We start from the raw sequence: 222,027 nt of genomic DNA on the forward strand, positions 1-222,027 counted from the left end.
TTACCCAGCACCTCCACCAGGCCAGGCACACGGTGGGTGGGTCAGGTGGAAAAGCGCTGGGGAATCAAGAAGCCGCTCCCAAGCTCCCAAAGTTGAGTAACACCTGGAGAAAAGCCAGCCCACCCAGCTCTGTGGTCAGCCAGAGGACCCCTAGAAGGCCATCCCAGCACATCAGGTCCCCGCGCCCCAGAGGGCGGAGCATGCCCAGTAACCAAGACGCGTGGCTACTGGGAAGAAGAGCCGCTGAGTCCCAGCCCCCAGGATGCCCGGGCCCCGAGGGGGCGGGGCCTCGGATGAGCGCCGCTTCCTCCCGCCCTGCCGTTCCCCTACCAGTGCCCCGTCCCCCCCCTCGTCCCCCCTCCCGCCTCGCCACGCGCCCGTCACCCTCCAGTCGGACGCCCGTTGCCCTGGCAACCGTCGCGCCGCGTCTTCCTGGGCAAGCTCCCTTTGGCCCGCAGATCCTATCGCCCGCTCCCCGCTGCCCCGCGATTTTCGGGTGGGCTCAGAGGCGGAGGGACACCAAAAAATGGCGGAGCGGAGCCAGACGGCGCTTGAGGCAGGTCTGTGGGGGCGTTCGGCCAGGGGAAGCGCCGAGGCTGCGCCTCAGTCCCGGGCCTGAGGGGACAGGGGGCTTGTGTGTGGCCCTGCTGCGGAGGAGGCGCCGCCGTGTGTTTGCGCAATGGGGCTATGACCTCGGGGTCAGGGGTCAAGGGAGGTGCCTACCCCTGGAGCAGCCGGCGGGGACCTCGGGGTCCCGGTGGCGCAGGGGTGTATGGAGGAGTGTGCACACCCCTGAGTGAACACGGACCTAGAAAGGGCTGGGACCCCAGGGAGGACACGGGACTGATGGGGGCTCATCATAGGGGTAGGCTGTGTCCTGGAGAGGATATACACAATCCCGTGGGAAAATGTGGGGGCTCCCTAAAGGGCACGGTCTGGGGAGAGTGGCTCCGATTCTGAGGAAGGCAGGTGTATTTAAGAAGAGTGTTACTTAATATCCAGCAGTGCCATGGAAGGGGATATACACCGGGTATTTGTGTTTTGAGGAAGTCTAGTGCCTTAGGGTCGCCCCTGGTCACAGAGAAAAGTATACTCACGTGGGAACATAAAAGGACAAGAGCCCCAGTCCTTCAGAACCCTGCCCAAGGAGGCTGGAGCCGGAGTGTGAGTGTGTATGGGGTCAGTGAGCTTGAAGGTCATGCAGAATCCAAGGGGAGCCTATCCACAGATCTCTGGGTGGAAGATAGTCTTTAAGAGGCAAGAAAACCCACAGGAGGAGAGATCCAGGATCGTATTCCTGAGGCGACCCCCTTGTAGACATGCCTGTGCTTGGAGAGAGAGTGACCCAAGTCTTACAGGATCATAGAAGACAGCAAGGATTTTTACAGTCCTGTGTGTGTGAGAAGGACTTTGTCCCTCAGATGGGTGGGGAACGGAAGAACTGGAGCCTCAATACAAGCGATACCTGGGTGTGTGTAGAAAAGCAGTGGTTTGGGGGATGTGAGTGGTGGTGGGTGATAGAAGTGGTATACAAGATCTTGTATCTGTGTCCTGATTAGGTATTTTGGTTACAAGAGTGACCCACTCGAATTATCCAGTCCTTGGGGGTTGGGGAGAAAGGTGGTGGTTTTGGTAAGACCATTCAGTGATTGGAACTAGATTCTAGAAACTATGAAACTATCAAGAATGGTTCAAGCGACCATTATCTCCCAAGACCTGCATGGTTTCTCTTTCTTTTGTGCCATCTTTGTTTCTTCCAAAAAGTAGTTCCTCTACTCAATTCATAGTTCAAGTTCTCTCATAACTTGAACATGCTTATTCCTTCATTCGTTTACTCAACAAATAGTTATTGAGTGCTAACTCTGTGCCAGGAAACAAGTTAGGCACTGGAAACTCCCTGCTTGTAATTTTGTTATCTTGTTCTTCCTCTAACCCTCCCATAGAATTACTGCCTTCAAATATATTATTTAATGTACTTATTATTTTTATTATTCATTGCCTGTCTTCTTCCACCAGAATGTAAGATCCATGAAGTCAAGCGTCTTTGTTGTTTTTATCAATCCCACATGTCCAAAACTGTACCTGGTATAGAGTAGGTTATTAATAAGTATTGTTAAATGAATAACTAAATGATCTGATATTGTCTAGAGGTTTAAGAAGCTTTCTCTGAAGAAATGGCATTTTAGCCAAGCTATAATCATGATTGAGTAAAGAGAATGGCAAAGAGTGGGCCAGGAGAGGAAAACCATGTGCAAAGACCCTAAGGTTGGAGGAAACATGATGTGCTGTATTTAAGGAACTAAGAGGACATAGGGCAGTAGGAGGAGAAAAGAGGTAAGCTGAAGCAGATCTTGCAGGGTCTTACAAGCTATGATATAAATTTTGATAAAAAAAATCCTAGGAATAATAGGAAGCCATAGACAGCTTTCAAGTGGGAGCATGACATGATTAGAAAAAAAATAAATAAAACTCTGGCTTTAGTGTGGAGAGCACAGAAGATACAAGAGTGGACATAGGGAGAATTGTTAGAAGGTAGCAGTGGAGATGGAGAGAAGGAATTAAGAAATGTTGAAGAGAGAAAATTAATAGGACTTCATGAAAAATGGAGATGATGAAGAAGGAAGTATCAGGCATACTTCTAATTTTCTAATTTGTGTCGCTGGATAGTTGGTGGTGCCATTATGGAGATAGGGAGCCCTGGAAGGAACCTGGTATAGGTTTGAGAGGGAAGATCATGAGATTGGTTCTGGACATATGGAGTATGAGTTATCTTTGAGATATCCAAATAAGTGGAGAGTTTGGCAAGGCAGTTGAATGAACATGAAAAGTCTGAGCTGGCATAGAAATAATTACTGAACTCACAGTGTGGGTGAAATTCCCATGAGGGAGAGTAAAGAGTGTGGTGAGAAGAGGCCTAGGATGAAATGTTCAGTAGCTGCATTATTTTAGTGCCTTCCATAGATACTGAGAATGTATAACCAGAGAGATAGAGGGCAATCAAACAAATGTTTCAAGATAAATGGCCTACTCAACAGATTGAATGCTGCCAAGTGGTATTGAAAGGATGACTGGAACAATAGATTTAGCATTATTGGTAACCTCAATTGATCAAGGCACCAACCATTTATCTTCTGAATTACTATTAACTGGCTCAATCTTTGTGTCTTAATTCAGATTCCCAAGAGAGAGAATCTGATTGACACACATCATCTTTTCCCATCAGGTCATGTCATAGATGATAAGCCAGTGTAGGATTGACTGATTTTGGATTAGGTGTCCAGCTATTGCTGGCTGAAGTAATCTGATACAAAATATGTCTTTCAGGTGATTTTTAAAATCTAATTAGCAATAGCTAACATTTATGGAGTGTTTATTATGTGCCAGACATTGTACTAAGTGCATATGTCTTAATATACTTCAGCATTATAACTACTTTCTAAGGTAGTATCTCTATTTAATAAATATGTGAAGAAGTTTTGGCACAGAGAAGTTAAGCAACTTGCCTAAGATCTGCAAATAATTAGTAAGATGGTAGTTTTTTGGCTATTTTAGCATTATCTAGATTTATTATTTGGCTTTCTATTTGTATTAAAATATACAACATACTGAAGAAATAATAGCCACGATGAAAATTCCTGCTGTACAGGAAATATTCTAAGCTAAGCATATATTAGCAAAGGAGAAGTAGAAAGAAATATGGCTCAGATCCTTATTTAAATTCTGTTTCTGTGACTTACTAGATGTTGACCTTGGATTCAAATATTCTGGTCAGTTTCTTCCTCTGTAAAATGGAGATGATATTTGTAGGATAGTTGTAATAATAGAGATAATATATCTGAAGAGCCTAATAAATATTTTCCCTCGTTCCACTGAAGCTTGAATATAAAATAATTCAAATGTATTATATATACTTTACATATAAAAGCAAGCTTTAAACATAAAGCAATATTAGACATTCTTCTTTTTGATTTTTCTTCATTGATATAATTGATTTGCTATCAGAAGAAAGGTAGACATCAAGTTCTGGAGAATGTAGAATTGTCTGAATTGTGTTCATGGGACATGTCTTATATAAAGTGTATTTTAAAGATTTATTGAAGGAGTACACGGACACAAACTTTTTTGGTCATGCATATAGATAGCTCTATAGAAAGGTCAGATTGAGAAAAGAAAGTTTCTTCTTTTAAATATTGTACTTTAAAACAAGGACATGAATGTCAGAATTTTTCTCCCTGTCCAACAACTTGACTCTTAAAAAAAGAAACCTTATAGTTAATGAAATAATCAGGTAATATAGTGATTTAAATTAAAGTTAGTTATTTCAGTAAGCCAATATTTTGCCATTTGTTTCTTTCAGGCTCTTTATATATATCTTGTATTATCTCACAAAATTCTTGCAAGGGGATGTAATTATTGAAGCTTTACATCTGAGAAAATTAGGGTTCAGAAAGATTAAGTGGTGTAACTAAGATTTCACAACCAATAATAACCCACCTGGCTCTAACTTCCATACTAATAGGACTACTCTACTCTGCCTCCTGGCTTTATTTTCTGGGTATAAAATCTCATTAATGATAGGAGGGGATGGCACACTGTAGAACTTAAAATAACACCAATATTCTTACGTAGAGGAAGACAAATGTATTAATATGGTAAGTGCTCATTTGTTTCTAATTACTCTAATCATGGGGTTAATGAAGTTTCTCATTTTAGACATCTCTAGATACTCATGGAGTAAATTAGTAATAGGTAGTAGAGACAAAAATAGCAGTTAACATATGCTTGCTGCATAGTAGGCATTTGATAACTATTTGTGGCCAAATGAATGAAACATTTTTTATCTATATATTTTTATGATTTAAATATTTGAATTCAGGATATTGGAAGCTGAGGATGTTGACGCAAATGAAGGGGAATATGGAGAAAATTTTGATATTTTACAAAACAAAATATCCTAAATTGAATACAATACAAACAGAATTGGTGAATTGGTGATGGAATAAGCTCATTTAAAACTTCATTTGGAAGTGTCTGTCTCGTTAGGAAACATGACACAGTAAATGTGACATGGGTTTTGGAATTAAACAGATAAGATTTAAAATTCCAACTTTATCACTTACTGTGCTTCTCTGAGCCTCAGTTTTATTCATCTTTAAAATGGTGATGATACTAAATCTCTACTCAGTAGGGTTCTGAGGGTCTACATAATTTACATGATAGAGTAGAAATTCTAACTCACTGGATTAATTAATACCTTCTATTCCCTGAGACATGCAGCTTCATATATGTTTAAAGAGCCTCTCTGATCATGTAGCTAACCCAGGTACTGAGGGAAAGCAACTTTATAAATGTGCATGGGTGGGACTTGTGTCCTAATGTCATAAATACATTAAGAACTTACAATACTTTTAATTAAAACTGGAAGTATTATCCAAAGCAGTATTATTCCAACTTTCTATTTTACTAATGTCATTACCAGTGTACCACCACAAGAACAGCAATGATTATGAGAGATGCTAGTAAAATGTTTGCAGCCTGATAAAAATGATTGAAAATGTTTTGAACTTTCCTATAAAAGACTGAAAGGCCTTATCTCTGTTTAGGTATATCAGTGTTGTGGGGTCTTGATATGAAGCTCAGCGTCACTCTTATTATAGAACTGGATGAAGAATCAAGTGGTTTAATAAAGGGGTTGGATAATATTTGTTCTTTTCTCTGAGGCCACTGGGTCTTTTAATTTAATGTTAAAGTAGTCTAAGATTCAACTTTGTAAAAACAGATTTCCCCTATATTTTGAGGAGGGAATTATGATCTAAGTTACTCTTTTTATTAATTTCTAGAAGCTTATTTAATAAGGTCCTAAGAAAGAGATATTTTCCTTTGTTTTACATCAACATTTTCAGAGTTAGGACTAATTTTAAATTGTGTCACACTGATTATATCTTTTCTGTCACTGGGAGATTTGTGTTTTGTGACTAGATCAGTAATTTTTTTAATTAGCTAAATTTTTTCAATTAAGGATCTCAGTAGAAATCGAGGTTTTGCATATATTTTTTAAAAATCTGAAGTGTTATGTCCTCAGACAATGAGTGTTTTAATTAATTAGTGAACCAGACTATCTTCTCAAGCAAGGAGAGAATGAGTGAGAAATTTTTCTTTACTATTTGTACATCTGTACTTTCAAACAAATGGGACTACACCACATTAAAACACTTTTACACAGCAAAATAAAACAAAACAAAACAACAACAACAAAACACACACCCATCAACAAAATGAAAAGGCAACCCACTGCATGAGAGAACATATTTGCTAATAATACATCTGATAAGGGGTTAATTTTCAAAATATAATTTTCAAAATATATAAGGAAGAACTAATAAAACAACACTGAGAAGCCAGCCCAATTAAAAAATGGGCAAAGGATCTAAATAGACACTTCTCCAAAGAGGACATTCTGATGGCCAATAGATATGAAAAGATGCTCAGTGTCACTACTCATCAGAGAGATGCAGGTTAAAACCAGGAGGGTATATCACCTCATGCTCACCACAAGTGCTGGAAAGGATGTGCACTGTTGGTGGGAATTCAGACGGGTGCAGCCACTGTGGAAAATAGCATGGAATTTCCTCAAATTAAAAATCGAACTGCCTTTGGCCCAGTGATCCCCCTTCTGGGTATACATCCTAAGAATCTGGAAACACCAATCAGAAAGAAGATATGTACCCCTATGTTCTATTTACAATAGCTAAGATCTGGAAACAGTCCAAGTGCCCATCAGTAGATGAGTGGATCAAAGAGTTGTGGTACATTTACACAATGGAATACTATGTGACTGTATAAAAGAAGGAAATCTTTTCTTTGCAACAACATGGATGGATCAGGAGATTATTATGCTAAGCAAAATAAACCAGGCAGAGAAAGACAAATATCACACAATCACACTTGTAAGTGTAATCTGAAGAACAAAATAAAATGAGGAACAAAATAGGACCAGAGGCATGGATCTATGGAACAGACTGAGAGATCTCAGAGGGGAGGAGGATGGGAAGGGTGGAAGGATGGGAAGAGATCAACCAATCCTATCTAATAAATAGGGAATATGCTAATTGACCCTCACACCGTCGAAAAGATGGTGGCACCCACAGCCAATAAGGAGGGAATATGCTAATTGACTGTCCCGCCCTGAAGGATGGCGGTGCCCACACCACAGGATGGCGGTGCCCGAGGCTAGGCAACTAGAGCCGGCTGAGGCTTGGGCTGCTGGCAGTGGCAGTAGCAAAGGTGTGATGGGGGCGTTGCCTTCCCCTGATTGCTGGGTTTCCTCCCGCCCCTGAGGGCTCCTGGATTGTGAGAGGGGGCAGGCCGGGCTGAGGGACTCCCCTTCCAGTGCATGAATTTTCATGCATCGGGCCTCCAGTGAATATATATTCATGTATGCATAGCCCATAGACACAGACAATAATGTGGTGAAGGCCTAGAGCATCAGGTGCAGGGTGGAGGGAGGCAGGGGTAGGGAATGTGAGACATCTGTAATACTGTCAACAATTTAAAATGAGCAATTAAAAAAACATTGCCAACCATCCTTGAAAACACTACCCCTGCACTTAAAATTGTGAGAATGAATTTTCTTATTAGAGAAAGCATCCTTATACTGTCAGTATCTGCTTTGAACAATACAGTGGGGCCTTGACTTACGAGTGTCCCGACTAAGGAGTTTTTTGAGATACCAGCTGTCTCTCGGCCGATTTTTTGCATTGAGTTGATAGAGTAATTTGAGTTAATGAGCTCCTTAACGAGCTCGGTCTCGGAACGAATTAAACTTGTAAGTCAAGGCCCCACTGTACATACTTTGAGACTTTAGAAGTTTAAATAAAATAAGCTTTCAAAAAGAGGGTTAAGTATTGTCAGAATATTAATATTGCTTCTGCTCTAGCAAGGTAAATGTTCTTATATTGATGATTTTAATTTTTTCAAGCTCTTTATCTTTTTATGTATCCATCCATTCTCTATTTAAAAGAAACTAGAAATTAGTAAAGTCTGTAAACTTTTAATCTCTAGTTTTCTGGATTTATTTTTCTGCTCTAGACTTTGTCCTTTCATTGCTTTGGTTAAGTAGAAAAGATTGGCCGACAGAATAAATCCTAGGTCTTTGGTTCCTTCTGCCTTCCATTTTTTTAAAAAAACATTTTCTCTCTTTTTATTACATGGGTATTATCTGTTTGGTAGGCCAATAGAAATCTCTGGTTCTTAAGTATTTCAGGTCTAAAGTGGATGTGCTGCTTACTACTGCCAGCTATCTTGAGTATTATAAATATTTAATGTCAAAGAGAAGAAATAGTCTAGGAAATATAATTTAAAATATACTTATGTATCTGGAATTTCCTAAAAATCAAGTTTGACTTTTAAATACCTCAGAGTTTTAAAAATGATAAATAAGGGCTTAAAATCCATTTTTATTCATATTGGTTTTCTAAATCTAAGAAAACTGCTTCTGATGAAAATAAAGCAATCATGGATGGGAATCACCAAATTTCTTAATTCTGATGCTATCTTTATAAAGCAAGTTTTATAAAGTTTTAATTAGTCATAAAAATGTAAATAATTATGTGGCATTTAAATAAAGAAAATAAATATTTCAAACTGTTTAAGCTTTATTTGAACCATACTTATCAAATTCTTACATATATTCAAATTATTTTGTGTACAGCTTTTCTAATTTTGCACATTTTCATTACAAGTTTATAAGTACAGTATATTTAGAAGTAAGAGATTTAACATGATTTCTAATTCCCCCCCACCTCCTCACTCTCTAAGTCAGCGGTTCTCAACCTGTGGGTCATGACCCCTTTGGTGGTTGAACGACCCTTTCACAGGGGTCACCTAAGACCATCCTGCATATCAGATATTTACATTACAATTCATAACAGTAGCAACATTACAGTTATGAAGTAGCAACGAAAATAACTTTATGGTTGGGTCACAACATGAGGAACTGTATTTAAAGGGCCAGAAGGTTGAGAACCATTGCTCTAAGTATATCATGCAATTACTCTTTTAGGAAAGAAAGAAATAGAAAATTATATTATTGAAGGCATAATCACCAGGAAAGAATTAAAAAGTGCCTGAGTTTTTAAGATGCTCTCTTGTACTTATATTATTCAACTACTGTAAGGTCTGTGGCTTCTGTGAGGAGATAACTGTGAAGTGATAATATTTTGGGGCTTTCTGGAACATTTCAGAATAATAGAACTGATTAGTATTTTATATTTGAACTTCTTATTTTTTATTTTATTTTATTTTATTTTTAATCTTCACCTGAGGATATTTTTCCATTGACTTTTAGAGAGAGTGGGAGAGAGAGGGCAAGACAGAGAGAAATATCAATGTGAGAGAAACACATCAATTGATTGCCTCCTGCATGAGTCCCTACCAGGGCCCAGGCTGGGGAGGAGCCTGAAACTGAGGTACATGCCCTTGACTGGAATCGAACCCAGGATCCTTTGGTCAGCAGGCAGACGCTCTATTCACCGAGCAAAACTGGCTAAGAATGAGCTTCTTTTTTTCTCTTTTTAAAAATTTTTATTTTTTTAAATTTTTTTTATTGTTATTTTTTAAATATATTTTATTGATTTTTCACAGAGAGGAAAGGAGAGAGATAGTCAGAAACATCGATGAAAGAGAACCATCGATCAGTCGCCTCCTGCACATCCCCCACTGGGGATGTGCCCGCAACCCAGGTACATACCCTTGACCGGAATCGAACCCGGGACCTTTCAGTCCGCAGGCCAACGCTCTAGCCACTGAGCCAAACCGGCTTTGGCGAAAATTTTTATTTTTTAATTACAGTTTACATTCAATATTATTTTATATTAGTTTCAGGTATACAGCATATTGGTTAGACAATCATTCTATATAATAAAGAGGTAATATGAAAATTGACCCTCACTCCATCATGCCGTCACAAGATGGCTGCGCCCACAGCAGAGGCAGGGTTCACGTAATGAGCTATAACAAGCAATCAGCAGGGACCTGAAGCTGCGTGGCACCGGGCCAGGGTGGGGGACCTGAGGCTGTGCCCCTGCCTAGCGGGGCTTGACCGAGGGCCTGAGGCCACATCCCCCCGCCCCGGTGCCAGGCTGGGGGACCTGAAGCCATGCTCCTGGCCCAGTGGGGCTTGACGGGGGACCTGAGGGTGTGCTCCCCACCCAGTGGGGCTTGATGGGGACCCTGAGGCTGCACCCCCCTCACCCGGCAGGGCTTGACAGGGTCCTGAGGCTGTGCCCCCCGCCTGGTGGGGCTTGACATGGGTGTGGCCGGCTGGGTCTGAATCTCGCCCACTGGGGGTGGGGCCGGCCAGGTCTGGGTCTTGCGCAATTTTGAGGTGCATGTGGGTAGGCGGGGACTTGACTCTGGGTCCCGCGGCATGTCCCAGACTCTGATAGGAGGAAGATTTTCATATACATTTTACTAATTTTCTTTTGTCTCTGACACTTCTATTATAGAGATAGGGCAAATAGCAATATTAAAATATTTCCTCTAATTAATTCCCTTTTAATGTGCACAAATTTCGTGCACTGGGACACTAGTATACTTTATAAAGTGTTCCCCCATTATTTCCAGTATCTACCTGGCACCATATATAATTATTACTCTATTATTAACTATATTCCCTATGCTGAACTTTACTTCTCCATGACTATTTTGCAACTACTTTATAAAAAAAATCTTTATTGTTGAGATTATTGCAGATATCCCTCTTTTCTCCCCCCCCCCATTTCCCCCTCCACACAGTTCTTGCCCCACCCCAGGCCTTTGCCACCCTATTGTCTAGGTCAGTGGTTGGCAAACTGTGGCTCGCGAGCCACATGCAGCTCTTTGGCCCCTTGAATGTGGGGGCAGAGTTGGGGGCGACCTGGCCAGCAGAGGGGCAGTTAGGAGTGATCAGGCCGGCACGCAGAGGCTGTGAGGGTGATCAGGCCAGCAGGGGGGGGGGGCAGTTATTCCGAGCCACAGTTTGCTGACCACTGGTCTAAGTCCATAGGTAATGCATATATGCTTATAAGATCTTTGTATAATCTCTTCCCGCTCTTCCACTCCCCCCTTCCCTCTGATAATCATCAGTCTGTTCCATTTCCATGCCTCTAATTCTATTTTATTCACCAGTTTATTCTGTTCATTAGATTTCTTGTTTATTTTGATTTTTAGACTCAGTTGTTTATAGGTATGTATTTGTTGCCATTTTGTCATTTATATTTTTGATCTTTTTTCTTCTTCCTCTTCTTAAAGAATACCCTTTAACATTTCATATAATACTGGTTTGGTGGTGATGAACTCCTTTAGCTTTTTCTTGTCTGTGAAGCTCTTTATCTGACCTTCAATTCTAAATGATAGCTTTGCTGGATAGAGTACAATAGGTCTTCAGATTACATTGGAGATCCGTTCCTACAGTGCGACATAACGCAATTTTTACCATAAGTTGGAAACCCCCTACATAAGCACCTATGTCACTCACATGGAGCACATACACAGCAGTAATGAAATGAAACAGTAAACAAAAATTTAAAAGAAAGATAACAATTCCTGACCTTTATTTGTGGTATATAAATAATAAAAAACATAAAGCACATATGTACGTAATTTGAAATGATGAATTTTTTTTTTATAAATAAGTGGGATATGGCGACGTAACCATGAAATGACATATGTCGAGTCTGATGTAACCCGAGGACTGCCTGTACTCTTGATTGTTATTCATCACTTTGAATATCTCTTGCCACTCCCTTCTGGTCTGCATAGTTTCTGTTGAGAAATCAGCTGATAGTCGTATGGGCATTCCCTTGTAGTTAACTAACTGCTTTTCTCTTCCTGCTTAAGATTCTCTCTTTGTCTTTAGCCCTTGGCATTTTAATTATGATGTGTCTTGGTGTGGTCCTCTTTGGGTTCCTCTTGTTTGGGACTCTTTGTGCTTCCTGGACTTGTAAGTCTATTTCTGTCACCAGGTAGGGAAAGTTTTCTGTCATTATTTCTTCAAGTAGGTTTTCAATGTCTTGCTCACTCTCTTGTTCTGGTACCCACAGAATTCAAATGTTGGTACACTTGAAGTTGTTCCAGAAGCTCCTTGCACTATCTTCATATTTTTGGATTCTTTTTTCTTTTTGCTCTTCTGGTTGGGTGTTTTTTGCTTCCTCATATTTCAAATTGTTGATTTGATTCTCAGAATCCTCTGCTGTTGAATCCCTGTATGCTATTCTTTATTTCAGTCAGTATATGCTTAATTTCTGACTGGTCATTTTTCATTTTTTTGGAGGTTTCTAGAAGATTCTTGTGTAACCTTATAAACATGGTTTTGAACTCTATATCCAGTAGTTTGCTTTCTTCCATTTCTTTCATTTGTGACATGTTTCTTTGTCTCTGTATTTTGGCTGCTTCCCTCTGTTTCTATGTATTGGGTAGAGCTGCTATGTCTCCTTAAGTTGATAGAGTGGTCTTGTGTAGGGCCCAGTGGCTCAGCCTCCCCAGTCACCTGAGCTGGGAGCTCTAGGTGCACCCCTTTGTGGGCTGTGAGCACAGTCTTGTTGCAATTGAGACTTGATTGCTGTCGGTGTCACTGAGAGGAAGTGACCTACAGGCCAATTGGGTGTGAAGACCAGTTATGATTACAGTGGGAGAGCTGCTGTGCAGAAGATACCCCTATGGAGCAGGACTTGCTTCAGTGGGGCTTTGGTGCTCACTGAGTCTGCCTCTTGAGTGTTCGCTTATGGATGTGTAGAGTTATAATTTGGTATGATCTGACAATGACAGTGACCACTGGGTACACTGGCTCTTGGGTCTCCAGGGAAGTGCAGAGTCAGCTACTGCCTGGGGCCACCCAACTGGAGCTACAGAGAGATTTTCAGATTCCTTTTCTTTGTGTTGGGTTTGGGAGTGCCCAGGTGAGGCCAAGCTATGAAGCAAGGCAGGCTGGTGCTGGTGCTGGGTCTTGGGCCTTTTATTGATATGTTTGGGGCTCCCTGACCCAGCTGCAGTTAGTTTGAGAAATTTTAGCCTGAGCAAGGACAGGCCATCCATGTACACAGCTTGGGTGGGGCTGTAAATTGGATGAGCCATAGTCTTAGGGAATCACCAGGACAGAGCAAACAGAAATGGCTGGCAGTCAGCCCTGTGACTAGAGAAGTCCTGGCATAGGCACAATTATCTCTGTGAGCACCTCCATCTGGGAGAAAGCTGCCCTTGAATTCCTGCTCTGATGCCTGACAATCCAGTTCCTCATCATGTGTGTCTGTGCCCCTTAAGAGCCTCACCCTGGTGCTGGAGCTCAGAGGAAGTGGGACCTTGTAAGTTCAGTTTGTTGTGCAGGTCTTTTAAGAGGAACAGCTGGGTCTCCAGCAGCCTCTGTGTTACTGAGCCCCAATCCGCACTGGTTTTTACAGCCCGTAATCCTTACTGCCCATAGGCACTTCTTTTCCCAGCTTTGGGACCCTGGGCTAGGGGGTCTGGTGTGGGGCTGGGACCCCTTTCTGGGTGGCCTCTGCAGAGAGGTTCTCCCTCCTAATTAAAAAAGCAGCACACATGGCTACTGGACCAGCCCATTCTGTGCCTCCGCACCTCCTATCAGTATCAGTGTGCTTTCTTCTTTACTTCTCTAGTTGTAGGACTTTCATTCAGCCAGCTTTCCAGCCGTTCTGGATTGTGGTTATTCTGAATCTATGCCCCCATCTTCCTTCTCCCTGAATTTTTCTTTAAAAAAAATTTTTTTTATCCTCTCCTAAGGATTCCATTGATATTTAGAGAGAGTGGAAGAGAGTGGGAAAGATAGAGAGAAATACCTATGTGAGAGAGATACAGCCATTGACTGCCTCCTGTGCGAGCCCTGCTCAGGGCCCAGGCCAAGGAGAAGCCTGCAACCGAGGTACGTGCCTTTGACTGGAATTCGAACCTGGGACCCTTTGGTGCACAGCCTGAGGTTCTATCTACTGAGCCAAGCTAGCTAAGGCATCCATGAACTTATTTTTAAAGAACAAAGTTATGGACATTCAGCTTTTTGATTTTTCTTTTTAAATCAGCAAAGCAACATCTCTTGATTTAAAACAAAGGGGAATTCTTCAGATAAATGCCCAGAAATGGAATTGCTAGGTCATAGGGTAGTTCTATTTTATTTTTTTGAGGAACCTTCATACTGTTTTCCATAGTAGCCGCACCAATTTATAATCCTATCAGTAGTGCATGAGGGTTCCCTTTTCTCCACATCTGTCCACCACTTGTTTGTTGACTTATTGACGGTATCCATTCTTATAGGTGTGAGGTGAATATCGCATTGTGATTTTAAATTACATCTCCCTGATGATTAGTGATGTTGAGCATCTTTTCATATATATGTTGGCCTTCTATTTGTCTTCTTTGGAGAACTGTCTGTTCATGTCCTCTGCCCATTTTTAAAGCTGATTGTTTGAATTTTTTGGCATTAAGTTATGTGAGCTCTTTATTTATTTTGGATAATTTACCCCTTATCAGATTTATCATTGGTGAGTATTTTCTCTCAGTCAGTAAGTTGTCTTTTCATTTTGTTGATGGTTTCCTTCACTGGGCAAAAATTGTTTAGTTTAATGTAGTCCATTTGTTTATTTTTTCTTTTGTTTCCCTTGCCTGAGGAGACAAAAAATATTGCTACGAGTGATGTCAAAAAGAGTTCTGGATATTTATCCAAAGAAATCTAGAACACTAATTTGAAAACATTTATGCACCCCTATGTTCATAGCAGCCTTATTTACAATAGCCAGGATATGAAAACAACCTAAGTTGCTTTTATAAAGAAGATGTGGTGCATATGTATAATGGAATATGACTCAGTCATGCAGAAGAATGAAATCTTGCCATTTGTGACATGGATGGCCCTAGAGCAGCTGTGGGCAAACTACGGCCCGCGGGCCAGATCCGGCCCATTTGAAATGAATAAAACTAAAAAAAAAAAAAGACCGTACCCTTTTATGTAATGATGTTTACTTTGAATTTATATTAGTTCACACAAACACTCCATCCATGCTTTTGTTCCGGCCCTCCGGTCCAGTTTAAGAACCCATTGTGGCCCTTGAGTCAAAAAGTTTGCTCACCCCTGCCCTAGAGAGTATTATGCTAAGTGAAATAAGGAAGCGATAAATATTATTTGATTTCACTTACATGTGGAATCTAAAAAATAAATATTAAAACAGAAACAAACTCATAGATACAGAGAACAAATTGATGGTTACCAGATGGGAGGGGTTGGGAAATTGGGTGAAAAAGATGAAAGGGGGTAGGAAGCACAAATTGCCAGTTATAAAAATTGTCATGGGGATATAAAGTACAGCATAGGGAATATAGTCAATAATATTGTAATAACTATGTGTGGTGCCAGGTGGATACTAGACTTACCAGGGCAATAAGTTTGTAAGGTATATAAATGTCTCATTGCTATGTTGTACACCTGAAACTAATAACAATGTCAGCAGTAACTGAAAAATACATTTAAAAAGATGATATAAATACCAGTATAGGCCTAGGTTAAGCTGTGCAAACTACTTATCTATGTGACATACCTGTCTGGGGCTTGTCCCCTCATTGTTCCTGACTGTCCTGATCATACTTTAATAGTGATATGCCATCAGAGCCTTTTCTTCCTGGGCAGGCCATCAAGATGCAGATCAGCCTTCTTTACATTTAAAATGAGCATATGTTGCCTCCTCTTTTTTTAAAGCTCTACCATGTGCTGCTTTTTGAGAAATTAATCCATTAGTTTATGTAGATATACCATCATCTATTATTTCTTTCAGCCTACTTGGGAACTGAGGCATTGCATTTACACTAGACTTAGTTGAGGATTTGAGTGGTAGCAGTCAGGTTGTGTGATCTTTGGTATACATAATACATGGAAAGGACTCTGAGTCTCATTTTTTTCTTAGAATATATGGTACATGTACTAGTTTATTTCTATTGTCAATTGTGTAGCACTATATGAATGTAAGGTATGAAGGCATTTTTTGTGATGTTATTTGGATATTTAACAGCTTACTCTATTGTGATGCCCTGTCTTTCTGGACAAAGAAACATTTTTAAGTATATAGCACAAAATATAACTGGTACTAATACTAATTCTCTTGCAGTTACTACTCCTACTTTTAAAGTACTTTTAAGAACGGAGATTGAGTTTAGAAAAAACTAGGATTGAAGTGATTTTTATAGCTGTAGAACCAAAGTTTTTTCTTAGATGTTCTTTGAGTTGTTCTGGTAATGTGTGATGATCTTAGATGTATTTGATTTAGAACTACTTATTTTAGTAGTGAAACCAGTCAGAGGAAGCAAAGCCATTATGAGTGGAAATCCGATCAGACCAGGAGAGCAAAGACTTGGATCATTTTTTCTTTTGCATCATACAGGCAAGCTTTTCTATGTAAAAAATTAAGTGATGTAATGTATAGCATATTGAGCATAGTTAACAGTATTGTGTCATATATTTGAAAGTTACAAGAGAATAGATCTTAAAAGTTCTCATCATAAGGAAAAATATTTTGTAACTTTGTGTGGTGATGGATGTTAACTAAACTTATGGTAGTCATTTCACAGTATATACACATATATCAAATCATTTTGTTGAACATCTAAACTAATACAATGTTAAAGGCCAGTTATATCTCAATTAAAATAAAACCCAAAACAAAATAGTAACATCAACGTATTTTCATTTTGCCAGAAAAGCTCTATATCATTGAAGGATAAAGGTTTATGCTAGTGAGGACCTGTCTCTATTGTAGCTCTGCAAAGTTCTGGGAAACAGGAAAAATGCCCAAGGAGAAAATTGACTAAATGGCCTTTCAGTTCTATTATTTCCTCTTTCCCTTCAGAGTGATACAATGAAACTTGCCTCTTGGTACTCTCAGATAGTATGCTTAGAAAAGACTAGATAAATGGGTAGATAAAAACTTGATCCAATTGCATTCTTAAGAGTAATTAGAGAACAAGTTCAAGCTATTTTTATTTTCTCTGGGTTTTATAGTTCTAAACTGTTTAAAATAAGCTTAATATTGTTTAAAGGTAGACATATTTTTTGCATTTTCTCTAAATATATAAAATTGGTGACTTACTGTTTTAAATAAGCTAAATATGCATATAGCAAAGGACTATATTTCTTTCCTGTGAGTCTTCATATATACTTTTATTACCTTAAATAAATGCCCAAAAATTACTTCCATGAAATAAAGGATTAAAAGGCTAACTATACCTCAAATTTATTATTAAAAAGGTTAATTATTTTGATTATACTTATACATGTATTTTCAGTTATTTGTGTGGTTAAGAGCATGAAATTGAGGTAGATTGTGTGAGTTCAAATTCTGACTATTTACCTATGATTATTTAACAACTGATTGAGTTAATATTAGCAAAGTACTTAGTATAGTGCTAAACATATAATATAAGTATTTGTTAAAAACATTTAAAAAGTTTTATTGTGAGGAATTAGATGACTTTCAAGTTCATAGTGTCTGTACAGTATTTGAACAGGGTATGAGCTCAATGAACATTTTTGGATTTGTGGTTACCTTACACATTATATGTATATGGTGTTGTGCCCAGATTTCAAGATCCCCAAGAAAACCACACCAGGGAGCCGGCCAGTCTGATGCAAAAGCAGAGGGTCCTTTATTGAGCTAGCTCGGCTCCGCCTCCTGGCCAATGCAGCGACCGGAAGCAGAGTGTCCCCACCGTGGGAAAAACAGGGTTTTAATAGGGGGTGGAGTAAGGGGAGGGGAGCTGACTGTGGGCCCTGCCGATTGGTCAGGCGCCAGTCGGGTCTTCTTACACAGGATGTGGTCATCTCTATGGCGCGCACGTCCCTTGATTGTCATTGGTTAGTTTAAAGAAATCCCAGGCGTGGCCAGCAGGGGCCTGGGCTTCCGGGAAGAAGGTACTCTCCTGAGCACATGGCGGCTGCCCCAACATGGAGGGTACGGGGCAAGATGGAGGGCATAGCCCTCACCCTTTCATATGGCATATTTTAGATGAATGATACCAAACACAAAAATGCTTACCATTATTTTATTTGTTGTTACATTGCTATTTTAGATAGCTTCTCACATTTTCTAGAAGCATTGAAAAATATATTTGATTTGTTTTCTGAATACTGATAACAGATTGCTTGAATCTCTTCTCTAAAGATATGTTAGCATGGCCACCTAATTATTAAAAACTGTTGAATTGGTTTGTCTTTAGGAAGAACTGTTTTAGATAGTTCAGCTCTTGTTATCATAATGCTAATATAAAAGTGTTAACAATACCAAAGCTCTTTGGCTTATTTCTTAGAAAATGACATAAGTAATTTCAAAACTCTTATGATTGAGACTGTTTTTCTGCCTCTTCTTGATACTTGTGGATAAAATTAGTGTTACTCTAATGACTTGGCATAGAGTACTAACAAAGCACTGCAAAGTGATATACTTGACAGTCATAGTTAGTATGTGCTGATATGTTTTATAAATCTGTTTTTCCCCCTAGGGTACATAGATCATTTTCTTTAGCAGCAGGGAAGTGGTTTCCTAAAGGAATAAATGACTAACCCATCAAATCTTTTGTAGACTTTGGGGGATAGATAATAGATAGGCATTCCAGGTATCACACAAACATTTTCTTACCAAGAGATATGAGAAGAAAAAGGAAGGTTATAATTTGGAATAACAGATAACTGGCAGTATGAGATATATTAGTATTTAGAGTATATAGAAGAATATAGGTATTTTTTGTTTTGTTTACTATGGGCATTGGTATCTCAGAAGTAAGTTCATTAAGTTTAGTAAAAAATTTCTGGGACTTTAGGCTTCAATAAGAAGAAAGATGAGCAAAATATTTGGTTTTAAAGGAATGTAATATATATTATAAAAATCCAGTGGCCCTAATGCAGTGGTTCTCAACTTTCTGGCCCTTTAAATACAGTTCCTCATGTTGTGACCCAACCATGAAATTATTTTCATTGCTACTTCATACCTGTAATGTTGCTACTGTTATGAATCGTAATGTAAATATCTGATATGCAGGATGGTCTTAGGCGACCCCTGTGAAAGGGTTGTTGGACCACCAAAGGGGTCGCGACCCACAGGTTGAGAACCGCTTCCCTAATGCCATAACTACCAAAGACCTATCATCAGGAGGCTGCCTGTGTGGCGAGGCATGTGTGGGTGGGCGGGGACTTGACTCTGGGTCTCGTGGCAGGGTGGGACGAGGGGAGTCCCGCAGCTCGGTGGGGTCTGGGGTCCCGGGTCTCGCGCAATTTCCCGTGGGTCTCGGTCTCACCAATTTCGCGTGCTGGGTCACTAGTATTAAATAAAAATGTGACAAACTGATGCAAAACATTTTCAAAATGAGCCTGCCACACAAGATCTGGACCTATCTAAACTCTCATACACTGCTGGTAGTAGTATAAACTGTACAACCACTTGGAAAAGCACTTTGGCAGCATCTATTTAAGTTGGGCAAATGCAGGTACACCCTGTGACACAGTTAGGTATATGCCTTTCCCTCAAATGTTTATGTATGTGCACCAAAAGACATATTCAAGAATGTTGATAGCAATATTATTTGTAATAGCTGAAAATGATAAATGTTCATCAACAGTAGAATTCTTGGGTAAATTATGTATTATTACAATTGAATAATCTATAGCCATGAGAATAAATGGACCACAGCAGTATGTGAAAAAAATTGATACAAAATAATATATGTCATATGATTTTATTAGTATAAAGTCCAGGAATAGTAGAAGTTACTTTATAGTGTTAGAAGTCAGAACAGGACTTATTTTTGGGGAGGAGTAGGAGATAGTGATTGGGAAGGAGCAGTATGATGACTGGGGTTCTGAAAATGTTCTGTTTTCTGATGTGGGTAGTTGTTATGCAAGTGTGTTCATTGTGATAATACATTGGCCTTCATACTTATGATTTGTGTACTTTTCTGTATGTATGTTATATCTAGATAAAAAGAATTTAAAAAATTAATCTGTCCCAGGATCATACTGATCTGTAATAGTAGCTGGAATCTATATTAATAAAAGTGTAATGTGCTAATTAGATCAGACGTCCTTCCAGATGACCTTCTAGATGAAGCTGGGGCTGCGAGGGAAGCCCAAGTTCTGGGTGCCAGAGGGAATCTGGTGCCAGCAGCTGGGGGAAGGAAGGCCTACTCTTGCATGAATTTCATGTATCGGGACTCTAGTATCCTTAATAAAGGAATAGTACGATATAATTTAAAAGGCATTACAATAGGAGGAATTAGACTCCCTCCCTCCCCTTTTTTCCTAAGAACCTTGCTACTTTCTAGTTTGGGAAAAGTTTTTTCTTCTCTTTAAACCTCAGGTACTTACCTGTAAATAGAGAAATAGTATTTCTGAGGATCAACAACAGCATGGTTGATTTTAAAGTGTTATAAAATATGGTATAATTGGTACTGTTCTTATTAAATGATTCAAAGTAGTATTGAAAATCAAGGGTCATTACATTCAAAGAGCTAAACAGCTATAAGTATACTTTAAGCAAGCAAGTGTTTATGAAAAGCTGAGCAGCAAACCCATAAGTTGTTAAAGGGTATGCTGAAAGACCTCTATCTACTACTGGCTCCTTCCTCATGGTATGTAAGCATTCTTATAAGTGCCTGTCATCTGTAGAACCACAAATTCTTTCCTCAAACAAGTATCCCCTTTAGCTGTTGCTTCATAGCGAAGCCTTTTGAAACAGTTTATACAGTAGTCCCCCTTTATCCACAGGGGATATGTTCTAAAATCCCCAGTGGATGCCTGAAACTGCAGATAGTACCGAATCTTGTATATACTGTTTTTCCTAGATGTACATACCTATGATAAAGTTTAATTTATAAATGAAGCACAGTGAGAGATTAACAACAATAATGAATAATAAAATAGAACAATTATATCAATATACTGATAAAACATATGTTAATGCGGTCTCTGTTTCTTTAAATAGCTGATAACTAATCTGGTAACTGAGAGGGCTACTGAGTGACTAATGGGCGGATAGTATATACAGCATGGATAGACTGGACCAAGGGATGATTCACATCCTGGTTGGATGGAGTGGTACCATGTGAGATTTCATCATGCTACTCAGGATAGTGCACAATTTAAAACTTACTTAGTGTTTATTTCTGGAATTTTCCATTTAGTATTTTCAGACTGCAGTTGACTGTGGGTAACTGAAACCATAGAAATCAAAACCATGTACAAGGGGGGAACTACTGTATTTGTGATTTTTTTTTCATCACTTCACATCCTCAACTCACCATCCAAGTTCCACCCCTATTGCTGTAAGGAAAATGTACTCTTTAAGGTCAGTAATTACATCCTAATTGCTAAACTCCAAGTTTCTTAGGCCCTTTCTATTGCTTATTCTATCTTTTAATAATTTCCTTTTAGCTTCTATAACATGTCTTTTCTAAGCACAGAGGACTCTAGGCGGGCAAGAAATGCTGGTTTAGAGATAGAATGAGTGATTTTAGGTAACATTTATTTAGATGTTTCATTTATGAAATATCCTGTTATAGCTGTGATGGTCTCATTATACATACATGCATGAATATATGTATATACAGGGTGCCCCCAAAACATGTATACACACTTTAATAGCTGATAACTCACTCAATTTTCACGCCTTTTTGGGTTTAACTGATTTGAAATAATGGGCGAAGCCAGACTAATCTTTGAACAAAGAAAATTTATCCTAAAGTGCCACTAGACTTTTTTATGGGGCTACATAAAAGTTTATAGTACAAAACCGGAAACAGTTGATGAATTGAGCACAAATATTAAATGAAATGATTCTTGATGCTTGTGATTCCATTGCTTCACATTATCAGCAGTGCCTGGACTGGAACGGTGATCAGTTTGAAAACAGGCATTGACAAAACAAATTATTCATTTCTGTAGATTCTTTTAAAATTTGAAAATGAACTGTGTGTTAATAAACACTGACTTTACAATCATTCAAAGTGTGTATACATTTTTTTGGGACACCTATATGTATAATGAGCATACCTTTAATTCACTGTGTTGTTTTTATTTCTCTGTATTCTTCTTTCTCCCTTTTATTTATTTATTTTTTGTGTGTTAGAGATTTCCCAATAATGTCTGGAGGTGATCTCTGTCTGTACTCCCATACTTAAAAGTGAGACAATGAAAAGCTGATTGAAACTTTTGTGTTTGTAAAACTTACTTGACTGAAGGGAGGATGATTAGGCTGAGCCATTCTCTGGGGACCTTATACTGTTAGTATTCATAGATTCTCTTTGATAAGTAGTTTTTCCCAGAAAAGAACACTTTAATTTTCCGCCTAATAGAGAAGAGCTGGGCTGCAAGAATTCTTGTTGGTGGGTGAGGGAAGGGGGCCAGGAAACTTACGATTTAGTGGATAGACTTTCACTTAATCTTCCCAATTTCAATAAGGTTTCCCCACTTTTAGCATCACCTGGTGTCTAATTCCAAAGTCCAATTATAGTAAGCATTAATACTTCTCACAAATATTTCTAGTTCTCCTCCTATCTTTGAAGTTAAATGTGTTCATGTGATATGCTTTGGCTAATGAAAAGCAAGTAGAGTTGATGTGAATCACTTTGGAGCAGAAGCATTTAATTGTTGGTATGGGATTCACTCCTACCATGGCAGTTATGTGATGTGTGCCTGGTGAAATGACCAGCATGTGGAGGATAGCTTCCCTAAAGAGTTGCTCATCTGAATAAGAATAAAATATTGTACCAAACTACTGAGGTTTGGGAGTTGTGTAGTATGCCCTGGCAAATGTATTAAAGTTTTAAAAAGCTTAAATGATCTTTTGCCAAAATGGGAGAAGGGCAGTTTTCTGACTGTGTGGGGGTGAGGGTGGTGCTCTGAAGAGTAAGTTTATGAACCAGTCCCCCTGCTTTTAGCTTCACCTGCACTTCCATTTTCAGAGGGATTCTGCATTTTTATAGTGAGAATCAGCCTGTTCTGGGCTTTGCTCTACTCCCACCATAGATGTGAGCTTCCATTGTTCTTTTAAGTTCTTTGCTCTTTTTAGTTGCCATTTGTCTGTTAACTTTTCAGCTTCCAAAATTTTATTGCCATCACCTCCTCTCCCACACCCTCCCCCGACTTTGGGTTTATCATTTTTAATTTTTTCATTCATGTCATTTTAGTGAAGTTTTCAGAAGGGAGCTGTGATAAATACCAGTGTTCAACATACCAGATTTAACAAGAGGATAGATTATATTAACTTGGTCAGATTATTTCATACCCGTGGTCTTTAGTTTATCTATGATCTTTAGTTTGTTTATTTGTGATTAATAAATTATTTAGATGATCACCAGATTCTCTTTAGCTTTAAAAGTTGCAGTGTTCTTGTTTTAATTCTTTGGTAGAGTATGGGCAATAAACAAAACAACTATTTAATATTTTGAGTACCCCCCAAATTTTATGCATTAAATATAACTTCCCTCATTAATGATAAACACATGAGTTGTTTATGATAGTTTACAAATCCCCTGAAGTACAGAATGTGATATATAATTTATTCATTTATTCAGCAGTATTTGCTACTTATATGTATCCTTTTACACTAAATAAATGCTTAGTATGGTGTGATGTTGACTGATTTAGGAATTTTCTCCCTAATCCTTTGATTGTTAGTATATGACTTTCAAGTTTCAGTAGAACATGGCATTAGAGTCTTGTTGTTGATATATTCCTAGTAATTTATTTACAATGAGATTTATGTTCTCATCAAGTTGTAAAAAAGGATTTTTTGAGAGTCATAATATTGCTCATTCAAAATTTGACATGTACTTACATTTATTTTTATAAATTTATTTTTTAAAATATATTTTATTGATTTTTTACAGAGAGGAAGGAAGAGAGAGAGTCAGAAACATTGATCAGCCGCCTCCTGCACATCCCCCACTGGGGATGTGCCCGCAACCCAGGTACATGCCCTTGACCGGAATCAAACCTGGGACCCTTCAGTCCACAGGCCGACGCTCCATACACTGAGCCAAACCGGTTTCGGCTACTTACGTTTAACGTAAAAGTTTCATCAAGGACTCTATTTAGTAGTATAATTTTTATGATTTTAGAAGTATTTGAATTTCATTTACTATTCATTTGCTTTAGAATAATTCTTGTGATTCAAGGAATGGGAGTACTGGCGATATGCATACAGCAAAACTAAGTTCCATAAATGATCTGTGGTTATACTGCAACATTTAAAAGTATTTTCTTTGTCAATTTCTATAAATATCAAAATAATTGAAAAAATATTATCAAAGTAGGTGTTTAAAGTATTAGTAAATTTTAATTTTCCTAAGTTTTATGTAGTTTTGGGGAACTACTTAATCTTGAATATATCTTATCATTCACTATTTTTAGATTCTTTTCTCTTTAAAAACTACGATATTAAAGAACATCTAAGTAGCTTATATAATATTTAATTAAAGTAATTACAATTACAAGTACAACTGACATAAGTAGTCTTGGTAACAGATAAAACTGAATTCTTAGAAACGTTACAACTTGATCTGAAAGGAGAAACATAGGGCACACTTGAGAACAGCCTGTTAGCCTTGAGCAATTAATGTATCATGGGATCAGACAGTGTTTTACAGAGGATATGGAGAGTATCAGTATATATGGTAGGCTAGTGAAGAGAAGAACAGTTTATAAAGTTTCTATTTATACTTGCAAAATAATTGAAAGCAGGATCTTGGATATTTTCAAGTCTGTCTTCACAGCAGCATTATTCAAAATAGCCAAGAAGTGAAATCAACCCAAATGTCTTTCAGTGGATGAATGGATAAACAAAATGTGGTGAATATATACAATAGGATATTATTCAGTCTTACAAAGGAAGGGAGTCATGTCAATGCTACAGCATGGATGAACCTTGAGTAATTATTTTAAGTGAAACAAGCCAGTTTTAGAAAGACTGATCATCTAGGATGCATCACATACATTATGTTAAAAATTCAGATAATATAGAAAATATGAAAGAAAACCACCTGTAAATAAATTTTCTTTAATATAACTACTATTAATATTTTGGTATATATACTTTATCCATGCATCTGATGTGTATGTATGTTCGTGTATAAACAATGTATATTTTATTTATGACTCCTAAAATGAGGTATGTATAATCTTTTATAACTAGTTTTAAGAAAACACAGCTGTTTATTATGAAAATCTTTTCATATTTTCACATTATTATGTTTTATGATTGAATACAGTATAGATACACCATAATTTATTTAATTTTCCCCTATTGATGGACATTTAGGTTTTTAGTTTTGTCCATTATAGACAACACTGATATAAAATTCTTTTTATACATCTTTGACAAGAAAATAGTGGAATAGTGCCTTTGAGGTTCTGGAAGAAAATATTTTCAACTTGCCATTCTCTTTTCAGACAAACTTTCAGTTAATGAAAGGGTAGATTAAGGTCATGTTCAGAGATATAGTAAGTCAGAATTTGTATCTCTGAGGCTTCCTATGTCAGCAAGTTACTTGGGGACATATACCAGCAAAATTAAGGACAATGTGAAGAAAGAGAAAAGTGGATCCAATCCCAGAGGATTGTGAAGGAAAATCAGAAGTTGATGACTAAGCAGCAGGCCTAGAAAATTAATGAGTTCAGGTGAGAATAGTAAGATAGAAGATTCTTGAAAAAATACCTCTGATGAAAAAAGGGGTTTTTATGTTATAGACTAGTGGCCCGGTGCATGTATTCATGCACATTGAAAGGAAATTAATTAGAAGAAATATTTTTATTTTTTTATTTTTTAGAAGAAATATTTTAATATCGATTGCTATTCGCCATTTCTCTATAATAGAAGTGTCAACCAAATTCATGATTGACAATGACAGATTGAAACACATGTGTGCGATTGGCATCAGCAAGAGCTTTATATGTATCACGCGTGTGCGAGTCAACTTAGCCATATATATAAATAATACATTTGCTTAAATAGACCTGCTTTCTGATTTAGCTAAACTTTTTCCAGCCCAGTGCAGCACCCCAACTTCTCTTTCAAGTAATTGTTAGCAACACAGCAGTAAATATCAACATGAAGCAGATTATTATTGTAGATCATGCAGGGAGAACAAAGGGTAAAATATTTAACTGCAACAGTGTTTGACTATATTCTGTTCAGTGAGAAAACCTGAAGTCATTTTCAAGATCCACCATTTCTGACTTCTTTTCAGTTGGGTCAAGCTTCTAAACTTTCTAAATCTTTGTTTTCTGGCTAATGAAAAGAAAGTAGGATTTTATTGAATCTCCTATCTACCTACTCCAGGACTTCTGTGAGGATCAAATGAGATGAGGCACGGGAAAACGCTTCACAGACATTTGGTTAAATTGTAAAATGTTTGCACCTGGCTATAAAGCAAGTCGTGTTCCTGGGCTGAAGAAACTCCAAGGAGGCTAGTTGCTAGGGAGAGGAAGTTGGGCGTTGCTATTGATGTCATTACCCAGCGCCCACAGCCACTGTTTCCGGGTTGTGTTGGGCTGTGGGCTGCATTTTGCGCCAAGGGGCCTCAGCAGCGTTGGCTGCGATTTGGTGGGATGTTGCTCTGGGGTGGTGGTGGGGCCTGTTTCCCACTTGGGAAATCTGAGTGTTGCTTTGTTGGTGCCAGATCCGTGGTGCCATTTCTTTGTAAATGGTCAATGTGCGTCATAGCAGCTCCTGTGTTGATCATCTGCCCCCTGGTGGTCAATGTGCATCATAGTGACCGGTTGGACGGTCGTAGGGACACTTAGTATATTAGCTTTATGTATATACTAAAGGCCTGGTGCATGAAATTTGTGCATGTGGGGGCGTCCCCTCAGCCCAGCCTGCACCCTCTCCAATCAGGACCCCTTGGGGGAATATATGATTGCCAGTTTAGGCCCGATCCCGGGGATTGGGCCTAAACCTCAGTCGGACATCCCTCTCACAATCCTGCACTGCTGGCTCCTAATCGCTCATCTGCCTGCCTAGTCGCCCTTAACTGCCCCCCCCCCTGCTGGCCTGATCACCCTCACAGCCTCTGTGTGCCGGCCTGATCACTCCTAACTGCCCCTCTGCTGTCCAGGTCACCCCCAACTCTGCCCCCCTCTGTCAGCCTGTTTGCCCCTAACTCCCCCTCCCCCCCGCCAGCCTGGTAACCCCCAAATGCTCCCCCCGTCAGCCTAGTTGCCCCTCACTGCCCCCCCCTGCCAGCCTAATCACCCCCAACTGTTCCCCCTGCCAGCCTGGTCGCCCCTAACTGCCCCCCGGCCAGCCTGGTCACCCCCAACTGGCCCCCGCCCCCCACTGGTCTGGTCACCCCAACTGCCCCTCCCCTGCCAGCCTGGTCACCTCCCACAGCCTGTTGTTCAGTCGTTTGGTCGTCCCTCACTAATCCCCCTGCTGGCCTGGTTGTAGGCAGCCATCTTGTGAGGTGTGAGTGTTAATTTGCATATTACCTCTTTATTATATAGGATAGATGGCCATTAATGGGGGCAATAATGCAATCGGCATGCCACAATACAAAAGATTTTGAGAAAAGTGTTATCCATATGCATATGCTCATATAGAAAGAGTATATATGGTTATGGAAGTCCTGTCTGAGGAAACAATGAGTGAATAACAATTCTCCAATTCAAATTTAAAAAGCGAATTAAATAGAATTCTATTTAATTACTATTTAATAATTAATAATTATTAAATAGTATTAGTTGGCTCTACTTTGGGGAATTCTTCCAGAATGAAGTATCTGACAAAGGAGCTGGTGAGTTAAGCAGGAGATTGAGATAAACCTAAGAAGGTCAGCTCCACAGTTAGATTACAGCCAGTTCTATTAAACAGCCACAATTGGCACCCCTTACTCTGCCTTTCAATGCACCCATCAGGAAGACTTTACAGACCTGTTAAAAAAATCCACAAAAGTCCAAAAGGTTACCATGGCTTTGTTGTTGTTGTACTTCCAAAAGCAATAGTAGTAATATAATTGTCGTAGTGGTAATAGTAGTAATATTAGAAACTGTCAGACAGTGAACACTAGATATGTACAGAAACCATGCTAGGCTTTGTACACAAAATATTATTAATTACTAGGGCCCCAGTGCAGAGATTCGTGCACATTGAAAGGAAATTAATTAGAAAGTGCCTGGTGGGGCAGGGTTGGGCGAGACGGACCGGACATGCCCTGGAGCCAACCTCCCATGGTCCCTACCTGGCTGGCTGCACCTGGGGCGGTGCTGCGGCTCGAAGGGTATCTGCGGAATGAGCAGGGTCTCTCCAGCAGGTGGGGTCCCTCAACATGGCCTGCGGGGATCAGGCCGAAACTGGCTCTCCAACATCCCCCGAGGGGTCCTGGACTGCGAGAGGGTGGTTCTCGGGTGATGCACCTTGGAATCAGGCTCCCTTCTCTCTGGTTTCGGGTGTGTCATCTGAGAACCACTGCTGCCAAGTCACTGCAGTTTGGCAGCTCCTGCATTGAGCGTCTGCCTCCGGTGGTCAGTGAGTGTCATAGCTAAGGGCCAGTTGGCTGGTCGGATGATCGCTTAGCCTTTTATATATATGTAGATTGCAACACTCCTGTAAGGCAAGTATTTTCTTTATTTTACAGGTTTAGAGAGGTTAAGTCTTGCTCAGCATATAGCTTATAAATGTTAGAGTTAGGATTTGAGGCTTGGTCCATCTGATTTCAAAGCCCATGATATTCCACTATGCTTTTATATGAAAATGATAAGACAGGAGTGTCCAGCCCTTGGGAGTCTTGACCTTGGCTCTGAATGCCAGGAGAAAATGCTAGGTAGGCAGAACACTTCTTCTTCATTATGTCAAGTCACCTGCAGTGGAATTTCAGTGGTTACTTGCTGGCCATTTTCTTTCTTTTTTAAAAAAATTATCTCCTGAGGATATGTTTAGAGAGGAAGAGAGAGAGAGGAAGGGGGGAGGGGAGAGAGTAAGAGGGAGAAACATCAATGTGAGAGAAACATAGATGTGCGAGAGAAACATCAATTGGTTGCCTCCTGTATGTGCCCTGATCAGGGACCAAACCTGCAAGCTAGGTATATGCCCTTACTGAGAATCAAACCTGCAATCTTTAGATGTATGGGATGACGCTCCAACCAAGTGAACTACCTGGCCAGGGTGCTGACCATTTCCTTAATATTGATCTGATTAGAACAAACCTTTAGGGAATCTTTTATACTTGCCCTGAGTTTACTCCATTTATGCAAAATGATAAATTCACTGTATGCAAATTAGCACTCTTCCAAGTAACAGTAAAATGGTACAGAGATTGTATGAGTTTTTGTTATAAAATAGAATTTTATTATACCCAACACTATTGTATTTAGTAGTAAGGGCAGAGTTAGAATTAAATTTGTAACTGCCATGGGTTTTGCACATGTAAAAGGTATTCTTAATATTTATCTTATTTTCTGTAATCATTATAAAATCAAATATGTAAATATGCTTTAGAATAGTAATTGCATTTCAAATTTGAATTTGTTTTATGCAGTTATTTAATCTGAGTTTCATTAAAAGAGAATAGTTTCTATAGCAACTACTACAGCATTTGATATCTTTGTAATCTCTGAGATATGGAACACTTTCATTAAAACGCAGAATAACGTGGAGACTTCTGTACAGATTTAAATGTTTCAGAAAAACATTTTATGTGTATTTATTTTTCCTAGTCTTTGTCAAGTTTATTTTCTACTACATCATTTTTCCCTTTAAAAATTTCCACCATATGTATTTGGAAATAAAATGTCAAAAGAATTCAATGAGGAGGTGGATATCGGAGAGAATAGTAGGAGTTAGTGTGAACTCCTTTCTGAATGAACTCCATCAGCACACATGTTACTTCCTTTTAGCAGGAAACCTGTTGGTTTTTCTCTGTAGATATTCTATTAGGTCTGAAAAATCATTTCTAGAAAAAAAGATGATATAACAGTATGAGAACAAAAATTAAAATAGAATATTAGGTCATCAGTACCAGACTCCTGTTCAAAGTTATTTTTAGTACTTTCTTTAAAAAATAAGTCAGTGCTAAGTAATGTGCACTATTTTTGCCACTTATCAACTGAAGAAAGACTATTTTCATACTTGAAAATAAATATTGGTTTCTGAAATCTATTCTTTAAAGTTCTCTCATTCATTGCAGTGTTATTTATAACTAGGGGCCCAGTGCATGAATTCATGCATCTTAAAAGGAACTGTGGGCCATGAGGCTGTGGTGGCACAGGGGTGGGTCTCGGCCCATCCTCTGTGCCCCTGCCTGGCCCCTCCCATCACAGCCCCGGGTCCCCTCTCTGCCGGCAGCCCCGCTCCCACTGCCAACGTTCCCACATGCTGATGGTGCCAGCCCCGCTCACACCTGCTGATGGCGCAGAGAGATTGTGGCCGGCGCCAGCAGCGGGTGCGAGCGAGGCCGGCACCAGCAGTAGGTGCGAGAGGCAGCTGCTGGCCCTGATTGCCCCACAGGAGCAGGGAAAGGTGGAGAAGCCCTCAGGGGCGATCGTGGCTGGCAGCCACTGCTTGCACCCGTTGATGGTGCTGAGCATTCGGGGATTGCTCTGGGTGCCGGCAGCAGGTGCGAGTGGGGCTGGCACTGGCAGCAGGTGTGAGCGCCAGGTGGGACAGCAGCGTGCAGGAGCAAAGAATTTTCAGTAACCACCAGAGGCTCGCTCCGATGACAGCGACTGGCATCCTGCCTTGGTCTGGCGTCCCCCGCTCACCTGCTCCACCATCCTGCCGCAGCTGATGCCCACCATGTTCCGTGCTCTGCTGCCTGGTGCCGACGCCTGCCATGTTCTGCACATGCCCCCTGGTGGTCAGCACATGTCATAGCGACTGGTTGTTCGGTTGTTTGGTTGTTCTGCCATTTGGTCTATTATCATATTAGGGTTTTATATATATAGATAGCCAAGATCTGGAAACAGCCAAAGTGCCCATCTGTAGATGGTTTGCTGGAATTAATAATTATTCAAAGTCTGTATGCATTTTTTTGGGACACCTGTATATAATCATTAGATGAGATGGAGTGGATAAAAAGGTTGTGGTACATTTACACAATGGAAATACTACTTGGCCATAAAAAAGAAGAAAATCTTACTTTTGCAACAGCAGGAATGGACCTAGAAATTAGTATGCTAAGTGAAATAAGCCTGTCAGAGAAAGAAAAATACCATATGATCTCACTTATATGTGGAATATGATCAATAAAATAATTTAACAAAATAGAAACAGAGCATAGATACATAGAACAGACTGACAGCTCTCAGAGGGAAGGGTGGTTGGGGGAATGAGTGAAAAAAGATGAGAGGATTAAGCAAAAAATATGTGTGTCACATAGTCATGGACAACAGTATGGGGAAAGCTAGGGGAAAGTAGTTGTGGTGGGAGGTAGAATTGGGCAAAGGGGGGATAATTGTGTCAAGAGCCTTGACTTTGGTTGCTGAGAGCACGGTGCAGTATGCAGGTGATGTTTTATTGAGTTAAATACTTGTAACCTGTATATTTTTTTTTTAAAAATGTATATTGTTATTGATTAGAGAGGAAGGGAGAGGGAGAGAGATAGACACATCAGTGATGAGAGAGAATCATTGACTGGCTGTCTTCTGCACGATAAAGCCCGCAACCCGGGCATGTGCCCTGACTGGGAATCAAACCGTGACCCCCTGGTTAATAGGTTGACGCTCAAACACTGAGTCACCATGGCTGGGCAACCAGTATGGTTTTATTAACTAATAACATCCCAAAAAATTCAAAAAGTAAGTAAATAATTAAAATCAAATCAAAACAAGCTTATATTCATACTCATATTAAGAGAGAAAGTGGGGATTAGGCAATAGGTCTGTTTTAAAGCCAATTCTCTTAAATACATAAAGACTCAACAAATAAGTGCTTTGTTTTTAATATATCCAGTTCTGCATTTGCACTCCATATTTTTTTTAGAGCATTCTCAGTTTTTTTAGGCAAATTAATAATTTTCTCAATTGTAGTATAATGTGTTTTCTAACTTGTTTAGAAATGGCTGAAATTATGGATGCTTCTCTTATTTGGAACAGACTTCATTTTGATTCTTTTAATCACAATAACTCGAGACAAATAAGAAGGGGTTTACATCCTTGTTTATTTTCAATAAAATTTGGTGCCTCCATGTATTTTGGTATTATCTGTTCTGTTCAGCTTTCTTCTGCTGCTTATTGCCCTTCAAAGACTAAGCCATCCTGCAATTAAGGAATTGTTTGGCTCGCTGCATGTTGGGTGTCAACGCAGAAGGGTTTTGTTTGCACCTCAAGCCAGACCATGGGGATAATCATATGATTGTTTCAGGGAAAGGAATTTTCATCTTCATCTCAGGGCATAGGTTACAGTCTGGTGATGAAATCTACTTATAATCTCCCTGTGGTTTAATCCACATATTAAGGTTCCAAAGAACCTTATCCAGATAAATTCCATTAGATATAAAACAAAAGACAAGTTTGTTCCTGAAAAGATTAGAGAAACATTTGAGAAACAGTCAGGATCCCTAAACAAAGGAACTTCAACTTGAAATGTTCCTATAGTTTTTACTTTCTTAATAAAATCATTCAGCTATTTTACTGAAGAATAATTATTATAATATTAGTATACTAAGTTCCTGTGAGAAGGAAATATTGTTGGATGGCCAGTACAAGGTAGGCTTTTTGGTATTCACAAAAAGATCACATTACAGGGTCTAATAAATGTTAGAGAGTAATTTAATTATTTACTTAACTAGAGGGCCAATGCACGAAATTTGTGCAAGGGGTTACCAGCTGTGGGCAAACTACGGCCCGTGGGCCGGATCCGGCCCGTTTGAAATGAATAAAACTAAAAAAAAAAAAAAAAAGACCGTACCCTTTTATGTAATGAAGTTTACTTTGAATTTATATTAGTTCACACAAACACTCCATCCATGCTTTTGTTCCAGCCCTCCGGTCCAGTTTAAGAACCCATTGTGGCCCTCGAGTCAAAAAGTTTGCCCACCCCTGGGTTAGGCCCTCGCAGCCAAGGTGGCTTGCCTTGGCTCTTGCAGCCCCGGCTTCATCCAGAAGGTTGTCTGGAAGTTTGTTCAACTGTCTGCTGTAATTAGCATATTATGCTTTTATTATTATAGACTAGAGGCCCAGTGCACAAAAATTTGTGCATTCGGGGGGGGGGGGGGAGGCGGGTCCCTCAGCTTGGCCTGTGCCCTCTTGCAGTCTGGGACCCCACAGGGGATGACCACCTGCTGGCTTAGGCCCGCTCCCCGGGGGATTGGGCATAAGATGGCAATCAGACATCCCTCTGGCAGCCAGGCAGCCCTCAGGGGATGTCCACTTGCCAGCGGGGAGCAGGCCTTAACTGAAGTTGGACATCCTTAGCGCTGCTGAGAAGGCAGGAGAGGCTCCCACCACCACCGCTGTACTGGCAGCCATCAGCCTGGCTTGTGGCTGAGCAGAGCTCCTCCCATATGAGAGTGCCCTGACCACCAGGGGGCAGTTCCTGCATTGAGCGTCTGCCTCCTGGTGGTCAGTGTGTGTCATAGTGACCAGTCATTCCCAGTCCTTCTGCTGTTAGGGTCAGTTTGCATATTACCTTTTTACCCTTTTTACTGTATAGGATAGAGGCCTGGTGCACGAGTGGGGGCCGGCTGGTTTGCCCTGAAGGGTGTCCCGGATCAGGATGGGGGTCCCGCTTGGGTGCCTGGCCAGCCTGGATGAGGGGCTGATGGCTGTTTGCAGCTGGTCACACCCCCTTCAGGGTGGGGGGTCCCCACTGGGGTGCCTGGCCAGTCTGGGTGAGGGGCTGAGGGCCGTTTTCAGGCTGGCAGGTGACTGAAGCTCCCAACCTCTCTTTTTTTTTTTTTTTTTTTATTCTGGGATTTATTTACCTTCTATGGCTGTCATTGGAGCTGAGAGCTGGCTCCAATTCTGAGGCTGTGGCTGGCTGAAAGCAGGTATCTGGGCTTGTGTAGCTTCTATAATTGAAACTCTGTTGCCATCACTGGCAGCTCTAAGCTCTGAGCCCGCTGGCAGCTGAAAGCAGGTTTCTGGGTTTGTTTAGCTTCTATAATTGCAACATTGTTGCATCTGGAGCTCAGAGCTGGGCTGCGGCAGGCGGGGAACCTTGGCTTCCTTCGTCACTGGAGCAAGCAAGCCTCTTGTTCGCTTCAGCTGCCTGGCTGCCAGCCGCCATCTTGGTTGGCAGTTAATTTGCATATCCTGCTGATTAGCCAATGGGAAGGGTAGCGAAGTTACAATTAATTACCATGTTTCTCTATTATTAGATAGGATAGGTATTGAGCACCTATTTTATATTAAGTATTGTGCTTATCACTATAATTACAAAGTTGATGAAGGTATGTTCCCAGCTTACAGTCAGGAGAGATAGATTAATTTTCATGTGCTTATAGTATTGCCTAGTACTTACAATGACAAAAGTATATATAAGATGCTGTGGAAGTACAGCAAAGGGATAGATTGTCCCAAAAGAATGTATATAAAGTTTAACAGTGGATAACTGAATTGATGTTTCTTTCTTTTCAGATTTAACCCATTGGAATTAATAATTATTCAAAGTGTGTATACATTTTTTGGGGACACCTGTATATAATCATTAGGTGAGATAGAGAGGAGGTCAGAGAAGTTGTCTCAAATGAGTTAATCCTTAAATTCTAAAAGGTATGTTGAAGTATATTTTCAGGAAGACATTTTTAAGATTTAAGCATATGTATAAACTTTGCCTCTGTTCTACTGCTTAGTTATTAAAATTTTGAATTATGACTATAACTCAGGTAGATATGGTTATATATATATTTTAAGAAATATTATACTGTATTGTGAAGGTATGATGTAATGATTCCTTGCCTGAAAATAATTTTTTGTCTAATTATTGTGACAAATTAAGTTAAACTTGGTTTGCAAAATCTATGTTTTGTTTAGCATAGAAAAATCTCTCATAAGTATTATTTATCTTTGCTGCTTTGGAAATCTAATTTTCCAAAGGCTAACCCCTCCCCCTTTCAGCTGCTAATTTAATAATTTCTTCAGTTTCTCTGTTGATGACTTGGAATAGTGTAGTCATGCTTGTCTTCTGTTTAATGTGGCATGTGCATAGATAGCCTCTGGCAGCTCACTTGGTAGAAACAAGTTTTTTTCACAGCTGGAAGTAGACTGATTGTTGACCTTCTGCATAAGAGATTAGCTTTATCTATAGAAATGCAACTTGCTTGAAAATCTTTGAAACTTTGAGAACTAGAACATATGCCTTTAGTATGCAATACATAGATATGACCATTTATTTTGATAACTGCTGTAGTTACCATTGAAGTAGCCTGGATTGGAGACAAAAGACATTAGAACTTTCCAATTAATTCTTTTTAAAAGAACTAATTTCTTACAGAAGAGTCTCTGTAATTGTCTTTCATTTTGATGAAAAATTTAAAATGAAGGGATTTTGGGCTGAGAGCAGAGATTATTTTTCTCAGTTGATATGTTGTACTAAAGTTGAATTTCGAAGACTTGTGAAGTATTCATGACATGTATTCTATACATGATATGGCTTCAATGTTGGAAATTCAAGTGCACTGGAGAGATCTAAAGTGTATTTTTTTAAAGTGTATTTTGAGTTTAGATATGTCCTAACTTCTCTGGGGCCTCCATTTGTAAAATGGGTATAATGGAATTGTTGTGAAGATTAAATTAAATAATGTATAAAAGCTCTTATACAGCAGTTGGCATAAATTAAGCACTCAAATGATGTTGGTCTCTTCATTTCATTTTCTCTTTCAGTTTTTTTTTAAACTTTATTATTGAAAGTATTACAGATGTCCCCCTCCTCCTCCCTCTATTGCCCTCTACTTGTATCCCACCCTGCCCCAGGCCTTCACCACCCTAATGTCTGTGTCCATGGGTAATGCATATATGCTTATACATTCTTTGGTTAATCTCTTCTTGTCCCCCCTCTCCCCCTTCCTTCTGAGATTCATCAGTCTCTTCTATATTTCTATGTCTCTGGTTCTATTTTATTCATCTATTTATTTTGTTCATTAGATTCCTTGTTCATTTATTTTGACTTTTAGATTCAATTGTTGATAGATATGTATTTATTGCCATTTTGTTCATATTTTTTATCTTTTTTTTCTTCTTCTTCTTCTTAAAGAAGACACTTCAACATTTTATGTAATACTGGTTTGAACTTCTTTAGCTTTTTCTTATCTATGAAGAAAGAACTCCTCTAGCTTTTTCTTGTCTATGAAGTTCTTTATCTGACTTTCAGTTTTAAATGACAGCTTTCTGGTTAGAGTAATCTTGGTTGTAGCTCCTTGTTCTTATCACTTTGAATATTTCTTGCCACTCCCTTCTGGCCTGCAAAGTTCCTGTTGAGAAATCAGCTGACAGTTGGATGGGTGCTCCCTTGTACATAACAAACTGTTTTTCTCTTGCTGCTTTTAAGATTCTCTCTTTTGTCTTTAACCTTTGGCATTTTAATTATGATTAGAGGCTCGGTGCATGAATTTGTGCATCAGTGGGGTCCCTTGGCTTGGCCTGTGGGATCAGCCGAGACTGGCTCTCTGACATCTACTGAGGGGTCCTGGATTGCAAGAGGACACAGCCCAGGCTGAGGGACCCCACAGGTGCACAATCGGGGCTGGGTAGGAATGCGGGAGGTTGGACAGCCAGAGAGGAGCCATGGGAGGGCTCCAGGGTGTGTCTGGCCCATCTCGCTCAGTCCCATTTGGCCAGACCTCAGCAGCAAGCTAACCTACCAGTTGGAGCGTCTGCCCCCTGGTGGTCAATGCACGTCATAGTGAACGGTTGAGCGGCCTTAGCATATCATTAGCATATTATACTTTGATTGGTTGAACAGACGACCATATGACCAGACACTTAGCATATTAGGCTTTTATTATATAGGAATGTGTCTTGGTGTGGACTTCTTTGGGTTCATCTTGTTTGGGATTCTCTGTGCTTCCTGGACTTGTAAGTCTATTTCTTCCACTAGGTGGGGGAAGTTTTCTGTCATTATTTCTTCAAATAGGTTTTCAATTGCTTGCTCCCTCTTTTCACCTTCTGGCACCCCCGTGATGTGAACAGAAGAAATCTCCAGAAACAGAAGTAAATGAAATGGAAGCAAGCAAACTGCTAAATACAGAGTTGGCTATAAGGCTATAAGGATACTCGAAGAACTTAATGAGAGCTTCAAGGAACTAAGTCAGAATGTCAGGGAACTTAGTGAGAATTTCAAGGAACTTAGTGAGAAATTTTTCAGTAGAAAAATATTTCTAGTCAGAAATAAAGGATATACTAACTGAAATGAAGAATAATTTATAGGGAATCAACAGTAGAGTACAGGATACCAAGAGCCAAAGCAGTGATTTGGAATATGAGGAAGCAAAATCACCCAATCAGAGGAACAAAAAGAAAAAATAATTAAGAAGTATGAAGATGCCGAAACCGGTTTGGCTCAGTGGATAGAGCGTCGGCCTGCGGACTGAAAGGTCCCAGGTTCGATTCCGGTCGGGGGCATGTGCCTGGGTTGCGGGCATATCCCCAGTGGGAGATGTGCAGGAGGCAGCTGATCGATGTTTCTCTCTCATCAATGTTTCTAACTCTCTATCTCTCTCCCTTCCTCTCTGTAAAAAAATCAATAAAATATATTTAAAAAAAAAAGAAGTATGAAGATAATATAAGGAGCTTCTGGGACAACTTTAAGCATACTAATATTCTCTTTCAGTTTCAAGTGTTTAGGAACTTGAGAAAATGAAGGGTAGTGAGCTGTCTGTGGTCCTGAGTTTTTCTATGTTCAAGCCTGGTCTGAGCTGCCCATTTCCTAATAGTGCTTCCCCCCCCCCCATTCTTTTTTTAAAAATTATTTTATTGTTAAGACTATTAGGTCCCCAAATTCCCCCCTTTGTCCCTCTCCACCTGGCTCCCTCCCCACCCCATGCGCTCACTACACTATTGTTTGTGTCTATGGCTCTTTTAATCCATATTTTTCTGCCCTTGTGTGTTACATACTAAGATTTTCTATGATTCTTGTTACTGAAGATGTTGCTGAATCTTGCCTATAGTCTGTTAATATTACCCAGAATCTTGTTGACCTTTGCCCATTTGTGGATTATACCTATGCATAATCCTGAATAACCTTGATAGAATTTATAGAAGAGAAGAAGGATCTGAAGAACTCCAGTATTTAAGGACCAGATGGGGAAGGAGAAGGAACACAAGGAGGAGTCAATAAAGAAGTACTAAAAAGGCCAACTGAAGAGGATGATAGAAAAACAGGGCCAAGGGAAGAGGATATTTTGAGGGAGGAAGTCAAATGAGATTAACTTTATATCTCTAACATTAAAGCTATAAAATATTTATAGATAGGGAAAATGTATAATTTACCATTATATCTTTAGCATTTATCATAGAAGCTGGTAATTAGTGGATACACACACACACACACACACACACACACACACACACAAATACATATAGGAGTTGGCAAAAGTAAGTTTATAATTGTGAGTATATGAAACACAGTTTAATCTTTTTTTTAATTTTTAGAATGGTTTTAGAGAGAGAGAGGGAGAGAGAAACATTGATGTGAGAGAGAAATATCCAATCAGTTTCCTCCAGCGCATGCCCCTACTGGGGACTGAACTTTCTTCCTGGGACTGTGCCCTGACCGGGAATTGAACCCATGACCTTTTGGTGCACTGGGCAAAGTTCCAACCAATTGAACCACACTGGCCAGGGCCGTAGTTTATTCTTGTATTGTTATTTATTAATTGTGGCATTATTACTTAGTATTACAACTGTAAACCTACGTTTGCCATATATATGAATGGATGTGTCCAATGTCTGCAACTTGCCACCATGTCTACCTTAGGTATGGTGGTTATTCAGTAGCTACTTATTCATGAAACTTGAATTTCTGGAACCTAAGTATGTAGATTTCTATTGCATGCATTTCTTCTCTTCTTTCCACTTTTGATCTCTAAAAAGGACCACATAACTTTTTGAAAGGCCAGTAGTGAGAATGACCATTTCCTCATATGTACTCCATGTTTGAGACTGTTGATTAGTCCCATATGGAATCTAAACTCTTTGCCTGGCATCTGATATGAAACGACCATATTTTTCTAACTTTGTTAATTATTATTGCCCCATGTGCAGCTTACATAATTTAACTGTGCTTTTCACATCTCTCTGATTTATTTAGTTCTACTTAGTACTCCAATTATATGGGGTCACAATTATAATTATTATAAAATTAAGTATTTCTTTCCAGAGTGGCTGCACTGATCTGCATTCCCACCAAAAGTGTCTGAGGGTTCCCTTTTCTCCACATCATTGCCAACATTTGTTGTTTGTTTGTTTATTTATTTATTTTAAAAATATATTTTTATTGATTTCAGAGAGGAAAGGAGAGGGAGAGATAGAAATATTAATGATGAGAGAGAATCACTGATTGGCTGCCTCCTGCACGCTCCTCACTGGGGATTGAGCCCACAACCCAGACATATGCCCTGACTGGGAATCGAACCCTGTCCTTTTGATTTATAGGTCAACGCTCAACCACTGAGCCACACCAAGCAGGCTGTTTGTTGATTTATTGATGGTAGCCATTCTGACGTGTGTGAGGTGATACCTCATTGTGGTTTTACTCTGTATTTCTCTGATGATAAGTAATTTTGATCATCTTTTCATATGTCTATTGGCCATCTACATGTCTCCTTTGCAGAGTGTTTATTCAGGACTTCTGCCAGTTTTTTAATTGGACTGTTTGTTCTTTTTGGTGTTGAGTTGTATGAGTTCTTTATCAATTTTGGATATTAACCCCTTATTGGATGTACTGTGTCATTGGAGAATATGTTCTCTCTTTTAGTAGGTTGTCTTTTCATTTTGTTGATGGTTTCCTTTGCTGTGTAGAAGCTTTTTAGTTTGAGATAGTCCCATTTGTTAATTTTTTATTTTTTGTTTCCCTTGTACAAGGAGTTATATTAGAAAAATAATTGCTAAGAGAAATGTCAGAAATTTTACTGCCTGTGCTTTCTTCTGGGAGTTTTATAGTTGCAAGTCTTACATAAGTCTTGAATTCATTTTGAATTTACTTTTGTACATAGTGTAGGAAGGTACCACTATGGAAACAGTATGGAGGTTCTTAAAGAAAAATAAAAAATGGAACTGCCATATGACCCAGCAATTCCACTTCTGGGTATATATCCGAAGAAACCCAAAACATTAATTTGAAAGAATATGTGCATCTCTCTGTTCATTGCAGTGTTATTTACAATAACCAAAACACGTAAGCAACCCAAGTGCCCATCAATATACAAGTGGATAAAAAAGCTGTGGTACATATACACAATGGAATACTCCTTGGTCATAAAAAAGAATGCAATCTTACCTTTTGGAGCAGTCTGGATGGACTTAGCAGGTATTATGCTAAGTCAAATAAGTCAGACAAAGACAAATACTATATGATTTCACTTATATGTGGAATCTACAGAACAAAATAAATGAACACATGAAATAGAAACAGACTCATTGATACAGAGAACAGATTGATGGTTGCTAGAACAGAGGGTGTTTGGGGGACTGGATGAAAGAAAAGGTGAAGGGGTTTAGAAGTAGAAATTGGTACTCATAAAATAGTTATAACATAGTGAATATAAAGTATAACATAGTGAATATAGTCAATCCTATATAATAAAAGCCTAATATGCTGAGTGCCCAGTTGTCTGCTTGGCCGTTCAGCCAATCAAAGCATAATATGTAATGATATGCTAAGGCTGCTCAACTGCTTGCTATGACGTGCACTGACCACCAAGGGGATAGACAGTTGGCCGGTCGGCCAATCTCAATGACATGCACTGACCACTAAGGGGCAGACACTCCCACTGGTAGGTTAGCTTGTTGCTGGGGTCCGGCCGATCAGGACTGAGCAAGATGGGCCAGACACACCCTGGAGGCCTCCCTCAATCCCTCCCTGGCTGGCCAACTTCCCGTGTCCCTCCCCAGCCCTGATCGTGCACTGGTGGGGTCCCTCAGCCTGGACTGTGTCCTCTTGCAATCTGGGACCCCTCAGGGAGTGTGGTAGAGTGGGCTTAAGCCCAATCCCGCAGGCCAGGCACTGGTGCACGAATTTGTGCACCGGGCCTCTAATTTTATTATAATAACTGTGAATGGTGCCTGGTGGGTTCTGGAAATATTGGGGGGATTACTTTGTAAACCATATGAGTATGTAGCTACTTTGTTGTACACCTGAAACTAATACAAAATAATATTGAATGTAAACTGTAAATGAAAAGGAAAGTTAGAATAAAAGTATTTCTCAAACACCAGATATGATCAGTTATTTGCCAGCATCTGTTATAGGTATTTCATCTATTATTTAATTCTTTTAAAAATGTATGATATAGGTAATATTAATCCCTATTTTACAGTAGGCAGAAACTGGCTAGAATCGCTTAGGGAACATTCTAAAGGTGACACAATTAGTGGTAAAAGTAGGAAGTTGAAACATAGGTTACTTTGATGCAAAGCCATTTTTATAGCTATCTCCCATAAATGCTAGCTATAAAAAAAAAGCAGAAGTAACACTTGTAATAAAAGTATCTATAATCCAAGGCTTCTTCATCTTTGCACTTCAGCTGAAGACTCTGCAGAAGGTTACCTATTTGCATGTGTGTTTAAAGAGCAGCTGTCAGCTTTTAATAGTATATATGAGAGCAATGTCTCTGTGAAGTAGAATGAAATTCTTAGCTTGTTGAATTGGAGGAATTTCCCAGGAGACCACAAGCACATTCTGACATGAGCTTTTAGGTCCCCTGTTTCATCCTCTGGATCTGCTCTGCTCGATTCTCTGGGAATCAAAATGTGGCTTTAGGCATCAGTGTGATGTTTGCTGCATGTCGGGTATAGAAATAGTGTTGGAAATATGAAGAACTCTGCCATCTCATTCCTTGATTTTCTTTTCTTAAAATTTATTATTTTAAAATCGAATTTGTTGGGGTTAAATTGGTTAATAAAATTATATAGTTTTAAGGTATACAATTCTGTAATACATCCTTGGTATATTGTATTGTGTATTCACCATTCCAAGTCATATCTCTTTCTGTCACCAATTATTCCCTCTTTACCTTCTCCTGCCTCCCATTTCTCTCTGGTAACTAAAAAGTTTTTGCACAGTGAAGGAAACCATTAGCAAACTGAGAAGACAGCCCACTGAATGGGAGAACATATTTGCTTATATATCTGATAAGGGGTTACTATCCACAATTTATAAAGAGCTCATACAACTCAACACCAAAAAGAACAAACAATCCAATTGAAAAATGGGCAGAGGACCTGAATAGACACTTGGGCAAAGGAGTCTTACAGATGGCCAATAGACATATGAAAAGATGCTCAACATAACTTTTCATCAGAGAAATGCAAATTAAAACTACAATGAGATAACACCTCACACCCCTCAGAATAGTTACCATCAATACATCAACAAACAACAAGTGTTTGTAAGGATGTGGAGAAAAGGGACCCCTCATGCTCTGTTGGTGGGAATGCAGATTGATGGAGCCACTGTGGAAAGTATGGGGTTACCTGAAAAAATTAAAAATGGAACTGCCGTATGACCCAGCAATTCCACTTCTGGGAATTTATCCAAAGGAGCCCAAAACACTGATTAGAAAGCACATATGTACCCCTATGTTCATTGTAGCATTATTTACAATAGCCAAGATTCGGATGCAGTCCAAGTGCCCATCAGTATATGAGTGTATAAAAAAAGCTGTGGTACATTTACACAATGGAATACTACTGAGCTGTAAAATGTAAGAAAATCTTACTTTTTGAGACAGCATGGATGAACCTGAAGAGTATTATGCTAAGTGAAATAAGCCAGTCAGAGAAAGACAAACACCGTATGATTTTTACTTATATGTGGAATTTAATGAAAAAAATAAACTAACAAACAAAATAGAAATAAACTTTAACTGTCAGAGGTGTGGGGGTAGAAAGGTTAGGTGAAAAAAGTAAAGGGATTAAGCAAAAACCCAAACCCAAAACACCTAATCTAAAACCTCTTTGTGTTAGCCGATGCCGGAATTTGTAGTTAGAACAAATGTGTGAACAATTCACCAAGATACTAAGATTATTTAAGATCACTCCACTACATCCAGTTGCCAGATTTTGTAGTTAGAACAAATATGTGAGCAATTCACCAAGATACAAGACTATTTCACATCACTACTAGATCTTGGCAAAATTGTTGGTTATTTGTCTAACCCATTCCCTGTCCCCAGTTATTGAACAAACATTTATTATACATCATCTTATATACCAAACCAATTAAGTAAAATCAGGATGTATAATATCCTATGTTACTCAAATCTATTTTTTATTAGTTCACCATTATGATTTTATAGGTGAAAGTTATTAAAAAGGTCATTTAATTACATGTCCTTTACTTTATAGATAAAGAAACTTATGTCTATGTAGATGGAATGGCTTTTTTTTTTTTTTTTAAGATCATACTATACGTAGCCCTGAAGGGACATGAACCTAAATTTTATTTCTAGAGCATATTTCCAGTATGCTCTGTTAACTCTAAACTATATACTCAAAGACATAGCTGATCATAACAATGGAAAGAAAGACTTAATGCCATGAATTTTTGTACCTGCTTCCTTGCTTCCTCACCTTAGTAGAATTTTATCATCCCCCCAACCCTCCACCCCCCCCCCTTTTTTTTTTTTTACCTTGGTGGACCTTTTTCTTAGGGAGCTCTATATTGGAAAGCTTCTGGTATATTCCATTAAGGCTTTTCTGGATAGGTTCCTATTTATGGCATGTTTCTTTAAGAGAATATAAAACACTTTTTTGTTTACTTCTTCATTTCCACTGCCTATACTCCTAAGTCTAATTCTTCTCTGGATCTTCAGCACCTAGCACGGTCCCTGGCACAGAGTGGATAGCCAGTGAATGCTGAGGGAGATGAATGAGAACCACCAGAAACCTCTGATAGGCCATGGTTTGGAGAACCGTGCTGGAACTCTTTGAATATTTAATCTGGCAGAAATAGATTAGGAAAACCAGCCAGATGTTGTTTTTAAGGATTCAGTTTTTAGCATGTAAATTAAAATTTCATTTAGAATTACAAGTCTAATTTGGGAACCAGAATTCAGTTGTAGATCTTGACAAGATTACATATGTAAATTCTCCAAAGGCTGATCCATCTTCATGCCTTTCCTGAAGCAGTGCAGTTTGTGTGGAAGTAGAATGGTCTCCAAGTCTGCATCTCAGAGTCCTTGCTCCTCTGGTCTTCCCGCCTACCTCATTCAGTTACCTCCACTTGACCTGTTATGCTCAAGTCATCACCACAGAAGAAGCTTTTTCCTTTTCTCTCTGTGAAAATGCGGTAGGCTCTTACCTATACCCTGTCCTTCTTCATATCTTTCAGGGGCAGGTTTTTACTGCTTTCGGGCTAAAATCTAACCTTCTTAGCATGCCTTAGAGGGCCTTCCGTTATCCAGTTCCTATCTTTCTCTACATGCCACCACCTTGTTCCTTCCTGGAACTTCTTTTCATAATTCTTTGCTTGGCTAATTTTTGCACACATTTTAAAGGTGGTTCAGAAAGTCTTCTGTGGAAGCATTTAGATGTTGCTACTCAGTGCTCTTGTAGAGTACCTTGAGCTTACCTTACATATCTAGTATTTTTCACATTATACTATAATGTGGTGGTTTACTGAATTGCCTCATTAATATCCTTGATGGATAGGAACATTTAAGGTATATATATATATATATATATATATATATATATATATATTACTGGGACCTATTATAGGGGGTGCATAATAGTCATAAATAAATATTTTATCAAATGAATTAATAACTCTATACTCAGAGCTGAGGAGGCAATTTTAAAAATTGCTCCCATTTGGTATGGAATAGAAAAATATACTTTTAAGAAATTCTTTCTCAATTAAATTTTCAGTTCAACAGCTATTTATTGATATTGATATTGCCCTGTAGCCGGCATTTTTTAGTTCTACAGTGAATGCAGGTTCCCCATACTATTACTAGCTCATAAGTGGAAAACAAGTGTTTAACTGGGAAGAGAGCATTAAAGCACATGCAATTGACTGTAATACAAAATAGAATAGGTATAAGTAGAATCTTGGTAAGGTCAAGGGAGGGTGATCATTTATTGTAAAGTGTTGGGAATGGGATACAAACTATTCTTTCAGGAAAAAAATGGGCCAACAATTTCTTCTGAAAGGGTGTAGGATGAAAATAAAGAAGTCCAAGACCACAGCTTGTTGAATTGGGACTCACCCATGATCATACACTTGAAAAGTAGCCAAGCAGTGATTCAGCCTTAGACCCATATTTCTCCAAACCCCATAGCATCAAACTATACTGTCTGTAGTGAGTTTTCCTTTCTTACAGAAATATATATATTCTTCATTATATATTTTATTTTCAGAATAGTCCTTATCTAGATGGTCAGCTTTTGGGGAGTATATTATTAGCATATCATTATTATTTTATTGGTAGATTGATTTATAGCTTATTTTTCATATATATTCTCTGGACACAAGATAGAGTGGGTGCAAAAGTAGATCTTCAATATATATTTGGTAATTGAAACACCCTGTGGCTGATTGTAGCTTAACACATCTAGACATCTTATTTGTATTATAGATACATATGCCAAGAGAGAAATAGCATATGTGTATTTAGTAAATTTTTTTAAAAAAAGTTTTTGTTTTTTGAGTCCTTGTAGTATATATTGTAAATATATTTGTAATGTGAACAAACATGGTACAATTTTATAAAATGCTAGGAAAAAGCTGTGTAGTGCGTACTAGTTGATTGAGATTAAAGTCCACAAATCAATAGATTGTTTTTCCTAAAACACCTTCTGGTAGGAATTTTAGATTTACTTTTTTGGGAAAATTTGTGGGTTAATCTTCAATGAAATTTTATGTCAAAATTATGAGGCCTTGGAAATAGGGCTTTATAATGGGTCTTTTGACAGATTCATTTAACTGCATATTCGTTACGCACAGAGGTGATTTGGTACTTCTTCCAAGATGTTTTCGTTGACGAGGCGGAGTACATGCTCCATTAAAGGTCGATTTCAGTTAAGAAGCTGTTTCCTTGTTTTTAAGGATTGCTTGTAACTTTTGTGTAAAGTAGTTTTCCATGTAAAAGCAAAACAAGTTGAGATTTTATCACAGCCATCATCAGCATAACCCACGTAAATGTCAAAAACTATTTGCAACCTTAAAGTCTATTTCTAGATGCCTCAGCAGGCCTGTTTATCAGAATAAAATAAGACTTAATTATCATATTTTTACACTAGTTACGTTTATAGATATACATAATTTTTTGTTTTCTCTCCATATAATTATTGTTACATATGTTATTAATATAGTATTTTTAAAAGATGTAAATAATAACAACAGTCATAGGGTTATATATTTATTTCTTTAAAGATAAACCTAAATTATTTTATCTTTTGTTTCTAACTTCCTTAAACTGAAAGATTTCATTGTGTTACTCTGTCTCTATGTTTGGAGACAAATATTTTACATTCTATAGTAAGTATTTTAGAGTGTGTAATTTAACTGGATTTTACAGGATTCAATGTTTACTTCAAAGAAAAGACTTTCGCTAAGACATTTTTTTTTATGAATTTAAGTGTAAATTATTCCCTTCCTTTTTTGAATTTCTCCTATACTTTATATAATTGAATATTTTCTTCCTTTTGTTAGATACTCTTCTTTCAAGGTAATAGGTGTCTTGATGATGATATTGATAATGGTGAAAATAATAATAACCAACTACTTATTGAATGAATACTGTATTATAATTGATTTACATATATTTTCTGTAACCTTCAGGACAATATAAGCAAACAGACTCAAAGAGCTTTAAGTTAAATTTAACTAAATGGAGTATTTTAAAATAAGAGTAAAGAATTTGGGTTCTAAAATTTGTGTGAAACAACTATATGGTTGACATTAAAATACACAGAAGTTGTGCTGACCCGTTTGGCTCAGTGGATAGAACGTCAGCCTGCAGACTGAAGGGTTCCAGGTTCGATTCCAGTTAAGGGCATGTACCTTGATTGTGGGCACATCCCCAGTAGGAGGCATGCAGGAGGCAACTGATCGATGTTTCTGACTCTCTATCCCTCTCCCTTCCTCTCTGTAAAAAATCAATAAAATATATTTAAAAAAAAACGCACAGAAGTCAAGAAATTAAAAGTTATTATTCTATAACTACAATTATTCTCTTATTCCATGTCACCTTGTGTTACTTTGTATTACTGGAAATGCCATCATTTTTAATGGTTTTATATACATGTGTAATGTAATTGAGATATGATTGCTCTGAGAATAATAATATCTCATTTCCTACACTATGCATTTAAATGCTCAACTGTTATATGGCGTTAACATTAAAGGCTATAGTCCTCCACCCCTTTCTGTCTTTATGTCAGTATTATGTGTGTTTTGTGGTGTAATGCTTTCTTTTATTATTTGGTGTCTCATTATATCGCAACTGTTTATCTTAATAAACTATAAATGTAAATGTACTATTTGTTTTTTTGATAAATTTAAAATATATCACATAGTCATTATGCTCTCTAAAGACAAATAAAAAACTCAATATTGAAACAAAATTTAGCTCCTAAAAGTCCTTTTATATTTTATTAAATCACCAAATATTTACAGATTACTGTCATTGTGCCAAGCATTGTGTTATACCTGGGATTGAGAGAAATAAAATAGTGATAAAAAGATAAGATATAAGATTCTTCTGACGAGAAACCACAATCACTAGGGGTAAAAAATGACACCCATAATGAATAGATAAAAGGTAATAATGTAATAAAGTTAGAAACAAAATGCTGTGGCAGTGTAGAGGAACATGACTATCACTGCTTGTGAATAGAATTTCTTCACAAGAAAAAATGGATAAGTGAATATTTCTAGGATTTGAAAATCTAATAAAGAGTTCCAATGTTTTCATTTGTCTGTAGAATCACAACTGTTAGAAATATTAATTCATATAGTAATGTTGTATTAGTAAATGGAATACAGTGATAGACAATGCTGTTGGTGATGTGATTTTCTAAAATGGTGATACTTCTGGATAAAGTTGTGAACAAATCAATTATCATGTTTCCTTAATATGCATATTACTTGCATTTTTGAAAAAAACAAAAAGCAGTGTTTATTAAAGTCATGCAAAATACTTTGCATGTGTTGGCTCTAAGCTCATATAACTATAAGTAGGATTTTTACCTTCTGGAATATTTGTATAGGACATTTGAAAGTTGTATCTGACTTTTCTCTACTTTGCAGTACATCTAGTATCCCTGGTTTCAAAAACCAAATACCATCAGTGCTTTTCCATCATTATGAAAACAAAATAATACCTCAGCAAACTTGTGAAATGCCCCCTAGGAATACTGCTGGTATTTATCACCACCTCAACAGAATAATTAAAATAATAAAGAGAATAATGTACAAAATCTATTTCCTTTTATTTCCTAATAGAGTGTCAGTAGAGATCGTTTGATGTTGAAAAATGAAGATATAGATGTATAAAGATATTGTGTAGAATAATACCTGAGAAACTAAAACCAGAATTGATTAAGAATATATTTGCATCTAGGAAATAAACAGGGTTGGAGGGGTATGAGCCATAGGATAATTTTACTTTTAAATACACACACAGGGTCAATTTTGTGACACAAAACTTATTCTTGCTTGTTTACTTTTAAGCATGTACAAATAAAGTTTATTGGGTATAATTCACATATCATAAAATGTAGCAATTTTAACTGTACAATGTAATGAGTTTGGCAAATATATAAAAAATACTGTCTATAATATACACCAGTGTAACCTTCACCACCATCACACACACACACACACACACACACACACACACACATTCATATTTTTTATAAAGATGTCCAGTTCTGTTCTTCAAACAACATTTGTTTTATTATTTATTTAATCCTCACCCGAGAATATTTTTTCCCATTGATTTTTAGAGAGAGTGAAAGGGAGAGGGAGAGGGAGAGGGAGAGAGAGAGAAAGAAAGAAACATCGATGTGAGAGAGACACATTTATTGGTTGCCCCCCACATACCCCTAACCAGGGCCGGGAGCTTTCAACTAAGGTACGTGCCCTTGACCAGAATCAAACCCGGGACCCTTCAGTCCGCAGGCCGATGCTCTATCTACTGAGTCAGATTGGCTAGGGCAAAACAGCATTTGTTTTAAAGACCATCCTTTCCATATTAAATTACCATTGTACTTTTATGGAAGCTTAATTCTCCATATGTACGTGATGTATTTCCACACTCTCTATTCTGATCCATTGATTTCTGTGGTTATCTGATATTCATATTACTCATGTCTTGGTTACTGTTAGTTTAAAGTAAGTTGTTATCATGCAATGTAAGTTCTCCAACTTTTTTCTTATTTTTCAAAATTATATTAGACTAGAGGCCCGGTGCACAAATATTTGTGCACTCGGGAGGGTCCCTCAGCTCGGCCTGTGCCCTCTCGCAGTCTGGGACCCCTCGGGGAATGACCACCTGCTGGATTAGGCCCGCTCCCTGGGGGATTGGGCCTAAGCTGGCAGTCAGACATCCCTCTGGCAGCCCGGGAGCCTTCGGGGGATGTCCACTTGCCAGCGGGGAGCAGGCCTAGCTGCAGTTGGACATCCTTATCGCTGCTGAGGAGGCGGGAGAGGCTCCCACCACCACCGCTGTACTGGCAGCTATCAGCCTGGCTTGTGGCTGAGCAGAGGTCACCCTGTGGGAGCACACTGACCACCAGGGGGCAGCTCCTGCATTGAGCATCTGCTGCCTGGTGGTCAGTGTGTGTCATAGTGACCAGTGATTCCCAGTTGCTCTGCTGTAAGGGTCAATTTTCATATTACCCTTTTATTATATAGGATAGAGGCCTGGTGCATGGGTGGGGGCCAGCTGGTTTGCCCTGAAGGGTGTCCCGGATCAGGGTGGGGGTCTCTCTGGGGTGCCTGGCCAGCCTGGGTGAGGGGCTGAGGGCTGTTTTCAGACTGGCCACACCCCTTTCAGGGAGGGGGGTCCTGCTAGAGTGCCTGGACAGGCTTGGTGAGGGGCTGATGGCTGTTTGCAGGCTGGCCACAGCCCCTTCAGGGTGGGGGTCCCTGCTGGGGTGCCTGGCCAGCCTGGGTGAGGGGTTGATGGCTGTTTGCAGGCTGGCCACAGCTCCCAGCCACCCAAGCTCCCAGTGAAGGCTGGCTGGAAGCAGGTATCTGGGATTTATTTAGCTTCTATAATTGAAACTTTGTTGCCTTTTGCAGAGGCCACAGCTGGCCAGAGCAGGCGGGGGGAAGCTTGGCTTCCTCCATCGCTGGGGCAACCATGCCTCCTGCTTGCTCCAGCTCCGTGACTGCCGGTCGCCATCTTGGTTGGGTTAATTTGCATATAGTTGCTCTGATTGGCTGGTGGTCATGGCTGGCGTGTAGTGAAGTTATGGTCAGTTAGCATCTTTGTCTTTTATTAGTGTAGATATTCCAGGTCTTTTGAGTTTCCATATATTCTATATGGAAATTCCATAAATTTTATGATCAACTTGTTGACTTCTACAAAAAATGCTAAGATTTGATTGGGATTGCATTTAATCTAGAGGTGAATTTTTGGAAAGTTGTCACCTTAGCAATAATGAATTTTCTAATTCATGGACATGATATACCTTGTCATTTAATTGGGTCTTCCTTAATATATATCAGCAATGTCTGTTAGTTTTCAGTATAAAGTTTTTATACATAATTGGTTACATTGAAGGCTGAATATTTCGTGTTTTGTGATGCTATTTTAATGATATTGTATTTCAAATTTCATTTATCAAGTGTTCATGGTTAGTATACTAGGCGTACCAGTTAATAATGCGGATTTTTCTCAATAGATGGAATTACACATATGTTGATATATATGTGATTTGATATGTATGCTATCTTGTTGTATTGACAGCAAGCTTCAAAACTTCATATGTCAAATTTGCTGAAGGTTTTAACATCATAGATATTTTTACGCTTAAAAATGTCGAATTTCGTGCCCAAAAAAGAGCATTTGTGGGAAGTTTTAATTCATTACTTTATTTTGAAGAAAAAGTTATCGTATACTTCAGGAAGCTTACGGTGAACAAGCTGCATCCAAAGATACTTGTGAACACTGGTTTAAACTATTGAAGAGTGATGATTTCAATGTGAGAAGCAAAGAACTTCCAGGTCAACCAAAAAAGTTTGATGACCAACAATTACAAACATTATTGGATGAAGATGTGTGTCAAGCTCAAAAATAACTTGCAGAAGATTAAACGCTGCTCAGAAAACAATTTCTGAACATTTACAAGCAATGGGAAAGATTTTAAAGGAAGGAAAATGGGTGCCACATCAACTGAACAAAAGACAAATGGAAAACCGAAAAGTCATCAGTAAAATGTTGCTTCAACAGCACGAAAGAAAGTCTTTTTTGCATCAAATTGTGACTGGCGATGAAAAGTGGATTTATTCTGAGAATCCCAAATGCACAAAATCATGGGTTGATCCAGGTCAACCATCAACATCAACCGCAAGTCCAGATTGCTTCGGAAAGAAGACAGTGCTCTGCGTTTGGTGGGATTAGGAAGGTATGGTATATTATGAGCTTCAAAAACCATATGAAACCATTAATACTGATTGCTACTGACAACAAATAATCAATTTGAACCAAGGTTTGATCGTAAAACAACCAGAATGGGCCAGAACACATGGCAAAGTAATTTTGCTCCATGATGATGCACCATCACACACTTCAAAACCAGTTAAAGACACGTTAAAAGATCTTGCCTGGGAAGTATTAACCCACCCGCTGTATTCACCAGACCTTCTCCTTCAGATTACCACTTGTTCCGATCAATGGCACACGCACTTTCTGAGCAGCACTTCAAAACATACAAAGAAGTGGAAAATTGGGTCTTTGAATGGTTTGCCTCAAAATAAGAAAAGTTCTATTGGGATGGTATCCACAAATTACCTGAAAGATGGGGGAAATGTGTAGCTAGCGATGGACATTACTTTAAATAAAGCTCTTTTGATATTTCTCTTGAAATTATCTTGTTTTCTTGGATTACAAAATACAACATTATTAACCAGTACACCTGGTATTTCAGGGATCTCTAGTTAATGCCCTGGGTTTCAACATGGATTCTCCACTCAGGATGGTTGCAATTTGGAAAGAGTTGAGTCTGCAACGTCCCAGTTATTTTTTTATTTTGTCTCATGGAGTTTCACTCTACAAGACTTAGTATTCAGCCAAAGTCTTAAGCAGACCTTTGTAGATTTTTGTAGCTCTGATTCTCTATAGCTTTCTCCTCTTCAATACCCTGACTTTCAAATTTGTTTCTTCAGCCTCTCAAAACTCTTCATTACAGTCTTATCAAGTCAGAAAACTACCCTATTGTGCTTTGAAACCCTCTCCCTGAACTATCTTTCAGAAACTGTCACTAATCTGAAACCTAGGACTATCATGAGGCTCCCTCATTTATTTCCCTTCTCTTAGCCATCACAGTTTGGTACTGCTTGTCATCTATGTCAGAAAATTGTTGCTTCAGATATAGTATTGGTCCAGTTTTCTAGTTGTTTAGGGTGGGGGTTGTTATATGAGCAACTGTTTTCCTTCCATAATTCCTTTGAGGACCTTCAGGAGTTTCCTGGGAGAGTTTATAAATCCTGTTGCAGACATCTACCCCTCCACTTACACATGCATGCATACCCTTCAGTGTGACGGATGAGAGAAAGGTTCGTATAACTGCTGAAATAGGGGTCAAAGCAGATTTCAAAGTTTTGATGACATTGTAGTCAATCCCTTTCCGTTCCTGCAGCCCCTGGCAACCACTGACTTTTAAAAATGCCTATAATTTTCCCTTTTAAAATGTCATATTAATAGATTATAAAGGTTGTAGCCTTTTGAGTTAGGCATTTAGTAGAATGCATGTGAAGTGCATGCATGTTGCTGTGTATCAGTTATTTGTTCCTTTTTACTGCTGATTCATATTCCATTGTATGGATGTACCAGAGATGGTTTATATACTCACCAGTTGAAACCATTGGGATTGTTTCCAGTTTTTAGGTGATTATGGATAAAGCTGCTATAAACATTCATGTATGTGTTTTATTTTTTTGTGTGTGAACATGTTTTTTCATTTACCTTGGGTAAATACATAAGAGTGGAATTCCCGGGTTGTATGTTGTGTATATTTAATTTTATAACGAAGTGTCAAACTATTTTTTAAAGTGGTTGTGCCATTTTTCATTTCTACCTGAAATGCATGAAAGTTTTCATTGTATCATCATCCATTTTTGGTTCAGTCAGTTTCTTTGATTTTAGTCTTTTAATAGGTGTAAGGTAATATCTTATTGTGGTTTCTACTTACATTTCCCTATGGATTAATGAGGTTGAGCATCTTATCATGAACTTAATTGACACCCATATATCTGCTTTAATGAAGTGTCTGGTAAAATCTTTTATGTATTATCAATATAATTCTTAATCACATAGGTGTTTTGCAAGTATTTTCTCTCAGTCTGTAGCTTGAATTAAAATATCTTTCTAAGAGCAGCAATTTTTATTTATGAATTCAGTTCATAACCTTTTTCTTTTATGGATTGTGATTTTTATGTCTTATCTAGGAAAACTTTGACTAACATAAGGATACACAGATATTCTCTTATATATTTTTTTATTTTCCCATTTAAAAAATCTTTACATTTATTTCATGTTGTAAGGTTTTTTTAGAGTGATTTTTTTTGTTACATTCAACTCTACATAACATAATAGTTATAATTTTAACCATTTTTAGGTGTACAATTCACGGACATTAAGTGCATCCACAATATGATGCAACCACCACCACTATCCTTTTCTGAAACTTTTCATCATTCCAAATAGAAACTCTATTCCCATTAAACAGTAAGTCCTCATTCTCTTCTTTCTCCAGCCCCTGGTAACTTCTATTTTATTTCTTGGAATAGTCCTCTGTTTTAGGTATCTGATATAAGTGGGATAATATAATATCTGTTCTTTTGTGTCTGGTTTATTTTACTTTGCATGTTTTCAAGGTTTATCCATCTTGTAGCATGTATTAGAATTTTCTTTTCTTTTATGGCTGACTAATATTCCACAGTATGTATCTACCATATTAGAAGAAATCCATTCATCTGTTGATGGAAATTTGGGTTGTTCCCACCTTTTGCTTATTGAGATTAATGCTGCTCTGAACATTGATGTGGGAGAATCTGAGTCCCTAATTTGAATTCTTTTGGGTATATTTACCCAAAAGAATGGAATGGAATTAATGGATCATATGGTAATTTTTATGTTTAAAATTGTTTTATGCCATGAAACTGTTTTCCACAGTGGCTACGCCATTTTATATTGTCACCTGTAATATACAAGTGTTTCAGTTTCTCTGTGTCTTTGCCAACAGTTGTTATCTGCCTTTAAAAAATATATATAATTCTCTTAATATTTTTCTTGATTTTTAGAGAGAGAGTAAGAGAGAGGGATATATAGAGGGAAACATTGATGAGAGAGGAACATCATTAATCGGCTGCCTCCTGTACACCCCATACTGGGGATTGAGCCAACAACCTGGGCATGTGCCTTGATCAGGAATCGAACTGGCAACCTCTTGGCCCCTGGGTCAGTGCTCAACTGCTGAACCACACAGGCCAGGCTATCTTCCATTTTTTGATAGTGGCCACCCTAATGGGTATGAAGTAGTATCTCATGGTGATTTTGATTTGAATTTACCTAATGACAAGTGATGTTGAACATCTCTTTATGTGCTTAATTGACTATATTGGGAGGAATGTTTATTCAAGTCCTTTGCCTGTTTTTGCAAATTTTTGTTTGTTTTTGTTGAGTTGTAGGAGTTCTTAGTATATGTGCTGCCGAAGCAAGCACAGTTGTAGGAGTTCTTTATATATTCTGGATATTATCCCCTTATCACAAAATTGTTCTTGATTTTCCCTTTCTATCATTTTAATGCCTTTGGGATTGTAGTGTGTTCACCTTTTCATTTCTAATGTTGCTAATTTGGCAACTAGTGCTATTGATTACAAAGATGGTAGTCTTGAAGGGGCTTCAACATAATTATCTATCAGTTATCCTTCATGTATTTTTAGGCTTTCTTGTTAGGTACATACATATTTACAATTGTTATGTATTCTTAGTGAGTTAACTCCATTTTCATTATATAATGTCTCTATACCTGGTTTTATGTTTTGTACTTATGTCTGCATTGTCTAACCTTAATGTAGCCTCTCTGATTCTCTTTTGATTATTGTTTGCATGGTATGTCTTTTTACTCTTTTTACTTGTAACTTATTCATGTCCTTATATTTAAACTTGATTTCCTATTGACAACATATCATTGAATTTTCCTATTTCATCTGGCAATATTTATCTATTAAGCATGTTATTAAATTATCTTAATTAAATATAAGATCACTCAATATATGTTTGAATTTAATTATGATATTGTGCTAGTGTTTTTCATATTTTCTCCATATGTTTTTTGTTGCTTTTTTTCCCTTTTGTCTTCTGCCTTCTTTTGGATTACTGAACTGTTTCTTTTAGTTCCATTCTATCTTCATTCTTGGTGTATTTATAACTACTTTTTTAGTATTTATCATAGGATATATATATATATATATATATATATATATATATATATATAGTGTCTATCTGATTTCCAAAGTTAGATATGTAGTTTAAGAAAGTTCGAACAATGTACTTCAAATTGCCCCCTCGAACATTTTGTGCTATTGTTACCATATATTTTACTATTATATATGGCATAAACATACAATGCATTGCTACTATATTTTCTTTAGATAGTCATTTATCGTTTAGAGTGATTAAAAATAAGAACATTTATAGTTACCTTCATTTATATAATTTCTGGAGTTCTTCATTTATTTGTGTAGATTTTAGTTTATGTCTGGTATCATTTTTCCCTCAGCCTGAAGAACTTTCAACATTTCTTATAATAGTGACTGTTGATAATGGATTCTCTCAATTTTTGTTTTTCTCTAAATACTTATATTGTAGCTTTAAGTTTTAAAAAATATTTTCATGGGGCCTAAACTTTTATGTTGGCAGATTTTTTCCCCAATAATTTAAAGATATCATTCCCTTGACTTATAGTTTGCATAGTTTCTTATAAGTAGTCCACTATAATTTTTTATCTTAGTTCCTATATATATGATTTGTATTTTAAAATATGAAAATCCATTTAAAAATATTCTGCTTGGTGCTTCTTGGGCCTGTAGCTAGATATATTTCATTATTGTGAAAAATTCTTGGGTATTATTTCTTCAAATATTTCTCCTGCCCCATTCTCTGTCATCCCCTTCTGGAATTTCAGTTATACATTTGTTAGAACATTTGATATCATTCAGAGCTCTTAGGTGCTGTGTTCTTTTTTCTTTTTGCTTTCCCCTTTTGTCTTTTTGTTCAGCTATTTCTATTGATCTGGAGTTCACTAATTACTCATCTGTGTCAAGTTTACTGGTGAGTATATTGAAGAGATTAATCTCTGTTACTGTTGTTTTTTCTTTCAATTTTAGCATTTCCTTTAGACTCATTGCTGTAGTTTCCGTCTTTCTACGGAAATTCCTCACTGGTTCATACATTTTGTCCTTTTTTATTATAAGCTTTAACATATTAATTTTAGTTTAAGTTCATTATCTAATAATTCCATTATCTGTTCATTTCGAATCTAGTTCTGTTTATATTTTCCTCACCTAGAGAGTAGGTTTATAACTAGTGTAGAACAGTAGAGAATGATAGAAATCCTGTTTGTCACTGGAAATGGATACACTTTTTTTTCTAGGTCATTTGTATGAAGGATTATGTTCACTTATTCAGGAGTTAAGCTGGGCTGAGTCTCATTGTTGCTATGGTTACCTTCAGTTGGTCCTGGGCTTCAAATTCTCTGGTGTTACTTTATTTGTGAGGGAGAGGGCTAGGGTGATTGAGGGTATTTTCATCACTCTTATGCTCTACCCTGAACTTTTGTCTTTCCCTGGGTACTGCTACCAGAGTGGCTTCTCTCAGTGCTTTTGTTCCTACTCTAGAAGTGATTGCTGTTGTTTGTAATCCAGTGCTTGGGATCTTGGTGTTGAGGGAGCAAGAATATTTTTATTGTCTTGGTCTCACCTCACTCTTAGGCAGACCCTGTATGTTCTGGTTTTGGAGTAGAGTTTTAAAAAATGATGCCATCTTTCTTTACTCTTTCATCTCTACTTTTTTTTTTATTTGAGAGAGAGAGAGAGAGAGAGAGAGAGAGAGAGAGAGAGAGAGAGAGAGAGAGATATGAGAAGGAGAAACACTGATTGGTTGCCTCCCATATGTACCCCGACCTGGGGGGATCTAACCCACAACCTAGGTATGTGCCTTGACACTCCAACTAACTTAGCCACTCAGCCAGGGCTTGACTCTGTCTTGAATCATTGATATGTCTTGTATGAGACAGAGTTTCCTACCACTTTTGCAGGGATAGGAGCCCTCTAATACGCAGTCTTGGGCCATGACTGTTTTCTGCCCCTCACTCAGGTATAAAGGATTTTTTTTTTCCTGTTCCTCCTCCTGCAATGGTCTCACTGGGTTCCAATTTTTGTTATTCCTCACCCAGTGGCTTAAGACCTTTATTTCTGTGGGGAAACAGTTATTGGTGGAGCTTCATATATTTTCTATGACAGAAGCTACTCTCCTTCTCCAGGTTTGCATCACAAAGAAAGGTGTTTTCTAGTCTTCTGCCCTGCCGCCAATTTGGGAAAAAACAATAGTCTTTCTCCAAAACACCAGATGGAGGCCTCTACAGGAGTCTGCCAGTGGGTGTGAATTCCCTTTTGTGCCTGTGACTCTCAGAGGTTCTACATGCTCATAGTTCCTCTACACTGGATCTTTAATCGTTTTTTAAAAAAATTTGTCTTAATTATTTTTAATCACTTGTGTGACACCCAGCATTTCTTCTTTTGGTGCCCTGTCGTAGAGGAGTCGGAGCTTCTTTCCTTTCTTCTTTTGATGGGGCCCAACTTTCCTTGGATGTCCGATTATTGGTTGCCCTACAGTCTCAGTTTTCTGATAGATTTTGTTCTTTACTTGGATATTTCTTGTTAAGGTAGAGGCAAAGATCTTTCCAGCTTCCTATATATAATGTGGAAATGAAACTTACACTCCTTTTAAAAGTTAAAGTTCCTGGTAGGAAATATAACTTCTCTGCTAATTTAGTGGTTCTCAAGTTATTTCTAGTGGTGAAACATTAGTTATAATGATAGTTACAGAACTATTATTTTTCCCCAAATTAAAGTAATTAACTATATATTTGTGTCAAGTTATATATATTATTATTATTAAATAATGTAATTTAATAAACTTTTTTGGATTTCGGTAGTTATACTAGATATTTTTCATATAATTCTCAGTAAAATGTTGGAACATGGTTTCCTCTCCCTTTTTTTTTATGGATGAGAGAAACTGAGGCTAAAGGGATTAAATTGATTGCTTTGCATCACAGAGAATTAGTATGTAGTACAGATGAGATTTGAGCCCGTATCTAGTTTCAAAATGCATTCTCTTTGTACTCTACTGCAATATGTAGTTAATTTCTTGTTTCTGGTATTAACACAAAAGGACAGGGGAGGGGGCAAATTAATGATAAAAATCTAATTAGACTTCTATTACTAAATAAATTTTTATTTCTGTTTAACATGGGCCAATTTTTTTAAAAAAATAGGCAATGATTTGGGAAAGGACGATGCCATCGGAGGGAATGTGAACAAATATATGGTGCTTCCAACTGGATACTGTGGACAGCCCAAGAAAGGACATCTTGTCTTTGATGCTTGCTTTGAGAGTGGTGAGTGTATTAAAGGCCTTTGCTTTTGATCTTGTCTGGTGAGGGTTTTTTAGAATCTATTCCCACCTAAATGTGATTCAGTCCATTTAATATTTCACCAGAATGAAACAAGCTGTCAAAAGAAAATCAATTTTGATGGGATTAACTTGGAAATACTTAAAATGAGATGCAATGTTTTTGTTGCTATAAATTATTAGAAATATACAAGTAATAATGGTGAACATTTGTATAGTATCTTATATTTTATAAAGTACTTACCTAGATCTTATTTGTCTGGGATAGAACTAATATAATTTGACTGACTATATGGTAAATCAATTATTGAATATTTATTATATCTGGTTTTGTATGACATTCTCACAGAACTTAATCATTGTGAGACAAGAGGCTTTTCTGTAAAGAAATGATGAGAGAACAGATTCTATTGAACAAAAAAAAAACAGCAAAAGTAATAATGCATCATAATCAACAAATGCTTGTGGATATCCTAAATGGGGAAATCAGGACTTGATTGTGAATTACCATCCAGTAGGTATTTGATCTTTTTAAAATTTTTATGCCCTGAACCTCATATTCTACTATGAATAGCAAACAGTATGTATTCAGAATATGTTGAAAATATTAGTGAGAAAAGTAACATAATTTCATTTTTAAAATAATTAATTTTATTGATTTCAGAGAGGAATGGAGAGGGAGAAAGAGATAGAAATATCAATGATGTGAGAGAATCATTGATTGACTGCCTCCTGCATGCCCCACACTTGGAAACGAGTCTGCAGTCCAGGCATGTGCCCCGGCCAGGAATCCAACCGTGACCTCCTGGTTCTTAGGTTGACACTCAACCACTGAGCAATGCTGGCCGGGCATTTTTGTTTTTGAATAGTGTGCGTGCGTGTGTGTGTGTGTGTGTGTGTGTGTGTGTGTGTGTGAAGGGATATGCCAGCTCTCTGAATCCTATGAACATCTGTTATTTATACCGCCTATTGAAAACTTGTTTTTCCAGAGTTTTGCTCTTAGTTTTCTCCATGTTGTCTTAATTTGCTAGGGCTACCATAACAAACAGCCACAAACTGAGTGTCTTAAACAACAGAAATTTATTGTCTAACAGTTCTGAGATCAAGGTGTTGTCAGGCTTGGTTCATTCTAAGGGTTTTGGGGAAGAATCTGTTCTATGCCTCTTCTCTAGCTTCTGGTGGTTTGCTAGCGATTTCTGTTGTTCTTTGGTTTGTTATGTCTTCATTTTCACATGATGTTCTCTCTATGTGTATGTCTGTCTCTAAATACTCTCCCCATTTTTTTTTTATAAGGACACCAGTCATATTGGATTAGGGCTCACACTAATGACCCCATTTTAATTTGATTACTTCTGTAGAGACCTTTTCTCATAGTAAGGTCTCATTATGAGGTTTTGGGGAGTTAGGATTGAAACATATGAAGTTTTCTGTGGACACAATTCAACTCATAACACAGAATTGTAGTATTGTCCTTCCAGTCAAATATGAGCACTGTCTACACTGTTAGGAACAATGTTTCCTACTTTTTTTGAATCTAGTATTATTATCTTGTCCAGGAATTCACTTGGTGCCTAGAAAATAGTTTTTGAATTCTTTTTACTTTAGGTTAAGGCAGTGGTTCTCAACCTTCTGGCCCTTTAAATATAGTTGCTCATGTTGTGACCCAACCTTAAAATTATTTTCGTTGCTACTTTATAATTGTAATGTTGCTACTGTTATGAATCGTAATGTACATATCTGATATGCAGGATGGTCTTAGGCGACCCCTGTGAAAGGGTCGTTCGACCGTCAAAGGGGTTGCAACCCACAGGTTGAGAACCGCTGGGTTAAGGTGTAATGGGTTTTTACAATAATTCTATGAGTAGGAATTATTTTATACCTTCAGTATGAAATAATCCAGATTCATTTTCTAGAACACCTTTTCCTTCACTATACTTATCTTTTTCCATCCCTTATCCAAAAGCTCAGTACAAGAAACTGCCCATCTGACCACAAAGTAACTAAGTGAATAATGCATATTTCTCCCCAAATGTATGAACAGTTGGTTATATCAACTGGATTTGTCCTAGCAGTGCATCAGTCTTGCAGTATAGTAGAGTGGCTAAGTAACACCCTCTGGAATCAGGCTGCAGTTCAGATCCTGACTTGAATCCTGGGTCACGGTTTCCTCATTTGTAAAGGTGAATGATGCCTACCTTATATCTTAATTGAAGAAAAATAAATATATATGTCATTGTTTAAAAAAATTAATCCCATTTTACTAAAATATATACACAATAATAAAATATTTAAAAATAGATAAATGAGGAGATCTCATAAAGGGGAAATAGCAAAAGAAAATTCAGCTGGATGAGTACGTAAAATGTATGCTATGAGACCCATAAATTTGCTATAGAGAGGTTACAAGTTTAACTGTGACTTTTCTGGTGGCCTGTTAATAAGATAAAAATAATCAGGTACTGAAATCTGGTAGAAACCCTTCCTAATGAGCTTCCCAAAGCATATACTGAAATATGATGAATAGCATCCTCAACAGTATCCCTGTGGTCTCTACAACAGTATGTTTCATAGAGGTGTATTTTGTAACATCCTTCAATGTAGGATGAGGGCATAATGCTAAAGGGCATTTTAGTGAAAGCAATTCAGTTACCACTTGAAACAATTTGTTTGATATATGCAGCCTTCATTTTATCTATCTGTTTATTTATTTTTCTTTTTTATTGAATTTATTGGGGTGAGACGGGTTAATTCAAGGATTAATTTGAGATTATTTAAAATAGGAAAGTCAGAGGGCTTTTATATTATGTGCTAATTCTAAGCTACTGGCTGTGGTTTCCTGGTATGCTGTGTTGAAAGGATTCTGTAAGTGTATCTGGACTTATTGGAAAGGAGTTAGGTGATTAATAGATTCAATGAATGGGGAGTATTGACTCATGTAGATTAAGTATATTCCTTTCAGGTAATCTTCCATAAGTTTTTTTTCTCCGTTTGGAGTTGTTGGATATGTGGAGTGCCTAGTACATTTCCTGGCCCTGAGTTAGTGGATAATTAATGTTTTTCTTATGAGAAATGAAGTCTGCAGGTCAAATATGAACTTTCCTATGAATCCCTGATCTGTTTTTTTCCATATACACCTCCCTATAAGTATATTTCCCTTGAGAAAACAGCCATACCACTCTAATTTTATTTCCCTAAAGATATTTGAGACTTTTTATGATTTTTAAAAACTTCTTTTGTTCTCTTCTATTAGTAACCAGCTTCAGGACAGAATATGAGCCTGATTAATCCCTGTTCTTCCACAGAACCAAGCAGAGTGCTTACAAATCAGGGTTTTTAGCTTAATGTCTTACCTAAACTTTTCTTTGTTTAGATGTCTAAATGGACTTTATGAGGAATAATTGGCAAATATAAATGTATATATTTAAAGTATACAATGTGATGATTTGATATACATATATACATAATAGGGCAAAAGTATGTTTACAGTTGTGAGTACATAAAACAGAGTTTCTTGTATTGTTATTAATTATTGTATTTATTTTCATACAAACAACTGTAAACCTACTGTTGTCTCACACTGTATCTATATATATATAAAAGCCAAGCGACCTGAACAGCGAAACAACTGGAATGACAGGTTGCTATGACATGCACTACAGCGGCCAACCGCCTGGATGGGGGCCCCGATAGGCCCCCCAACTTCCCACGGCCCCTACCCCTGATTGGCCTGCCCCTGGCTGGCCCCCCCCGACCCCAATCAGCAGTGGGGTCAGCCGGTCAACCTTCCGTGGCCCCTCCCCCTAGCTGGCCCAGCCCCAATTGGCCCTCATGTGGGTGGGTGGGCCAAACCCCACCTGTGCACGAATTCATGCACCGGGCCTCTAGTTATAGAATAATTACCAAGATCAAGACATTAACACATCCTTCACCTCACATAGATAATTAACATAGTTAACTTTTTCACATGTGTGGTGAGTGCTTAAGATCTACTCAGCAACTTTCAAGTATATAATACCATATTAGGAACTATAGTCACCATGCTGTTCAACAAGTCCTCACTTAACTTGTCAATAGGTCTGTGACTTGAAGCAAAAAGACATAAATGAATTTTACCATAGGTTAATTGATATAAACAGCAGCTAAATTCCTATAGCATCTCATCAGAATTATATCAAAGCTATAATACTAAAAACACAGGTTTGGATTTCAGATGGACCTGGGTTGATATACAAACTTTGGTACTTACTGGTAAGTTATGCTGATGATATCACTTAAAGTTTATTCATCTACAAAACTAGGACAATAAATTATTATTATTGAATCATTATGTAAATTAGGGATAATATATAAAATAGACATAGCACAACATCTGGCAATCAATTTTAGGTAGTAATTCTGGCACAAACCTCTCTCTGGTTCATCTTCCACAATTCCTCAAAAGCTAAAATGGAAATCATCTGATCATATTATTTTATTGCTTAAAATTTTTCATTACTCACTGTTGTCCTCAGGACAAAATACAAACATTTTATTTTAACAATGTCAGTAACATAAGATCTGATACAAATTTCCTTCTTACTAATACTATCACTTCATTCCAGAACATGCCATCTTACAAGGCCATTATCTCTTTTAGAGAAAAAAATTGCACATTTAGGAGCAAAAGGCATTGCTTGGAAACATAAAGGAATGTTCCACTATGTGTAGAGCTTCTATTGGAGAAATATTGGTAGCTGGAAACTATAGGTGAATAATTTAATTCTATTTGTTTCTGATTCATAAGTGAAACAAAGCTGAACTTTTAAAGTGGTGTTTTTATTTTAAAAAAATTTTACCTCTGCCCTGGCTGGTGTGGCTCAGTTGGTTTGGAGTCATCCAGTGCACCAAAAGGTTTCTGGTTCAATTCCCAATCAGGGCAAATGCCTGGGTTGCCAGCTCCACTCCTGGTAGGGGGCTTGCAGGAGGTATTGATGGATGTTCCACTCTCACATCGATGTTTCTCTCTTCTCCCTTCCTCTCTTTCTAAAAAAATCAATAAATTATCTTTAAAATAATAAAAATTATTTCTGACCTTTTTACTGAATTATATCTAATATACATGGTATGGTTATGTATCTCCTTGGATTTTTTCCCCTTTCCTATTTACTCTACCTCCAATTTGAGGAAGAAGTAGAATATTTCATTCCCAAATAACTTTGATGACTTTTCCCACAATAATATTTTTGAACCTAATGAAATCCTGCTCTTCAACTGCTCTTTCAAATCAACTCAGACACTGCTTTGAAGGGGGCTTCAAGTACACAGGAATTATCTTATTATGCTTTAGTAGTGACAGAATTGCAAAACAAGGGGACACATCACTTAATTAAATGTGGTCGATTGAGTTTGGTTATAGACCTCATCTTTCCAATGAGGATTTAAGGTAGTATACTAGTTTAAAAACTGACATACCAGTAAGTATATATTTTTTCTAATAAATTTTTATTGTTCAGATTATTATAGTTGTTCCTCTTTTTTCCCCATAGCTCCCCTCAACCCAGTTCCCACCCCACCCTCTGCCCTTACCCCTCCCCCCCACTGTCCTCATCCATAGGTGTACAATTTTTGTCCAGTCTCTTCACACATCCCCCACACCCCTTTTCCCCCCGAGAATTGTCAGTCCATTCCCTTTCTATGCCCCAGTTTTCTAATCCATTCATCTACCAGTTTACTCTGTTCATCAGATTTTTTATTCACTTGATTTTTAGATTCACTTGTTGGTAGATATGTATTTTTTTTTCCTCTTTTGGTTATGTAAAATACTACTTTTTAAATTATTTTTTATTTTTTATTTTTTATTGCTTAAAGTATTACAAAGAGTATTACATATGTCTCCCTTTTTTCCCCCCCGCCCTTGACATTCCCCTGGCCTCCCCTACCCCCCAGTGTCTTATGTCCATTGGTTATGCTTATATGCATGCATACAAGTCCTTTGGTTGATCTCTTACCAACCCCTGTCCTGCCCTCCCACCCTCCCCGGCCTTCCTACTGTAGTTTGACAGTCTGTTCGAGGCAGCTCAGCCTCTGTATCTATTTTTGTTCATAAGTTTATAATGGTCTTTATTATCCAGAAATGAGTGAGATCATGTGGTATTTTTCCTTCATTGACTGGCTTATTTCACTTAGCATAATGCTCTCCAGTTCCATCTATGCTGTTGCAAATGGTAAGAGTTCCTTCTTTTTTACAGCAGCATAGTATTCCATCATGTAGATGTACCACAGTTTTCTAATCCATTCATCTACAGATGGGCACTTAGGCTGTTTCCAGATCTTAGCTATGGTGAATTGTGCTGCTATGAACATAGGGGTGCATATATCCTTTCTGATTGGTGTTTCTGGTTTCCTGGGATATATTCCTAGAAGTGGGATCACAGGGTCAAATGGGAGTTCCATTTTCAGTTTTTTGAGGAAACTCCATACTGTCTTCCATAGTGGCTGCACCAGTCTGCATTCCCACCAGCAGTGCACAAGTGTTCCTTTTTCTCCACATCCTCTCCAGCACTTGTCATTTGTTGATTTGTTGATGATAGCCAGTCTGACAGGTGTGAGATGGTACCTCATTGTAGTTTTGATTTGCATCTCTCGGATGATTAGTGACTTTGAGCATGTTTTCATGCCGGGAGTCGGTCCATCCTTGCTGTTTCAAGGGACCTGGCATATATGGCATACTGTTCTTAAAATGTTTGCTCACCTTCTTGGCACTATGTGTTTTAACGAAGGTCTCCTCTCTGAGAAAGGTTGTTTCCCCAGGTAGGGATTTTCCCCTGAAGTTAGGGAGGGAATAAAACCCCTCAACTAAGTGCCAGGCGGGTAATTAATCACTTTAACTACGAACAATCATTCTTAAGCTACATAATCTTTACTCCCTGGAATGGAGATAAGAAACGCCCTAACCTTTGTAATAGAGATTGATAGGATGTAACAAGACAGCAAGAGACAGAACTTAGGAGACAGAACTTAGGCACAGAACCTACACAGAACGTTCTCTAGAGACAGAAGAACTTCGCTGGAGAGAACATGGCAAAAGATCCTGGACAGAAACTGGCCTCAGAACCTAGAGACAGAACCTAGCGAGAGAACATGGCAAAAGATCCAGGACTGAACCTGACTACAGAAATTGGCAAGAGAACCTGACTAGAACCTGGTGACTGAACCTGGCTGGAGAACCTGGACAGAACCTGGCTGGAGAACCAAGCGAGAGAACATGGCTACTGAACCTGGCTGGAGAACCTGGACAGAACCTAACAAGAGAACATGGACACAGAACCTGGCTGGAGATCCTAAGCAGAACCTCTCTGGAGATCCAGACCAGAACTTGGCTGGAGATCCTGGCTGGAGATCCTGGCTAGGCTGCTGATCAACTGAACGCTGTTTCCGTGTCATTCCTTCTTCGCCGACTCCGTCCACACCTTTGGGGACCCCTGGACCCGCTGGGGTTGGACCCCAGCATTTTCATATATCTCATGGCTTTCTGAATGTCCTCTTTTGAAAGGTATCTATTTAGATCCTTTGCCCATTTTTTGATTGGATTATTTATCTTCCTTTTGTTAAGTTGTATGAGTTCCCTATAAATTTTGGAGATTAGGCCCTTATCAGATATGACATTGGCAAATATGTTTTCCCATGCAGTGGGCTTTCTTGTTTTGTTGATGGTTTCTTTTGCTGTGCAGAAGCTTTTTATTTTGATGTAGTTCCATTTGTTTATTTTCTCTTTAGTTTCCAATGCCCCAGGAGCTGTATCGGTGAAGAAATTATTTCGGCATATGTCTGAGGTTTTGTTGCCTTTGGATTCTTCTAGTATGTGTATGGTTTCCTGTCGTATATTTAAGTCCTTTATCCATTTTGAGTTTATTTTTGTGTATGGTGAAATTGGTGGTCTAGTTTCATTTTCTTGCATGTATCTGTCCAATTTTCCCAACACCATTTATTGAAGAAACTATCTTGACTCCATTGTATGTTCTTGCCTCCTTTGTCAAATATTAATTGAGCGTATTGGTTGGGGCTGATTTCTGGGCTCTCTCTTCTATTCCATTGATCTATATGTCTGTTCTTGTGCCAGTACCAGGCAGTTTTGAGAACAGTGGCTTTGTAATACAGCTTGATATCTGGTATTGAGATCCCACCTACTTTGTTCTTTCTCAGGATCGCTGCAGCTATTCGGGGTCGTTTTTTATTCCAGATGAATTTTTGGAGAGTACGTTCTAGGTCTGTGAAATATGCCATTGGTATTTTAATGGGAAGTGCGTTGAATTTGTAGATTGCTTTGGGCAGTATGGACATTTTAATGATGTTGATTCTACCAATCCAAGGACATGGTATGTTTTTCCATCTCTTTATGTCTTCCTCTATCTCTTTTTTCAACGTCCTGTAGTTTTCTGAGTAGAGGTCATTTACCTCTTTAGTTAAGTTTATTCCTAGGTAGCTTAATTTTTTTGGTGCGATGGTAAATGGGATTGCTTTTTTAGTCTCTCTTTCTGCACATTCACTATTGGTGTATAGAAGTGCCATAGATTTCTTGGCGTTAATTTTGTATCCTGCTACATTGCCGAATTCTTTTATTAAGTCTAATAGTTTATTGATGGAGTCTCTAGGGTTTTGTATGTATAATATCATGTCATCTGCAAATAAGGACAGTTTTACTTCTTCTTTTCCAATTTGGATGCCTTTTATTTCTTCTTCTTGTCTAATTGCAATGGCTAATACTTCCAGTACTATGTCGAACAGGAGTGGTGAGAGTGGGCATCCCAGTCTTGTTCCTGTTCTTAGGGCAAATGGTGTTAGTTTTTGTCCATTGAGTATGATGTTGGCTGTGGGTTTGTCATAAATGGCTTTTATTATGTTGAGGTATGATCCTTCAATTCCCACCTTGCTGAGTGTTTTTATCAAAAATGGGTGTTGAATTTTGTCAAATGCTTTTTCTGCATCAATTGATATGACCATGTGGTTTTTTTCTTTCAATTTGTTTATGTGATGTATCACGTTGATTGATTTGCGGATATTGTACCATCCTTGCATCCCTGGGATAAATCCTACTTTGTCGTGGTGTATGATCTTTCTGATGTACTGCTGGATCCGATATGCTAAGATTTTGTTGAGGATTTTGGCATCTATGTTCATGAGGGATATTGGCCTGTAATTCTCTTTCATTGTGTTGTCTTTACCTGGTTTTGGTATTAGGGTGATGCTGGCTTCATAGAATGAGCTTGGAAGTGTTCCTTCCTCTTGGATTTTTTGTAGTAGTCTAAGGAGGATAGGTTTTAGTTCTTCCTTGAATGTTTGGTAAAACTCCCCTGTGAAGCCGTCTGGTCCTGGGCTTTTGTTTGCTGGAAGCTTTTTGATGACTGCTTCAATTTCTTCCATAGTTATTGGCCTATTGAGATTTTTAGATTCTTCCTGATTAAGTTTTGGAATGTTGTATTTTTCTAGGAACATGTTCATTTGCTCCAGGTTGTCTAGTTTGTTGGTGTAGAGTTGTCCATAGTATTGTTTAACAATCATTTGTATTTCTGTGCGATCTGTTGTTATTTCACCTCTATCATTTCTGATTTTGTTGATTTGGGTCCTTTCTCTTTGCTTCTTGGTCAGCCTGGCTAGAGGTTTGTCAATCTTGTTTATCCTTTCAAAGAACCAGCTCTTTGTTTCATTGATTTTCTGTATTGTTTTTTTGGTCTCTATGTCATTTATTTCTTCTCTAATCTTTATTATCTCCTTCCTTCTGCTCACTCTGGGGTTTTCTTGTTGCTCTCTTTCTAATTCTTTGAGCTGTAGATTTAGATGATTTACTACCATTTTTTCTTGTTTGTTGAGATAGTCCTATAGAGCTATAAACTTCCCTCTCAGGACTGCTTTCATTGCGTCCCAAAGGTTTTGGATTGTTGTGTTTTCATTGTCATTAGTTTCCAGGATGTTTTTAATTTCTTCTTTGATCTCATTGGTAACCCAATCAATATTTAATAACGTGCTATTCAGCTTCCAAGTGTTTGAGTATTTTGAGTTGTTTTTGTTGTAGTTTATTTCTAATATTATGGCCTTGTGGTCTGAGAAGATGCTTGGTATGATTTCAAGCTTCTTGAATTTGGGGAGACTTTGTTTGTGACCCAATATGTGGTCTATTTTTGAAAATGTCCCATGAGCACTTGAGAAGAACGTATATTTTGTGGCTTTGGGGTGAAGTGTTCTGAAGATGTCAATTAAGTCCATCTGATCTAGTGAGTCATTTAGGATTGCTGTTTCTTTGCTGAGTTTTTGTCTAGCGGATTTATCCAGTGATGTCAGTGGGGTATTAAAGTCCCCTACTATGATTGTATTGTTGTCGATCTCTCCCCTGATATCTTCCAGGAGTTTTCTTATGTATGTGGGTGCTCCTGCATTGGGTGCATATATGTTTATCAGGGTTATATCCTCTTGTTGTATTGATCCCTTTAGTATTATGAAGTGGCCTTCCTTATCTCTTGTTATGGCCTTCACTTTGAGGTCTATTTTGTCTGATATAAGTATTGCTACCCCAGCTTTTTTTTCATTTCCATTTGCCTGAAAGATATTTTTCCATCCCTTCACTTTCAGTCCTTGTGAGTCCCTTCTAATGGGGTGGGTCTCTTGTAGACAGCAAATATATGGGTCATGTTTTTTTATCCATTCAGCCACGCAATGTCTTTTGATTGGACCATTTAGTCCCTTTACGTTTAAAGTTATTATTGAAAGGTACTTGTTTGTAGCCATTTCTATTTTTTTGTGTGGCTGTTTTCTTTCTGGGCTTTTTAGTTCTTCTTTTTACACCAGTCCCTTTAGCATTTCTTGCATTGCTGGCTTGGTGGTGATAAACTCCCTTAGCCTTTTTTTGTCTGTGAAGCTTCTTATTTCCCCTTCAAGTTTGAATGATAGCCTTGCTGGATAGAGTATTCTTGGATTCAGTCCTTTGCTTTGCATCACTTTGTAAATTTCTGTCCATTCTTTTCTGGCCTGATGTGTTTCTGTTGAGAAATCATTTGATAATCTGATGGGGGATCCTTTGTAGGTAACTCTCTGTTTCTCTCTTGCAGCCTTTAAGATTCTGTCTTTGTCTTGTACATTTGCCATCGTTATTATGACGTGTCTTGGTGTGGGTCTTTTGGGGTTCATCTTGCCTGGGACTGTCTGTACTTGTGTAACTTTTTTCTTCCCCATATCTGGGAAGTTTTCTGATATTATTTCTTCAAATAGATTTTCTAATCCTTGCTGCTCTTCTTGTCCTTCTTGCAGCCCTATCATGTGTATGTTACTTCGTTTCATGTTGTCCCGAATCTCCCTTAGGCTCTCCTCCTGCTTTTTAATTTTTTTTCTCCAGTTGCTGTTCAGATTGAGCTTGTTTCTCTGCCTTATCTTCTAATTCACAAATTTGGTCCTCTGCTTCTTCTAGTCTGCTGTTGAAACTTTCCATGGTGTTTTTGATTGTAGCTATATCACTTTTCATTTCTTCCTGATTCTTGCATAGGTTGTTGATTTTCTCATCCATCCGGTGAATGAACTGTACAACCATTATTCTGAATTCTTTTTCTGTCATGTTGCATGCTCCAACTTCACTAATGTCCTTTCTTGGTGACTCCTCATTGTCTTTCCTTTGGGTGTTGTTTCGTCTCTTCATTCTGATTATCTCCTGATGGTTCAAATGTCGAGTTGCGTGGGCCTGGGCCGTGTGCAGTGGGAGCCTTCCACCACCCTAGTGTCACTGAAGAGCTCTGACACTAAGATGTGTGGTTGTGGGTTGGGGGGAACCAGGCTCGCTCAGAGTCAGTGTTGTCAGCGCTCAATGTGGCATGGTACGCGCCCTTAGAACCAGGGACCCTGCCTGCACTGTGCTGAAACAGAGACCCCGCTGAAGAGTGTTGAAAACCAGAGCCCCCTAGCGTGCGCCAGGAGTCAGAGTTCCCCAGAATCCAGTATCAGAGTCTCTGTTTCTTTGCGCGACCTTGCCTTGAGAATCAGGGTCCCCGTGTGCCCTTGCACAAAGAATTGGAGTCACTGGCTCTTAGTATGAATGCACAGGAAATCAGGATCTCAGGCGCAGGTGAAAAGAAACACAGTCAAGTCATTGGTGGTTGGTGCTGCCTCCTGCCCAGAGAATCGGGGTCCCTGGGCCTGTGCTAGGCGGGACAAATTCCCCGTGTTCCTGCGATTGCTCCCAGCCCATGGCTCTGAAGCTGGCAGTGCGAGCAGGCTCAGTACCTGGGGTTCGCGCGTTTGCTCCCAGATCAGGGCTCAGAAGCCGGCCCTATGCAGGATCAGTTCCAAGGTGCTCACGCACTTCCAGGCTGAAGTTCCTGGAGACTGAGGCCATGGCAAGGGGTGGGTCTATCAGTTAGTTACTCCGGCTGCCTGGGAGCCTGCGGGAAGGTGGGATGGGCTCTGTTACTCACGGATCTGCCGCGGGGATTTCTGAACTTTTGGTGTCCGCAGGTCTGTAGCTGTGGTCACAGGTCTCTGTCCCCAGTGGCTGCAGGGTCCTGGTATGCCTCCGAGATCAGACTGGGTGGTGCTGAGGCCAGGATCCCAGTCTCAAGCAGCTCTGTTTCCCAAGATGGCCCGGTCGCAGTGCCTGTGCTTGCCACCCAGGAGTGTCCGTGCAGGGAGCGGGACTCCGCCGCCTAAGACTGCCCGGTTTAGCAGCCCCTTAGAAGACCTGCAGAATCTAACTTTCCCTAGCTTATACACACACACCACACGCGTCAACACACTCCTCTATCACTTCCTTGCACTCTCACACTCTCTCCCTCCCTACCTTCCTGCTGGTCGTCATTTTGGACCTGATATGTATTTGTTGTTCATAATTTTTATCTTTACCTTTTTCTTCTTCTTCCTCTTCTTAAAGAATACCTTTCAGCATTTCATATAATACTGGTTTGGTGGTGATGAAGTCCTTTAGTTTTTCTTATCAGTGAAGCTCTTTATCTGACCTTCAGTTCTGAATGATAGCTTTGCTGGATAAAGTAATCTTGGTTGTAGGTTCTTGCTATTCATCACTTTGAATATTTCTTGCCACTCCCTTCTGGCCTGCATAGTTTCTGTTGAGAAATCAGCTGACAGTTGTATGGGTACTCCTTTGTAAGTAATTGACTTTTTTTCTCTTGCTGCTTTTAAGATTCTCTCTTTGTCTTTTGCTCTTGGCATTTTAATTATGATGTGTCTTGGTGTGGTCCTCTTTGGATTCCTTTTGTTTGGGGTTCTCTGTGCTTCCTGGACTTGTAAGTCTATTTCTTTCACCAGGTAGGGGAAGTTTTCTGTCATTGTTTCTTCAAATAGGTTTTCAATATCTTGCTCTCTCTCTTCTTCTGGCACCCCTATAATTCGGATGTTGGTATGCTTGAAGTTGTCCCAGAAGCTCCTTACAGTAACTTCATATTTTTTGATTCTTTTTTTTTTCTTTTCCGGTTAGGTATTTTTTGCTTCTTCGTATTTCAAATCTTTGACTTGATTCTTGGGATCCTCTTGTCTGCTGTTGGATCTCTGTATATTATTCTTTATTTCAGTCAGTGTATGCTTAATTTCTAGTTGGTCCTTTTTCCTATCTCCAGGGTCTCACTAAATTTATCGGTGGTTTCTAGAAAATTCTTGAAAAACCTTATAAGCGTGGTTTTGAACTCTATATCCAGTAGTTTGCTTTCCTCCATTTCTGTAATTTGTGATCTGTTTCTTTGTCTCCACATTTTGGCTGCTTCCCTGTGTTGATAGAGTGGCTTTGTGTGCTAGTTGTCCTATAGGGCCCAGTGGCTCAGCCTCCCCAATTACCTGAGGTGGACACTCTTGGTGCACCCCTTTGTGGGCTGTATGCACAGTCTTGTTGTAGTTAAGCCTTGATTGTAATTGGTATCACTGGGAGGAATTGACCTCCAGGCCAATTGTCTGTGAGAATCAGCTGTGTCTACAGTGGGAGAACTTCTGTGCTGAAGACACCCTTATGGGGCAAGACTTGCTTCAGTGGGGCTTTGGTGCTCACTGAGTCTGCCCCCTGAGTGTGTCCCTTATGGATCTGAGGAGTTGTAATCTGGATGGTCCCAATCTGACCACTGGGTACACAGGCTCTTGGATCTCTAAGGAGGTGCTAATTTAGCCTCTGCCTGAGGCTACCCAGCAGGATCTATGGAGAGATCTGCAGTTTCCTCTTCCTTATTTGGGGTTTGGAAGTGCCCAGATGAGGCCCAGCTGTGGAGCAATGCAAGCTGCTGTGGAGCCTTGGGCCTTCATTTGGATGTTCTGGGTCTCTCTGACCCAGCTGCAGTTTGTTAGGTAATTTTAGATCTCAAAGGGCCAGCCCATTCATATACAAAAGCCTCTGCCACAGTTTGGGTGGGGCGGGGTCTCAGGGAATCAACAGGGGGGAGCAAGCAGCTATGGCTTCTCCTCAGTCCTACCATGAGAGGCCCCCTGTCTCAGTGTCCCGGTAATCGCTGCAAGCACCTCTGATAGAAAGCCATCCGCGAGTACTGACCGATGCCAGACAGTCCAGTTTCTCCCCGTATGAGTCTGGGTCCCCAGAGACTCTCCCGGAACTGGAGTTCAGAGCAGTCGGGAGCTTGAGACTCCCTCCTGATTGATAAAGACACGTCCTCCGTTGCCAGCCTTTTCTGCGTGCGCCTTGGTTTCTCTGCACTTTACTTCCGCACCTCCTCTAAGTCTCAGTGTGCTTTTCTCTTTCCTTCTAGTTGTAGAATTTCTACTCAGCCAGCCTTTCTGTGGTTCTGGATGATGTCTGTTTTGTCTTTTAGTTGTAGTTTTGAAGTGGTTGTGTGAAGCAGCAATTTCAGGTGTTTACCTATGCTGCCATCTTGGTTTATCCCCAGGAAGTATGTATTTTTTAAAGTGATGAGCAAATGATACATCTTCAATTAGAATTTGCTTTTAATGTTTTGTTATTACTGCTTTCCATTTGCAAATAAAAATATTTACATTATATTAATTAGCAAAACTAGAATGTTGTCTGTGTTTTTAGGTTTTATTCTCCATAAGGTAGTCATACTTTGATAGTATACTCCAAGAATTGAAAAATCCTTACAAATTGTGAGTTGTCATACAGCTGTAAAATAGACTTGCCTTCTGAAGTGTGGAAATATCTTGTGCAGATCACCTGTTTGCAGTTAGTTTCATTCTTCATTATTTCCCCTTCTCTCTATTGCAGGGGACGACCCCACACCTTGAAATTGTACTTCCAAGGTCCCTTAACATCTGGATTCTGGGAAGATTCAGCTAATAGGAGGCTCTAGGACAGTGGTTCTCAACCTTCTGGCCCTTTAAATACAGTTTCTCATGTTGTGACCCAACCATAAAATTATTTTCGTTGTTACTTCATAGCTGTAATGTTGCTACTGTTATGAATCGCAATGTAAATATCTGATATGCAGGATGGTCTTAGTCGACCCCTGTGAAAGGGTTGTTCGACCGCCAAAGGGGTCGCTACCCACAGGTTGAGAACCCCTGCTCTAGAAGGAGATTGAAAGTCAGGAAGAAGGGAGAAGCCTGGGTATTTTTCATCCTTTCTATTTTGGGCAGCACCTTCTCCAGTAGCCTCATGTCCTTCATGGTTTTGCCAGATAGCCCCAACTTTGTTTTTTATAAAAAATACTAGAGGCCCGGTGCACAAAAATTTGTGCACTTGGGGGGAATGGGGGGGGGGGGTCCCTCAGCCTGGCCTGTGCCCTCTCGCAGTCTGGGACCCCTCGGGAGATAACGACTTGCTGGCTTAGGCCTGCTCCCGGGTGGCAGAGGGCAGGCCCAATCCCTAGGTGCAGCCCCTGGTCAGGCTCAGAGCAGGGCTGATTGGGGAGTTGGGGAGCTGCCCCTGTCATGGACAGAGCAGGGCGGATCAGGAGGTTGCAATGCCACCCTCAGTCACGCTTAGGGTAGGGCTGATTGGGGGATTGGGGCACCGCCCCCTGTCACTCTCAAGGCAGGGTCAATGGGTAGGTTGTGGCGCCACCCCCTATCATGCACAGAGCAGGGCCAATTGGGGTTGGGGCGCTGCCCCCTGTCACTCACAGAGCAGGGCCCATCAGGGGGGTTGGGGCTCTGTACCCTGTCACGCACAGAGCAGGGCCCGTCAGGGGGTTGGGGCGCCACACCCTGTCACACTCAGGGCAGGGCGGATGGGGAGGTTATGGCTCTACCCCATCACACACAGAGCAGGGCCCGTGGCGGGGGGTGGTTGGGGTGCCGCACCCTGTCACACACAGAGCCGCAGGGTGATCAGGGGGTTGGGGAGCTCCCCTCTATCAGGCACAGAGCAGGGCTGATCAGGGGGTTGGGGCGCCTTCCCCTGTCACGAACAGAGCAGGGCAGCTAGGGAGGTTGTAACCCCGCCCCCTGTCACACACAGAGCTGCAGGGCGATCAGGGGGTTTGGGCGCTGCCCCCTGTCACGCTGATCCCGGTGCTGGGAGGCATATTACCCTTTTACTATATAGAGGCCTGGTGCGTGGGTGGGGGCCGGCTGATTTGCCCTGAAGGGTGTCCTGAATCAGGGTGGGGGTCCCCACTGGGTTGCCTGGCCAGCCTGGATGAGGGGATGATGGCTGTTTGCAGCTGGTCACACACCCTTCAGGGTTGGGGTCCCCACTGGGGTGCCTGACCAGTCTGGGTGAGGGGCTGAGGGGTGTTTTCAGGCAAGCGGGTGACTGAAGCTCCCAACTGCTCCTTTTTTTCTTTTTTTTTATTCTGGGCCAGCTTTAGCTCTGAGGCTCCAGCTCTTAGGCCTCTGCTGCTGAGAGCAGGTTTCTGGCCTTTGTTTACCTTCTGTATTTGAAACAATGTTGCGATCCTGGTGGCTGAAGCCGGGCGACTAAAGCAGGTTTCTGGGGTTTTTTTTTAGCTTCTATATTTGTAACATAGTTGCTTAGAGTTGCAGCGCAGAGGTTGGCAGCGGCAGGCGGGGAAAGTTGGGGTCCTCCGTCACTGAAGCGAGTAAGCCTCATGTTAGTTTCAAGCTTACTGGCTGCCGGCCGCTATCTTGGCTGGCAGTTATTTTGCCTATCGCCCTGATTAGCCAATGGGAAGGGTAGTGGTCGTACGCTAATTACCATGTTTCTCTTTTATTAGATAGGATATTTTATTGATTTTTTACAGAGAGGATGGGAGAGGGATAGAGACTTAGAAGAATCAATGAAAATCCCCTTAGAAAATCCCCTACTGGGGATGTGGCAGCAACCAAGGTACATGCCCTTGACCTGAATCGAACCTGGGACCCTTCAGTCTGCAGGCTGATGCTCTATCCACTGAGCCAAACCGGTTAGGGCAGACATCCCCAACTTTGTTGGATTGCCCTGGTTCCCAGAATATTGTGGCCTGCTGCCTTTGCTTTTCTACCCATGAGTGCAGTAGAGATTTCCTGCTGTTGTTAATCTCTGTGTCACCCCACTCACACTTGTTTGACCTTTCAGCTCTCTCAACACTTTTGAAAATAGTTTCCTGTAATATGTTCCTTTTATTGAATTATCTGACATGGACTCTTTATTGACTTATCCCTGATTGATTCACGTCTCAGTGTTTATGGCAAGAATCCTTGCTTGGTGATTCTTTAAAGTTCCTGTCAATGATGAGGCTGGATCTTCAACTCACCACCTGCTGATTCTCATAGCTCAGGGCCAGAGTGGTTGGCATGATTTGCTGAATCTTTGGGGAAGCTCTGTTTTAATGGTCAGAGTTAACACTACTGGCTTTAAGTGTTGCCAATCTAATAATTTCTTGATCTGAGTTATGCTTAATTATTTGATGCCACCTTGGTAAGTGATTTGTACTCTTGACTGGATTTTTACATTTTATAATAGAGCTTATGTGTGCAATCTGAAGGGTTGCCCAGATTTTTCTTTTTTTTCTTGGGGAGGGGCGGTATCTGATTTATAATTCAAAAATAAACCATAATTTTGTGGGAACTAGGAGCTCAGGGCATGAATTCGCGTGGCGCTGCCCGCGCTCGAGTTGCCTCGGGCTGGTCCCACCTTCTCCCACCTCCCTGCTTCCCCGCTCCCACCTCCCCGCTTCCGCTCCATCTCCCTGCTTCCCTGCTCCCACCTCCCCGCTTCCCTGCTTCCCTGCTCCCGCCTCTCCACTTCCCTGCTCCTGCCTCTCCGCTTCCGCCCTGTCTCCCATCTCCAGAGCAATGCCCAAGGTGCATGCAGGCAGCCCCTTGATAATAGGAATTAATAAAGAGTTAATATGCTAATGGTCCGTTCGTGACATGTTATGGTGTCCTGGCTAATTTGCATATTCCTCTTTATATGTATAGATATTATCATGTTGTGACAAAATATTTTTGGCCCTCTGCTGAGATTGTGTCCTATGGCCTACACTGAAGTCATTAGACATTGTTTGGTTTTGAGAATGTGTCCATCTGATTTCACTTACTTTGTGAGCTTGCACTTTATTTTGAGAAATTGTTATTTATTTTAAAATTCTTGTTTTCTTTCAGACAGGGCTGAGCTTTTGAATAACTGAGTGAAAGTGTCCCCCTACTCTTTTTTTGTTTGCTATGGAAAGTAAGAAGCTATAAGCATTGTAATTAAAGAGGTAGTTCTACAGAGCAGAAGGAATTAAGTCTTAGCTCAATCATCATTACTGCTGTACCTTGAGCAGGTCATTTAAACATGGAGCCTCCGGACATCTTTACAATAGGTATAACAATACTCGCAATACAGGGTTGTTGTGTGTATTAGAATTACCACTTGTCTAGCAGATAGTCAGTGGTCAGTACTGAAGTGTGAAGGGATCCCAAGGAGGGAGGTGATTCACTTTTGTGTGTATGGATGGGGTGGGGTAGGGTGAGTGTAGGAGGCCACCAAGAAAGACTTTATAGAGGAGACAATATAGGAACTGCGCCTTAATTCTCTTCCTGGAATGTTTTCCAGACAGCATGGTTTTCTCCCTCACTTCAGTTATTTATTAAAATGTTACCTTCTCAGTGAGGCCTGACTTAGCCTGTATAAAATTTCAGCTTTTTTCCCCTGACATTTCCTAATTCCTTATATGCTTTATTTTTTCTTCTTAGCACTTACCACTAACATAATATACATTTTACCTACTTATTTGTATTTTAATTTATTTTCTGTGTCCTTAACTAGAATATAAACTCTACAAAGGTGGAATGTTTTTTTATTCCCTGATGCCCAGAACAATACCTGACATAGAATAAGTGCTCAATAAATATTTATTGAAAGAATTAGTGTGAGAACGAGTAGAAATGTACCAGATGGAATTAGTTATACATGCATTTATTGTATTTTATAACTATTGACCTCAAATTCTAGGATGCAAAATTGAGAAATGTAGCATGCCTATATTAATTTATGGAAAACAAACACTTATCCAGCAGCCTTATTTTTTGAGACTATTATTGAGAACTTGGGTGAGTGAGTGTGTGTGTGTGTGTGTGTGTGGGCGGGGGAGGGGGGGGACTTTTAATTAGCCAAAGTAGTTGTTACAAAATACATGCAACAACATTCATGCACCTTATTCCTCAGAGGAGATACTTAGAATTTATTTCTTCTTATTTAGATATAGTTCTAACTATCGTGATAATATGGATTTTCAGCTTAGGGAATTTGTGGACAGGGTGGAGCCTGAGGATTTAGGAATGCTCTTTGGTGAGAAATCAAAGTTGACAAGCTGACAGAGGGGAGGAGGCAGAAAATATAAAAGTAAACAGCACAATTTAAATATATAGCCTTCCAGATATCTTGTTCTTTATCAATATAAGATTATATGTTCTTCATCATCAAGATAAGATTAAATTATATACATAGTGCTTTTAGAAATACTTTCAGTAAAAATAGCAATGTCCCTATATGCCTATTACATCTTTATCCTTACAGTCTGGTTTGTATCCTCACTACTCCAGAAAGATAATTCCCTGAAAGGTTGCCAAGGACTTAGTCATATAATTCAGTGGTCTTGTCTTAGCTCTTGATTTGTCTGCAGCATATGACATTTCTAATAATCACCCTTATTTTTGAAACGGTTTTCCCCTGGCAGCATTAACTGCCATCCTCATCCTCCATCCCGCTGACTGACCTGTTTTGTTTTCATCTACACATGACCCTTAAGGCTTTCTCTAAGTTCAGCTCATCCATTGTTAATCTTTATACATCTTGAATATTACATCTAATAATTCATCCATCCATCCATCCATTGAGTTATTATTATGCTCATTAAATCTCCTGAATCCATTATTTTTTTTTCTGTCTTCCTCATTCAAATCACTATCTGTCGTTGGGAACTACTGTTTCTCTTCCTTTCACGCATGTTCCTCTTTCTTCATATCCATTCTCACCACAGCACCTAGAGCAGGGGTGGGCAACTCCTGGAACGCATGCCAAACATGGCACGCCAGTAACTTTTGCTGGCATGCGAAACCCTCGCTTATAATCTTCCATTTACAATTTTTTTCTTAATATCGACTTTTTTATTTTTCAGATAAATTCAGTGTAGGTGCATCTTAGATAAATAAATAATTTTACATAACAAGTTATCTTAAAGACCATAGACATGGATTGACGAGAGAGGGGAAGAGCAATTTCTATGCCTCTGCCTTAACTCTCCCTGCCTTCCTAGATCCGACCAGTATTTTGGTTTCATCCACATATGCTTGTGAATCTTTGTTCTCCGTGATGAATTTTGTTAAGTCTTGTAATAGGAGTAGCCTGACGGATGAAAGTAGTAGCTTGTGCATATCTCTGAAGTTCACGAAATATAAACCTGATGTAAAATCTCTGTTATCAGTGATGCAGCAGCAAAAGTCCCACTGATAATATCAAACGGAGTCATAAAGTTTTCTGTTGGACTATCAGTGTACATGCATACATTAAAAAATAAATGTATTTTTCATCATCATATACTGTGTTTTTGTCGCTTGAATGAATTTTATTATTTCTTCAAGGTTCTTCACATACGTACACCTTAAGAGATATCAAGTAGGCGTAACATGTTCTCAAAAAATTAGGATTGGCACACAGAAGAATTTTGAGTCAGAGATTTTGCTGGTTTTGGCATGCACTCACAAAAAGGTTGCCCACCCCTGATCTAGAAAGATCCTTTTAAACTCAAATCAGATTCTATTTTATTTCTATTTAAAACAATCCATTGTCTTGCTGGGCCAGTGTGGTTCAGTGGTTGAACGTTGACCTATGAACCAGGAGGTCATGGTTCGTTTCAGGGTTGCAGATCGATTCCCAGTCTAGAGTATGCAGGAGGTGGCCGATCAATGATTCTCTATCATCACTGATGTTTCTCTTTCATCTTATTCCTTCCTTTCTGGGAAAAAAAAAAAAAGTTACAGCATTCTGTTGTCTTCCTATCAGTTAGTATAAAAATCCTGATTCCTTACCCTGACTACAAAGATCTGGCCCTTGGCTACTTTTCTGACTTCATCTTATGCCATTCTCTCTCTCCCCAATAATGCTTTAGCCACACTGACTTTCTGCCTGTTCATAGTGCAGGCTAAATTTGTTTCCAGCCAGTTCTTCTTGGAATCTGATACCCCCTCCCCCACCAACCCTCCCTCCATCACCATCTTTGCATCTTGGCATTCAGATCTCAGCTTACATTTTGCTTCCTCAGAGAGGCCTTCTGTGATTAGCCAGTCTAAAGTAGCCACCCAATTGTTCTATCATATTTTCCTGTTTTTATTCTCTGCCTATTCATTTACTTGTTTATTTATCTGACTCCCCTACAATAAAAACGGCCACTTTATCTATTTGCTATGTCACCAGAGCCTAACATATAGTAGGCTTTCATTAACTATTTGTCAAAAGGATGAATGAAGTCTGTGCCAGGCACTGTGGGTACAGAGATAACAGTGGTAAGTAATTTGTACTGCAGTGGTTACTAGCCTTTCCTAGGTCACAGGCATTTTTGAGAATCTAATGAAAACTATGAATTCTCTTCCAGTAAAAATGCCTTATGTGCCTATTTGTAAAGATTTGCCTAAAAATTAGAATGCTTGATTTTTTGATTAGTCATCTTACTATTGTCCCTGTCTTCTTAGAAACTTTGGAATGCACTTTTATTGAGTCATAACTTTATATGATTATTAGCACATAATTAATGTACTGATACAATGCTTCTCAAGAATTACAGGTGCTTAAGAACTTTTTTTTTTAAATTTCCTGTGTCATGGCTCTGTATATGTTCTTGCTGTGCATGACTTATATAAAGCTTATGCCACATGCAATCTACCACATGAGTTTGCCAAAATCTAAACTAGTTTGTACCTTGTTCAGCTAAATAAGTACACCAATTGTGAGTTTGGTTGCCAAATGATTATTAAAAGTATCTTACTGTACCTGTTTTATAGTAGATCTGTAATAAATAGTTTGTAAGCCAGCATCAATCTATAGACCAAGTTTTGAATAAGAATTGCCTTGAAAAGTATCATCAGTCTTAAACTCTTTTCAAGGCACCAATCCCATATCTTAATCTACCCGATTGTGCCTCTAACTAGATGTTCTATTGGTATTTTAAGATGGACATCTCTCCAAACCAAAGTTATCATGTTCTAATTTCAAAAAAGAAAAAAAGCCCCTTTTACTTTTTTTTTAATTTAAAAAATTACAGCAGTTTCTTTGTCATCCAGTCATCTTAAATTTTTCTTTGCATCTCTACCCAATCACTCATTAAATCCTGTTACTCTACTCCAGTTTTTCTTAACCTCTTTTTAATTATCACTCTGATAAGGACCTTTTTTTGACACTTTATTTTTCTAATTTCCCCAACCACACAAAATTTCAATGCCACAGATATACTGCATATCTTAGTAGCCCTTCAGAGGGCCACAGATCATTGTAGTAGCTAAAATTCCGTTGCATTTCCAGATACGCCCCTGTTGAGAATGCATACTGTACCTGTATGATCCTCCTCATGAATGCATTTTCATTTTCTTTCTACTACCAATATCAATCCTTATTATATTGATTTTGATCATGATATTCTCTTTGTGAGTTCTTTTCCACATTTTTATTAAAATCAGATCCATCCTCAAGGCCTACACCCAGTTACTTTACCATGAAGTTAATTTCATGATTCTCCAACTGAATGTGACTTTTCACTCTTCTAATGAATGAATAAATGACAATTGCGTAAAATATTAAGTTTCTACTCAATTGAAAAATCCTTATTCTCTCTTGGATGAGTGAGACATTTTTCTAAAGTCTCTGTTCTTCTATCTCTGTCATCATTGTCTATAGAGGGATCCAGCTATTATAAAAGATGAGATAATGGAAAGCTGGTATGGTTCCTTGCTTTGCCTGAAGGAGCTGAGGGTAGATGGATTAACCTGACCCGGTGCCTTCATCTTAATATTCAATTTGTCATTCCATTCATAATTTAGACATCAATCACAGAACATTTGTATTTGAATTGTCTCTTAAATATAAAACATACTTGTTTGGAAGTATGGTGGAAGAAACACCTTATAAGGCAGATTTCATTGCAACATTTAGAAGGAAATGCTCCTATCCATGTGTACTGGTTAATTCCTTCCCAATATGTTTTGTGTTTTTGTTTATTTTTTTAACTTTCCTGTACAGTAAACTGAAATTACAGACAGTTTTTATCTTTTATCAATTTTTATAGTTACTCCTGAAGAGTGTGACAATATAAGAAAGAAATGGCCTTTTCACTTGTCAGTTTAAACAAAGAGATATTGAAACAGTTTTAAAATGTTATGAAAATGTAGTTTTAACCTTTAATATATTAATGCTTAAATATTTAATTATCATTATTTTAAAAAAATTAAATCCTTACCCTAGGATATGTTTTTCATTGACTTTATTTTATAATATGTAGAATAACAAACTATCTTATAGAATGTTTGTGTAGATCACATAAGGTAATGTATAAAATGCCTAAGACATGGGAGAAACCCTATAAATGTCAACAACATTAACTTCCTTCTTCTCCTTTTACTCATAGTCCCCACCTTCCTCTTCCTCATTTTTTGTTGTCATTTAATAAAAACTGTAATAATTCCTAATATTTATATATCATTTTATGTTTTACAAAGTATTTTTACATCTATTATGGCCTTATAAATTCTAAATAAAAACTAGGACAAGCACTTTATTTCTATTTTTGGAAAAGGAAATTGAATAAATTGAGGTTCAGAGAAATTATGTGACTTGCTTACTGCATATAACAAATAAGTAGCAGAATCTGGAGTTCAACCCATGCCTACGTAACCTCAGAACCTGTGCTCATATACCTGAGTTCACTCTTAGTTATTCAGTGTTGATCCTTTTACTTGCTGGCTTACTCATGACAACCTGAGTATTGACAATCTGGAGTACAAGCAAATAACCAATCTGAAGTTTTATATTAGCTTATAGGACAGCAAGTTGAGACCCTCTGAGGTAGGTAGGTGCTAATGTAACTGTTCCCACGTTGGGAGCTTTAATTCCCTCCCCGTGAAGGGTTTGAATATCTGATCTGGGAAGGCTAATTGCATATATTCATAGCATATTTTGCTCCTCATTGATGGAGGAAGATAATTGGATTTTCTAGCAGTTGATGGAGAAAGGGTGACATTTATGAATTTAGAGAACTCAATCCTTTAGGAATAGTCAGGAAAATGTCATAGACTTAAAATTAGGACTTAAGTACATATTTTCAGAAGGATTTTGGCCTGTTTATTGTGGGTGTGGGTCCTAGTTCATGCACTCAGCAGGAAATGTCAAATTATTTTAGTTTATTTAAATCAAACTCATGACTTTGGGTGTCTATCTCATTGGGATTTTGGAAAATTCATCTTCCCATATTCATTGAGGCTCTTTCTCTTTACCTAAAGTTAGGTAAGACTTCCAAACTTAGGCAATGAGATAAGATCTACTAATTTTGAAATACCTGGACACCATGACACCCTCATCATCCAAGCCCATGCATCTTTGAAAGTGGAATGCCTCACTGCAAGCAGAAAATGGGGGTCCTTATGGGGACCTTTGCCTGGATCCATAGCTCTTTTCCCTAAGTGCCCTGCACAGCCATTCCTTGCTAGGACTGCTAGTGAACACCTCTTTCTTCTATCACTTATGGGATCCTTGCCTTCTATCACTTTCACCGTATGTGAGGTTATTTCTTTCCTCCTGTTTCCAGTGGAAGTCTCCTCTTTCTACTAGCATAATCCTGGCTACAGTCAGGAATAGAAGTGTTGAAGGTTATCTTTGCCTTTTTATTGCCTCACAAACCTCTGAGGCAAGAGAATTGGAAGGGCCTATTGAAAGAAAAATACCGCATGATCTCACTCATTTATGGATAATATATAATATAAATTTATTAATTTCAGAGAGTAAGGGAGAGGGAGAGAGAGATAGAAACATCAATGATGAGAAAGAATCATTGACCAGCTACCTTCTGTATGCCACACATTGGGCATATGCCCTGAGTGGGAATTGAACCTGTGAATTCCTGGCTCATAGGTTCACACTCAACCACTGAGCCATGAAGGCCGGGCTGTCATTTTTTAAATTTGACAATCTAAGGGAAAAGAAGTCAGTGCCCCTGATTAAATAGTCAGATATTGCGCTTTTTAAAAATTCTTGTGACACACCAGCGGGCTTCTTGGGGAACACCAGTTGAAAATCTCTGGTTAGGGTAATAATTTTCAACTGGTCAAAACCAACTACTTATTGTTCATAAGGATCTCTGAGCTTATATATCTGAGTCTTATTTTTCTCATCCTGTATCATGAAAACATTTGGGGCTCTTTTTTGGGGGTTGGTAGATGATTTCTAAGTTACCTGAGATAATTAATTTTATGTGACAACTTAACTGGCTCATGGAGTGCCCAGACATTTGGTAAAACATTATTCTGGGTGTGCCTGTGAAGTTGTTTCTCAATGAGATTAATGTTTGAATTGGTAGACTGAGTAAAGCAGGCTGCCCTCCCTAAAGGGGATGGACCTCCTCTAGTTAGTTGAAAGCCTGAATAGAACAAAAAGCCTGAGCCTTTTTTGAGTAAGGGGAAACATTTCCTGCCTGAGTGCTTTGATTTGGGGCATCAATTTTTTTCCTGCCTGCAACTAAACCAAAACAATGGTTCTTCCTGGATTTGGAGCCTGCTGCATTTGGACTGGAATGACACCATCGGCTTTCCTGGGTCCCTGGTTTGCCAACTGAAGGTCTTGAGACTTGTCAGCCTCCATAATAATATGAGCCAATTGCTTCTAATAAATTTCTTTCTATACACACACACACTCACACACACTATATTGGTTCTGTTTTTCTGGAGAACCCTGACTAATACAGGTACAAACAACTCTGAGATTGTGTGATTAAGAAAATCTACAGTAACAATGAAGAGCTGCTATATACAGGAGAGGTTCAGACTCATTTCTTCTTTCAGTCAGCACTTTATTGAGGATCCTTAATGGAATATTTACATTGACATTTACATGTTGTCTTATCACATGGGTATTCAGTAGTTGTTATCACTAGGAAGATAATTGACCAAATGTTTGTTGTTTTTTCTGAAAATGCTGGCTGCCAGTATTGATTAATGCCATTGCATTTCTGGAATCATTTGGCTTACCTTACCTAAAACAAGTCACAAAAAATTAAGAACAGAGAGATTGATTCTTTTCCAAGTTTTATATTTTCTCCTGACAACTATTCTGCAACCCCAGGCATAGATTAATGAATGGAGTATGCACAAGGTGATATCAGCTCACATATATGACATTACTCAGATGTCTCAAACTCCGGAAAAAGCATGTGAATGATTTATGGAATTGATATTAATCTCTTTCCAGTAAATGCATTACTTTAGGTACATGGGAAATTGATGTTACTACTCTGATGCCAAATTAATTTCTTTCTTGCTGGATCAGCATTATAAATGGAATTAGATGTTAACCTTTTATACATCTAAACAGAGTAAAAAATGGGAAGCAATTTAATAAGTAAAATTTGGATGCCCATTGCTGAAGGGAAGGGTATGTATTTTTTTTGTATGTGTGTTTCTTCTTGAAATTTGTGGATCCTGGGATATTGGATGATATTTATTTATTTAAATATATTTTTACTGATTTCAGAGAGAAAGGGAGAGGAAGATAGAAACATCAATGATGAGAGGGAATCATTGATCAGCTGCCTCCTGCCTGCCCCCTACTGGGGATCGAGCCCACAACCTGAGAATGTGCCCTTTACTGAAATCAAACCCAGGACCCTCCAGTCTGCAGGCCAATGCTCTATCCACTGAGCAAAACCAGCTAGGGCTTGGGTGATATTTAAAGTATAACTTAATACCATTTAAGAATAAAATAATCACAATTGAATCTAAACATTTAATACAGGACTATAAATAATGCATAGCACATGATAATTATATGTTATTAAAGATCCCTAAAATTCTAGAGAACAAGACTATTTTTTAAGGGAAACTTTATCCAAGTATTCTTAGTCACTAATAAACAAGCATTTTTAACCCATGTACGTAGGGCATAAAGGAAACTAGAAACTTGTCAGGCAGCCTCTTCCTCTTTCCATATATGCCTGGGCCTGCATGTTCTCCTCTGTTTTCTGTGTTTCCAGCTTATTGTGTCTTTCAGTTGCCACAGTGTTGATTTTGACCTGCTCGGCATAATCTAGTAAACTCAGTCTTATATATCAACTAGAGGCCCAGTGCATGAAATTTGTGCACTCGGGGGCAAGGGGGGGGGCGGCCCTCAGCCAGGCCTGTGCCTTCTCACAGTCCAGGAGCCCTCAAGGGATGTAGAGGCCGGAGAGGATCCCCCCACCACTGCTGTGCCACCAGCTGTGAGCCCAGCTTCTGGCTGAGTGGGAGCGCACTGACCACCAGGTGGCAGCTCCTGTGTTGAGCATCTGCCCCCTGGTGGTCAGTGTGCACCATAGTGACTGGTTGTTCTGCCATTAGGCTGAAACCGGCTCTCCAACATCCCCAAGGGGTCCCAGATTGTGAGAGGGTGCAGGCCCAGCCGAGGGACCCCACCAGTGCACAGTTGGGGCTGGGGAGGGACACAGGAGGTTGGCCAGGCAGGGAGGGACTGATGGAGGGCTCTAGGGTGTGTCTGGCCCATCTCACTCAGTCCTGATCATCCGGACCCCAGCAGCAAGCTAACCTACTGGTTGGAGGGTCTGCCCCCTGGTGGTCCGTGCACGTCATAATGAGTGCTTGAGCAGCCTTAGCATATCATTAGCATATTAGGCTTTGATTGGTTGAATGGCTGATCCGACAACTGGGCACTTAGCATATTAAGCTTTTATTGTATAGGATTATGATTATCAGAAGGAAAATATTACTGGCTCAGCTTGGGTGTGGTCAGTTGTGGCAATTGAGGGTGGTTATTGGTTATATAGAGCTGCCTTTTCAGTGCAGAAGGTATGACAGTCTCTAATAAGGGGCTGTAGGTAGTGGGGAATGATGGACATCTCTAAAACAGTTGTGCTTGCAGGTTTGCTATGGTTCTTCCAGCTTGACACATCTCTGATTTTGTGGAGCAGCTGCTACCCATACCTTTACCTTTCTTTTTCTGGCTTCCAACAGTTAGATATACTACTGATGGCCTTTGCGTTCATTCTAGTATGTCTCATCCCTGAGCCAGTCTTGAACAGAGTATTATCAGAGTTGCTGTCAACTAGCCTTGTTATCTCTTGTACAAGAGACAAACCCTGGTTGTTAGTCTACACGTTGTAGCATTTCCTGCATTGGTATCGTATGCAGAACTGGTTTGTTCTTGATACCTCCTTTTCTGTGGCATAGTCTTACTACTCACCTATCTCTCTCTCTCTCTCTCTCTCTCTCTCTCTCTCTCTCTCTCTCTCATTTTTTATATTGGTTTTTGGTATTTATTTTATTTTAAAGGTGCTAGGTTTAATTTTGTCATTAAATTGAAATGCTTATCTCACGATCCATTCAAACACAACACTGATTTTTTTAAACTTTCTTTTAAAAAAATTATTGTTGAGAGTATTACAGATGTCCCCTTTCTCCCCCCTTTGCCATCCTCAACCCAGTTCTCACCCCACCCCAGGCCTTCACCACCCATAGGTAATGCATATATGCACATGAGATCTTTGTAACTCTTTAAGGCTGGGGCATTGCCTTGAACCCTTACCCTCTTGATGGAAATCGGAGACTTAATTTTCACCATGTGTACCCAAATTTACTTTTCAGCTTTGGCTGAGATCCACATGTGAATAGACAGATTTCCCTGGAGCACTAAATGGCAAATATGCTTGGTCTGCAATATTGTCCAAAGCCTGAACCTTTTGGAACCTCTTTCAGCTGAAATTATACCTCAACATCCTATACTTTTTGGGCACTGTTCATCAAACCGCCTGGCTGCCCTTTCTGGGATCACTCTCTTCTGACCCAGCTCTGGATCCTGAAAGCACAATCTAATTGTGACATTATGACTCTAGTTGTATCTGTAGAGTGGTACCAGTGAGGGTTAAAGATGGGAGTGAGAGAGATTAGTCTTTGTTTGCCTTTCCTAATAAAAGGTGACTAATAAATAGTGACTCCCCCCCCCCCACTCACCCTCCCCCATCTTCCCTCTGAGATTCGAAAATCTGTTCCATGCTTATATGTCTCTGGATCTATTTTGTTTGTCAGGTTTTTTTTGTTCATTAGGTTCTACATATGAGTGAGAACATGTGATACTTACCTTTCTCTGACTGACTTATTTGATTTAGCATAATGCTCTCCAGGTCCATCCATACTATTGCAAATAGTAATAGTTCTTTCTTTTTTTATAGCTGCATAATATTCCATTGTATAAATATACCATAGCTTTTTAATCCACTCATTTGCTGATGGGCACTTGGGCTGTTTCCAAATCTTATTCTTGCTCCTAAGGAGATCATCGTCTGATTGGGATTCAAGTAAGTTCACTAAAAAGCTACAGGGCTGATAGTGTTCAAGTCACCACCATCTCTCATCTGACAGTTCCTTAAATATACACTGTGCAAACTCACCCCCAGCCTTTTGCACTTCTTCTGCCTAGAATGCTCTGCCACCAAGATACTCACATGGTACATCTCACTTCATTCAGGTTTCCGCTAACATGTTGTCCTAGGGAGGACTTTGCTGGATGCACAACTATTTTAGTATTCTTTTTACATCTCTCCTTTCCCTCTTACCCCAAGTTATTTTTGTTCTTAGCACTTATCACCAACCTTGGTATATATTTATGATTTTGTTTGATTATTATGTCATCCCCTCTAGTATGTAAGCTGCATGAGAACAGGATTGTTTCTGTATTGTTGAGTGCTTTATTTCCCCAGCACCAGCATCTTTTACATAATGGGTGATCAAAAAAAATTTTTTGATTAAGTAATAAATTGAATAAATTAATGAATCAAGTTCAGGTGAGTAGAGTCTGGATAGGGTATGAGGTAGTCACCAAAGAGGGAGTGGTTATTTTTACTTGGGGGCCAAGTGTGGTGTCAGGAAGTGTCTGAGGATGGAGGGGTAGGGATGAAACTAAGAGGTTTTGTCATGTGCTGGTCACACAAACATTTGCAGAGACATAGTGATGATAGAATATTCCAGAGTTTATAGCAGGGCAAATGTGTCTTAAGCAAGAACTGTTTTTAAATTTTATCCTAGTGGTGTGGCATTCTATATTAACAAAGTTTTCAAAATGTATGATATATTCATATTCTTTTTAATGCCTTCTGTTTACTAATGAGTAATCATGAATTTGTCTACTGGGTTGTGGAGTTCTTGAGGTGGGTGGGGACCAGGGTTTGTTTATATAGCCTTAGAGCCTGACATAGTGACTGTTCAGGAAATAGTGCTTTTTAAATATATATAAATGATTGTTCCTTTGGAGCTGGAACATTCTAGAAATCTGTGATTCTTCCTTAGCCTGACATTTCTACATCTATTGTTTAAGATTCTTGCAGATGGTGCACTTTTGGTCCATTAAATCTTATAGCTCTGGCTTCTTTCCCATATCTTTCATCTGGGGGATTCATATATCTTCTTCTCTCATTGCACTATAATGATTTATTTATATGTAGGTCCCTCACATTAGACTTTGAGCTTTTGGAAGGCAAGGACTTATTTTAGACTATTTTCTATAGTATAGCTTGGTATAGTATCTGGCACATGGTAGCTCTGCAGTAAATGTGGGATGAATGAATAGAAAATTAATGAGACTAAGTGTAGAAAATGAACATTTATCAAGGAAATGCATGAGAAAGAGAAAGGATGATTTGTGTAACAGGATAAATGATACATTTAAAACACCTTAATGACTCCCATGCTCAGACATTTCAACAGTTATCCTAAAGTCAACATTCCTAAAATAACCAGCTAGCCCAGTGCCTGTCTCCCTAATGTCAGTGCTCATGGATTATGTGGGGACACCTATGAATGAATTTGCACTTTTTATCCTAGCCTTGCACCTTCATGTCAGTGTTTCTTAGGTGGGTAAAATGTTGATGAATGCATCTATTTCAATGCATGTAGGTAGATTTGGTGAACTATTATTGACGCATCACAGCTGTCTGTCTACAAGTGTACAAGTCAAGCCATATATCTTGTGACTCCCACTCTTAGCAGTCCCAGAGTGTAGGTGCTAGAAGGAGTCATGCTCAGAGAGACTCCTATGGATATTTCTCCTTTCCATTCTACCTTAGATAGATTACTATGCCCAAACAATCAGAGTTTAGCAAATGTATTTATGACTGATTTATGTGACTGTCTTAGGATTAAGCCAGAGGAGAATGATTGTGTACATGAGCAGTGCAAAGAATGTACTCCTTCAATGTCTATGTCTATAGGCTCTAATTCTTTTAAGAGTTTCAGTTTCCTCATTGAGCATTCACTCAACAAATATACATCGACTATTAATTATATGCAATGACTGCTTATGTACAAGATTTAAATACTTGATAACAATCACAACAAAAAGCCAACAAATGTTTTTTGAACATGTACTTTTATGCCCAGCACTGTGGTATGTAACACTGTGAAGGCAGCATGGTATAAAGGAAAGAACAAGTATTTTGGAATCAGACAGATTTGAATTCTAGTTTATCTTAACTTTTTACTAACTCTGTGTTTTGATGAAATATTTAGATTTCATACACTTCCACCCTATCCATTTTTACCATGTTTGTTTGTCTTAGTTCAGGCTGCCAGGATTATTGCAGTAATTTCAAAATTTACCTTCATTCCTCAGGTCTCTACACTTTCAATATACAGGGTATCCCCCCAAAAAAGTATACACACAACAATAGCTGGTAGCTCAATTATTCTAGTAAATACCACCTGTATAATTATTCAGAATGTGTGTGGGGTTTTTTGGGGGGGGGCACCCTATATTATATGTACTTTTTTTAATGTAAAATGAGTGCCTTTGTACAAGTCATTTTCCTGAAGCATAACTTGAATCACATCACTCCCTACTTAAAAGCTTTCAGCAACTGCCTTGTGCTTTATGAATGAAATAAATTTCTTCAACACGCTATATAAGACCCTTTAGTGTGCACACAACTTATTTTTCTAGTCTTTCTTTGCTTTACTCCACTGTACTTATCTAGTCATTCTGAAAATATGCACTGTGTACTGAACATGATTTTTGCTGTGGTTTTCTTGATTATTCTTTTAGAAAGGCCTCTGACTCTATGTCCTTCCTCAATTCCCACTCCCACCACAAAATTTTCACCTTTTGATAAAATAATTTATTGTTTAAGACCTATTTCAAATGTCATCTAATCCATAAAACCTTTCCTGAAATTTATTATTAGATGTGTGTGTGTGTATGTGTGTGTGATGTATCCTTGTACTAAACCAATTATTTGAACTTCTCTCACACCATATCATATTCTGACTTGTAGTTGAGGTACTTTTTCCTAGAATATAATAAGCTCTTTAATGCCATGAATTATTTCTTCTCTTTTTAATTCTCTGATTGAATAGAAATAGTATCTGGTACCTAGTTGTGAGTGGAAGGAGCTTTGGAGTCAGGCAGACTTGAATTCAAATTCTGTCTTTGCTCCTTACTGGTAGTGTGACTTTGTGTAAGTTAATTAGCTGAGTCTCAATTTCCTTCTGTGGAAGGAAAACTTATTCCTACCGTACAGGGAGGGAACAGGTAAAGATTCAATGATGTAAGATATGTAAAACATTTGGAACAAAATAGGTTTTATGTTGAATGATAGTTATTGGTTTAGAAATAAACTAGTATTTTTATGGAATTGAAGTAGCGAGTGGGAAATCAAATAGTTAAGATGGAATGGGAAGGCATCATTGGAGACAGCTAACCTACTTGATAGACATGAATTTGAGAAGTCATTATATAAATATGTATATAATTTCATAATTATATAAATATGTAAATACTATTCTTACATGTTGGAGGAGGGATCCTATATAATAAAAGCCTAATATGCTAAGTGTCCAGTCATCCATTCAACCAATCAGAGAGTAATTTGCTAATGATATGTTAAGGCTGTTCAACTGCTCGCTATGACGTGCACTGACCACCAGGGGGCAGACAATCAACCAGTCGACCAGTTGCTATGACATGCACTGACCACCAAGGAGCAGATGCTCCGACTGGTAGCTTAGCTTGATACTGGGGTCTGGCCAATTGGGACTGAGTGAGATGGACAGACATGCCCTGGAGCCCTCCCTCGGTCCCTCCCCGACTGGCCAACCTCCCACATCCCTCACTGGTCCTGATCATGCATGGGGGGGAGGGGGGGTCCTTCGGTCTGGCCTGCAACCTCTCGAAATCTGGGACCCTTCAGGGGATGTCAGAGAGCCAGTTTTGGTCCGATCCCACAGGCCAGGTTGAAGGACCTCACTGGCACATGAATTCGTGCACAGGGGCCTCTAACTTCCTAGCATCAGTCTCTTGAGATGGACAAGGCTAAAGACTTGATTGTTCATTGCATTCTGTCTGGTTGTGACCATTTCTTCTCATACATTTTTCTATATCACATATGAGGAGTTCAAAGCTGGTATTCATTTTGATTTATTATGACATCATTTTGCTTGACAATAAATGATCAGTTATATGTTAGGGATAGTTGAGGAAAACAGAAATGTTCCTGTTGCACTTTGGTTTACGGACCTTTAATTCACAGTTCTGTTATAATAGTTCTACCAAATCTTGATAAACTCTGCATATCCATAGCACTGGTGTTATTCAAAACACTTTTGGTTTCCTAAGAGTATCATTGGATACTGTTAGGAAAGAATTTTTAGCATCCTTCCTGTGTACGAGTATTTGAAACCTATTGCAATAAAAATATAATGTTCAATAGCATTATTCCATTGGTAGCACATAACTATTTCTATTTATACTGATTGATTCTCTTCAAATGCCTAACTGTCTGCTAGGTTCAGGTGTTTTTCATGTTAATTTTTATTTAGTGTTTTATATCTGAAAGCAAACAGGGAACAAACCATATATTATCACTATTTTGTTTTTAGAAGCTAGTGAGAACTTTAGCATCTATAACAATGCAATAATGTGGAGGTAAATTACAATAATATACAATGGGATTTCATATCCTAGCAATCTTCTATTGAGTGCTATCTTGAGTCATACCCATGTTCAAATTATGTGTGCACTATGATGTCATAAACATAAATTAGCTTCTCCCATATTAGGAACATAACATTTTTCTGATATAGTCAACATGCTTTTTCTTCTAATATTTATAAGTATTTAGAAATAATGTTCTTTATACAAGATGAGTGACATTCTTTTAAACTTTAAAAAATTCTTTAAATTTTTTAAATTACAGTTTACATTAAACATTATATTAGCATGGAGAATATAGTCAATAATATTGTAATAACTATGTAGTAACTGCTTCTGCTCTTATTGGAATTTAATCTTTCCACTTGCACATTAAATCTCATTTCTTCTCACACATGCAAAGATATCACTTCAGTGCCAGGTGAGTACTTAAAATATCGGAGAAGAGGAAAATCACTTTATAAAATATGTAAGTGACATTCTTAAACTAACAATTCATTGCTTGAATTCTAAGTCTCAGTGGAAAGACTATAGAAAGAATGATACACATATGTATATAATTTTAATTTTTTAAATAGTAATAGAAAAGGATGCGGGGTGTTGTAACAATATTATATTTATTAACCGACTGAGATTATAACTAAATTTAGCTCTGTGCAAAGTTATGAAGGAGGCTTTCTGAGAGGCACCACAAATTCAGTGTCCCCCAAACTTAATGATCTCCTCAACCCTGATCCTCCTCCTGTCTTTTCTTCTGTCTGAGTCTATGGGCAAGCCTATCTATCTGTCACTCAAACAAGCAATCTCTTTAAGGCTAGGACCATGCCTTTTTTTTTTTTACTTTGTGTTCCTATGGCCTAGCACAGATACTGATAGGTAATATACAAACAATAAATAGAGAAATTAGGATCAATTAGAAGAACAGTTCTGCCAATTTCCAGCACTGTATCCATCGCTCACTTAAATCTGTGCTCTATACTTCCTTTCCTTACTGCTCTTACCAGAGTTTAACCTTTACACTTGTACATTAGATCTCATTTCTTCTCATGCACGCAAAGATATCACTTCAGTAATTCCTCCCTCTATCTTCATTATTATTCTGTACTGTATTATTTCCATCAGCATAAAAATAGGCTGTCATTTCTCCTATCTTTAAAAAATCTGCAGTTTGGCTCACAACCCTATCAGCTTCTACTTCCCTTTTCTGCTCGCTTTTACAGAAAAAATCATATTGAAAGAGTTGTCTGCCTTTAGTGTCTTTCTTCCTAGAGCCCATTCAATCAGGTTTTCATGAACCATACTGCTTCTTCAAAATTGCTTTTCTCATGGTCATGAATGACCCCAGCTTGTTAAATCACAATTAAAACCGTATTCTTATCATTCTATTAGCCAGGTTGACCCATTTGGGCTAGTCCCATGCCCTCCTCTTTGATATATTTCTTTTTTGGGGGCTTCAAAGATGCGTACTAACTCCTTAATTTTCTTTTCCTTCTTAGTGTCCATACATTTATTGGTTCCACTTCATTTCTTTACCTTCTAAACACTGGAATGTTTCAGGGCTCAGTTCTTGCACCTTTTTTTCTTCTTCTCTGTTTACAGTTAAGTACTCCTTTTGGTTATTTCATCTGATCACTTGACTTTAAATATCAACTTGACTTTAAGTACACACTCATTTCTATCTCCGGTACTGACCTCTCTCCTGTACTCTAGACTCACATATTTATTAAGGGTGAGCACACATGAATCACTGGCCAACCCACAAAATTGGCAGAAATAATAAAAATGCTGTTGTTTTAAGCTACAATGTTTTGTTGTGATTTTTATGCAGCTGTGGATACAATTATATATGGGTTGATTTCATCATCCTGAAAGCAAATGTAATGCATGATTTTCAAATTGTTTAATTTTTTTTGCAGAATCTATTGATAGATTCCAATGTTACCAGCAAGTACAAGTACTAATTGAGTCATGCAAAGGAAAATTATTTATCCTTTCCCCTTAAAAGAAGTTATTACCCATAATAATAAGAAATTAAAACAATTATGTTGTCTCAATGCAGACAGACAAGAAAGTTACTCTAGTTAGTCCAATATTACAACTCATGAATAAGGTGGAATCCAGTTTTATGAATCACTCAGTAAATTCAGCCTTTGATAATTTAACAAAAGTAAGTGTTTTCTAAAACAATAAATGTAATGAATTGAATACATGTGATTTCCCCCCGGTCATGAATCTGGGCCATTATGGTGTGAATTACTTGCATATAGTTAAAATTGTATTTCAAATAAATATTGAATATACTTAAGTAAATAATTTTAACTTATTCATTGCTCTTTTTTATTAATCTCATGCCTTGTGTACTATATTTATAGGACGGTTTATGCTAACACATTGAGAGAGCAAATAATGCTTTAAAATTATGAGAGAACAAACAATGCGTTTAAAATTACACTTTAATATAAAAGACTATATGGTTCCATATTTGAAGGTCTGTTGTGAGAAGTTGTAAGTAAACTGCCAAATTTTAAATGTTAATTTAAAAAAAATCCCAACTATGTAAAGCTTATCAACACAGTATTTTTAGAGATTAGCAGCAAATTTTAGTTGAAGAGCAGTTCAAAGGTGCAATTTTCTAGCATGAATTTAAACCACACATCTTAGAAAAGGCAGTCAGTACTTTGCTTTAACATTTTGTTGTTGCTGTTAATCCTCACCCGAGAATGTTTTTTCCATTTATTTGTTATTTATTTATTTATTTTTGTAGAGAGTGGAAGGGAGGGGGAGAGACACAGAGAGAGATACATTGATGTGAGAGTGACACTGATTGATTGCCTCCCACACAGGCCCTAATCACAGTATGTGCCCTTGACTGGAATTGAATCCAGGACCCTTCAGTCCGCAGGCTGATGCTCTATCCACTGAGACAAATTGACCAGGGCACTTTGACTTATTTGTAATAGCAGTACCTATTGTTTCATACAAGCAATAATCAAGCAAATACAATATTGGAAATACTAATTTTCAAATCTTTTGGTTGACATGAGTTTTAAAAAATTGGGTTAATTAAGTTAGTACAATTATTGATACCTGGTTGATAATTATTATAACTACTAGTAGCCCTGCGTACTGTGTGCGTACTGTGTGCAGAATCTGTGTGCCAGTAGCTCGCCAGTAGCTTGCTGCTGCCCTCCAGTAGCTCTCCGCCCGCTGCCCTGCCCTCCTGTAGCTCCTTCCACTCCCCTTCCCCTGCCCCCCTTATAGCTTGCTGCCCTGCCCCCTCCTGTAGCTCTCCCCCCCCCCCCCCCGCTTGTATCTTGCTGCCCCACCCTCCTGCTGATCCGTGATCTGGTCCTTACTTGGTCTGTCATTACCCTTCACAGTGCCACGACCATTTGCATATTACATTTTTATTATATAGGGTTGTTGATATTTATAAAATAGTTGCTGGGGTCCAACCCCAGCGGGTCCAGGGGTCCCCAAAGGTGTGGACGGAGTCGGCGAAGAAGGAATGACACGGAGGCAGCGTTCAGTTGATCAGCAGCCTAGCCAGGATCTCTAGCCAGGATCTCCAGCCAAGTTCTGGTCTGGATCTCCAGCCAGGTTCTGTGTCTATGTTCTCTTGCTAGGTTCTCCAGGTTCTCCAGCCAGGTTCTGTAGCCATGTTCCCTCGATAGGTTCTCCAGCCAGGTTCTGTCCCGGTTCTCCAGCCAGGTTCAGTCACCAGGTTCTAGTCAGGTTCTCTTGCCAATTTCTGTAGTCAGGTTCAGTCCTGGATCTTTTGCCATGTTCTCTCGCTAGGTTCTGTCTCTAGGTTCTGAGGCCAGTTTCTGTCCAGGATCTTTTGCCATGTTCTGTCTCTAGGTTCTTCGCTAGGTTCTGTGTCTAAGTTCTGTGCCTCTTGGTTCTGTCTTCTAAGTTCTGTCTCTTTCTGTCTTGTTACATCTGTATTTATACCAGTTGATTCCAATCCTATCAATCTCTATTCCAAAGGTTAGGGCTTTTCTTATCTCCATTCCAGGGAGTAAAGATTATGTAGCTTAAGCATGATTGTTCGTAGTTAAAGTGATTAATTACCCGCCTGGCACTTAGTTAAGAGGTTTTATTCCCTCCCTAATTTCAGGGGAAAATCCCTACCTGGGGAAACAACCTTTCTCAGAGACCTTGGTTAAAACACATAGTGCCAAGAAGGTGAGCAAACATATTAAGAACAGTATGCCATATATGCCAGGTCCCTTGAAACAGCAAGCATGGACCGGCTCCCGGCAAATACTATAGTCTCGTTTTCAAAATTTTGTCAGATTCATTAACTGATTTTTTTGTCAATGACACTTTGAGGAAAATGTTAGAGTATCATCATCATTTTCACCTCCATTTTAGACACAAGGATACTGTAGTTCAGAGAGGTAGAGTGAATTTTCCAACGTCATTTGGCTGGTGAGTAGCAGATCCAGGAATAGGTTTCCAAATTCTTATAAACCTCTGTTTAATTAATATAATAAACACTCAGTGCATTTATTAAGTGTCATAGAAATTGAAATACCAAAAATATCTTTGACAAGAAATGGAGAATGTTATTTAGACTTTCTTATTTCAAGTGATGGGTTAGTAGTCCTTCCTGAAACAGTAGAGGCAAAAGTGGAGAGAGCACAGGGTTCATACTCGGAGGATCTGGGTATAAGTTTCAACTCTGTTATTTAACTAGATTTTTGATCTTTACCAAGTCATTTAGGCTCTACTACTTTGTCTCCTCATTTTTAAAAAAATGGGATTGGTGTTTCTGTTTTCTTGGGATATAATCATAGAAGTGGGATCACTGTGTCAAATGGCAGTTCTATTTTTAATTTTTTGAGGAAACCCCACACTATTTTCCACAGTGGCTGCACCAGTCTGCATTCCCACCAGCAGTGCACAAGGGTTCCTTTTTCTCCACTTCCTCTCCAGCACTTGTTGTTTGTTGATTTGTTGATGATAGCCATTCTGGCAGGAGTGAGATGGTACCTCATTGTTGTTTTGATTTGCATCTCTCGGATGATTAGTGACTTTGAGCATGTTTTCATATGTCTCTTGGCTTTCTGTATGCCCTCTTTTGAAAAGTGTCTACTTAAGTCCTTTGCTCATTTTTTGATTGGGTTGTTTATCTTCCCTTTGTTAAGTTGTATGAGTTCCCTATAAATTTTGGAGATTAAACCCTTATCAGAGATAACATTGGCAAATATGTTTTCCCATGCAGTGGGCTTTCTTGTTGTTTTGTTGATGGCTTCTTTTGCTGTGCAGAAGCTTTTTATTTTGATGTAGTCCCATTTGTTTATTTTCTCCTTAGTTTCCTTTGCCCTAGGAGCTGAATTCGTAAAGATATTGCTATGACAGATGTCTGCTATTTTGCTGTCTATGGCTTCTTCTAAGATTTTTATGGTTTCCCATCTTATGTTTAAGTCCTTTATCCATTTTGAGTTTGCTTTTTGTGTATGGTGTAAGTTGGTGGACTAGTTTCATTTCTCTGTAAGTATTTGTCCAATTTTCCCAACACGATTTATTGAAGAGACTGTCTTGACTCCATTGTATGCTCTTGCCTCCTTTGTCAAATATTAATTGAGCATAATGGCTTGTGTTGATTTCTGGGCTCTCTGTTCCACTTGTCTACATGTCTATTCTTGTGCCAGTACCAGGTAGATTTGAGAACAATGGCTTTGTAGTATAGCTTGATATCTGGTGTTGTGATCCCTCCAACATTGTTCTACTTTTTCAGGGTTTCTACAGCTATTGCTACAGGTCTTTTTTTATTCCAGATGAATTTTTGGAGAGTTTGTTCTAGGTCTTTGAAGTATGCCATTGGTATTTTAATGGAGATTGCATTTAATCTATAGATTACTTTGGGTAGTATGGGCATTTTAATGATGTTGATTCTACCAATCCGTGAACATGGTATATTCTTCCAATCAGAAAGGATATATGCACCCCTATATTCATAGCAGCACAATTTATAATAGCTAAGATTTGGAAACAGCCTAAATGCCTGTCAGCAGATGAGTGGATTAGAAAACTGTGGTACATCTACAAATGGGATACTCCACTGCTATAAAAAAGAAGGAATTCTCACTATTTGCAGCAGCATGGATGGAGCTGGCTAAGTGAAATTAGCCAGTCAGTGAAAGATAAATACCACATGTTCTCACTCATTTATGGAATATACAGAAAATTAAAAACTTATGAACAAAAATAGATACAGAGACAAAGAAGCATTGAACAGACTGTCAAACTACAGTGGGAAGGCAGGCGAGGGATGGGGGGGGGGCGGGTAAGAGATCAACCGAAGGACTTGTATGAATGCATATAAGCATAATCAATGGATGCAAGACACTGGGGGTGGGTGAGGGCATGTGCCAGGGGGTAGGGGAGGTCAGGGGGAGGTCAATGGGGAAAAAAGGAGACATATGTACTACTATTTGTAATACTTTAAACAGTAAAATAAAAAAAGAAAAACTGGGAACCAAATGTTTTTTAGGATTACAAGGAAGAGGATGAATAAACATTTGTTGAGCAAAAATTATAGGTGGGGATTATGCTAGGAGATTTATATCTAATATTCCATTAAATAAGTTATCTTATGAAGGTTCTTTAGAAATTGTAAAGTACCTTAAAAATGCCATCCGTCTATGTATGTTTCTATCTATCTATCTATCTATCTATCTATCTATCTATCTATCTATCATGTATCTATCTATTCATTCCTTGAGTTATGAATGAAAATTTCTTGTTCTATGAAAATTTCCTCAAGGCTTTGCTAGGGCAATGACTATATGATAAATTAAATAAGTAAAAGTATTTGTAGAGGATAATGATCTAATGAATTATTCGTCATTAGGTTTTCTTTCTCAAAGAATATCTCTAACATAGCTTTATTTTCAGAAGAATGACTCTGTAATGGAAGTTTTTCAAACACTGTGACAAGCCACATGTCTGGTGATTTTATTTCCCACTGTATTTATTGTGGTTTTATGATTATTTTCAGATATGACTTTCTAAAGTATGATATGTAAAAACTCATGAATCAAAAGTGATCTCAGAACAGATTTTTGTGTGCATCTGTCCTTGGTGCTGAAATTGCTTGTCTTTCCAAACAAGACTATTTATGGAGCTTTGAACTATAGACACAAAATCAGAAGGATATTATTGATTTCAGGCACAGGATTCCATTGAGACAATTTCAACTACTGTGTATCAGTTCTTAGATTTATATATTTCTGAAAGTCTCCCAAAGCTGAGTCTGGATTTTTCTATTTGATTTACAACTTTGGCTTCTAAAGCTTCTGATCACATTTTCCCACAGTAAAGAAGGGCTAATTATTAGAGTGACAGAGGAAGTCATATATTTTAAAGCAGTCTGTGTGGCCAAAGGGTGTTTTTAATGAAAATTAGAATTAGTGAGACATTTGCAATGCACATGCTGCACCACTAATACAGTAATTCATTTTACACCCTTTTTGAGACTATAAATTCATTGTTTCATAGCACCATTATTATTATTATTATTATTATTCGTTTACCTTAAGTTAATGGAGACTTGATGATATACTAGAGAATTCTTTAATTTCAGAACTTTTTTTGACATTTTTTTTAGCTGCCAAAGTAAAAATAAGTAGCTATGATTTTGAAGAACTAATATATATTATCACTTTATCTGCAACCAAACTTTTAATTGGGAGATAACATTCATTTTCTGGGGGAGATTAACATTTAATTTACAAAAGTACCAGAAATCTTTGAAATAAAATAAAATGCTTCCTGAATTTTTAAAATGAAATACTTATTTAGCGCAAATATTATACTGAATATAATATTGTATTGTCATATAAAAAGTTCTTTGGTTGCATTTAAAATGTTAGTATTGCATTATCAGTCTAACCCACATTAAGAAAATAATCAAAATTTAAATAAAAAGTACTTAACCATTAAATATATCAGTGAACAGATGAATAGATGCGTCATAGAGAAGCAGTTGGCATGCAGATGAAATGATACAATGACACATTATGTTATATCTGTAAAAAGAAACTTGTAAGCCTAAAAATTTAAATTATGTTAAAGATATACAATTAGAGAAATTAAAATTCACATATTATTGGAGTAATTAATTATTTGATGGTGAATAATTTTTTATTATTGTGAAAAGTATCAAGGTAACTACTTCTATTATTACCACTGTTTACTTTGTTGAGCACTTACCATGTGCCAAGCATTGTTTTCGGTGTTTTACATTGCTTAACTCAGTAGATCTTTAAAGCAGCCCTTTGAGGCAGTTTTTTGTTATTTTCATTTTTAAAGATAAAGAGTAAAATAACATTTTCTCTTCATAGCATAATGTAAGTACAACCAAACATTCATTGTCCATTTCCTAATTACTTAATTTGGTCATACATCAGATTCTATTCTATTTTATTTATTTATTTTTTTGGCAACATGAAATTTTGCTATTTTTTTTTTATGAAAAGCACCGCTAGGAGTGAGGCGGGACAGGATTTTTTAAAAAGATAATTAAGTGCCTGGCTGGTGTTATTCAGTGGTTGAGTGTTGACCCACTAGCCAGGAGGTCACAAGCCCGGGTTGCGGGCTCAATCTCCAGTGTAGGGTGTGCTGGAGGTGTGATTTTCTGTCATTACTAGTATTTCTGTCTCTTTCTCCCTCTCCCTATCTGAAATCAATAAAAATATATTAGAAAAAAAGATAATTAAATGTATGCCTGCCTCCCATTTTACCTCTTGATAATGACTCATAAGATAACTAATGTAATCTTTTAATTATACCAGATACAGTTGCAATTTTGTCTTATAAAAAACATTATACTTTTAAGGTTCAGAAAAACTTTAATATCAGGAGAAGAAAACTGAATGAATGTTAAAGGGTATCACAATTCTATCGTCATTTTGTGTAACTTTAATGGTTTAGGAACCATTAATTTTAGGAACTTTCTTTTCCAAAGCTCAGTATACAATAAGGGCATTAGCACAAGAACCAACCAATTTTAAACCATTTATTTAAAATTTTAAAAGTCACCTTAAAATGTTAAAACAGTAATATATACTAACTATTGGAAATGTGTAAAACATAGTGAAACAAATGAGATGATCTATAATTTAAAAATATAATTCTACCACCTAGAAATAAATTCTGTTAACCTGTGCATTTCCTTTTGATTTATAGAAAAACCCAGAAACACAATTTTTAAAAACATTGTTGAGATTATAGAGTGAAAAAAAATTTTGTGCTTTTCACTTCCCTTATAGCAGGATCATTTTATTAAGTCACTAAATGTTTAAAAAGATAATTTAAATAACCCATATCACAGAATATTATGCAGTGGTTGGACTTAGTGGTTTCTCTATTGTTGAACATTTAATAGCTAATGTTGCTATTATGAATAATGTTGCACTTAACATGGTTGTACATAAATTTTTGTCTTTATTTCTCCTCATTTCCTGAGGGTACTGTACTTAGAAGTAAAATTACAATTTCAAAGGATCTGAATCTTTTTTCAGAGCCCTTGAAATCTACTGCTAATTGCTTTTCAGAACGATTATACCAATTTAAGCTTCTACACACAGTGTGGGAAAGTTAGTACATACTCACTAGTTTTGAGAACAATCACCATCGGAACTTGCCCTTATTTCACAGGCAAAAAATGGCTTTATTTGTTTTAATTTGTATTTCTTTGATCATTGGTAAGGCTGAACGTATTTCATATATTTGTTAACATTTGCTTTTCTGCTTCTGTGAATTGTCTGTTCCTGTCATTGTTCATTTGGAGTTTTACCATTTTTCTAGTGGTATATTTGAGCTCTTTATGTTTAAAGAATATGAAGCCTTAGTTATCTCTGTGGCCAGTATTTTTTTAGCTTGATATATTTTAATGTGATGATCATATTTTTGACACAAGAGAAGGTACATATTTTATGTAGTCAAATATATTAATTCTTTTAATATTTTCTTCCATTGTTTTTGTGTTCAGTCCTTCCAAATCAGAGAAGTATGTACTTAAGTTTGCTTCTAGCCTTTTTATGGTTTTGTTCTATAGGTTTAATTCTTTAATCGTTACTAATGTAAGTATATGTTGTAAACTGAGGCTTTAACTTAAAATTCTCTGAATAATATTTTCATCATTATTTTTTGAATAATCCATCTCTTCTACTGAGATTTTTGTAATGCTTTCTTTATTGAATAACTATATATGGTCTGTGGTTTACAAAATTTTGGCCTTAGACCTTCTAATCAGAATAATCAAGGGTTCTTGTCTTAAAATGCATATTCATGGGCCTCAAATCTGAGAGACTAAATTAGAAACTCTGCAGATGTACTTTACAAATATGTAGGACATTACTCATTTTTACTCCCTTTTCAAACATTTTATACCCCTCTCACTTATTTGGGAATCCTGACAGAGGACACACTTCTAAATGCTGTCTTTCCTCAGGTTTTTATTCGGGCTTCATTTTAGTCTTTATTAAGTGAGTCTGGGTTAGATTATATTTTATGACATGATATTTACTCCTTTCTCTTTGTTCAGCTGAATGCCTTGGGCATTAATGAAGTATTGAAAAGATTTATGTACTCATGCTGGGCTGGACCTCTTCATCCCCTCTATTCTACTATTACAGTAGTTTAGCTAGACTAGTGTCAGTGAATCTTGTATATCACTGAAGAAATGGTAGAAACAAGTCTACCTTTTAGAGAAATTCAGTTGAAAGCATAAAGGAAAGTGAAAATAATCTTATTGGAAACTAGAGGAAAGAAGATTCTTTTCATGTAGTGATGGAACATTTAGCAAAACTGTCATTGCAGTTATGTGAAAAGTAGAAAATGCACTAAGTGAAACTGAATGATGTAGCTAAGGAAATTTCTAGGCAGAATGTTGCAGGTGCTGCCTGGTTACTTCTTGCTGCTTATAGTAAAAATGTGAGAAGAGAGAGGTAAACTAAAGGAAGAACTGTTAGACATGAAGGATCCAGGATCCAATGGTTCAAAATTTCTCAGCCTTTCCAAGTGACAAATGATTCTAAAATTAATTCTTCCAGGTAAAGAGAAAAGCTAAGGTATTCTCAGAAAATCCAGGGAATCCCTGAGATGAAACTGAGTATGTCACTGTACCAGTAAAATCCTTTGTTCAGACCTAAGAAAGATTGAATATCAGAGTGCTAAATTAGACAATAGGCCCTCTGAGGATTTTAAGGGTGTGTTTCACTAATCCTCAATGAAAAAACAGGGCTTAAAAGAAGGTAAAAAATATTGTCACTTAGCAGGAACCCAAGGTAGAAAGGGCTTATCTTAGAAACTCATAGAAGCTCTAAGACAATAAATATTTGTTGTTTGAAGCAGCTAAGTTTTGAGTTAATTTATTGTACAGCAACAAGTGTTTATTCTATTAACGTATTATTTTTCATACGAAAAACTGTAAACCTATTTTTACCCCACCCTGTATGAAGCAAAATCAGTTGTGACACTTTTTATATAGTTTGACCTCAAACTGTAAAAATATGAATATTCATAGAAAAAGATATGAAGAGGGTGCCCCAAGATATTAGCAAAGATTTCTCTCTGCATGGTTGATTTGGGGGATTTATTTATTTATTAATGTGTTTATTTATATGTTGTTATACTTCTAATTAGAAAAACGTTTACCTATGTTTTCTGGAATATTTTGGAAAAGCAACAGCGTGATAGGTAAAGGTTTATGAAATACTTTGCATTCACATTTGACAGTCTTTCCGAGATTAACTAATGAACTATAATATCGAAAGGAAGGTCCTTCTTCATTCCTGTTACCTTTTCCCAGCACTTGTGTGGGTATAGCCTGAGGAAATACGGTTTTTTTTTTTCTTCTGGCATTTCCCATGCACTCTGGAATTATGCTTGTTGATTTTTAGTGATTCTGAGAGGTATGGTATGGCGGTACTCATTTTTGTGACTTTTTTTTTTTCTAGCTTGTTGTTTTGGCATTCTTCCTAATGAGAACCTACAGAGGGGGCTGAATTTGTGAGCAGGTGGTATATGGGATTAAAATAAAACACACCTTACAAATAGTTTTTTTAAAGTTGTTAGCTGAAGTTCAATTTAGGTTGTATGATTTGCAGTAAGATGAGAATTCTCGTTGTACATAATCTCAGAGTATATTGGTATCATCTCCATCCTGAAATAGGATGTTAATATTGTAGCTGGGTAATTAGTAGTATTCAGCAAAGTTCTGGATGTTATAACAATAAGTGCTTTGATTTGTTGAATTTCTCCTATGCATAAGGAACAGTGCTAGAAGCTTTACATATATTCTTTCAAAGCCTCTTACGTACCGAAAATTATGTTTGTTTTTATTTTATAGATGAATAAAATGAGGCCATAGTCTTAATGCAAGTACTTGGCAGAGTGAGGAATTAAACCTGGTTCTAACTACAGAGCCATGTTATTTCATCATTAGAGGGCTCTCCCTGCCCCCACAAAGGCCAGGAGTAGTTTAGCCCAATTCTGGACTCTAGGCCTGGATTAGAGAGGTTCCTGTCTTCCTAGCTCTAGCATATGTGTTAAACTATGGGGTATTTTTTCAGTTTTCTGTCTTAATTGTCATTTCCTTAGAAATTTTTTCTATTTTTATTTTTATTTTAACTTATTTATTCAGATATAATTCACATCCCTAAAATTCACTCATATAAATAATACAGTTTAATAATTTTTAGCATTTTCATAGAGTTGTGTAACCATCACCATAATATAATTTTAAAACATTTGTGTAATCCACTCAAACACATACTGTACTAATTATCAGTTACTTTCCATTCTTCCCCACACCTCTAAGCCTTAGGCAGTCACTAATTTATTTTCCATTTATGTGTATTTCTTTATTGTGGACATTTTATATAAATGGATTCATACAGTATGTGGTCTTTTGTGACTGATTTCTTTCACTTTGCATAATATTTCAAGCTTCATTCATTTTATAGCAGGTATCAGTACTCCATTTCTTTTTCTCTCTGGCTTTATTGTAGTGGGATTGATAAATAACAATTTTATATATGTAAGGTCTACATATGCATTGTGAAATGATTACCACAATCAGGTTAGTTAACATATCTCACATATATATGGAATCTAATGAACAAAATAAATTGATGAATAAAATGACATGGAAACATGGAACAGACTGACAAATCTCAGAGGGAAGAGGGGAGTGAAGTGGGAAGAGATTAACCAAAGAAGTTATATGCATATATGCATTGCTCAGGGACAGAGACTATAGGGTAGTGAAGGCCTGGGTTAGGGTGGGGACTGGGTGGGAGGGGGGCAATGGGGTAAAGAAGGGGATACTTCTGTAGTACTTTCAACAATAAATATTAAAAAGACTTTTAAAATATGTTTTTATTGATTTAGAGAGAGAGAAAGGGAGAAGGCTAGAGAGATAGAAACATCAATGAGAGAAACATTGATTGGCTGCCTCTTGCATGTCCCCTACTGGGGATCGAGCCTGACCTCTTGATTCATAGGTCTTCCTTCGCTCAACCATCAAGCCACACGGTGGGCTTAAAGAAAATTAAAAATAACATTTAAAAAAGGGCCAAATTTTGGTTTAATTGACTTTATTATTTTTTTTATTTAATTTATTTTTTCTATTTTTTATTATTTATTTTCTTCTATATATTTTGTTTTTTGTTTGCTCTTATTTTCTAATTTCTTTAAAGCCGACTATCACATTATTGATTTCAAAACTATTCTTGTCTGATATTAGAATTTATAAATAGACTTAATTTTTATATTTTTCTCATTTTCATTAAGTTCCACATACTTTCTACTTTTCATTTGTTATTTCTTTTTTGATCCTTTAGTTATATAAAAATATATTTTACTAGAGGCCCAGTGCACGAATTCCTGCACAGGTGGGTCCGCCCAGCCCCAATCAGGGCTGGGCCGGCTGGGGGAAGGGGCCGCAGGTGATTGGCCAGTGGGCCCCACCCCTGATTGAGGTTGGGAGGCCGATTAGGGTGGGGCTGGCCATGGGGAGGGGCTGTGGGCAGTGTGCCGGCCCACCATACCCCTGAATGGGGTGGGGCGTGCCTATTGGGGGCCAGTGGCCTGGGGAAGGGGCCATGTATGGTTGGCCAGCCGGCCCTGCTCCCTATTGATCTGGGGGTTGATCAGGGGTGGGGCTGGGCAGGGGGATGGGCTGTGGGCTGATCAGGGTGGTGGGGGCCCATCAGGGGTGTGGCCAGCTGGGGGGAGGGGCTCCAGGAGGTTGGCCGGCCAACCCCGCCCCCTATTGGGGTGGGAGGTGAGGTCATGGGTGGTGTGGCCAGTGGGGGGGAGGGGCTGCAGGCCTATCATGGTGGGGTGGGCTGATCCAGAGCATGGCTGGCCGGGCGGGGAGGGAGGGGTTGTTTGGCCAGCTTGCCCCACTCTTGATCAGGGTGGGAGAGTCCGATTAGGGACAAGCTGGCAGAGGGGAGGGGTTGTGAGGTTGGCCGTCTGGCCCCACCCCCTGATCAGCTTAGTCTGCACCCTCTCCAATCTGGGACCCCTCGGGGGATGTCCTACTGCTGGTTTAGGCCCGATCTAAACCGGTCATCGGACATCCCTCTCACAATCTGGGACTGCTGGCTCCCAATCGCTTGCCTGCCTGCCTGATTGGCCCAACTGCCTCTGCCTACCAGCCTGATTGCCCCCTAACCACTCACCTGCCAGCCTAATTGACGCCTAATTACTCCCCTGCAGGCCTGGTCACCCCCAACTGCCCTCCCCTGCTGGCCAAATCACCCACCAACTGCCCTTCCCTGCTGCCCTATTCACCCCCAACTGCCCTCCCCTGCCGGTCATCTTGTGGTGGCCAGCTTGTGATGACATGGGGGCGGCCATATTGTGACTACATGGGCGGCCATCTTGTGGCCACATGGGGGCGGCCATTGTGCGAGGGTGTGACGGTCAATTTGCATATTACCTCTTTATTATATAGGATTTTATATAGGATGGGAGATGGCGATGTAACCACGAAACAATGTACGTCAAGTCCGATGTAACCCGAGGACTGTCTGTATTCACATATATTTCCAACAGTAGACTTACTGACGGTTCTTGGATAAAGTTTAATTCTCTACCTTCCTCATTTATTGTGGTATGCACTTTTATGAACTAAGAGGGATGGAATAGGCTCTTGTAAATGAGCACACTATATGTAGGTGTCCTAGTTGTGTAGGGTAGCCCTTGACCTTTTGTTGCTAATCTGTGAGAGTACAAGTCCACCCCCTGGAAATAACATTTTATGGAGTTGCCTTAGAATAAGGCCTTTGAGCTGGGGTGGGTAATCCCTGAATCTCCCAAACTGCGCTTGTAAACTTGGTAACTCAGTCTTCTGCAGGGTTTTGGCTTCTTATTAGTAGTGCTAGAGGCCCGGTGCACAAAAATTTGTGCACTCGGGGGGATGGGGGTGCCCTCAGCCCGGCCTGTGCTCTCTCACAGTCTGGGACCCCTCGGGAGATAATGCCCTGCTAGCTTAGGCCTGCTACTGGGTGGCAGAGGGCAGGCCCAATCCCTAGGTGCAGCCCCTGGTCGGGCTCAGAGCAGGGCCGATTGGGGAGTTCGGGCGCCGCCCCCTGTCATGCACAGAGCAGGACGGATTGGGAGGTTGCGATGCCACCCTCAGTCACGCTCAGGGTAGGGCCGATTGGGGGGTTGGGGCACCGCCCCCTGTCACACTCAAGGCAGGGTCGATAGGGAGGTTGCAGCGCCACCCCCTGTCACGCACAGAGCAGGGCTGATCAGGGGGTTGGGGCGCTGCCCCCTGTCACTCACAGAGCAGGGCCCTTCAGGGGGGTTGGGGCTCCTTACCCTGTCACACACAGAGCAGGGCCCATTAGGGGGTTGAGGAGCTCCCCCCTGTCACTCACAAAGCAGGGCTGATAGGGGAGTTGGGGCACCGCCCCCTGTCACACACAGAGCAGGGCGGATCAGGGGGTTGGGGCGCCACACTCTATCACCCACAGAGCAGGGCCGATCAGGGGGTTGGGGCGCCGCCACTGTCACACTCAGGGCAGGGCCGATGGGGAGGTTATGGCTCTACCCCGTCACACACAGAGCAGGGCCCGTGGGAGGGGGGGTTGGGACGCCGCCCTCTATCACCCACAGAGCAGGGCCAATCAGGGGGTTGGGGCATCGCCACTCTCACACTCAGGGCAGGGCCAATGGGGAGGTTATGGCTCTACCCTGTCACACACAGAGCAAGGCCGATCAGGGGGTTGGCGCGCCGCCCCCTGTCACACACAGAGCCGCAGGGCGATCAAGGGGTTGGGGTGCCTTCCCCTGTCACGAACAGAGCAGGGCCGATAGGGAGGTTGCGTCCCTGCCCCCTGTCACACACAGAGCCACAGGGCGATGAGGGGGTTTGGGTGCTGCCCCCTGTCACGCTGATCCCGGTGCCGGGAGGCCTCTCGGCTCTGCTGATCCCGGTGCTGGGAGGCATATTACCCTTTTACTATATAGGATAGAGGCCTAGTGCATGGGTGGGGCTGGCTGGTTTGCCCTGAAGGGTGTTCTGAATCAGGGTGGGGGTCCCCACTGGGGTGCCTTGTCAGCCTGGGTGGGGGGATGATGGCTGTTTGCAGCTGGTCACACACCCTTCAGGGTGGGGGTCCCCACTGGGGTGCCTGGTCAGCCTGGATGAGGGGATGATGGCTGTTTGCAGCTGGTCACACACCCTTCAGGGTGGGGGTCCCCACTGGGGTTCCTGGCCAGTCTGGGTGAGGGGCTGAGGACTGTTTTCAGGCTGGCAGGTGACTGAAGCTCCCAACTGCTCCTTTTTTTCTTTTTCTTTTTTATTCTGGGCCAGCTTTAGCTCTGGCTCCAGCTCTGAGGCCTCTGCTGCTGAAAGCAGGTATCTGGTTTGTTTGGGTTCTATAATCGAAACTCTGTATCAACTCCAGCTCTGAGATCCCGCCGGCTGAAAGCAGGTTTCTGGGGTTTTGTGTAGCTTCTATATTTGTAACAATGTTCCAAACTGCAAGCTCAGAGGCCGGCAAGGCTGGCGGGGAACGTTGGAGTCCTCCGTCACTGAAGCAAGCAAACCTCATGTTCGCTTCCAGCTGCCTGGCTGCCGGCTGCCATCTTGGCTGGCAGTTAATTTGCATATCTCCCTGATTAGCCAATTGGAAGGGTAGCGGTCCTACACTAATTACCATGTTTCTCTTTTATTAGATAGGATAACTGAAGATGGTGTGTGTGTGTGTGTGTGTGTGTTTGTTAATCCTCACCTGAGGATATTTCACCCCCATTGAGAGAGAGTGGAAGGGAGCGGGGGAGACACAGATTGGGAAACTGCGATTTTAGAGAGACACATCAATTGGTTGCTTCCCGGGATTCAAGCCTGCAGTCAAGTTACGTGTCCTTGACTGAAATAGAACCCATGACCCTTCAGTCCGCTGCTGGATACTCTAACCACTGAGTCAAACCGGCGAGGGCTGAAGGTGGCTTTTTATTGTTAGACCTCTTTTCTTCTCTTTGCATTTTTTCTTCCTCTCCATTGTGTCCCGTCTCCCCTTTCTTCCTTACCAGAAGAAAAAGTCTTTGCTAAGGTTTCTGAGCGGTGAATGGTACACAGTTACAAATTTGTTTTCTGTATCATTCCTGGCAAACTCATTACAAAGTAATCGAGGCCCACACTCAGGTGCACTTCCTTTGGGACCAATAGCTGTAAATAAGGAGGCTCTGCAAACTGGCTGATAAGTTGTTGTTCTGAAGATAGCAGTGCCTTTTAGCAGAATGTTTGACCTTTTTTTTATTGCCTCAGGCCTATCTAAGATCTTAAGGTCTATTTCTCACCTTAAAAATCCTCTGTAGGAAAATGCAGTGTGTGGCTTAAGAAAACTTTAAATTGCTTAACCACTCTCTCTCTTTCTGTGCCTTTCTCTCCCAACCCCCAGCCCTGATAATTATAGTTATGCTGGGTAATCTCCCTATCATTTTGCAAAATGGATTTTCCTTCTTCCAGTAAAAGATACATTTTATTGACATTGGAAGCAACATGTTGAATATTTTATGAAGACTAAATGTATAGGGAAGGAGAAGTAAAACTACTTTCATATATATTGAAAGAAAGAATATTTTATGCAACTTTAAAATTACTTTGGGACTAATAAAACCCTCAAGCTTTATTATTTATTCTTGTATCAAGGTAATTGTCACCTTTGATTTGAGTGGCTATGCAAAACCCCATCTTCAATATTTTTTTCTTCCCTGTTGCTGTAAGTACCAAATTGACCCACAAAATGGAGAGTTTCAGGAAACATAATTTCACCTTAGGGAATATGATTGTAAATATTAAAAAGTCAAAATGTTTAAGTCTGCCTAGTACAGCGGTTCTCAACCTGTGGGTTGCGACCCCTTTGGCGGTCGAACGACCCTTTCACAGGGGTCACCTAAGACCATCCTGCATATCAGATATTTACATTACGATTCATAACAGTAGCAACATTACAGTTATGAAGTAGCAATGAAAATAATTTTATGGTTGGGTCACTACATGAGGAACTGTATTTAAAGGGCCAGAAGGTTGGGAATCACTGGCTTAGTACAACCTCTGTAGTTGCAAATACTTGGAGTTTTTGTTAAGATACCTGCAAATTGTTTCAGAAGATTTGGACTATTGGTGTCCAAGATGGATTCAACCAAGTTTTGTGTTAGTGAGCAGTGCTCCTGATATTCTGAGATAGTAGGAAGGCCTCTAAATCTCTGTGACTAATTGCAATCAGGACAACAGATCTTCTTGTGTTTGTTGTATTATTTCCACTTAAGATGCAGCATTGTTTTACTCTTTTATAAAAATTGCTGACCCATATGCATTTCAAAAGAGATTTTTGAAATCTCAAATTGGCTCTAATTTCTGCCAAAATATGTTTAGAGACTACTAGGACATAATTTTCAAGTAGTCTTTACTATGGAAAGAGAAATTCCATGGATTTAATGCTTTTATTTCAGATACAGAAATGAAATTTAGACTTTTTCTAAATAATGAAATTGCAAAAGTAATTGCAATTGTCATATACACCGAGTGGCCAGATTATTATGACCGGCCAGATTATTATGACCACCCCATCAGTTCTTTGTTGGGCCACCTATTGCCTTCAATACTGCGGCGATTCTTCTTGGCATTGACTCCACGAGATGTTGAAAGGTGATGTGAGGAATCTGACACCATGCCTGATGAATAGCACTGTCCAGTTCTGTGAGATTTGATGGTTGTGGAATCAGCTGCCTGATGGCTCTTTTGACTTCGCCCCACAAATGCTCAATTGGATTGAGATCTGGTGATTGTGGGGGCCACCTAAGCAAGGTAAAGTCTCCCTCATGTTCTTGAAACCACTCCTGCACAATATGAGCATTGTCTTGTTGGAAGAAGCCATCTCCATTGGTGTACGCCATCAACATCATAGGATGAACTTGATCAGCAATGATACTTAGAGATATGTTGTGCTATTCAGACGTTTATAATGATCTGGTCCTCTAGCAACTTCAGCGTGAAATTATAGCTAATTTGCCTACAAATGTCAGGTGGTCATAATAATCTGGCCACTCAGTGTACGTTCTATATAGTTCTAATCTTGTGCAAAGAAAAAAATGAGTGGTTATTGAATATTAACTTTTGAATGATTCACAGATACCTCAAACTTAAAATTAAAACATTTTCTTCTTCATACCTTCTTCTCTTCCTGTACCACCTATTATGGCTAATTCATCACCAATCTAGTCACCAAGCTGGAACTCTCAACTAGTCACCTTCAGCTAGTCCTTTATTCCCTTCCTAGTTGATACAAATTTCCCCTACTGATAACAAATTGTATTCCTTCAAATAAAGGTGTCAGCAGTTTACTAGAGTGATTTACAGTGTCCTGTTCACTGGATTAGTTGTGGGGTAAACGTGTGACCCAAGTTGGGACCAATGAGAACCTTCCTCAAGAGCTTTTAAATTTTTAAATAATTGTAAACAGGGAGAAAGGCACTTTCTTGCCTTTAGGGTCATGTAGTTGGAAGAAAGTAATTTGGGGCTTTCTGTGACTGTGTTATTCCTTGATGTGGCATAATCTTATCTAGAGTAGAAGAGAATTAAGTGAACTAAGAAAGAAAGCGAGAGAATGCAAACAGCATTTCAATTTTGTGTGCCTAACCCTGAGGTTCTTAGAGTTGTGCTGGTTTCTTAAGTATTTTCTTTCTGAAAACCTCCAGTTTTTGATTAATTTAATTGGAATTGAGTTTCTGTCCCTTGCAACTCGAACACTTGACCTTTGTGTACATTCAATAAAAAACATAAGTGAATTATGTTTATAAATATGCTAATAGCCCCTTCTTTTTATTCCCTCTGCTACTGCTTTGGCCTAGGCCTCTTCATCTTATACTTGGACTCTTCCTGCCACTCCCAACCCACATCCTGCCAGTTATTCCTCCAATCTGAGTATATTCTAAGGATTTTAACACATTACTTTCCTGATTAATTTTCTTTAATGTCACCTCAGTCCAAATATTTAGACCTGGCTAGCAGCACAGGGTCCTGGGATCTGGGTCAGGGGTGGGGCACAGGATTCCCCCTGGCTTGCACTCACTGAGGGCTCTTGGATGCCGGTTCCCAGGGAGCTGGTAAGGAGGCCTGGTGTGAGAGCTCACTCTGGCAGCGCGCACACCCTGCAGATATCTGGGAGCCTGCTGGGAGGTACTGCGCTACTCACTGCAGGGGCATGGTGGTGGTTCCATGTGGGTTATGGCTGTCAAGTGCCATTCTCTAGGTGTCCTCTGCCCTTTCTTATTGATAACTAGAGGCCCAGTGCACGAATTCATGCACGGGTGGAGTCCGGCCGGCCCGGCCCACATTGGGCTGGATTGGGGCTGGGCCTGTCAGGAGGAGGAGGCAGTGGGAGGTTGTTTTGATTATGATGGCTTTGTAGTTTAACTTGAAATGTGGTATTGTGATTCCTCCAACTTTGTTGTTCTTTCTCAAGATTGCTGTGGCTATCAGGCAAAGATTCAAAGCCTACAGAGACCACCTCTCTCTACAGACTAATAGGATTTTTGTCTTGAATCATCCACAAATGTGGCAAGAGTTGTTTTCAAAAGGGTGGGGAAATTGATTGTGCCTGGAGCTAATTGTAGTCTTTTAATGGGCCAGAGCAACTCCACCCACACTGTGGGGCAAGGTGTTTTCAAAAGGGTGGATCAACTGTCTTCCCCCTCCAGGCAAGGTTGCCTTATAGCAAATGTCTGTGTGAGAAAGATGACCTCTGCAATATGAGGGAATGACTCAGCACAGGAAACCGGGTGTCTGCCTTCTGAGCTCTAATCCCAGAGTCCCCAATCCTGGCTTCTGCTCACACAGCTCAAGTCCATGCTGCTGTTCCTCTGCCAGAGCACAAGGTGGGGGGCTCCATAGGGAATTTTTTGCATTGGCCCTTTAAGAGGGTGCCTACATTCAGCAATCTTTCCCTATTATCCAGCTTGCTGCTTTTCATAGCCATGTTATATGGGTATCCTTCTCAGTTCTGGTGCTCTCTGCTGGGGTGCCCAGCATGGGGAGTAGACCCCAGAGTTCTCAATGGCATCCCCCCACAGCTGAGATATCTTTCTGGAACTTTAGTTGCTATCTGTGGGAGCCCAGCCAGCCCTTTTGCACCTCCTCCTCTCCTACCATTCTCTATGCGGTCTTCACTTTCGGTCCTCGGTTATTAGGGTTCTCTCCAGTGAGTCTTCTGTTGATTATTCAGGGAGTTTTTCTGTATTCTAGTTGTAATTCTAGTTTGGTCCTGGGAGCATGTCTGTGCAGCATCCACTTACTTTGCCTCCATTTTTGCATAATCTCCTATCTTTCATGATCTTTATCGGCTTCCACACTATGAGCTATGGCCATGAATCTCTGTCTTAGTCACCATCATATTCCAAGCACATAATAGGATACTTAGTTTCTTTCCCACTTAGAGACCATCTGTCTAGAATATGTAGATATTATTCAGCAAATATTTATTTTTTTCACTCTCTGACTGTAGGTAATGTACACTCCCTGCTTTTTTATTATGGCTTTGTAACTTGATTTTTTTTTTGGTCAGTGGAATGTTAATGGATATGATTTCAACAGAGTCTTTCAATGTGCTTTGTCTAATTTGGCTTGGCTTTTACATGCTGGTGATTTGCCATGAGAACAGGTAGATGAGAGATATATGAACATACCTTGATGTATCCTCAGACCCAATCTACCTGCAGCCTAAAGCAGAGCTGCTCAGCCCCCAACCTGCAAACTTTTGAGTTTAAAAATATATGCTTATTGTTGTAAGCCAATGGAGATTTGGGGTAATTTATTTTGCTATTGCCTTAATGATACCTTTTCATTTTACAGATTTGAAAAGATCTGTAGCCAAAATAGTGGCAACATGAGCTCAGCAAGCATGTAACACTTGCTAAGCTTAAAATGATCTACCAAATGTTATGGGAGTGGTAAAGATTACTTCAGAGAAGCACATTCTATATAACAAAAGGCTAATATGCAAGTTGTCCCTTGAGTGTTCCACCCGACCGGGAGTTCGACCACTTGCTGTGACATGCCCTGACCACCAGTGGGCAGAGTAGAATGAAGGAAGGCCCCCGCTGGCATTTAGAAGGCCCTGATCAGCGCTGATCACCAGCCAGGCCTAGGTTACCCTACCCGTGCAGGTAGCCTAAGCATTAGTCTAATGCCTCACATATATAGGACTTTCACAGATGAAGTCCATTATATTTTGAAAGGAGAAGAAAATGTTACTTCCCCCTTCTTCTTCTACCTCTTCCTCCTCCTCCTCCCTCCTCCTCCTCCCTCCTCCTCCTCCTCCTCCTCCTCCCTCCTCCTCCTCCTCCTCCTCCTCCTCCTCCTCCTCCCTCCTCCTCCTCCGTTCTCCTCCTTCTTTTTTTTTTTTTTTCTGCTCAGGCTACCATAATAAAATACTCATAGGCTGCATGGCTTAAACAACAGAAATTTATTTTCTCACAGTTTTGGAGGCTGTAAAGTCCAGAGCAAAGTTGAACAGGATTCAGTCTCTGGTGATAGCCCTCTTCCTGGCTTGCAGATGTCCCCCTTCTCACTATGCCTCACATGGTTTTTCCTTGGTGCATGTGCACGAAGAGAGAGAGGAAGAGGAAGAGGGAGGGATGGAGAAGGAATGCTTCTGTGGTGTTTTCTTATAAGGACACTAATTCTATCATATCAGGGCCCCACTCTTTTAACCTTAATTACCTCCTTATAGGCACCATCTCCAAGTAAAGACACATTTGGAGATTGATTTTCAACATATGAAATTGGTGGAGTGGGGACACAAACATTCAATTCATAACATTGAGTACAAGAATAGCTTAGCCCTGACTGGGTGGCTCAGTTGGTTGGAGCATGGTCCTGTACACCAAAAGGTTGCTGGTTTGCCGGCCAGTGTTGCTTAATGGTTGAGTGTTGACCTATCAACCAGAAAATCACGGTTTGATCAGGGCATATGCCAGGGTTGCAGGCTCAATCCCCAGTAGGAGGTCCACAGGAGGTAGCAGGTCAGTGATTCTCTCTTATCATTGATGTTTCTGTCTCTCCTCCCTCTCTCTTCCTTTCTGAAATATAAATATATATATATATATATATATATATATATATATATATATATATATATATATATATCTCCTGTTGCACGAAGAGATTCGTGCAATAGGCCTTCACTTCCTCTGGTTGCTGGTATCAGTTTTCCTCCGGCACCTGGGACCCAGGCCTTTGCTCTGGCCAGAGTGTTTAGTCTTCGCAGCTCTGGACGGAGCCTTCAGTCTTCGCTCCGCCACATTGCCCCTACGTATGCAAATTAACCGCCATCTTTGTTGGGTTAATTTGCATACTCTCCTGATTGGCTGGTGAGCATAGCGGAGGGATGGTTAATTTACATGTTTGTCTATTATTAGTTAAGATATACCTATCTATATATCTATATCTATAGATATCTATATCTATCTCTATCTATCTATCTATCTATCTATCTATCTATCTATCTATCTATTTTTAGAAAAAGGTTGCAGGTTCGATCCCCAGTCATGGAGCATTTTGGAGGCAGCCAATCAATGTTTCTCTCACATCAATGTTTTTTCTTCTCTCTAAAAGTCAATAAAAAAACCCCATAACCCCTTGTGTGAGGATTAAAAAATAAAAAGGATAGCCTACTTTCATCCTATAAACTAGATTACTTTATCCTATTGTATGCTATTATGATACCAGGAATATATCTCTTCTTCATAGCCCTTATCATACTTCAAGTGATTAGATTGATGTTTATATTCTCAATGAGTGCATAAGAACCCAAGGATAAAGACTGTGTGCTGTTCACTGTCATAACCATAATAATAATTTTATGTTAACCTATAATTTATACTCAATAAATAAATAAATATTTAAGTGAATATTTCATTAAAGATTGAAATTGGTTAGTTTACTTTCCAAATAAGAGAATTAAGATGTTTCACATATCAATTTGACTAACTTTCAGAAAGTACTTCTTGAACATTTCCATTAGAAACAAAGGAGAGTAACTCACCCTGTTTGGGTCTAGAGTGGAATTTCTTTCATGAATCATACAATACTCTTCCTTTTTGGGGCTACTTGCTGAGAATACTAAAGTTTCAAATGGGGGGAAAAAGCCAAATGGGAAGCTAAATATTGCCTTATACTATGGGAAAGTCGATCAGAAATATCTTACCCATCATTTCTATTCTACCCTCATTCCACTGACTGACAATGAACTTCATTGGTAAGCCCAGTTACGTAAACATGGAAGCCTGATGGATTATACTGCTTCCTCCTCACTGAATTTATGCTGATTTCCATGCATGTAGAAGATACCTTATACACATGGTCCACTTAGTAAATGAAACCTTTCAAGGAGGTTAAATAACTTTCCCAGAGTTACACAACTTAGTGAGTGGTAGAGCAAAGACTTGAGACCAGGACTGTCTGATTCACTGCTAAAGTCCTCAACCACTTTAGCATCTGATGGACATTATAAATGAGTAATAAAGAAAGTGATGGGGAAAGATATGAGAAGATGATGGGGAAAGATTAATTTTTGAAAATAACTTGGAAGATACCTTCAATGAAAAGTCATAGATGATGAGAGGGCTCCAAACTATGAGAATAGCTTAAGTAAATGTGCCAAGACAGAATGGTTGTGTAACAGTGAATAAATCTGTGTATTAACTCCCACTTCCCCCAGGAACTCAGATGATAGCTGAATTTGCACAGGTATGTAAGGGCCTAGTTATAGAGACTTTTTATGATAGGCTGATTTCAGATTTCATTCTTTAAATGGTAGAAATCCATTAAAGGCAGCTCTGTGGAAATCATATGATATGAGAGTGGAGGTCTTGCTGTGGGCATGAAGAGCAGTTAGGAATTTGTTTCTACAGACTGAGTAAGAGAAGATTAATTGAGAAGTTGATGTGAGAATCAGAGCTACAGTACAGGTAATTCTGTCGTAAGCCCAAGGTCACAAAGGTAAGCAATGATAGATCCAGAGCTATAACCAGGTCTTCTGACTGCCATTCTAATCAATAGTCTATCCACTTAAAAATGTGTACCCAGAAAGCATTTTTAACTTTTAAAGAAGAATGACTTTGAAAATGTCACTCAACCTTCAAATCTCTATTTTTATTCATCATTGGATGGCGAGATATAAAGCATTAATTATTCATCATGTACTGGTATTCAGTGTTTAATTGCTAATTAATAGCTCATAATATATTTTAAGGAAATCATCTTGTTTGTTTACTAGGAAAATAAATTTCTGTAGATGAAGATGAAAATATGCCCTCAACTCTATGAGTCATACTACAACTCTATTTCTTAATGCCACAGAAGCCCAGAGCTGGAAGCAAGGGCCATTCTAAGTTTTGTATAGCTTGAAGCTTATATAATTTCAGAGGGTTGTCTTTAAGAAAAATTCACAAAATTATTAATATAAAATTATATCTTCAGAATAAATATCACAATAAATTATTGGATCTTTAGGGATTCGGGTCTTTTTCTGCTGAAATCTCTGGCTATTTACAGGATATGCTTCAAAGAAGTGCAGCCTTGCTTTTCCTTTATATTATACTGTCTGCAACTCTTAACCTTCATAAGGGCTCTTGTACGTGAAGAACCTTAAAGCTTAAGCTTCATTTGCTTCACAGTAAACCCACTTCTGGTTGGAAGGAACCTTTGATTATCTAATCCAAACCTGCCAAATCATAATCCAATCCTTCAAGAATTCATATCTAAGATGACCTCACTGTTGTATTTTTGCTGAAAGGAAATCTCAATATTACTTTTTTCCATAATTGTGACTGTTTTGCCCCTTCTTTCCCATGAAAGTTAAACATTTAAATAAAAGTATCAAGTGGGGAAGAAACGTTTATGCCTTAATATATACCAGTGGATTCCTTCTTCTCACTGCTTCACGTGATCCCTCATCAATTCTTGCTTGACCCATTGCAATATGTTTCTTTGTATCAATACTGTTTCTATCTCAAGCTTTATACAAAGTATGTCATTGTTTAAACAGTCAATTGCCTTTTTAAAAATTATGAGACAAAGTCTTTTACATTTAAATACTATTTAATATTTTATGGTGTTCATTTATTCTTATAGACATGCATTCTATCTAATATATTTTGGCTTTCCTTGTAATGCAGGTCTGGTAGAAATGAATTATCTTAGCTTTTGTTTATCTGAAAATGATTTAGTTCACCCTCATTTTTAAGGATATTTTCATTGGATATTGAATATTGAGAGTTTTGTTCTTTCATCACTTTAAAGATTTCATTACTATCCCCCATGATTTCTGAGAAAAAGTCAGTGATCATTCTTATTGTTGTTCTTTTGTATGTGTCATGGCTACTTTTCCTGTTTGCTTTAAAGATTTTCTGTTTATGTTTGGTTAAAGTTCAATTCTGAGTTGTTTTGGTATTTTTACTTTTGACCAAAGACACTAGAGCTCATTTTGAAGCAACATATTGCTGTGCTCCTCAAATGCAATACAATACTAACTTCTCAGTCAATTGCTTTGTTGATGTCTGTAGTTATCTTTACTCTTCTTTAGCTGTTGATGATCTGGTTTGGGAATTCATCAAACTCTTTTTTATTTTATTTTATATTACTATTAACATTTTGGGCAATTCACTACTCATTTGAATATCTGAGAAAGGAGATACAAAGAATGGAACTCAAACAACACATTGCGCACCAGTAGTTTTATTGCTAGCTTTACCCAATGGCCAGATAAGTTTCTATTGAACGAGTACAGAAAACGTTTTACAAAGTATCATACTTTAAAAAGATATTAGCTTGTAAGAACATATAATAAATAACTTCAAAATGCAATGGGTATTTAATTTTAAGGTGTGCCTTTAGCATTTATGTAAAACACTGTGTAATACGAAAACACGAGAATGCTCGTGATCTGCCCCAATGTGTTAAGTTTGTACATTTTTAATATAACTGTTAGTTCTGTTGTTGGAGAAAATGAAAAATAATTTCAATGTTGTTTGTAAATTTATCATTGTTATTCTTACAGAGTAACTACTTCTAATTTTTTTGTTTAAAACTTTTAACATATTCTAATAAAAGTTGAGAGATATACCAAACACAGTACAAATGCATAGCCCTATTGCATTTGAGAGTTAAATAAGATCAAATATATTAGAAGTAGCTTGTATACCACATAGGTTAATTCAAATGTTAAGGTGTTATCATCCTTATTTTTCGAACTAGGAAACTGAAGTTTGTTTGTAATTCTTAATTGCTTTATTGGTCCTTGATACATGCTCTATACAGTATCCCAATCTAAGACAAAAAGATCTGCTAGGTGATAAGGATTGAAAAAGCTGCTTGCATCCCAGCCTGGCTTAGCTCAAAGCCTCTGCTCTGCATTTGGAGTCAGCAGCCTTAGAGATTGTGAATACTGTTCCTATAACTACTGAATGATGACAAATGTCACTGTAAGAACTCCTAATATTTTAAATGTATGTACCCTTGAACTGCATGATCTTCTATTAAAACCCAGTTCTCTTAATTTTTATTACCAGGTAACCTTGGACGGGTGGACCAGGTCTCTGAGTTTGAGTATGATTTGTTCATTAGGCCGGATACCTGTAATCCACGCTTCCGAGTCTGGTTCAACTTTACTGTTGAAAATGTGAAAGAATCACAGGTGAGGGAAATAGTGGATACCTTCAGTTTGGTTTTGGTAAGAAGAGTGTGCTTTTGTTTTAGGTTAGGAATATTTAAAAAGTCATGAACATATTTGGACGGTTTTGTTGTGTATATATAACAGTGATACAGTTTTGTTTTTAGAGACATAGATAAATAGGTATAACATGTTGTTTTTTGTTATCTACAGATTATTAAATAATACAAATAGGTAACGGAGAACAAAATGTATGCTTTAGAAACTGAAGCATTAGCTTGATATGGTAGGCTTCCTTGAGGAATACAGTAAGAACCTATAGGAGGTGACTTGTAGTATGTTTATTATGGTATGTTCTCTATCTCATTTCTTCTATAAAAACCTGTAAATCATTATACAATTCTCACAGGGCCTCAGTTTCAGGAAAAAGCTTTTCTTCTCCTATACAATTAGATGTTTATATCATAAAAACAATATGATTCTTGTAACTCATTCTATTTTCCCTTTGCTTAGGCTGTTGGAAAACTCAGAGTCAGTTTTATAGCCTTCTCTAATGATTTTGCTTGTGTTTCTGTGTACTGACTTTTCAAAAAATTCAGATCATAATAATCTGTCTTTAATCATGATTTCATCATTTACATTTTCTAAGTGTGTGATTTCATAATCCTGTTCAAATCTGCTTTGAATGGGAGAGTGTATTGATGAAAAGAGAACTAAATACATATGCTTTGAACAAACATTAAAATATAATCTTAACAAATCAGTTATCATTCTGTTATACTGAGACAGTTAATCATGAAAGACTTTGCACAGACTTTGTACACATAGTGATATGATTTTTTTTAAGCAGATGAAAGCATTGCCCTATAACCTAACCTCTGCCTTCTTCATTCAGGGTCATCTATTTTTTAGTATATTTAGGAGAATGTGAGGAGGTTGTTTAATTTCCTCTTTCAAGTCAATCTCTCCTGTTTGCTCTTTCACCTTCTTGCTTGCTTCTCTCTTTTTCTCTCAACTGCAACTTGCATTGTGTGTCAGACAATGGTCAGCATCTGGAGTTTAGGGAACTCGGATTCTTCCTTGGCTCACGGCGGTTCCTGGCCCACCGGCTCCAGTAGAAGAGGGCTCAGGAACAGCCACATAGCTTTACTGCTGATTCTCCCAACTCCCTACAACATCACTGACACAGGACTCTGTGTGTGTAATGTTTACTGAAGTTTGGGGTTTAACTGGAAGGAATTAAATTTATGGGAGAGCTCTGAACATTGTTAGCTAAATATGATTTATCTCAGCATTTTAGGAGAACTGGGAGAAAGGTTTCACCCTACACAGAGAGCTGCTCAAGGATAAACTTTAGTTCCTAGGTTTGCTTCTGGGTTGTACTTCTCTTTCATGGGAAAAGTCCTGTTTTGGTGTTGTTGCTTTTTTCTTTCATAGTAAGAGGAACAATATTTCTCTCTCCACCCACCTTAGGAAAACCTATACGTTAACTATAGGAGCTCATCTGACCCTAGGATTGTCCAGCTTGTTCCATCAAGACAATCGATAATTCCAAAGTGCATTCACCAAAGTCTATGTCACTGAGTCTTGAGAATATAACTTACAGCAGAGGCTTTAGCCATATGCACTAGACTGAGTCTTGGCACTCTCAGTTTGGGTTCCCTATGAAGATCTCTACTATCGTGAGATAAACACACAGCCTCTTACTCTTCTGTGGGTGTTCCTGTGTCATGTCAGTCAGTAACTTACAGTTGGCACATACACACACTACTGAGATAATATAGTTAATTTATATGAAGGAGGGGGGGACATTTTATTAAAAGTGTTATAAGCCAGGATTTCTAAATTTATAAATGCGATTAGTCTTTTCTTCTTTATGCACAGCATATGTGCATCCTTCAGCTTGCCTACCACACACAAGAATCCACGAGCTTCTCCAAACTGAGACCTATTACTTTTCAAAAAAACAGCATTGTCTATCCTCATTATATCCTTTGCTAAATAGAGACTTAGTGGAAACCCTGAAATTATAGTGTTTTTTGATTTTGGGCCATATTAAATTCCAACCCTAATTTTATAGTTATGTTTTTGTTGTTATTGTTTAAAATATCTCTTCCAGAGTTATAAAATATTCATATTACATGTTGAAGTCATGCAGCCTATTTTCGTAGCCTTGTTTACCAGTTCAGTAAGCAAGTAACATGAATGTGTCCTGAGGGATTACTGAAATAAGACAGTTGGTGCTTATTTTTAAAGTTGGAGGAACCAATATTTTCCTAGTCTTTTGGATTCTATCTTCGTACCCAGTACTATTCTACCTTTGTTACACTTAGAAATCATGAACATGTTTATCTGGTTTCCTGGAGCCTGATGCTTTATCAGCCTTTCTGTGGGCCATTGCTTCATCAACTATAATCACATTATATAGTTATGGAAATCTGTCTCAAGAAAGCATAAAGATCTGCTGGAAAGATACAGTATATATCTCTAGCTCACAGGATATTTGTTTTCATGGTTGTCTACATGAAAGAGAATGATTTTACTATTAAGTTTGACTTGTGAGGTCTGTTTTCATAATGTCTCTTCTTGTAATCTTTTTCCATCTCTCCAATTTCCGTTAAAATGAGACCTGCATGAATGTAATCTAGTCAGGAACCTTATTTCGGTTTGGTACTAGCAGGCAAAGAAATATTAGTCATCAAAGACTGACTTCATTAAATGAATGTTAAAAATCACAGCATCAAATATACTTTATAAACAGGTCTAGCTTTTAGGTTACTTTTCTTGGTGTTTTTAGGAAGTGATAAAAACTTGGAGCATGCAGTGCTATATTTCAAGGGCTGATATATAAACCTCCAAAAATAGTGTCTAACTAGTGCATTTGCAAGAGACTATGAAAACTGAATATCCTTGTACCATTTTCTCTCTGAAAAACCTGTATTAAATGTTCTTATGTGGAAATTTACTACTGATACAGCAGAACACTCATTTGATGTTAAAGTAAATCATCCTATTTAAATATAGATGCCCAGTGCATGAACTTCATGCACTTGCGAGGGGGGATGGGGGGAGATTCCCTCAGCCCGGCCTGCACCCTCTTGCAGTCTGGGAGCCCTTGGGGATGTCTGACTGATGGCTTAGGGGGGAACGGGCCTAAGCCGTCAGTCAGATGTCCTTATCACTGCTGCAGAGGCAGGAGAGGCTCCTGCCACCACTGCTGTGCTCACCAGCTGTGAGCTCTGCATTGAGCGTCTGCTCCCTGGTGGTCAGTGCACGTCATACCGACTGGTCATTCTGCCTTTTGGTCAATTTGCATATTAGCCTTTTATTATATAGGATTCACAATAAAACTTCAGTAAGAGGAAAAAAAATGATCTGTCTTGACTATTTAAACTGTTTTATTTCCTTTATATTTTTTACATTTCTTTTCCCCTTGCTGATTATTAAAGTAGTCAATGTTCAATGTAGTAAATTTGGAAAGTATAGATAATTATTAGAAGCAGAGGAAAACACATTCACCCACCCACCCATAATCTTACTACTAAAAGTGCAGATATTATTAATCTTTTGTCATATTTACTTCTAGGTTTATTTATTTTCTATTTTTGAAGCATAATTTAAGTTAGTACCATATATACTTTTCATGTCTTGCTTTTAAAGAAGCAGAACAGCACTACAAAGCAATTTATATAATTAAAATGTCATAAACATGGCTATACAATAGCTATTTACTATTGGACCATTTTCTTACTCTTGGGCATTAATTGTTGTTATAAATAACACTGTAGTGAACATCTTTATGCATGGAATGTTACCCACATTTCATTTTGCTTCTTCAGTATAAGTTCCTATGAGAGGAATTGACGGCCAAAGGAAATTAATATTTTAAAAACTCTTGATACATATTTGTAAATAACCACCAGAAAATTTATACTGTTTCAGCAGTGAATAAGATGCTTTTTTTTGAATTTCTTGCTTTGTTTTATGAACTCAGATGGTCATACATTTAGAACAAATTGATTCTTTTTTCTCATTTACTTTGAAATTTCACACAAATAAATGGAATATGAAGCAATGTTTCAGGTCTGCAGTAATAAAGGAATTAATTGTATTCAAGCATAACATGAGACAACAAAGCAGACCTATTTATTATTTTCACCTTTTTCTTCATCAAATCGTTTATATGGGTATGCCAACAGTTTGTTCTCAGAGGTATGTATTGGGAAATTAAAATTCCAAGAGAATAGATGAATAAGATAAATAAAATAAAATTGAAGGGATTGCAGTCATTGCAATTATTGGTAATACTAGTAGCCCGGTGCACGAAATTCATGCACATTAAAAGGGAATTAATTGTCCTAACTGATTTGGCTCAGTGGATAGAGCAACGGCCTGCGGACTCAAGGGTCCCAGGTTCGATTTTGGTCAAGGGCATGTACCTTGGTTGCGGGCACATCCCCAGTGGGGAGTGTGCAGGAGGCAGCTGATCGATGTTTCTTTCTCACCGATGTTTCTAACTCTCTATCCTTCTCCCTTCCTCTCTGTAAAAAATCAATAAAATATATTTTTTTAAAAAGAGAATTATCATAGATATTTTAATATTGCTATTTGCCCTTTTTCTATAATAGAAGTGTGAGAGATGAAAGGAAGTTAGTAAAATGTATATGAAAATAATATATAAATTTATTAATAAATAAACACTATCAAAAGGAGCTGATTCCGTGAGGAAAGGGGCTCCCTCCTCCCTCCTGTCAAGGTCCAGGTTGCAGGAGAATGGGGTTCATGGCTGGCAGGCTACTGACAGCAAGCTGTCCAACAGCAGATTCTGTGAGGAATGGGGCTCCCTCCTTTCTACTGTCAGGGCCTGGTTTGAAGGTCAGCCCTGCCCCGTGTTGGGCCAGACCCAGAGTTTTACCACGCCCTGGCCTCCACTTCAGCAACCCAGGACTGACTGCTGCTGGGAGCTCCTGGTGCTCTGAGGGTGCGTTCTTCCCCCAGGCCACACAAGAAACAGCTGGGGAGGGTGCAGCCCTTGGCAAAATGACCCAGGATTCAGTGGTTCCATGCTCCGAGGGCGGGTACATGCCTCAAACCCCGCCCTTGCCGGAAACAGCTCCAGGAAATAGCTCAGGGGAGGGCACAGCCTTTGCCAAGACAACCCCTGCAGGACTGCCTTCCTTCCGCTTGGTCGAGGTGGTTCAGGTCATGATGAACACCACCCATGGTTTTTACATAAGTAGATAAAGGGGTAGAATTGACTATGGGAATAGGTAGATGAAATATAATGGAAGATAAGATATTGGAGAAGAGGAGCTCCAAGTAGTCTGAAAGTTTTTGAAAAATTGTCTCTGTAGATCTTGGAAAAAAATATCAGTGAGGCCTGAACAAGAGTCATTGAGAAATGAAGAGGAAAGAGGGAGTAGCGAGATGACACCAATAGTGAGAGGTAGTGGAGGGATAATATGATGAATGGAGATTTCAAAGCTATGTGCATAGAAGTGAAGGATCAGTATTATAAAGACATGGTTATCCCCAAATCAACCTAATTTTAATACAATTCTAATAAAAATCCCCCTAAATTCATTTCATAAAACTCGACAAGCTAATTTTAATATTCATGTAGGAAAACAAAGGTCCAAAAATAGCCAGGCCCACATTGAAGAAGATTAATGAATGGGTATACATTTATTTTATGGGAACTTGTATTTCAGCTAACAATTTTTATTTATAGCAATAGTGATTAAAATAGTTTGGCATTGGCAAAGGAATGGGCAAATAATCTAAATGAACAGACTGGAACTCAGAAACAAAGTTATTTATAAAAGGGAACTTGATATCTGACAGAGGGTACATTGTAAAATAATAGCAATAGTAGGGTCTATTCAGGCAACAGAATTGTGTGGCAAACAATACCCCAATCTCATACTATTTCAGAACAGACCACAGTGAAGGGGCAAATGCAGGGAAACCAATAGGTCTGGGATAAGCTCAGTTCTATCAGAAACTAATTGTTCATTGCTAGTATATAGTAATATGACATTAACAACATAGAAAGTCCTCCAAATGTTATTTTTCTTATCATTAATATCCAATAAATATTTATTGTTTACCTGTGATATGCCAGTCACTGTTCTGGGTACTCAGGATTCAGCATAGAATAAGACAGACAAGGACCTGCTGTTCTGGGGAAGCTAATGCTCTATTATGAGAAGGAAGACTATAATTGGAGCAAATAAAAAATAAGATATTTCTAGAAAATGGAAAATGCTACCATAGTTGGTTTATTCAGTTAAGGGGTTTTAACGATATTTTCAATTTTTTCAATTATCAATTAGGCAGCATATTCTTTTATATATGTAAAGTTGTACTGGTTAATAATGCAGATTTTGTGATCAAAGAAAACATGATAATTTCAAGAGAAACATTAAAAGTGTATGTTCATTGCTAGCTACACATTTCCCCCATCTTTCAGGTAATTTGTGGATACCATCTCAATAGAACTTTTCTTGTTTTGAGTCAAACCATTCAGAGACCCGATTTTCCACTTCTTTGTATGTATGTTTTGAAGTGCTGCTCAGAAAGTGCGTGTGCCATCTATCAAAATAAGTGGTGATCTGAAGGAGCAAGGTCTGGTGAATACAGTGAGTGGGTTAATACTTCCCAGGCAAGACCTTTTAACATGTCTTTAACTGGTTTTGAAGTGTGTGATGGTGCGTTATCATGAAGCAAAATTACTTTGCTGTGTCTTCTGGCCCATTCTGGTCGTTTTACGATCAAAGTGTGGTTCAAATTGACCTGGATGTTCTTTGTCTTTCACGTCGAAATCATCACTTTTAAAGCGTTTAAATCAGCATTCACAAGTATCTTGAGATGGAGCATGTTCACCATAAGCTTCCCGAAGTATACGATAACTTTCAGCAGCACTTTTCTTCAAAATAAAGTAATGAATTAAAATTTAGCGCAAATGCTCTTTTTTTGGCATGAAATTCGACATTTTTAAGCGTAAAAATATATATGATGTTAACACCTTTAGAAAATTTGACATATGAAGTTTTGAAGCTTGCTGTCAATACAACAAAAAAGCATACATATCAAATCGCATATATATCAAATATGTGTAACTCCATCTATTGAAAAAAAAATATGCGTTAGTAACCGGTACACCTATACCCCAATCTCATACTATTTCAGAGCAGAAGTGAGAGGGAGAGAGAGAGATAGAAACCTCAATGATGAGAGAGAATCATTGATCAGCTGCCTCCTGCACACCACCCCACACTGGGGATCTAGCCTGTTACATAGGCATGTGCCCTGACCAGAAATCGAACTGTGACCTCCTGGTTCATATGTCGATGCTCAACCACTGAGCCATGCTGGCCAGGCTAAACAGCATATGCTTGTACTTATTTTGTTTTTGTGAAGATAAGTTATCACTTCATTTGAGCAAATACTGGGAGCAGGATTGCTTGGTCTTATGCTCTAAGTGTATGTTTAACGTTATAATGAACTGCCAAACTGTTTTCCAAAGTGGCTGTATTCATTTTCATTTCCATCAGCAATGTATGAGAGAGCCCTAGTTACTGCATACCCTTGTCAGAACTTGGTATTGGTAGTATTTTTTAATCTTAGCCATTCTAATAGATGTGCAGTTGTATCTCATTGTGATTATAATTTGCATTTCCCTAATGACTAATGGCTTTGAAAATCTCTTTATGTGCTTATTTACCATCTGTACATATTCTTTGATGAAGTATTTGTTCACAGTTTTTGTTTGTGTTTTAAATAGGACTGTTTTATTGTTACTAAGTTTTAAGAGTTTTGTATATATTCGGGATATGTCATTTATGATATCTTTTGCAAATATTTTTTTTCTAGACTTCGATTGATGTCCTTATTCCTTTAACAGTATCTTTCACAGAACAAGTTTATAATTTTTGTGAACTCCATTGTATCAATTTTTTTTTCTGTTATGGATCATGCTTTTGATGTTAATTTTAAGAAATCTTTGTCTAATTCAAAGTTACAAAATTTTATATGTTTTCTTCTAAAAGTTTTATATTTTGGGGTTTACATTTAGGTCTATGGTTTATTTTAAATTAATATTTATTTGGTGTGAACTATGAATTGAGTCTTTTTTGGGGGTTGTTTTTCTGTTTTTTGCCTATGGATGTCTCATCTGTTGAAATGACTACCCTTTTTCTGTTGAGTTGTTTTTGCATTTTTGTTTAAAATCAATTGATCATATATGTGTGGATCTGTTTCTAGAATCTATTCTGTTCCACTGAACTATATGGCCATTCCTTCTCCAATTCCACACCACGGTGATCTCTATCACTTTATAGTAAGTCTTGAAATCAGATGGTATAATTTCTTTCAACTTGTTACAGTTTTAAGAAATTCTTTTGGTTATTCTAGCTCCTTTGTCTATCCATGGAAATTGTAAATAAGTTTATTGAGTTCTACACAAATATCCTGCTATCCTGCTGGGATTTTGATTGGAATTGTTTTAAATCTTTAGATGTTTAGGAGAATTTGACATATTGATATATTAAAGGTATTGTTTTTTCCAATTCATGAACATTATATGTCTATTTGCTTTGTTTGATTACTTTCATCACTTTCTTTGTGTGTTTTTTTAAGGGTTTTTTTTTTTTTCAACATATAGATCTCACATATACTTCATTAGATTTTTGCCTAAGTCTTTTTTTGGGGGTGCTATTATAAAAATGAAATTATTTAAACATTTTTAATTACTAATTGTTTGTTGCAATTATATAGTAATATCACGCTGACAATATATAGTAACATGACACTGACAATATATTCTGTATCCTCGCTAAACTGACTTATTACTCCTAGTTGCTTATTTGTCAGTTTGGGATTTTCTAAATATGAAATTTTGTTATCTAGGGATAGCAATCATCTATATCTGTATGCTTTTGTGTTGTTGTTTTTTTGTCTTATTCCATCAGCTATAACCTCTAGTACAGTGTTGAATAGTAGTAGGGAGAGTAGACACTCTAGCCTTATTCCCAATCTTAAGAGAATGCATCTAGTTTTTCAATATGAAGTTGATACCTTATTATGTCTCAATAGAAAGAGATGATTAAAATAAAATTCTAAAAATAATTTCTAATTTGTAGTATCTAAAATGATATGATTTTGATATAATTTAGGAATATTCTCTTCAACATTTGGAAATATATCATTAAATTTGTGTTATGAAGTGAAAATACTAGTATATAAATGCACTGGATAAATGGAAACCAAATATGAAGCATTTTCTTTCCCATTTTATTCTCTTTCCCCTTTTCTCTCAAAAGTTAAAAGTTTATCTATAAAACGTAGTGTTTGATGACCCAATACTATTTCTTGTGGCATGTTTACAAAACATGTCTGAATAACTAGCTATGTTTTATTCAGGTTATTTAACGTACTCCTGCATGTATTAACTGATTCATTAAAAACAACTTTTTTTTGGTCAATTGATTGAATGTGCCTAAGTATCCAATTCCATTACAAAAGAATAGGAGAAAGTGGGAGCAAAGAAGCTGAGCTACTTTCTCTTACTAAATATATTATGAGTACTTAGATTGGGAGGTTGAAACATTTAAGGGAGAGTGGTACCCAACACTCTGGAGTTTAAATAGAAGCTTTATAAGTGCTTACTAGTTATTGGCTGTCAGCTAGTTACTTAACTTCTCTGAGTCTCATTTTGAATCTATCTATATCCTATCTAATAAAAGAGAAACATGGTAATTAGCCATACCTCCGCTTCCCTTCTCATTGGCTAATCAGGGCGATATGCAAATTAACTGCCAGCCAAGATGGCGGCCGGAAGCCAGGCAGCTTGAAGCGAACATGAGGCTTGCTTGCTTCAGTGACGGAGGACTCCAACGTTCCCCACCAGCCTTGCCGGCCTCTGAGCTTGCAGTTTGAAACATTGTTACAAATATAGAAGCTAAACAAAACCCCATAAACCTGCTTTCAGCCCGCTGGGATCTCAGAGCTGGAGTTGAAACAGTGTTTCGATTATAGAACCCAAACAAACCAGATACCTGCTTTCAGCAACCGAGGCCTAAGAGCTGGAGCCAAGCCTCAGAGCTAAAGCTGGCCCAGAATAAAAAAGAAAAAGAAAAAAAGAAGTGGTTGGGAGCTTCAGTCACCCACCAGCCTGAAAACAGCCCTCAGCCCCTCACCCAGACTGGCCATGCACCCCAGTGGGGACCCCCACCCTGAAGGGTGTGTGACCAGCTGCAAACAGCCATCATCCCCTCATCCAGGCTGTCCAGGCACCCCAGTGGGGACCACCACCCTGATCCAGGACACCCTTCAGGGCAAACCAGCTGGCCCCCACCCGTGCACCAGGCCTCTATCCTATATAGTAAAAGGTTAATATGCCTCCTAGCACTGGGATCAGCGGAGCCGCGAGGCCTCCCGGCACCGGGATCAGCATGACAGGGGGCAGCGCCCAAATCCCCTGATTGCCCCAAACACCCCCCACGGGCTCTGCTCTGTGTGTGACGGGGTAGAGCCATAACCTCCCCATCGGCCCTGCCCTGAGTGTGACAGTGGCAGCGCCCCAACCCCCGATCGCCCTACTCTGTGGGTGATAGAGCGCGGTGCCCCAACACCCCCCCCCCCACCCCCCACGGGCCCTGCTCTGTGTGATGGGGTAGAGCCATAACCTCCCCATCGGCCCTGCCCTGAGTGTGACAATGGCGGCTCCCCAACCCCCTGATCGACCCTGCTCTGTGCGTGACAATATGGAGCCCCAACTCCCCAATCCTCCCTGCTCTGAGCCCAACCAGGGGCTGCACCTAGGGATTGGGCCTGCCCTCTGCCACCCGGGAGCAGGCCTAAGCCAGCAGGTCGTTATCTCCCAAGGGGTCCCAGACTGCGAGAGGGCACAGGCCGGGCTGAGGGACCCCCCCTACCCCCCGAGTGCACAAATTTTTGTGCACCAGGCCTCTAGTATATATATAAAAGCCTAAGTGACTGTTACGACTGGTATATAAGCTGTCATGATCTCAATTTATATAAAGTTGTGACAATCAACCGTTGACTGGTCCCTATGATCGCACTGACCACCAGGGGGAAGACGCTCAATGAAGGAGCTGCCCCCTGGTGGTCAGTGCGCTCTCACAGACGGAGCGCTGCTCAGTAGGTGCAGTGGGTCTAGGATAAGCGATAGCAGCAAGGCACCTGGCCCAGGCTCTGGGCGCTTCCCTGGCTGCCTGTCGCTTTACGTTTAACTACATCCCTGAGGGGTCCCGGATTGCGAAAGGGCGCATGCCAGGCCGAGGGACCCCACCAGTGCACAAATTGGTGCATCAGACCTCTAGTATTAAATAATATTACTTCAAAGCATTGTTGTTTAAATCATGAAATATTTACATTTTATTTGAAATTAAATAATGAGCATGTAGTAAAGACCCTGGCATATGGTTTACTTTTAGAAAAATATTTATTAAGTCTAATCAAGATGTATTTTATTAAGAACCTGTTATATTCCTGACACTGTGCTAAGCATTGAAGATATACAATAGCAAAAAAAAAAAAAAAACCCACACCAATCAATGTGTCTCTCACGTGTTGTTTCCCTCTCTCTCTCTCTCTTCCTCTTCTCCGCCCCCCCGCCTTTTCATACTCTACAATGGCAAAAAAAAATTCCCTATATTTCCTAGAGCTTACATTTTAGTGAATTCAGTATAAATTAATAAGGAAATAATCATGCAAAATGTTAATTTACTTCATTGATAAATTTTATAAGGAGAGAAATCATCACTGAACTAAATTATTACTTTGGATTCTAAGGTAGTAACATTCACCATCTAAGTCTTACTTGTATAATAAAGCTCAAATGATTATTTAGCCGCCATAGAACATTGTTGCAATGTTATCTATTGGATAAATAAATAACTGAATGGTTAACTTAAAAATGGGAATATGACTACGGAGAGTAGTTTCATTGATTCAACAAACATTTTGGTGATTCACTGTGAACCCAAGCATTTATATAAGGCAGTCCCTGAATCAAGTACACAAAAAACTATAAACCAATCTATAATAATAAAAAGGTAATATGCTAATTAGACCAGATGTCTTAAGGACGTCATTCCGGACATCCTTCCTGATAAAGCCAGGTCTGGAGGGAAGCCAGCTGGGGTCCCAGGTGCCTGTGGGCAGCCAGAGGAGGGAAGCCTGGGTCCCAGATGCCGAGGGAAGCCAGTGCCAGCAGCTGGGGGAAGGAAGGCCTACTCTTGCATGAATTTTCATGCATCGGGCCTCAAGTATATAAAATAATAAGTTTAGTACTAGAGATACATGTAAGTTATGGTGAAAATTTATCACTTTAGTTGGCTAGAGGGTCAAAGAATAGATAAAAGAAGACAACAAAGAGAAAATACATAATCTGGTCCTTAAAGCCAGTCTTAAATAGAAAAAACTCATCTTACTTAAATAAGTATTATAAACCTGATATGATAGCCAAAAGCTTCAATTTAATAGTGAAATAAATGGTAAAAAAAAAAAAGCAATCAAATCATGTCATGATCTCAATTTATATAAAGCAAAACATATCCTAGTATTTTTATTAAGATCATAAAGTTGGTTGTAGAGTAGGGTAGTCATATTTCACCATTCATTGTGTTTGCAGTATCAACATTATATGATGTGCTATAACATAGTTACTTGTTTATGTGGAAAGTTCTCATATGAGGAATTTCATGCAGGATTTTTTTTCTTATTCTTTGTGTATGGTTTTTAACTGGTGAACAATTAAGAAAGACCCAAATTTAGACTAGAAACTTATTGTGACATAAACTTATAAATATTGCTGTTGCAATATAAATAAAACACAGATGTAGAAAGTGAAAAAGATCTTTATGCAAATAAACTCTTGGTACTAGAAACAGAACATCTTAGACTGTTAAGATGAGTCTTAAAGCTATGGGTTGTTTGGCTGATCTACTGCCAAAGAAATGAGAGATTGATATTTAAATTTTATGCAAAGTTTCATGGATAGTCTAAGCCTTGCTTTGGCAGAACAAAAGGAATAAAATCTGAGGAAAAGGCATTGAAACTCTTATAGGCTTTGATTTGCTAAATGTATGGGAAAAACTTTGGAGTCTAACCAGATGAGCTCTCAGAATAACTTACTATTCTTCCTTGTGAATCTGGAATGGCCCACACTGACTTACTTTTAATTTTAATTTTAATTTTAATTTTGTGGTCATTGGATTTCAGCAAGCTTGCTTATAGCATTCTGTGGAGTGACTAACAAAATGCTGATGACTCTTTGATCTTGAACTCGTTTTACTCTGATCTATCCTTCCAGCTACCTGCCCAAAAGCTTCCACATCAATACTGAACAGAAGTCTGTACTTTCCCAAAGTCTGTGTCCTTTTTTAGTGTTTTCTTAGTTTTACCTTAGTTTTACTGTACCACTGTCTACTTGATTAACCAAACTAGAAACTTGAAGTTTGTTCCTGATGATTCATTTATTATTTATGCTGTCCTCTCTATCTGAAAGACTTTTCTCTAATTCTCAATCTGCCTGGCTATCAAATCCTTTAAGATATAGATAAAATCTCCTCTCTTCTAAGAAGCTTCCTCTCACTTCCAGACTGTGTTCCTAATAGCTTTTGTTGCTGATGCTAACAAAGCATGGTTACCACATGATGTAATTGATAGTTTGTGTGCCACTTTCCATCCTGGGTTTTTAGCTATTTTATTATTACTATTATTTTTATTACTATTTTATCTTGGTTTCTTCAATACTTGGTATGATGTCTGCCTTTAAAAAATAGATCTTACCTAATAATAGACAAACATGGTAATTGACCATACCTTTGCTATGCCTCTCATTGGCTAATCAGTGTGATATGCAAATTAACCACCAACAAAAATGGCAGTTAATTTGCATACTAGGTTCCAGGCAGTGGAGCGAAGTCTGACGGCCCCAGGGTCGGCGGAGCAGCGAGGCCTCATGGCCCCGGGGTGGCTTTGGCCAGAGCCCAGCCAGAGCGAAGGCCTGGGTCCCCGGTGCAGGAGGAAAACTGGTGCCAGCAGCCAAGGGGAGGGAAGGCCTATTGCACTAATCTCTTTGTGCAACAGGCCTCTAGTATGTCAATAAAATGAATGTGTTTACCTATTGCTATAGTGATACCCTCATACTGACTTTTTTGCATTAAGACTTGAGTCTTTTGGGGTAACTGTACTTCTTTCCCAAGCTGAAAAATCCCTAAATGTGGAAAAGAATAAACCTATAGATTGATTGAGCCTCAAACAGGATAAATAAATCCAAGTAAAACTGTGTCAAATCACATAATATTCAAACTCTAAAAACTAAAGAAAAAGAAAAAAATCTCCAAAGGAACCATAAAAAAAAGCATTATTTAACTAGTATAGGGAAAATATTTTGTATGATACAAGATTTATCATCAGAAGTCATGGAAAACAGAAGGAATTGCTTCAGCATTCAAGTGCTGGTAGAAAAGAACTGTCAACCCAGAATTCTATATTAAGTGAAAATGTCCTTCAGGAATGAAGTGAAAAATCAAGACATTGCTTTTGCTGTCAGATTTTAAAAATCATCACCAAGACCAATGTCAGGGAATTTACTGCCCATGTTTTCTTCTAGGAGTGTTATAGTTTCATATGTCTTTAATCCTAATTTTTGTTTATTGTGTAAGATAGTGGTCCAGATTCATTCTTTTGTACATGACAGTCCTTTCCACATTGTATACTCTTGGCCCCTTCATAATAAATTGATTGCTTATATATGAGTGGGCTTATTTCTGGGCTTTCTGTTCTGCTCTATGATCCATTTGTCTGTTTTTATACTAATACCACACTGTTTCGATTACTATAGCTTTGTATTATAGTTTAAAATCAGTGCATGTGATGCCTCCAGTTTTGTTCTTCTCCCTCAAGGTTATTTTGGCTATTCGGGGTCTTATTTTTTTATTATTTATTACACCTTTATTGATCTCAGAGAGGAAGGGAGAGGGAGAGAGAAATAGAAACATCATTGATGAGAGAGAATCATTGATTGGCTACTTCCTGCATGTCTTCTACCGAGCCTGCAACCTGGGCATGTGCCCTTGACTGAAATTGAACCCGGGATTCTTCAGTCCACAGGCTGACACTCTATCTACTGAGCCAAACCATCTGGCACAGGTCTTTTTTAGTTCTATACAAATTTTAGGACTATATATTCTTTTTCTGTAAAAAATGCTATTCGAATTTTGATAGAAATTGCAGTGAATCTGTATAATGTTTTGAATAGTATAGACATATTAACAATATTAATTTTTCTAATCTATGAGCATGGAATATATTTCCATTTATTTATGTCTTCAATTTCTTTTACTAATGTCAGGTAGTTTTCAATATATAGGTCTTTTGTTTGAGTTAAATGTGGACTCATGGCGTGAACATACCAATATTTTCTGAAATAATTAAAATTTAAGTTAAAATTTTTTTTAATGATTATGTCAAATGGCGCATGGAAGATGTCAACAATGTGGTCCCTTTTCCAGTGCAGTTAATTCAGTGGAGTCCCAGCTCCATACTCTTCTAGGTAGGAATGGTCTACATGAGCATGTCCTGTCCCTTTGGTGAAAACAGAGTGAAAAATCATTAGATTATGGACTTCCTAGTTCATAGGAACTTCCATCCTCCACACCTCAGGCCTGAAATTGAAAATCTCTGAGACATTTAAAAGAATTTTAGTTGTCAATAATTTTTAATTCTAGTTTCAGTAGTGTCTGTTGCTTAAGAAAAACTAAGACCCAGGTGTTCTAATTTCTTACCTTGGTGTAGCTGTCACTCAAATGTCAAAAGCTCATTATCAATGTCATAAACAAAATCAGTATTGAATAAAGAAGATCATGATATTAACTACATGTGTTGCATTTTTTTTGTGTGTGACTTGACATTGTGTTTGGTTACTGCTTAATATATTTTATTATAAAATTGTGATTAATCAAATCTTACATTGACACCTCACTATATCTCAAAGAGTATAATTGTACCATTTAATTGTGATTTAGTTCTTTTTTTTTGAAAATAGTAGTCTGCAGATGTAGGTAGATAGTTAGGCTATTATGAAGTATTGAGGTTTCTCCTTCTGCCTCATCAGCCTGAAGATAATATTTTTTTAATTTATTTACTTGTTTTTCTGTACTCTTTCCTTCCCTGTGTATCATCGTGATTTCTGAAGCTCATAGATTCACTAAGATGCCATAGCTCAGAGAACACTGTTATTAAGAACATTCAAATGAAAAAAAAAAAGCTTATTTCTTTCCAATGAATGTTAATATAGAAACACAATATTATACTTTACATCTTTGGGTTGTGAGACAATGGTCATGTGGATTAGCCAAAACAATGGCATTTGAACGTCTTTTCATCATATGAGGTGAAAACTTTTTTGATCACACCACTTAACAGCTTCTAACCAGCCCTCACGATAAAGCCCAAGTCCCTCCAAATAACATGCCAGGTCCTTTATGAGTTGGCTTCTCTGTACCTTTCTATCTTCAGTTGTCCTTACTCCACGAGGTGTTAGTCATACTGTAACAGCTTTATTGTTTTGGCTATGCCAGGCTTTCAGTTCTGCCATTGCCTTTGCTCATCTAGTTCCTTCTGTATTGAAGGCTCCATCCTTATTTACCTGATCATTTTCTATAATCTTTCAGCTATATGTCTATCTGCTCAGCACACTATGTCGTAAAGATCATTGGATATCTGTCTGTCCCATTAGAATGAAAGCTACTTGAGAGCAAAAGCAATATCTTATTTAATATTTGTATCTCCATTGCTTTGATCACAGTTTTCCAATGCAAATGAGGGAACTTAGCCCAGCATTACTTGATTAAAAAAAAAAAGGATGGATGATATAACAGCACCAAGCATCTCAATATAGCCATGAATTTTGACACAATTATAATTTCCTAAAGTCCTAACTTTCCATACCTGAAAAAACACCCACCTCAGCTCTGTTTAACAAATTAAACTCTACCTTCCTCCTCCCCTTCTAAGGGAGTTAGGGAAATAATATCTTGGTTGTTATTGTGGCAAGATTGAGGTTCAAATATGGGGGTTCCTATAACATGAGGACTAATAATTGTGCTTTTTTCTAATCAGCGCGGGAGTGGGATTTTAGTTAAGAACATCCCGCTTTCATAGCAGTGCCATTTCAGTGCTATGTCCCTCATTTCATTAAACTGTTGACAATTGCTGATGGGATTACAGACAGTAGCTTTCTTTAAGGGAAATATTAGGCAGTTACTGGTAGATTTCTGACACACCTTTACAAAATGCTTCCTGTTAGCAGGTAGCGGGAAGAGAAATGGATGTAAATCTATTAGTATCAGAATTACATGTCAAAAAGCTAGAGCAGAGTTCAATTTATTTCTGCAATAATAAACAAGTCAGAGATTGACTTGACAATTATTTCTACGTCAACTACTTGTTTTTTTCTGAGATGAACATTCCAATATAAAATCAACTTGTGTGGATACCTTTTAGTAAATAACAGCCTATGTGAATTAAGATTATCCCATAGGAGCTAAAATTAAACCATTTCTTCAGTGGGAATGAATATTTTATAGTTCTCTCTGATAAAGAATGTAAAGTTACATACTTTTTGATGAAATAACAAAATGTTGGATGAAGATTTAGAGGGTATAAATTCTACTCCTATTTTTCCTATATACTAATTATGTGACTTTGAACAAGTTATAACTACTTAGGTTTTCAATTTACTCAGTTGTATAAACTAATGATGATAACCACTATAATTTATTGAATTCCTAAAATGGGCTTTATCTACAATGTGTTCATCATAAATATGTCATTGCATCTTCACAATACACTAATTACTAAGTTAATTCCCATTTAACAGATAAGGAAAATGATGTTCAGAAAGCTTAATTAACTTGCTCAAGGCCATGTAGAATATAAAAGGCAGAGCAGAACAAAATCCCACATCTTTTGGTCTTCCATGTCTTTATTCTTTTTTTCTTCTTTTTCACTCCTCTCCTTTTATTTAATCTCATTGCTATCTTGCACAGTTACAGAAATGAACTGATGAATTTAAAAGAGCTTTTGTGGCATACACATTTTAGGCATTGCTATTTTTACTTATGCACCTTGGTATCACTAAGTTGGAATGGAGTTGTTTTCTGTTAATGTTGAGTGGAGAAACACTACAAAACTCTTTGAAGGCTTACACAGATTTAAAAGTTAATTTTTAATTTTTCCTGGATGGTAATTTTTTTCCTACTAAGGCTACAAAATTATATTTGATACTGTTATTTATTTATAATATTTGTACTTCTTTCCCTACATCTATTTTCAGGATAAACCTGCATATGTTAAGGGGAATAGAAAGCTTCCTTAGTAATATCTGAACATTTAGTTTGTAAAGTGCTTTTGCATACATTATATTATTTGTTTTTCAGAGATAGTTTCTTGTTTTGATAGTTGTGAAATAAGTATCTTCACTTCTATATACAATTAATGGAACTGAAGTGTAGAGAGGCTTGCCTAAGTTCACAAAGAATGTTTGTGGTAGGGTCAAGAACTCAGGGCATATTATTCCAAGTATGGGGTGCTTCCTGCTGTATAAAAAATGAGTTTTCAAGGCAGCTATAATATTGTGGTTACTCCTACATGCTTTTGAGTTAAGCATCCTGATTTCAAATTTTGACTCATTTGTATATCCTTGGGCAAATTAAAGAATTGACCCAATAATTGGGACAATTAGATACCAAACCTGGTACCTGCATTTTCACATCTATAAAATGAAGATAATAATATTTATTTTGTAAGGTTGTTGTGAGTTTTGAATGAGTGAAACATTAGCATAGTGACTAATGCATAACAAGCACTCAATAAATTTTAGCTGTATTTTGCTCACTGGTTTTGTATTATAAGTTGTGGTCACATGATTAATTATACAGACCATTTTTGTAAGTTATTTAAAGTTTCAATTTATTAATTCAATGAACATCCCTGGAATGCTTCTGATGTGCTGTATATTTTCTAGGCATGAAAGGGTATATATAATAGAGTTCCTACTCTCAAAGAGCTCATTTTTTTTTTCAAGAAGAAAATTAAGACACAAATGAATGAAAAGGCAAATATTATTGACTTCTATAGACACCTGACTTTAGAAAAGTATGTGTTAACTTCTAAACTTTGGGTTTTTCTTATCATTGTTAAAATTATTTTACTTAAAGAATTATACATTTGTGGGAGAGTATCATTTTAGAAATCCTGTAACAAAAGTGAAAGATGCAAATGAAATTCATTGTTTAGTAGATTGAGATCTATTTAACAAATAGATTTCCTTGGTCTGTTTTTAAAAAAATGCAGAATAGAGAATCTTTTCAATTGCAATACATGCATTATTGATTATAATGATATCTGGAAATTTATTAAGTGTTTACCATGTGCCAAGCATTATACTAGGTGCTTTATAGATACTATAAATTCTCACAAACACTATAAGTACTACTATTCCTCTTTAAGAGATGTAGCAACTGAGGCTCAAAGAAGTGACATAACTCTATGGAATTGGGCTTCACGCCCAGTGCTGTTTGTCTCCAAACTCTGTTAGACTTGGAAAAAATTTGAACAATTGAATCTCACTTTTAAGCTTGAGTTTTGCTTTATTGTATTCAATTCTATTAGCTTCCCCCCCCCCCTTTATCTACTATATGGTTACCTGTGTGGTAATCATAATGCTTACATATAACAACCTTTATTTATATTAGTCTCTTGATAACATCTTAAATTTAAACACATTCTAAAGCTCTACATTTTTACTCTTCCTACACGTTTTGTTTTTGATGACACATTTTACATATTTTTATGTTGTGTATTCCTTAACTAATTGTTATAGTTATTGTTCTTTTTACTATTTTTGTCTTTTAACCTTTATATCCTATATAATAAAAGGCTAATATGCAAATAGAGCCAACAGCGAAATGACCGGTTGCTATGATACACACTGACCACCACGGGGCAGACGCTCAATACAGGAGCTGCCTTTTGGTGGTCATTGTTCTCCCACAGGGGGAGTGCTGCTCAGTCAGAAGCCGGGCTCATGGCTGGTGAGCCCAGTAGCGGTGGCGGGAGGCTCTTCCACCTCTGCAGCACCTCTAAGGATTTCCTACTACTGGTTTAGACCCGCTCCCTGCGGGAAGTAGGCCTAAGCCATCTGTTGGACATGCCTCGAGGGCTCCTGGACTGCGAGAGGGCACAAGCTGGGCTGAGGGAACCCCCAAGAGTGCACAGATTTTGTGCACCGGGCCTTTAGTTAACTTTATAAATTATTAGTCCACTATCTTTACTATGTATTTACTTAGTGAGATTTATACTTTGATATGTTTTCTTGTTACTAATTAGCACCCTTTCTTTTTAGCTTAAAGAAGTCCCTTTAATGTTTCTTGTGAGGCTACTTTAGTGGTAATGAACTCCTTTAGCTTCTGCTTGTCTGGAGGAGTCTTTATCTCTCCTTCAGTTCTGAATAATTTTGCCTGATACAGTATTTGTGTTTAGAACTTTTTTTTATTTTAGCATGTTGAATGTATGATGCTACTCCCTTCTGGCCTGCAAAATTTTTGCTTAAACATAATATGATAGTCATATGAGGGTTCCCTTGTACACAACAAATTGTTTTTCTCTTGAAGCTTTTAAGATTCTCACTTTGTCTTTAAATTTTGACATTTAAATAAATGTGTCTTGGTATGGGTCTCCTTGGTTCATCTTATTTGTAATTCTCTAGGGTTCCTTGACCTCATTGTCTGTTTCCTTCCCTAGTGTTGACATAAGAATGTACAAAATGTAGATAATTTTTACAAAATTTTGTTGAGCCAAACAAAGAATATACCTGGGAGCAGTATATTAACAGAAAGAGAAAAATGCTCTTCAGAATGGCAGTTTTCAGCTTCTTTTATGCATTTGGAATTAGAGAAGAAGGATAAAGAAGATTATATGTGAGAGCAAAGCAGGGATTGGATTTCAGGATAGTTAACAGGATTATGTATCTCTTAAGGGTGATTTTGTTTCTGAAAAGAGACATTTTAGAGGTGTGTTAATGTAGATACACAGAAAAACTGGGCAGGGCTTGTTTAAGGTAAAGGTAAAACTTTTACTAAAGAGTATATTCCTGGGGCGTGACTGCCTATCATAATCTGCCCAGTTAGGAATTTATGGTAAGATCACCTTGTATCAAGACTATATTAAGAATTTTTCTCAGCATTACTAATCATCAGGGAAATGCAAATCAAAACCACAATGAGATATCACCTCACACTTTTTAGAATGGCTATTATAAAAAAGGCAAGTAGTAAGAATTATTGGTGAGAATGTACAGAAAAGGGATTCTGGTGGGCAGAATCTTATTTTTTTTAATTTAATTTGATGATATTTGAATTTAATATTGATTACTTGGGTTAAAATTTACTCTTTTGTTATTTGATTTTTAATTATGCTTATTAGGTTTAATCTGTCCTCAGTATTGCCTCTTTTTATGCCTCCTTTTGATAAACTGAGTAATTTCATTTTTTTTTAAAGAAGTGTTTATTTAGGCCATCCACTAGGATCATAATAAATAATGCAATATACTAATAACAGATGTTTTTATGCATTTATCATATTTATAAATTTACAAAAAACCTGGCTTACAGGGCTGTTGGGACAAGTTTAGAAGAGTGTATTTGACAATACAGTAAGAGTTAACAGTGTTAAGACTATTAAACAGATTCTCTTTACTATCTTTTTAAAACATACATTATATATCTGTGAATAAATGGTAATGTTACTTTATAGTTTCTACTTTTTATAAACATGCCAGAGCTAAGCCAATTGTCAAAAGATCCAAGTTGATAATTTTTTATTTATTAGTATTTCTAATGGGAAACAGATTTTTAAAAAGAAATAAAAATTAACTCTGCATTTAAATATGGAGGCTGATATATTGCAAGCCAGAATCATTTAAACAATATAATATACCTGAATGAAATAAACCCCAAAATAGAAGTTTATAAATAGTAACTTTGATACTCAATATACAAATGCTATAGTATTAAATATTTGTAATTTGATAAATGACCAATTATCCAACTGCAAAAGTGGTGAACTTTGATTAAAGCTTAATTTTGCTATTAAATTTCACACACAGAGTTAAAATAGGGTAAATTTTAACATAAATAATTTAAACATATCTTAAACACTGAAAATGTGTTCTTATGTTATTTACAATTAGTCAGTGATACCAGTGTATAGCCAATTGCCAGTCTTACAACCCTCTTTCAACATCTGCTATTACAATCTTCCTTTTAAATGCTTATGCAAATCAGTTTAGTGAAGGAGAGGATCTATGGTCCAGAGTAATTCAATGTATGGCCATTTGGTTTGAAGACAGCGTTTAAATAGGAGTGTCATCTGTTTGTAGCATGGGATCTTCAAAACCCATAATAACTGCGGTCCCTTCCACAATAATGACCTTTCCATTATAATTTGACTGCTTCAGTCCATTGTAGTGGTAGATAGTAAAAGACTCTGGACCACTGGAGCCCTGATCAGGAAAAAATTCTTGAAGAAATGGACCCAATGGTATGATTCCTAATCCTTCTGGATCTAATTTATTCTTCATGACATTTATATATTCAGGATCTGAAACAAGGTCCAACGTTTTCATCACATCTTCTAGAATTGAATAAGGTATGAATCCATTATCTTCTGGGTCATAGGTTTGAAAAACTCGCCTGGCTTGTTCTGAAGGAGTCTCGGGACAACCAAAGCCATATCCTTGGCAAAAAATATGGTGAGGTGAGTTTCACTGCCAACAATCCAAATAGGGAATTTTGGAGATTTCAAGTAAGAACCAACCTTACAGTATCTTAAAGCTTCCATTAAGGTTAAGAACCCTACAGCTGCTTGTTCATGTATACCAAGAAGTTTCATTCCTGAGCATTCTCTACCACCATCCCATACATTAGAAACAGCATGTCCCGTCAATAAGAGGTTAATTAAGCTTTGACTGCCATGTCCATACACAGGATCTATCAAAGGTTCAGTTGAATCTTCAATTTCATTTTTTTATGTTTTCAGTGTCCTTTGTCAATAACACAGAATACAGAAAAAGCAATACTCCAAATTTGCTTCCCTTCCCCACATTGAATACTGGTCCAAGACAGCATCTTTTAATTTGGATAAACTTCCGAATGATCTTTTCTGAATTAATGAATGAAATCGCTCAAAGCCAAGCTCTTTGACAGCCAAGGCAGAAGAAGAATGTTCCACTTGGCAACTAGACTCTGCAGGACTCCCAGAAATACTAGCATTTTCCTCGGCTGTCTTTCCTCTTAACCATGAAATGAAGCAGTATGATCCAGAGTTGTCACAACAGGCACTTTCTAAAATATCACATAAGGTGTGACAGAGGAGTTCCTTCGGCTCTTCCTCTGGGCAATCCGTCCAAGAAGACTTCTCAGATTTGGAAACAACCTAAGTACCCATCAACGGATGAATGGATTAGAAAACTGTGGTACATCTACACGATGGAATACTATGCTGCTGTAAAAAAGAAGGAATTCTTACGATTTGCAACAGCATGGATGGAACTAGAGAGCATTATGCTAAGTGAAATATGCCAGTCAGTGAAATAAAAATACCACATGATCTCACTCATTTATGGATAATAAAGACCATTATAAACTGATGAACAAAAATAGATATAGCGGCAGAGCAGCATTAAACAGACTGTCAAACTGCAGTGGGAAGGCTGGGGAGGGTTGGGGGGGGTAAGAGATCAACCAAAGGACTTGTATGCATGCATATAAGCATAACCAATGGACACAAGACACTGGGGGGTAGGGGAGGCTGGGGGAAGGTCAAGTGAGGGTGGGGGGGAAAGGAGACAAATGTACTACTTGTAATATTTTAAGCAATAAAAAAAAATCAGACCAAAAAAAAAAAAAAAAAGAAAAGTGACCTTGTCTTCAACAAATAGTAAAGGAAGAGAGAAAGATTGAAAAACATATAAAACTTTGGACATACAATCAATTTTAAACTGCTAAAAAGTGAAATTATGAGTCACTTGGGAAAATGTGAGCTACTGGATATTCAATAATTTTGAGAATGTATTGTTCATTTTGGGAGCATAATAATGGTATGGTTGCAAATATTAGAAAAGCCATTATATTTTAGAGTTAAAATGTTAATGAATTAAATTATATGATGACTGAGATATGATTTAAGAAGATTCAAGGAGTGTGGAGAGGAAGATGTGCAGGTTTGTACAGGAAACAAGATTGGTCACTGAATGGTCATCGTTGAAAGTGGGTGACAGGCACAGGGAGTTCATTAATGTATTCTCTATGTTTTGTCTATGTTTGATATTTTCCATTATAAAAATGTTACTTAAATGTTAAAGCTTCTTTTTCCTCTACGACATATTCATATATTACTTGCTAATATGGTTAATATCATCGTGGGAGACCACATTATAAGGCAAATCATACTCCAATTGCTCCTTTCTATTTTTCTTTCTTGAAAAATTGTAGTAATTTATATGATAAAGTAAACAAGAAAAGATAATTTGTGTTGATCTTGTTTATCATTTAAATTGCATCTATGGCAGAAATGTACTAACACATCCTAAAAGCATCTAAGTAGAAAGAAGTAAGTTCAGGGATGGACATTTAGGTTCCATTACAGTTGGAAACATTATGAGAAAGAAGTGCTTTGGGCTCATGTGATAAGTTTTCATTTTTAAATTTTGACTTCCTCACATTTATTGATAGCTTATTTCATTTTGTGGTGATAAAGTTTGAGAATGCCCATATAGACCCCCAAATTATTTAGCAATATGGATTCATGCTAATCCAAGGCTATTACAATTATCTGCACAAAATAACATTCTAAAAGTGAAAAATAAAGTGTGAAGACATTAACTTGATTCACAATTGTTTTCACTTAAATATCTCTCCCCCCCTTTTTTTGCCCTAGTCTGATTAAACTTTACTATCTGGTAATCTAATAAAAGGGTAATATATGCTCATTAGACCAGATGTCTTCCAGAAATCCATCTGGACATCCTTCCAGACAAAGTCATGGTGGCGGGGGCTGGGACAGAGATGGTTAGGGGCAACCAGGCCAGCAGGGGAGGGCAGTTAGGGGCGACCAGGCTGGCAGGGGAGAGCAGTTGGGGGTGATCAGGCTAGCAGGCAGAGGTGGTTAGGGGCGATCAGGCAGGCAGGCAGAGAGGTTAGGGGTGACCAGGTAGGCAGGGGAGCAGTTAAGGGCATCAGGCAGGCAGGAAGAGGGGTTAGGGGTGATCAGGCAGGCAGGGGAGCAGTTAGGGGCATCAGGCAGGCAGGCAGAGTGGTTAGGGGTGATCAGGCAGGCAGGCAGGTGGGCAGTTAGGAGCCAGTGGTCCCGGTTTGTGAGAGGGTGCAGGCCGGGTTAAGGAACCCCCTCCCATGCATGAATTTCATGCACCGGGTCTCTAGTCTCTGTATAATAACAATAGCAATACCAACAACCACCAAAATAAAGCAAAATTAGTGTAATTTATTGAGTCGCACCTCAAGGATTCTCCTAAGGACACTTTATAACATGCTATATAATTTAATTCTTGCACAAAGTCCTAAAATACATCTTTTATTTGTTATATAAGGGAACAAGTTCAGAGGCTTGTCACTTGTCCTAGGATACCCGATTAGAGTTAGAATCAGACCTGAAAAAGGGGCTAGAGTATATGATTACAAAGCACTTATTTTTTTATGATGTTATACTAGATTTTAATATTAACCATAGTTACAGATAATTTTTTAAATGTATATGACATTGAAGCAATCATTTAATGTTATCTGAAGCCAAATAGTAGTTTTTAGATCATCTGCATTTGTGCTCCATGACTCTTATTTTATCATTCATAAAATGGTGGTTGTAATAAAATAATATCTACATCACAGGTGGATATAAAGATTGCATAAGGCAGTGTATGCAAAAGAACTTGACAAACTCTAAAGCAATGTAGAAAATGCAAAGCAGTGCTGCTGTTACTATGTCCTGCAATATGCACTGGATTATACACAAAGATTATTACATCTTCCCCTCAGAAAAAAGAGAGTGTGAAAAATTCTCTACAAAAATGAAGTTATATGCAAGAGGTGAATGTAAAGGTTTTAGTCTTCTCTCTCATTATGAAAACACATCCATCCTAAGCCTTCTTTGGAGATCTCCTTTGGGCAATAGGCAAATCCCAGGAGTAAATTCCAATAGGCAAACCCCAGGAGTAAATTCATGGAAGGAGACCACGTAGTAGAATGTGATACTGTATGATCCTTTGCCGAAGCAGACTGCTTTTCCATCTTTACAATGTCAGCTGTTTTAAGCTTCTGCTACATAAAAAAGGACATTTTCGTAAGCAGGATAGGAGGTACAGTAGCAAGAACTGCATGCAAAACTGCCAAGAAGCACTAAGTAAATCGACTTGCTGAGGTAGAAAGATCTGAAGATCATACACCCTCTCAGCTGTGGTGTGATAGCTCCTGCTTACCTTAAAGAGACTGTTCAGCTGTCTCAACTGCCCTGAGTTTCTTCTGCAGAGGGAACTTGCAGTTGGTGCTGTCTTCTCAGAATGTGTTTATCGCAGTTACATTTATTTCATTGTTTAAGTTTCTATCACCTTGGCAACAGTGTTCTATTATAAGAATAACACCTGAATCTTAACAAAAGCTACATTGAAGTGAGTTATCTAATGAGTAAAGCTTCATTCTGTTGTTTTGCTAAAAGTATAGTGTGTTGGGGGTTTAAATAAATGATTATATCTTTATGTGTGCTTTTCTGAGACCTTGGGAAGATTAAGCTCAACAGGGTGTTTATTTGAATGGCAATAGCCCTACTGACGTTGCTGGAGAGATAGTGGCTGGCCTTTCTTATGCTACTTTTCCTCATCGTCTCAGTTCTGCAATTATGCTAAACGGACATGTTTTCATGGTGTGTTTCATGCATATATGTACTTCCATATCTTTGTTCATATTGAACCTGCTGCCTGAAATGCCTTTACATCTTTTTCAAGTTGCCTTTATTCTGTTTCAAAGCTCAATTCAAATGGTATTGATGAAAACTTTTTTCTTTTTAAAATAATTTTTGTTTTTATTTATTTTAAAAGAGAGGAGTAGAGAGATTGAAACATCAATGAGGCCACCTCCTGCATGCTTCCTACTGGGGATTGAGCCTGCAACCTAGGCATATGCCCTGGCAGGGAATTGAACCAGTGACCTCTTGGTTCGTGGGTTGATGTTTAACCACTGAGCAACACCAGCCAGACTGGTGAAAACTTCCTTGATTTCCTCAAATTTCAGGAACCTCTAAACCAATTCCTCTGTTTTAGCATTTACCATGTTGTTTTATTCATCTGCCCTTCTCTTCTGCTACTGTGAAGGCAGAGGCTCCCTTATTCATCTTTGTATCTACAGTATCTACCCTAGTGTCTGGCATTTAGGAAGTCCAGAGTAATGTCTGTTTTATAAATGAGAAAATAGAACTTCCTGGAGCAAGAATCAGGCTTCTTGGATTTGGATCCAAGCTCTACCACTTGCTAACTCTATGGCCTTTGGCAAATCCATAAATTCTCTGTGTTTCTCATTTCTAAAATAAAATAATACGATAACTCCCTTATTAGATTGTTGTGAGGATTTAATATATGTCAAGTATATAGAATAGGGCCACTCATACAATTAATGTTTGCTATCACTTTTCTATTGAATTTATTTGGGTGACATTGTTTAAAAAAATTATATAGGTTTCAGGTATACAGTTCTACAATACATCATCTGAATATTATATTGTTGGTTTATCACCCCAAGTCAAGGCTCCTTCCATAACCACTTATCCCCCGTTTACCTTCTTCTACTTTCCCTCCTTACCCTCTGGCAATCACCATACTGTTTTCTGTGTCCGTGAGTCTTTTCTTTTTTTACTTTGCTTAATCCCTTAACCCTTCTCACTCAGTCCCTAACACCATCCCCTCTGACAGCTGTTAGTCTGTTCTCTGTATCCATTAGTCTGTCTCCACTTTATTACTTTATTTTGTTCATTAGATTCCACTTGTCTTTCTCTGATTGGTTTATTTCACTTACCACAATACTCTCCAGATCCATCCATGCTATCAGGAAAAGTAAGATTTCCTTCTTTTTTATGGCTGAGTAGTAGTCCATTGTGTAAATGTACCATGCCTTTTTGTCCACTCATCTACATATGGACAGTTGAGCTGCATCCAAATCTTGCTATTGTAAATAATGCTGCAGTGAACACAGGGGTGCATATATTCTTTCAAATTAGTGTTTTGTTTTGTTTTTTTTTGATATATTCCTAGAAGTGGAATTGCTGGGTTATAAGACAGTTCCATTTTTAATTTTTTGTGGTAACTCCATATTGTTTTCTACTGTGGGTGTACCAGTCTGCATTCCTATTAACAGTACGCAAGGGTTCCTTTTTCTCCACTTCCTTACCAGCACTTGTTGTTTGTTGACTTATTGTTGATAGCCATTTGGACAGGTTTGAGGTGATATCTCATTATGGTTTTAATTTGCATTTCTCTGATGATTAGTGAAGTTCAGCATTATTTTATACTAGAGGCCCAGTGCATGAAGTTCGTGCACTTAGGGAGGGTTCCTCAGCCTAGCCTGCATCCTCTTGCAGTCTGGGAGTCCTCAGGGGATGTCCAACTGATGGCTCCCCTGTCAGGGGTAGCGGGCCTAAATCATCAGTCAGACATCTTTAGCGCTGCAGCTCCTGCCACCACTGCTGCGCTCGCCACCTGTGAGCCTGGCTTCTGGCTGAGCAGCGCTCCCCCTGTGGGAGTGCACTGACCACCAGAGGGCAGCTCCTGCGTTGAGCGTCTGCCCCCTGGTGGTCATTACACATCATAGTGAGCACATGAGCAGCCTTAGCATTTCATTAGCATATTAAGCTTTGATTGGTTGAATGGACAACTGGATGACTAGACACTTAGCAAATTAGGCTTTTATTATATAGGACTAGAGGCCCAGTACACAAAAATTTGAGCACTGGTAGGGGGGTGGTGTCCCGCAGGGCCGATCAGGGGGTTGGGGAGCACCCCCCTGTCACACACAAAGCAGGGACGATCAGGGGGTTGGGGCGCCTTCCCCTGTCATGAACAGAGCAGGGCAGATAGGGAGGTTGTTGCCCCGCCCCCTGTCAAACATAGAGCTGCAGGGCAATCAGGGGTTTTGGGCACTGCCCCCTGTCACGCTGCTCCAGGGGCCAGGAGGCCTCGCGGCTCCGCTGATCCCAGTGCTGGGAGGCCTCGCGGCTCCGCTTGACACCAGGCAGTGAGGCCTCGCTGTTCTGCTGATCCTGGTTCTGGGAGGCCTCGCTGCTCCACTGATCCCGGTGCCAGGAGGCCTCGTAGCTCCGCTGATCCTAGTGCCGGGAGGCCTGGAGGCTCCACTGATCCCAGGGCGTGAGGCCTCACGGCTCCGCTGATCTGGGGTTTGGGAGGCCTCGCGGCTCCACTGATCCCGGTGCTGGGAGGAATATTACCCTTTTACTATATAGGATAGAGGCCTGGTGCACTGGTGGGGGCCGGCTGGTTTGCCCTGTAGGGTGTCCTGGATCAGGGTAGGGGTCCCGCTTGGGTGCCTGGCCAGCCTGGATGAGGGGATGATGGCTGTTTGCAGCTGGTCACAGCCCCTTCAGGGCCGGTGTCCCCACTGGGGTGCCTGGTCAGTGTGGGTGAGGGGCTGAGGGCCGTTTTCAGGGTGGCGGGTGACTGAAGCTCCAAACCGCTCCTTTTTTTCTTTTTTTTTATTCTGGGATTTATTTACCTTCTATGGCTGTCACTGGAACTGAGAGCCAGCTTTAGCTCTGAGGCTCGGCTCCAGCTCTGAGACCTCGGCAGCTGAAAGCAGGGATCTGGGATTGTTTGGATTCTATAATTGAAACACTGTTGCAACTCCAGCTCAGCCGGGTGGCTGAAAGCATGGGGTTTGTTTAGCTTCTATAATTGCAACATAGCTGCTTAGAGTGCAGCTCAGAGGCCGGCAGCGGCAGGCGGAGAACCTTGGCTTCCTCCTTCACTGGAGCAAGCAAGCCTCCTGTTCGCTTCAGCTGCCTGGCTGCTGGCCGCCATCTTGGTTGGCAGTTAATTTGCATATTGCCCTGATTAGCCAATGGGAAGCGTTTCGGAGGTACAGTTAATTACCATGTTTGTCTATTATTAGATAGGACTAGAGGCCCGGTGCTCAAAAATTTGTGCACTGGCGGGGGGTATCCCTCAGCCCCACTTGTGCCCTCTCACAGTCTGGGACCCCTCGGGAGATAACGACCTGCTGGCTTAGGCCCACTCCCGGGTGGCAGAGGGCAGGCCCAATCCTTAGGTGCCTGCCCCGCAGCCTCTGGTCCGGCTCAGAGCAGGGCCAATTGGGGAGTTGGGGCACCGCCCCAGTCATGCACAGAGCAGGGCGGATCAGGAGGTTGCGATGCCACCCCCAGTCATGCTCAGAGTAGGGCCGATTGGGGGGTTGGGGCGCCGCGCCCTGTCACACTCAAGGCAGGCTCGATGGGGAGGTTGCGGCACCACCCCTGTCACATACAGAGCCGGCTGATCAGGGTGTTGGGGCTCTGCCCACTGTCACGCACAGAGTAGGGCCAATAGGGGAATTGGGGCACTGCCCCCTGTCACACACAGATCAGGGTAGATAAGGGGGTTGGGGTGCCACCCCCTGTCAGCCACAGAGTAGGGCAGATCAGGGGGTTGGAGCACTCCCCTCTGTCATACTCAGGGCAGGGCAGATGGGGAGGTTGCGGCTCCACCCCGTCACACACAGATCAGGGCCCATGGGGAGGTTGGGGTGCCACACCCTGTCACACACAGAGCAGGGCCAATTAGGGGCTTGGGGAGTTCCCGCCTATCAGGCACAGAGCAGGGCCGATCAGGGTGTTAGGGTGCCTTCCCCTGTCATGAACAGAGCAGGGCAGATAGGGAGGTTGTGGCCCCGCCCCTGTCACACACAGAGCCGCAGGGCGTTCAGCGGGTTTGGGCGCTGCCCCCTGTCACGCTGCTCCAGAGGCCTCGCTGCTCCGCTATTCCCAGTGCCGGGAGGTCTCGGGGCTCCGCTGATCCCAGTGCCGGGAGGCCTCGCAGCTCCGCTGATCCCAGTGCCGGGAGGTCTCGGGGCTCCGCTGATCCCGGTGCCAGGAGGCCTCGCCGCTCCACTGATCCCGGGTTTGGGAGGTGTTGCAGCTCCCCTGCTCCCGGATTCAGGAGGCCTCGCAGCTCCACTGATCCCGGTGCTAGGAGGCATATTACCCTTTTACTATATAGGATAGAGGCCTGGTGCATGGGTTGGGGCTGGCTGGTTTGCCCTGAAGGGTGTCCCAGATCAGGGTGGGGGTCCTGCTTTGGTGCCTGGCCAGCCTGTGTGAGGGGGTGATGGCTGTTTGCAGCTGGTTATACCCCCTTCAGGGTGGGGGTCCCCACTGGGGTGCCTGGTCAGTCTGGGTGAGGGGCTGAGGGCCGTTTTCAGGCTGGCGGGTGACTGAATCTCCCAACCTCTCCTTTTTTTCTTTTCTTTTTTTATTCTGGGATTTATTTACCTTCTATAGCTGTCACTCGATTTGAGAGCCCGCTCCAGCTCTGAGACCTTGGCTGCTGAAAGCAGAGATATGGATTTGTTTGGCTTCTGTAATTGAAACACTGTTATAGCTCCAGTTCTCAGGCTTGGCTGGATGAAAGCAGGTTTCTGGGGTTTGTTTAGCTTCTATAATTGCAACATTGTTTCTTAGAATGCAGCTCAGAGGCCAGCAGCGGCAGGCGGGGAACCTTGGCTTCCTCCATCACTGGAGCAAGCATGCCTCCTGTTCGCTTCAGCTGCCTGGCTGCTGGCCGCCATCTTGGTTGGCAGTCAATTTGCATATCTTGCTGATTAGCCAGTGGGAAGGGTAGAGAAGTTATGGTTAATTACCGTGTTTGTTTATTATTAGATAGGACTAGAGGCCCAGTGCACAAAAATTTATGTACTCAGGGGCTAGGGGGGAGTCCCTCAGCCCAGCATGTGCCCTCTCGCAGTCTGGGACCCCTCAGGGGATGACCACCTGCTGGCTTAGGCCCGCTCCCCAGGGGATTGGGCCTAAGCTGGCAATCAGACATCCCTCTGGCAGTCCGGCAGTCCTCGGGGGATGTCCACTTGCTAATGAGGAGCAGGCCTAAACTGCAGTCGAACATCCTTAGCGCTGCTGAGGAGGCAGGAGAGGCACCCACCAACACCGCTGTACTGGCAGCCATCAGCCTGGCTTGTGGCTGAGCAGAGCTCCTCCCATTTGAGAGCAGAGCTCCTCCCATTTGAGAGCTCCTCCTGCATTGAGCGTCTGCCCCCTGGTGGTCAGTGTTTGTCATAGTGACCAGTCATTCCCAGTCCTGCTGCTGTTAGGGTCAGTTTGCATATTACCCTTTTACTATATAGGGTAGAGGCCTGGTGCATGGGTGGGGGCCGGCTGGTTTGCCCTGAAGGGTGATCCAGATCAGGGTGTGGGTCCCACTTGGGTGCCTGGCCAGCCTGGATGAGGGGATGATGGCTGTTTGCAGCTGGTCACATCCCCTTCAGGGTGGGGGTCCCCAATGGGGTGCCTGGCCGGTCTGGGTAAGGGGCTGAGGGCCATTTTCAGGCTGGCGGCTGACTGAAGCTCCAGCCTCTCCTTTTTTTCTGTTTTTTTTTTTTTTTTTTTTTTAATTTAGTTTTTTCATTCTGGGATTTATTTACCTTCTATAGCTATCACTGGAGCTGAGAGCCGGCTCCAGCTCTGAGGCCCTGTTCCAGCTCTGAGGCTGCGGCTGGCTGAATGCAGTTATCTGCATTTGTTTAGCTTCTATAATTGAAACTCTGTTACCATCACTGGCGCTCTAAGCTCTGAGGGCCCGGCTGGCTGAAAGCAGGTTTCTGGAGCTTGTTTAGCTTCTATAATTGCAACATTGTTTCTTAGACTGCAGCTCAGAGGCCAGCAGCGGCAGGCAGGGAACGTTGGGTTCCTTCATCCATGGAGCAAGCAAGCCTCCTATTCACTTCAGCTGCCTGGCTGCCAGCCTCCGTCTTGGTTGGCAGTTAATTTGCATATCGCCCTGATTAGCCAGTGGGAAGGGTAGCGAAGTTACAGTTAATTACTATGTTTCTTTATTATTAGATAGAATGTCTATTGGCCATTTGTATGTCCTCTTTTGGAGAAGTGTCTATTCAGGTCCTTTGTCCATTTCTTAATTGTTTATTTTTTTTAATTTATTTTATTGATTTTTTTACAGAGAGGAAGGGAGAGGGATAAAGAGTTAGAAACATCGATGAGAGAGAAACATTGATCAGCTGCCTCCTGCACATCTCCTACTGGGGATGTGCCCGCAACCAAGGTACATGCCCTTGACCGGAATCGAACCCAGGACCCTTCAGTCCGCAGGCTGACGCTCTGTCCACTGAGCCAAACTGGTTACGGCGATTGTTTATTTTTTAAATTTATTTTATTTATTTATTTATTTATTTATTTATTTATTTATTTATTTATTTTTTGGTGTTAAGTTTCATAAGTTCCTTATACACTTTGGATATTAAGCCTATCAGATGTATCATCGGTGAAAATGTTCTCCTATTTAATGGGTTGTCTTTTTATTTTGTTGATGGTTTCCCTTGATTTGCAAAACTTTTTAGTTTTATGTGTAGTTTTGTTTTTTTCCCCTTGCTCGAGGCATTAGATCAGAAAAAAACATTGCTTTGAGAAATGTCCGAGATTTTACCGGTTGTGTTTCCTTTTAGCTTTTTTATGGTTTTGAGTGTAACATTTAAGTATTTGATGTGTTTTGAGTTTATTCTTGTAATAAATTTACTCTTGGAATAAGAAGGGGTCTAGTTTCATTTTCTTGCCCATATCTGTCCAAGTTTCTCAACACCTTTTATTAAAAAGACTATCCTTAGCTTATTGTATGTTTTTGTCTCTTTTGTTAAATATTGACTATAGAGTCATAGATTTATTTGGGCTCTCTATTCTGTTCCATTGATCTATATGTCTTTTTATGATAGTACCATGCTATTTTGATTACTGTGGACTTATAGTATAGTTTGATACCAGATAGCGTGATTCCTCCCACTTTATTCTTCTTTCTCAAAATTTCTGGGGCTACTTGGGGTCTTCTGTGGTTCCATATAAATTTTTGAAATCTAGTCTGTGAAATATGTCATTGGTATCTTGATAGGAGTTGTGTTGAATTTATAGATTGCTTGGCAGTAGTATGGACATTTTAATAATGGTAATTTTTCCTGTCCATAAACATGGTATGTGCTGCCACTTATTTGTATCTTCTTCAATTTCTTACTTCATTGTCTTATAATTTTCTGAGTACATTCTTGGTTAATTGTATTTCTAGGTTTTTTATTTTTTTAAGCAGTTGTAAATGGGATTGTTTTCTTAGTTTCACTTCCTGATAGTTCATTATCTATCTATCTATGTATCTATCTATCTATGTATCTATCTATCTATCTATCTATCTATCTATGTATCTATCATCTATCTATATAAAAGCCAAGCGACCTGAATGACCAGAATGACCAGTTGCTATGACGTGCACTGCAGCCAGCCAACCAGCCCAATGGGGGCGGGGCCGGCCAGCCAACCTCCCGCAGTCCCTACCTCCCCTCTGGCCTAGCTCTGATTGGGCCCTAATGGGGGGAGGGCTGGAGGCCAACCTTCCGTGGCCCCTCCCCCTGGATGGCTGGACGCCACCCATGCATGCATTCATGCATTGGGCCTCTAATTGGTATATAAATGCAACACATTTCTACATATTTATTTTGTATCTTGCTACTTTACTGAATTTGTTTTCCAAACTACTACTCTTCTCCTTTTCCAAATGTATGTATTTTTCCCATTCTGATAATAGGGTGTCAGTAGGAAGGCAGTAGCATGACTGCCTGTCCACAACTCAATTTATGCTACCGGCTTTATGTCTGGTATTTTTTGTTTCTAGTTTTTATTCTGGTGGCTTGCCAGTTGGTCAAGCTATATTACTAAGCCACTGTTCGCAAAACTGCCTGGTACTGGCACAAGAACAGACATATAGACCAATGGAATAGAACAAAGAACCCAGAAATTGACCCAAGCCATTATGCTCAATTCATGTTTGATAAAGGAGGCAAGAGCATACAATGGAGTCAAAACAGTCTCTTCAATAACTGGTGTTGGGAAAATTGGACAGAAACATGCAAAAAAAAAAAGAAACTAGACCACCAACTCACACCATACAAAAAAATAAACTCAAAATGGATAAAGAACTTAAACATAAGATAGGAAATCATAAAAATATTAGAAGAATCCATAGGCAGCAAAATATCAGACATATGTCATAGCAATATCTTTACAAGTACAACTCCTAAGGCAATGGAAACTAAGTAGAAAATAAACAAATGGGATTACATCAAATAAAAAGCTTCTGCACAGCAAAAGAAACCATCAACAAAACAAGAAAGTCCACTGCATGAGAGAACATATTTGCCAAAGTTATCTCTGATAAGGGTTTAATCTCCAACATTTACAGGGAACTCATACAAATTAACAAAAGGAAGATAAACAACCCAATCAAAAAATGGGCAAAGGAACTAAATAGATACTTTTCGAAAGAGGACATAAGGAAGGCTAAGTGACATATGAAAACATGATCAATGTCACTAATCATCCGAGAGATGCAAATCAAAACGACAATGTGGTACCATCTCACACCTGTCAGAATGGCTATCATCAACAAATCAACAAGTGACAGGTGCTGGAGAGGATGTGGAGAAAAAGGAACTCTCGTGCACTGCTGTTGGGAATGCACACTGGTGCAGTCACTGTGGAGAACAGTATGGACTTTCCTCAAAAACTAAAAATGGAACTCCCATTTGACCCAGTGATCCCACTTCTAGGAATATATCCCAAGAAACCAGAAACACCAATCAGAAAGGATATATGCACCCCTATGTTCATAGCAGCACAATTTAGAAACAGCCTAAGTGTCCATCAGCTGCTGAATGGATTAAAAAGCTGTGGTACATATACACAATGGAATACTATGCTTTATTAAAAAAAAAAAAAGGAATTCTTACCATTTGCAACAGCATGGCTGGGACTAGAGAGCATTATGCTAAGTGAAATAAGCCAGTCAGAGAAAGATAAATATGACATGATCTCACTCATTTGTGGAATATAATGAACAATGTAAACCGATGAACAAAAACAGATCCAGAGACAGAGAAGCATTGATCAGACTGTCAAACCTCAGAGGGAAGTTAGGGGAGGTTGGGGGTAAGAGGGGGAGATCAACCAAAGGACTTGTATGCATGCATATAAGCCCAACCAATGGACACAGACAACAGGGGGGTGAGGTCATGAGTTGGTGGGTCGGAGGGGGGCGGGCATGAGGGGATAAGGACACATATGTAATACCTTAATTCTATATAATAAAGAAGTGATGTGCAAATCGACCATCACACCCTTGCACAAGATGGCTGCCCCATGTGGTTACAAGATGGCCACCACAAGATGGCTGGCAGGGGAGGGCAGTTGGGGGCAACCAGGCCGGCAGGAGAGGACAGTTGGTGGCCACCAGACTGGCAGGGGCGGGCAGTTGTGAGGGTACAGGCCTACAGGGGAGGACAGTTAGGGGCAACCAGGCCTGCAGGGGAGGGCAGTTGAGGGCGATAGGAAATGAGTTAAAAGTGGTAATGGGATCAAGATCACATTAGGTCTCCTGGGCCAATATAAGGACTTATAATGGGTGAAATGGGAAAAATATTAGAAGTTCATGATCACTGGTTGGTACAATTTAAACTGTACCAATTGGCCTCTATGTAGAGAACAGACTTTATGGGAGGAAATACAGAAGCAGTGAAAACAGTTAAGAGGTCATCGAAATAATCCTGATGAGATTATGGTCATTTTAACCAAGGTACTCCCAATAGAGGTAATGAGCACAAATAGATTCTAGGAATATTTGGAACCATAACTAATAGATTTGCTGATAGATTGGATTTGGGATGTGAAATAATGAGGCATTGAGGATGTCTTCAAACTTTTTGATTTGCACATCTGATAGCATGAAATTGATATTAATAAGATGGAAAAGATTATGGAAAGAACACGTTGAAGAGGAAAGAACCTGAGCCTGTTTTTGGACATGTTTAGTTTGAGATACTTATTAGATATCAAAGTAGAGATAGAGATGTTGACTATTCAGTTGGATAAATGAGTCCAGTTTGAGGAAAGGTCTGAGCTCTGTTATAAATTTGGGAGCCATCAATGTACACAAATGGTATTTAAAGCCATATGACTGAGGATATTACCACAGGAATGAGTGTGATTTGAAAAGGGAAAAGGTTCAAGGACTGAACCTGGGGAAGAAGATACTTAGAAATCCATGAGATGAAGAGAATCCTACAAAAGATTCTTGAGAAGGAACAGCCATCCAGTGAAGCTAGAGGAAAACCAAATCAATATGCTATGATCAAACTAAATAAAGACAGGTTTGAAGGTGAACAGAGTGATCTACTGTTCCAAATGCTACTATTAAGGCATGTAAATTTAGGAACGAGAATTGATTATAAGATTTAGCATTGTGGAAGATATCAAGGATCTTGAGAAAAGTAGTTTCAGTGAAATGATGGGGTCAATATCTGAAAAGTGTAAGAGACTTGGTGTGAAGGAAGAGCAGGACCAAAGGTAGTGAAATAGGATGTCAAGGAGTATGCAAACCAGTATTAAGGGTTTACTTTTGGAGAGATAATAGGGTATTTAAATGATTGGGAATCTGCTGAAGTCAATACCTTGAGTGTCCAACTGAACAGTGGGAGCTTTTCTGTTGATGCTAATGAAGATCCATTGAAGATTTGAGATCAGGAAAATGTTGTGATAAAAACTGTATTTCTTCATATCCACCTAAGTCTGCACATAAGCAGCACTGAAAAGGATTTGTTGATTAAAATTGTTTTGGTCTAAAGTATTTATTTATTTTTGGTCTAAATAATTTAAATAATTTACAAAAGGATCTTAGATTATCCCAAAAGAGAAGTCTGATGATATAAGTACCCTTTCCTTTCAAATTGTGCTTATCCTCTGTGTTCATTCTGCTACGTATGGCTTTATTGTTTCCCTTTCTCAGTGTATATGCTTTGATGCTTTATGAAATTTCAACATAAATCTCAATACTAGGATTTTATTGGGCAGATTTCTCTATCAGGTCATAACCACAAACTGTCAGGGTATATCTGGCAGTTGTCTCATCTCTTCCTGCCTCTATATAATCCTTTAAAGTCAGATACTGCACCATCCAATAATTCAGAGCATTTTATGGGTTTATAAATTCAGACCATTGCCAACATTTTGGAATATATGGATCTATGGATTTAAGAGATTTTTTTTCCAGATGTCACAGCATATAGACAAGTTCCATAACCTTATCATCAGCTGTCAGGAGATTTTTACTGCCTCTTTTGCCTTCTCCTTTGAGAGAGAGAAGTGTAGCCAAACTTTGTTATAAGCTTATTGTGAGAATAAAATTTTTAGGGAAGCAGGATAATGTAGTGGAAAGAGCAGCGGATTAGGAGACATGAGACCCAGACTCTACCTCCAGCTATGCCACTGTGCTACTGATGTATTGGGTGACCTATCCTAGGGCACTTAACTTTCCTAGGTTTTAATTTTCTTATATAAAAAACAAGTAAGATTAAATAATGTATTACATTAATTTATTCAGCAGATATTCTCTGAGAGCTCATTCTGTGTGAGGCCCTATTAGGAGAGCTAATGTAAATAAGATATACTTTCTGCCTTTAAGGAACTTGTATAATAGAGGTGAAGACAGAAAAACAAACACAAATCCTATCTAATAAAGAGGGAATATGCTAATTGACCCTAACACCATTGCAAAGATGGTGGCGCCCATAGCCAATAAGGGGGGATATGCTAATTGACTGGCCCACCCTCAAAGATGGTGGTGCCCACAGCTAATAAGGAGGGAATATGCTAATTGACTGCCTCACCCTCAAAGATGGCAGCGCCCACAGCCACAAGATGGTGGCGCCCAGTCCCCTCAGACCCCCAGCCATCCAGGGCCAGCCCGAGGCACAGGTAACCAGGGCTGGCTAGAGGCTCAGGTAGCCAGGTCTGGCTGAGGCTTGTGCTGCCGGCAGTGGCAGCAGCAGAGGTGTGATGGGGTGTACCCTTCCCCTGATCGCCAGGTCACCTCCCGCCCCTGAGAACTCCCGGACTGTGAGAGGGGGCAGGTCAGGCTGAGGGACTTTCCCTCCAGTGCATGAATTTTCATGCACTGGGCCTCAAGTCAGTTATATAAAGAGGTATGCAAAAATGGGAGTGTAATTTAGCAGCACAGGTGAAGGGAAACTAAAGGAATGGTGTGATCAGGAGATAATTCCAAAAGGAATAACTAAGCTTAACCTGAATCATTAAAAACAATTTGGACTAGTCTGGCAGGCGTGGCTCAGTGGTTGAGCATCGACGTATGAACCACAGTTTGATTCCTGGTCAGGGCTCAGTGTGGGGCCTGTATCAGAAAGCCCATCAGTGATTCTCTCTTATCACTAATGTTCCTCTCTCTCCCGCTCCCTTCCTCTCTGAAATCAATCAATATATATATATTAAAAAAACAACACCCCCCACCCCCAAACAAAACAAAACAAAACAATCAATTTGGACTAGAAATCTATATACTGTTGATGGGAGTGTAAATTGGTCAAACACTTGTGGAAAAATACTGTAAAAGTACTACCAGAGCTAACATACTTATACCTTTTGCTCTAACAGATAATGTCAGTTTTTTGTACCAGAAATGTATACATTTTCCAAAAAGGCATATAAAATATCCCATGTGGTACCATTTGTAGTAATCAAGCTTTGCAGATTATTCAAATGATTATAAGTAGTAGAATTGATAAGTTAGGTTATAGTAATACCTATATTTTGGAATACCATATAGCATTGAAAACAAGTGAACTATAACTACATGCAACAACATAGAATAATCTCACAAAAATAATGTCAAGAAAAAGGATATAAACAAAAAGAGTACACACTGTATGATCCCATTCATGTAAACTTAAAAGCAAATAAAACTAACCTATAGTATAAAAGTCAGAATGCTCATTGCCATTGGAATGTGGGTAGTGCTTGGAAAGGGGCTTTTTGAGGTTTGGTTTTTTGTTTCTTGTTCAGAGGGCTAAATATGTATGTGCTGGTTTCTAAAAAAATTACCGAGATATGCATTTGTAATTTGTAACTTCTCTATATGTAATATTTGGGAAGGTTATTTAACTAAATGAGTGAGAGTTAGTCAATATCATAGCAAAGAAAGGTGATTTAAATAGAAAAAAAGGAGCACAAATGAAGGGAAGCAACCTTAAAGAACATGGCAATATTTTCCATTTATCACCTACCAGGTATTGTGATTCTTCCATTCATTTTTCACTTATTCAATAAAAACGTTCAGTGCCTACCTACTATGTGATATGAATTTCTTCAACTCATAAACATCATGAAAATAACAATAGAAATGAACTTTAGTTCTCTTCCTAAACAATTAAGTATTTTACTAATGGGGACAAGACAAAAAACAACTTTTGATTGGCTATGACATTCTTGCAGAGACTATATTTTTAATTTCTTTATCTCACCATTATCATGAACAGAGCGCTTCTAACAGGTGTACATTAAATGTTGAATGAATGGATGGACTTGACAGCATACTCAGAGATACCATAGATTTGCATGATTTCCAAAGGTGTTTAGAAAATTGAAGTGAGTTTGCCTAATGATAAAATATTATTTTGCACAGCATTTTAACTTTGTAAGGTCCTTTACTTTCTAAGAAATAATGCTTCTGACATCTTTCTCCATGCGGTAGTAATGAAAAATCATTTATAAAATATTGGAAAGTAATTGGTAAAATGACCATTACATTGAACAATTTAGATTGTCCAATATATTGTATTTTAAAAAGTATTTTCTGGGAAATTAGGTAAAAAATCAAGATTAAGTTCCAGACTTTGGAGGTGAAGCATACTTTGTTTTTCTGCTTGAAGTCCCACATCTCCTTATTCAGATTTATTGATATCTGTATAAAGTATTCTGTTCTGTAGTCATAGTCTTTAGTAATCACAAGAGTCTACCTCTAATATGGCTGATACCTAAAAGCCCATTGGGTCATTTCTCTAGTGTTCTGGATGTTTTTCATCTGCCCCTTCAGATCCACTCTCGACTTTTTTCCACCCTGCTTAGAATCCTAAGAGGCTGACCTTTATGGACTTAATCAACATCCTTCCTTATCCTCTGGCTGGCAACTGAGTGCCAATGAGAGACACTGGCAGAAATCACAGAGTGGGAGAAGAGTAAGCTTGGAATATTAAATTCTTTTTCTCTTAAAGCTACCTTTATGTTTTCCATGTTTTGGTAACTGCTCTCTCCCCATGATCCTTCATGCCTAGAGAGGCTCAAGTAATCCTCAACCTCCATGAGAGAAAGGTAACAGGTTTCTGCTATTGTTAGAGCTGGGGGTTTTCCTTATCCCTGATTCTGTTCACACCTTTGTAAATGGTTTCTTTGTTAAACTCTCTTTGTTTATCTTGTTTGGGTTTACATCTTTTTCCAGCCAGACCTTGAATGATGTTCCAGACTAGGTTTTGGTGCAGATTTATTTTCCATGCAGTGTTGTACCACTCCTTCTCTTTCCTCAGAACCCAACTCAAGTGTTGATGCCTCTTAAATATGGATTTTGGAGTCTGAGAAATCTGGGCCTGAATTAAAACCAACACTATACAGCTGGGTGACTTTGGGTAAATTATTATTTTTGAACTTTTATTTCCTTCTTTGTAGAATAAGGGGAAATAATACCCATTAGATTCAATGGTGTTGGCTGTTAAATAAGATTGTTTTTGAAAGTTGCTGGCACTAAATGAGGTCTCATTAAATGTTTGTTCTTTTTACTTTTTCCTCATTTTCTAACCAAATTTATCCTATTTTACTTTTTATTTTTTAATATCATGCATTTATTTGCATGTTGCTTTGAATCTGTTTTCTAGCTGTTTCACTCTAAATGCCTTGACTTTCTGAATCTATGCTGAATTTCTCAGGTCAAGGGATCATAGAGAAATGCTAAAAATAACTGAAAATTGTATATTTTTAGAATTTATAAAAATTTATTTTCTATTATATTTAATCCTCATAACTCTTTAAAGTAAGAATATGTTATTTATCTCATAGATAAGGGAACTGAAGCATAAATTAATTACCTATGTTATAGAGTTAAATAGTGGTGAAATATGACTCAAATTCAGGTTCTCAGATTTCAATTCCTTTCATTTCTGTTATACTATTATGGACTTTTTTTAAAAAATCTTTATTGTTGAGATTATTACAGATATCCCTATTCTTTACCCTCATAGCTCCCCTCCATCTTGTTCCCACCCCACCCCAGGCCTTCACCACCCTATTGTCTGTGTCCATAGTTAATGCATACATGCATATATGATCTTTGTCTAATCTCTTCCTGCACCCCCACACACCCTCTTCCCCCTGAGAATAACCAGTCTGCCCCATTTCCATGCCCCTGATTCTATTCCGTTCATCAGTTTATTCTGTTCATCAGATTTTTTATTCATTTGATTTTTAGATTCAATTGTTGATAGATATATATTTGTTGTCACTTTGTTGTTCTTATTTTTTATCTTTACCTTTTTCTCCTCCTCCTCCTCCTCCTTTCATCACTTCATATAATACTGGTTTGGTGGTGATGAAGTCCTTTAGTTTTTTCTTGTCTGTGAAGGTCTTTATCTGACCTTCTATTCTAAATGATAGCTTTGCTGGGTAGAGTAATCTTGGTTGTAGGTTTTTACTATCCATCACTTTGAGTATTTCTTGCCACTCTCTTCTGGCCTGCATAGTTTCTGTTGAGAAATCAGCTGACAGTTGTATGGGTACTCCCTTGTAGGTAACTAACTGTTTCTCTCTTGCTGCTTTTAAGATTCTCTCTTTGTCTTTTGCCCTTGGCATTTTAATTATGATGTGTCTTGGTGTGGTCCTCTTTGGATTCCTCTTGTTTGAGGTTCTCTGTGCTTCCTGGACCTGTAAGTCTATTTCTTTCACCAGGTAGGGGAAGTTTTCTGTCATTATTTCTTCAAATAGGTTTTCAATATCTTGTTCTCTTCTTCTGGCAACCCCATAATTTGGATTGAAGTTGTCCCAGAGACTCCTTACACTATCTTCGTATTTTTGGATTCTTTTTTCTTTTTAGTCTCCTGGTTGGGTGGTTTTTGCTTCCTTATATTTCAAATCATTGATTTGATTTTCGGGATCCTGTAGTCTACTGTTGAATCCCTGTATATTATTTTTTATTTCAGTCAGTGTATGCTTAATTTCTGAGTGGTCCTTTTCTTTTCTTTTTTTTTTTTTTTTTTTTTTGGCATTTTCACTAAGCTCCTTAAAGGTCTCACTAAGTTCCTTTGAGGTTTCTAAAAGATTTTTGAGTAACCTTATAACTGTGGTTTTGAACTCTATATCCAACAGTTTGCTTTCTTCCATTTCTTTCATTTGTGACATGTTTCTTTGTCTCTGCATTTTGGCTGCTTCCCTGTGTTTGTTTGTTTTTTTTTTTTTTTTAATATTTTATTGATTTTTTTTACAGAGAGGAAGGGAGAGAGATAGTCAGAAACATCGATGAGAGAGAAACATCGATCAGCCGCCTCCTGCACATCCCCCACTGGGGATGTGCCCGCAACCCAGGTACGTGCCCTTGACGGGAATGGAACCTGGGACCTTTCAGTCCGCAGGCTGACGCTCTATCCACTGAGCGAAACCGGTTTTGGCCCCTGTGTTTTTTTCTATGTATTGGGTAGCTGCTAAGTCTCCTTGAGTTGATAAGAGTGGCCTTGTGTAGTAGGTGTCCTATAGGGCCCAGTGACTCAGCCTCCCCAGTCACCTGAGGTGGACACTCTTGATGCACCTCTTATAGGCTGTGTGCACAGTTTTGTTGTAGTTGAGCCTTGATTGCTATTGGTGTCACTGGGAGGAATTGATCTCCAGGCCAATTGGCTGTGGAAACCAGCTGTGACTACAGTGGAAAAGCTGCTGTGCAAGACACACCATTATGGAGCTGGACTTGCTTCAGTGGGGCTTTGGCACTCACTGAGTCTGCCACTTCAGTGTGTCGCTTATGGATGTGAAGAGTTGTAATCTGGTATGGTCTGACACTGACTACTGGGTATACTGGTTCTTGGGTCTCCAGGGAGGTGCCAAGTCAGCCACTGCCTGGGGCCATCCATCAAGAGTGACAGAGAGATATGCAGATTCCTCTTCTTTGTATAGGGTTTGGAAGTGCACAGACAAGGCCCAGCTGTCAAGCAAGGTAGGCTCGTGCTAGTGCTAGGTCTTGAGCCTTTTATTGATAGGTTTGGGGCTCCCTGACCCAGCTACAGCTTGCTTCACAGATTTTTAGCCTGAGAAAGGATAGTCCATTCATATGCAAAAGCCCCTGAACACAACTTGGGTGGGGTTGTAAATTGGGTAGGGAGGGGTCTCAGGGAATCACTAGGGCATAGCAAACAGAAATGGCTGCCAGTCAGTCCTGCATCCGGGAGGTCCCAGCATGGGAACAATTGAGCACTGCAAGCACCTTAGTCTTGAAGAAAGCTGGCCCCGAGTTCCTGCGCCAATGCCAAACATTCCAGTTTTTCCCTGTATTTGTCTGGGTCCCATAGAGCCTCACCCAGCCCTGGAGCTCAGAGGAAGTGGGAGCTTGTAAATTAAGTTTATGGTGCTGGCCTTTTAAGACGAACAGCTGGGTCTCCAGCAGCCTGTGTGTCACTCAACTCCAATCCACACTGGTTTTTATAGTTTGTAGTTCTTACCACCCATAAAGGACTTCTTTCCCCAGCTCTGGAACCCTGGGCTGGTGGTCTGGTGTGATGCTGGAATCCTTCGCTCCTCCAGATGGCCTCTGCAGAGGTGATCTCCCTCTTGATTAAAAAAGCTGTATACCCAGGTGCCAGACCAGCCTGTTCCATGCCTCTGCACCTCCTACCAATCTTAGTGTGCTTTCTTCTTTATTTCTCTAGTTGTAGTACTTCCATTCATCCAGCTTTCTGATGGTTCTGGATGATAGTTACTCTGTTTTATTTGGAATTTTGATGTGGTTGTGGGAGGCAGCAAGTACACGCATTTACCCTGTGCTGCCATCTTGGTTCTCTGTTTTGGTTCTTAAATACATTATCCTTTGTTTTATATCTACTAAGTTAATACAATTTTAAGTTATTGATAAGCCTTATCTCTACCCTTTTTTCTTCTCCAACTTCCTTTTTTGTTGAGTTGGTGATTATTTTTATTTTTATCTAATCTCTCTTCATTGTTTTTATAGTTTTTATTCCTTCTCATTGACTACTTTTCTCCAGAAAACATAATGATAAAAATTTAAAAGGATCATAACAAATAAACACAGAATGGAAACCAACACATTTATGTTTAGTTTCTTTCAGAATTGCTCTCTGGACCTGATACAGACTTTTGGTGTAGGAAATAATATTTGTTTCTCCTGGAGTCTTGTGCATGGCTCCTATCCTTGAATGTGGAGCTCTGGTTACATATGGACCTATTCCAGATTAAGAATGTAGGAAGACGTCACGAGAAGCAAAGCTGTATAGTAGATACAACAATAGCATCAGTACCACCTAGGCCTGGGCTCAGATCCTAGGTCTGCCACTGATTAGCTGTGTGGCCTTGGGCAAGTTGCAGTTAAACTTGCCTTTAAGATTCAGATTCCTTATTTGTAAAATGGTGAGGATTGTAGAGGTGTGTGTGTGCTAAGAGTTACCTACTTTGCAGAGTTCTTGTGATAATTAAATGTGAGAGTTTATGTAAATAACATATTACATTATAGATTTTCAATAAATAGTAGTTTTGATTATCATTATTACCATTATTTTTATTAGAACACACACACACACAAATCCTATTTTTTGAATTTTTGTTCAGGCCACTAGCTGATATTTAGTGATGAATAGGATAATCACTAGATTTGGAGTTCGGCCAGGCCATTGACAAACAGATGTCAAAAGGCACAGCATCTTAGAGGTGCCCAGCGTGAAAAATCTGCCTTGTTTTTTGTTGGGCTCCCTTTATGATCCATAATGCCTTCTGCTTTGGTGGTGCCATTGACTGGGTATTTTAAGGCAATTTGTAGGATTAAGCCCGTCAGTGTATCACAGCAGGTTGAGGTCTAGATGTGTCTGGTAACAATGCAACCTTTTTCTCACGGAGTTTGAGACTTAACCTAACAACCTCTCCAGACCTTCCTTTCCCCTCCATTACAAAGAATACTAAATGCTTATAAAAAGGCTTGTTTTGGATGAAGAATTTCTGGTGCCAGTGACTTTCTAATTAATTTATTTCATGTAATTAAAACAAAAAATTCAGAATAGGGTCAGAAAATATGTAGTGAGACGAATTTTTTTTTTAATATTTTATACTTAAGAATATGAGCAGAATATTTGAATGGATAATGCTCTCCCAAACTCCATATATATATATTCATGTTGATTCCTCCCATTTTCCTTCACTAACTAGTTAACTCGAACTCCTACTCCTCTTTTAAGAACTAGCCCCTGTATACCTTTGAAGCTTTCTCATTAGACTGTAATCCCCTTGAGAGGTGGGGATACTTTTCTCATCTTTGTATCTGCTTCACTGCCTAACACTGAAGCTGGCATATAAAAGGCATTTGACAAATGAATAAGTCTAACCTAGATATTTTCAAAATATTTTTGAGGGCAGGTAGTCTCTTTCCTTTCATGTAATTCAACCACAGTGACTACTGGTTCCCATAGGACTATTCTAGAGATTGCTGGTTAAATTGGTCTTTTGTTCAAGCTGCTAGTACAGCAATAAAAGATCATGCTAAATTTTCAAAGTGCCAAGGAGTTTAGAAAAGAGAAATGTCAGCTGGTCTGAAAAAGTCAAATTAAGTGATATCTTAATGTAAAAAGACTTGACACAGTTTCTGGCACTTTTATAACCTTAGAGATGAGTGAGACCCAGCTAATCTTAGCTTTAAGGGGATCATAGTTTTGCTGTAGACCATCGATTTTCAACCTTTTTTCAAATCTCATGGCACATATAAACTAATTACTAAAATTCTGTGGCACTACCACAAATATATTTTTTGCCAGTCTGACAAAGAAAAGGTATAATTTTTATACATTCACACCGGATGGGTATTGTATTGGTTGTTGTCATTTTTTAAATTTGACAATCTAAGGGAAAAGAGGTCAGTCAGTTCCTCTCACTAAATAGTCAGGTATTGCAAGTTTTATAAATTCTTGCGGCATAATTCTTGAAAATTGCTCCTATAGACTAATGACACACTGAAAGGTAGAGTGTGTTTAACTCAGAGTATAATTAAGTGCTGAAGGTAATATAGCAGACTTATAGAAGGGAAAGTGATTATCAAAGCCAGAAAAGACTAGAAAATGCCTTGGAGGAATGTAAATCCCCAACAAAGTTTTAAAGGAAGACTCATAGACACAGACAACATCATGGTGATTGCCAGAGGGAAGGGGTGGAGGTGGGGAAAGGTAGAAGAGAGTATGGGAAAATAAATGGTGATGGGAGGATACTTGACTTGGGATAATAAGCAAACAAAACAATGTACAGGTGATGTATTATATAATAATAGACCCAAAACCTGTATAATTTTATTAACCAATTTTACCCCAATATATTAAATAAAAAATAAAATTATAAAAATAAAGGATATTCAGATGGTGCTTGTAAAGGAATGTTCATGAATGTACAGGGCTCAGTTTGGGGACTATGTGACCTAACTAGCTGGAACAAATGAAGAAAAGATTTTTTTTATTATCTTAAGTTTTACATATGTCTCCTTTTCCCCCAATTACGCCCCCTCCCCCACAAACCATTCCCATGCCAGACAAGCCCCCACTGCCCCAGTGTCTGTGGCCATTGGTTATGCTAATACGCATGCATACAAGTATTTGGTTGCTCTCTAACCCCCTCACCTCCTCTGCCAGTTGTCTCTGGATCTTTTTTTGGACATCAAATTATGTTGATCATTATATCCCACATATGAGTGAGATATATGATATTTATCTTTCTCTGACCAGCTTATTTCACTTAGCATAATGCTCTCCAGTTCCATCCATGCTGTTGCAAATGGTAAAAGTTTCTTTCTTGCCCTAACTGGTTTGGTTCAGTGGATAGAGCGTCAGCCTGTGGACTGAAGAGTCCCAGGTTCAATTCTTGTCAAGGGCACATGCCTGAGTTGCAGGCTCAATCCCCAGTGGGGGGTGTGCAGGAGGCAGCCAATCAATGATTCTCTCATCATTGATGTTTCAATCTCTCTCTCCCTCTTCCTTTCTGAAATCAATAAAAATATATTTTAAAAAAAGTTTCCTCCTTTTTATAGCAGCATAGTATTGCATGGTGTAGATGTACTATGGTTTTTTAATCCACTCATCTGCTGATGGGCACTTAAGTTGTTTCCAAATCTTAGCTATTGTAAATTGTGCTGCTATGAACATAGGGGTGCATATATGCTTTCTGATTGGTGTTTCTGGTTCCTTGGGATATATTCCTAGAAGTGGGATTACTGGATCAAATGGGAGTTCCATTTTTAACTTTTTTAGAAAACTCCATACTGTCTTCCACAATGGCTGCACCAGTCTGCATTCCCATCAGCAGTGCAGGAGGGTTCCTTTTTCTCCACATCCTCGGCAGCACTTGTCTTTTGTTGATTTTTTCATGATAGCCTCTCTGACAGGTGTGAGATGGTACCTCATTGTTGTTTGATTTGCATCTCTCGGGTGATTAGTGACTTTGAGCATGTTTTCATATGTTTCTTGGCCTTCCTTATGTCTTCTTCGAAAAGTGTCTATTTAGGTCCTTTGCCCATTTTTTGATTGGATTGTTTATCTTTCTTTTGTTAAGTTGTATGAGTTCCCTGTAACTTTTGGATATTAAACCCTTATCTGAAATAGCACTGGAAAATATGTTCTCTCAATCAGTGGGCTTTCTTGTTGTTTTGTTGATGGTTTCTTTTGCTGTGCAAAAGCTTTTTATTTTGATGTAGTCCCATTTGTTTATTTTCTCCTTAGTTTCCATTCTCCTAGGAGCTGTACTTGCAAAGATATTGCTAGGACATATGTCTGCTATTTGGCTGCCTATGGAGTCTTGTAGGATTTTTATGGTTTCCCATCTTACATTTAAGTCCGTTAGCCATTTTGAGTTTATTTTTGTGTATGGTGTAAATTGGTGATCTAGTTTCATTTTTTTGCATATATCTGACCAAATTTCCCTGAACCATTTATTGAAGAGACTGTCTTGACTCCGTTGTATGCTCTTGCCTCCTTTGTCAAATTTTAATTGAGCATAATGGCTTGGATTGATGTCTGGGTTCTCTGTTCTTTTCCATTGGTCTATATGTCTGTTCTTGTGCCCATTACCAGGCAGTTTTGAGAACAGTGGCTTGGAAATATAGCTTGCTATCTGGTATTGTTATCTCTCCAACTTTGTTCTTCTTTCTCAGGATTGCTATGGTTATTTGTGGTATTTTTTTATTCCATATGAATTTTTGGAGATTTTGTTCTAGATCTTTGAAATATGCCTTTGGTATTTTAATGGGGATTGCATTGAATCTATAGATTGTTTTGGGTAGTATGGACATTTTAATGATGTTGATTTTACAAATCCATGAACATGGTGTGTTCTTCCATTTGTGTATGTCTTCCTCTATCTCTTTTTTCAATTTACTGTAGTTTTCTGAGTACAGGTCTTTTACCTCCTTAGTTAAGTTTATTCCTAGGAATCTTAATTTTTTTGGTACGATGGTAAATGGGATTGTTTTTTTAGTTTCTATTTCTGTGAGTTCATTATTGGTGTATAAAAAGCCATATATTTCTTGGTGTTAATTGTGTATCCTTCTACATTGCAGAATTCATTCATTAAGTGTAATAATTTTTTGATGGAATCCTTAGAGTTTTCTAGGTATAGTATCATGTCATCTGCTAATAAAGATAGCTTTATGTCTTCTTTTCCAATTTGGATGCCTTTTATTTCTTCTTCTTATCTGATCACTATGGCTAGCATTTCCAGTACTGTATTGAACAGGAGTGGTGAAAGTGGACATACCTGTCTTGTTCCTGTTCTTAGGTGAAATGGTTTTAGTTTTTGCCCATTGAGTATGATGTTGGTTGTAGGTTTGTCATATAAGGCTTTTATTATGTTGAGGCATAATCCCTCTATTCCCACTTTGCTGAGAGTTTTTATTAAGAAAGGGTGTTGGATTTTGTCAAATGCTTTTTCTACATCGATTGGTATGATTATGTGATTTCTGTTTCTCAATTTGTTTATGTGATGTATCACGTTTATTGATTTGTGAATATTGTATCATCCTTGAATCACTGGAATAAATCCTACTTGGTCATGGTATATGCTCTTTCTAATGTAATGCTGGATCCGATTTGCTAGAATTTTGTTGAGAATTTTAGCATCTATGTTCATTAGGGATATTGTCCTGTAATTCTTTTTCTTTTTAGTGTCTTTTTCTGGTTTTGGAATTAGGGTAATGCTGGCTTTATAGAAAGAGCTTGGAAGTGTGCCTTCCACTTGAATTTTTTGGAATAGTTTGAGGAGGATAGGTTTTAGTGCTTCTTTGAATGCTTGATAGAATTCCCCTGTAAAGCAATTCAGACCAGGGCTTTTGTTTGCTGTAAGATTTTTGATCACTGCTTCAATTTTTTCAGTGGTTATTGGTCTATTCAGGTTTTTTTATGCTTCCTGATTGAGTCTTGGGAGCATGTATTTTTCTAAAAATATGTCCATTTCCTCTAGTTTGTCCATTTTGTTGGAATAGAATTGTTCAAAGTTTTGTTTCATGATCCTTTGTATTTCTGTGGGATCGGTTGTTACTTTCCCTCTTTCATTTCTGATTTTGTTTGTTTCATTGTCATTTGTTGCCATGATGCTTTTTATGTCTTCTTTGATCTCTTTGGTAACCCAATCATGGTTTAATAGCATGCTATTTAGCCTCCAGGTGTTTTATATTTTTTCATTTTTTTATTGTTGATTTCTAATTTTATGCCATTGTGATCTGAGAAGATGCTTGATATGATTTCAGTCTTCTTGAATTGGAAGAGACTTTGCCTGTGCCCCAATATGTGTTCTATCTGGAAAATGTCCCATCTGCACTTGAGAAGAACATATATTTCATGGCTTTGGGGTGAAATGTTCTGAAGATGTCAATTAATTCCATCTGATCTAGTGAGTCACTTAGGATTGATGTTTCTTTGCTGATTTTTTGTTCAGAGGATTTCTCAAGTAGTGTTATTGGGGTATTAAAGTCCTCTACTATGCCTGTATTTCTGTCAATCTCTCCCTTGATATTTTCCAGATTTTTTTTTTATGTATTTGGGTGCTCCTGTATTGGGTGCATATATGTTTACGAGAGTTATATCATCTTGTTGAATTGCTCCTTTAGTATTATGCAGTGGCCTTCCTTATCTCTTGTTATGGCCTTCACTTTGAGCTCTAATTTGTCAGATACAGGTATTGCTACCACAGCTTTTTTTTCCATTTCCATTCACATGAAAAACCTTTCCCATCCCTTCACCATCAGTCTGTGTGAGTCCTTTGTTCTGAGGTGGGTCTCCTGTGGACAGCAGATATATGGGTCATGTTTTCTTATCTACTCACCTACCCTATGTCTTTTGATTAGGGCATTTAATCCATTTACATTTAAAGTTATTATTGATAGGTATTTGTTTGTCACCATTTATATTCTTTATGCCTGTGTTCATTCTTCCCTTCTTCTTTCTTCTTTTACAGCAGACCCTTTAGCATTTCTTACGTTGCTGATTTGGTGGTAACAAACCCCCTTAGTCCTTTTTTGTCTGTGAAGCTCCTGATTTCACCCTCAACTTTGATTGATAGCCTGGCTGGGTACAATGTTCTTGGATTCAGACTCTTTTTTGGTGACTTTGTATATTTCATTCTACTCCCTTCTGGCTTGATGTGTTTCTGTTGAGAAATCAGTTGATAGTCTTATGGGAGATCCCTTGTAGGTAACTTTCTGCCTCTCTTTGGCACCCTTTAAGATTCTTACTTTGTTGTTGGTGTTAGACAATTTCATATTCTGTGTCTTGGTGTCTGTCTTTTTGGGGTTCATCTTGTTTGGGACTCTGTGAGTTTCTTGGATTTGTGTGAGTTTTTTCTTCCCATTATCAGGGAAGCTTTCTGTCATTATTTCTTCAAACAGGTTTTCTATTCTTTGCTTGGTTTCCTCTTGGGACCCCTATTATGTGGATGTTATTTCATTTCGTGTTGTCCCAAAGTTCTTTTAGGCTGCTTTTAAGTTTTTTTCCAGTTGCTGTTCTGCTTGGGTATTTTTTCTTACCCTGTCTTCTAGATCACTGATGCAGTCCTCTGCTTCTTCTAGTCTACTGTTTCTTTGTCTCCCCATGTTCACTCCTCTCAGGGTGTCTGGTTATGCAGCTCTCTCTCTCTCTTGTGTTGCCTCTCTCCACACGATGTTTGACCTTTTCATTCACGGATTTTCTCTCCAGCTGTGTTTAATTTGCCAATTCTGGGTAGGTGTTATTCGATTCAGCTGTTCCTTCTATCTGCTCTATGAGAAGGCGCTTGACCCGACCGTATATTCGGCCACCACCTTGTCTCCCCTGGACAAAGTTTTTAGACACCTGTGGCCAGGGATGCTGGCATCTCAGTGTTTGTGGATTCACAGCTGAGGCAGCTGATCCCTGGGCATTGTGGTTTTAGGGTCCCAGGAGGTATCCATGGTCAACCCTGCTGAAGGTAAGGCTGGGCTTCCGATCACAGCTGCTCTCCCCTTCAAGATGGTGCGGTCTCTGTGGCAGAGCCAGCCACTCCAGGAGAGATTTCCACAGTAGTAGATGCTGCCCGGCCAGGATAGCCTGGTCTGCCAGTTCCCAACAGGTCTGTGGAATATAACTGTCCCTCACTCACAAATACAGACACTCCCCGCACGTCCATGCGCTCTCCTTTTGCTCTCTCACACACACACTATCTTGCAGCCTGCCATCCCATCAGCTGCCATCTTGGATCCTCTCAAGATTTTTTTTTTACTGTTTTAAGAACACAGTAGAAAAAAGGAAATAAAAATATAAAGAACCTCAGTAATTAAAAAGTGGAATTTGAAATAAAAGCAATGCTATTTATATTATTTACATTAGCACTTTAAAAAATTAAATACTTAAATGTTAATCTAATAAAATATGTGTAAGAGTTATATGAAGAAAACTATAAAACTCTGAATAAACAAACTTAATAATGAAGTCATGGTTAAGAAGACTCAATATTGTCAAGATGTCAGTTATTTCCAACTTGGTCTTTAGATTCTGTGCAATCACAATCAAAATCCTAGCAAGTTATTTTCTGGTTATCAACAAACTGATTTCAAAATTTAGTGAAGCAAAAGACAAAATAGCCAACACAATATCAAAGGAGAAGAACAAAATTGGGGGGCTGATACTACATAACATCCAGATTTACCATAAGCTGCAATAATTAAGATAGTATGGTATTGGTAAAAGAATAAACAAATAAGACACGTGAAACAGGATAGATCCTAGAAATCAACCCACAAGTATAGTCAAAATGCAGAAAAGTTAGTTTCTTCAACAAATGCTGCTGGAATAACTGCACATCTGTGTCCAAAATGAATCTAGACATAGAACTTCCACCTTTCACAAAAATTAAATGGATGACAGGCCTAAATATAAAACACAAAATTATAAAACTTTTAGAAGATAACATCGGAGAAAATTTAGATGACCTTGGGTTTGGAGATGACTTTTCAGATATAATACCAAAGGCCTAACCCATGAAGGAGAAGAAAGAATTAATGAGCTGTATGGACTTCACTAACATTAACTATTTCTGCTTTGTGAAAGACACTGTCAGGAGAATGAAAAGACAGCCACAGTTAGGGAGAAAATATTTGCAAATGGTATCCTATCTAATAAAAGAGAAAAATGGTAATTGGCGTACGACGATACCCTTTTCATTGGCTAATCAGGGCTATATGCAAATTAACTGCCAACTATGATTGGCAGTTAACTGCCAATAAGATGGCGGTTAATTTGCATATGTAGGCACAATGCAGGGAGGCGAAAGGGAAAGCAGGAAGAAGCCCCCTGCCACTGACAGTGATTGGAAATGCAGGGGGGAGCTAAGAGCTGGGGGGCAGGGCCAAGGCGGCCCTGGGGCCGCCTTGGCCCTGCCCCCCAGCCATGATCAGAGAATCAGGCGCCTTTGCCGCCCTGGCCAGTGATAGCAGGAAGTAGGGGTGGAGCCAGCGATGGGAGCTGGGCACAGTCGAAGCTGGCAGTCCCGGGAGCTAGGGGTCCCTTGCCTGGGCCTAAAGCGAAGCCCACGATCGCGGGGCCGTTGCAGCTGTGGGTCCCCGCTGCCCGAGCCGGACGCCTCAGCCAGAGGCCTCAGGCCTGGTCAAGGGGCCGATCCGGTGATTGGTGATCGGAGGGTGATGAGGGTCAACTCCTCTGGCCGAGGCATCAGGCCTGGGCGGGGGGCGGAGCCGGGGATTGGGGGGATATGATGGTCCCCTTGCCCAGGCCTGAAGCCTGGGTCAGAGGCGTCAGGCTTGGGCAGGGGGTGGAGCCAGCGATCAGAGGGAGATGGGGGTCCCCTGCCCAGGCATGATTCCTGGGCCAGAGGCCTCAGGCCTGGGCGGGGGTCAGAGCCAGTGACCAGGGGGAGATGGGGGTCCCCTGTCCAAGCCTGACACCTCTGGCGGAGGCGTCAGGCCTGGGCAAGGGGCCGATCAGGCGATCGGAGGGTGATGGGGGTCTACGCCTCTGGCCGAGGCATCAGGCCTGGGCTGGGGGCAGAATCAGTGATGGGGGGAAATGAGGGTCCCCTGCCCAGGCCTGACGCCTCTGTCAGAGGCGTCAGGCCTGGGCAAGGGGCCGATCCTGTGATTGGAGGGTGATGGGGGTCAATGCCTGAGGGCTCCCAGTATGTGAGAGGGGGCAAGCTGGGCTGAGGGACACTCCCCTCACACACACACACACACACACACACACACACACACACACACACACACACCCAGTGCACGAATTTCGTGCACCGGTCCCCTAGTATCTAATAAAGGAATGTTTTCCAAAATATACAAAGAATTCTTAAAACCCAACAATAAGAAAGCAAACAACCCAATTAAAAAAATGGATGAAGGACCTGAACTGATATCACCAAAGAAGATATGCAGATGGCAAATAAGCATATGAAAAGATGTTCTATGTTATATGTCAAAAGAAGAATATAAATTAACACAAAAATTCAATGCCTCTATACACCTATTGAAATGGTCAAATTCTAGAACACTAACACCACCAAATTCTGGTGAGGATCTGCCACAATAGGGACTCTCTTTTGTTGCTGGAGGGAACACAAAGTGGTATAGCCACTTTGGACAACAGTTCAGTAATTTTCCAGAAAACTAAATGTGCTTTTTACCATAGAATACTGCAATCACACTCCTTTATATAGTGTATACCTAAATAAGTAGAAAATTTTTGTCCAAATGAAAACCTTACACAGATATTTATAGGATCTTTATTTATAACTAGAGGCCTGGTGCATGAAATTTGTGCATTGGGCGGGGGGGGGGGGAGGGTGCTCCCCACAGCCCGGCCTGCACCCTCTAGCAGTCTGTGACCCCTCAGGGGATGTCTGACTGGTTGCTCACTGCTCCTTACTGCTTAGCTCGCTGCGTCTGCCCCCTGGTGTCTGGCCCGTCTCGCTCAGTCTCGATTGGCCAGACCCCAGCAGCAAGCTAATGTACCGGTCAGAGTGTCTGCCCCCTGGTGGTCAGTGCATGTCATAGCGATTGGGTGACTGTCTTCCCCCTGGTGGTCAGTGCACATCATATCAAGCTGTTGAGTGGTCTTAGCTTATCGTTAGCATATTACGCTTTGATTGGTTGAATGGCCAACTGGCTGACCGTACACTAAGCATATTAGGCTTTTATTATATAGGATTACCCAAACTTGGAAGCAACCAAGATGCCCTTCAGTAGGTGAATGGGTAAAGTGTGATACATCTAGACCAGGGGTAGGCAAACTTTTTGACTCGAGGGCCACAATGGGTTCTTAAACTGGACCGGAGGGCCGGAACAAAAGCATGGATGGAGTGTTTGTGTGAACTAATATAAATTCAAAGTAAACATCATTACATAAAAGGGTACGGTCTTTTTTTTTTTAGTTTTATTCATTTCAAATGGGCCGGATCCGGCCCGTGGACCGTAGTTTGCCCACGGCTGATCTAGACAATGGAATATATGATTCAGTGCTAAATAGAAATGGGCTGTTAATTAATTACAAAGCATGGAGGAAACTGAAATACATACTAGAGCCCCAGCACATGAAATTCATGCATGGGCATGGTCCCTAGGCCTGCCCTGCCATCAGGGCCATCTTCCCCAGCTGCTCGCAACTGGCCCCTCCCCCAGCTGTCACCCACCCCTGGTTCCCTGTTTGCCATCGGGTGATAGGTGCCTGACGGCTGGGGGAAGGGGCTGAGAGGTTGGCTGTTCCCACCTGCTCACCGGCCCTGCCCCTGCCACCGGTGGCCATCAGGTGATAGGAGCCTGCTGGCCAGGGAAAGGGACCAAGAGGTGGGCAGTGCACCTCATAGTGACTGGTCCAGTGGTCATTCTACTGTTAGGGTCAATTTGCATATTACCCTTTTATTTTATAGGATAGAGGCCTGGTGCATAGGTGGGGGCTGGCTGGCCTGAAGGGGGCCCTGAATCTGGGTAAGGGGTCCCTACTGGGGATGGGGGCTGGCCTGGAAGAGGGGCCAGGGGTGGTTTGCAGGCCAGCCACACCCCAGATTGGGGTGGGGGTCCTATTGGGGGCCGGGGCCAGTCCGAGTGAGGGGCTGCGGGTGGTTTGCAGGCTGGCCACGCCCTCAGCTTTGTCAGGAAGGGCATCTAGAATGACATCTGATCTATCCAGTCTAATTAGGTTATTACCCTTTTATTAGTATAGATTACTATGTGAAAGAAGCCTATCTGAAAAGGCTGCTTTTGATTTCAACTATATGACCTTCTAGAAAAGGTAAAACTATGGAGACAATAAAAAGGTCAGTGGTCACCAGCTGTTGAGTGAGGTAAGTAGAGGGATGAATAAGGAGAGCATAGAAGATTTTTAGGGCAGCGAAAATAATCTGTATGATACTATAATGATGGATATATGTCATTATACATTTGTCCAGAGCCATAGCATGTTCAGCACTGGTGAGGAATGTTGAGAAGGGGGGAGGTGATGTGTTTGTGAGGGCTGGGTTTATATGGGAAATCTCTGTTTCTCTCAAATTTTCTATGAACCTGAACTGCTTCAAAAATGTCTATTAAAACAATAATAAAATGCTTTGAAATAGAAAAAAATGTAAAGGAAAACTGAGGCTTGAATTCTGGCTGAGGAGCTTTGGCTTTATCCTAAACTAGAGGCCTGGTGCATGAAAATTCATGTACTGGAGGGGGGTCCCTCAGCCCAGACTGCCCCCTCTCACAGTCTGGGAGCCCTCAGGGGAGGGAGGCGACCCGGTGATCGGGGGAAGATGACACCCCATCACACCTCTGCTGCTGCCACTGCTGGTAGCGCAAGCCTTGGCTGGCCCTGGTAACCTGTGCCTTGGGCTGGCCCTGGGTGGCTGGGCAGCTGCCATCTGAGGCTTGCCTGTGCCTTGGGCCGGCCCTGGGCGGCTGGGGGGCTGAGGGGACTGAGAGACTCCAGAGGCAGGCGCACGGAGCAGCTGGGCCCTCCTGGGGGCAGGTCCAGCCTTGCTGTGAGCCTGCCACCCCGGAGGGGCTGAGAAGACTGGGCACCGCCATCTTGTGGCTGTGGGTGCCGCCATCTTTGAGGGTGTGGCAGTCTATTGGCATATTCCCTTTTTATTGGCTGTGGGCGCCTCCATCTTTGAGGGCGGGCAGTCAATTAGCACATTCCCTCCTTATTGTCTGTGGGCACCTCCATCTTTGAGGGCAGGGCAGTCAATTAGCATATTCCATCCTTATTGGCTGTGGGCACCACTATCTTTGAGGGCGGGGCAGTCAATTTGCATATTCCCTCCTTATTGGCTGTGGCCTCCGCCATATTTGCAACAGCATGAGAGTCAATTTGCATATTCTCTCTTTATTAGATAGGATAGCAGTCATTGAGAAACAAATCAATAAGTTGGCAAAATAAAGCTGGTTTTTGGGTTTCAGATTGGGAGAAGTTGGGGCAGTCAGACAGCAAGAATGCTGCAATTCTTCAGCCTCTCTCAAGGGCATGGTGGCTGTCAAGGATATGGAGTGTTGCCATATTAGGGAAACTTAATAATCTTAATGACCTATTTATATGAATATCATAGAGTATAATTGAAACTGTAGTTTGAAATATGGATAGGATATCAGGCTAAGGAATTTTGCATTTAACATACAGGCAGCTTTTGGGAAATAGATGAGAAGAAGAGAGTGTAAAATGGATCAGAAGGGCCAGCGACAAGAGCCCTAGCCTGGGCCTGCACAGAGCCTTCCTTGCCTGCTGTGATGCCATGAACGTGGTGGATTTACTAAGTGCAGTTAAATCTCTTTAAATGAAGGCATCTAGAAAGTATATTAGGGCCCTATGGGGTAAGGAAACTTGCTTTCTGAATTTGGGAGGTGGGGCTTTTGTCTGATAAATACCTGGGCTAGAATCCTGATTCACGTTCTTATTTTTTTGTGTGATATTGAATATCTCACTTTACTTCTTTGAATTTTATTTCCTGAATAATAATGGTAATAGTAATAATAATAATAATACTTAATATACAGGGCTGTTATGAGAATTACATACCTTTGTAAGGAGTCTAACATTCAAATGTTTGTTCCCTTGAGAAGTGTGGGGAGCAAAGATGGAACCAGGACAGGTCTTGTCAAGGGAATATTCAAGACTGAGGCAGCTTCAGGCATATCCCTGTGACTACTACCATCCAAGCACTATTAAGAGGATAAGAACGATCATAAATAGGACCCTGTAAATATAGATCAAAACATCCTCATTCACTGTCAAAAATAAGATCGCAGCAGCATTAAGGCACCCAGATGAAACTCACTAGCACTTATCCACAGCGAAATCTATAAAGTGCTTTCGATTGCTCGGGGGATCTTTAGATATAGCATCATTTTCTCTATCTTATGGATGACTTGGCCACTACCACTATGAATTTTTCATGATTCCCTTGACCCAGCAGCTCTTGCCTATGGAGACGGTAACACAGTATTGATTTCAGAGTTAGGCTTCTGCCTTTTTCGCGAGGACAAGATTTTTGTAGCCTAGAAACCTTGATCCACTATTACTCATTAGAGACCAGGGCAACTTTTCTTAGATCTGGAATTCAGAAGGCAAACCATTTAGCTGCTGGTGTCAAAGATAGCCCTTCTAGTGGAATTTTAACTGATCTCAGTAATGAGAGCAGCTATTATTAAAAACTTCCTAATTGAACCAGCAGAGGCAGGATTACAGAGAATGCCATGAAAACAGTAGTCTCCTTTGTTTCTCTCACAGTTAGAATGTTTTCCTTGGCATTGCTTTCTGAAAGAACCTATTAAAAATATATCAGAGGCTAAAAATAAAAGAAATGTAACAGGGAAATCCAGTTCATCTTTTAGTATTTTTTTTCTGTATAATTTTTGGGATGGTTGTCCAGGTGCTTCTTATTTTCAGTGGCCCTTGGTCATATAAGAGAAATGAAAAGACACCATGCTGTTGGTAGTTTTTATTTAAACTGCTTTTAAAAAATCAAAAAATCCATATCTCACATCCTGTGAAACGCATTCTTGGCATTGCCATGGTAACAAGACTTTTAAAAGGGAGTTAACGGAAATTTAGCTGCATATATTATTTCTTTGTGATTCATACTTCATAAAAATGCAAATGTCACACTAATACATGTTTTACCTTAATGTTTTATACCACCATTTAGTCTTAATTGATCTAATGTTTTCCTTAATTAAATTTTGTGCTTCTGTGAATGGTTTTTCTTCTCCCCTCCCCCACAATCACCATTTCTGTGGACCCATCAAACTATACATTTCAACTGGGTGACATGCAATTTAGGAAACTGTCACACAGGAGATCAATCACTCCAACCTAAGACCTCAACAAAAGATTTTTGGAAAACTAGTTGTCCTGCCTAGAAATTTAGCTTATTTTCCTACTTTGGTAGAATTTTAGTATCTCCTTTTCTGCCCTTCCCATCCTCTCATCATTTGAGCCTGTCTCTAAGATTAAGAAACAGAATATGCTGGTGGAGAAAAAAGGCTTCACTATTCCCTAGCTTTGTGACCTGGTGTAGGTTATTTAACTAACATTTTTAACCCACAAATTTCTAATAGGTAGGCCAGAGATAAAAATAATAGCTTTATCATAGTACTTTTGTGAGGATTAAATGCAATAATGCTTTTAAAGTATTTGTCACAGTGTTTGGCACAAAATCTGTACTCAATAAACAATAGAGCTATCATTTAGATTGTAGTAATAGTAATTTGAGGATATGGAGAAAATCTTATTTACCTTAATTATTTTCACTGGAGCTTTGTATTTGTTTGGAAGATATTATTTTGTAAGCTTATTGGATGAACAGTGAAACTCCAAGGGTGATGTATTATTATACCTGAGCAGAGATGAGAAATTTGCTTTTTTTTTTCTAAGGGTAAAGGGGAATAAAAGTAAACAGTGAGGGGAATGGAGGAAGGATAGCAGATTGAGCCATTGCAATGGAAGAAGATTGTTCACCACTTGCCATGACCCATTCCAGCAACTCCCAGGTATTTTGTGTTGTTGGAAAAGTCCATAAAATGGTTTGTGTAAGGAAGTATGTGTTTGTGTGTAAGAGAGAAAAGTGGTAAATGAGATGAATTTCACACTCTGATTGACAGGGACACAGTCCTTAAACTATGAAGGCACCTTGAAAATCCAAGTCTCTGAGAATTCAGAGGAGAGGCATATGGACTTAGATAGTCTGAACCTGGGAGTAGGGTGTAGGGGGAAATTTTGTCCATTTTGCCTAGAACTTGTAAGATACAGGCATGCCTCAGCCTGCTGGAGCATCTGGATTACAGAATGGTAAAGTCAGCCATTTCTTTCCCCAGCTTTATTGGGGTATAATTGAGTAGTAAAATAATATATATTTAAAGAGTACAACATGATGATTTGATATATGTATACATTGTGAAAAGATTAAAGTTCAGTTATCTTTTTTTGTGACAACATTTAAGATCTTTCTTAGCAGATTTCAAGTATACAATATGTATTATTAACCCTAGTTACACTGCTGTACATAACATCCTCAGATCTTATTCATCCTAAAGGTTTGTACCTTTGACTAACATCTCCCTATTTCCAACACCCCTGGTCCCTAGAAACCACCATTCTACTCTCTTTTTATTTGAATTCCCACATGCCTTAAAGGACTTTGCAGTGAAGCAACTCCTTGCTAGAAAGTATTTTCCTTTTTCAGAGTCAAGTGTTTTTTTCTTCCCAACATCTTAGCCCACAGCGGTCAGAACAGACTGTCCTTTTACTGCAGATGGACCATCTGCAGTGTCTCTTACCCTGCCGCTCCTCTCATTTCTCACTGCTTCCCACCTAGGTTCCTGTTCTCTTTACCTTTAGCTCATTCAGCAAGTAGCTGCTATCAGTAGGGGTTTGGAAATCAAATACTGGCTCTGCCTCTGACTAGCTAAATAATCTTGGAAAAATCATTTTCCTAATCTTTCTGATCCTCTGTTTCCTCATTTATAAAACGGGCAATGATTATAGCAGAAAGGGTCATTGTAAGAATTAGCTGAGTAAATGTATTTGAAACTCATGGCACAAGACCCTTATTATGCACTCAATAAAAGTTCCTTCCTTTCTCCTTAATTTGGACTTTTACAATTGCCTCCAAGCTTCTTGAGGACCTATGGTGCCACCTTTTGTTTTTGCCTTCCTTGTAGCACCTGGCACCATAGCTCTCCTAAAGAGAGTGGGCTGGGTTCACAGGGCATGTGACCTCATTTATCTTTTCCTCTGTGTACTCCAGTCACACTAGACTTATTCCAGTTGAATATGCCATGTTCCTTCCTTTCACTGGGTCCCCCCCAAATGTAATTTCTTCTGCTGAAGATCTTTTTTCTCTTTTTTTCCTGGCAAAATTCAACTAATTTATCAAGTGTCAGCATGAGGTGACTTTTTCAGAGAAGAGTTTCTTGATCCTCCAAACTTAGTAAGGACCTTTTCATTGCATCCTGTACTTTTCCTTTGCAGCATTTTTCACCCTTGTGATTACACGACTAATTGAAATTATTCATTTACTATCTATATTTATTTGCAAGGTTGTAGACTATTTGAGGCAGAGATAATATCAATTTTTTTTAGTGTATCTTTAATGCCTAGCATAGTTCCTGGGAGCTCTATAAAAAAAATTCTTAGTTGATTGACTAAATATTATTCAGGCAGATATTGGTGCCACCTGAATAGGGTGGTATGCATGCCATGGCTCTAGTGGCATTAGGTGTCCAGAATAGAAATTTGTACTAAGTCTATGTTACTAGAAAAAGCAGGGATTTGTGTACTTTAATATACACACTTGTTTTCCATTTTTAAAAGCTGTCATTGTTTCGTGAGGGAATTATTTCCCAAATTGCTTGCTATAGAACACTAGTCTGAATACTTGTAATGATTATGAGAAGCACTTTATACTTCCCCTTTGGGAGAGTCACAATGAATATGAGCAGTTATTTAGAGTTTGAGAAGTATGGTGGTAATGAAAATGGGCTTACATTGCTTAATCCAATATTTCCAACATGTGTTCTATCACTGATGCCCTGTTTGCCTGAACATCTGTTGACATTGGGTGTGATATAAGCTGTGTAGAAACAGTGACTTAAGGACTAGCACAATTCCCCCTTCCCCACTTTCATCAATACGAATAAAAGGGTAATATGCTAATTAGACTGGGAGACCTTCCGGACAAAGCCATGTGGCAGGGTTGAGGCAGAGGCGGTTAGGGGCGATCAGGCAGGAAGGGGAGGGCAATTGGGGGTGATCAGGCCGGCAGAGGGGGCAGTTAGAGGTGAGCAGGCCGGCACTGGGGAGCAGTTGGGGGAGATCAGACCGGCGGAGGGGGCAGTTGGCGGCCATAAGGCCCGGTGCACAAAATCCATGCGCAGTAGAATCCCTAGGCCTGGCCAGCAATCAGGGCCAATCTGTGGGATAACCAGCAGGGCAATCAGGGGGGCCCCTGCTCACACCCACCTTGGCTGGCCTAATGCCGCCCACTTGCCCGCCCTGCCCCTCGCCACCGCCACCAGTTGCCTCCCTCTGTGGGGTGACCAGCAGTTTGATTGGTGGGGGCCCCCCCTGGAGCCTGTGGGCTGGGGGCAGCTCCTGCATTGAGCATCTGCCCCCTGATTGTCAGTATGCATCATAGCAACTGGTCTTTCTGCCGGTCTGTAAATTTGCATATTAGGGTTTTATATAGATAGATAAGTTGAGAAAATATATCTTTAAACAAAGTTTAAAACTACTCTACTATAGATAATTTTAAAATCTATACTAATAAAAGGGTAATATGCTAATTAGACTGGGTTGATTGGACATCTTCTGGACGTCTGATTTCCTTCCGGACAGAGCCACGGTGGCGGGGGGTGAGGCAGAGGCAGTTAAGGGCAATCAGGCTGGCAGGTGAGCAGTTAGGGGGTGACCAGGCCAGCAGGGGGGTGTCCAGGCCAGCAGGTGAGCAGTTATGGGGCAGCCAGGCCAGCAGGGGGAAGTTAGGAGGTAGCCAGGCTGGGAGGGGGCAGTTAAGGGGCAATCAGGCTGGCACGCAGAGGCAGTTGGGGTGATCAGGCAGGCCGGCAGGGGAGCAGTTAGGGGGTGACCAGGCAGGCAGATAGAGTGGTTAGGGGTGATCAGGCAGGCAGGCAGGTGAGTGGTTAGGAGCCAGTGGTCCTGGATTGCGAGAGGGATGTCTGACTGTGGGATGGGGCCTAAACCAGCAGTGGACATCCCCTGAGGGGTTCTGGATTGGAGAGGGTGCAGGCCAGGCTGAGGGACACCCCACTTTGCCCATGTACACATTTCGTGCACTGAACCTCTAGTAAAAATATAATTTAATATTCTAATGAAAACACAATTGAACAATATTCAGAAGTTATGAAATGATATATGTCATCTCCTCTGGCTAGTCAGTCTCCTTGCCCCCTCCCTGGAGACAACTACTGTTACTAGTTTCTTATATAGCCTTTCAGATGTATTGATGCACAAGTATGCACATAAATATATTCCTTTTTTTGGAGCATTTAATATTTACTGTAATACTGTACATCCCCTTTTTCATCCTTACTCTTTTTTCACCTAACAAGTTATTTTGTAAAGAATAAGAATATTTATTTATAGAATATTTACTATGTGTCAGGTACTGTCTGAAGGTCTTTACATGTAAAAAATCCATTTAATCATCAGAGCTATTTTTGAGATATATATATCATTCTATCCCCATTTCACAGATGAGGTAACAGGAACATTGATGTTATGTAACTCTCATAAGTAAGTGGTAGAGCTGGCTTCAAATAATGAGTTTGATTCTAGAGCCTTTGCTCTCAACCACTATACTTTTCTATCACAATATGTAAGTAAATTAGTTCTGATTTTTAAATAATATTTGCATAATAGTTCATTATAGGAATGTGTTATAATTCTTGTGTGTGTGTGTGTGTGTATATATATATATATATATATATATATGTATATATATATGTATATATATATATACACACACACATACACGTTTTGGTTGTCTTCAGTATTTCCCATTATAAAGAATGTTATATGAATATGTGTATACAAAAATTATTTTACACATGAGCAAGCACCATGTCTGTAGGATAAATTCTTAGAAAAAGAATTACTAGATTAAAGGATAGATTATTAATTATGATGTGTTGTCAATTTTTCCTCCATAAAGATTATATTAGATTGATCCTGGTGAAATTGCTGTTTTTGTAAGTCAAAATGATAGAAAATCAGTAGTTTCTCATAAGTATTTATTTATACCTCAAGCAAGTATCATATCAAGAATTGGGGCTATAGGAGAAGTCTGCCTTGGTTCAGGCAATAAGGGGTGCATTTTCTAAAGAAAATTGACAAAATATCTTTAAACCACCACCTATAATTATTTTAATTTGTATGTTTGCTACGAATGTCCCTCTTTTTAGCCCTCATTTGACTAATTTGTGTTTTCTTGTTTTTTACCTTGGTTAGTCTTATTAAATGTTTGTCAACTTTGTTGATCTCTTCAAAGAACCTTTTTTAAAAAATTTCATTGATTTTTTTCTATTGTTTCTTTTATTTACTTTGTGTTCTACTTGATTCCGCCCCCATTCTGATTTTTAAAAAATTTTAAATTGATTTTTAAAGATATAGGAAGCAGGGGGAGAGAAGAACATTGATGCCAGAGTGAAACATCCATTGGCTGCCTCTTGTACATCCCCTGCCAAAAATTGAACCCACAACCTGGGCATGTGCACTGACCAGGAATCAAACCAGCAATCTTTTGGTGTACTGGATGATGTCCAACAACTAAGCCACACCAGCCAGGGCCTTTTCTGATTTTATTTTTAACTCAGAAGTTTAGGTTATTGATTTGAGACCATTCTTATTTTCTGATATAGTCATGTAAAACAATAAATTTCTCTTGAAATAAATTTTCCTATAAATAGGCAGCATTTAAGTTGCATTCCATACATTTTTGTATGTTTTGTTTTGTTATTCAGTTAAAATATTTGTTAATATCCCTTGTGATTTATACTTTGATCCATGTGTTATTTAGAAGCTTATTGTATTATTTTCTGGGGATTTCCAGAGTTGTTTCTGTTCATTTCTAATTTAATTCTCAGCTGATGATCTTTTATGAATGTTCTTTATTCTAAGAGTTAAATTTTATTCATTAATTATTTAACATTTATCCTTCTAATGGAAATACTAATTCATAGAGAGATAATTATAGTGGTGGGAAGATATTGAAATGGACTGAGGATATTAGAATGATAGGTTTGTCTTTATTACATTAATATTTTATTGTATATTAATTTTTCTGTTTGCTGGTTTTGATTACATGTTCTTAATGTAAAAAAATATGAATTATAAAGAAATAGAAACAGAAACAACCTCCCTTAATTTCTCCACCAAGAGACAATTCCAATGGACTTTTTAGTGTCTTTTTTTTTTTTTTCTGTTCCCTCTGCCTTTCTATTTAATGAGCAATTGATTGAACAAGTAGTTCCCTTGTGCTGGGAACTGGGCTCCTATACATGTAATTTTGCATATAATTTTGTGTTCTTCTTTCTTTAAGTATTAGATTCTGAAGTTTCCTATGTTTTAAAATATTCTTTATGACATTATTTTAGTAATTTCATTTTATTTATGAATGTCAAACTACTGGATATAGAGTTCAAAACCACAGTTATAAGGTTACTCAAGGATCTTCTAGAAACCTCCGAGAAATATAGTGAGACCCTCAAGGATATGAAAAAGGACCAATTAGAAATTAAGCATACACTGACTAAAATAAAGAATAATATACAGAGATCCAACAGCAGACTAGAGGATCCCAAGAATCAAGTCAAAGATTTGAAATACGAAGAAGCAAAAAACACCCAACTGGAAAAGCAAAAAGAAAAAAGAATCCAAAAATATGAAGATAGTGTTAGGAGCCTCTGGGACAACTTCAAACGTACCAACATCCGAATTATAGGGGTGCCAGAGGAAGAGAGAGAGCAAGATATTGGAAACCTATTTGAAGAAATAATGACAGAAAACTTTCCCTACCTGGTGAAAAAAATGGACTTACAAGTCCAGGAAGCACAGAGAACCCCAAACAAGAGGAATCGAAAGAGGTCCACACCAAGACACATCATAATTAAAATGCCAAGGGCAAAAGACAAAGAGAAAATCTTAAAAGCAGCAAGAGAAAAACAGTTAGTTACCTACAAGGGCGTACCCATATGACTACTAGCTGATTTCTCAACAGAAACTATGCAGGCCAGAAGGGAGTGGCAAGAAATATTCAAAGTGATGAATAGCAAGAACCTACAACCAAGATTATTCTACCCAGCAAAGCTCATTTAGAATTGAAGGTCATAAAGAGCTTCACAGATAAGAAAAAGCTAAAGGAATTCATCACCACCAAACCAATATTATATGAAATACTGAAGGGTATTCTTTAAGAAGAGGAAGAAGAAAAAGGTAAAGATAAAAATTATGAACAACGAATTGACAACAAATACATATCTATCAAAAAGTGAATCTAAAAATCAAGTGAATAAAAAATCTGATGAACAGAATAAACTGGTGAATATAATATAATCAGGGGCATAGAAAGGGAGTGGACTGACAATTCTCGGGGGGAATGTGGGGGGTGCGGGAAGAGATTGCACAAAAATCTTACACCTATGGACGAGGACAGTGGGGTGGGGTAAGGGCATAGGGTGGGGTAGAAACTGGGGAGAGGGGAGCGATGGGGCGAAAAAAGACAATCATAAGTAAAAATCTGAACAATGAAGACTGACTTGGGGAAAAAAAGGCAATCAGTACTAATAACAAAATATATCATGACACCCCAGCCATAGGAAAAAAAAAAAAAAGGAAACAAATGAAAAGGGGAGAAGGGAGGAAGAAAAGGGTGGAAAAAAGAAAAAAAAAGATAAAATAATGATAAAAAAAGTAAAAATACAATGAAGGAAAATAATACAAAAAATTGAATTTAAAAGAAGAAAATTAAGTTTTACAAAAATAAAATGTCTTTCATGTCATCATTTATTTTTCCCAATGTTGCATTCTTAGCTGCTTTCCAATTGTGTGCTACTATAAATATCATTGTAATGAACATGTTTATGAATAAAGCTTGTTAATTTTTTCAAATCTCCATAGCAGTAGCATCTCAGAATTGGAATCACTGGGTCTAAGGATAGATAGTTCTTAATATCTTTATATATCCATTTAAAAATAATTTGGCATATGAGGCAGTCATATGGACTGCTTTAGAATATTGTAAAGGGAATGCATTTTTAAAAATATGTTTTTATTGCTTTTTTAGAGAGAAAGGAATGGAGAGGGAGGGAGGGAAACATCCACGAGAGAGAAACATCGATCTGTTGCCTCCTGCACACTCCCTACTGGGTACAGAATCTGCAACTCAGGCATGTTTCATACCCGGTGACCTTTTGGTGCATGGAATGATGCCCAACAAACTGAGCCACACTGGCCAGGGTGGGGAAATACTTTTGTATCTCAGTCAGGGTCATGTAGATATGCATGGCAACATCCCATCACTCCCTTATTTCAGGAGTGAGTCTGCAAAGGACCCCCACGATGATTACATGAAATATAATATTGCCATTTTAATGGATGCCTTATTCTTCCCATTGACATATTTTTGGCGATTTTCTTACAACTCTTAAAAAATATATTGTTACTGATTTCAGAGAGGAAGAGAGAGGGAAAGAGAGATACAAACATCAGTGATGAGAGAAAATCATTGATCAGCTGCCTCCTGCACGTCCTTTATTGGAGAATGAGCCTGCAACATGGGCATGTGCCCTTGACCGGAATAGAACCTGGGATCCTTCAGTCTGCAGGGTGATGCTCTATCCAGTGAGCCAAAGTAACTATGGCTTGCATACAACTTTTGATCTTTCCCTAGAAATGCCAATTTGAAGTCCTAAGATACTGCTGAAGTGAATACTCTGTATTTGGTTCTCTATAAATTTATGGTTTTATCAGTTATGCAGTTTTCATGCATACACCATTCTGTTGAGGCAGCTATGGTATGGTGAAAAGGGGAATAAAGTTTCTTGAAGAACATAGTGGTCTGAATGCAAGCTTCATTTTGAGTTCAGGGTGCAGTGATACTTCCTGATTATAGTTTGAGTTTTTCTTTAGTCATGAAATTAAGATTGGAAATGGTTAGGGGTTGGGATTAGTGAAATGAGTAGGCCTCATATCATTCTTTGATTTGAATCTTGTTGAACAATATTTAAAAAAATATGTTTATTGACTTTAGAGAGAGAGGAAGGGAGAGGTATAGAGTGATGGAAACATCAATAGTCTGCCTCCTGCACATCCTCTGCTGTGGCTCGAGCCCCCAGCCAAGGCATATACCCTGACCAAACATTGAACTGTGACCTTTTGGTTCATGGGACATTCAACCACTGACCACCCCAGCTGGACTCAATAAAACTTTTTTAAAAAAACAGAATGCTTCTAGTTCAACTCAGCTTATTGGACTTCACTATTTTGGGGTTCAGGATATAAACCACAGCGAACAGTAAACTATCATCCCCACCTTTGCTAGTAATTATCTCTTCTATGCATACATCTTTTGCCAGGATCTCTTGGAAAGGAGTGATTTATTGAGAGCAGAACTGACATGTACTTTTTACTCCTGGACAGATAACATCTTAAAGACATTCTAATTTCACCTATATTTCTAACATAGTTGAACCATATTTTTTTTTATACCACAACCTCACCTCTTAGTTAAGTTGATAAATTACCATGTGTCTCAGTGTCCTGGGATTATAACATCAGTTTGTTTCAGTGATGATTTAATGATATCACCCATCTAGGAGCTCCTGAAAGAGACATTATATTTTGTTCATTGCTAAATCACCAGTGTACTTAGTAGAGTGTGTAGCATAGGGAGGTGGTCAATTCATGCTTGCTGAATTTTGAACTCGGGAAAGGTATATAGGCACATGTAGAGGGATGTCTCAAAATGTCTGAATTGGGGGTATGAGTGAGCAGGTGTTGATTATGGATTCAAGTCTTTGGTTTAGGCAGTAACGTCTGGAACAGCCGTGGGCAAACTATGGCCCGCGGGCCAGATCCGGCCCGTTTGAAATGAATGAAACTAAAAAAAAAAAAAAAGACCGTACCCTTTTATGTAATGATGTTTACTTTGAATTTATATTAGTTCACACAAACACTCCATCCATGCTTTTGTTCCGGCCCTCCGGTCCAGTTTAAGAACCCATTGTGGCCCTCCAGTCAAAAAGTTTGCCCACCCCTGGTCTGGAATGTGGGTGATAGTAGATTAGATTCTGACTGGATCTCGGGCAGAAAATATCATCTCCAATTTCTCCTAGACCTTGAACAGTGACTTCATAGTCATTAATCTGTTGATTCACTGATTCACAAATATTCTCTGAGTGTCTGCTCTATACTAGGATCTGGATTGGGTACTGAGAATACAACAGTGAATGAGACAGACCTAGTCCCTGCCTTTTAGGAGTTGTGTGGAGATCACAACATCCACAACTAGCTTGTACTGCAGAAACTATAAACAGGTATAACAGAATACAGTGGAAAATGGTTGAACTGGTACATCATTCTCCAGGGGAAGCATTGCTTTGAGAAAAGAAGATTGTGTTGGGCTTAGGTAAGGAGTGCAAGAGCATTCTGTGCTGAAAATGGTTATAAGGAAAGATACAGTGATCTGAAACAGCTTAGTTCGCTTCAGACCCAAATATATTAGTTCAGCTTGACTGGAATATATGGTATAAAAGAGGGGTGTGGAGCTTTGTGAAAAATGAGTCAGGATATATAGAACAGAGTCAAGTATTTATTATTTGCTGGGGTGAGAGGAGGAGCATTGAAAGGTTTTTCAAAAGGGAAACAATATGGCCAAGATCAAAGATTTAGCAGTATTCTTATTTATTTATTTAATGTTATGAGAAATTTTAGAGACTCAGAGTTCGATTCCTTTACATTTCATTATTATTATTATTATTATTATTATTATTATTATTATTATTATTATTTTTAAAAAGACTACTGCTTTGCTGGATCATGAGGCTGTGGGCCAGAAGCAGAAGGGAATTTTGATAGAGCTGAGATTTGCAAACAACCAATTTCTGTTGTGGGGACTAATATTTTAAAATCTGGTGTTTGTGCTATTTTTCTCATTATATGTACCTGTTGTGTTGCCAAGAAACTGTTTAGCAACATGTTGCAGACTTTCAATTCATGTATTTGCTCTTCACTCCCCTTGTAATTAGTGGCAAAGAACAGAGCTGTTTTTATATAGAGTTCTAGTCAGGAGAAATCTAGTTTACTTCAAGGAAACATTTATGGATGGATAGATTGATTATATATGTAAAGACACTGCTAGGTATAAGTGAATAAAACATGAATCCTGCCCTGAAAGAGCCAGTAGTGTTCAGTGGGAATTAGACAAATAAATAGTCAGTTACTCTATGGTGAGATGAGGGCAACAAAAGAGAGAAGCAGCAGGGGTTGTGGGGGCACAGAAAAGGGGACCCTGACACAGACTAGGAAGGGAAGGGAGGAACTCAGAGCAGGTGATCTCTGAACTAAGGCTTTAAAGATGAGTAGGAATGAAATGAGCCAGTGAAGAAAGGGTGAAGGAGAAGAAAAGGTGGAGAATGGATGAGAAAAAACAACAACAACATGGAGGTGAGGGAAACGCTGGTATATTTGTAGATGCACATGTAATTTAATGTAACTCAATTGTGTGTTTTTTAATGTATATGTATATATAGAGAGAGCTCTTATTTTTGTGATACTGGTTACTAGGGGACCAGGTAGTCAGAATTGAATTCTGATTTGTTTCAGGGAGGTGCTGCTATAATTAGAATAAGGCATTCATTAATTCATTTTCTAAACAATTATTGATGATTCCTGCATGCTAAACCCTGTGTTCATGCTGATAATATCCTCTTTTATCTAAGTTATGGGCCAGGCTCCTAATTTTTCTGAGCCTTAATTCCACATCTGGAAAATGGGACATTAATATCAGGTTCACAAGATTGCTTTGAGGATTAAATTAGATTACATATATTTTTGAATATTTTTGCAAACTATCCTATTCTAACATTTTTCATATTAATGTTACATGGGAGAAGATTATCTTGAACTGAAATAAAATTTGTTATTGAGTGAAGAACCTCACAGAGTCCAAAGAGGAATCGTTGAGTGGTCATTCTCTAGGCATACCCTAATACTTTGAACCTAACAAATTAAAACAAAAAATTTTCCCAACTGTTATTTTCAGTTCCTTAACAACCCTATCTCTTGAACTTTTTTTTCTGCTATAAAATGAGGATAAGAATACCTGGCTCATAGGATTTTATGGGGAAAATGAGATAATGTGTTTGAAATAAATAATTTATCTAAGTGTTTGGCACTCAGTATGTTTTAAATAAATATTTGTGTCTCCTGAAGCTGAGCAAAAATAAGAGATTTGTGAATAAGCAAATGTATCATTTTAGAGTTTGTGATTGATTACCAGATTGCAAAGGAAGAGAATTGTCAAATATGGTCCCAAGACTTCAAGTATATGCACATAAATGTTCAGGAAAAAACAGATGGGGTTATTGTGGTATCTGATTCTGAGAGATAAGATTTAGGTTTCTCTATTGTGATTGTCAAAATTCTTCCAGCCTTGATCCACTGTCTAGTTCCAAAGCCACTCCCACAGGTTTGGTTATTTGTTACAGCAGCACCCCACTATCATTACCAAAGTCTGTATTAGTTATCTGTTACCGTGTAAACATTACTGTAAATTAGTGACTTAAATTACACATATCATCTCGCAGTTCTTATGGGTTAGGAGTTCAGGCTTAGCTGTGTCTTCTGCTTGAGATTTCACAGGCTGTAATTTAGGTGTTGCCTAGGTTGTATTTTTATCTGGAGGCCTGACTGGGGAAGAATACTCTTCTAAGCTCATCCAGATTATTGGCAGAATTCAGCAACCTATTTATTAAGGGATTTAAGGCTCTAGGCAGCTGTTCTCAACCTGTGGGTCCTGACCCCTTTGGCGGTCGAAGGACCCTTTCACAGGGGTCGCCTAAGACCATCCTGCATATCAGATTTTACATTACGATTCATAACAGTAGCAACATTACAGTTATGAAGTAGCAACGAAAATAATTTTATGGTTGGGTCACAACATGAGGAACTGTATTTAAAGGGCCAGAAGGTTAAGAACCACTGTGAGCTTGCTGGTTTGATAAAGCAGCCATCATGAAAAAATCAGGTGGTAAGGAAATGCAGGTGGCCTCCAATAGCCTGGGGCAGCCTGCAGCCAGCCAACAGCCAACAAGAAGCTAGGCAGTGGTTCTCAACCTCTGGCCCTTTAAATACAGTTCCTCATGTTGTGACCCAATCATAAAATTATTTTCGTTGCTACTTCATAACTGTAATGTTGCTACTGTTACGAATTGTAATGTAAATATCTGATATGCAGGATGGTCTTAGGCGACCACTGTGAAAGGGTCGTTTGACCGCCAAAAGGGTCGCGACCCACAGGTTGAGAACCGCTGCCTAGAGAGCACAAGCATGTCAAACTTAAGACCCACAATGAATATTTTTGTGGTCCAGCCAATATAACGGTATGTAAGAAATGTTTTAATAAAAATTTCATAACTTAATTTTTACAATATCCTGTTATGCATAATTATTAATAATGAACTACTAAGTTTGCTAATGACTGATTACTATAATCGTGTTGCATTCATTTCTCTTACACACCTTAGGCGCAGGAGCACCATTTCTCTCCACTAATACTAGCAGCGAATATTTTAGCAGCCGATTGCCACATCATTAGTCTTGCACTGACTTGTTTGGTGTGCGCAACAGGAAATATTTCGCTTTCGGAGAACAAGAAAAATAGGTTTATTTGCATTACGCTTATTAATTTGTGCAGTTATTCAGTATCTGGTAAGTTAATTTTCAAGTAAAAGTATTAATTTTTATTAAAATGTTCTATTTTATGTTAACGATTACTCATTTATAAATTTCAGCCCTTTGTATTCAGCATGTCTCTATCAAAATAAACCTACGTTTCTGTGCAATTGAAGCTTTTGTTTTTTTTGTAGCCCACATAAACTTAAACCTTGTTTATTTGGCCAGTGTTAGCCTTTGAGTGTGACATGCTTGCTAGAGTCAGTCTCCTAGCATAATATGTAACCCATTATGTAATAACATAATCACATGCTTGACACCTACTATTCTTGTTATATCGTTTTTTTATCGTTTATTGAGAAATAATAGACAAAATTGTGATATATTTAAAGTGTGTAATGTCGTGATTTGATATATGTATACGTTGTGAAAGGATTCCCCACATTGAGTTAATTAACACATGCATCGCCTCAAATACTTACCTTTCTTTTTTTGTTAGAACAGTTTTTTACTCTCAGCGAATTTCAATTAAATAATACAGTGTTACCAATTATAGTCACCATGTTTTCCAATAAATTCTCAGATCTTATTCATCATATAACTGAAAGTTTGTAGTTTTACCCTTTTAGCAATTTTCCCCTATTTTCCCTCTCCCAGTCCCTGGCAACCACTTTTCTATTCTCTCATTCTTTATTTCTATGAGTTTGACTTTAAAAAATGATTTACATATAAGTGAGATCGTATAGTATTTGTCTTTCTCTGCCTGCCTTATTTCATTTAGTATAGTGCCTTCTAGGTTCGTTTCTCCATTTTGTCACAAATGATAGGAATTTATCATTTTTTATGCTAAATAATATTCCTCTGTTGTGTCACATTTTCATTTTCTTGCCAAATTTATCCATTGATAGACATGTAGGTTGTTTCCATTACTTTGGCTATTGTGAATAATGCTGCAGTAAACATGTGGTAAATAAGGTTCTCTCTTTGAGATAATGATTTTATTTCCTTTGGATATATACCCAAAACTGGGATTGCTGGATCATCTGATAATTCTATTTTTAATTTTTTCAGAAACCTCCATACTATGTTCCATAGTTTACATTATCAACAACAATATACAAAAATTCATTTTCCTCCACATTGTTGCTAGCCTTTAAAAAAAATGTATATTTTTATTGATTTCAGAGGGGAAGGGAAGAGAGAGAGATAAAAACATCAATTATGAGAGGAAATCATTGATCATTTGCCTCCTGCTCTCCCCACACTGGGGTTCGAGCCTGCAACCCGGGCATGTGCCCTCACCGGGAATAAAACTGTTACCTTCTGGTTGATAGGTTGATGCTCAACAACTGAGTCATGCTGGCTGGGCAGTTGCCAGCATTTGTTATCTTTTTTTGTTTTTCTTCTTCTCTTTAAATAACCATCCTGACAGGTGTGAGCTGGTATCTCATTGTGGTTTTGATTTTAATATCATTGATGATTAATGATGTTGAGTACCTTTTAATGTACTAATTGGCCATTTGTATGCCTTCTTTAGAAAAATGTCTATTTAGTTATTTTGCCATTTTTTTAATTGAGTTTATGCTCCAGTCATGCCCCAGCAATCCGTGGTATGTTTTTTGCTATTGAGTAGTATGAGTTGCCAGTATATTTAGGATTTTAACTCCTTATCAGATATATGGTTTGGAAATATCTTTTCTTATTCCATAGGTTGCTTTTTCATCACTCTAGCCCTAAGGTAGGCACAGGACATGGGAAAATACTGGTTTGAACTGTTGCAAGTGACTACAGTTAGGGGCAGATTCATGATTGAGCAAATTTCATTCTGAATACAATTATAATTAAGTCTGCACACTGGGATTTCAAAGAGCACTATCAACACAATGAAAATTGAAAAAATTTACAGATTCCAAATGTTAACAAGTTTGAATCAAAAATGGTAAGCTAGTTATCAATTTCATTTTGTAATTTTTGTAGGATTTTTTTCTGTATACACCCAACATTTATCTTTTCATTTAAACTGTGTGGGTATAAAATTAAAATTTTAATTATCAACATCATGGGAAGGTGGTTATAAACAAGCAACTCTCATCCAAAAAATAATTATGCACACAATCAAAATTTTTTTTCAAATTAAATTAAAAATGTTGGTATAGAGTATTTTACTTTTTCTGAGATAAATAGGGATATGTCCAGGGTATTTTTGCTGAAATAAATTAGCTTGTTGTGTGCATTTACTCCCACTTCCAGTGAGGTGCTGGACGATGAGGAGAGCCCGCCCTGGATGTCTGGAGAAGTGTTGGTAGAGAGTGTGGGACTGAGAAAAAAATCAACCAAAAATATTATAGACCACTCTGGAGACTTGAGCTATCATTATTAATTAGCCACTTGCTTTTATGGAGGTTTTTTTTTCTATATGTATGAAATTTGTTGTGAGAAATGCAGGGGAGCATTATTCTCCTCACCCGCAATATGGGGAGTTCTAGTTTACGGTGACCTAAGGATACTTCAGCATGACATAGGGTATCATCATGGAACTCACATTATAGGAGATAATAATAATACTAAGGAATAGAAATGCTGATACTTTGACCAAAGTTATACAGCTGGTAAGTGGTTGAACCAGGCTTTGAACCTTACAAGTTTGATTCATGATATAATAATCTATATTGCTATTAAATTCAATGAAACTTTATTTGGGCTCATGACTGCCTGAATGAATGGCCTGATTAAAATAGGAAATACAGGCGATCAATTCATTCATTCTGTAAATAAATATTTATTGAACACCCATTGGGTATTCTATGAGTATCTACTAAATGTTTTTCCTTTCCTCTGTGTTTTCATAACCCTTCATATGTTGACACACATTGTTTTATATTGGGAACAAAAAAAAATTAATAGTAGGAAGACTGAAGTAATATTAACCTTTTTATTAATGGTTCAGTAAGTGTCTAATTAATAAGCAAACAATAAGAGGACTTAGTTATATGACCCTAAGAGTAGCCATATTAGACTAAGATTATAAATAGGGAGTCTGCAGTCTAATCTGTCTTTGATTTGTATTAAAGTTTATTTGCTATAAGCTCTTTTTCTCTTTCTGATATTTCAGGTATTGTTTGATTTGTTTGACAATAAACATAGCTGTATAACTTTAAAACAATAATAAAACCATTTTATGAATGCTTATTATGTGCCAAGAATTGTGCTAATATTTTACATGTCTTATTTAATTCTTTTAACAATCTTTCATGGAAGGTATTCATCCTATATAATAAAAGGCTAATATGCAAATTGTCCCTACGGGTAGGAGTTAGACATGCGCTGACCACCAGGGAGCGTCCCGGAACATGGCGGGCGTCAGTGATGCCGAGCTGGCAGTGGGCAGCAGTGGAGGTGCTGCCAGCCCCGAATAGGCCCCGACGAGAGCGGGACCTAGGCAGGATGGTAGAGCAGGTGGGCGGGCAGTGCCAGGCCAAGGCCAGTGCCAAGGGATGCCCCGGCCTGCAGCCTCTAGGGACCCTACCCATGCACGAATTTTGAGCACTATGCCTCTAGTATAACATAAATGGTTTTGGAGTCACAGAAATCAGAGTTCAAATTCCAGCTTAATCACTCACTAATATGTGACATTGGATTAATTTAACATCTTTCTAGCTCTACTATGGTGATGTTAAGATTCTCATTTTACTCTCTTCTTTTTCTAAAAATTCATCTTTATTGTTTAAAGTATTACAGGTGTCCCCCTTCTTCCCCAGTGACCCCACTCTACCTTGCTCCCTCCCCCTCCCCAGGCCTTCACTGCCCTATTGTTTGTGTCCATGGCTTCTGCATATATGCATATAAATTCTTTAGTTAATCTCTTCCTACCCCCCACCCTTCAACCCCTTCCCTCTGAAATACGTCAGTCTGTTGCATGCTTCAGTGTCTCTGGTTCTATTTTGTTAGTCAGTTAATTTTGTTCATTAGATTCCACATACATACGAGGTCATATGTTATTTGTCTTTCTCTGACTGGCTTATTTCATCTGGCATAATCATCTCCAGGTCCCTCCATGCTGTCTCAAAGGGTAAGAGATCCATCTTTTAATACAGCTGCGTAGTATTCCATTGTGTAAATGTTCTGCAGCTTTTTATCCATTCATCTACAAATGGCATTTGGGCTGTTTCCAGATCTTAGCTACTATAAATAATGCTACTGTGAACATATTCTTTCTGATTGGTGTTCTGGGATTTTTAGGATATATTCTGAGAAGTGGTATCACTGGGTCAAATGGCAGTTCCAGTCTTCATTTTTTGAGGAGTCTTCATTCTGTTTTCCATAGTGGCTACACCAGTCTGCATTCCCACCAGCAGTGTACTAAGGTTCCCTTTTCTCCACATCCTTGATAGCACTTTTTTGTTGATTTATTGATGGGAGCCATTCTGGTAGGTACCTGATTGTTGTTTTGATTTGCATCTCTCTGATATTAGTGACACTGAGCATTTTTTCATATGTCTCTTGCCCATTTGTATGTCCTCTTTGGAGAAGTGTCTATTCTGGTCCTCTGCCAATTTTTTAAATTGGATTGTTTGTCTTCTTTTTTGTTGAGTTGCATGAGTACTTTATATATTTTGGAATGCATTACTTTAATTACTGGTGAGTTTGAATATTTTTGTATCTAAGTTTACATTCTCCTGGTCAGTTGTCCCTGCATGATTTTCACTCATTTTGATGTTGATGGCAATGATCAGTTTTACTCCATTTTTTCTCAGGAAGACAAAATGTTTCCAATCATTGTTTGTTGTGCTTGATAAAAGTAGCTCTTGCTCATTTTTATTCAGAGTACAAAATATAACAAGTGAAAACATTTCGACTATTTTTGACCCTCAAAACAAAATAGAACACATGCACGTAGAACTTTCAACTCTCTGCTATCTCAAACACAGAATTCCTGGTAACATGCAATATAGGCACCCAGGGGCTTGAAGAATTTATTGAGATATTACCACAACCACTCCTCCCATTTTGTTTAAGTACTCATTGTTCTTTTGTTGTTGATATTATTTTTGATAACATCATTTACAAATTGTTTTGTAGCTTAAAGAACTCAAACATTATAAACATTTTTAAAAGTGGAATGATGACATAATGAAAGCTAAATAAATATTTCACATGTTGTAATTAATGGAAAATTAATTACAGCCCCCAAAAGGAATTTAAAAATTGTTCACTAAACTGTATTCTTCTGAAACATTATTACATTGAAATAGATGAATAGCTGGTAGAAGAATCAATAAAAGAAATTAGTATCAAAAGTTCAATGGTAGGGAAAAGTTAGTATGTAAATGTCATATAATCCCTTGCTATATAGTATTTTGAAAATATTTTTTTGGGGTTAAATATACCTTTATTGTTGAAAATATTACAGATGTACACTTTTTCCCCCATTGATCACCTCCATCATGCCCTCACCCCTCCCAGACCCTCACTCACTATTGTCTGTGTCCATGGGCTATGCATATATGTGTATAAATTCCCTGGTTAATCTCTCCCCTTCCATCCCAGGCTTCTACATCTTTGGATCTGTTTTGTTTATCAGTTTATTTTGTTCATTAGATTTCACATCCTATCTAATAAAAGAGAAACATGGTAATTGGCGTACGACTGCTACCCTTCCCATTGGCTAATCACGGCGATATGCAAATTAACTGCCAACTAAGATGGCAGTTAACTGCCAACAAAGATGGCGGCTAATTTGCATACTGCAGGCAGGATGGGACAGTGCCATCCTGCCTGCCCCTCCGCCATCCAGGCCTGCTATCTGTGACCTGGATGGCGGGCGACCCAACCCAGGGCTGGCGGGGCATGACCACAGCTGTCCCCTACTGGCCAAGACCCCAACCGGCTCTCCCGCCGGCAGACCGGGGCTGGTGGGGCGGCTGTGGCTTCCGCCCGCAGTTACGCCCCCAACCTGCTCCCGCCGGCAGACCCGGGCTATCGGGGCGGCTGTGGCGTCCGCCTGCAGTCACGCCCCCAACCCCCGAGAGCGGGTTGGGGCGTGAGTGCAGGCGGATGCCCCCGACCCACATTCCCGCTGGCAGACTGGGGCTTGCAGGGCAGCTGCGGCATCTGCCTACAGTCACGCCCCCAACCCGCTCTCCTGGCAGTCTGGGGAGCTAGGGGTCCCTTGCCCAGGCCTAAAGCCTTGGTCAAAGACGTTAGGCCTGGGCAAGGGTGGAACCTACAATCCGGGGAGCTGGGGGTCCCCTGCACAGACATAACGTCTTGGCCAGAGGCATTAGGCCTGGGCAGGGGCAGAGCCTGCAATCGCAGGGAGCTGGGGGTCCCCTGCCCAGGACTAATGCCTCGGCCAGAGACGTTAGGCCTGGGCAGGGGTGGAACCAGCCATTGCGGGGCAGAGTCAGTGATCCTGGGCAGCTGGGGGTCCCCTGCCCAGGTCTAATGCCTTGGCCAGAGGCATTAGGTCTAGGCCGGGGCAGAGCAGGAGATCCCGGGGAATTGGGGGTATCCTGACCAGGACTAATGCCTCCACCAGAGGCCTTAGGTCTGGGCAGGGGTGGTGCCAGAGATTTTGGGTAGCAGGTGCGGAGCCAGGGATGGTGGGAGCTGGGGGTCCCCTGCCCAGGCCTGACACCTCTGCCGGAGGCCTCAGGCCTGGGCAAAGGGCCGATCCGGGGATCGGAGGGTGATGAGGGTCAACTCCTCTGGCCGAGGCATCAATTGGAGGGGGCTGGGGGTCCCCTGCCCAGGCCTGACGCCTGGGCCAGAGGCATCAGGCCTGGGCTGGGGGCAGAGCCAGTGATGGGGGAAAGGAGGGTCCCCTGGCAGAGGCATCAGGCCTGGGCAAGGGGCTGATCATGCAATTGGAGGGTGATGGGGTCAACGCCTTTGGCCCAGGCGTTAGGCCTGGGCGGGGGGTGGAGCCGTCAATCGGAGGGGTGTGCGGGTCCCCTGCTCAGGCCTGATACCTGGGCCAGAGGCATCAGGCCTGGGCGGGGGGCGGAGCCAGCTATGGGAGGGAGATGGGGGTCCCCTGCCCAGGCCTTATACCTCTGGCGGAGGCATCAGGCCTGGGCAAGGGGCCAATCTGGCAATCGGAGGGTGATGGGGGTCAACGCCTCTGGCCAAGGGGTCAGGCCTGGGCAAGGGTGGAGCCCGCGATTGGGGGAGATGGGGTTCCCCTGCACAGGCCTGAAGCCTGGGTCAGAGGCGTCAAGCCTGGGGCGGGGGTGGGTGGGGTGCCAAGCCGCAGATTGGTGTGAACTACAGAGGAAGCACCTTTTCTGACCGCTCATTGGTTAAGCTCCCTGTATGCCACTGGTAATATTCTTAGTAACATGGGTAATAAGAATCCAAAACGGTGATCTAGGGTTTTTCACCACACTCCTGGTGAAAAAAACGAAGGTCCGCTGCTGGAGGGCTAAGAAATGTCATATCCTGCCCTAGCCACTTTGGCTCAGTGGATAATGCCTTGGCCGATGGCAGGGTCTGGGTTCAATTCTGACCAAGGCCATGTACCTAGGTTGCAGGCTCCTCCCTGGCCGGGGCCCAGGTCAGGGCTCATGCAGGTGGCAACCAATCAAAGTGTTCCTCTCATTTTGATGTTTCTCTCTGTCTTTCCCTTTCTCTTTCACATTCTCTAAAAATCAATGGAAACATATGCTCAGGTGAGGATAAAAAAATAATAAAGAAATTATTATTATATGAAAGACACATCTTGAAAATGCCTAAAAATAGTTGTCATTTTTTCATGGTGATGGGACTGGAGTCCGTGTTGATGAAAAAACCTTGCAGGCTGCGGTGACTGGCAGTAGCTGCAGCAGCGGGGTGATGGGGCTGGTGCCTTCCCCTGATCAGCCCGGTAACCTCCCACAAAGGGAGGCCAGACTGTAGCTTAGGCCCGCTCCCCAAGGGGAGCTGGGAGTGGGCCTAAGCCGTCAATAGGACATCCCCTGAGGGCTCCCAGTATGTGAGAGGGGGCAGGCTGGGCTGAGGGACATCTCCCCCTCCCCCCAGTGCACGAATTTCGTGCACCGGGCCCCTAGTCCTATATAATAAAAGCCTGATATGCTAAGTGTCTGGTAGTCCAGTCGGTTGTTCAACCAATCAAAGTGTAATATGCTAATGATATGCTAAGGCTGCTCAACTGCTTGCTATGATGTGCACTGACCATCAGGGGCCAGACAGTTGACCAGCCGACCAGTCGCTGTGATGTGCACTGACCACCAGGGGGAAGATCTCTGACCAGTAGGTTAGCTTGCTGCTGGGGTCCGGCCAATCGGAGCTCAGCTAGAGGGGCAGGACACGCCCTGAAACCCTCCCGCAGTCTCTCCCTGGCTGGCCAACTTCCTGCGTCCCTCCCCGGCCCTGATTGTGCACCAGTGAGGTCCTTTGGCCTGGCCTGTGCCCTCTTGCAATCTGGGCCCCCTTGGGGGATGTCAGAGAGCCAGTTTCAGCCCAATCCCACAGGCCAGGCTGACGGACTCCACTGGTGCATGAATTTGTGCACTGGGCCTCTAGTAGTACATATTTTTCTTAGTCTTCTTGCTTTTTCACTGTTAAATTTCTTTCTTCTGCTGATGTTTAAAATATTTTTTAGTTAGAGTAATCAATAGTAACCATTTTCTTCTAGGACTTTTGTGTTATTTTAATTTAATTCTTTAATATATCTGTAATTTATATTAATGCACACAGAATGAGGTAGAGTTCTAACATTTTTTTCCCAAATGGTTAGCCAAATGTTCTTAGCCATTATTAACTAATCTAATTTTTTCCCAACTGGTTTCAAATGCTGTAATTTTAATGTATCAGTTTCTTTTATGCACTTGCATTAAAGTTTATGGATTTTCTACTCTATTTCACTGAACTGTTTGTTTGATACATGTAATGTACTATTTTGTATGCTGTCATTTTATAAAAAGTGTCAATATCCAGAAAAGCAAGACATCAAATGCTCTCTTCTTAAAGTGTCTGATTTATTCCAAATTGCTTTAATTTTTATGTTCCTAGTCACTCTAAATCAGTACCAGAGAATAAAAACAATAGCAATTTAGTCAAGATATGGCATTGGATGACTTATACCTGGGATCCTAGGCCAAGGTATTTTGCAGGTAAAGAGGTATAACTTTTTTCACTATATTGCTCCAGCTATTGATTTCTAATCCAAGCTCTGACAATTAAGAATTATATCTGTATTATAATTCTTGTTGTGGCTAGTAAGAAGAACTTGGCCTATTTCAAATCGTAGTAATATTTTAAACACATAGTCTTACCATTGTCTAAATGTGTAAATATTTTTTTGATTCTCTATTTAAATAACTTTTTTTTCCATCAGCAGTACTGTCAGCTTCAAGGTGTGATCTGCTGGTTCTGGTTCCTGGAAGACTGAAATGTGACATTTGCATAAAGTAGGTTAGATCTTGCCAGATTAGGTGGAGATTCTTGCAGGGGGAGTTCAGCTTCATAAACCCTTGCAAGATACTCCTCTGTCTGGAAAGGTCTTCCTCTGCAAACAGGGGCTCTCATACCTGCTTGACCCAAGAGTAGTTCTCCTTTGTCTGGGAAGGTCATTCTTTGTGATCAAGTGCTACCATGCATACCCTTGACCAAAGAATAGACCTCCTCTGTCTAGGAATGTCATCCTTTTGGGTCATGTGCTTCTTGCAAACACTTGACTGAAGACTGATTTTTCCTCAGGAAAGTTTTCTTCCTTAGTAAAGTACTTGGTTTTTGGGAGGGGTATGTGTGGGGCAGGCAGCAACAAAGGCTACTGGCTCAATTGGTCATATTAGCTGAATTGATGTCAGTATAGCCTGAGGGAGAGATGCATTGTGGGGTTACAGATATCACACCTTTCTAAGTCTGGATGTAAATGTTTTATTTTTGTTTTATTGTTTTATAAGTTACTTTTCAGACTGTTCCATTTAGGGGAATATAATGAATTCTATGTTAAGATCATTATTATCTTAGCCATGCTGTGGCATTCTGATTTCTGTTCCTATAAATGGTTTCTGTGCCCTGGGTTCTTTTTCTTTTTTTTCTTTTCTTTCTTTCTTTTTTTTTTTTTTTTTTTTGTAAAATAGTGATGATGCCTACCTCACAGGGATGTTGTGAGGATTTAATGAATTAACAGATATAAAGCAATAGAAAAACGCATTTTAGTTAATGCTCAAGAAATGACTATTACAGCTGTGGTTAAGCTTAAGGAGAGCATTATAGAAATACGATCCTTCTTTAAAGACCCTGGACCCATGTCCTTTGCTGAAATCCCAATATCTGTATAATCTGTGCTTCAACTCATTCCCAACTCTATGCCTAACACATAGTGTGATTCCATGCTGTACAGGGCTGGGGTTGAGGCTAGGAAGTTGTTAACAGCCATGCTAATGGTCAGGAGTTTAGGAGTATGTTCACATTTCAAAGGTGAAGGTAAAACAGAGTCAGAAACTCAGTGAGCACCCGAGGGAAAACATGAATGCTGAAACTGACAAACATGGTCTCAAGAATCAGATAAGATCCCAGAGAAATCTAGATGATATGCCAGACAGGTTCATAGAAATCTAATAAGATATTTATGAGAGTGATAATCCTCAGGAGTTGACGGGATTAGAGAGAAACTGGCAAGAGAATAAATTGAAGACTAGAGCACTAAGAAAATCTTGGCTTTATAATCCAAAATCTTAAAATCTCTATGTAGGAAGGCATCTTAGTAGTCACCTAATCCAGCCCTTAAGGTAGTGTTGAAAGTTTTATAGCTGGAGTGCTGAGAAAGGAACATGGAAGCAAGATCAGGATAAGTACAAAGAGATTGGGGACTACTGGGAAAAGGGCCATTCTGTGAGTGGGGATAAAAAGTTTAGATAATCACCAAGATTAAGCATTCATGTTTATGGCTTTCTTTTAAAACTGGCTAGGGCATGGAGCAGGACTAGTTTAAAGGTGCATGCTGAGTTTAAGGGCTCCAGAGCCAGCCAGTGGGAGCCCAGGACCCAGATTGAAGAATACTAGGAGCATGCATTACCAGGCTGAAGTGTATGTGTGAAGGAGGAAGGAGAAGCACTGAATAGAACAGGAAGGCCCAGAAGCCACTGACTTTGGAAAAAACTAACTCATGGGTCCCTAATAACTTCTAGGACCTATACACAGATTAGGTTTGGAGGTAGGAGTTAGAGCACTAGCAGCACGTTGTGGTTATGCTTATATGCATGCATACAAGTCCTTCAGTTGATCTCTCACCTCCCACCCCCAACACTCTCCAGCCTTCCTGCTGTAATTTGAGTCTGTTTGATGCTTCTCTGCCTCTGTATTGTTACCATTTGCAGCAGCATGGATGGAACTGGAGAGCAGCACTGAGCTCAGGACTATGAGCCTAATTCCATATCCCACTTTCTGGCAGTAACAGGGCTCTTTGTGTACATGCTTTGCGCTCATGCGCTTGATGACTGGGTGAGACGAAGTTACAGGGTGCAGGTCTCTAGTACCAGCCACTTGGTAGGGCCAAGGCCCTTGAGAAATTACCATGGAGAAAAAGAACAGTGTTCTCCCTTAGTACTGGGATTCTTTTTCTTTTTGAGGACTGAAAAGACTGAGTTATAGTTACATAGAATATGCCTGTCCTGCAAGCTTCTGGTAGTGAGGGACAGGTTTTATTTGTGTATTTTTTAATTTTTAGCTCAGGGTCTGACACATAGTTATTGTTCAACCAATGTTATTTAAATGAAAGAAAGGATAAATAATTTCTAAGTATAATATCATTAATCTAATATTTGCTTTCTTCTCAAATCATGACAAATTAAAGTAGATCTGTTTTCTCAATATATCTGGCTGCTGCCTGACTTGGTTTTAGAAAATGTACTTCCACTATTGCTTTAACCTTTAAGAAGTCACTCCAGGATTACACAGTAAATGCTATTTCTGGATAGTTCGATATCATGTACAGTGTCAGAGACTGAGAATAAATATTTCTCTTCTGGACGAAGTAACTGCTGCCCTATTATAATTGATGTTCGTGGACAACCCGAACTTTTTGTCATCCTCTGCTGAACAATTCTAGACATTGATTTGTGACTAGGGATGAGGCATTTTTTAATGATGCATTTATTTTTATTTTTAAAAAATCTTTTATTGTTGAGATTATTACAGATGCCCCTCTTCCCCCACCCCCAACCCCCATGGCCACCTCCAGGGAGTCCTGCCCCTCCCTAAGCTTTCACCACCCTATTGTCTGCATTGATAGGTAATGCATATATGCATATAAGACCTTTGTTTAATCTCTTCCTGCCCCCACATCCCCCTTCCCTCTGAGAATTGTCAGTCTGTTCCATTTCCATGCCTCTGATTCTATTTTATTCACCAGTTTGTTCTGTTCATTAGATTTCTTGTTAATTTTGATTTTTAGATTCAATTGTTGATAAGTATGTATTTGTTGCCATTTTGCTGTTCATATTTTTGATCTTTTTATTTTTCTTTTTCCTCCTGTTAAAAGAATACCCTTCAAGATTTCATATAATACTGGTTTTGTGGTGATGAAGTCCTTTAGCTTTTTCTTGTCTGTGAAGCTCTTTATCTGACGTTCAATTCTAAATGGTAGCTTTGTTGGGTAGAGTAATCTTGGTTGTAAGACCTTGCTATTCATCACTTTGAATATTTCTTTTTTTTAAATTTCTTTATTGATTAAGGTATTACACATGTGTCCTTATCCCTCCATTGCCCCCCCCCCCCCAATCCCCAACTCATGCCCTAACCCCCCTGTTGTCTGTGTCCATTGGTTAGGCTCAGACACATACATACAATTCCTTTGGTTGATCTCTCCCCTTACCCCCACCCTCCCCTACCTTCCCTCTGTGGTTTGACGGTCTGATTGATGCTTCTCTGTCTCTGGATCTGTTTTTTTCATCAGTTTATGTTGTTCATTATATTCCATAAATGAGTGAGATCATATGATATTTATCTTTCTCTGACTGGCTTATTTCACTTAGCATAATGATCTCCAGTTCCATCCATGCTGTTGCAAATGGTAAGAATTCCTTCTTTTTTACCAAAGTGTAGTATTCCATTGTGTAGATGTACCACCGTTTTTCAATTCACCATAGCTAAGATTTGAATATTTCTTACCACTCCCTTCTGGCCTGCATAGTTTCAGCTGACAGTCATATGGGCATTCCCTTGTAGGTAACTAACTGCTTTTCTCTTGCTGCTTTTAAGATTCTCTCTTTGTCTTTAGCCCTTAGCATTTTAACTATCATGTACCTTGTTGTGTTCCTCTTTGGATACCTCTTGTTTGGGACTTGAAAGTCTATTCCTGTCACCAGGTAGGGGATGTTTTCTGTCATCGTTTCTTCAAGTAAGTTTTCAATATCTTGCTGTCTCTCTTCTTCTGGCACCCCCATAATGCAAATGTTGGTATGCTTGAAGTTGTTCCAGAGGCTCCTTACACTATCTTCATATTTTTGGATTCTTTTTTCTTTTTGCTCTTCTGGTTGGGTGTTTTTTGCTTCCTCATATTTCAAATCATTGATTTAATACTTGGAATTCTCTACTTTACTGTTGAATCCCTGTATGCTATTCATTATTTCAGTCAGTGTATGCTTAATTTCTGACTACTCCTTTTCTATTATTTTTTGGCATTCTCACTAAGATCCTTGAAATCTCACTAAGTCCCTTGGAGGTTTCTAGAAGATTCTTGAGTAACCTTATAACTGTGATTTTGAACTCTATATCCAGAAATTTGCTTTCTTCCATTTCTTTCATTTGTGACATGTTTCTCTATATTTTGGCTGCTTTCTTGTGTCTGTTTCTATGTATTGGGTAGATGCCGGGGTGTCTCCCTGTATCTGGAAGGGTTCAGGAATCTGCAGAAGGGGCTGTATGTAAATTAATAAAGAGACTAGAAATATAAATTTGGAATACAAGGGGAGCCAGAGGAGACTTAGCTATAGTAACCAAGTTCTCTCTAAATTTCCAGACCCAGAACTCTTTATTCATACATTTTGCTTTATAGCAAAGCAGATATACATATCAAAGGTAAGTTTGGTAAATGGTAGGCATTGTCAGGTAGGGGGAACTGCCCTCAGCTGTCTGGCAGCAAGCAATAATATGTATCTTCAGGTTTGGGGAAATGCCTACAGCTGTTCAGCTATTTGGCCAGCAGCAGGTAATAACATGTAGATTTTCAGGTTTGGGGAAATGCTTTCAGCTATTTCAGCAGGCAACAATATGTATCTTTACCCCTGCTGAAGCCTCAAGGTTCCGACAAACTTTTGATGAAACTTATTGCATTTATGACCTGCTGGAATTAGCCTCCAGTAGGTAGAGCTACTGTCTCTCCTTGAGTTGGTAGAAAGGCCTTGTGTAGTGCCCAATAGCTCAGCATCCCGTGTAACCAGAGCTGGTAACTCTAGGTGTACCCCTTTGTGGGCTGTGAGCACAGTCTCACAGTAGTTGAGACTTGATTGCTGTTGGTGTCACTGGGAGGAATTGGCCTCCAGGCCAATTGGCTATGAGGACCAGTTGCATCTAAAGTGGGAGAGCTGCTATGCAGGAGATACCTCTATGTGCCGGGGTCCAACCCCAGCGGGTCCAGGGGTCCCCAAAGGTGTGGACGGAGTCAGCGAAGAAGGAATGACACGGAGACAGCATTCAGTTGATCAGCAGCCTAGCCAGGATCTCCAGCCAAGTTCTGGTCTAGATCTCCAGAGAGGTTCTGCTTCAGATCTCCAGCCAGGTTCAGTCATCAGGTTCTAGTCAGGTTCTCTTGCCATGTTCTATAGTCAGGTTCAGTCCAGGATCTATTGGCATGCTCTCGCCAGCGAAGTTCTTCTGTCTCTAGAGAACGTTCTGTGTAGGTTCTGTGCCTAGGCTCTGTCTCTCTTGGTCCTGTCTTCCAAGCCCTGTGTCCTTAGTTCTGTGTTCTGAGTTCTGTGTCTTGCTGTCTTGTTACATCTGTATTTATACCAGTTGATTCAATCCTATCAATCTCTATTACAAAGGTTAGGGCGTTTCTTATCTCCATTCCAGGGAGAAAAGATTATGTAGTTTAAGCATGATTGTTCGTAGTTAAAGGGATTAATTACCCACCTGGCACTTAGTTGAGGGGTTTTATTCCCTCCCTAACTTCAGGGGAAAATCCCTACCTGGGGATTCAACCTTTCTCGGAGAGGTGACTTTGGTTAAAACACAGCGCCAAGAAGGTGAGCAAACATATTAAGAACCGTATGCCATATATGCCAGGTCCCTTGAAACAGCAAGGATGGACTGGCTCCCGGCATCTATGGAGCAGGACTTGCGTCAGTGGGGCTTTGGTGCTCACTGAGTCTTCCCCTTGAGTGTGTTGCTTATGAGTGTGTAGAGTTGTAATCTGTTCTGTTCTGACACTGACCACTGGGTACACTGTTTCTTGGTTCTCCAGGGATGTGCAAAGTCAGCTACTGCCTGGGGCCACCCAGCAGGAGCTACAGAGAGATCTGTAGATTCTTCCTATTTGTATAGGGTTTGGAAGTGCCCAGATGAGGCCCAACTATGAAGCAAGGTAGGCTGGTGCTGGTGCCAAGTCTTGGGCCTTTTATTGATAGGTTTGGGGCTCCCTAGCCCAGCTGCAGCTTGTTTTGAGAGAATTTAGCCTAAGCAAGGACAGGCCATTCATATGCACAAGCTGTTGCACACAGCTTGGGTGGGGTTGTAAATTGGATGTGGCCAGGTCTGAGGGAATCACCAGGGTGGAGCAAACAGAAATGGATGCCAGTCAGACCTGCCACTGGGGAGGTCCTGACACAGGAACAGTGATCCCTGAGAGCACCTCAGTCTGGGAGAAAGCCACCGCTGAGTTCCTGTTCCGATGTCAGACAATCCAGTTCTTCCTTGTACATGTCTGTGTCCCTGTAGGCCTCGCCCTCACGCTGGAGCTCAGAGGACCTTGTAACTTCAGTTCATGGTGCCAGCCTTTTAAGAGGAACGGCTGAGTCTCCAGCAGCCTCTGTTTTATGAGCCCCAATCTGCACTGGTTTTTATAGCCTGTAATTATGGGGACTTCTCTTACCAGCTCTGGGACCCTGGGCTGGGCTTCTGGTGTGAGGCTGGGACCACTTGCTTCTCACCTGGGGTGGGGATAGGGAAACTCTGTAGAGAGGATCTCCCTCCTGATTAAAAAAGTGGCACACATGGGTGCCAGACCAGCCTGTTCGGTGCCTCTGCACCTCCTACCAGTCTCAGTGCGCTTTCTTCTTTACTTCTCTAGTTGTAGCACTAACATTCAGCTAGCTTTCTAGCAGGTCTGGATTATGGTGGTTCTGTATTTTAGTTGTAATTTTGATGTGGTTGTGGGAGACTGTGATTACAGGCGTTTACTTATGCTGCCATCTTGGTTCCTCTAATGATGCATTTAAATTTGATTCTTCACAAAGAGAAAGGACCCAAATCAACAAAATCAGAAATGATAGCGGCAAAATAACAACAGATCCCACAGAAATACAAATGATTGTTAAACAATACTATGGACAACTCTCCTCCAACAAACTAGACAACCTGGAGGAAATGGACATATTCCTAGAAAAATACAACATTCCAAAACTTAATCAGGAAGAATCTAAAAATCTCAATAGGCCAATAACTATGGAAGAAATTGAAGCAGTCATCAAAAAGCTTCCAGCAAACAAAAGCCCAGGACCAGACGGCTTCACAGGGGAGTTTTACCAAACATTCAAGGAAGAACTAAAACCTATCCTCCTCAGACTACTACAAAAAATCCAAGAGGAAGGAACACTTCCAAGCTCATTCTATGAAGCCAGCATCACCCTAATACCAAAACCAGGTAAAGACAACACAATGTAAGAGAATTACAGGCCAATATCCCTCATGAACATAGATGCCAAAATCCTCAACAAAATCTTAGCAAATCGGATCCAGCAGTACATCAGAAAGATCATACACCACGACAAAGTAGGATTTATCCCAGGGATGCAAGGATGGTACAATATCTGCAAATCAATAAACATGATACATCACATAAACAAATTGAAAGAAAAAAACCACATAGTCATATCAATTGATGCAGAAAAAGCGTTTGACAAAATTCAACACCCATTTTTGATAAAAACTCTCAGCAAGGTGGGAATTGAAGGATCATACCTCAACATAATAAAAGCCATTTATGACAAACCCACAGCCAACATCATACTCAATGGACAAAAACTAACACCATTTGCCCTAAGAACAGGAACAAGACAGGGATGCCCACTCTCACCACTCCTGTTTGATATAGTACTGGAAGTATTTGCCATTGCAATTAGACAAGAAGAAGAAATAAAAGGCATCCAAATTGGAAAAGAAGAAGTAAAACTGTCCTTATTTGCAGATGACATGATATTATACTTAAAAAACCCTAAAAACTCCATCAATAAACTATTAGACTCAATAAAAGAATTCGGCAATGTAGCAGGATACAAAATTAATGCCAAGAAATCTATGGCATTTCTATACACCAATAGTGAATGTGCAGAAAGAGAGACTAAAAAAGCAATCCCATTTACCATCGCACCAAAAAAATTAAGCTACCTAGGAATAAACTTAACTAAAGAGGTAAAAGACCTCTTCTCAGAAAACTACAGGACGTTGAAAAAAGAGATAGAGGAAGACATAAAGAGATGGAAGAACGTACCATGTTCTTGGATTGGTAGAATCAAGATCATTAAAATGTCCATACTGCCCAAAGCAATCTACAAATTCAACGCACTTCCCATTAAAATACCAATGGCATATTTCACAGACCTAGAACGTACTCTCCAAAAATTCATCTGGAATAAAAAACGACCCCGAATAGCTGCAGCGATCCTGAGAAAGAACAAAGTAGGTGGGATCTCAATACCAGATATCAAGCTGTATTACAAAGCCACTGTTCTCAAAACTGCCTGGTACTGGCACAAGAACAGACATATAGATCAATGGAATAGAATAGAGAGCCCAGAAATCAGCCCTAACCAATACGCTCAATTAATATTTGACCAGGGAGGCAAGAACATACAGTGGAGTCAAGATAGTCTCTTCAATAAATGGTGTTGGGAAAATTGGACAGATACATGCAAGAAAATGAAACTAGACCACCAACTTACACCATACACAAAAATAAACTCAAAATGGATAAAGGACTTAAATATATGACGGGAAACCATACAAATACTAGAAGAATCCAAAGGCAACAAAATCTCAGACATATGCTGAAGCAATTTCTTCACTGATACAGCTCCTAGGGCATTGGAAACTAAAGAGAAAATAAACAAATGGGACTACATCAAAATAAAAAGCCTCTGCACAGCAAAAGAAACCATCAATAAAACAACAAGAAAACCCACTGCGTGGGAAAACATATTTGCCAATGTCATATCTGATAAGGGCCTAATCTCCAAAATTTATAGGGAACTCATACAACTTAAAAGGAAGATAAACAATCCAATAAAAAAATGGGCAAAGGATCTAAATAGACACCTTTCAAAAGAGAACATTCAGAAAGCCAAGAGACATATGAAAACATGCTCAAAGTCACTAATCATCCGAGAGATGCAAATCAAAACTACAATGAGGTACCATCTCTCACCTGTCAGACTGGCTATCATCAACAAATCAACAAACGGACAAGTGCTGGAGAGGATGTGGAGAAAAAGGAACACTTGTGCACTGCTGGTGGGAATGCAGACTGGTGCAGCCACTATGGAAGACAGTATGGTGTTTCCTCAAAAAACTGAAAATGGAACTCCCATTTGACCCTGTGATCCCACTTCTAGGAATATATCCCAGGAAACCAGAAACACCAATCAGAAAGGATATATGCACTCCTATGTTCATAGCAGCACAATTCACCATAGCTAAGATCTGGAAACAGTCTAAGTGCCCATCAGTAGATGAATGGATTAGAAAACTGTGGTACATCTACACGATGGAATACTATGCTGCTATAAAAAAGAAGGAACTCTTACCATTTGCAACAGCATGGATGGAACTGGAGAGCATTATGCTAAGTGAAATAAGCCAGTCAATGAAGGAAAAACACCACATGATGTCACTCATTTCTGGATAATAAAGACCATTATAAACTTATGAACAAAAATAGATACAGAGGCCGAGCTGCGTTGAACAGACTGTCAAACTACAGCAGGAAGGCGGGGGAAGGTGGGAGGGCATGAGGGGGGTGGGTAAGAGATTAACCAAAGGACTTTTATGCATGCATATAAGCATAACCAATGGACATAAGACACGGGGGCTAGGGGAGGCCAGGGGACTGTCAAGGGCGGGGAAAAAAAAAAAGGAGACATATGTAATACTCTTTGTAATACTTTAGGCAATAAAAAAATAAATAAAATAAAATAAAATTAAAGTTTACAAAATAAATAAATAAATAAAATTGATGCTTCATAGTGAATAAAAAGCCTCTGGAAACTTGCATCTTTGGTATCCACATGTCTCTTTTTGTGTTTGACTCCCCTAAAAGAGGAGATTCCCAAAGGCCAGTAAACATAAATGACTACATGTTCCTTTTCTGCTGTCTCTTCTTAAGCAAAGGCAATTTATATTATACAACTTTTTCTAAAGTTTATTTTTAATTGTTGACATTATTCCAGATATCCCCTATTTGCCCAACTTTCCCCCTCCACCCAGCTCCTACCACCCCCATGCCTTCACCACACTCTTGTCTGTGTATGGGCTATGTATATATGCATATAAATGCTTTGGTAAGTCTCTTTTCTCTCCCTCTCCGCTCTGCCCTGAGATCCGTCAGTCTGTTCCATGCATCCATGCTTCTACACCTATTTAGTTTGTCAGTTTATTTTGTTCACTTGATTCCTCATATAAGTGAGGTCATATGATGTTTGTCTTTCTCTGACTGGCTTATTTCATTTAGCATAATAATCTCCAGGTCCATCCATGCTGTCTCAAAGGGTAAAAGATCATTCTATTTTATGGCTGAATAGTATTCCATTGTGTAAATGTACCATAGCTTTTTTTATCCACTCATCTACTGATGGGCAGTTGGGCTGTTTCCAGATCTTAGCTATTGTAAATAACACTGCCATGAACATAGGGGTTCATATATTCTTTCTGATGAGTGTTTTGGGATTCTTAGGATATATTCCCAGAAGTAGGGTCGTTGGGTAAAGTGGTAGTTCCATTTTTAACTTTTTGAGGAGACTCCATACTGTTTTCCATAGTGGCTGCACCAGTTTGCATTCCCACCAGCAGTGTACTATGTATATTATACAACTTTTATGCATTTAATGCATTTTTCTGGTCACAGTTTTAAATTTTTTGGTTTCATGTGAAATATCTCTGAAGTTAGCATCCCAAAATACACAAAGTGCAAATGTATGATTAAGGACAACAGCAGTAAAATAGACCAGACAAGCTGCCTTTTTATCAGTTCATCAAACTTACCAAGTTCATCACTGCCTTAAGGTTTTGGCACTAGCCAGTTCCTTTGACAGGAAAGGTGCCTCACTCTCATCATTCCTTCTTGTCACTATATCAGTAAATGTCATGTTTTCTGAAAGCCTTTACTGACCACTCAACTCTAAAGCAGTTATGTATATAACCTGTTATACCATTCTATTTTAATCCTTTGTATAACATCTATCTTTATCAGATTATTCTTGTTTATTATTTTTATCTTCTAACTGGAAGCCTGATGCACAAAATTTGTGCAAAGTTAGGCCTTTGCAGCCCTGGCTGCCTCACGGACCATGACCCCATCGCCTGCTCACTGGTCATTCTGGAAGGTCATTCCACCGTCCGGTCTAATTAGCATATTAGCTCTTTATTATATAGGATTATTATTACTATTACTAATGGTGGGGAACTGAGTGTGTATGCTTAGACTACCAAAACTTGAGTATGGAGCATGGTAGAGATGTATAATATATTCAGTCCACTTGTACCTGCGGCATTACTGTGAGGGTTAAATGACATAAAATACACCAAGTGCCTGCTACATAGTGAGCCCTGAGGAAGCGGTTAGTGTTATCTTCATGACAGTGGCAATGATAATGTTTATCATTATCCCAAGCCTCCCAGCTTGACTGAGCCTCTTGTTATTTGGCGTTTGGCTAGCTATGGGGGTGCATAGCTGTGAGAAAGAGAGACATGAACCCATTTAGAACATACATGTGAGTTCAAGCTGATGCAGAGAACATTCTTTATTCATTTTGTGTTCAGTGCCTAACTGTGAGAATGCTTGATAACTATGTTGAATTGATTCATTCATTATGAGATGAAGTTATCTGATTTTACGTTATATTAATTTGACTTGACATCAGTCAAATAGAAGGATTGAAATTAGCTGTATCTGACAAGTCAAGAACCTTCTCTGAACAAGGCCTTTTGCTTTTCTTCACTGTTCAGTTATATTCTTAAGTTTAGAGAAATTAGGTTAGGGCTAAGGGAAACCAAGCAAATACCAGTTTTTAAAATTAAGTGAAAGAATATTTGGACCAATATTTTTAAGGTCCAGTGCTATATCAAGCACTGTGGTGAATATTTTCTGTATTTCAGCTCATTTAATTCTCACAGCTCTGAGCTGTGTGATGGGAAAATTGAGCTAAGGCACAAAGGACTCCAGGGACTTGTCCAGGCCACACATGTAGTAAATAATGGACATGTGACTAGTTCCAGAATCTTCTGCTGATCAGTCCTATGCTTGTTCCATGGTGTCATGCTGCCTCACTAAGATCTTTTGATAGCCTGAATGTCTCCCTGGTAGGCTTACCCCTTTTATCACACTATCCAGTGTATGGGTGATATTCATCACTGATCATTGTGAAAATGTAGATGAATTCAGCATCTAAAAGGTTAAAGGGACATTCTTAATGATGAGGAAACACCTAACTACTCCAAAGATTAAGTTTAAAGGAGGGGTTTTAAATGACCAGAATTGATTTTTGCAGTTAGATTCATGCCATACCCCCTCATACATTAATGTGCTTTTGTGCATGCCCATAATGACTCTGAGGTTAACCTACTTCTCTGTGTGAAACATTTTCAAGGGGTAGGGGCTCCTTTGCTGGGAACACGACAAAACACTGGCAATTTGGTAGAGTTGAAAGAGAGAACTTACAAAGAGGCTGAGGAGGTATACTGTACCCTTGTATTATAGTGTGAATTAAACCAAGTCCTTTTTCTTCTTTGGATCTTGGTATCCTCATCTATAAAATGGGGAAGATTAGAATGAGTGATTTCTGGTTTCTTTTCCAGTCTATGTAATGTCTAACCTGTAGTACATCTAATTTGAGGATGTGTCCTTTGTGTAGAGTGTCTTTGTGCCAGTGTGAAAAATTCTTGCTGACTTACTGGGCTTGCTCTGACACTAGTTGATTAACCTGTGATGGGCAAGTGTGCTGCACCAGCACAGCCAGGTTCAGTGAGCCTGAGGAGGGGAGGTGAAGGATTAAAGAAGACATACAAGAAAATACAGCTGGGGCTAGGTGGTTCTCTGGACCCATCGACCCAGCCTGCAAGCCAAAGCTTTATTTTATAGTCAGAGCACACAAAGCAAAACAAGGGAAGTCGTTGACGTTTACAATGTTCTTGTGAGTTTCACATTGTTTTGGTAGCACCTCCCACAGCCCATTAGCTACCTAAGAAGGAACTAGGGTGGACTATAAGGTCAAGCTTAATTATGCTAGGAGGGCTCTGCCCTCCAAGCGGGGACTTGTTTGTGGCCCTGCCACAGGTCAGTCTGGGTCTTGACCCTATAGCCACTCCCTACATCTCCCCCTTTTTTGTTTTTAAGCTACTACAATGAACATAAAAGTAAAACTTGAACATCAAGAACAAAACTCTGGCTATTAAAACAATAACAAAACAATGCCAATGCAACACAGCAACAAGAGAGAAACCAAACTACAGACTTGTTAACATTTTACTATTTCTACAAAATGAAGCTTTCTTTTGACTCAGAGTCCTCAGATTTGACTGCGCTAGACTTTACAGAAAACTGGCAGCTCACCAGCGCTCAGCCCCTTGCATTTTTTCTTCTTCCACATTGCTGTCATCAGGGCAACTCTTAGTCTTTTGAACAGAGGGACAAGGAACTTCTCTGGGTCCCCTTTACCTTCTCCATCTCCTTGATGAGGAAGCCCCACAGCTGACGCAGGTCGAGTCTCTGTGGGATGGTCTCAGCATTCAGGCTGCTGCTGTTGGTGATGATGCTCTGGCTCCTCTCGAAGATGCTGTCGATGCAAAAATGTTGTTGATGCCAGGCAGGTGCCCCTGACTGGAGGGTCTGATCTTTCTTTATAGTCCTCATATTTCGACAGTCTTAATTTCCCATGTTTTAGGTCATCAACCACAGACCACAGCAGACAGTCCTTAGACAAAATGCCCTGGCCTGGCTCTAATCATCCCGCTGACCAGGACTTCCATCCTTGCTTTACAGTTCCTTAACAAAATGTAAGAAATTTAAAAATGCTTCATTGTGCATTGTTTTAGAGATCCCTTTCCTGAGATCCTGAATTTCCCATGTTTTACACCTAGCTGCTACCAAACCTCGCTCCCAACCTTACTTTCACTTTCTGCACGTGCTTCCCTGGAGCCTCCTTTCACCTTGCAATTTTAGTTCCCCCCATACCCAGGCCCCACGTTGGATGCCACATGTGCCACACCAGCATGGCCAGGTTTGATGAGCCTGAGGAAGGGTGGTGAAGGATTAAAGAAGACAGACAAGAGAATATAGCTGGGGCTAGGTGGATCTCTGGACACAGAGAGACCCAAACTACAAGCTGAAGCTTTATTTTATAGTCAGAGAACACAAGGGAAGTGGTTGACATGTTTACAACATTCTTGTGAGTTTCACATTGTTTTGGTAGCACTTGCTGCACCTCCCACAATCCATTAACTACCTAAGAAGGAACTAGGGAGGACTATAAGGTCAAGCTTAATTATGCTAGGAGGGCTCTGCCCTCCAAGCTGGGACTTGTTTGTGGCCCTGCCACAGGTCAGTCAGGGGCTTGAACCTATAGTCACTCCCTACAAGCAAGGAAGGAGAAGGAAGCTATGTCAGGATTTATTGCCACTCATGGTGAGCAGGTGTCTTGATGTGAACCCACAGTATTATTTCTTTGCACTCTGTCAAACTGCTTGTTTTAGTCATCTGTCCAGCAAAGGAGCACCTGCTCCTTGGCCATACAGGTTTGGCAAAGGAGAGGGTCACTTGCGCTCACTGCTAATTGCTATAGTATGATGAAGGAGAGGGAGAGAGTGAAGAGGATCAAGCATCTGGCAGGAGAGAGCATCTGGATCTGTCCTCATAACTGGGAAATGGCCATTAAACTAGATTTCCTGGTAATTTCCAGAGCGTCATCTCATGGCTTTAAGTTTACCCGCTGAATACCAATCAGTTATATTAGTTTCTTTATTGCCATCCCCCCCCCCCCAAAATCATAGAAAATAATTTGCCACCCCTAAGCCTTTGTTTATGTCGTTTCCCCTGTCTAAATAATCCTCTATTTTTCCAAGTCCCATTTTCCTTCTATGTCCTGCTGATACATCCAATAACATTTTCTTTCTTTTTTTGAATTAATTTTTTTTTTATTTTTCAATTATACTTGACATATAATATTAAATTAGTTTCAGGTATATACCCCAGTGATTAGACATTATATAACTTACTAAATTATTGCCCCATAATCTCGTGCCCATCTGACACCATACATAGTTATTACAGCATTGACTATATTCCCTGTGCTGTACTTTTACATCCTCATGATTGTTCTGTAACTACCAATTTGTACTTCTTTATCCCTTCACTTTTTTCACTCATCCCCCTAACCTCCTTCCCATCTTAAAGAAGATCCTTTAACATTTCTTATAATACTGGTTTGGTGATGATGAATTCATTTAGCTTTTTCTTCTCTGGGAAACTGCTTATTTGTCCTTCAATTCTAAATGATAGCTTTGCTGGGTAGAGTAATCTAGGTCTTTGTTTCTATTAGTTTGAATATTTCTTGCCATTCCTTTCTGGCCTGCAAAATTTCTATTGCGAAATCAGCCGACAGTCTTTTAAAGCTCTCTTGTAGGTAACTAACTGCTCTCCCCACTTTTACGATTCTTTGTCTTTAATCCTTATCATTTTAATTAAGATGTATCTTGGTGTGGGCCTCTGGGTTCATCTTGTTTGGGACTCTCTGTTCTTCCTGGACTTGTATGTCTATTTTTTTCACCAGGTCAGGGAAGTTTTCACATAGGTTTTTAATTCCTTGCGCTCTTCTTTTCCTCCAGCACCCCCATGATGTGAATGTAGGTACATTTGAAGTTATCCCAGAGACTCCTTATACTATTCAAATTTTGGGGATTTTTTTTTCTTTTTGCTGTTCTGATTGGGTCTTTTCTGCTCTCCTACCTTCCAGATCTCTAACTTATTTGATCCTCTGTTTTGTTTTTTAAATTTATTTTCTTTATTGATTAAGGTATTTACATATGTGTCTTTATCCCCCCATTGTCCCTCCACCTCCTGCTCATGCCCTCACCCCCCTAGTGTCTGTCCATTGGTTATGCTTATATGCATGCATACAAGTCCTTTGGTTGGTCTCTTCCCCTTCCCCCTTTCTTCTTTTCTTCTCTCTCTCTCTTCTCTCCTCTTCTCTTCTCTTCTCTCTCTTCTCTTCTTCTCTTCTCTTCTCTCTTCTCTTCTTTTCTTTTCCTTCTTCTCTTCTCTTCTCTTCTCTTCTCTTCTCTTCTCTTCTCTTCTCTTCTCTTCTCTTCTCTTCTCTCCTTTTCTTTTTTGCCTTGACCTCCAACGAGTTTTAAAATTCATATTCTTTTCCTCTCTTTGGGTATATTTTTTGATACTGGGATTTGGACCTTGGCAATAGATATGTTAGTTCAGTACACTCATTGTCCTCAATTTAGTTTCTTCACAGTCCAAATTGTCCTTCATGCGAACCTGAGCTTATAATGTGCACTTGAGGTGATGTGTAAATGCTTTCACGGGCTCAGCTCCCATCCCCACCTAGCTTGCTTAGGTCACTTTCACAACATCAAGATTAGGTGTACATGTACCATCATAAATAATGCCTTGTGCGAGGGTGATATAAATGGAATCTGTTGAAATATGGCTTATTGTATTAAAATTTATGTTTCGATTATCATTTTTATTATAGGAAACAAGCTTGAGCTTTATACAGTCATTCAGAAAAGAAATCTATATCAATGATAGGAATGTCTGTCTATTTGGCATCTACACCAGGAAGGGAGAGACCTTTGCACATTTCTAAGGCTATTAGTTTTTCCCCTCTCTTCTTTGAAAATCCAACTTGGATTACTTAACAGATGTTTCTTTGAAATACCTCTAATGGTGTTGTATGAAAGTCTTAGAAAGAGC

General features: G+C 39.3%; 1 protein-coding gene and 1 pseudogene across 1 annotated transcript; one reads left to right on the plus strand and one right to left on the minus strand.

The window, feature by feature from the left end:
* Positions 1 to 262: 262 nt before the first annotated feature.
* On the plus strand, positions 263 to 122,343 carry LOC132229760 (uncharacterized). Its single transcript, XM_059686230.1, has 4 exons — positions 263 to 560; positions 58,904 to 59,026; positions 121,661 to 121,785; positions 122,275 to 122,343. The coding sequence occupies exons 1-4, from the start codon at positions 263 to 265 to the stop codon at positions 122,341 to 122,343; spliced, it is 615 nt and encodes a 204-aa protein (XP_059542213.1).
* A 21,022-nt stretch (positions 122,344 to 143,365) lies between these two features.
* On the minus strand, positions 143,366 to 218,955 carry LOC132229762 (ubiquitin carboxyl-terminal hydrolase MINDY-3-like; annotated as a pseudogene).
* Positions 218,956 to 222,027: the final 3,072 nt, after the last annotated feature.

This window comes from Myotis daubentonii, chromosome 3 (assembly GCF_963259705.1).
Source record: "Myotis daubentonii chromosome 3, mMyoDau2.1, whole genome shotgun sequence".
Classification (NCBI taxonomy): Eukaryota; Metazoa; Chordata; class Mammalia; order Chiroptera; family Vespertilionidae; genus Myotis; species Myotis daubentonii.

Excerpts from the sequence above, each read along its gene's own strand:
- LOC132229760 (XM_059686230.1), top strand. The coding sequence starts at position 263 with ATGCCCGGGCCCCGAGGGGGCGGGGCCTCGGATGAGCGCCGCTTCCTC. Across the intron at positions 59,027-121,660 it reads TGATGCTTGCTTTGAGAGTG|GTAACCTTGGACGGGTGGAC; the intron begins GTGAGTGTATTA and ends TTTTATTACCAG. Across the intron at positions 121,786-122,274 it reads AAAATGTGAAAGAATCACAG|GCTGTTGGAAAACTCAGAGT; the intron begins GTGAGGGAAATA and ends CCCTTTGCTTAG.